The sequence below is a fragment of the Filicampus tigris genome, chromosome 15 (genome assembly GCF_054856515.1).
Source record: "Filicampus tigris isolate MCC_2025a chromosome 15, RoL_Ftig_1.0, whole genome shotgun sequence".
Lineage (NCBI taxonomy): Eukaryota > Metazoa > Chordata > Actinopteri > Syngnathiformes > Syngnathidae > Filicampus > Filicampus tigris.
In genome coordinates, this window is record NC_141231.1 from 8,632,501 (window position 1) to 8,840,793 (window position 208,293).

At 40.6% G+C, this 208,293-nt stretch overlaps 13 protein-coding genes and 1 non-coding gene across 23 annotated transcripts; 9 read left to right on the plus strand and 5 right to left on the minus strand.

Annotated features, from left to right (window-relative positions):
• Nucleotides 1–4,097: 4,097 nt before the first annotated feature.
• LOC147135336 (calcium-binding protein 1-like) lies at nt 4,098–29,207 on the plus strand. Of its 2 annotated transcripts, none has more exons than XM_086052995.1 (8): nt 4,098–4,144; nt 4,538–5,186; nt 23,118–23,148; nt 23,228–23,371; nt 24,021–24,130; nt 24,512–24,586; nt 24,804–24,876; nt 26,954–29,207. In XM_086052995.1, the coding sequence occupies exons 2-8, from the start codon at nt 4,668–4,670 to the stop codon at nt 26,977–26,979; spliced, it is 978 nt and encodes a 325-aa protein (XP_085909121.1). In that variant the 5' UTR covers nt 4,098–4,144; nt 4,538–4,667; the 3' UTR covers nt 26,980–29,207. The 2 variants fall into 2 exon arrangements, with proteins under 2 accessions (XP_085909121.1, XP_085909120.1); XM_086052994.1 differs by lacking the exon at nt 4,098–4,144 and adding an exon at nt 4,149–4,249 and having other exon boundaries at nt 4,332–5,186.
• A 6,984-nt stretch (nt 29,208–36,191) lies between these two features.
• On the plus strand, nt 36,192–54,862 carry LOC147135337 (uncharacterized). Its single transcript, XM_086053719.1, has 6 exons — nt 36,192–36,634; nt 46,043–46,467; nt 47,580–49,911; nt 51,975–52,661; nt 53,333–53,441; nt 54,293–54,862. Exons 1-6 carry the CDS (start codon nt 36,294–36,296, stop codon nt 54,488–54,490), a joined length of 4,092 nt encoding a protein of 1,363 aa, XP_085909845.1. The 5' UTR covers nt 36,192–36,293; the 3' UTR covers nt 54,491–54,862.
• Nucleotides 54,863–55,566: 704 nt separating this feature from the next.
• On the plus strand, nt 55,567–57,780 carry brf2 (BRF2 general transcription factor IIIB subunit). The gene is made up of 4 exons (XM_086053620.1): nt 55,567–55,832; nt 56,018–56,077; nt 56,281–56,602; nt 56,849–57,780. Exons 1-4 carry the CDS (start codon nt 55,685–55,687, stop codon nt 57,612–57,614), a joined length of 1,296 nt encoding a protein of 431 aa, XP_085909746.1. The 5' UTR covers nt 55,567–55,684; the 3' UTR covers nt 57,615–57,780.
• Nucleotides 57,781–57,892: 112 nt separating this feature from the next.
• prlhr2b (prolactin releasing hormone receptor 2b) lies at nt 57,893–68,517 on the minus strand. The gene is made up of 3 exons (XM_086053573.1): nt 68,400–68,517; nt 65,961–66,400; nt 57,893–61,529 (listed from the first exon to the last, which is right to left on the minus strand). Exons 2-3 carry the CDS (start codon nt 66,368–66,370, stop codon nt 60,896–60,898), a joined length of 1,044 nt encoding a protein of 347 aa, XP_085909699.1. The 5' UTR covers nt 66,371–66,400; nt 68,400–68,517; the 3' UTR covers nt 57,893–60,895.
• A 3,392-nt stretch (nt 68,518–71,909) lies between these two features.
• anxa4 (annexin A4) lies at nt 71,910–82,247 on the minus strand. The gene is made up of 13 exons (XM_086052866.1): nt 82,123–82,247; nt 80,463–80,513; nt 77,995–78,082; nt 77,527–77,621; nt 76,660–76,773; nt 76,414–76,504; nt 75,305–75,384; nt 74,552–74,608; nt 74,362–74,455; nt 73,539–73,634; nt 73,401–73,459; nt 73,201–73,323; nt 71,910–72,161 (listed from the first exon to the last, which is right to left on the minus strand). The coding sequence occupies exons 2-13, from the start codon at nt 80,469–80,471 to the stop codon at nt 72,105–72,107; spliced, it is 963 nt and encodes a 320-aa protein (XP_085908992.1). The 5' UTR covers nt 80,472–80,513; nt 82,123–82,247; the 3' UTR covers nt 71,910–72,104.
• Nucleotides 82,248–82,669: 422 nt separating this feature from the next.
• On the plus strand, nt 82,670–107,322 carry aak1b (AP2 associated kinase 1b). Of its 2 annotated transcripts, none has more exons than XM_086052864.1 (20): nt 82,670–83,582; nt 85,997–86,115; nt 87,828–87,936; nt 88,346–88,488; nt 88,733–88,854; nt 88,962–89,043; nt 89,920–90,052; nt 90,201–90,304; nt 90,455–90,537; nt 90,654–90,814; nt 91,543–91,664; nt 91,755–92,111; nt 93,589–93,716; nt 93,810–93,982; nt 94,053–94,142; nt 94,235–94,330; nt 94,630–94,737; nt 94,843–95,013; nt 96,810–96,917; nt 103,794–107,322. In XM_086052864.1, the coding sequence occupies exons 1-20, from the start codon at nt 83,420–83,422 to the stop codon at nt 104,330–104,332; spliced, it is 3,111 nt and encodes a 1,036-aa protein (XP_085908990.1). In that variant the 5' UTR covers nt 82,670–83,419; the 3' UTR covers nt 104,333–107,322. The 2 variants fall into 2 exon arrangements, with proteins under 2 accessions (XP_085908990.1, XP_085908991.1); XM_086052865.1 differs by lacking the exon at nt 103,794–107,322 and adding an exon at nt 97,163–100,097 and having other exon boundaries at nt 82,671–83,582.
• Nucleotides 107,323–109,730: 2,408 nt separating this feature from the next.
• On the minus strand, nt 109,731–127,306 carry antxr1b (ANTXR cell adhesion molecule 1b). 2 transcript variants are annotated; one of them, XM_086052741.1, is made up of 20 exons: nt 127,254–127,306; nt 125,643–125,809; nt 125,420–125,554; nt 123,018–123,089; nt 122,867–122,938; nt 122,702–122,783; nt 122,560–122,593; nt 121,773–121,852; nt 120,692–120,760; nt 120,538–120,618; nt 120,377–120,437; nt 120,060–120,158; nt 118,410–118,479; nt 118,206–118,284; nt 117,246–117,341; nt 116,994–117,038; nt 116,136–116,228; nt 113,336–113,500; nt 112,807–112,887; nt 109,731–110,605 (listed from the first exon to the last, which is right to left on the minus strand). In XM_086052741.1, the coding sequence occupies exons 5-20, from the start codon at nt 122,923–122,925 to the stop codon at nt 110,282–110,284; spliced, it is 1,518 nt and encodes a 505-aa protein (XP_085908867.1). In that variant the 5' UTR covers nt 122,926–122,938; nt 123,018–123,089; nt 125,420–125,554; nt 125,643–125,809; nt 127,254–127,306; the 3' UTR covers nt 109,731–110,281. The 2 variants fall into 2 exon arrangements, with proteins under 2 accessions (XP_085908867.1, XP_085908866.1); XM_086052740.1 differs by having other exon boundaries at nt 125,420–125,809.
• Nucleotides 114,109–168,198, plus strand: LOC147135343 (bone morphogenetic protein 1-like). Of its 3 annotated transcripts, XM_086052739.1 has the most exons (30): nt 130,060–130,365; nt 133,108–133,206; nt 134,151–134,288; nt 134,358–134,475; nt 134,583–134,761; nt 134,849–134,954; nt 135,698–135,822; nt 135,909–136,024; nt 136,750–136,852; nt 136,932–137,048; nt 137,124–137,269; nt 137,797–137,992; nt 138,080–138,205; nt 139,454–139,617; nt 139,688–139,868; nt 140,057–140,182; nt 141,045–141,172; nt 141,253–141,466; nt 141,590–141,840; nt 142,256–142,378; nt 148,482–148,496; nt 153,865–153,915; nt 157,249–157,417; nt 162,593–162,717; nt 164,213–164,282; nt 164,439–164,509; nt 164,596–164,703; nt 166,218–166,322; nt 166,386–166,448; nt 166,522–168,198. In XM_086052739.1, the coding sequence occupies exons 1-30, from the start codon at nt 130,236–130,238 to the stop codon at nt 166,567–166,569; spliced, it is 3,711 nt and encodes a 1,236-aa protein (XP_085908865.1). In that variant the 5' UTR covers nt 130,060–130,235; the 3' UTR covers nt 166,570–168,198. The 3 variants fall into 3 exon arrangements, with proteins under 3 accessions (XP_085908864.1, XP_085908865.1, XP_085908863.1); XM_086052738.1 differs by lacking the exons at nt 148,482–148,496; nt 153,865–153,915; nt 157,249–157,417; ... (5 more) ...; nt 166,386–166,448; nt 166,522–168,198 and adding an exon at nt 114,109–114,264 and having other exon boundaries at nt 130,271–130,365; nt 136,932–137,269; nt 142,256–142,968; XM_086052737.1 differs by lacking the exons at nt 148,482–148,496; nt 153,865–153,915; nt 157,249–157,417; ... (5 more) ...; nt 166,386–166,448; nt 166,522–168,198 and having other exon boundaries at nt 139,457–139,617; nt 142,256–142,968.
• trnag-ucc (transfer RNA glycine (anticodon UCC)) lies at nt 138,958–139,029 on the plus strand. The gene has a single exon. It is a non-coding gene; the product is annotated as a tRNA-Gly (tRNA).
• trim69 (tripartite motif containing 69) lies at nt 143,731–149,612 on the minus strand. Of its 2 annotated transcripts, XM_086052743.1 has the most exons (7): nt 149,593–149,612; nt 148,374–149,427; nt 147,674–147,769; nt 146,194–146,427; nt 145,686–145,708; nt 145,501–145,616; nt 143,731–144,414 (listed from the first exon to the last, which is right to left on the minus strand). In XM_086052743.1, the coding sequence occupies exons 2-7, from the start codon at nt 149,004–149,006 to the stop codon at nt 143,870–143,872; spliced, it is 1,647 nt and encodes a 548-aa protein (XP_085908869.1). In that variant the 5' UTR covers nt 149,007–149,427; nt 149,593–149,612; the 3' UTR covers nt 143,731–143,869. The 2 variants fall into 2 exon arrangements, with proteins under 2 accessions (XP_085908869.1, XP_085908868.1); XM_086052742.1 differs by lacking the exon at nt 149,593–149,612 and having other exon boundaries at nt 148,374–149,588.
• A 395-nt stretch (nt 168,199–168,593) lies between the features above and the next one.
• LOC147135346 (uncharacterized) lies at nt 168,594–170,503 on the plus strand. Its single transcript, XM_086052744.1, has 2 exons — nt 168,594–168,791; nt 169,992–170,503. The coding sequence occupies exons 1-2, from the start codon at nt 168,621–168,623 to the stop codon at nt 170,451–170,453; spliced, it is 633 nt and encodes a 210-aa protein (XP_085908870.1). The 5' UTR covers nt 168,594–168,620; the 3' UTR covers nt 170,454–170,503.
• A 1,468-nt stretch (nt 170,504–171,971) lies between these two features.
• On the minus strand, nt 171,972–176,615 carry LOC147135347 (uncharacterized). The gene is made up of 2 exons (XM_086052760.1): nt 176,277–176,615; nt 171,972–175,888 (listed from the first exon to the last, which is right to left on the minus strand). Exon 2 carries the CDS (start codon nt 175,882–175,884, stop codon nt 174,130–174,132), a length of 1,755 nt encoding a protein of 584 aa, XP_085908886.1. The 5' UTR covers nt 175,885–175,888; nt 176,277–176,615; the 3' UTR covers nt 171,972–174,129.
• Nucleotides 176,616–176,694: 79 nt separating this feature from the next.
• Nucleotides 176,695–182,691, plus strand: LOC147135348 (protein phosphatase PTC7 homolog). Its single transcript, XM_086052765.1, has 6 exons — nt 176,695–177,261; nt 178,652–178,831; nt 179,527–179,725; nt 180,792–180,915; nt 180,987–181,116; nt 181,730–182,691. Exons 1-6 carry the CDS (start codon nt 177,060–177,062, stop codon nt 181,786–181,788), a joined length of 894 nt encoding a protein of 297 aa, XP_085908891.1. The 5' UTR covers nt 176,695–177,059; the 3' UTR covers nt 181,789–182,691.
• Nucleotides 182,692–185,962: 3,271 nt separating this feature from the next.
• Nucleotides 185,963–198,500, plus strand: LOC147135349 (TBC1 domain family member 10A-like). Of its 4 annotated transcripts, none has more exons than XM_086052764.1 (10): nt 185,963–186,843; nt 187,373–187,549; nt 188,605–188,704; nt 191,298–191,405; nt 192,776–192,882; nt 193,435–193,549; nt 194,391–194,456; nt 195,525–195,714; nt 196,148–196,302; nt 196,431–198,500. In XM_086052764.1, the coding sequence occupies exons 3-10, from the start codon at nt 188,660–188,662 to the stop codon at nt 196,812–196,814; spliced, it is 1,170 nt and encodes a 389-aa protein (XP_085908890.1). In that variant the 5' UTR covers nt 185,963–186,843; nt 187,373–187,549; nt 188,605–188,659; the 3' UTR covers nt 196,815–198,500. The 4 variants fall into 4 exon arrangements, with proteins under 4 accessions (XP_085908890.1, XP_085908888.1, XP_085908889.1 ...); XM_086052763.1 differs by lacking the exon at nt 185,963–186,843 and adding an exon at nt 186,862–187,061; XM_086052761.1 differs by lacking the exon at nt 185,963–186,843 and having other exon boundaries at nt 186,862–187,549; nt 196,431–198,191.
• Nucleotides 198,501–208,293: the final 9,793 nt, after the last annotated feature.

The window sequence follows — 208,293 nt, forward strand, 5'->3', positions numbered from 1 at the left end:
TATGTTAATGTGTATAAATGCAACCACTACTGTGTCAGAGACACGTGACCGTTTTAAAATATATACGTTTACTGTATCTGTATCATATTTATATACTGTATATACATATATATATATATATATATATATATATACTGTGTATATATTACACATATATATGTATATATTATATATATATATGTATATATTATATATATATATGTATATATTATATATATATATACATATATATATATATATATATATATATATATATATATATATATATATATATATATATATATATATATATATATATATATATATATATATATATATCCCCCCAAAAAACACATCCGCCTCACAGTTCAGAGGTCATGGGTTCCTGTGTGATGTTTGCATGTTCTCCCTGTACCTGCGTGGGTTTTCTCCGGGTACTCCGGTTTCCTCCTACATTCCAAAAACATGCATGGTAAGTTGATTGGACACTCTAAATTGCCCCTCGGTGTGATTGTGAGTGCGGATGTTTATTTGTCTCTGTGTGCCCTGCGATTGGCTGGCAACCAATTCAGGGTTGCCTACTGCCCGAAGACAGCGGGGATAGATAATGGATGGATGTAATTTTTTCTAATTTATTGATTTGATTTTTTATTTTTTTATTTGAATAGGATAAATTCTGACTGCCGTAAAACCACAAGCGGCGGTTACTATCCTGCATGTATCATTTCATTCATTTCCGTGACTTCCTTAAAATGTTGAACATTTGAGAGGGCATGCAGCACAGGAGCTTAAATATCGCTCCTGCCTGCTCTGTACCTATTAATAGTGCACCGTTAATATTTTCTAGCCTGCGTCATGCCCACCCACCCGTGCCACTCTATTCACTCGACTTCTATGTGCGCCGCCTGCACCTTTTTGGCATCTGTCAGTCAGTCTATTCAGGCTTGGTCACACCTTAGATGGCCTTTTGTCCTCATTAACTGCTATTGGGATGCCGTATTTGCAGAGACAGCTGATTGAAGTCAGGATTTTTCTTTAATTAATTATACATATGGATTTGTTATTTTTACATACATGTCGTTTTACCTCATATATTCATTTTAAAAACATCAAATGTGGCCCTTGTGCAAACGTTTGCCATTCCTGAGTTATACAGTTGATTTGCTACTCTTTTAATCGTTAAAGTAATAATAGTATTGTTAAGCATGTTGCTTTGGTCTTTGACAGTTCAGGGGTCCCCAGTGAAGTGTCCTCATAGGTGAGATGGAGTGCAAATCCAGCCACTAGACCAATAATTCTTCAATGAATACTTCGATCCAAACAATACAGCATGTCATACATTATGTATGCTGGGGCCCACAATGGGCGTCATTATCAATCCTTACTTGATAATTGGATGCGATTCATCTTAGCTTTCAGTTCATCATCAGTCTGCAATTTCAGCCAAAGAGTTGGCCAATGTGCTGGGAGTGGACGCCTTGTCTTCCAGCTGTAGCTCGTGTAAATATTTTATAGTTGCTTATTAATCTTTCAGTGTAGCAAACTGTGCCAGGACTTGTGGCTTGGCCGGGAACCACAATAACAATCATTTTGAATATTCAGCTAATGATGCCAAGTAGGATGTTTTTATTAGTCTTTATATATTGTTTTATTTTTTTGTTGCATTTTATGAAACAAGGGCCTTTTTCTTTCATGACTCTTTCAAATATACTGTCCATCAGCCACGTGTGATAAACACTAGGTGAACTCAGTACTCAGTGTACGCTCAGCGCCATCCGAGTATGGGGCTGCCTTAGCTTTCTTGCAATTTATGTTGGTTGGTTTGTATTCAAAAATAAATAAATAAGATGTTTACTCTAGTTGATTACCACACACTATAAATTTATTTATTTAGTGTTAATCCTCTGCATGTGCTCTGTGTGTGTTTGCGCGCCTTTAAATGGGCCACACAGCTCCCTGAGGCTCGTGTGTACCTCAACTGCAGCAGGTCTACAGTAAAATAGCAAATCTAAATCGAGAAAATATTTCAGTTGTTTTTTTATTCCTCCATAAAAACATCATTTGAGCCACCAGACCTCGTCCCCACGGGCGGACCATCGGGGCCGTTCCCACCCACCTACATTCTTGCAGATCACATTGGGGTTGGCGACTTTGGAGCCATTTGAACCCATTTGATAAAAGACATCTAAAATGTAGATCTATTTTCCTTTTTTTTCTTTTTCTTTCTGCTGCAGACAACCGTTGAGCCGTGTGGCCCGTTCGAAGGGATGTCAGCGCATCCGCCATATTGGATGTGGCCAAATTGTGGTATTAGCTATGAAATCAGCAAATCATAGTTGTAAAATTGAGTCGAAATGACGATACAATCAAAAGCAATGATTCAATATTAATCCAATGAGTTCTGGCTTGGTGATACATCTCCAAGGAACAAGTGAACAAGGCATCTTCACACAATCGCTTCGCTTTGCCACATCCAATACGGCTGCAAATAAATAACTGAAACTATATTTGACATGTACAAAACCAATGAAAATGAACTATACTGAAAATGACATCACAGGGCTACCCAGGGCTCAGGGAACGACCAATCACAGCTCGCCTGTTTTCTAAAGCTGAGCCGTGATTGGTCGTTACTTGAGCCCTGGGTAGTTGTGATGTCATTTTCAGTCGACGGAAGTGACAAAATGGCCGCCCCCAGAGATGGCTAAAAACGAGTGGATTAACTCTTATTCCACAAATGCAATATTTATCAGAATGCCTTGTTTCAACTAGTGGGCTTGCATAGAACATATTCTTGAACAAAATATGTTTGGGTTGATTTCCGCTTTAAGTGTGATTAGGATGGCGAGGGAGCAGATGAGTTCATGTAGGCGACTGCTTGAGTGATTCAAGTGGAGATAGTCGTGCTCTCCCTGCAGCACGGGAGACACAGATGTCAGAACATACACGTTCCCCAGGGAGCGGAGGGCAAAATGTGCTCATTTCACACTTTTTTGCTATCAAGCTCAAGTCTTAATTGGCCACGCACACACATACACACATGGATTGTACATGAGCATACACCCACTCTGCTTTTTTTGCCCTGCGTGGACATCTGCTGCGGGACTTTAATGACCCTCGGTGTAAACATGGCTCCGTTTGCATTCTCATGCGATTCTCCTTGGCAAATGTGCTCTTATTAAGTAGTGCAAATTCACGCTCACATTTCACGTCATCGAGCGTGAACATTATGCAAACGAAGCTTTCACCATAAGCCAACTTTTTATCTCGGGGGCAAAGAATATACTTTTTGCATGAGAGCAAAGAAGCTAAAAAGATATTCACGCAGCATTCAGTTGACAACCAAATTTGAATTGATGATGTAAAAAAAAAAAGCAATCAATAGTGTGGGCTCTGACAAGAATGAGGCAGCAAATGGTAATGTGTAGATTTGATATGGCGAAACCACACTCAAGTCTCACTATTAGAAGACGTGTTACATGCTGACGAGGACGGAAGAAGACAGGGAAGACCCTTTTCGATACACAAACCAAATATTTGTGATTTTCTGTTTGTTTGTTGGATCACAGCCTATTTCCTGGTTCGTCGAACGAACTCAAGTACAGTCACCTCCAAAAGTATTGCAACGCCGGGGTCAATTCCGTTGATTTTGTTGTGAAGACATTTGGGTTTACGATCAAAAGATGAATATGAGTCAAAAGTTCAAAAATCCAGCTTTTATTTCATGGTTATCACATGCACGTGTTAAAGGACCCAGGACAGAACACCTTTAGTTTGAAGCCACCAACTTTTCAAGTGATAAATTAAAAAAAAAAATAAAATAAAAAAAATAAAAAAAAAATATATATATATATATATATATATATATATATATATATCTCACTTGAAAAGTATATACACAAAAATATTGCAATGGTCATTATTAATACAATTTAAATTATATTTAATATTTGATGGCATGACCCTGCTTTCCCGCATGTTTTAGAAGTTTCCCACCTGCAAGCCACCTGATTCAAATGATCAGCTCATCAACAAGTTCTGCAGGGGCCTGATAACGATCCCGATCATTTAAATCAGGTGTGTTGCAGGTGGAAACTTCAAAAACATGCAAGAAAGCGGCCCTGGAGTACTGGAGTTTGAGACCCCTGAATTCTGCCTTTAAAAGGTTCGATTTTTTATTGTTTTTGAAGCATTAACTGGTTAAGTGGACTGCATCACAATATTTTGACTCTACATAAAGCAACCAATTACCATATTCATCTTTGTAAAGGTATTTTTGGCCGTTCAGTGTGTTATCATACAAGAGTGGAAAGCGTTGAAATAAAAAAAAAAAAAAATCTTATTATCCACAGAGCAGGATCAGAAGACTGATAGCATCCTCCCACTGCACTAAGAGCCGCAGTGGATTCTTCTTTTCATTCTTGTGGCAAATTACGCGCGTGATAATCCGCGGTGACGTGGGTCCCTTTGGTGAACTGGCAGTGTGGACAGAGTGTGTGCGCGCATTCAAACTTGGAGCAAGTGTGGTGGAATAGTTCCCTTGCAAATGTCCCGGCAGGTGGCAGCTGCCGCATCCCTCCATCCAACCACCACTACCATCACCACCACCACCCCCGTGGACGTGGATCCAGCAACCGGCTGATGTACCCCGCGCACCTGCAGCTTCATCCGCGAGAAGTGGGACGCGAATGACCATGAGCTCCTCTTTGCCGAAAAGCGAATCTGCAACGTCCCTGCTGAGGTCCACGGGGCTCCAGCGCAGATCCACGCAGTCCGACCACGGCCCACACGGCGGCCGCGGCGGGCACCGCAACCAGCGCGGCCAGAGAGGAGCCGATGCCGGTCGGATGGAGGAGGCGAGCGCCAGGAGACCCCTGTGCCGCCCCGGCCACGCCGAGAAAGGCGCGGAGGATGTGAAGCGCAAAACGCGCGCCAAATCCGGCAGGTCCAAGCAGTCCGGGGGGCGCGGACGGGACGCCAAGGGCTCCCCGGGTGCGAGTAAGGAGGAACGCGACGACGCCGACTTCTTCTTCGAGACCGGCCGGAAGACGGCGAGCGGCTCAGCCTCCAGCCTCAGCTCGGACGCCGCCGCCGGTAGCGCCCCGGTTCCGAGTCGGCCCGCCGCTGGCCGGAGGTCCAAGAGGCTGAGCACCGTTTCGGACTATGATGCAAGCCTGCACCCCATCGTCAAGTCTGTCTTCGGACAAGTAAGCTTGGGCTCATCACAAACATGCAACGGCACTTTTTAAAACGCATTTCTTGTATTACATTGGAATCAATGGGGGAAAAAAAACAAAACGATCGTAGTTGGAACTGATCATCACGGTGCACATTTCCGCATACTCCACCTTTCCTCCACTGTATTGTTCATGTATAATATGTTAGATTGATTAAGGGCTCTAGGTTTGAATATTTGGCAAGGCAGCACAGAGCAATTTTGTCTTTAGGCTGGCCATACATTGCGCAACATGACCACACGCAACAAAAATCACAATTGGCAATTCTTTGCTGCTCAACAAGGTATTGCACGTAATAGCTACCGGCGCCCTTCAATGGAAAAACTGCAACCCTTGTATCGGGTTTCTATGCTTCTCATACAATATATTCTATTTAATTTTTTTATTTTTATGAAACCACAAAAACATGACATGATTGTCGAGGAAGTAGCAGATTGCCACAAGAAGAGCAAACGGGCGACGATAAAGGCGAGAATGTGAATATTTTGAAGCTCATTCACTTACTGCACCTGTGAAGTTCAGTGACAGAGACTCTCCATGCTTTGCTTTGTAGCCACTGCTTCATATAAAATTAGAAATATAGTTTAGTTAAGTGTTATTGTAAAACACAATATGTTTATACTTGATGCACTCCATTGGTATGGCTAGGCGGTGATGCGGCCGAAACGTTATTTTTTATTTTGCGAACGCTGGTGCATTTTTGATAGGCCGTTCCATCTGCGACGTTGCGACGCTGTTCCAAGTCGATTCAAATCGTAGCAAAAATAGTGGCCGACAGTTGGCCGCTCATGAAAACGATTTGGTGAACCCCGCACACTGTGCGGCGGTTTTGCGTTGATCGACGTCATCCAACTGTAGACTTTCATGGATGCATCTAACATTGACCTCCATGCGTTATTCCCCGCAAAAAAAAAAATGTTCTTCATTAAGATCTGCACCAAAGCAGAATGGTTTCCAACATTATGAAAAATGGAGCTATTGTGTTTCCATTAGATTTTCTGGCAAGAATGTCACAAAGTTCCTGTAATCCACTGGAAGTGGAAAAGACAAAAAAAAAAGGTGCTGTCCTGCTGCTCCTCATCCCATACGGCCAGTTTGAAGTCCTCCAAATGGTCAGAGGATAATAGAGAGAGGCGGTGGACAAAAACAGTATAAACGTGCATTGGGAAAAGTGAGGAAATTAGCAAGGGAGCAACGTTTAAAGAGACATCTCCCAAAACAGCTGGGGGGAGGGGGCACTAAAAATGGAATTTTTAACACAGGTACTTCCCCGAATAGGACATTTCCGAGTTGCAAACTCAAATGAAATAGTTATGCCGCAGAAGCGCTTGAATTTGAATGAATACATTTTCCTTAATGCAATGATTACTTTTCTGACATGGACGATCGACGGTGATCATTGTCGTCGTCATAAAGATAGAGCAGGTGCGTCCTATCCTCGCTGACCCCTAAACGCATCCTTCAAATTAAGCCCCCCGCTGCCATGCCCTTGCTTTCAGATTGCTCTCCAAAATCTACCCATTTTCTTCCAATCCATCGCCCTCCACACGGATGATAAAAGAAAGAAAAAAAAAAAAGCTGGAGAGGAGACAATTACCTCTGTGCACACTAATGTGTTCCAGAAATAACTCATCTCTCGCACTCCATCCAGGCCGGAGCTTCAATCAGTCTCAGGGGTTAGTGCAGAGATGCTGTCGTCACACTCTCCCCTCACATTTATTACGTCTTCAATGCACTTCCGAATGAAAAAGATTGCAGCGATACAGCCGCAAGGCTGTCTGCACTCACTGGACACATCAACACCTTATACTTTGTAGTTTTTCAGAGCATTTTTAAAAGTGTTTGGTTGAAAAGAACCCAGTTTTGGTTCATTTTAACCCAATTGTTGGGTTAAAAAGGAACCGACTACCACTTGGGTCCATTTAATACGTTAACTCAATAACCCAGGAATTGAGTTAACGTATTAGCAATATGACCCACTAAGTGGTTAATTTGACACAACAATTTGGTTACTCAGAAAAATAACCCAGGAATTTGACCCAACACAAGCAACCCAGGAATTGGGTGAATGAAGTAGCCCAACTGTTTTGAGAGTAGGGGGATGAAATTAACGCTTCTCACTTTGATGCAATATGGTATAATGATGAATATCATAATGTATTTTGCAAAACCATGAGAGAATTTTTTGTTTCTCGGAATTTTAGGATTGTAGACACACAACATAAAAATACAGTTGTAGACACTGCAACAAATACAAAAAAAATGTAAGTAATGTTATATTTTGTGAAATCATCCCCAAAAAATCTTGACAAATGCCCAAAACAACTAAATAAATAGAATGAAAATGCCATATCCAAATTATATATATTACATAGAAAATATATAGATGCGTAATACAAAATCAATGTTCAATAAAGTCCATGATATTAATGTTTTCTTTTTATTTACTACTTTTATTTTTACTGTTCAGTAAAACAGATACATAAAATAAACCAAAAATTACGATGTATATTTTTGTAAAACTATGACATCGTCTATACTGTAAATGCAGTAAAAATGCATACTTTAAAATGTATTACATGAAAAATAAATGTGACTGATAATGACAAATATTTTTGTCCAATCATGATGGGAAAACAATACATTTAGAAAAATACATCAAAAAAATAAAGTTGCACAAAAATAAAATAAAGGAATAAAAAAAAAAGAAAATTTATATATAGGCTGTAAAATATAAAACCTTACATAATCCTTATATCAAGCGTGTGCATGTGTTTGTTGTACAGTATGTATGTGTGTGTATGTATATATATATATATATATATATATATATATATATATATATATATTTATTTGCGATGCATCGTATGATACTTTTTGTGCCAATACAAAGTATCGATACATTGAAAAGTATCGATACATTGAAAAGTATCGATACATTGAAAAGTATCGATAAATTGAAAAAGTATCGATACATTGAAAAAGTATCGATACATTGAAAAAGTATCGATGCTTTCGATATCTTACGTATTGCCCAGTGTGTGTGTGTGTGCGCGCATTTCATCGGAGGGCTATTCAAGATATCCATGAGTTGTCCACTTGGGGGCAGTTTGGGTCCTCATATTGAGATACGTGTAGTTACACTGAGTAGTAGAAGAAGATATGTGTTGTTACATTGAGGAGTCGAAGAGATGCATAAAAAGACATGTTGAACAAATACCTCACTGACAATTTCAATCAACACTGGGGATGGTTAACCATAAAGGCCGAATTTTGGATACATTTCTGTGCTGGATATTGTGAGATTGAGTGCAAGTGTACCGAACATTGTGGGCAGAGACTCACATCGCCAATGTCCATCTCATTGACATTTATATACTGTACTGAATAGGGGTTGACCTTAATTCTTAATTGCCAAGCCACAAGAGTCAAAACGAGAAAATCGCACACACAACACACACACATGCACATAGACGTCCTGAGCTTAGAGTCGACACGACAGGGAGATGCAGCACAATAAAGTTTCTTTTTGTAAAATAATTTCTTACGTAACAGGAAGATCTGCATACATACGAGGCCAACAGAGCAGCCAGTGGAGGAGGCTAAAAATAGAGCATCAAGACCTGAATTTGAAAGACTGGAGGCAGCGCAGTTTTTTGTTTGTGTTCTCTGCACTGAAAAGGAAAAAATGAAACCTTCATGAGGCGCTCATTCAAATGCTTGCCAAGTCACAATTTTAGCCTTAGACATGAATGCATTTCCCCCCTAAATCTTTTATCATCGTCGTACATTAATATAAAGATACATCAAAAATACAAATGAATTTTCTTCAGCATTTAAATTGGAAGAAATACGCTTGTGAGCAAGTGCTTGAATGCAGCTCCCCCTCAATTGGATGGCTACTACGTTAGGATAAAGCCACCTCAATTATGATGCCTTCAAAGCAAACGGATGTCCTTTTCAGCCAATGCTCATTCATGCCTTACTTTGAGCTAATAGATTATTATTTCCAAATATACTTATGATGATTATTTTATCATTATTCTATGGCTTTTGTAAGACCATGAAGCTCATTTGGTAGCCCAAAATTGAATTCACACAAATTGACAACCCAAGCCTCACTACAAGACAGTAGAACAACAACAAGGAAAAAAAAATAATAAAAAGATTATGACTACTAGTGTTTTACTATTACTACTAGTACTACTAGTGCTACTACTATTGATGATAATAATAATAATAATAATAATAATAATGATAAGGATAATAAATATTTTATAGAAGCCATGACAAAAATCATGAATGCAGTAAAATGCATTATGAATAAAAGAAAATCTAAATAAAATTAAAATAAATAAAATTGTATTCAATTAATAATTAAAATAATTGTATATTTGGTGAAAACCCCAAGATAAATACAGTATATAATGCAGAATAAAACATAAAATGACTATTGACACTAGTAATCGATATCCTTGTGAAACCATGACAGGAATTCCATAAATTCTAAAAAATAAATAAATGAATAGATAAATAAAATTGGATAAAAATAACATAAAAGTGTAAAAAAAGACACAAATATCTAAAATAACATTAAAATACATACAATCCAATAAATACAATCAGTCATGACAGTAATATGTGTTTTGTGGAAAATATCAGTAAATATATAACAACATAAAATAAATTTGAAATCTACATAGTATCATACAAACATAATGTATATGAATATATCAAATAAAATTACATTTAAAAAAATATACAAAATTATTCAATAATAATAAAAATAATGATATATTCCGTTTTGAAGCACCTTTGAGGAGCCTCAATGTTGGATACTTTACATCAGTTAAAAAAAGAATCATAACGAAGAAATTTTTAAAAATTGGATTTAAAAAAATAATAGTAAAATCTTAAAAGAACGCAGTGCTTGTTACAGTGAGTAGGCGATCTTAAATAGGTTGAGTTTTGCAAAGGTAAGGCAGAGACTTCCAGTTCAAATAACGAAATAACGAGAGGGAGAGAGAGATGAAAATATGAATAATATCTGTTAACACGGTAGGAAATGTATAAACAGAAAAGACACCAGTGACAATATGAAAGTGAAGCTGTTTTTCGTGTTAACCAGCAGAGGGCGCAAGATGCATTTGGACTCAAATTGTATATCTGCCATGTTACTTCTAAACTTGAATCCACTGTGCTTGAGTGAGAGAACAAGTGATGCAAGAAAAAAAATAGTGACAAAGACAGACACAAATGGTTGACTTTGTGGAGTTTGGATCATCCTTGTGAACAACATCAACACTCAGGCGCTTGCTCCGTCGTGACAACGCTGACTGCGATGAGAGGGGAAAAAATACACAAGCTGCTTGCTGTGTTGCTGTCACTCATGATGATTCGGCCTGTCACCTGTTGCCTTTCTTTTTTTTTTTTTTTTTTTTTCACTTCTTTTTCCTTCACCCCCCCGTACAAATCTGTCTTTATCCTCCACATTTGCTCTTGCGGTCATTCTGACCTTGACTACTCCTTACAGAAGCTCGACAGCCGTGATTCTCAAAGTGTGTGCTTGGAGTACCACTAGTGCTACGTGGGCTCCCCCTACTGGTATATGAAACCGAATTACTGTAAATACTGTACTAATAATAATTCCATTTAAACACAATAAAGAATCAAACATAATGAAGATTGTTGCCATAAACACTGTTTAAACTTTTTTTGAAATCCTGTGCAGTATATATTTTTTACTATTCATGTCCTGTTTAGTTGTATTATCTTATAAATCCAGATAATACATTTGCATTCAAAACAACCCAATTTTTGGGATTGTTTTGTGGATTATTCATTTGACCCCACTTTTGGGGTTTGTGTTATTTTTATCATAATTATTATTTTAACTTTAATTTCGTAATTAAAAAATACAATGAAATTAAATGCGACTTCACTATGTGTAGCATAGAATTATATTTTATTTAGTTTTATTCATTTGCCGCAACTTGTTGTGTTAAATGAATAACCCAGAACGTTGGGTTAGCCCCCTTTGGACCCATATTAGATTATTTTTGAGCTAAATGTTTTTAGAGTGCATATTGAATTACTAATTGCGATAAATTGGCTGGTCACACTGGATTAACCCAACAACAAAGTCACATTTGTTTCAAAAGCAAAGTCATGTTTAACCAATTTTGTGCTAGACGATCCCAACCCAAAATGAAAGGTCACACCTATAACCCAGCCGAGCTAGTCTACAATAACCAGTGGCTGGGTCGGTCCAACTGTAACTCATCTTATCCCTATGACATATGTAATTTCACAGAGGATCTGAAAAAGTCCGGTACTGATTAAGAATGCATATGGTTACCCAAATAACCCATTTTGGGTTATTTTTTTACATAACAGTTTTAAGGGTATACAGGTATACTTTTACTGAATAAATCATCTGTCTCCTTTTTAATGACCACTTAGGCCTATTATGTTACTGTATTCTAATTTTGTCCCTATGGTGGTGCATGAAGAGCTAAGTATCTTTTTGAGGCGGTCCTACTTTGTAGTATCGGACGCACTGAATGGTGAAATGTTTTTTGCGTGTGGGGATGATGCAGGGAAAGAGGCGAGCATCAGCACAGCGAGCGCAGCATATGCCTCCAGTATGTCTCGAGTGTGGGGCGCTATTTTTAGAGCCTCGTGGATATTTTTGTATCCACGCTCGGCATTAAAAAAAAACTCACTTGGCGTAAATCCTCCCTTTTTTTTTTTGGCACATGAGGATTAAGCTGCGAATCGGATGCGCCCGTGTGCACATGATCACAAATGATGCTAAATATTTATGCAGGGTCTGGAAGGCAGAGAATGAGACACACGGGGACAATCTAGGGGGATTTTGTACTGTACATGTCATGTGAAATCACAGCGTTAAACTGTATTTAAGTTGAATATATCGTATCTTAATGTAAGATTTTTATTCTAATATGTCAATCAAAAAATCAAATCAAATACCATCTCATTAGCTGTGCAACTGCATTTTAATGTTTGAATTATGTGATTAAAATGATTTGCACTTAAATTAAACAGAGGCGTGTCAACCAGGACCGCCCACAACATCCAGAACCTTTCCGAACAACCCAGCTCTCTTTGCACCTGTCCCCCAGAAAATTTGGTCAAATTGACCCGAATAGTGGCTGAGTTCACATTTTTTTAACCCCAAAATAAACAAACAAACGGAGGGAGTGGTTAAAAAAAAAACATTGAATGGTATTTCACTTGAGACTGTGTTTTTATTTGAAATAAAAAGAATATATAACATTTATTTTTTTTAATTTATTTTATAAAAATATATTTAAATGCCATATCATTTATGAAGCTATATTTTAATTTCAAGCATTATTTTTACCTCATCAAACAGACCATGAATCTGAATTAAACGTCACGATAGATTGTGGATATGTATTATTATTATTTTTTTCTAATTAAAAAAAAAAAGCATCGATAGAGTGAAAGCATCAATACAGACTCATGTAAATGAGAGTGATATAAGGACGTGAAGGAGGGGGGGGGAGTCATGGAATTGGAGACGCACATGCACACATGCGCACACACACACTCCTGCCTGACTTGATGGGAGCTGACGGCTCGTGTGTGTGACGTCCAATGTGTTCTGAAGTTCACAATGAGCCTGCGGTGCGAGGCTGCGTGAATCATCCAGTGAGCAACACACGCGCACACACACAAGCCTAATGAGAGGTATTGTCTTGAATGGTAGACACAGACTAAATGATTTGAGTGTAAAGGTGTTTCGAGGGGAGGGAAGGATGGCTAGCAGGAAAAAAAGAACATATTTTTTAGTTTAAAAAAAAAAACACTCAGCACCTACGAAAAAATGACAATAATTGGATCAAAGAATTAAAGTGTGCGTGCCTTGGCCGCCTGGAAGCAGTATAATCAATACCTGACAAAGAAGACTTTCACAACTAAGTGAGTCAGTAATATGAGTCATTTTTCATGTTGCCATGTCAGTCATGTCTGCATGTGTTACCGCACCCTGAATCGCCAAATATCAGTTGCATCAATGCTAGTTTTGTTAGCCCGTCATAGCGGACTTTTGGAAGTGATGTCGTTTAGTTACTTCTCTTTGTTTGATGTTTTATTTTACATTATATTGCAACTATACCACTGCAGTGTAAAGATGTTGAATTGAACTGAAATTAAAGGCAGCAGTGGTCAGAATTTGGGATTTGCAATCAAAGGTATTTTAGCTGTGAGGATATTTAGTCATGCATTCATCCTGCTGGTGAAGTAAAAGTGCAATCTCAGCAAAAAAGCAAGCTTCCAAAGGGCCCGTCATGCCGTTTGCCATCATTCCGCTTCAATAAATGTATTCATCATTATCGCATGGGGGTGGGGGGGGGGGGGGGGTTAGCGGGTAGCATGCCTGCTTTACAGTCAAGAAGCTCTTTGTTCACATTTCAGCGCGGGTCTTCCTTGCTGGAGTTGACATGTCTCCTTGTGCTCGTGTTGTGTTTCTCGGGGTACTCCAGGTTTCTTCCGCAATCCAAAAGCATGCTAGTTTGGTATACTGAGGACTTGACATTTCATTGATGTGAATGTGAGTGTGAATTGTTGTTTGTGCATTTGCGCACTGTGCTTGACTGGCCAACAGCTCTGCTCACTGGATGGATGTTTCAAGTACATTAACATTACTGTGGCTTTAAAAACTCACGCTGCCCCCCCCATGCTTGTATATTTAGATTATACAGTAGCACATCTATCGATATATTCATCGATCCCTCCATCTGTTCATCCATCCACCATTCCATCCGTCGACCCATCAACCAACCAAGCATCCATCTATTCACAAGTCCATCCATCTGTCTGCCAGTCCATCCATCGATCCGTCATCTACCCATTCTTCCATCTATCCTCCCGCCCACCAACCCATCCATCCAACCATCCAGCCATTTAGGTTTTAGGAGCTGCTGGACACTTTTCTCATTTTGGTCAAAAATGATGGCCAATAAATGTGTGAGTGAACCTGAACGATGCATGCCAATTTATGCTGTTTGAAAAAAAAAAAAAAAAGGAAAAAAAATCACAAATCATCTGTCTGCCCGTCCATCCAATGATCCATCAGGTACACATTCTTCCATATAGCCACCAACCCATCCATCCATCCATCAACCATGTGTCCTTCAACCACCCATCCAGCCAAGCATTCCTCTATTCATAAGTCCATCGATCCATCCATCCGTCTGCTAGTCCATCTGTTGATCCACATCAACCTATTCTTCCATTCATCCACCATCCATCCATCATCCATCCATCTGCTAGTCCATCTATTGATCCACCATCAACCCATTCTTCCATCTATCCAGCCACCCACTAGCCCATGCATCCACCCATCCATCCATCCATCCATCCATCCAATCACCCACCCATTCATCCATCCATCCATCCATCCATCCAACCACCCATCCATCCATCCATCCATCTGCTAGTCCATCTATTGATCCACCATCAACCCATTCTTCCATCTATCCACCCACCCACCAACCCACGCATCCACCCATCCATCCAACCACCCACCCAGTCATCCATCCATCCATTCAACCACCTATCCATCCATCATCCATCTGCTAGACCATCTAATGATCCACCATCAACCCATTCTTCCATCTATCCAAAATACCCACCCACCCATTCATCCACCCATCCATCCATCCATTCATCCATCATCCATCCATCCACCCACCCACTGACCCATCCATCCATCCATCCACCAGAGGCTGTTTTAGAAGCTGTTTGACACTTTTGCTTCTCATCTGGTCAAAAATGATGGCCAATAAATACCTGTGTGAGTGAATGAGTGAATGATTCATGCCAATTTAAGCTGCTTGAAAAAAATATGAATAAATCCACACAAACTATTTTATTTTGTGGGTGCGTGTTTGCATTTGGAGCCCCCGCGTGTCCCCTTGTGCGCATATTTTAAATCCAAGTCCTTCAAGCCTAAAATGACTTTGTGACACGCGCGTGTGTGCGCGTGTCTGTGATTGCATGTGGATGGATGGATGCTGGGGCTATAAAATGGGGAGAAGGAGCAGGAGAGTGGTTTATTTTTAGATCTCGAGCCTCACATGAGTGTGTACGTCTAACGGCGTGTGTGTGTGCGCGCCTGTATGTTCGCGTGGGTGTGCATGTGCGTGTGTGCGATGTGTACTTGTAGGTATCTGTGTGTTTTTGGATTAGCCTCTGCGGCGTCTTGCTCCGGGGAAGGTAATATGCTTGTCCGAAAGAACCTCTTGTGTGGAATTTGCATAGATTTGGAAAGCGTGGAAGAGAGAGAGAGAGAGAGAGAGAGGAAGGTAGAGAGAAAGTGAGTGAGCGAGGGGAAGGAGACAGGGTAGAGGGGAGGGATGCAAAGACGGTCGGAGAGAGGATGGAATGATTAAGCCGTCTTTTCCACTCCCGCCGCTCGCACCTCCTCGCTCGTCCCCGTGTTCTGCCGATCCATCCTTTGCTCTCCTTTGTCTCAGTTGCATCCCCCCCCCTCCCCCCTCCACCCTATTCAGAACCCCCACCCCACTCTCATCCCTTCCCTCCTCTATCAACCCTCTCCGCTTCTCCCCAAATGTCCTCTCCTGTCAGTCAATGAGCCAGTGAGACCTTCTTCCCCTTTTCCAATCACCTCCCCATCCCAATGCATGCCAGGAGACGCACGCGGACACTCATGCACACGCCGTCGGCACACACACTTAGGGGCAAAACATAAGGCGAGACCACCGCGTTTGGGGCGTTTGCAATGGGCAACTCGGTAAAGTCGCTCAAAATTTTCACCAAGAAGGTAAGCTCTGCTCTCTTGGCTGTGGTCCCTGCATGTTTGCCTTACCCCAAACTACCCTTCCAGCTGCCCTTAAGGCGGCCTGACTGGACCTGAAGTGACTTGACTTTGCGTAGTTCTGTTGGACTTTGACTTCTCATCCATGTGGTGTTTGCTTGGAAGGACACAGTAGTGGTAGGATGCACTTTGTGTAGATTGAGTGTTGCATGCATGCCGTGTTTTCAGGACTAAAAACATATTGTGGGGAGTTGGTCAGTGTTACATGAGGCCAACCAGCGGCTCATGTCAAGAGTGGAACTTGAATCGTGTCAGTACGGTGGCACCTCGACTGTGAAGTCCAACACAATCCATTCCAGCCTTATTATAACGGAAATTGAGTATTATCTGCTCCATAGGACCATTACAAAAGCTGAAAAAAATGTTTTGATAAGTGATAAGGGGTTAACCTGACACGCCCCTGTTATGACATGGGTCAAATTGACCCATTTAAAAGTTAAAACATGTCATTGAATGAAGATGTTTAACATCCCTGCTTTGTTGCGGGTCAAAATGACCCATTTTAAAGTAAAAGGAAATATGTTAATGTGGTATTTATACATTTTCATCATTCATGCGAAAATAAGGTAACGTGTTAACCCTCCTATCTGCTTTTGGGGGTTAAATTGACCCAAGTTTAACCCTCTTGTTATGTTGTGGTTCAAACTGACCCATTTTAAAGTAGAAATAAATGAATAAAATTCATTTAAGTTTAAAGACTCAACATTAAAAGTTAAAAGTTGCAAGTAAAACTGATCCATTTTAAAGAAGAAAGAAATATATAGAAATTATAAAATAATAGTGTAACCCTTATATTTGGGGTCAAATTGACCCATTTTCAAGTAAACATGTTTCATATATATTTACTTTGTACCTGTTATGTTACAGGTCAATCGAATTCTTCCATTTTTAAGTCACAAAATTTCAATTAAACAACATGATTTAACACACCTGATATGTTGTGGGTCAATTTGGGCCAATATAAAGTTAAAAAAAAAAAAATTCAAGTTAAAAAGAAAAAGTTTTTTTTAAAAAAAGGTAACCTTATGTTGAAGATCAAACTGTTGAATTAGCAAGTAAAATGAATGAATGATTTAATTGTTTAATTAATTAACTCTTGCGGGTCAAATTGACTCACTGTAAAGTTTTTTTGTTTTTTATTAAACAGTAACTATAACCCGTTAATAAGATACAGTATAAATGTTGAGCAATGGAATTTGGACTGTGATAAACAATTTTTGTCTGGATTATTTCAATTTCTGACACTTGGATATAACACAGGTTGGGTGAAATCAATCTATGGGAACATTACTGCTGTTGCTAGTTACACTTTATGTAAAACCAATGACTGCAGTGTAGTACACATTTCATTCCTACTGTCAGAAACAATGGTTTCTGCTCACGCTTAATGCTAAAAATGAAGCTAACATTTTATCGACACATTAGCATGATGATCACCGGTATTTTTCTCTACCAGACTTGAAATTGGGCTTGAATTGAGCTCAATTCGCAACTTTGGCAATATTGCAGCCAGGATAGAAACAAACGTAGGCGACCACTTTTCTGCATCGCGCTAACTTCCGTTGTCTTTTCTCTGGTTATTTTCTCATCATCTTTGCCACCACTAGCACACTTCAGGAAGGCAATGACAAAAAGTACTTTTTATTCCATCTTCAAGCAACACGAAAGGCGTATTTTTGCTAGAAATCACTTCAGAAGTTGAATTTCCGCTGTATAGTAACGTAGTAGTAAATTGAGAACATGCTAAAGTGTGTGTCGAAAAGCTTAACAAACATCAGCATCTGTTGTCTTCATTGCAAAGCCTTAAATTGGCTGCTCAGTGAATCCCTACTAGCAGCAGCTGCACATCGTTGACAAAAAAAAAAAAGAGATATATACAGTTGAAGCCATCCGAGCTTACATGCTAAACGACTTCTTGCTCGACTTGGGCCTTTTCTCCTGACTTTTTTTTGTTTTTTTCTTTATGCGTGTTATGTAACTGTCCGCGCGTGGCTCGGTAGTAATTTTCTGGCATGATGTATTCTCCACAAACAGCCCCTGCGCCATGCATCACTTGCTTAGATTAGCCAGTGGGCATCGAACTCGCCCCCCACCGTCCCCCCCCCCCCCCCCGCTCGGCTACTGCAGAAATGCACAAAGTGGCTGCATTCGGGCTGACATGGTAACAGATGGAGTGTTGAAGGTCATTTAGAGTACGGGGCGGTATGTTTGTTGAGTGTATATTCGCTTTAGATGTTGTATACAAGTGTAAAGATTCATGCGGCGATCGCGGCTCTCTCGGTAATTTGCTGTGACAGTCACACTGAAGATGTGATCGGTGATGTCACGTTCTATTTTCAGACTTTTTATGGCTACTTGTTTAGATCCACCACCGCTAACAAGGAACCGGTCGGTTTTAATGAACCTGTAGCTCCCTCCGTAATTGGGCCGACTTTGCATGAGAGCCTCGTTCACCCTCGGGTTGAAGAGCTTAATTGCTAATTAGGAATAAATGGCTGGCTGAACATTAAAGTTATCCTCTGGAATGGCCTGTAAAATGTGCATGAGGTTCAGGTGTGTCTTTTGGGTCAAGGTTGGCACACTGATTGTAGTTGCTATTAGGCGTCATGCATCTGTAATGGCCCCGCATTGTTAAGTACTTGTCTAACTGTCCTGGAATGTGTTCTTATCTCATTCATTGCCAGACATTTTCAGACCCTCTTTTACCCTAACGTTTGAAGAAAATTGAAAAAAATATAAATAAATTCTTGGGATTGAATGGCTGGACTGTGAAAAGACAAGTAAATTCGTCAATGGCAGTGAATGAGTTAAATGTTCAATTTCGTTACGATATTGCTATTTTTTTGGATCATGATAATTCTTACATGAGATTTTCATACTACAGTTGTATGTGAACGATTTTTAAAATAAAAAAAAACCTAATAACTGTGGTGACATCATCTTCCTTTTCAAAGTACAAAGAGACGTGAGTGATGGAATTGAAAAAAAAACAATGAGCTGTCTAGACGATGTAATAGGCAGAAATGAATCTGCACGCAAACTTACCTCCGTGGCTGATGGGCAGTGATGCCGGTAATGCGTTAATATATAGCTGACATTTTGAATAACTTGTCATTTAACATGTTACTATATATAATGCAGTAGTCTGATTAAAGTTACCGTTCAACGACTTGTGCGTGACTTTGCGATGATCTCACGTGTGCATAACAATGCCGGAAGTGTAGAGACGTTTGCGTATTCGCGCTGGAAATACATTTCCTATGTGGAGTTTGTGACGGCTGAAGGTTGTACTGTGCACGTATACTGTCCACAAAGTGTTATCTAGCTTTAAAAAAATACGTCGGCAAATTTGAAGAAACATTTGGAGTCTCAGCACAGTACATTCAAGCTTACAAAGGCCCAAAATGCTGTGTGAAGTACAGCTGCAAATTTTACAAATACATTATTAACAGTTAAATATGTCAGGTCAAAAAAGTCTGACTTTATTTTATATTATATACCCGTATATAAAATAAGACAAGCAGTGAAATCCAGAAAAAAAAAATATTGTAATATAAAAACTTATATAATTTATATTTCATCGCTGTCGGGCGGAATCCTTTACAGGAAGTTAAAAAAAAAAAAAAAATGCTGCACGGCACCCACAAATTCAAGAAGAGGTGGACTGAGACGACCCCAATCGGACATTTGAAGTGTCCAAGAGATCTCAAGCTGTTTGGAGCACTTTAGATTAGTTGACAATCAGATTTTTGGACTGGGAAGGCAGCGCCACACCATACGAGGACGGCGTGCATTGCAACGAGGAAAAAACAAGACAGGAAGGGAGTAATCGAGACAGGCAGTTGTGCTTCTATGCGGTGCCATTGAGATGTGTGGCTTCAAAAGTTTGGGAAAGGCTGTCATGGGCAATTTGTCCTCTGTGAAGTTTGTCGCCTTTGGAAGAGAAAGTAGGAAGTAAAAAGCACATCCTTCTCTGCCTCCCTCCCTGGATGTTCATGTTCTATAACGACTGACCCCAGATGGGCAAATGACTGACAAGACGTGCTCTCGAACCCCTCATCCCTCCCCCGCGCCGCCTCAAAGGGACTCCCCCATCCTTGTATACCACCCTGCTCCTCAATACCCTAACCCTGGACCGATTCCGCCCCAGGACCAGAAGAAGAACTACAAAGCGGTGCAGTCCTGTGAGGAGGGGGGCTCAGGGGGGGGCTATCTGGAGCCGCTAGTGGCCCTGGCCCAGAACGGCGCCAACATGCACAACGTGCTGGGCCCCGCGTGCATCTTCCTACGCAAGGGCTTCGCCGAGAGCCGGCAGGCTGTACGTAAGTCCAGAAACTAGCACGTGCATGCATGCTAAGAGATAAATGAGCGTGCCGTCAAATATTGGCCGTCGCGTCCGCACTTACTGCACATACACAAGTATAACCTAAAAAAAAATCGGCGTAGTCATAATGATAGCCAGTCTCAGGAAGTTACTTTCATTATGTAATACATTTCACTGCCATTTGAGTGCGCAAGATCGTAGTTCAATTATTGCGATTATGCCATTTAAGACAATAGCGCAAATGATAACAATCTTAATAGGCCCGCATTCCATTGAATAGTTTTACCTAGTCACAATATCAAAAAGAATATGAGAATATATATAATATTTTCAATACATTATTTTGTGGCCAGAGGTTAAAATTAAATAATAGTAATAATTGTTTTAAAAAATGAATTGGAGTAGCATTACCACCAATCAGGGGTGCTGCTAAGAATGACTGACATGCAACTCCATCCAATAATTGAACACTCTAAAAACAGTTGGGTTAAAAATCACACAATTTTCCAACAAATTTGTGTTATTCTTAACCCAACTCGTTTAGAGTGCATGAGCGCAGACAGAAAAGCTGCTCAATGACAGCAGATTCCGTTCAGGCAGGAAGTAAGGCGGGGCTTGAAGCGGAAGTCAAACCAAATATATTTTTGTCAAGAATATGTTCCCAGCAGCCCCACTAGTTCAAACACAGCATTCTGATTAATTTTGTTAAGCAAAGTTAAGCAGCAAAATGCACTCGTTTTTAGCCATCTCTGAGGGCGGCCATTTTGTCTTTAAACAGAAATGTTGACAGAAATGCTGACAGATGGGTTTTTTTTTTGTTTGTTTGTTATGAAAATTCTGGCTGTACTCTTTGGTAGGATAACTGGCAAAGGTTAAAAGGCATTGTAATTTGTGTTTCAGAGAATTTGCAAAGATTTTTTTTTCCCAGTTATGCCTTGTATTTATACTGCTGCGGATAGCATGTATGATAGACTGCTGGACCTTTCTTTTATCAGTTTCATAAAATAAGATATGCATAGAGTTGTGGTTATTGTATTTATTATCGTTCCAGAATCCCCAGTATGGATTTGTATTACATCATAATCTTTCAACTGCATTTACATCTATTACCATTCAAATGCATTTAATTTTTAGTTTCAATAATATACAGCATATATATTTTTAAATATATTCATAATATTGTCCCTGCCATTTCCGCTCAATGGCCATTCAGGACACTCAATAGCATCGGAGTTAATTCGGGCTCAGTAATTTCAAGGACATCTAAAGGACATAAAGTCCTTTCCTGTTTAAGGGTGGGTGGAAAAAAAATGTATGTTTCTGAAAATAATGTGCTATAAACGCTTTGGAATTGAGACAAAATGTGACATTTTTATCGCATCTTGAGGGCCCATATTGGCGGAGTAATGACACTGGAAAATAGTTGATTGCTTTTTGCAATTTCTAACATGTTGTGATGTTGCCGTGCATGTGTTTGCACAAATGTTGCCATGAGAGAAGAAATGCAGCTTGCGTGGGGATTATTTCATTTTATGGCTTTGCGGCAGTGACATCACACGTCAGACTTTTTTCTTCTTCTTAAACAAATCATATCAGTCAGGGGAGGCAAGCGTGACTGTGCTGATGTGCTGATGAGCTACGAGATGGCTGTTCCTTTTTGGATGCGGCAGTTGTCTCGCCACACGCGCATGGCCGCGCTTGTCACGAGTACACGCGTACAGTAGCATGCCACGGAGTGTCAAGTTCAGTCAAAAGAGTTAGCGTAAATGATACACATCTATTAAAAAAGCTAAATTTTTGAATCCAAATGTAACTAGAAATGCATGGTCATATAAACACATTTTCACTCATGGAGGCAGCACTTCATACACACTAGACTGTGTGTTTGTGGCAGGGGCGGAGCCCAGGCCCACCCACATTGACAGACTGCCCACCCAGTGAGACTCATTAAAAAAATATATACTTTTAAATTTTTAGTCAATGATTAACTTATGTTTTAATTAGTTTTTGGTTGTGTTTTTTATTTTCATTTGATTGAATATTAAGAATGGTATAATTGTGCTTGTCTTTGGAAGATCTGAACTTCATATTATTCAGGTTGTCATTTTACTTGAATGTACGATGTGTCAGGACAGTGAGAGAAACATTCAGGCTCACCCTGATTTTTCAAGTCCCACCCATTAGCCACATTCTGGCTCCGCCCCTGGTTTGTGGTGCATGGACGATACCAAATACATCATCTTCCAAACCGCTTATCCTATACAGGGTCACGGGGAGTTGCTGGAGCCTATCCCAGCCGTCAATGGGCGAAGGCAGACTACACCCCAAACTGGTCGCCAGCCAGTCGCAGGGCACACATAGACACTGCCCGCACACAACTCAGGCGTGTGTACCACTACGCTATCAGTGGACGATACCAAATACAAAAAACGCAATTTCACCGAGCAATTAAGTATGTGCCGCTTATCAGAATCGCTAATCTGTGAAAACTCAATGCAGCTCTGCTTACATTTTGGCTTGCACATGATAGTGAGGCATCCACGATGAGGAATATGGGATTGTTTTTTTTTGTTCATTAATCTGTTTATTTCTCACGCCGCCATGCTGCGTGAGGAGTGCTATGATCTGGCACAGTTTGTATACTAACAGCAATGGTGGGCTTCTAATCCTCCCATGTGACTCCTTCCAGGACAGAGAGCTGCGGCCAGAAGAAATGGATGGTAAGCGACAGCGACAAAAATAAAATAGCCCCTAGTTTAAGTGTAACAGTGTAATGATTACCCTCCGATGTGCTCTCAGAGCTGCGTGAGGCGTTCAAGGAGTTCGACAAGGACAAAGATGGCTTCATCGGCTGCAAAGACTTGGGCAACTGCATGAGGACGATGGGGTACATGCCCACGGAGATGGAGCTGATCGAGCTTAGCCAGCAGATCAACATGAATCGTAAGTGAACCTGTCATGCGGGGGTTCTTCGACTTTTGCCGTCAAGAAATTTGAAGATCCCCCTCAAAACACATAACTGCCATGTGCACCCCTAAATTACATGTGAATTAGTTTGATTTTTAATCTAAAATATTCATGATTAATCGAAAGGGACTTTCAGTTGAATAGAATTCCATATTTATCCATCCAATCCACCTGTTTTTGGCCTTCTCAGGGGGCGGCCATTTTGACACTTTCTATCGACTGAAAATGACATCACAGTTGCTCAGTGCTCAGGTAACGACCAATCACGGCTCACCTGTTTTCTGAAGCTGAGCCGTGATTGGTCATTACCTGAGCCCTGAGCAGTTGTGATGTCATTTTCAGTCGACATTAGTGACAAAATGGACGCCGAGATGGATAAAAACAGGGGGATTTTGCTGCTTTATTCATATTCCACAAACGCAATATTAATCTGAATACCGTGTTTAGACTAGTGGGAGCGCATAGGACATCTTATTGTCAAGAAAAAAATGTATTGACCTTCTCTTTAAGCCACTTTAACATGAATACAGTATTTGAACATTTAATTTAGTGATTGTTTCGCGTACCACTGATTTACTGGACACTTAATTAGGTACATTCTTTTTTTTTCTTCTGTCCCCAACAGTGGGCGGACATGTTGACTTTGAGGACTTCGTTGAGCTCATGGGGCCCAAACTTCTGGCTGAGACTGCCGACATGATCGGCGTGAAGGAGCTGCGTGATGCGTTCAAGGAGGTGGAGACATTTCAATTAGTTTCATCCATCCATCGAATGTTGTTAGCGCTTGCCCTCATTTGCATGGCGGGTGAACCGGAGCGTAGAGCTGCCAGCTTTAGAGTCTTTCATAAATCAAATATTTTGAATATGCGGGTAAAGATGCCAACTCCACACAGGAAGGCCAAAATTGAAGTCTCTTAATTGTCCTTAATTGGGAATGCGAGTGTGTATAGTTGTTTGTCTCAACGCGCCCTGATTGGCTGGTCCATGGTGTACCCTGCCCTAATGAGCATAAGAAGTAAACAAAATGAAGGAATTGTGGGACGTAAAAAGTATTCATTCCATTCTGGTAATTGTCCCTAAGGTGAAAAAAAAGTGAGGTAACCTTGTCGTTTTCAGTTCGACACCAATGGCGACGGTCAGATCAGCACTGCAGAACTCAGAGAAGCAATGAAAAAGCTTTTAGGACAACAGGTACGAGTCTGTGCATGCAATCATAGGTCATTTCATTAGGTATACCTGCACGGTTGCCAAGGAAGGTGTCCAGAGTGTTAGAAACAGCTCCCAGTATGAAACAGCAACCTAAGCCAACTACAGATATAAAGCTATTGTCACATGAATAGCTCCCTGACAGTGTCAATCAAAACTGAGCGTTGTTCTCTTTGTAAAGGCCGACTTTTGACTTTTTCAGGTAGGGCACAGAGATCTGGAGGACATTTTACGAGACATAGACCTCAACGGAGATGGACATGTGGATTTTGAAGGTATAAAATCACATTATTTGTGTTTGTAGTATAACAATTTTTCAAACGGTGAATTTGGGGTTTTGCTAGCTCTAGGATATATTATCAAATGTGAAATTTCTAAGAAATAAAATCAAATATTATACATGTATATATATATTTTTATATATATACACGCTCCTCCTTTGTATGTAGCTCACATTTAAAGCACACACTGTCTGTGGGGATGAACAGCGCCAGTGTGTCTGTCAGATTATCTCCACGGGGATTATGTCACCTCAAAGATTACCCTAAACACACACACACACACACACACACATACTCACACGTACATACAGTGAGAGAGATAGAGCGAGAAGGATGCATATTTGGTATGAGGGATGAGAATATCAGGGAGCTTTAGGTTTTTTGATGAGCGCTACAGTGAAGGGCTAGTTCATCTGAGGCACATAATTACATAGCTAGTGTATACATGGTGTCTAAATAGTGACATTTACTGCCAAAAGCAAATTTAATACACCGTTTTCTCAAATATGTAAAGTACTGAATCACTACGGATGGTGACGCAAAATCTTTCTGGTCAGTTTGAAGCCAGAGAGCAGCCGGTATGTTGCTGTTAGCGCTCCTTTTATCAAATATCTCGCATTTGACCCTAATACAAAAATTACAGCGAAAAAAATTTGTTCTCGTTGCGGCTCATATTTTGTATATTGTCGGAATAAACTCCGGGCAACACCGGGTGTTTGGTTTTGTTGTTTGATTCAATGCATGGAAGAGGAGAGCTTGGCTATACTGTAGCCGTTTGCAGAGGATCTTCTGAATAGTAGCGCTGCAGAGTTGGCAGATTTAACCTCCCTTGAGGAAATCATAGGAACCAAATTGTTTACAGTTACAGAGAGCGACGAGTACAGGAATAGCCTCGAATAATGGGTCATCTGCAATCTGCTCGCGCCGATATTCTCTCATCAAGACGAAGACACTCGTGTCTCATATGTTGCGTACAGGAAACTTTGTCACATTGTTGTTTACAATTAGAGAGAACTCGTGGACAAGAATGGGCTTCGGTAAACGGTCACATGCTACTTCAGCCAATACGATGATGATGATGATGATTTACTTTTTTTCGATGAAGCATGTGACAGCCATTGTAATTTTAGGTTACCAAATATGCATCCTCCCTTGTCTTATACAAGATTGAAATAAGTACAAAATAATTATATAACAAATTGCAAAATAATTTCAAAACCATAACAAATGGTTTCATATGATTACATGTATATTTACAATATTATAATAATGGAGAATAAAATCTATTTTTAAAAGGCTCGGATAAAAATCAAATATTAATTTTAATGGAAAAAAGTCTATTCAATGTAACATTAACGTTGTCATCACAGACAGTAGTTTTGTTACCAAATATCGTAATAGTAGTATAGTGAAATTAATAACAGAACAGAAATATCACTGCACATAAAATAAATAACTACCATGAAGCCATAATACTGTAGTATGTTAAAAATAAGTTATTGTAGGAGAAAATGCTATATTACATTAAAGTATAAAAATGTCCAAACAAGAGAGTGGAATTAGAACTGGGCGTGTCCGCGAATAGCGAAAATCTGAATATAAATGACGCCCATTGATGTGCATTTAGGGTTTTTTTTTTTCGTTCTTTTTTTATTTCGCTGATAAACATGTATTATTAACTTCCCTTGTAAAACTTGGGCGAAGTGAAGGAACGCATTTGCAGATAAAAAAATCCTCCCAAGAAAGTTGAACATCAGTTGATAAAGACGAGACACACACCATCATGTCACATTCCAAAGAAGGAGAAAGACTGCCGCCAAAACGTCAGGTAAATGACCACCTAAAAAAAAAACTAAAAAAACATTTGAGATAAACGAACCAACGATTTCAATTACAAATAAGAAAAAGAATGAACTTTAGTCAGTCGCGCCCCCCCAAAAATGTTTTAAAGATTGAAAAAACCCATCAGCGAATCCGCTGGTGCCGAAGCGCGAGTATGCTTGTGTCGACTGAATACTGCGACATTCATCTCCATCCAACACACTTGTGCTGCTGTGTCTTAAAACGGCAGAATTTGTGCGGATGATGTCCCGATGACTTGAGAGTGCACCGCTGACCTTTTTGGAGAGGCAAAAATCATATCAAGTCGGCCCTGAAACTGCAACGCTGGAGCACAACGGTTGACAAGCACAGCAAGTCAACACTGTTGGGTGTACTGTATTCTCCCGCTGTTTCTTTGAACACAAACCTATTTGTTTGGACTTTGAACCTTTTTCTATATGAAAGATAAGCACATTTTCTTCTGGTATCGTTGGTGCTAATGTGCTTTTTGAGTTTGAGTAAATCGATCTGACAATACCATTTAACGTGTAGCGATTTAGACGATGTCATCCACTGAGACCCGACGAGAGCGTGTGAACTCACTCAGCTGCTGGTAAAAACCATGGAGGTTATCTCAGGGTTTTTTTTTTTTTCTAAACAGGTTATACGTCCACACCGCCGGTGGAATGGTGAAATGCACTATGGGATATTAAGGGGGTAGAGAAGAGAAGAAGAGAGGATCTCATTGGGGAATAACAAAGCGAGGTTCGAGACTGAATGCAAAAGCACGAAACACAATACGGCAAAATGGACATCTCTGTGCAGTCTTGTCAAAGAAGTGTCATTGTGTTTTTGGTGCGTATTCACTTTTCCCCTCCAGACTGTAGATATTTTCCCATTACGCTGTCATTGAACACATCTTGCGCTAAGTTTTTTTTTTTTCTGTATTGAAATGCCATGTAGCAAAGACAACTTTCTGGATTTAATAATGTTATTGTGAATTCTGTGTCTTTTTCTGTATGCATTAAGATCTCCTCATGCCGGTATTCCTTGTACAGTGTATAGAAAATATTTACACGCCCCAGTTCAAATGCTTCAAAAGTTTTTGTAATATAAAAAAAAAAAAAAAACAATTAAATAATTTCAAAGCTTTTTTGGAACGAGGTGGAGGTAACTATGAACAGTTTTGAATAACAGTACAATTATTTAATACAAAATATTGCAGCTTCTGATGGAATGAAATGAAAAGCCTACTTGAACAGCGTTACTTTATTTGGGGTTAATCAGATGCACTTTAAATGGTGGCAGGTGTGTGATGACTCCCATTTAAGTGAGTTGAGACACATTCCCTTCCCACTCATAAGACGGTGTGCATACTTATGCAACCACATTATTTCAGTTGTTTCTTCTTACTTCTCTCTCCAAAAGATATTTATATTTAGGTGTACGTTATATAGGTCACATTCATGGTGGAAAACATTGAAATGATTTATCTTGGCACTTGAACTTGGGGTGTGTAGACTTTTTATAACCACTGTATGTATGTATGTACAGCTGATCCAAGCGGAATTTTAAACATTCCATATTGATTCTGAATATCATTGTGCATGATTATCCAGATTTTCTTTTTCATTTGATGATACCAATTCTCAAAGGCACATAGTGGAGGCAGTGTGATTTTTTTTCAAATTATTATTATTATTATTATTATTAGATTTTATAACTATACTGTAATGTTGGTTGCGTTTTCTGCGTCTCTGAATGTGTTATATGAACTTTAATACCTCAAAATACACACATGGACAAAATCGTTGGCAAAACCCATAATGGTCACTGAAATAATTTGAAAAAGGAGATTGACAAGGCACACAGCTGCTAGGAGACACGTCAATACCATGAAAACAACACGGCACTTACTGTAAAGCATGAAGAAGGCTTGCTGATGTTCCGGGGCTGCTTTGCTCTATCAGGAACTCGGTGTATTCAATCGTAGATCGGATAGCAGGATAATAACAACACTTGTGGGTTGTTGTTGTTTTTCTCTTTGACCTCAAAAATCAAGCAATGTCTGATTTCCATTTGTAAATTGTTCTTACTTTTGTCAGTTTCAACTAGGTTCAGTGAGCATTGTGTCTTTTTCCTTCTTTAGGGGACAATTTTGTCCATGTATGTACTTTGGACAATCATCCTCATGGCCCCATTCACTATAATCTGTTATTTAAATGAAGTGTTTCCTACATATCAATAAAGGAGCAGTATTTGTTTCTTTATGCACAAAAGCCAAAGAAAGTTGACAAAACTAGAATTTGACATTGACTAAAGTGCAAGGTATGCAGGATGTGTAATCGTATCAGTGAAAGAGAGCGACTGCAAACATGCATGCCAAGTGGAGACGTAAGATCGAAATGGAATTCTCTTACTTGTCATAACTGTGTGAAAACTATGCATGCCAAAAGCAATTTGTAGCAGATTTTCTGGTTGAATAAAGGTTTTTATGACAGGCAGAGCTTGACCAGTGTGACTTGTTGACGTCTGGTAGGGAGTGGGCTCCCGCTTGTCCTCACATACTGTACTCTACATCCCAAAATGTACTTGAAATGTATTTATTTATTCATTCATTTATTGAACTTTTGTCTCAGTTTATGATGGACAATATTTCCTTGCAATCAGATGAACTCTTATTCCACAGACTCAATATTTATCAGAATGCCGTGTTTCAGCTAGTGGGCCTTCATTATTGAAAAAAAAAGAAACTGGGGGTTGACTTCTTCTTTAAGGTTTAAAAGTCATCATTTAATCCAATTACCAGATAAATATTAGATATCTAGAGAAAGACAGCATCTTCTGGTATCATGGTTTCATTTACATTTGAGAATTTTGACATTGACTTTAGATCTACTGTATTCTTGTTCCATTCTGTTTCCTCGTACTATTTCAATGCTTGTTACCTGAAGTGATGACTTTTTTTGCCCCCAAAACTACAACTTCATTTTTGCAACATTCTATTTTTTCTTAGTGTTACATCATTACAACTTTTTCCTTATTATATCACATCTTTCTTGTAACGGTATAACTTATTTTTCCTCATAACATTACAACTTAATTCGTATTCACATTATTATTTTTCCACACAACATTCCAATCATTTTTTTAAATCTAAAATTGCTAATTGTCCTCTTAAGAGTATTACAACCTTTTTCTTGTAACATTGTGGCTTTTTTTTTTTTTGCAATATTTCCCATTTCTAAATGACATTACATTGTTTTTTTCCTCACAACATTTATGACATCTCATAGCATTACAAGATTTTTCTCATTAGGACATTAAGTCACGAATATTACTACTTAATTCCCGTGCAACATTGCAACTGTAATGTTAAAACATACAATTTGGGTTTTATTGTCTATTGATTAAATTTCGAAATGAAAGCACATCAAAAACATCTTCCCTTTCTTACATGTCTAATGGCCAGCCACAATCTGACTCTGACACACAATTTGTTCCCTGAAGCAACATTTTCATGTTTACCCTTCAGCGATAAATGCTAAAGCTAAACTAGCTAACAAATCACTGCACCGTGTCATGTTGTTGAATTTCGATCACTTTTGAAACATTCACTGTTTGTTGCCTGCTCAAATCCAGAGCGACTGTCAATGCCAGATTGAATTCCCCCTAGCAAAAGCTCTCAGCCCAGGGGGCCTGTTGGACTCATTTGCCATGTTGCCACTGAACCCCCACACCCCCATCCCTACCCCCACCCTCAGCTTGAAGGGGTTTTGTGATGGCTCTCGGGAGGGAACATTACTCTTTGCTCACGGGACTGTCATCTGTGATGTTGAGACTCCTGGGAGGGATTGGAACATCTGTATTTTTGAAGACATGATGAGATAACAAGCTAAGCCTCAGTGCAGAAAGGAGCCCAAACCTCTTGTTGAGAAGGGCCCGGCTGCGGCCGAGGCGTTCCTGTTCGGACACAAGAACGCCTACTGGGCGTTCCTGTCAGCGTTTTGTCGACCAATGAGAAAGATCCAGTTACAGCCGGGGTGTTCCCAACACGACACGGGGTGACGGACGCTCGGCTGCCCAGTAACGACACACCTCCATGCCCGCTACAGGAAGTCTCAAAGGACGAAAGGTATATGGGAAATGCCGCATGTGTACTAAATGCTGCACTAATTATTAGCCCAAGAAAGACATTTTAATCTGTTTTAAGCCTTGTGTGATCTTAACATTCTGTTTACTCCCCTTGTCCTATGGGTCAAAAAAGACCCGCCCTACCAAAGCCCCAAAATAAAGCAACTTAATTCAAATTTAAATCCCAAATCTATTTTGCATGACGAAACAACCTGTTATTTATCAATTCAACGCTATTTGATTAATCTTTATCATGTGTTTGTGACTGCCCTGCGATTGGCTGGCAACCAGTTCAGGGTGTCCCCCGCCTACTGCCCAAAGACAGCTGGGATAGGCCCCAGCACGCCCCGCGACCCTTGTGAGGAGAAGCGGTACAGATAATGGATGGATGGATGTGTTTGTGACACAAACAAACAAACAATCATCAATGACCATTATTAAGCTTTTTTTTTAAAACAACATATATTATTGCTATTAAATAAAATATGAAGTAATTACTTCTGAAGTAATTGTATTGGAAGGGGAAAAAGTAAACAATCTGGAACTTTTTGTCAGCAGTTTATTCTTTTCAATTTTTGTATGAAGTGAATAATAAAAATACTCCTCTCTTTACAACAAAGCAACAAAATGTTGCTTGACTTTCTGAAAAATGTTCAACATCAACTCTATTTAGCACATGTAGGACAGCATATGCGAATGTGAGAATGGACTTTGCAGATGTATTTCTCACATGTATATGTACAGGTGCATTGCTTTTGTCTTGGAGTCTTACTTCCAAGGTCAGAACTTGCCCCTTTTCTCTTTTGATTGACCCAGCTGCAGCCTCAGGCGGATCAAGACAAGATTCAGGTCCCTGAATATCTTCCGAAACGGCTTCAGAGGCCTCTGACTTTTTCGATGTTTGGTGTGATGAACAGGAAAAAGGTTGGTGAAATTTCCTGGACATTAGCAGCTGAATATCTTGTTAGCACTGGAGTCATCCTTATGATGTTTGGTGCATTTGTTCTTACTTGGTTGCTGTCTGAAATTGATGAGGACCATGCAATCTTGCTGTTCTTTGACAAAAATGTCCGTCAGCTTGAGTGGTTTCCTCTTCTTCATCTGAAGATGCATCATCTTCTGGGTTTCATTCCTTCCCATCTTGCTCTTCAGATACATCTTCATCCTCTTGCTCCTCCTGAGCTCCTGAAAAGATCTCATCCAGGAACTTTTGGAGAGTCTACTCATAGCCTCAGCAAGGAGTCAACTAGGGGTCCTTTGATTCGGGGTATCTTGATAGCCACTTTACTGAATTCGTTTTTATTATGTCTGAGCTAGTTTTTGTTTTTTTGCATTGTTTTGGAGCTTGTGTAAATCAATGGGTTAGCTGCAGATCCAAAATGCAGGTGCTGGTCAAATGCAAGTTCAATTCGTACATCAATCTAGTCAATAATTCCGTTTTTCAATTCAATAATTCAGTTTTCAATTCAAATATTCAGTTTTCAATTCAATAATTACGTTTTCGTTTCAAATATTCAAGTTAAGCGATTCGGATTCAGTTTCTAGTGGCACAAACATCAGCCCATAATGATCCAACGAGACGGTCACAAAACATACATCAGAGGCAGACCTCTAGTGGCCACAAAGTAGAACTACAACATAATCCGCTTTGCTTCAGTCACTTGCTAGAATGGGCTCTTATTTGATGGTGGGATTCTGACCTTTTAACATCAACATCATAACTAAGGTCGGAGAGCAAATTTCACTCCCACTTCATTCCGAAAACAAGTTTTAGTGAAGGCTCTAAAATCGGTATAGACGTGAATGCTTGTTCCTCTATATCTGCCCTGGGATTGATTGGCAACCAGTCCAGGGTGTACCTTGCTTCTTGCCCAAAGTCAGCCCCAGCTCACCACAACTCTTAACAGACGTAGGGATGTAGAGCAAGGATTGATGGAAGACGGTGACGACTGTAATGCAATGGCAGCGCAGTATAATTATAAAACTGAACAGTTTGATTGCTCCAGAACTTATATTCAGTAGAACTTGACCCTGCATGCCAATGTCCGGTGCTATTGTGTGGTCAAAAGACACAGTGCAGTAGCTGCACTCTTACGTCACTTCAGTAATTGGCTTAAGATTCTATATTTATATATGTGTGTGTGTGTGTGTGTGTGAGGCGAGCTCCAGGGAGCGGACTGGTGACTAAGCACATGATAGAATAGAGCACACAATGCACCTTTGTGTTTCAGAATGGAAATGATCACAATTAAACTTCAGCGCATCATTTTGTTCCAATTCAAACGTCTCCTTGAATGCCTGCACTTGTGTAATTTGGTTCTGCGCGGTGTGCAAAACAAATACAGCATAGTGTGAATTGAATTTCCCTTTGAGGGATTATAATGACTATATAACGGGGTTATAATCTCAAATGACTGTTTGACCTTCTTTATTCTGGATGTACATACAGCAATACCGAAATAATGCATTCAAAATGAACCCCGAAAGATCATGTATGATAACAATTGATGTAATAAGTGATAATAATTGATTTAATTTGACAAACATGAAAACAAAGGGCATTTTTGTTATAATTATAGTTAGTTTTAGTTCGTTTTTATAACATATAGATGTAGTTTGATAGTTTTAGTTTTTTTCAAAGCATTTTCGTTTTTACTTTATTTCATTAACGAAAATGTTTTTTTTTTCCAGTTTTAGTCATGTCATTACTTTTCGATAGCTATAATAACCTTGGCTGTCAAAGTTAAAGCATTACTATGGAGATTAATTAAAATTTTGAAATGCATTAAGAAAAATTAACTCAGTTAACTCAGTTTTATTTGCAAAGCCAAATTCAAATTCCATATTAATTTTACGTCTATGGTGTATAGTTCAACAGTTGTATTTTATAGGAAAGGAATCGTATTAGGATCAAAGAGAGCTATTAGAACAGTCCTTGAATCTTTAAATATATTTAGAATTTTTTTGCACATTAATTCCAATGTGCAATATACTGTATATATATATATATATATATATATATATATATATATATATATATATATATATATATATATATATATATATATATAATTTTCATTTTAAACCTAGATTCGGCGGGACGGTGGTCGACTGGTTAGCACGTCCGCCTCACAGTTCAGAGGTCGTGGGTTCCTGTGTGGAGTTTGCATGTTCTCCCATGCCTGCGTGGTTTTTCTCCGGGTACTCCGGTTTCCTCCCACATTCCAAAAAACATGCATGGTAAGTTGATTGGACTCTCTAAATTGCCCCTAGGTGTGATTGTGAGTGCGGATGTTTGTTTGTCACTGTGTACCCTGCGATTGGCTGGCAACCAATTCAGGGTGTCCCCCGCCTACTGCCCGAAGACAGCTGCGATAGGCTCCAGCACGCCCCGCGACCCTTGTGAGGATAAGCGGTATCGATAATGGATGGATGGAACCTAGATCCACGGCTGTCACAGTTTTCATGTTGTGCAAAGCTTTTGATCAGTAAGAGACTGCCGCAGCTCAGATTTGAATGTAATTAAACAACTGCAACCGATATAGACTGACAGTTCCCAAAAAAATGTTTGAAGCATGCCACACATTTTAAACACATTTAAACTTATACTGTAAGTGTATTTGAACACACTCCCAAATTGCAAGTTTAACATGAAGGCCTATAGAAATGAATGTGTGTTGTGTTAGATCTGTGTCTTAAGAGGTGTGGCCAGGTGGTGTGGGGTGTGACGTCAGAGAGGTGCAAGCAATTTGGCTGGTCGGTTCGAGCTGAGTCTGTGTGTAAGTGTCTGGTGAGGGCTGTGGCCAACAGGAGTTCTTGCCTGAGTGTGATTATTGTGGTTTTTGTTTGACTGTTTTCTTGATATCAAATAATAACTGAAAAGTGCATTATCAACTGTGGATCTCCATTCCCTTAGGCAGGGGCATTAGAAATTAGAATTCAATTCTTTATTGTATTACACAAAGTACAAAGGATACATTAATTAAGCCTGCCGGAACTTTATAAACTAGGTACTTTATTACCTCAAATAGTGACCAGGGTGGATTTTCTCACCTGCCAAAGGATTTTAATGTTTATTTGAGGAAATGTATTTTTTCCATAGACACTCTCCAAATTTCAGCTTTATGGGTGCAATTTCATTTCTGAAGGCAGATTTGGCAGTTAAGTGTGTTGACTATCTTTTTTTTTTTTTTTTTTTTTTTTTTTTAAACCACAATTCAAAACAGTTCACAGGTATCCGATGCAGTAAATCAGTGTACACAGCCACATATGTGGCACATGCAGACCAGGACACAGTCTTGCAGCCAGAGGAAGGTGGTGAAAGAAGTGGAAAAACGCAGTGTCAAAATTCAGAATGTCCTTTTGGATTAGATTTATTTGGTTGGTTGATGATTTCACCCTTGATCGGTGAGCAGGGACTCCAGAGACTGAACTACACTATGTTTATATATTCCATAAGAAAGTCAAATTTCCATAATATGGCCCCTCTATGGTTAGTTTCTTGGATGGGAGCTTTTTTTCTTGGCCTTTAGCGCCAAATGTGGACTTATTTTCTGTTACAATAATATAAAGGACCATGGTTTTGTGTCAGATCAATATCATTAGATTGAACTTAATTTAGTTCAAATACAACAGATGCACCTATTGTTAAACGCAGACCAACTGCAGTTTTTGTGATGTTTTTGTAGTTATTTTAGAGCAAAATAGTTCCGTTTACATTTTAATTGACTGATCCACGACTGTTTGATCCTTTGAGTGACCCTTTGAAGGGTCACAGTACAGTACACAGCCAAATTTAAATATAACCATGTTTTGACCGACTCTACTTCTCATAAAAGTATAATTACATCGTTTGTACTCCTTTGATCTAGATTTATATATACTTTGATGGAGTAGTCTATTCTTTATGCAGTGACATCTTATCATTGTCTTCCTTTAGGTAATACTCTGGCATACATTTGAACTTTGTATAAATATCTCAGACTTTAGATATAATAATTGAAATAGTATGTAGAATTAAAACAAAATATTGAACTAGTAGTACAGTATAGCTAGCTAGCTGTATCTGTCGCATGCATATTATTGTGTGTGCCATACATGATTATATTACTGTCTAGCTGTACAATCTTGAATGTATCATATTACTTTAAGCATTTGAAAAAAAAAATAGTGTACAACAATACAAAGATTTTCTTGAGCATTATTACACGTTTTTGTATCGTTTTTTTAAAGGTGTTTATCAGTGATGAGTGTCAGGTGTGTGTCATCGGCATAAATCATTTGTTAATCTGGGGGCGGGGCTTTACATGAACCCAGGCCCCGCCCCCTGTCTCATCCTAAACACGCCCACTCCACCCCGTCCTTATGTCCGGCCAGTATCACACTGTACTTGTACAACTATTCCTCGAGCGGATGGTCCGACACCTCTTAGCCGCCCATCGACCACAAAAGCCGGCATGTCGTTTCTGGATCAGCCCTGGTGCCCCACCAGCGTCCAGGTGACCGTGCTCCAAGCCCGGGGCCTCAGGGCGAAGGGCAAAGGCGGCACTAACGATGCCTACGCGCTCATGCAAGTGGGCAAAGACAAGTACCAGACGTCGGTGGTGGAGAAGAGCGTGGCTCCCGTGTGGAAGGAGGAAGCCGCCTTCGAGCTGCCGCAGCACGGCGCGGGAGGGGAGCGAGGCACGCTGCACGTTCACGTCCTACACCGAGCCCTGGTGGGCCCGGACAAGCTGCTGGGTCAGGCCGTCATCGACCTGGTGCTGCTCGCTCAGGACAAGAGCCGTAACAAGACCGAGTAAGCGCACGAACTTTAAGTTGTCACATTGTCAGGAATATCATTGCCTTTGATGGATAAAAGCACCCTAATGCAGGGACGGGAAACTTTAATGCTGGAGGGGGCCATCATTTTTCATCGAAATACGGACAAAATACATGCTCTTAATATATTTCATTTTTAATCATATTTTTTTCAATCCATATATGAAAGGGCCACTAATATCCTAACCCAACAACAAAGTATTTGAAGCAAACGTTTTCCCAGTGTATTGTGCACTCTTGCCATTCAAGGACAGATCATAACCGCTAAACAAGAAGTACAACTCATTTTGTATTGTATTTTTCACAAAAATCAACTCACTCAAAATGGTAATATTATTTGAGGACTGTTTGTCCTGCATATCATTCCAAATCCCCCAGAAAATGATTAGTCTTCCTCCTCACGTTATAGTATAGAGCAGCTTTTGTTTATGAGGACACCAGTCCAAGTGAGGTAGTGAGCACAAATTATGATTTGTGGCTGCAGTGTTGCCAACTTGGCGACATTTTCACTATATTGAGCGACTTTTCTGACCCCTCATGTGACTAATTTTCCAAAAAAAGTCACAAGCAAAAATGACAAGTGGTCCTAATGTTAGCAACATTTTTATTCCTTGCACAATGGCGGGAAGAGGGTCAAGATTTGGTCTGATAATACTGTACGCAAATTGACAGTTTCATATACTGTATCTATTCGGTGTGTTGTAAGTCATCACTGTATAACTTTCACCACTGTCAATAATATTCAGTTCATGCTTATCTATATATTGGAGAGTCCTGACCAAAAACGGCTGATATGAGTTGTCGGTTGGTGCACAAAATGTAATGTTATGATTTTCTAAGTGTAAAGATGGCATTTTAATGACTGCTTGTAATTCATCTAAATTCATTAAAAATAATAAGACAAAGTTGAGGTTAGCATGTTGGCTAGGCCCTCAGCATTGTGTTCCATTCCTCATGCAGCCCCTTTGCAAAATGAATTGCCCACCCCTGGTATAGGGTTATATAAAACCCAGTGGAAGTGCAACTAAGACATGTCTGCCATCTAGTGGTGAATGGTGATATTACAACTTAAAACTACAGGTGATCCCTACATATTCGCAGTTCTGCTCCCGTGGATTCGCCTGTTTGCGGAAAACCCCCCACTTTTTTCATGTTTTGAATTAATCAAGTGGCCACTGAGAGTATGCACATGTGGCCCGCGGGCTACCAGTTGCCTATCCCTGCCCTTGTGCAATACATTTTAAAGAGGAAACAAGTGTACCGTATCATGCTTATATGATGTTTTTGTGTTGTTTGATTTATTACAACTGCGCGTTTGTAAGTTACAAAAACAAGCACTTTTTTAGCAATAGGAATAATACACATGGAATAAGCCAAACAGATTTTAGTTAAAATATAAATAAAAAGATTTCTCCATGGTATTAATAGACATTGAATCATCCTAATTAACGATGATTACGATTTTAGTATACAACAAACGAGGTTTGAATTACATGTACTGTCACAAAATGTAAATAAATACTTTATTTTGGTTTCATTTTAAAGTGGTGCCTTGACTTACTAGTTTGATTAGTTACCACACTCGTGGCCAGGGTTCGGGCCCAGGGCCATTGTGTGTTTGGCCACCCAAAGTTCATTGACGCTGGCGCAACTGGGCCAATACACATTTCTTACTGTAAATTTCATGACATCAACACATTATTGCTTTTTTTATTTATTAGTCAACAATCTCGACATTGTGAGTTTTATTCACTTTATCAATTCTCATTGAACATTTTGCTGGGCTGCAAACGTATTTTTGTACGTCAGGTCAATCCATAAGGAATGGCTTAAACAAGATATAAAGACCAAAACATGCCAAATGTTAAATAATCAGATTTTATACTACAAAATAAAAATCAGCTGTAGTAATGTTATTTTTCACAGATGATAAATATGTGCCTGAATATTGTTATATTGTTTATCTACATGTGTTGCAGCTATATTTGTGGTCATGTAGGGGTGGGCAATATGACGATATTAGCTCGGTTAGCGGTTTAACTTATTATCTTGCTGAAGACACGATTCCCATCAAAACAGTGGAAAACGAGGGCTTTAAAAGACTATTCAAAGTAGTAGACCTGCGTTACGAGCTGTGTTTTTATGTTTACATTATGTTACCTTTTATGTTTACATTCACTGCACATTTTGATAACAATTATCACTATTCAAAACCTGTTCCGAAAGCTTTGCCGACTTAAAATGTCATTTTTTTCTTTGAGTTTTATACACATTTTAAATGTTTTATGTTTAACATGAGGAAAATGGTCAGAAATGTGCAAATTATTCTTAAAAAAACGATGTAAAAAAAGAATCATAATAAAATCGTGATTTTATTTTTAAAAAATCGTGATATGATATTTTTGCCAGATCGCCCACCCCTATGGTCATGTATCCGTTGCTAAAAGGTTTCTATCACCACAACATAGATATTTCTAATAGATATTCAGGAAATAAGCTATTGAAATTCTAAACTGTATGTAGCGTTGTGCGGAATTACATTTACAATTACTGAAAATAAGACCATAAAGGATCATGTAGTGATATTTGCAATAAGATGTTATAGTGGCGTTCGAATCGTTGGAGTGCCTACCCATCAAGTGTGAAATTACACTTTTTTATTATTATTATTTTTTTAAAGAGCTACCTGTCTCTCATAATGAGTCGTGAGCAATCCCTTTGGAATTTTGCCAATTGTTGGCATCTTTGTGCCTGGCAATGCATCCGCTACATGCACCATATACATATACAAGTAGAAATATAGTAGTTCATTTATATCAAACAGGATCATCCCTTCAAAAAAGTCTGATTTCAACCTACCCATCAATTTGACATTTATTGGGTGGGCTGCCACTCGAGACCAAGAAACAAAAAGAAATAAAAAAGTTAAAAAGATGACATCAGTTCCGAGATGCTAATCACTCCTCATTGTTAAAATGAGTGAACGGATGTATTTATTCCTTTTACTTTCCCAAGTATTCATTCTGTCATGACACATTCAAGTAAGTAACCATTAAATTGGTGATTTTACTTGTCATGTTTTGTGTGTGAAAATAGCAATCACCTTCCCACTCGGAAGCTGCATACTACAAGAGCGAAGCATAGAAAGTGTTGTTATGCTAAGCTGATTGTAAGTAGTTTATTCCTCCACCATGTGACCGCCTGCATACCAGCCTCCCTTCTTACTTCTCCTTCTTCTTCTTCTTATCGGTACTACAACTCTGCTTGACCCCCTTGTCTACTTACACCACCACCTTCTTCCATCAACGTGGTACTTGCTGGTCTTATGCTGTAGTGTTATTTAAACGCTTTATTGCCATTTGCTGAGTTGCTTGCAAGTATGTCGAACGCACCTTGCTTGTGAGGTTTTATCGAGGCCTCGCATTCCTGGCTGCTTTATCAGTGAAAAATAAACAGTGGATGACCCACAAGGTCATTGTTTGACAAAAACAGCACTCCTGGCTGCTGCTAAAGCTCGTGTTATAAGACAACACCATTTCATAAAAGCGTATCTTAATAGTGTGAACAGTCATGTTGCATTTACAGTAACTTGGTTTGCTTTATCAATAAAGCAATGTAACTAAAAGATGGACTTTGACAGTGAAGCAATTACATGGACTGTGCCTACTATCAGGTTTATTACCTGCATCAAATAGGTTATGTTTTGATTAGTGTGGGTTTGATTGACAGTGTGCAACGTCCTGCCACTTGTTTTTAATTCCAGTGTAATCTGTAAATCTGATTTGTGCAACATCTGCTGTGTGGATGAGGGTTTAGAACACCAAATTTAATCCAGATCTGCTTCAGTTTGCTCAATGACAGTTATTTAAATTCAACATGGAAAATCATGCTCACGTGCCTATATTGTTGTCGGATTAAATTTTGATGACAGTTTCTCCTCTCGGAAAAAAATAACATACTGTTTTCCTATAGGTGACCAATGTTGAAGTCTTGGCATAGGTCTGTTGCTTTTTCAGATTGCCACTGATAAACCACATGGGCCTTGCAGAGCCAGGAAAATGATTTTCAAATGTTGACATTGTAAGAGTGTGGCTTTCGCTATGTGAGCCTTACTAGCAATGGCTCAGGTAGGGACATCTCAGGAATTTAGAAGTTTTGAGGCGAGAAATAGTTGTCTCAAAGAGGACACATTGTGGAAAATTTATTTTAATTGCATATACATAATTAGCTCTCTGGGGTGCCGGCACATATGTGAAATTACACAAACGGCTGCCTATTTTTGAAAATGTGTCTGTTAGCAAGCTGTTGTGAATTTTGCAGAGTTGTGTGAATTCTTTGTGTCTGGCAATGTCTGCTGTATGTGCCACGTGCATGGATCAACTACACTACTTGACAAGTGTAATTTCAGAAGCTTGTTATAGTCTTTATTGGGCTTTTTTTTTTTTTTTTTAAATCAGATTCCGGACTTCCATTTGAACACGGCTTGCCGCTTTTATGCTCCAGCTCCTGGATGTCATAGTTAGTTCAAAGCCAAATCACACCATGCGGGAGAAGGGGGAAGGATGAGAAGCGGCTCATTTCCATGAAAAAATAAAGAATCAGAAGGCAACAATACCATGCACCTAGATTGTACACATTCATTAACTCATATTACATATATCACTGTTTTCAGTAGTTAATTTTGTAAACACACACAAGCCACCTTCACATGAGGCTTATCAATGGCAGATCTTAGCATACTAGCCTGAAAAACAAACAGGCATAAACAAATTTGCACATTAGCACTTTACACAAACTGCATTAAGTCATTAAACTCACTTTTTGGCATTTATACACAATAATACATGCTCAGGAATACAGGAAAATACTAAAGTCAAAAAGTGGACTACTCGGCTTCAGCTCAGCTCAGCTCAACTCAGCTGCATGAGGAGGGAAGCAAAAACGTGCGTGGTGGAAAATTGTTAAAGAGGAAGTCAACCCAACCATATTTCTTCCCAGAATATGTTCTATGCAGACCCACTAGTTGAAATACGGCATTCTGATTAATATTGCGTTTGTTGAATATAAATTAAAAAAACGCAGCAAAATGCACCCACTTTGAGCAATGGCAGGGGCCGGCCATAGTGTCACTTCTGTCGACTGAAGATGACATCGAAATTGCTCAGGGCTCAGATAACGACCAATCACAGCTCACCTTGTTTTCTGAAACTGAGCCATGATTGGTCGTTATGAGCCCTTAGCAACTTCGATGTCATCTTCAGTCAACCAAAGTGACAAAATGGCCGCCTCCTGAGCTAACTAAAAACTGTTGGATTTTTCATATTCTACAAACGCAATGTTAATCAGAATGGCGTGTTTAGACTAGTGTGCCTGCATAGAACATATCCTGGGAAAAAATGTTTGGGTTGAGTTCCCTTTTAAACACAGTGAAAAAACCTTTTATCAAGGAATCAAACCTAACAATAACACCAAGATTCCACCAGATTGTTCTAAAGTAATACTTGCAGCTTTTTGAGGGTGAAGCAAAGAAAAAATGTACCGCGTTCCAATCAGGCCCTCCACTCTAATACACACAGCTGAGTTCATCACCGAAACGTGCCACCTGCAGAGCACATGGCACCTGTAAAGCTGTGGTTTAGCGTGAGCTAAACATCCTGTTGCTTATAACACTTCCAAGTTGTTCAGGGTGTTCTCTATTGTGCATCATTAGTCTAAAGGAGAACATATCCGCCCTCCCAAGTTTCGACAACCACAATGTTCTCGACAGCTCCACCCTATCTCTGATGTCCAAAGCCTTGACCGGACTCCCTGATGGCCTGCTCTGATAAGCTTCATCCACTTTTGCTACATGGACAATTGTCACTGCTGAGCCGACGCTTCTCCCGCTCACACAGCTGTGTGCTGTGATAAGAGGTCTCCGCCAGAGCAGCCATTGTCTTATCATGACTACATGCTGCACAGGGAAGGATGTGTGTGTGCACAAAAAGAAGAATGCTTGTGGACAAGGTTGAGTCATGCATGCGCTGGATCTCCACTTTGCACACAAGTGTCAGATTAGTCATCTTGAAGTCATCATCGTCACCCAGGCATGAAGTGAAGACTTCCCTGACATTTTTGTGACTTCCCGTGTGTTGCAATTGGGAGTCACTTACTTCTCTCTTTTTTTTTTTTTTTTTTTTTTTTTTTTTTTTTTTTTTTTGGTCCTTGTGGTGTTACTTTTCTATCAATGAAGGGAGGTCAGTGGTCAACACTTCACACCCATGCAGCTAAAATCTGCTTCTTTATTATCACTTCAAAATAAAGCATTGTGTACTATTTGTACATGCAAGGAAACATACATTATTAGCCTTTCATAGTTTTAAACAGTTCCCAGATGTCTTAAGTTGTGCGAATTGCTTTTGAAAAAAAAACCCAAAAACAGAACACTTGATATTGAAATCACTGTTTTGGTGGAATGTCCGCTGATAGTGTAGTGGTACACACGCCTGAGTTGTGTGCGGGCAGCGTGGGATCGATTCCCGCTCAGTGACAGTGTCTATGTGTGCCCTGCGACTGGCTGGCGACCAGTTCGGGGTGTAATCTGCCTTCGCCCATTGACGGCTGGGATAGGCTCCAGCAACTCCCCGTGACCCTATATAGGATAAGCGGTTTAGAAGATGACATGACATGACATGTTTTGGTGGACGGTTCTGTCTCATGCAAATACAAAGTACAGCTTTCTGGAGCTAGGGTATTGACTATTCAGTGTTGCCAACTTATGCTAGGTTTACGTTGTTCCCTGCGGCCTCTGCAATTAAGTTTCAGACCACCGTGGTTGAATGTGAGGCCACGAGGGGGTATGAATGACCCAACTGTCAAAAGAATTGCCACGGCAGTAGTCACAGTGCAGATGAGAAACCTAATTGGCCCAAGTAAAACAGGGTTAACATAACAAAATATGTATTATGCTTGTACATTATTTTCCTAGTAGTTGTGGTGGCCTTGTTCCATCGGAGCGTGATGTGCTAATTCTCTGTGTTCACGTTTTGTTAACACCGTGGAAAAAGATGGTCGAGGTCCCACAGCGTGCTGTTTCTCGGTTGGGCAGGTGAGGCTGCCATGGCCACCAGGAATATCCTGTAATACAAAAAACAAATCCAAGTGACTTTTTTGGACCGGTCAGGACGTCTTATGTTGTGTTAGCACTAGCATTGGTGCTAACGTTTCTGTTCAGTTGTTTAGCGCTTTTGCAAATTGTGCCGCACGCTAAAATAAGCGCACAGTTTTAAAACAAATTGTGTACATCAATTACCAAGGCTGCTTTAACGTCTGCCCCTGTCTTTTGTGACTTAAATAAAATGCAGATAATTTATTGGAATCGATTTGGATGAAAATAAATAAATACCACTTGACTCGTGCAGGGGAAGTGTTGGAGTTTTCTCTCCTTATACACTTTTAATGCCCTTTTAGACTGCATTTTACATGGTCTACTCACTGTTGACCCTTTCCATAGGGAGGTATTATTACTTTGTACAAGTCCCTGGTCAGCCTAGGTTGAGGAGATTGGACAACTGAGTGCCATTGTAAGCTTTTAGAATAAAAACTACATGCCCCAAAAAATCTGCACCGGAGACCATCGTTCTCCTCTGCTGTTGGTTGTTTGGATGTTGTTTCTTCTCTTGGGACTGATGCAGTCAGTGCGGTGTGAATTTCACACTTTGATGGGATATTTTTTTTTTTTTTTGAAGTGAAGAAACTGACTTGCCCAAACCAGTGATCTTAGCACTTTGATATATAACAAGCATGGGCTATGCAGGCCTTTATGCTGCTTATAGATATTTTCCATCTCACAGTGTGGTTAATGTGATTCGTTGAGTCATGAGCCACATCTGTTAGTTTTCAAGCTAACTTTACATGCTCAAAACTTGGCCTGATGGCCTGTAGCATCAAAATGCCAGAGACCCCTGCGTAGACGCGCGCGCACATACACGCACACACACAAAAAGCGCCTTCCTCATTTCCTCAGGAATCCAAATTTCAGTTGGAGTTGTTTGTTCAGTGCTGACCTCAGATTTATGCTAGATAAGCTCTTTTTATCCTGACTCAGTAATTTTGTGACTTGTTTTTGTTCCCCCCTCCTTGAGACCCCTTGGAACCAGCAGTCTTACTGTTATCTTGTCATGTCAGACCTTATTATAAAGGAAATAGCTTTATATTGATTTAAAAGTTTCTACAAGTGTACAGGACAAAGATCCTTGCATTCAAAACTTAACAATAATAGCATTCATTCAAACTCTCCATAGTGTTGAAGTCAAATGGCTGCTCAGTGCTCACTTTTATTTCCTTTTTGAAAACTTTCCTATGAAGTCACTTTCCATTTGCCAGGAGCTGGATCACAGTTTCCATAAACAACCTGGGAGGTAAAAACCTTCTAGTGCACATTTTGTTTGCCCTTTTTGGAATGGCTTAAACTGGTCTCTATATTAAACATACAGTAATTCTTTTGGGATATGATATGGAGTCAACAGTAAAACGTGGGTGGATTGTGCCAAAGTTTGTAACTTTGCAAACTTTGAAGAACGCTCAAACTTGATTGACTGATTGTTTTTGTGTGTGCGCGTACCAAGCTTAAAGAGGAAGTCAACCCCCAAATTTTTCTATGCAGACCCACTAGTCTGGACACGGCATTGTGATTATTATTGCGTTTATAGAATAAATCAAGCAGTAAAATCCACTTGTTTTTTGTCCATCTCAGGGGGCGGCCGTTTTGCCACTTTCTGTCGACTGAAAATGACATCACAGTTGCTCACGTAACGACCAATCATGGCTCAGGTAAAACAGGTGCGCCGTGATTGGTCGCTATCCTGGACAAGTTTCCAATTTTTGCCCTTTAGCTATCCTTCAGCCCAATCAACAGGCGAGACGTTTCCAGATGGGTGATTCACTTTATTTGCAGATTGGAATGTGCAGTCATTTAACGCCATGAAAACTAAGCACAAAGGAGCACAATATCAGCTCCAAGATCAAGGCAAATTATAGTAAAGTACAGGTCTTATTTTTTTTTTTTTGTACAAAGTAAACTTGTTATGCCAGCTAAGGATGCTAATCTAAAAATCAAAGCTAAGATTCATCTTGGTTTAATTTTTGTCTTTCAGTAGCTTATATTGAGCATCCAAGTCTCAGAGGACTGTCTAGGAACTTGGAGCTTGAGTCTGTGTGACATCATATGAAGTAAGATTGCTACTAAAGCTTTGTTATGACAATTAAAAGAGTGACATTGCTGTCATTTACAACCCCCCCCCCCAAGTTCAGCTGTCTACTATAGCCTCTTTATCTTAGAATTGACTACGTGGGTGTTAGTGAGACGCTCCAACGCTCTTTTAATACAAGTGTCTCTCGTGCACAGGTGGTTCAAGTTACTGGACAAGAGCGGCAAGGCGGACAAAGACCGAGGCGAGGTGCTGGTGGACATCCAGTTCATGAGGAACAACATGACGGCCAGCATGTTCGACCTCTCTGCCGTGGGCAAGCCTCGATCCCGCCTGGGCAAGCTCAAAGACAAAGTTCGGGGCAAGAAGAAAGAATCGGACGCGGCGGCGCCGACATTCACGCAAGTTCTCACTGACAGCGAAGAAGAAGAAGAAGAGGAGGGGGGAGATGGCGAGTTAGCAGCGGGCAAAGAGAAGAAGAAGAAACCTAAAATCAAATCTTTGTTTTCTCACAAGTCCAACCTGCAGAGGAACATGTCACAATCCATGTCCATCTTGCCTGCCAAGAACTCCTCGCTGAGCGGCAGCCTATCGTCTGGGCTCAATGTGGACGCCTCTGAAGGTCAGTGAGCTCTTTTTAATGGATACTTTGACTTCATTTTACAGTAAAACCAAGGAAATTGTTTGTTTGTAAAGGAAATTGTGAATAACCTTGATGATTTGTATTACGGAATGATCTAGAGTGAAAATAATTGTATAGTGTTTGCTTAATCTGTATGTTAGCATGCTACTTCGTGTTTGTGTGTTAGCATGCTACTTTGTGATTCTTTGAGAACGGTACCATATTTGACATTGGGAAAATGAGTACAATTCCATTGTGACTGAAAACAATGAAAGAGGAAGGAGGGTTACACAGAGAACAAAATGAAGGGACTGTACTATTTCACATTTCCCCCAGGGTGTGTGTTGGTGGGTGGCACGGCACCCTGTAAATAAACTCTATTTAGGCTTGGTGGAGGTCTGTGATCGACTGCAGCACCTTTTACATTAGCAAAATATCATGGCACACCATTAGACAAATGTCTCAAAAAATACAAATACTGAATTAATGATGACCTTGTTTCAATTTACCTACAAATTGTTTTACTCAGTGTGAAGTCTGGGCCTCTTTAATTAGACACAAAGTCAATACAGAACTTAATGGTGACGCATAGTGTTGGAGCTAGCTAAAAGACACCGGAGCTAGCACGTCAAAGACAGAGAACTGCTTGAGTTCTACTCCCAAGAATCCATCGGGAGGTGTTCGTTTTGGCAACTGATCGTTTATTTGAAAAAAGCTTAGCCACACTTTCGTTTGGTGTCTTAGTGGGTGTGCGTGCGCGCACTTCTTCGTTGGTGCAGCTACTGCTTCTTCGTGTCCATGTGCTCGGCAGACAATTGGCTGCGCTCAAAACATGCTTTTGTGCTCAGAAGTTCTTCTTCCGTTCTTATAATTGTGGCACAAATCTAACTGAATGCCGAATGCTGTTTTTTTTTTTTCCTCCTGGATTTTTTTTTACTTTATTGAACATTTTATGGAAGGCATTTTATTTTGATTTTGATCATGTCAATCACAATTATATATTGATAGTGAATTATTGCCCAGCCTTATGATCTCTTATGGCATGCCACCCTGGTTGGGAATCACTGATCACGATCATTGTCATTTTTTCCACTTTTTTATGTCTTTTATAGGTAAGAAGAAGTTCAAGTTCATGAAACACAAACGCTCTGGCAGCTCGGACAGTAAAGAGTCGTCTTCTCAGAAACGTGCAGCTGCGGAGAAGAGCAACCTGTGCATCAATGGGAGTCACGTTTACTGCGAGGAACCTCCGCCGCGCACTGCTCGCATCGGTTCCAACTTCAGTCTGGCCAGCTCGGGACACGGTTCTATGGAGGATGTTCCGGAAAACTCCCCGCCGCCGCTCGACTCGCTCCCGGCAATAAGGCAATACACACCCTGGGAGGAGGAGGAAGAGGAGGAGGAAGAAAGGAGAAAGGCGGATTGGAACTCCAAGGAGCAGAGGAGAGAAGAGCTTGATGGGTTCGCTGAGAAAGACAGGATGAAGGAGCAAGCGGAGAAGAGAAGGGAAAGGGATGAAGAGAAGGCCAGAAGTGAGGAAGAAGAGAGCGTCGAGAGACAAGAAGAAGCAGTGGAAAAGAGGAGACAGGAGGATGAAGAGAGGGAAAGGGAGGAAGAGGAGAGCATGAAAAGACAAGAATTGGAAAGGTTAGAAGAGGAGAACATGAGACGAGAGGAAGAGAGGGCAAGAAAGGTGGAAGAGGAGAGGATAAGAATACAAGAAGAGCAAGAACGATTAGCAGAGGAAAAGAGAATGGAAGAAGAGGAGAAGCTGAGAAGACAACAACTGGAAAGATTAACAATGGAAAAGAGGAAACATGAGGAGGAAGAGAAGAAAAGAGAGGAAGAGGAGAGCATTAGAATACAAGAAGAGCAGGAACGGTTAGCAAGGGAAAAGCGACAAGAGGAAGAGGAAAGGACCAGAAGACAGGAAGAGGAAAAGTTCAGATGGATGGAAGAACAGAGAAGGGAAGAAGAGGAGCGAGTGAGAAGGCAAGAAGAGCAGGAGCGATTAGCCGAGGAGCAGCGGAGACTTGAAGAAGAGAAGGCGAGGAAAGAGGAAGAGGAGCGAGTGAGAAGGCAAGAAGAGCAGGAACGATTAGCCGAGGAGCAGCGAAGACTTGAAGAAGAGAGAAGGAATGAAGAGAAGGCGAGGAAAGAGGAAGAGGAGCGAGTGAGAAGGCAAGAAGAGCAGGAACGATTAGCCGAGGAGCAGCGAAGACTTGAAGAAGAGAGAAGGAATGAAGAGAAGGCGAGAAAAGAGGAAGAGGAGCGAGTGAGAAGGCAAGAAGAGCAGGAACGATTAGCAGAGGAGCGGCGGAGACTTGAAGAAGAGAAGGCGAGGAAAGAGGAAGAGGAGCGAGCGAGAAGGCAAGAAGAGCAGGAACGATTAGCCGAGGAGCAGCGGAGACTTGAAGAAGAGAGAAGGAACGAAGAGAAGGCGAGAAAAGAGGAAGAGGAGCGAGTGAGAAGGCAAAAAGAGCAGCAACGATTAGCCGAGGAGCAGCGGAGACTTGAAGAAGAGAAGGTGAGAAAAGAGGAAGAGGAGCGAGTGAGAAGGCAGGAAGAAGAGCAGGAACGATTAGCCGAGGAGCAGCGGAGACTTGAAGAGGAGGAAGAGAGGAGAATGAGTGAAGAAGAGGAGAGAACCCGGCGGGAGGAGAAGGTCATTCAAGAGAAAATTAGAAAGGAAGAAGAGCGAGTGAGAAGGCAAGAAGAGCAGGAACGCTTAGCCGAGCAGCAGCGGAGACTTGAAGAAAAGAGAAGGGACGAAGAGAAGGCGAAAAAAGAAGGAGAGGAGCGAGTAAGAAGACAGGAAGAAGAGCAGGAACGACTAGCCGAGGAGCAGCGGAGACTTGAAGAAGAAAGAAGAATTGAAGAGGACAGGAGAAAGGAGGAAGAGGAGCGAGTGAGAGGACGAGAAGCGAAGGAACGATTAGCAGAGGACCAGCGACTGGCGGAAGAGGCGAGAACTAAAAAGGAGGAGCAGGAGGAAAAGAGAAGACAAGAGGAGCAATTGGCGAAAGAGGAAGAGGCCAGAAAGCTGGAGGAGAAAGCTCGAGAAGCCAAAAGGATCGAGGAAGAGCTCGAGGAGCAACAGAGAAAACTTGCTCAACACCGAAGAATCGAGAACGCGAGGAGGGAAGACGAGCAGAAGAAGTTGGAGGCGGAGGAAAAGCAACGGGAGGAGCACGAACGGAGGAGGAGAGCTGAGGAAGAGCAAGAAAGGAGATGGAAGGAAGAGGAAAAGAGGAGGGATGAAGCACGTAAGGAAGAAAATGGCGCAGAGGAAAAAAGTGAACATCAAAAAGCCATTGTTGAAAATACACAAGTGAATTCCTCCAATCCTTTTGATGAAGACTTTTCTAATCCCTTTGAGGGTGACATTCCCAACTCGCCTTCAAGGTCAAAGGGCAGCACTCCAGACCCAACCATGCCGCAAAGGTCAGTTTTTCCACGACGGCAGAACATGTGACATGTTATGAAAATGGCGGGACGATTCCCACGATTCTGATAAATATTGGGGCTCAGATTCAGAAAACAGTTCATTGTGAGCAGTTGTGATGTCATTTTCAGTTCGACAGAAGACAAAATGGCCGCCCCCCCAGAGATGGCTAAAAACGAGTGGATTAACACTGTTTTCTGAATCTTAGCCGTGATTGGTCATTGTTAGCAGTTGTAATGACATTCTCGGTCGACAGAAAACAAAATGGCCGCCCCCAGAGATGGCTAAAAATGAGTACATTTTGCTGCTGAGCAATTTATCAGAATGCCCTTTTTCAACTAGTGGGCCTGCTGGGAACATATTCTTCCAAAAAATATGTTTGGGTTGACTTGCGCTTTAATTAAAAAAACAGCCAATATTTACCTATGTGTAACATCTACCAGGGAAAATCAGGACGCCGATATCACCAACTAGCGGGAAAAAACACAATTTGATCTTCTTCGATTGTTGCTTCAGGTTTTTCCGGTGCACTGCTGTTGATATAGCGCCTCCGTGGTGGCGCTACGCTGCAACTGCAGTTCACATATGTAGTTGCTGCAGAGGGACATCAATTGCTCAATCAACACAGCTGAAGCTTTATGCCGTGTTAAATAGTAGCAATCGCTTTGATAAAGATAGTTTGATTTCATAAATATGTCATTGTTTTTATTTCTTTGCATTTGTGGATCATCAAATTGGATTGCATGTTTCTTATTCACGATTAATTAAGTGTAAACAAAGGTTCATCAAGAGGATGATGCAAGTATAACTATAATCAATTATTTTACTAAGTGAGAGAAAGACAGCAGGCAATTGACCGGTGCACAAAACTGGATTTAAATTTAATGTACCGGTACTTACTGTACCTCCAAACAGGAACATGAGAATATAGGAGGAAGTAGTGCTGCTAGATGAAAAATGTAATACAAGGTCAGAGTCATTTAGATGTGCAGAGAGTGTGGGTGACTTCCTCGTTTGGTTTACCTTCTGCGTCGACATGGCAACAGGCTCACAGAACGTAATCAAAACCTGGCGGCTTCGTGAAAATTGCATGGTTGTGATGGCATGTGCGTCTCTCGTTGTCAGTCATCAAGTAACTTCTTATGTCAACAAGGAATGACTTGAGTAAAGATGTACAGTATTCATTTAGGCACCCTTCTATTGCCATATAGGCCGTTTAAGAGACTGGACAATTCATTAGGTACAGCTGCAAAGTGTTATGCGCAGGGGGAAATTGTCAAATTTACAGAAATAACGGACAAGTAATAATTGAATAATTCCAGGTATTTGCATTTGGATCAGATACGTCTTGGAAAGAGCACCTTTTGTTGCAACCCACTCATTTGCGAGCAAAAGTATTGGAACAAGGTGGACATGTTTATATATAGGTGTATCTTATTACATAGATTATTCACACAGTAAATAATGCAGATTAGATTCACACAGTAAATAATGCTGAACGATTCTGCTCAGTTTCAGATGACACATTTATTCTAGTTAGCGGTGTAGCAAACATGAAAAGCAAAGAAGTGCCAAATAATGCTACCCTTTAACTCATTCACTGGCCATTGACGTATTTGTCTTCTCACAGTCCAGTCATTCAATCTCGGTATTTTTTTATTTCTTTTATTTTTTTCAAACATTAGGGTAAAAGGGGGTCTGAAAATGTCTGGCAGTGAATGAGTTAAAAGATGAGCTCTAGATTGAAATATCTGGAAATAAAAGCTGAATTGTTGATCATTAGTCTCATTATTCATCTTTTAACGTCAAAATGTCTTCAGTCTAAAAAGAAAATAAAGGAAGTTGCACTGTTTTTGGAAAGGACTGTACTGTATATCCATCAATGTAGTAAAATTCTGTGTAGTTTGAAACCATTGCAAACTGTTTTATATTTGTAAAGTCATACTTTTTTTCCACCAACGGTGAACTTTACCTGTGAGCCTCTCAGGTGTCGTTTTGGGCCTTCGATTTGTGATTCGCGTAAAATTTACCAGCTTGGCTGTGCGCTGTTTCTCCTTTCCAGTTGCCAACTGCCAGAGGCCTCAACCCCAGTCAATCAACGCGAGAAGCGACCAGCTCCTCAGCCTCCGGGAAGGACCCGAACAAACGGACAGGATGAACCTTCACCGCATCCGTCGCCGATTACTGAGCAGGTTAAAGAAAAGGAGGTGAAAACTGCCAGTGTTTCGCCTCAGCGCGCAGTGCACACCATCCCCCCTCGGAGTCGATCTCCCACGGACGTGCAAAAAAATGATGCATCCAAACACAATAAACGTCCCGCACCGTCAATACCTAGCTCCGAGTCCAAGGCCGTCCCAGTTGTGAGCAGCTTAAATCCATTCGATGATGATGATGATGATGAAGATGGGAACGAGCGTGCTGCAAAAGTTGAAGTCTCCTCTGGGAATCACACTTCAGTGTTATGGCCTCCACCAGTGTCACAAACTCCCGATTCAGACGCCGCTTCTCAAAGCAAAGTCAAATCTTCTAAGGTGGCTCGTGCACCTGCACCTCCGGCAAAGACTGCTGCTGTACCAAGCACGCTAAGTACGCAAAGTACTGTTCCCGGTGATACTAAAACCAAAGCACCAAAGGCCGGTCAGGTTTTGTCGCACCGGGAGAGTCCACCAAAAGAGCCAAAGGCTGGCACGTTGCAACACGGGCTGGATACAGGCGGAAGGAAAGAAGCGCCTCCGGCACCTTTGCGCAGGTGAGATGGTGCGCACACGCGCACCAGTAGGGCGACTTTTAACCCTGTTTCCACCGTCCGATTAAAGTCTGCAAGGCTCAATTATCGGATGCTTCTCAAGTATTATCTTGAGCAATTATGTTGTGGGTTCCTGCTTGGAAACATGTTGGGCCACCATTCGTAATTTGTTAAACCTGTTCAATATATCGGAAAATCCTTTAAAAATTGGTTTAGATTAGAGGTGTTCAGATCAGGGATCATGTTTCTCATCAATTAATGAATTATCAAAAGCATTTACGGATTAATTTGATAATTGATTAGCTGTCGATTTATTGTTCCACCTGTAATATATTTAACTCATTCACTGCCATTGACGTATTTGTCTTTTCACAGTCCAGCCATTCAATCCCAGGAATTTATTTAGATATTTTTTTTCCAGTTTTTTTCCAACATTATGGTTAAAATGTCTTGCAGTGAATGAGTTAAGGGCAGAGAGTGTAATGTCACACATGTTCAGTCTTGCCACTATAAAATCTCATCAGATTGGATTCAAGTGTTGGCTTGTGTGTATGAACCATGAAATGCTTTCAGCTATTAAGATCCCCACTGATCCTCAATTTTTGCATGTTAACATGGTTTAATAATTCCTTGTTTTTGATTGTTTTTTTTGTTGTTTTTTTTATTCATTACAGACTTCAGCCTGTGAAACCGCTTAATGCTCAGGAACAACAACCTGTCACGGACATCCAAGTAGAAAGAGAGAAATTGGTGGGAAATGTTGGTAAAGTTGAGAACACAAAGGTATCTTACATTTCATATTTATAGGAGACATGTTTTTCACAATTTAAATGAAAGATCTGACATTGCCATCTGAAAATACATAAAGATATCGATTTATAGTATACAATAATATACAACTATACATAAATAATAAATAACTATACAATAACCTTTATATCCTCAAGTATCTATAATGAGATAAGGACATTCTATGGACCTGTCATTCAAAAAGCATTGACATGGATGTCACCATTTTACACACAACGTAAAATCATGGTTCATTTAAAAAAAAAAAAAAAATTATGATATAATAGAAATACAGTTCAACATTGAACAATAAAATTATAGTTGACCCGCACAATTCGCGGGGAATAGGGACCAGGCAGGCCCACATATAGTCAAAATGTGTGCATTATGTATTTTTTTTTTTTAATTAATCTGCTAATTAAGTGGTAATCTGCATATGTGTTTATATAATTTTTTTTTTTTCTTTTCTGGCAAAAATTGACAAAAAAAATCTGTATCGGTCCGGCCCTAATTTACTCCACTCTGGTCCGAATCGGTCGGTTTTGGGGGGCAGTTCTGTCTCATTCAATTGCTGAAACCCACTTTCGATACCACGAACTAGCCACCAGTAACAAATCTAGCAACTTTTTATAATGTTGTTGGAGACTGTGAGACTCCATCCATGTTCACCCGTTCGTGTCCAGATTGCAAATGAATGGCGCACGCATGCGCATGGCTAATCTAACCAAATGCACCGTCAAAAAAGTACATTTTCATGTGTTCCCGTTTAGTGGAAACTTCAGAAATGAAATTCCAAATGGATTAAAGTAAATTTAGATTTTTCTTTCATTGGCATGCTATTGCAGGTGAAAGTCAGCAAGGAGACGGGGCCGTACTCGATGCTCACTCGGGAAGAACTCATCTCGCTGGTGGTGAAGCAGGAGACGCAGCTTCAGAACAAGGACAAAAAGATAGCAGAGCTGGAGCAGTACATCGACAACTTACTTGTGCGTGTCATGGAGGAACAACCAAGCATTCTCATGTCTTTGAAAAAAGTTGTCTAGGTGGATTTGGCGTGGTTTGTTTTGCTTTTCTCTGCACTTCAAAGATAATTAGTGGAGATATAAATGTTTAAATATTCAACATTCCTGTTATTTTTGCTACAACTGTGCAGTGCAATTATTGTCAGTCTTAAACTATTAAATGTTGCCAACTTGATTACTATTTTCTAGCAGAAAAGGCCTCTTGTCTGCCCTATTTTGGAAACCAAAACTGCATTTGTTACATATAAATGTCTTCTTGCACTGATTGTTAAATGTTTACATGATCCAAAAAAAAAGCACTTTACTGAGCTTACATTAGAATTTCTACACTGATTGCAATGTCCTGTTGTAAAGTATTAACATTTGTGAACCTAAATAAAAGTGCCAAATTAAGTGCTGCTTTTCCCCTTCCTAATCATCTCTCGTGTGCAAAATGCTTTGTCTATTTTCAAACTGCTAGCAAAAAGAAAAAAAAATTTTGTATTCACTGCTCAAAGAATCATTTTTCTTTCCCAGGATTGTTACAAGAATAAAGTCTTTTCGACAATCAGTCTGGTTGTTTCTCTGCATCAGAGACTGTTTACACCAGGGCTGTCCAAACTTTTTGCTAAGAGGGCCATTTTTGGTGAGGTGAAAATGTGGGTGAAGGGCCAACCAGAAAATATCAGAAAATGGTTTACAAGGTTTCATTTCAGAAATACAGTATAATTTAGTCCAAGCCTTTATTCTTCAAAAGATAATTTATATATACGCCTAGTTTCCAACATTACAGTGAAATACTTTTTTTCAGAGTATGACTACTCATAATAACGTTTATATATGCAACGTTTTTCTTGTAGGATTGATTATTAGTATGTTTTTGTTATTTTTTATTTTTTTCAGTGGACCCATTACTTCATCGGATTGTTTTTTCATATTACAAATATTTGCGTGAATGTGAACATAGACAGGAATTTAGTAAAATAAATTTGATTGTCATTGTTGTTTTTTTGTTTGTTTGTTTTTTTAATACGACTTTATTTGAATAACATTTATTTTTTCCTTTTTCGCGTCATAAGAGGGTGGAACCATCGCCTTCCAGTACGTTGTATCTACCCGGAACTATTTTGGTGATCCATCCAAGTCCCTGCAGTACTTCCGCCCCGATTTTACCAGTGTAACTTGTGACAATATCTTAATCGTTGTCACGGCGTAGGCGCTTGTAGTTGACACAACATGTCCGCAGCAGGTTTAAGATGTCCTTGCTGCGGCTCGTCCAGCATTGTGGAGGACGACCATCACGCTCAGCGTCAGATGGTCTGCGTGGACTGTGGCGCTGTGGTGTCAGAGGGGACACTCGCCCACGATTTTTTCGAAGGCACAGGTAGAAAACGAATAATATTAACGTTTTAACATCCTTTATTTGAATCGTTGCCTGTTATTTTCGATGGTGTAATCTCCCTATAATACTATATCGTGTATTTTGATTGTGTGTGGTGCAAATAAATGCATAGTTTCTGCATTATTTCTTTATTTTATTTATTCATGTATGTATTTTTTTTTTTACAGATGTCAGCTACAGCCGCACAACAGCAGTTTCTAAAATCCCATGTTTAAACCAGATAAAAGGTGAGCCATTCTGCGTGTGTACATATGATTGAGTTTAAGAAGGGGACAAGTGTGACAATTTATAACATCTTGACCTTTTCTTTTTTTTTTATTATATGTGGAGACTGCACATGTGTGTGCTTGATTATCGTTATGTGTGTACTCCACTTTCCTAATAATGACACGACTATTCTTTACATTCTGCTTTTGTCACACCCACGCAGGCCAGCAGCGACTGAAAGCCCTCTGCAGAGTCCTACGGGTCAACGCTGAAATCGAGGCGCTCTCAAGCACGTATTTTGCGCGGGCTTACGAGCACGAGAGCTTCCTTAAGGTAAGCCTGCAGAAGAAAGAGAGCCTGGCCGGCTGCTGCGTGCTGGTGAGCTGCAGGCAGCTCAACTGGCCCGTCACCATGGGCACCATCGCCTGCCTACTGGAGGCAGATATTGCGATGATGGGCGCCGTCTTCCAAGAGATGATGAAGGTTCTCAAGGTGGAGGCGCCACTTCTCAACGTTAGCGACGTGATGGAGGCTCATTGTCAAGAGTAAGCATGCGTTCTGTCTATGGCAGTGTTTCCCAAACTTTATTGAGCAACCTTCACTGTTTCACTATAGTTTTCCACTGAATATGTAATCTACTCCATAGAATGTGCGTTTTGTACCATTGCATTGAATTTTATTTCGGGCTCGTCACACTCCTTTTTTTTTTTTTTCATTCAATTCTGATCATAATTGGATTGGTTATCTGTTGTTTGGGTTTGGTGTATCAATTTTTTTTTTCCTCTTGTCAGGTACAAAATTAGCTCCCTCGATGTGCATGAAGACCTTGCAGAGGACTACAACCATTTAAACAAACGAGCCTTGACCCTTGTAGAGTTGGCGGCCGACTCCTGGATCGTGACCGGTCGCCAACCCGTCCCTTTAATGATGGCGACGGTCTATTTGGCCTGGCAGTCCCTAAACCCCAACCACATTCGCCTCAAAGTGTCCCTGGAGAAGTTTTGTCTCATCGCCAAGGTGAGAAAAAACCGGGCCGCCGCGAAGAGAGTGGGCGAGATCAAGGCGGTGCTTTGCAAACTGGGTAAGGAGATCCCTTGGGTGACGGATCCGGTGACGTCGGACAACGTGGTTAAGCACGTGGGGGATATTGTCAAGAACAGATATGCTCTGCTACGGAGCGCTATGAGGAGCCACGAGGAGGCCATGCAGGAGGCTTGTCAAGAAGAAGAGGCAAATCCCTCCGAAGCAGATGATCAGACTCCACCTGCAACCAGTGGGAATACGGAGAAGGCTGAACAGCCGGAAGATGGTTACGAGTCCAACGGTCATCAAAATCCAGAGCCCAACTGGGGCAAGAGGATGCTTTTCGCACCGCCGTGTGTGATTCACCCTAAGAGACGGAGAGCCGCACGAGAAGGCCTCAAAGATGTAACTGGCGACGAAGATATCTCGGACAGCGAGATTGAGTCTTACATCCGCACCCCAAGGGAGGCCAGGGAATTCGCTGAGACGCAGAAGGCTTGGTTAACACAGAGTGAGGAGGCCAAATGTCAATAGTGAGGACTGGAGCGACTGGACTTCTGCAGTTATGCACTTTTGGACTATTCTAATACATTACACTCAAGAGAAGGTTCTATTTTATTTTTATTTTTTTTATACCATTTTCCTTAACTGGCCAAGACTGTAATTATGTTTTTCATTAGAATTCTTATTAAAAAGATACACACGCTAATGATCAGTATTTGTGATGTGATGTGTACAAAAACATTTTAATGTCAATCAAAAAAAAAAAAAAAAACGGCCCACTGTCATAATGCAGCATTCATTTTATTCATGGTAGTTCACTCTATGCACAGTCACAGAGAAATAAGAATTATGCAGATATAGTATGGCATATATAGATACAATATTAGCATATTGACATTTTAATAACCTAGAGATATGTTCACTTTCAAATCGTCTTAACAAAATCTGACACGCGTTAAAAGTTGGTAACGTATACTTCGATCACATTTTTTCTCCACCCGTTCCATTATCAAAACATCGTTAACCAATACTAAGACAATTAACAACATGGATTTTTATGGAATATCAACCACTTATGTGGGCAGGCTACACACTTAAATAGTCGGGCCAAAATATATAGATAAAAGAACAAAACAACAACAATTGGATCAAAAATGGGCTGACCCAACATTCGGAGTTGTTTTGTACCCGCATAAATTGATTGTTTTGTACACAGAAAGAGTAGCAGGTTGTTCCAATTTTGAAGTTATTTTTGACCCAACTTACGTCAACAAGAAGCACGTCTGTCTGCTGTTTTTTTTTTTTTGTTTTTACAGTGCAAAGTCATATGTACCTATATGCTCCCCCATTTTGCAACATTACTGCAAAACCAAGAAAAAACAACAACATATATTAGACACAGCCACGCAGAAAAGAAGTACAAAGTACTTAATTTTTTGTTTTTGGCAGTTTTTAGAATGGCAGTCTAGGGCAGGAACAGAAAGCAAAACAATTTAAAAAAAACAACATAGATTTTGAATAAGAATATCTTCTCTGTATTACATATAAAATCCAGGTTGCTGATATTTGAACGACATGTCGGATAGTGCACACTTCATGATGTTGCAGTGCGCCCACTCGCGGAAATTTGGGCCCGCCATGGACGATTGTCCCCTGCGCACTTTGTGTACTTTGCGTCTAGAGAGCGGCGACCCTGGGCCTGTTTTCTGGGTTTGGTCATTAGATGCTCACAAGATGAGCCATGATTGGTCGTTACCTGAGCCCTGAACAACTGTGATGTCATTTTCAGTCGACAACAAGTGTCAAAATGGTCACGCGACAAATCGGAAATCTAACTAACCTTATAACTGACAAAAGCAACATTCAGTCGGAGCGCTGTAACAACAGGCCTCTTTTTTTGATGAAATGAAATGAAAACAATGAAAAAACCCTTTCCCCTGTGGTACTCTTTCTTAGCGTGAGAAATTAAATTAAAACGCATGAGCATGACATTGAACAGCAATGCCTAAGTCTCATGCTCGATGTGCTGGTTTAACGATATGCCTCCACAATTGAGTTCTACATAGTTCTCAATCTTTGCACATTTTCAGCAATTATCTTCAAGTACTGTATGTTGATATTCATGTATTTAATCTCTGAATTCATTTTACCCCTGTAAAGTGTATTCAGAGATGAACTCTTTATAGAGCATTGACAGCAACGGTGGCAGACCGGCTAAGCTAATATTAGCATGTTTGTTTATTTTATTTCTTGCCATTAACTTCTGAGCTTGATGCTAAACTTGCGAAAACTCACTCAGGACATGACGAAGATGAACCATCTTGACCAGTGACTCATTAACAGTGTTGTACGGCAGACAAACTAGTTTCAAAAGCGCTATACAAGTGAAAGTCCAAACAATACAACAATAGTCTGAAAATGTTCAATTTGGGGCAACTCCATAGAGCGCCCCAAAACAGTATTCTTTTCCCGGGACTGTGGCCCAGTTTCCCAGGTGAGATAGATCACTTCAATACTTCCTGGACCACAAAAAAACTCGAGTTTTCCAGCAAATAACAGGGGATAGGTTCCCCTACAGAACTACAAAATGACTGTATGAAAAACATTTCAAGTTATTTTTTGTTATATAGAAATTAGGTTGGAATTGGTCTCGTGAAAAGTATTTGTGTCCAACGAATCTACTGTATGTAATCCAAGTTTCACTTTTTGAATTGAACTATTGAAATGAATGAACTTTTCTGCCATACCGTGATTTATTGAGATCCACCTGTTTATCAATGGTTTAATGAGTTTGTATAAAACACCAATTGGCCAGCTCCAACAATTCATAGTATCGTGTAGTACCTGGTTGATTGTAGAATTTTGTATCCTGTGTCAAGTGAGAACCTAGTGTACCCCGATTCCCGACAGTCTGGTTACAATCTTGATGGTCACGCATGACATGGAGATGACTGATTCAAGAGTTTTGAAGTGGTTCATTGACCTGACTTGTGTGCAGGCTTCCTGCACTGTCAAAACTGTTGGGTTAAAAATAACACAATTTGGTGTCAAAAATGGACCAATTTGACCCATCTTTCTTAGTTGTTTTTGCAGAAAAAAGGGGTAGTTTTGTTCAAAACAACAACAAAAAATGTGGCTGTTTTGTACAAAACGATGCAACAAGGTGGGTCAAATTGACCCAATTAGTGGATCGTCCCATTTTTGACCCAAAATTGTGTTATTTTTAACCCGACTGTTTTTAGAGGACAGGGAAAGGTGTTAGCTGAATGTAAATGGTTGTCTATCTCTATAGACTGTGTCCTGTGACAGACTGATGAGCAGTCCACTGTGTAGTCCACCTTTTTGCCCAAAGACAGCTAAGATAGGCTCCAGACCGAAACAATAGCTGACTGATTCAAGAATGCTGAAGTGGTGTACTAACCTGACTTGTGTGCAGGCAGTTTGTAGTTTCCTATTCAGGAATGGTGTGAGTTGAGTGTAAATTGTTGTCTATCTCTTTGGAGTTTGGACCCTGTGATTGATTGGCAACCAGTCCAGAATGTAATCAGCCTTTTGCCCGAAAGAAATGAGATAGGCCCCAAGGTTGTGGTGGTACACTCTCTGACTTTGGTGCAGGCAGGGGTTTAGTTCCTCCTCAGGGACTGTATGAATGGTTTTCTTTTTCTATATGTGCCGTGATTGACTGATGACCAGTCCAGGATGTATCACCTGGATTCGGCTTCTGTGAGCCTGGACATGATTACGCATTGTCGAAAATGGATGGATGGCTCAAGAGTAGAATGAGTAGCATCCTTCCCATCCCTATAGCTCAACTACAAGACCACGCCGGCGGTGCAGCGGTTGACCGGCACGCCGACACGGCTGCGGCACTTGAACATCTTCCTCAGCTCGGCGCGGAATCGGTCGTGCAGCCACGCGTAGAGGAAAGGGTTGCAGCAGGACGAGCTCATGGCGCACAGGTGGCACAGCAGCTGGATGAGCAGGAAGAAGCGCTTGTTAATCAGCCGGATGTCGATGTCTCGCAACATGTTGAAAACGTGAATAGGGAGCCAGCACACGGCGAAGGCGGACACCAAGAGGGCGACCAGGTGGAAGATCTTCCTCTTGCGGGCTTGCTGGGCGCTGGCCTTCTCTCGGCTCCTTTGGCCGGGCGCCACGCACTTCTTCAGCTTGACCGTGATGCACAAGTAGGAGACAAAGACGGCGGACAGGGGCAGGACGTAGGTGATGAGCAGGGTGCTGTACGCATAGGCCTGACGCTCCTTCTCCTGGCCAAGCCAGAACTCCTCGCAGATGGTGAAGCCTTCTTCCTTGAATTCCACGTGGTAGGTGTGGCTGACCGCCGGGGCGACGAGGCCGCAGGACATCAGCCAGATCCCGGCGAGGACGCACGCACAGGTGGCCACGGAGGTGCGCTTCTTCAGGGGGTGCACTGTTGCGTAATATCTACAAATGTGGGAAAGTTATTTGATTATGATTATATTACATACAGGTGCATTTTAATAAGGTAAACTATTGTGGAAAAGTTCATTATGTAAGTAGCAGTAGTTCGATTCAAAAAGTGTGTCATTATAGTGCAGTGCTTCTCAAATAGTGTCTGAGGGTGATCCTGCACTCTAAAAACAGTTGGGTCCAAAATAACTATTTTGGGGTTAAATTTGACCCAATTGTTGTGTTAAAAAAGGACCGACCCAGACTTGGATCAATTTGAACCAATAAATTGGGTTATTCGGTTTTGACCCAACTTTAAGGGTTAAATGAACACAACAAATTGGGTCAAAACTGCAAATAATTGGGTTATTCCACTATTTATTTATTCATTTTATTTAAAATGCTAAAGATACTGCCCCTTCCCCAAAAATGTATTAATAACAAGTGAAAGTTTAAAAAAATTGGTCAGACATCCTTTTTTTGGGGTGACACGTCTGAAAAAAAGGGCTCGATTAAGCAAGGGCGGAAGCGCATTTTAGGCCGGCCCACTAATCGGTCCTCATGCGTCAAATTTCATTTCAGCCTACTTATTGTTACACTAATTGTTAACAAAGTCATTGTTGCACGGTCCTCAGTCATGGTTTCCTAAAGTAGAATGCATATGTGTCCAGAATTTTGTCCAGCACATTCATGGTGGAAGTGAGAACAAATCGAAATGAAAAAGTAGTGTTTAGAATTATGGCAAAGTCATATATTTTGTGTCATGGTGCTTTTTAGGTATGAATTGAATGAATAAAACACCAACGGCAGTCTGCAAAGTGGTGTCAGTGACAATCACTGCCAGGAAAGCAAATCGCTGCATGAGATGGATGAGTTTGTAAAATGGTAAACAATTTATTTCAGTTCTTTAAACCGAGCGTTGCTTCTTTGCGGACATCACCAGACAACTGCTTCACAATTTCACACGGGCTGTGATGAGTTGTGGGTCCATCTTGAAAAGTGTGTTGAGATATATTGACGGCTTGAGGGGAGTTGCCCTCAACAGTTTTCAATCTCCAAGCAAGGTAACCACTCTGGTAATCATAGAAATGTTCCTGTGGATTACAGTAAACACATAAAGTTGTTATGGAACATTATTTGGAGAACGCACAGTTCTTGTGAAGTATCACATCCTGCAATGGTAGCAGACTAATTATTTTTATTATTGTATTTATTTATTTACTTATTTATTTATTTTACGATTCCAGCACTCGTCCTGTCCAACACACACGCTCAGTTACAAGGCAACTCGTTTTGAAAAGATTACAACGTGTGAAGTACTTACCAAAACAGTGTGATTAATGAAGAAATCCAAATGTCACAAGTGTGGTTGACTTGACCACGATGCTGCGTGTGTCGACGTGAACAGTATGTCGGTGGCTGTCATGGCCGCCGGTCATACTTAATTCAAGTGAACATCTGGCACCTGTGTATGGGCTTGCAAGGTTGATTTTTGACCCAACATAAAACATTACTGGCATATAACCCAATATATAGTTCATTTGAACCAACAATTTATAAGAAATAACCCAGGATTTCGACTCAACACAAACAATCCAAAAATTGGGTTAATGAAATAACCCAACTGTTTTTAGAGTGTGGGGAACATGCTTTTTTTTTTGCGCCGTACTACGATAAAGTGTAATTTGCACATCCACTTTTCTTTTACAGACTAATAAACAATGTGAATAAGGTTATTCTTGTAAGTTGAACTATATCTGTTTCTTTTTGTTTTTAACAAGGATACGATGTTAGAGAGGTGTACCTATAACTATTTTATAGACAAATGCTATTATTTATAGTTGCGGTGGAGAGTGGGTGGTGGGCGCGAATTGTTTTCTTCTTGCTAGCGGGGGCGTAACAGAAAATAATTCAGAAGCACTGTTATAGTGTCACCACACACACACACGCACACAAAATGAAATATCAAGTTTTTAAAAAAAAATAATTTAGATTGGCTATCTTACATGTAATGAAAAAACGAGAGTAATTGACGCACTCATCTGCCTAGTATGCATAGTTCCAAATTGGTAGCAATCGGACAGAATCTCTTGGACTTGGAATTTTCTACCACCTACATTACGTAAATGTTCACCAGGCTGAGCACACATACAAAATTTGTTGAGTTTTAAAGTGTGGAAAAAATGGAAAATGACTTATTATGCAGGCTTGAGCACCAGGCAGTATGAAGGCCATCTTGGAATCAGTGTTTATCATTCTTCCTTTTTTTTTTTAAACACCCCTGGCCAAAAACTACCCAATTTTTGTACACCCATTTGTCCAGGTGATGTATTTTACGGTTCCCCAATGCAACCCCAAAAACAAACTCAGTAGCACCCCCGGAATATGAGACAAAAATATCCCCGACGCCCGCTTCATCTATCGACACAAAATTAGGCGTGCAAGACGCCCCCAAAAAAAAGTCTTAAGGACCCATTCCCGAAATTGAACAGCAATTTGGCTCTTTAGTTTTGAAACCGTTTTGGATGAATTTTCAGGGCTGGTCCATGACAAACTACTATGAAGAGATTTGCCCAAGTGGAAGCATAACATATCATATTTTTCAAGTGCAGCTATCCTGATGAAAATGTATTTTTTTATGTTTAGCCTAACTAAACCCCTGAAATCTTACTCTGGAAAGTTAGAAAAACATTTGCGCCCTGGCACCAGTTTTACCAGTCGACACGAAACTGGGTGGACAGGGCAGGAAAAAGTCGCAAGGACCCATGCCTGAAGGTGAACAGGAAGTCAGCCATTTTGGTTAGAAGCAGCCATTTTGAGTGAATTTCATCTCTCATGCCTTGACAAATCGACTAGAGAATTTGCCTAAATGAGCCCCAATCGGATGCAGGTATGCTCAACAGATGGGCGAAGTTTGACAATCATTTCAAGGATTTGCGATGAAAAGATGAATTTATTCACTTTCTTTACAACAAATTGGAGTTTGATAAAGGTCGGGGAATAGATTACCTTCGACCTTGGAGCTTTCTATGACAGAATAAAACATTTTCAGCATGCCTAACCGCTGGGTTTTGCTGACCAGGGCTTTAAAATATGCTCAAATTTGGGTGAGATCGTCGTGAGCTCGTACTGTGATTTACAACACGACACCCCAAGCAATTTAGCGGATTGCCCAATTTGTATAAATATGCATATTCCAAGTACAAAAGCCTGGCGTGTTTATAACGTGTCATTAAGGTGGGAATCATGAAGCTCAGCCGAATGGCAGTGGCAGATTTCTTTGAAAAGAAAAAAAAAAGGAGGTTGCTCCTAATGGTGTTAAAAAGCTGCTGCTGTGCTCAACAGAAGTACATAATTAACATTGACTGTTGAGTGCAGGAACGTCTGCGTGACAAAAAATATACAATACAGTGCAAATGCATCTGTAGCGGTAATGGACTTTTCACAGCATTTGTGGCACAGAACTTGAAAGACACATGCATTTAGCTGAAAAGATTAAAAAAAAAGAGACATGTACATTCAGTGTTCAAGTTTTGTGTAACATCCATCAGACTGCATAAACAAGCATTGATCCGTATCGCCATTCGGTGCCTTTGAGGCTTGATCATTTCACAAAACAATTAATTTTCTGCTGTATTAAGTAGATATTATGCTGATAGAAATGCATATTGTTTACGTTCATTCATTGTACAGCATACATTTTAAGACATATCGTCGCTGTCCTGTGAAAAACACTTATGTCCATTTTTTTTTAAATTTTCTTATTTTTATGTGAATGGTAGAGATGGAACGATTCACTCAAGCGCCGATTCGATTTTCAGTTCCCGATTTTCGATTCGATTCGATTTTAAAAAAAAATTGCTACCATGGTTGTCTCTGTGCACTAGTGTGGTTCTGCAGCCATCCACAAACGCAATATACAATGATTTTTGGTGCAAGCGCATAATTTGATCTACGCATTCAAAATGTGCTAAGACATCATTTTTTGGAGGAATTGAATCATATTATTCGCCCGATTAATCTATCTTGAATTGATTTTCGATTAATCGTTACATCCCTAGTGGATGTTGCTTCCGCATCACAGACATCGCATTAAGGTGAAAATTTAAAAAAATTCCCAATTTGGACTTTCTTTTTTTTCACAGGACAGCGACGATATGCTCTGCTACACCTATTCGTGTCCTGACGAACCTTCCCACCTGGGTGATAATGTACATGTTGGACATAAAGCTGCGGAAAAAATGAAAAAACAAACGTTTTTTTTTTTCTTGGGGGATATATAGATATCTGTGCGCTGTTGATTGGTGTTTGGGGACCACTGTTGTAAGTGTCCTGTACCCCAGTAGCGCTTTATGCCCTGTTGACACTGGCACGTAGACAGCAGTTGAAAAACATACAGAGAGATTCCGTCTGAAACGAAAGCAAACCAGAGTTTTAGACACCCACCTGTCCACAGCTATGGCGGTGAGCGTGAAGACCGAAACGTAGACGGTGACCGGCTGGATGAGGAACACCATGTAGCACATGAAGCGGCCAAAGACCCAACCGTGGGGGTTGAAGGCATACGCGAGGGTGAAGGGCACGCACGTCACGCACATGAGCATGTCGGAGAAGGCCAGGTTGCCGATGAAGAAATTGGTGACGTTGTGCATCTTGCGCGCTCGGCAGATGACGTAGAGGAGCATGTAGTTGCCCAAGACGCCCACCGCCACCACCAGAGCGTAACACGGAATGATCAGGGGCTTGAACGTCTGCAGTAGGGCCACGTCGGCGAACTGCGAGCTGCGGTTGCTGGAATTGTCATGCACGGCCACTTCGTAAATGTCGACGTGCGCGCTGCTGCCATTTGTCTCCATGGTGGCAAAGCTGAGCAGAAGCGTCGGCTCCTGAAAAAGTGAGGGGGAACCTGTTTCTTTTCGGGAACATCAAATCGGAAAAGGTCACTCACGAGTTCAGCTAATGCAGTTGAAGGAAATATCTACGATTAAAGTCTTAGCAAAGAATAAACCGCTGCTGACTTATGAGATGGAAAACTAGCCGCGTTTTTAAGCAGCTTCTTAATTAAAGATTGTTAAGGATATTTGAGTGAAGCAAAAGGGGAAAATAATAAGCAAAGGTGTCATTCTCTGAATTGTACAAATGGAAAATGTCAGCATGAGTTGAGTGAGTCAGCAATTTCGATTTTTTTCAAATGTTAAAGCATTCTAACGGAGCAGTTTGTGAAAGGCACTGACCTTGCAATGCATTCGTCATAATGATGTAAGACATTGCGCAATAAAATTAATCTATAGTAAGAACGCAGTAAAATGGTGACATCGTTATACAAATAAAAGCCTTTTTCCTTTTTGCCGGGGTTCCGAAGAAGCTTTTTTTCGTAGTGGTAATCTTGACATGCATGCAACGTACACTAATGATGTAAGATATTGTCCAATGAAATACATATAAAATGTAATCAATATAAATATTAAAAACGTTTAAAGAAAAAAAAAAAGAAGGAAAATGTTGCACTGATAAATAAAACCGATGGCAAAATTATACATTTAAAAACACGTCATATACTCACTGCACTATATGCGTTTCTATAATGTTTTCCTATATATTTTTTTAATATTAAAAACTTGTTTTTGGTGAGTGTCGGAATTGTTGTTTTTTGAAATTAGCAACCTTAAAATGCATAGAACATACAATAATGTTGAAATATGTTACACAATAAAAAAAAAAATTTTTTTATGTAAATGTGCAGAAAAATCTTAGCCTTGTACTCCATAAAACATACATAAATCAATTGCACATTTTTTAAAAAATACTTAAATTATATATAAATAGTCATATAGGATTCTGGGCGGCACGGTGGACGACTGGTAAGCACGTCCGCCTCACAGTCAAGAGGTCGTGAGTTCCAATCCGGCCCGGCCTTCCTGTGTGGAGTTTGCATGCTCTCCCCGTGCCTGCGTGGGTTTTCTCCGGGTACTCCGGTTTCCTCCCCATTCCAAAAAACATCCATGGTAGATTAATTGGGCGCACAAAATTGCCCCTAAGTGTGATTGTGAGTGCGGATGTTTGTCTCTGTGTGCCCTGCGATTGGCTGGCAACCAATTCAGGGTGTCCCCCGCCTACTGCCTACTGTCATATTTCGGAATAAAGTACGATGACATCCACGCACGTGTCCACCAGGCTCAGAATCTGTTTGCCTGTGCCCCCCAGGAGAATTCACCAGAATCGTTTTAGACCAGTGGTCCCAAGCAGGCGTAAGATTAGACCAACGTTCTGCCACCAAATTTTCAGATGCGCCGGGCGCATGTCAAAGGACAGCCTTGTTGCGCCGGAACGCCCTGCAGGGCGCAGAGCGGTCTGCCAAATTGACAGACATGAGCGGCAAGCCTTGCGCCTGCGAAAATCAGGATATGCCAGCATTTCTGCATGCGCCATATCGGAAAGTGGAACCCGCGGTTGCTGTCCCCTCACAAGCGCGTATCAAAATGTAATATTTAATCGTAAAAATGACCAACTTTTTTTTGGAGGGGGGCGTGAGTCATAAACAAAAAAAAACGGTGCAATTTTTTTGTCATCGTGTAATTGCAATTGTGTAATATACACACAAAATGTTAACCTGTTTTCACAAAAAAATTATATTTTACTATAAATATATACAATTTCTACAATATATTTGAGGGAGAGTTGTATTAAAAGAACCAAAATGGAATTAAAATAAATGCTTTCCATTGGCCAATATTATTTGAACCTTATATAGGTGTTTCAAGTACTATCTTTAAAAATCTTGATATCAGTGCCCCCCCCCCCAAAAAAATCTTCCATTTATATGTAAACAAGATTATGGCATTGTAAGACTCTTTCAAAGTAAGAATAAAAAGCTCAGTAACTTACCTGTGATGAGTTCAGCGTGAAGTACAGACATTGACTGCGCGCTCTTTTATCAGTGAATGAACACACACTGCCTCCGATCACACCGAGCGAACGTGGGGATGGGACTGGGGAGGATGAGGAGTAGGAGGGAGTCTATGGGAACGACAGCTAGCCAATAAGATGACAGATTTCCTTTCAAGATTCATGTGACAGCCTGACGTTGATCTTGAACTCTTTGGTTGGTAGTCAGCGTTGCAGATGCATGATGCAGCGGTTGCCGTCCATCCGCTGGCTGGCAAATATGGGCGGCTTGTGCCAGCTTTTATTCTCCGATATGCAGAATAGTTTGTGTGACTGGAAGTCTTTTGTATTGAGCATTTTAACTCAAGGAAGGCAGATGGCTTTTTTCTTCTTTTCTTTTTCCCCTGACCTAAAAGTAAGACAGAAACCGATACTGTGATTCAATCTAATGGATCAAAATCGATTGGCTAGTGACCTCACCCGTCGCCCAAAGTCAGTCCTGAGTGACGTACGACAAGCCTGGAGACTGAGGCACGAGGATGACATGATGATAATGATGATGTTGTTTTCTTTAACGCTTAAAGCGGGAGTCAACCCAAACATTTTTTTTTTCAAGAATATGTTCCCACCAGGCCCACTAGTTTGGAATATAAGTTAAGCAGCAAAATGCACTCGTTTTTAGCCATCTGTGGGGGCGGCCATTTTGTCTTCTGTCGACTAAAAATGACATCACAATTGCTCACAACCACCGATCACGGCTGACCTGTTTTCTGAATCTGAGCCGTGATTGGTCATTGTGAGCAGTTGTGATGTCATTTTCAGTCGACAGAAGACAAAATGGCCGCCCCCACAGATGGCTAAAAATGAGTGGATTAACACTTATTCCACAAACGCAATATTTATCAGAACTAATGGGATTGCATAGAACATATTCTTGAATAAAAATGTTTGCGTTGACTTCCTCTTTAAATAGTGAAAAAGACGTCGACTTTCAACCACGTTTTAAACAGTGAGACGACAGAAGGAGCACTAAAACATGCACTTGCGCTAGTACTCCCAGATGAAAATGTTACCAGCACACGGTGAATAGCCGAGGTGGGCGTTCACAGCTGTCCGTCAGTACCGACGGAAGGTCCATCAGTCGGTCACTGATGGACTCACGGTTTCTCTGGCGGACTGACGACTGATAGTAACTGACATTGATGGAATTAGCGACGACAGAAGCGATTTTCGTCCGTCCCCCATACCGCCACCAACCTCGAAAAAAAATTACCAGGGGCAGGTGTATTTTAGGGAAGAGAAGCAAGAGGAGTAGCAGTAATAGTATGAGCATTTGTATATATTTTTTTGTAAAGTAGTCCAAGCTAAATGACTGATGGTTCTAAATAGCGCTGCGAAAATGTAATTTAGTGATGAAGGAAGCGCGTAACAAATAACAGTGATGCTGCCAAATGACGGAAGTTCACTGGCGCGCCCATCACTGCTGAAGAATTGGACACATTTACGGGCATATTGGTCGCAGCCCTGTTGTGTTTTCATTTAATTTCATGAAAAATATTGGTTGATGATTGTTGCCCTTTTTTTTAGCTTGAACACTTGCCCCTAAAACTGTCTACATGTGCCTGAATTCAGTTATCTACAATGCCTTCACCTTTATGTAATTCCACTTTCCACTCAAAACTCCCACAGGGTAAAACGAGCTCTTGTACTGTGATTGAATTACATACAGTATACTCCACTTTCAAAGTGAATCAAAGAGAAAGGCAGAAAGAAAAATGTGTTGACATGGATTTATTTAATTTAGTTTGACTTTCGGACATGTATTTACTCACAAATTCATACTTCAAACTGTGTATATATATATATATATATATATATATATATATATATATATATATATATATATATATATATATATATATATATATATATATATATATATATATATATATATATATAATTTTATTTAATCAGGCAAGATTAAAAAAATCTATAATTCCGATATGCACATTTTTAATTGCAATATTAAAAAAAAAATATATATATATATATATATTTATTTATTTAACTATACAGTACGATATTTAAAACAACTAAATCAATTTGGTTTGACACTGATTTGTAAAACATTACGTTACATTTCTGATTCTGTGGTTAGCATCGTACTTTTGACACTTTTCATGGAACCCTTTTCATTGCATCATCAGAAAATCTAGAAGGAAAAAAGCCAAAGAAAAAGCAATCCAAACGTATCTTTGAGATTCTCCTTGAGATACATGTCACGCACCGTGACTTTTTGAAATGGTCTTGTTCCAAATGTTCTCTGCGGGCGTTCCTCTTTTAATATTTCTCCGTACACGTCACCTCAAATATCCGACAAAGATGTACATTCACCACATCTCCTGAAATGTAACGTATTCTATCCTTCATATTAGTGAATAGTCACCGTCTCCTCTCGCTGCATGCAGAATAGAACTCGTTAAGTCCCCTGCAGTTTTTGAAAATGACATCAATGTCGCATTTACACATCAGGCAAGACGCGCCAAGATGGATGCAAAAAAAAAAAAAAAATAGGTTGAAGTCAATTTTCGCTTATCCTCATTGGATGCTAGAGGCTAATCTGACTTTAGGCGAGAGCCGAGGTACGCTCGATCTGAACTGGTCGCAGGGTGCATAGAGACAAACAAGCATTCATTCACTCACATTCACATCAACACTGTAAAACTTGATGAGGCAGTTCAACTCAAATGGTTTGAGGAAACCGATTTCACTTAATAAAAGTTTAGTGCACAACTCAAACAACTATTGAGTTTATTAAAAAAACATGATTAACTGGTATATATATTGTTTAAAATGGGAAGCTGTCAACAGCCACAATTTTCTTTACAAGGATATGTTCTATGTAGCCCCACCTGTCTAAACATGGCATTCTGTTTAATATTGCGTTTGTGGAATGTGAGTTATGCAGTAAAATCCACCTGTTGTTGTCCATCTCGGGGCGGCCATTTTGCCACTTAATGTCGACTGAAACTGGTATCGCAGTTGCTCAGGTAGCGACCAATCATGGCTCAGCTTCAGAAAACAGGTGAGCTACAATGACATTGAGTTTTGTACTCTGTCAAACACAAAATACGCCTACTTTACCTTGCTTCCAACTTTTGAGTTGTGCTAGTGCCCCACAGTGGCCGAAGCGGGAACAGCTACACTGTGTGTGCCCGACAACTTCTGGCTGAGACGGGAATTTGAGGATAGGGACCTCGTCCTTAACTTGATTAGCGTATACTTTACTGTCTAAAATTGCAGCTAGGAGGCTGTTAATGTAATTGAGGGGCTGACTCAACACATGAAGAATGGCTTCAATTAAACAAATGGACTTCAATGGGCGGTAACAAGACAAGAGTCCAATAACATTCGTCTTTTGTGTCAGTAAAGAGGCGGAGGCACATATTAGAACTATTACCATGCGTAAATCCTTAAAGAAGGGATCGATAAGAAAAACACTGACATGTGTAAAAGGTCACTGGTCTTTGGTTTAATTGGCCATAGATACAGTAAAACAAGGCACCGTGGTAAGTTGAAGTTGAGAAATGTAAAGGCCATAGGAGATTAGAAAAAGTGAGAATCATCCACACACAGTAGGGCTGACGATGTGCTGACAATGTGAACAAAATGTGGATGGCTGTTCTCTGCCTCTGGTGTTTCTTTTTACTCTCCTCCACACAGTTCCAGAAGGATTTTGCGGTAGTCACCGGACGTATCTCCCTAGAGAAAGGAAGGAAACTGGTGAAGAGGAGTGTAGCTGCAGTCAGTGACTTTATTGAAGACAATCTGGTAACCTGATTTTCAAAATGTACCAATTTAAAGGGGGGATATTATCGAAACTTGACTTTTTAATGCTTGTATCTAAATCTCTGAAATACACAGATTCTGATTTCTGAGTTTTGACGCAGCATCTACATCTATGATTTGGCAGCTAGGTTGAGTCCACTACATGCACCAATTACACAGATCTGCACACTAATATATATATATATATATATATATATAGTGGGCTGGCCTGAAAGTATATATACTAGGAATGTCACAATATCCAATCGTCACGATATGATAATTATCACGATATAGTGGGGAGGTTGGCGATATATTGAAACTTCACAATACTGTATAATTGCTCACGATATTGTACAAAAAAAAAGAGATAAAAAAAACCAAGTCAATATTCTGTTTTTTTTTTTTTTTTTTTTTACATAATAACAGCATTCGAAAAGAAAAAGATGACCCACAATTACCGAACACCTAATATTGAGGCACTTACTTGCTAATGCACGCACACATTGTGAATCGGATCAATTTGTGGAGGAACTCAAATGTGTTATGTTCTCCTTTATCTGGCATTTAGCTTGGGTTTTAAACGTCTATCCATCCATTATAGGTGCCAAAAAATAGCATCAAATTAAACTGCACTTATAAACTAACCACCAGGCAGTGTTGGAACTGCACAAATGGAAAACAACTTGGGCTTTGAAACAGATTTGCTGCTATTAATATCGTGACACGACGATGATGATAAATTGTGGCAATTTTAATATTGCGATATAGCGATATTGTGACATCCCTAATATATACTGCATATATATATATATATATATATATATATATATATATATATATATATAAAATAGTTATAGAGTCCTACAATTGTAAACGATCTGTGGGTTCAGATAGATAGATAAGTTCATTCCAGCATTAGTGCATTGCTGAGCGACTGATTGATAAGTTGACTGATGATTGAGTATCTCACCTTAATGAACGAGTGCAGGGACTTGCCATACATCTTCAGGAATTGCGCCTTGATGTCCAACATGTCAATCTCGGCCCTCGACACCATGATCCTCACGAGCACACTGTCTGTGGTGCCCAGACCCTGCCCACACGCACTCAATGTCAGCAAACATGTCACCTTGATTTTTTAATGGTCCCACTGAAGCATGAGCGAGCCACCTTCATTGATTTGTAGAGACGTTCCGCAAAGAAGGCATGCTTGTTCCTGATGCATTTCACTGGAGGAAGACAACACAAAGTAAATATGTCTGCCCGCCGTCAACACCTACAGCATTGTTATCGGCGTAATCGACTCACCTATGGCCAAGAAGACATCCTCCAGACAACCTGACATCTCCCTCTTGATGCTTTCCTCAATGTCTTTCCCCGATATTTTCTGGTACTCTTCGAACACTGAACAAAAAACAAAGTAAATTGAGCAAAGAAGCAAGCAAACATTCAGGTACTGGATATTAAATAATAGAGTCCATTAAAGTATTCAGTGCTCCACGTTTTCCTTATAGCCTGATTCCAAAATGGAATTTAGAAAAAAAAGTCCCCTTAAAATTGTACACACAACAGCTTTTAATGACAACTTGGAAAAAAAGTGCAAAAAAATACTACTATGGCGATTTTGGATTACCTTTGTCTAAATGCAGCTACTTAATTCTCTTAAACATAATTCCTCTGCAGCAAGATGCCACCAGATGGCGCCAATGTAAAATTGTTATTAATTTGGCATGAGCACAAAAGCAGTGAATATGAGAGTCTTTCAGCAAATAGCGGAGGATAGGTTCAAAAAGAAAATCTGCGATCAGGCCAGGTTGCAAATAGATAACAGTGAATACTGCATTTTCAGGGGTTCGCTGTACTTGGCTGATGCACATTTGGTCGCCATTACAACATCGAGTCTTTTATATGATGCCACAAGCAGGGCGCCCTTATCCTTGGGCAGTTTTGCTCATGCCATTTCGTACCATCCCTCACGTTTTTAAACAACAAAATATGAAAAAAGCAAAGTGAATACATTCCGCACGACACATTTGGTGACGAAAGCAGACGTTTTTACAGGCAAGGCCCTCATGACGGGAAGTCAAAGAAATCCCCAGAACTTGACATTTTTACGCGTGTGCGTGAATACCTCGTAACAGATGCTTGTGGTTCCTGACACAAAGCACAGTCAGGAATTTCACCTCGTCCGTTCCCCATCGAGCCTCGCCTGCCTCGTAGATTTCCTGCAAGTGGAACATTGATTCATTTATGGCTTCATTTTTATATTTAAATTATTTATATATTGAATAATTTGTCTAAAGATCTAAATAAATCCTTGCCTTGGCATCCTGCAAAGCCTGGGCCTCGTTCACTGAGTCGCTTTCATCACGCCCAGCCTGCGTGAGTAACAACAAGTGTTCTTGTAATACTTTCATTGCAGGTAGCACGGTGAACGAATGGCTAGCACCTCTGCCTCACAGTCGAGAGGTTTTGGTTCCAATCTCAACTCTTTTTCTTTTGAATCATTCCAGACGTGTCAAGAACCATATAACACTAAATATTACATACAGTATAGGTACACACTAGTGTTTTAATAGTTTGGGATTTTTTCATAATACTTAGTTCTTATTTCTTTTTTACTTTTTTTAATTCTGTTAGTTTTCATTAGTTTTTAGAGCAGGTTTGTTCGTTTTTATTTGCTTCATTTTAGTTTCATTTTTATTAGTTGGAGCATTAGTTTTAGTTTTTTTTTTTTTTTTCGTTAACTAATAACCTTGTACAGACTCATAATAATAATACACCACCTCCACATATGTCCATTTCAACATGCCTGTAAAGCATGAGCCTCTGGCCCAAAACATGCACGTTAGATTTACTGAAGCCTCTAAATTGTGTACAGGTGTCAATGTGAGGTGAGGTGTCCTGGTTGTTTTGTCTTTATGTGTCCTACAACTGGCTGGCGACCAGTCCACGGTGTTTTACACTTCTCGCCCAATAAGCTTGGATAGGCTTCAGCTCACCCACGACCTTCTTGACAACAAGCTCTGTAGAAAATGGATGGATGATTGTTTAGCGTGTTGGAGATATCTTACCGTGAGTAAAGAGACCAAAACCCTCTGGAACATTCCCGACGTGTCTCCACACACGTCGTCCTCCAGATCCTTCCCATATTCTGACAGGACACATATAATTATATAGATGTTTAAAATGGGGAGTGGTGTGCAACTGCATTGATTGATTTTTTTTTTTTTTTTTTTTTTTAGCTGACACAGCATGGCTAATATGCAGAAAAAAACGTATGGCACCAAAACAACCATTAGAACGGCAAAAAAAAAGTGAAAAACAGAAATATTAAGACTAATTTGGAAAAAACGCATCATAATATAAAAAAATCCACATATAATTGCACTGACATTGAAAAAAGATTGAAATGAAGGAAAAACAATCTCAGGACTGAGATCATAGTATCACAAATGTAACTTGTCTAAATACATTTTCTTATTTTCTTGGGTACATTTACACACTCTAACAAGATCCAGTACAATATGAAAATTGAGAATACTTCCATTTTGATAGTGATTACTTGCCTTTTTTTTTTTACTGTGGTTGTAGTTTGCAATGGTGTAGAGCAGCATCATACTAAGGTAGAGGGCTGAACAATTAATTGAATTCAAATTGGCATCACATGTAGTGGAATGTGATTTTCACACTGCAAAGGTTGCAAATTTCTTATCAATTTTCATATTAATTCAAGATTAATTTGCCTTTATATTAGCACAAGTGTAACCTATAAAACCAACACGTTTATGTATAATCTGCTATTTATTGTAATACAGATTAATTTGTTTGTTAAAAAAATACATTATAAGAGAATTATAATTATAATTGCATATTAAATCACGATCGCAATGTTGAGCGAAACAAAATGGCGATGGGATAATTTGTCAAAATTGTCCAGCCCAAGAGAGCTGTTTTAATTTTGATTTATGACTTAGTTAGGGTGACTGTACACTAATAAACACACTGCTAAATCAAATCAGTTTCTTAAAGGCACAATTGTTAATATTGTGCCTTTGGTATATCTAATATTGAGGTTATAGTGACAAGAAATACTTGTCAAGGTTTGTTATGTGCTCATGTTTACGACTTTGGCAACAACACTACCGTTTTAACACTTGTTGATGGGAAAATTGACACTCACGCTTCTTGTAAAATGCATTGATGGTTTTGATCTCAGCATTAGACCTGGAAGCCAGAATATCAATGAGGCACGCCTCCTCTGTTCCAGCCCCCTGTAGTCATACGATAAATGTTAGCACATAGCCCACAGAACGTGTTCTAAAAATAGAGCTTTATGACAATAACATTAGATCAGATTTATTTAAGTACATTCTTTTTTTTCCCCCCATTTTGTTTGCAGCGCCAAACTTCCCGGAGCAACTCTGACCTTCATGGCATTTCTGAGCTCGTAGGCGTCATACGCGGGCGCCAGCATTAGCAGACCCAGCACCACGCTGCGGAAGTTCGCGCTCAGCTCTGAGGACAGCTCGTCAGCCAGGTCCTGAGGAGGTGGGGGACAAAGCGATTCAAAACACAGCCGGAAATAATTCTGTTTCGTAAGGCTTCAAATATTCTGTTTTGTGTTCCCGGTGTGACAGACAATAAGATTTATTTGTTTAATTTCAAATTCGACGAATGAGGAGGCACTACAGAGGCCCAACTATTTATATACAAATTTTCATATTTTGTCCCCCTTTCAATCTGGAATTCATTGGAACAATACTTGTCACTTCTCAAAATGAAAGACATTGAAAAGAAATTGCACCATTCTCCTGATCTGGTGCGGGGTACATAAAGTGTCATCAGAGTATGACTCACTCTCTTCGAATTTCCCTGATCTTGCCACAGCAGCGCAGTCCGATCAATATCTCTTCATCAATGTGGCAAACATCACCATTCTTCTCATTTAGTTAATATATGATCTCAATGACCATGAAACATAGTAGTTAGATAGTGGCTGCATATTTTTTATCGATTCTACAGCATAGTGCGATGCTCCTTCCTGCGGATTACAAAGCAATCGCTGTCCACGTTTCTGTTCTCGTATCCATTTCTGCTTTTTCGTGCTAATGATTAACAGTCACGTGATCAACGCCATCGCAACAAAACTCGACTCTGCCTTGCACGCAGGAAAAAAAGCTCCAGATGGGGAATTAAGATGTGAAAGCAGCTGTTTTCCAACTCTACAGCTGCCTCTTTTTGTTTCTTTATATAATTAGCATGGAGGGAGAAAGACCAATTTGTTCACTCTCACCTTCCCCACCGCCTGTTTGAAGGCCTCCTTGATGCGCTGTCTCTGGGCAATAGTGCGGTGTGCTAATACCTCAGTGATGACAGCCTCATCGGTGCCTGCGAGACATTTTTTTTTTCTCCGTTAAAAAATAAGACGATCATTTTCAGTTCTCCAGGGTGAGGCATCTGTCTCGTGATTTGGTTAGAGAATCAGGGAAAAGCAAGTTAGCCTCCACACAGAAAGCATCTGTTTCGAATAGAGTCAGGCGAGGATGACTACGCTAACAAAATCAACATTCCCATTTATATCGTCGCAAACAGATCGTGGCCGAATGCTTGCTACAATGCATAGCTAGCTGCACACAAATGAGACAAAGCACAAGGACATTAGCATGAACGGGCGATGAGCAAGATGGATTTTTTTTAACTTTCCAAAAGAGTAGGAGGAGCTGTTTGTCTTTCCATGGAGACACTGTTTTGTGAAACTCACCAGCTCCCTTCATGGCCCCGCGAAGTTTCTGGGCGTCTGCCTCTGGGTCGAACCCAGACGCCTCCTTCACTGTTCCACGGTTTCCAGTCTAGTTGTTTAAATAAATAAACAAATAAATCAGTAAAGAGCTGTGGGGGGAAACTGATGTTTGAGAGTTTGGGAAAGCCTGTTAAATAATGTTTGAGTCATAATAATGACATTTAGTTTCTTTATACTAAAAAGAATTTTGGCAAGTAGTCATGGGGAACTTCAATAATCTCATCAGTAAAATGTAGTACAACTAAAAACCAAATGGTGGGCACGTCAGTCTGTCAGTTCGTTCCGTCATTATTTCAGGCCGGCTCAATCCGTCGTCATTGGAGACAGCCAATCGACATTGAGAACGTACAGGAGGTCCTACGCTGTTTCGACTTGGCGAGGCCTGAATCTCGTCCGCCATTTTGTCTCCAGCCCCATAGTGTAGACTGTAGAGTGTCTGTGTTTGTGCTGCGTAATTTTCTCGTTATCCGCGCCTTTTTCGCCCTCCTTATTCACATCATGGCCGCACCATTATTAAAGAGAAAGTCAATCCAAACATATTTTTTTCAAGAATACGTTCTATGCAAGGCCACTAGTTGAAACAAGGCAATCTGATAAATATTTCGTTTGTAGAATAAGAGTTAATTCACTCGTTTTTAGCCTTCTCTGGGGGCGGCCATTTTGTCACTTTTGTCGACTGAAAATGACATCACAACTGCTCAGGGCTCAGATAACGAGCTGATCTGTTTTCTGAAGCTGAGCCGTGATTGGTCGTTCCCTGAGCCCTGAGTAGTTGTGATGTCATTGTCAGTCGATAGAAATGACAAAATAGCCGCCCCCTGAGTCGACTAAAAAGGGGTGGATTTTGCTGCTTATTAATCAGAATGCTGTGTTTCAACTATTGGGCCTGCTGGGAACATATTCTTGAAAAAATATGTTTGGGTTGATTTCCACTTTAAGGACAAAGCCTGTATTTTAGGCCATGTGAAGGGTTCAGCTCCTATGAAGGCTACAGTGATCACAAAGCAGCATTCTTTCCGGTTAATTCCGGTTTAATTGTGATTCACACTGAAGGTCGGGTTACATCGTTAGCGCAGGAATGGAACTCGTTCGTAACCTGATGACCTCCTGTATTACTAGGTCACATGCACGCAAAACACACACACAGCATGGTGATTGGTGAAATACAAACAATATGGGACAATGTCATTGCAGTCTGTGGGACCGAATGGTAAACAACAGTTTTACAATTTTTTTAACTCGAGTCTGCTTGTGCTGCGCCTGCTTAGTTTTGACGTAGTAAATACGTTCTCGATGCTGATTTGCAGTCACCAATGACGATGGATGGACTGGGCCAGCCTGAAAAAAGAATGGAAGGATGACTGATAGACTGACGTGCCCACCTCTGCTAAAAACCAATCACATTTAAAGTGTAAATCAACCCAAACACATTTTTTAAAATATGTTCCCAGCAGGCCCACTAGTTGAAACATGGCATTCTGATTAATATTGCGTTTGTGGAATATGAGTTAAGCAGCAAAATCCACCCCTTTTCCAACCACGGCTTAGCTTCAGAAAACAGGTGAGCTGTGGTTGGTCGTTACCTGCGCCCTGAGCACTTGTGATGTCATTTTCAGTCGACAGAAGTGACAAAATGGCCGCCCCCAGAGATGGTTTAAAAATGGGTGGATTAAGTCTTATACCACAAATGCAATATTTATCAGAATGCCTTGTTTCAACTAGTGGGCTTGCATAGAACATATTCTTGAGGGCTGCCGCACAATGCAATGCTTACCAACTTGATTAAAACCCGACCATCGGAAAAAATGACAGCTGGCCGCTCACCCCCGCATATTTGCGTAATGTAATGTGTGGACTCCCTGCAATGCAACTGTGCGACCCTGTATCATGTTCCGAGGCTCCCCATACAATATGTTGCACTGTATCACTTTTTATAATTCATAAAAAGTTAGAGAGTGTCAGTCAAGGAAGTCACAGGTTGCTACAGAAAAAAGCGCACTTCAAATGCTTCTAAAATTCTCCATACGAAATAAATTATTCATAAAAAATAAAAAAAGTATTTCCTGCAAAAGTACATGACAGATTCTACTGCCCACACTGCTCTTCTCACAAATAATATTCCATTTGTGCTAGATAATTCCAATTGTAGGGCAAGTATCGGTAATTTTGTTCCGTTGAAGTCTCAGAATTTTGGCCTGCCCGAGCTATTGTTGGGTATTTTTAACTAAAACTTGTCAGCCAATCAGAGAAGTGGGTTTCAATGAGTAGAAGATGACACAAAAGGGTCGAAGAGAACGTTAAGATAAAATGAGTGATACCGTTTTACTCTAATTTGAAGGTGTTTTAACCACAACTGTATTTCAATGTCTAGCCATATTCAACACAAAATCTGTAAAAGTGATGCTTGAAAAAAATAGCACTGGACTTACCGCTGCCATATTGAGATGAATGGAGATGTTTTTTGCGGCGTTAAGAGAAAGCTGCAAAATAATGTGGCTCAGTTAATAACATGAAAGCTGTAGCATCAGGTTGTATTGTCCATGGTGACCCTCATCAACCCTCATCTGAATAATGCATGAACTTCATCGTCCCATGGAGGCTCTCGCTCACAAACATTTGCCTATTGACGAGCTCTCTAAAGTCCAGGCTAATTCCATTAAGACTTGTTTGGTTCTTTTGTCTGAACACACCTGTAATTAAATCAACCACACCGCACAGCTCACTGTTTCCTGCCTGCGTGGATCACCTTACACACTGAAATGTCCGTGCGAGGTCCAGCCATACTCCCTCTGGTTGTAGATTGAATTCAATTTCATTTATCCGTCCATGCAGCCGGTTGAGCAGGAGGTTATCCCAGCCGACTTGGGGCGAAAGACGGATTACACCCTGAATTGGTCACCAGCCGGGCACGCACAGAGATGAACAGCATCCATACACACCGTCACCGAGTAGAAAACTGATCCCACGCTGCCCGCACACAAGACAGGCGAGTGCACCACTACACCACCAGCGACTATAATTTAATTGATTTTGTATTTATTTTTCATTTCCTCTTTAATTACATGTCCATTACTGTTATAATGTATCCATCCATCCAGCTATGTTCAACACTACTTTTCATCTCATTTCATCAAGGGGAAATTCAACAAGACAAACATTAGGTGATCAAACATGCAAATACTGTTAACATGTACTGTAGTTCCATTGTATACATAACAGAAGAACCCGGGGCTGCCACTGGGTGTATTTGTGACAATGTGTGTCATCATCACACGTTTGACTCCTTTGAGTGTGTAAACACACACATGGGTGTGTGTTTGCTGTTCCATGACTGCTACTACTACTACTATTCTTTAATTTATTTCCATCCGTTAATCCATTTTCTAAAGCGCTTGTCCTCATTAGGGTCACAGGTGAGCTGGAGCCTATAGCAGCTGACTTTGGGGGCCAAGGTGGGGTACACCCTGGTAATCACATGGCACATATAGGTAAACACAAAGGGCAACTTTAAGTCTTCAATGAACCCCACCTGCATGTTTTGGGAATGTGGGTGGCAGCACGGAGAGAACATGCAAACTTCACACGGGAAGGAAGCAGATTTGAACCGACAACCTCAGAACTGAGGCAGGCTTGCTAACCACTTTCACAATGTGCTGCTTTTTTAAAACTTCAATCATGCATTCTTTCAGCCATAAACAATCTTGTATGACTCGATCTATTTTTGGTGTATGATTCTGTAGCACAGCTTATGTAATTACGATGCAGTTAGAAATAAGAGGAAACACAGCTCAAGAATTGTGCAACGGGATTGGAAAAATGAATGCATGCACAATCCAAATTTATTAACTTCCCAATTCCAAAGGGGATTGCTCTTATTAAACCGAGTTGAAGTAGTGGCATGTTGGCCTAGATTTTAGAAGGCAACCGTTAACTTGTAAAAAAAAAAAAAAAATTGGGCACACCCAGAAGTGACCGAGCGCCCATACCGTGCCGCAGTCTGAAGTCTATTGCGTCAAGTTCAAATACCGTAAGAAGCGTTATGTATTGCTCGAAACACTCATGTCGTCGCAAACTGAACAAAATCCCTACCTGTGTCGGTGGTTGTGCAGTCTGTACGTATGCCAAATGACAACGCAAACCAGGAAACTAAAAGGTTTTATCACTCAGCTGGCTTCAAGTCCCACCTACTCTGATGTTGCGTTTTTGTTTTTTTGTTTTTTTGCAGGAGCCTTCACGTTATGCTGATGAGTTCAGGTACCACGGAAAAACGGGAAGTCGTGATATTCGACAAATGTTTCTTGTGAATCCCATATTCAATATTTTGTGGGAATAGTAAACTCATAACAAAGTTTCATTCAAGACCTAAATTACATTTTGGTCCTTTTGATTATTTCGAAGTGACACAACGCTGTGCTATAATGCTGCTATTTTTGTGCCCGTTTATATTTGCATTTAAATTCACCAAATGGAAGTATATGTCGTTTTTATTAACATCTTTCTGTAATCGAGCGAGTAATTAAACGCGGGGACGAGAGCGAAAACTATTTATCACTAGTGTTTTGGGTCTCACCCACTCGCATGAACGCCGCATATGACCAAACTCGATGAGGGAGGAGAGTCTGCGGCTGCGTTCCCTGTACTACAATGCCCACAATCCTGTTCGCACCGTGAACGGCAGCAGCTACAGCTAGGGATGTTGCGATATCGTTGGCAGTCAGAGAACGCTATGGCTGCAGGGATTGGAGCAGAGGCTTGACCAAAAAAAAAAAACAACTCCGGCTGCTCTTTACTCAAATTTAGGGACGTGTCACGTTTTGAGCTTTATTCCAAATAGTGTGGTCGGCGGGAGGCTGTTAGCGAAATAACAAAAACAAAAAAATCTGTTTGATCGTCAGCTGATGTGATTAAATGGCTACCCGCGCGGCTACGTGCCACCGAACCGCCGCGCAGCTCGACTGAGGATGGGAATATTGGTTGAGCGAAACTGTTTTCCATCGCACTCGAAGCCCCTCAACGTCAGAGGATAACCCGGATAACCTTAAACACGAAATGTCATAGCGCATGAGGAGCTAGCATCTAGCTAGCTGCAACGAGAGATGGATGCGAACACCGACGTTATCGTCGGATAAAACGAGCTAAATAGCTACAAAAGGGGAATTAGTGTACGTTGGCTGGAAGATGCTACTATAGCCTCTCCGCTGGTGTGTAATTCACTTACATAACAGCTAGGCGCAACCGTGTTCGGCGTGCCAATTTTCATTTTGCCACCAAAATCTATGTTTCGGCGTCAGCGACACTGATTTCCGCATTTGGATGCTGCAAATAGAAACAACGACAAAGCATCCCTGCTAAGCCACAAATCTGGTATCCTGTCGTTTTTAACGCCATGAGGAAGTTCTTCGATTCCCGTCGGGAGTTGGTCAGCTCCGGACCGGGTTCCGGAGGAGGTGGCAGCAGCTCCGGGTCCAGCCACGCCGGGGGGAACTTCATCGGGCGAGCCTTCGCTGTGGGCCGCCACCAAGTCACCGTGGAGGAGATCATAGCCGAAGGTGAAGTGAGGCATTTGTTGTTACTGTCTCGCAGTGTTAACCAACCGAGGCACGCATTTTAGATTTTACTTTTCAAAGTCACACTGCACATCCATGTACTGTAACCTTAAATACGTCTTGAACATTATTATCTGACAAGTGAATCTCATTGCTTTCGCACTGCAACGGATAAAAAGGTTAATCAACATTTTAAAATTTACTATTTCTACGACTTTAGTGTATCATAATGTGTCACTTTCACCTTCATCTTCATTGCATCCTCCTCGACTGACACTGTCAGCAGTGCTACTGCTGCTGGCAAGAACGTCTGCATGTTCCTTCTCACTGAGAAAAGGTTAAAACATGTGGCCCTTGTCATAAAAACTGCTCACCTCCCCTTTTCAGCTCCACTGGGATAACTACACTTCATTTTGATCTCAAACAAGTTGAATTTTCCTGAATCAAGTCTGCACATGCGCAGCAATAAGATGAAATCATCCATTGCATGAGAAAAACGGCACTCAAAACAATCATTATAGATTAAGCATTTTGATGTGTTTTAAGCAAGCGAATTAAGACCAAAACAATGTCAATTGCTTAAAATGGAAGAAAACTTCATGAATGAGTTTGGATGAGGTGTTTGGAGGGCCTCAGGCATTTGCCTGTGTACCCTAATGGAAAGTCTGTCCATGTAGTGATATAAAGATAATACACACAAATTTACATACTCTATGTGAAATTTGGGTCTGGCTGGGTTTGAAATAATGCATTTCTGACTGCCCATAAAAAACAAACTGTTTTAGAACTAGTTGGCTTGTGCAAGTGTAGCTAAAGTAATGGTAAAATACACCCCGCATATCTTAAAAGATTTGTATGTCGATGCCTGTAAGGGTAAGGGCAGTAGGGTGGAGTAGGGGTTAGTATTTCTGACTCACAGTCAAGAGATCTGGGTTGGAATCTCCATTGGAACCATCTGTGTGTGGAGTTCCCCGGAATCTTGACTTCCTCCCACATTCCCAAACCATGCATTTTAGGTTGACTGAAAACTCTAAATTGTCCTTCAATATAAATGTGGGTGTGAATGGTTGTCTAATTGTGCCCTGCGATTGGCTGTCTCTCTCAGCTCACTTTGGGCAAGAGGTGGGTATACCCTGGACTGGTCGCCAGCAAGCAAACTCACAATGGACCGAGATTCATACCCAGAAGTGCAAGCATCTACCTCATCGTGTTGAACTATTATTTGATAATGAAATGTTTTTGGGGGGCTTTTTAATAGCTGTGTTTCGCTGAGGTTTTATTTTGTTTTAGAATTACTCTGTGGGCTGGATCAATTGCTTTGGGGGGGGTTAGTAGCTTCCCCACCACTGCTATTTTAGATTCAGTGCCTCAAAATTGACTTCTTATGGCCTCCCTTTTGAGGTAAATGACCCAAGAAGCGAGCTCCATCACCGATTGCGAGAAAGAAATCCAATTAAAAACTGACTAGCGAGATAATTTCATTTTGTACGACTGAGGTGGAAGGATAGGACAACATAAAATCCACTTTGCCTGCTTATGAGATTAAGACAGTATAAACATCTATTTTCCATGTAAATTGCACTCCCTGTGCACTCATAAAATGTAGGGAGAGCCAATGCGAGAGCTGTATTAAAAATATCACTGTGCCAATGCTTTGTTCTGATTGGTAATGTCAAGACAGTACTGTGTGTAATTGCTTACAGTTTGCCTACTGAGAGGTGTTTTTACTACTTTATAAATGAAATTATTTAAATCATCTTTTAAAAGTATCGTACTGTCAACAAAGTCCCATTTGATAGGGAGTCTGATTATTTTATATATATGTATGTGTATGTATGTATGTATGTATGTATGTATCCACAGTGTGTGTGTATTCATTCATTTTATTCCATTCGACATATGGGATACATAAGGGCATTATACTGTTCCTATGGCGTAAAGTTACAGCCATGTGAAACTTCAATACAGCTCTTCAATTGGTTCACTCTCTACGTAGTGCAGGGGTACCTATTGTTGGAGCTAAACCTAGTGTACATTTGGCTACATGGGTATCTCATGCAGTTTTAATGCACCACACTGTCGTATAATTCAATATTGCACACCAAGGTAAACACGCAACATCAGCCTGAAATCGAATACGAGTGATCCAGCCCGAACGGCGCAAAGTGAATTTGTGGTCTGAGCTGCAGCAGATGGTAAGGCCGCCATGTAGGCCTCGACAGTATTTCTACCCTGCAGCAAAGACATGACTAATGCATAACACTGTAAGGACCTCAACCATTTGTTATTTGTCCCGTCCATGTCATTTAGTGTATTGAACGCACTTTGTGTGCTTTGGTCAAAATCTGATAAATACAAGATACAGTTCACACGCATTGCAGTTGACAGCCAATATTCTTGTGTGTGTGACTTAACAGGTGGCTTTGCAATCGTGTTCCTTGTGAAAACAAATCAGGGCGTGCGCTGCGCCCTGAAGAGGATGTACGTCAACAATGAGTACGACCTGCAGGTGTGCAAGTGCGAGATTCAAATAATGGTGAGTAGATGAAAATCACGTGCCCGCCTCCTGTCGCTTGTATGTGCTGCTTTGTATTTGCATGAAGCTCACACAAAAATACATCTACCACCTTTCCTCATGTAGTTGTGTTCATTTACCTGGCTGCAGAGAACTGTGGGTGTCTATTAGATGGTATGATGTTTATTTTTACAAATACATGTTTATATCCATCTATCTATCCCTCTATCTGCAATATAGTACATATTAGGGCTGGGACAATACACTTTTGTCCCGATCCGATACGGATCCCGATATTCGGGTTGTGATCCGATACGTATTGTGATACCTAAATATTATAAAAATATATTTTTAAAAAACTGAGGCATGTGTTTCCAAAGTTTTAACTGCCATTTGACATTTCAAGTGTCACAATTGAAAAGTGCATAAACTGTTCCTGTAACTGTTCCTGACACACAGGAATGCAAAGATTGAAAAAAATGAAAAATATAAATAAAACTCCAATCGCAAATCTCAACTTTAAGGACCTCAAATGTTCCAAAAGTACGTTATAGAACGTGCAAAACATAACATAACTTAAGTATTCTGCCCGCCCTGAACAGACTGAGTACAGTTTGGCAGATAGTGAACAGTCCACAAAAATAGTCCAATATTGCTGGTTTCAAGCCATTTATTTTACTCCAGTTAACTGTAAGAAGTTAACTGTAAAACTAAACACGCAAAACAAAGAGAATTACACATTGTACACAGTACTTTGTTTTATTCCCCGAACGTAGTTAGCTCATTGCTAATGCACAATGAAAACGCCTTTAACTCGCTACTGAAAATTAGCGTGCTAATCGTGGCACTTGAAGACCTCAAACAACGGGCACTTATCCACAAACGTTGCAGAAAGACACACAGAGAAGCATCCAAACAATCTTGACAGGCATAATGCTTTTCCTACACTGCCAAAAATCCTGTATTTTACAGGACAAATATTGTATTCGAGGAGCAAAGAAAGCCATTAGAACAGTCTGAATCAAAATATACTTTGTATTTGATGATTTCATATTAATGCCAACATTTTACTCAAATTAATCTTACAAACTGCAGAAAACAGTACAAAGGTGATTATGAAAAATTGTGTAATTAATTAGTTGAAAAATTGTAATTCTGCCAACTAGACAGACAGACACACACACATAAACAGATGACTGCTTAAAGTCATATGCTGTTGTTGTTTTCTCAGTATTGTCTCTTGTACCACTCTTCTCCCTCCTGACGTTTTTATTATTCGCGCTAATTTTGACATGACTAATCTCTCGTCACTCATGAGCTGTTCCGCTGAGAAACACGACACCAAGCGGAATGTTGTGTTTGGAGTAACCATCTGACACATTTTATCTTCTGGGCTCCACCCTCCAGTGTTTTCTTTTAAAACCAACATTGACTCAAATTCTCGCTGGGCAATATTGTCTTAACATTAAGCCTCATTCCTTTTCCCCGCACATTGCAACGCGCACATTGCAACGCACACACGCACGCGCACACACACACACGTCTGGCGTTTACACTTTCCTCACTCTGCATTTTAAAATGTAACTTGTACACATCTCTTTAAGCATTCTGTGGGTAACCTTGAAATCCATGTTCACTTATTGCTTCCAAACATTCTTGTTGGTCATAATTGGCATGTCTCGCACAAACTTCCTGTGGGGTTATGATGATCTCGGCTTTTTGCGGCGTTGCAGAAAGACCTCGTGGGCCACAAGAATATTGTGGGTTATCTGGACTCCAGCATCACAGCCATGGGGTCAAGGGACGTGTGGGAGGTCTTTATACTGATGGACTACTGCAAGGGTGAGTGCCCTCAAGGAAAATGGCTGTGGCTGTTTTATTGGGGGGAGGGTTGGGGGGGATCTGGGGACTCAGAAAACCTGTCAGCACAGAATGGTTTTCTGAGTCCCCAGAAACAAACAAAACAAAAACAAAACTGCACCTTTCAGAGTGGCCTTTTATTGTGGGCAGTCTAAGGCACACCTGTGCACTAATCATGGTGTCTAATCGGCATCTTGATACAGCACACCTGTGAGGTGGGATGGATTATCTCGGCAAAGGAAGAGTGCTCACTATCACAGATTTACGTTTGTGAACCTTTGAGATCATCTCATAAAAAATGGGAGCAAAAACGACAGTGTTTAGTTTTAGTTGCATATATATATATATATATATATATATATATTGCATCTTGCATATGATTATTTTGCAGGTGGCCAGGTTGTTAATTTGATGAATCAAAGGCTGCAGACAGGCTTCACAGAGTCGGAGGTGCTTCAGATCTTCTGCGACACCTGTGACGCCGTGTCTCGCCTGCACCAGCGCAAGACACCTATCGTCCACAGAGACCTTAAGGTGATCGTTTCAGAAGAAAATGGTGCTAATATATAAAACCTACTAACTTTTCTTGCACACTCCATTTTCGTGTTCTATTAAAACACCAAGAAAGTGTCGCAAAAACTGACTTCAATCTAATTGACACCATGTGAGTTTTTTTTTTTTTCCTCACTTCATTATGCAAAGTGCCAGAGAAGGTCACCTTCGCGTTTCACGATTGCCTCCACGTGTCTGTGTCAAGTCTCATCTCTTATGCGTATAGGTGGAGAACATCCTCCTGCACGACAAAGGTCATTACGTGCTCTGTGATTTTGGCAGCGCCACCAACAAGTCCCTGAGTCCACAGACCGAAGGCGTGACAGCTGTGGAGGAAGAGATTAAAAAGTCAGTTTGTTCACGATTATTTTTGGGGTGGCGTAATTGGACGTGCGAAATCAAACCACAAGTTGGTGTCCTTTTATGTTCACCGGATGTTTTCCGCTTTCCCTCAGGTACACCACGTTGTCATATCGCGCACCTGAGATGGTGAACCTCTACAACAACAAGATCATCACCACCAAAGCGGATATCTGGGTTGGTAAAGATTGCAAGCATTATTGTGACCGGTGACAACGATTTGGGAACGAGACATCAAACCCGAAACTGCGGCTTAGCCAAGCTCTGGATTAACTGCACGCACAAAGATTTGCAATCAGTAATATTGAACAGGATTAACATGAACAATTATAAGCCCCTACCATTTTCCAAGCAGATTGATGAAGAAAAATATTTGACATACACTCCATACAATAATCGGTCAGACGATATTTTGAAGCCATCCAGCAATTGTGCAATTATTTGCTTCAATCACTCTTAACACAACACACGCCACCTGATAATCAGAATAATCTTTTCGAGAATCCAACAATCAGGCTTTTTCCGACTGATCGAAAAATGCTCAAATTAGGCTCAAATTTATCTGTTTGTGTGCACCGCTTTAGATTTAGAGATGCTTAGTTGCGTCATTTCCTCTATGAAAGATTGCCCTGGTTGCATTGTGTCACTCATAAGGGAGCCATGCATTGAAAGCAGCCACTGTATAATCTATTTTTAGACGGCTATGCAATTGGACCTGGAATTTCTCCCCCTTCTGGACACGCAAGGATGTGTTACGGAATAGCTCTAGTTATTAAACGCAGAGTCTTTCTGCTGCGCCATTGTAAATTAATTAAACATTGTAGCCTGCATTTCGCTCCACATGAATGAAATTATTGATGTGCAACTAAACACAAATTGTCCTTTGTGATTGAATTTGTGTTAAAGGTGACACACATTGGATTTTTAACAAGCTAACAGATTGTAGTTTGTCGTGCGATGGGGATGCGTTGTGATGGTGTTTTGATCGCTCCTCTCGTCTGGGTTTGGTGTTTTTTGGTGTGACGGGGCGTGCATGTGGTGTTCCTTCTCCAGGCGCTGGGCTGTTTGCTCTACAAGTTGTGCTTCTTCACTCTGCCCTTTGGTGAAAGCCAGGTGGCCATTTGCGATGGCAGTTTCACCATTCCGGACAACTCCCGCTACTCTTATGATCTCCACTGCCTCATTCGTTAGTCCCTCTTAACACTTTTATTATCACACTGTTGTTTTGCTAATTGTACTCACAAAGGCATGGATTTAGGATGCTAGAATAGCTCTTGTCTTTTTTTTATTTTATTTTTTTAAAGACCCTATAGCCCCGTGTCGTGTTTTTGCAGGCTACATGTTGGAGCCTGACCCAGACAAAAGGCCCGATATCTACCAGGTGTCCCACTTTGCCTTCAAACTGGCGCAGCGAACCTGTCCTGTTCAAAATCTGAAGGTCTTTTTAGATTTTCCTTTTTATTCCGTCATCTATGATTGATTGTATCCACAACCGTTTTATTAAGAATTACCCACTAAAGGAGGTAATTCAGCTACATTTTGAAAAGATAAATGTCAATAAAGATTTTCTTCTCCATTCTGCTTCAAGAATTCTGCAATTCCTTCCAAACTTCCTGAGCCGATCAAAGCGAGCGAAGCCGCTGCAGCCAAGAAAAGTCAGGCCAAACCCCGGTAATTCTCACCTTCTTGGATTACCATTTAAGATGTGCTAATATTTGTACCAGACGCAGAGTTGATAATTATAAGTCATGATATATAAGTAGGCTAACACCCATCTTTGTCATCAGGCTGACAGACCCGATCCCAACCACTGAAACTTCCATCACCCCTCGCCAGAGGCCCAAAGCAGCTCATACTCAGGCCACTGCCGGCATCCTTCCCATTCAGCCCGCTGCCCTCACCCCTCGCAAGCGGGCGAATCTCCCCGGTGGTGCAGCTCAGCCTGTTGGTAAGAGGCAGAACTCCTCATTTTTACTCCCATTTGTCACAGAGCGCTGGAATAAAGATGTGCGCCAAGACTGCAAACCCTCTCGTCCATCGTGTGCCCACGCTCGAGTGAAAAAGATCAAGATTAAATGTCAGAAACTGGGATTAAAGGCAATGATATTAGAAATTAGATTCTCTTGACTGGTGGCCTTATGCGCTACTCGGATTGTGTTGGGAGATAAATCGCTTTAACTTCATATCCTATTTCAAGGGTTTACCGTCTTGACACGACACAGTACAAAGTGACACAATGAAGATAAGTCTGCTCTTACAGTTTGTGGCGTACTAGAGATGACCAACACAAGACAACGCACACAACGCAATTTCCACTGACAATGCAGTCTCGTCCTCCAAACCGTCACATTGACTTGTGAAAGTCTGCATGCTAGTACATGGCACACAGACCGCTGGGAAAAAAAACAAAGAAGAAAGAGTAAAAGAAGTAAAATCAATTAGGCTAATTATTAGCTTATCTGCTAACTTCATTGCAATTGCAAGCTTTCCGTTTTATCATTTATTTATTTTTTTTGTAATTTTGTCTGTATTCTTAAATCTCACGCTCTATGATGGCTGAAAGTAAATTTCACCTTTATATATATAAAAAAAAAAAAATCGACGTAATATTTTTACTGAGGTGAATGACAGGTCAGGTAACATGTTCTTTCTCGTACTTTTGTGTCCATGTTACAGGAGTCAGTTTGGACCTCTCGCAGCCTGCTGCGGCCCTCCAGTCACAGAAGGCACAGACTTGTGCTTTGCCTCTCATCCAGTCACAAAACAACTCCAGTCAGGCTGCAGTTGTACAGAAGCAGGTACTGTACATACCCATGTGGGAGCCTTGGCTTAGGTCTTCCGGTGGCGACTCATGTGAGCACTTTGATTCGCCTCCGTGCTGTTTGCAGCCTGCTTCAGCAGCAGAAGTCCCGGCCGCCGCTGTCGTCGTGGCACCTGTTTCCAAAGCAGATGTCCAACCGCAAGCCCAAGCACAGCCGTCCTCAGCCCAGCAAACGGCTCCGCCTCCGTCCGCGACCACCGCCGCCTCTCAGCAGGCGGCGCAGTGTCCGTCCAGCCCGGCCGCACCTCAGCGGCCCGCTCGACGCAAGCCGCCCGCCCAGGCTCCGACGGCCGCAGCTCAGCCGCCGCCCAGCCAATCAGTCGCCGGTCAGTCAGCGGGAGAGCAACAGCAGCAAACGAGCCAACCATCAGTCACCCAGGCTCAGTCGGCCGCCACGGAAGTCAAGGATAAAGCGGCAGAGACAGTAAGCGATATGTTCAACTATAATTTGTGTTTTTTTACGATGGCACTATCAGCCTGATTTAATGTGATCCTGAACACGAGGTGCTAAATTGTGTGTTTAGGCTGAACTAGATTGCTTGCACTGTTGGCGCGTGAGCTACCAAGATTGCTCTCAAATCAGAATATAACTACTAAGTAACAGTACTCGAGACATTCTAAAGAAAGTCGTGGGTAAAATGAGAAGAAAACCAGATGAGATTAAGAAAATATGGCAAGCTATACAAAGAAAGAAAAAAATGCTCATTAAACATTTGCAAATCAAGCTCATGTCACAATCATTTTTGTTGCTGGTATTTCAAAACTGTTTACACGAGCGGAAAGGATACATTTTCTTTGTTGCCTCTCATTTTGCTTACGCCGCCTCCTCACCACAATAACTGCATCCATCGTTATGCGCAGCTGCGTAGGTTCTCACCTGCCTTTCAGATGCGGTATTGTAAAGGCATAAAATTAGCCAAGTTGTCTGAGGTTTGATAAATCACAATGCATGTGCTGAATTAATCAATTTGCATTTACTCCTCCCTTTATTTTGCACATTTGAGATGCCCAAGATTGTACATTCTTTAAGGCGTTTGCCTTAATTGTACAGTATGAACTGGCGCTATTTTGCCCACACAATCCTGGGTGCGGTCGTTACTGTTATTGCACCTTTCAAACCTTCAGTGGATCAGGTCCTATGTTTTTAATAACACCGGTCAACAAATTCTTACAGATTTTTTTTTTTTTTTCTAATCAGAGATGCAAGTAATTTTTTCATGCTGAATCTGTCCTCGTTTTTCTCTAACACATGAGTTTTTCTTAACATAATAATATGAAAACAATAATATGATATGTGATACAATGATATATTTACTAATATTTATGAATTAAGGGTTAGGTTCCATATAGGTGGAATTTTTTTTCTGAAACGTCATAAATTACAACGCATGGTAAAATCCGTATTGTACAAGCTTTTACTGGTCAAAAATGAAAATATCTCAAAAACCAGAAAGTGCTAGAAAAACCGTAAAGACGTTCTTGAAATCAATGTCAAAAATATGTCAATGTTAAAAATATGTTTAAGGACACATAAAGCCATCTCTGATTAGAATTTGCTGTTCACCAGTTATTTAATCAAGCAACTCTTTTTGGTTGCTGTTTATGCGCCGTCCTCAGTTTTGGACGGTGTATCGATGCAGGACAATGCGGTGAACTAGTTTGCACAACGGCGTAACAATACATAAGCTTATGGCACTAGAACACATGTTTTCATATGTAGGCCTACAACTATTTTTCTGAACAATATACACAGGAATTTTGATGTTACTTCCGCATTTACGTTGGTTAACGATAGACTACGGCGACTTTGAAGTCTGTGTTGAATCAATGCCGGGATGGAACTCTTGACATAATCCAATGACTCCCTGTATGTGATTGAGTGTCTGTCTCTCTCAAATCAGATTCGCCCTGCTTCCCCAAAGACAGCGGAGGTGCAAAGCCACACATGTGTCCCAAGTGACATCACAGCAAGCACCACCAACGGAGGCGACGGAGACTCTCCACAGGCAGCAGAGGCGGACATCGTCCAGTAAGTTATTATCATTATTTCACATTCCGAAAAATTGAATGGGATCAGATCCCCTAAATCCTTTGTTTCAACCAGTTGTTCATGTTTCTCTAGCCCTCAAGCTGGCTCCATCCAGCCTCATGGCGATCTAGTCCAGGACCGAAACAAAGTTCCCGCCCCCAGCGGCGACGCCACCGCGCCGCCCACATGGAACCCGTTTGACGACAATGACAGCTTCTCCAGCTTCACCGCCGAGGAAGTCAAACCAAAGGATGCAAAGCCTAACGGTAAAGCAAGTGTAATGACTTGAAAGTGGCTTTCTCGAGTCGTTAAAATCTGGATGGTTGTGGTTTGCAGACCCGCCATCGGAGTGTGAAACGCCCTGTGGGGAGCTGATACCAGGCTTGCAGGCCTCAGATGGGGAAAATGCAGACCAAGACTCACAAGGTACCTGTTGTTACCCATTTCACAAACACAACAAAAAATGCTAATGTTTTTGTAAAATAAGTCTTACCGGTCTGACATTGGTATCGTCTTAGCTGAACGACCGTCAGCCATCGTTGACACCGATTCAGGGGCGTCACTGTTGGTCGTCCCAGATCCATTCCATACACTTGAACTGTCCAGTGCACCAGGTAACTGCGCTTTTATACATTAATATACTCAAATATTATGAATAAAAGATATTTCAACATTATTCAGATTTATTAGAGCAGAAATATTTTAAGAATGACTCAACCCAGTTGTCTCAGTCCGATCATGTGATCGAAGATGAGGGGCGGATCAACTCATTCTAAGATGATCACTAGCCTGTGAAAAGGATCTGATTACAACCACACAAAATCTAATTTAATGATTTCATAGTTTAAGTTTGTAGCAACACATGTCCAGTATATGTTAAATGTTTCTTCCTTATTTCCTTGTCATTCCTCAGAGAAGCTTATTGAAGGACTAAAATCTCCAGACGTATCTTCGCTCATGCTTCCCGACCTGCTGTCTTTGTCTGATCCTTTTGGCGGTTCTATGGAGGACTCTGCAAAAGGTAACTCGCGATTGACTTTGGTTTATCCATCTGGTCAGAATTAGGTATGGAAGACTCTGTGGGGAAAGATACCTAATAGATGTGACCGGTTCTGCCTTTACTCAGATCACATCACTGCAGACGCCTCTCTGCTGGGCTGTTCCCTGATCTCCGGTCCGTCCGCACCTCCGGCAGCCGCAAGCAGCGCCGCCTCCTCAGTGTCCTCCGCCTCCGCTGCGTCTGCTTTGGATGACTTTGTTCTGCTGTCCGGGGACTCTGCACAGCCCAAAACATCAGGTAGGCGTGTAAAGTTCCCCTAGTGGGTACTCGAGAGATTCCTGCTTCGATGAATGGATGACGAATCTTCATTCAGTAGAACCTCCAAATGATTTGGGAGTTTGGAGTTCAACCAACATTTCCTACGAATTAAAAGGAAAAAAAACTTGAATTTCAAAATACCGGGTGTGATGTCATAAGATAATTCTCATGAGCTGCTTCTAAAATATTAGCCACACAAAAACCTTTTACAAAATATATAGCTTTTTACGTGCTTGATGCTTCTACAGAAGTATAACAGTGATGGCGGAATGGAGAAGGTATAATAACCGCAGTGGCAAAAATGGAACTAACAAGGAAAGTGTTTGGCCCCTTGGCCCCAACAGAATGCTTTGTGACATATTAACATATTATAGTCATGTTTAGTATACACGTGGTACCGTAGCCTTATTCGTTTACTACCCGGTGTTGATTCTTGTCAAGTTAGTTGCCAATTTGGTTTAAAAGGTTTGGTGAATGTAAAGACAGCCTTATACGTCACTTGAGGTGTACAGTACATAGAAAGGGGGCAGTTGGACCTGTAGTGTCAATCCTGCTAAAATGTCAGCATTATAAGCTTTGAAATGTGGCGGTGTGTGTGTGTGTGGACGGGAAGCGGAATCATCAGTGCGGCACAAGCGCAGCTGCCCTTTAGTCGTCGGCCTACTGAACGAAAGCGCTCGACTGTCGCAGTCTGAGGCGACTGTGAATCAGAGCAGAAGTGTCTGTCTGGCCACCTGCTGCGTGACGCTAAATCAATGTGCTGGAGGCGCTGTGACATGCTAACGACTCATCAAGCCGCCTTTGTGCGCTCGTTCATGCAGCCGCTGCTAATTTGAGATTGTGGTGTGCACCACGAAAGGAGAGGTGCTAATTGCTGTTAGAAGCACTAATAGCTAGCATAAACACCCTTCATTAATGATTGTGCAAATATATATTGAATGCAATCAGTCTGCTTTTTATGTGAAAAAGAACGCCTACTTTTTAGCGTTAAGATCGGAGCAGTAATTGTCAACCATTATTTAAGTGCCTCGGGGAATTATCCATCCATAGTTCTATCGAGTCATGTTGAACCAAGAGGCACGATACGCTGCCAGCCATTTGCAGGGGCAATTTTACTTTCAATGTAACTTCATGTAACAGTGAAACCCCGTAGTTTGCATTTATTTTGGGAGAAACTCGGCTGGTAATTGCTAAAATTGCTTTTGTGATCAGGTCAAAGCCATATCTTGGTGCCAAGGAACTATGTTGAAGTGAGGGGAGGAGCGTCATTTATTCAAGCTATAGCCTTGTCTAAGGGAAGGAAGTGCTTTGGCGCTGTCTTGTGGCATCTGTCGGTCATTTGCAGCGGGGGCTTGGTCCCTATCCCTCGCGTTTAACATGTGTTTTGAAGATATTTTGAAGGTCCAATGAAACCAAGGTTGAACTTTTTGGCCATAATTCCAGAAGGTATGTTTGGCTGCTCATCGCCAAAAGAATACCATACTTTCAGGAAAGTGTTTGGGGGATCTTTTTCTTTAGCTGAACGTGAGAATTCCGACCCCAAGTCTTTGATTATAAAACTATAATAAACAGAATGCAGCCCTAATTTTATGGCATAGCAGACAATTACTTGATTGTGGGCGTGTCTTTTGTGTCTTCGGCCTTGTGTCAAAGACAAATAGAGATTGACTTTTTTTGGACTGGTCGGACTTAGAAAATGCCCGATCTTCTGTTCCATCAATTTTTCCATGTAAAAGTTGCCTTGATCCCCATAGGTGACCACTTGTTTTCTGCAGATTCATCCCTCCTCATCTCAGACTTCGAGCCACAGCAAAGCAGCGTTGAGGCGGCCACAGAGGACGAGTTTGACCCCATCCCCGTGACCGGACGAAAGAACTCCCAAGGTACATTTCTACAAAGGGTTTGTTTACTAAATGCTCCAATTTAGAGGGATTGCAGGATCAGCTGCTTGCGCTTTTCACACATAGTCGTAAGAATGTTTAAAAAAAAAAAAAAAAGCATCAGCGCTGTCAAAAGCTCAATTCTGCTTTCTCTCTCCTCCGTCCTCCACCCTTCACCCTCTGCCTTTCCCTCCCCAACTTGTTTGCTCGACCGCCCGACGCCCTCCCCCCGTGTCTCTTCCGGACAGTTTCAGGAGGTCACTCGCGCAGTAACAGTGGCGGCTCTGAATCCAGCCTGCCCAGCTTGGCCCGCTCCCTCCTGCTGGTGGACCAGCTCATCGACTTGTAGGCCGCGTCCCCGCCAACCCCCTCAGCCCCGCCCCCCCCCCACCCGCCGCCCGCTCCGTAGCCGCTGTAACACTGGATTTGAGTCATGCCATAGGTCACTTACAGCTGCCATCTTCATTCTAGTGCGTGCTCCATCCCTCACCATCCGCTCCCTTCCCATCCCACCCCTGCCCGGCCACTTATTTGGCTTCACCGACTCGCCATTCTCTCATCTTTTTCCTCTCCATCTCCGATCTTCACCCTTTATCAAGCTTAACCTTTGAATATTACATGATGTCTGATAGCGAAAACAATAGCTCATTGTCGTCACGTACAATAAGCCTAGTGCTAAGTGGTCGTAGTTCATTGTGCACAAGTGAATTTGTCGTTGTTTGCCTTGATCAGATTCCCCTCCTGCCCTCTTTTGTTTGCACATTTTTAAGAGCTTCAAATTCATATTTTTCAAAAAAGGCATACATATCCATTACAAGAGAGGGAAATGTAGAGTTTTCCCTTATTGATGAGCGAATGATATGAAACCACCTTAGTTACATAAAGGAGCAATAAAAGTGTTCTATTATCAGAAGGCGACATTTGAGCGCAAGTCTTCACAAACAAGCCTTGTTTAGCACCTTAGCTTGACCGTCAAGCGTCCAAGACTTAAAAAAAAAAAAAAAAAGAAATAAAAATTTCCACCGCTGATGTCACTTTTCAAAGCTTCACTTCTGCAGCTTTGTAATAGCAGCTGCCGCTCAAACCAGGCACCAACTCCCCAAGGGAGATATACCGGTACTCTAATTGAGATTTTGTCAAAGTAACTTCCCCAGTTCACAAACGTGAAAACCACACTACAGTTTTTACTAAAAGGAATAAAACGACACGATTTCAGGGTTTTGTGTGTGTACGATGAAATAATGGTGCCACGCAGGAAAAACAGTAAAATTATGAGGAAAAAGTTGTACTATTACAATTCTTGTGGACTTTTTCCAGCAATATGACAGTTATTTAATTATGAATTATGACATGTTCCAGTAATAGGAGGAATACATTTATTGTATTTGAATAACAATTTTAATCTAGTTGAAAAAAAAAATCTTCTTACATTATAACTTTATTGTACTTGCAAATTGTCGTTGTTTTCAAAATAATACCACTTTTACGTAAAAATTGTCATTTTCCTTTGATTACGACTATTAAACTGAGGCCTTCTGCCAGTAATGCATCAAATGTATTGTCGCCTATTACAGCTTCACTCTCTTTTCAAATGAAGACATTTTTTCTTTTCATGAGTAATAACGTTTTTCTGATTTTATTCTCATATCACAACTTCATTTTAGTTACAAATTATACTTACTCCTCATATGATATATGAATAACATCCATATAAATAACTTGTTTTATATTATGACTATTATTGTAACAATATTACCGCCTACTGCAATATTACCGGTTTATGTTCGTAATATACAAATATGTTCTGATGATTGACACTTCAATCTTGTAATAGTTCAACTTTTGTCATAGTTTAATAACTTTATTCCTTATTTCATTTCCATTGTGGCCCTAAAATTCATTTGCATAATTAGATGATCTCATGAAATAGCAATTTTGTTCTATAAAGTTAAGGCTACTTATAAATTATATTATATTATTATTAATATCCTGCATTTGTAAAGTTACCGGTACTGTGAAAAAAAAAAAAAAATCAACCCTTTCCTCGTGCCATCAAATGATATGTGAACCACAGTGGAAATTGTGCAAAAAAAAAAAAATCACTTCAAGATGAAGTCCCTACACTCAGCTTTATTCTATTATTATCTTCTGTTTTGATGTAAGCAATAGGTTGCTAGGAAGTTGTCAATGACAATGCAGGTCATCCTATAGCGATTAGCGGTTAGCAGTGGGCCATGTCAATTAGAAGACGCATGTTTTTGCTTATGCACCAATAGATGAATAATGATAGAACAGCAGCTCATAAATACAGCAACTGTTAATATTCAGGAGATTTTCTTTGGAAATTCACACATTCTCCTGAGGATTTAGTAGGAAATCATACAAAAAGGTCAGCACTGTATTGCAATATACTCTTTGGTTATGACTGGACATATTTTCCAGCAACGTGAACAGGACATTCTATAAACATGCCGGATCAAAAATGATGTAAGTTTGTCACAAAAACACATCATAATTCCCAGGATTTTTAGTCCACAGGTTTTCTTATTTTCTAATATAGTATAGAGTATAATCTGCCAACATTGGATAAAAATGCAATTTTGACTGATTTATGGCATTTTTAAAAGGATGAGGTTATTTACCAATGTCCCCACTAGGTTCCGCTACTACACTGTAAATGCGCTCCTTATGCATTCCTCAAAATGTCCGGTGTTATACATGCTACTTGTCTACAAACACCTGTTTTTCATATATTTGATCAATGTTTCTATAATTTTAAAGCAGCTGCCGGGGGTCTCTGACTGTTTTTGGTCAAAATATACAAATGTCAAATCTTGATTCTCTCTCATGCAAACGTTGAGAGCGCCTTGGCTCGTTAGTGTTGCCAATTTAAATGTTTCTATACGAAGTGACCTTTATGAACCCTGAAGTGACTGTCCCCCCACCCCACCCCCCTCAAAAAAAATCGACGAGCAACAAATATTCTCACTTTTCGTGATGACACTCTCCAATACAAGAGATGGTCAGATCACCCTTGTGTGTCCAGACTGTAAATGAATTTTACACGCTAATTTAATCTTGTCCATGTCCCCTTTAAAGATGAAGTCAGCCCAAACATATTTTTTTCAAGAATATGTTCTATACAGCCCACTAGTTGAAACAAGGCATTGTGATTAACATTGCGTTTGTAAAATAGGAGTTAAGCAGCAAAATGTCTCAGGGGGCGGCCATTTTGTCACTTTTGTCGACTGAAAATGACATCACAGATGCTCAGATAATGACCAATCATGGCTCAGCTTCAGAAAACAGGTGAGCTGTGATTGGTCGTTTTACCTGAGCCCTGAGACACTGTGATGTCATTTTCAGTCAACAAAGGTGACAAAATGGCCGCCCCCGAAGATGGCTAAAAATGGGTTGCATTTTGCTGCTTAACTCCTATTTCACCAACGCAATGTTAATCACAATGCCTTGTTTCAACTAGTGGGCCTGCATAGAAAATATTCTTGAAAAAAAAAAGTTTGGGTTGACTTGCTTTTAAGGAAATGTCAGTCTAATCTCAACAAAATGAATGGCTGAGTCGTTGGACTTGACTTGGAAATACAGTGCCCAACTTTTCGTACAAAATCCTACCAAATGCTCATGAGAACACGCCGGACATTTAACATTTCATCTCATCTTTAACTCATTCAACACATTTCTGACATCCCTCCCAGTTAGTGTAAATACAGTAGTCAACCCCTCCCCATGTACATAATGAAGTCACTGTCATATAGCTTTACTGTTGATATATACATATATGATATATATGACTTTGTTTCCTGTCCATAAATGTTAATATGAATAGAGTGTTAGAGAATGAATGTAAGAAATGAATATTAGTCTTAAAAATATCTATAATGACATATATCCATCAGATAATATTGAAAGAATATACGAATATTTCATTCCTTTTTGTGAACTGTGTGTGTGTGTGTGGGGCCGGGGGGGTTGTTTTGTGTTTCTCTGATATGTGTTAATATGATATGATATGTTAGCTGTGGGAATCCTATTCAGTCCCCCGCTCATCTTCCTTTGTACAAAGCGTTTTTGTGTGTTTACATGGACTGATATGAAGGACTATATTTTTATTCCAAAAAAAAAACAAAAAACAAATAGTTTTCTTGCCAGGGGGATCTTTTTTTGTGTTCGTCCTGTTTCATTCCTTCTGCCGGACCGCTCGGGCAAGGGAAAACATGTGCTTTTGTGTAAAGTTTAGTTTCGCTTTGCCAGTTTGAGTTTTGGAAAAGCATGGCAGTATCATTGGGTGTTTGTGTTGGTGTCCAGTGTGCGTGCGTGCGTGCGTGCGTGCGTGCGTGCGTGCGTGTTTGGATGTATGTGAGTTCCAGTACCCGTTGTTGTTGTATGCTGCAAATATGGCGAGGGTTACGCTCCTGAAAGCACAGTGTTGTCTCAGGTGGAAAGTCACATGACTTTGTTGGTCAAAATGCACTCCAAGGAGGAAAATGTCTGCCAGGCAAAAGTAGCATTGTACATGGGGGAATGGCCGCCATGAACTTTCTGAAAACATATTAAAGCTTCAAATAGCGATGAACGGTCCTTTGTACTCCCTTTTTCTTGGCAAGTCTTGAAAAATGATGATGATGAAGTTTGATGCCAAGCTCGGCCCACATTTGATGGCGTAAGCTAAAGACCTTAACCTGCTTCTGATTTGGGCAAATTCTCCAATGTCAGTTCGTCAAAGTCCAAACCCTGGAATTAGCCCAAAATGTCTGCTTCCAACCAAAATGGCTGACTTCCTGTGAGCTATTGAGAAGTTTTTGTGGAATGACTCATGGTAGACGTGGTTACCGATTTCCTCGTGCTACCAGGGCAATTTTCGGGGGTCATGCCAGCAACTGCTACCAAAGGTACATTTTCACTTGTATGAACACGCCTGTAAAATTGGGTTACAAACGGGAAAACCCTCAAAACAACGACGAACAAATGTTACTCCACTGAGGCTTTTACTTTGTTTTTGTTTTTTTTTTATTTCATGGCAGGCTGGATGACATTGTCTGTCTGGCCACTTGTGGACCACAGGCTGTATGTTTCCCACCGATTGCACTATATGGACAAAAGTATTGGGACAAGTGGCCGTACAGAAAGCAGGGGCATATTTAGTCGATATGTTTTGCTAATTGCATCCCTCGAGCTGAGTTAAGTCTGGACACGCGCAGGATAGAAGATGGAATAGTCCATTGCATGATAAAGGAGGGGGGAGCAGTCGAAACGATCATGATATATTTGAGCATTTTGCTGTGTATTTTAGCGTATGAAATAAGATGAACACAAAAATGGCTACTTTAAATAGAAGTCATCTTTGTCCGTTTTTATGAGGCACTTGGTGCCCCAGGTGTAATCGCCTGCTGGTAAGTCCGCCTCTGACAGCAAGTCAAAAATAGAAGAAACTGAAGTTGGTGTCTTTATGGCCCATGCTTAATAGAGCCAAACTGTTCCCATAAAGTTGCGAGCATATAATTGTCCACAATGTCTCAGTGCATTTCTCCATAAAGTGTATTTGCTGAAGAACCATTTTCCTGTTTTTAAAATAATCCTCTATATTCGACACATGTATTCGAAGCAGAAAGCCCGTCTGATATGTCAGCTGATGTTTTCCTCAAGCCTCCTTGCTTGTGTTCATGGCCCACACAAACCCGCATCAGTCAGAGCTGTGCTATCTTTTCTTGTGCTCCTTCTATTTTTGTGACATCGTTCGAAAGGGATGGCCAAATAAAATGCAAATGTGAACGTGATCTGGTGATTGATTAACACTCATTGTCATTATTTATGCCAATGTTTTGGAATATTACAATGATTAAAAAAAATATATATATATATAAAATATAAATATATATGTATATAACATAACATGTAACAGACGTGTGTGTGTATATATATATATATTATTATTTTTATTTTTTTTTTTCAATCTTCTGTCTTATAAGAGATCATCTTAAAATTGAGTAAACCTCAGGGAATTAATTCTTTAATTTTTCAGTTAACCTTCCAAGAGATGCTGCTGAGCTTTGCACTTTTTGTTTTTATTTGAACTTAAAGCAAAGCTAAGTAAAACGAGCATTTCAGTTCTACTAACATTTTGGAAAACTTAATTTACTGTAGAAAACGTAACGCAACTTACTTTAGCTTTATTTGTGGAAATTGATGGATGGATGTGTACGTTTTCATTGGACTTTTTAGAAGGCCGTTCTGACTCTGAACCCACATAAATGTTTAATTGTCATGATACACAACAAATTGATGGATAACTCATTTTAAAGTCAGAAGTCAAGAGTAAAAGTTGTTCAAGTTACTGTAAAATGGAGAAACAAAAAATGCTGCAATATCTGAAGACTTACAGAAGATAAATATCAGCTCCAAATTTCGGTTATCGGCATCCTTGACCAATAATCATTGTATGTGTAAATATATAATATCCGTATAGATTGTATCGGCAGGTATATGTCCGAGTAACATAATTGGCAAATTCCAAATACAAATATTGTAATTTAGAAGATTTATTTTCAAAATATGAAAACTGCTTCTTCTAATTACCGTTAATATGTGCCTTGGCTCAAATGAATGTTGGGAAACACTGTTTTAATGCACTAATCAACATTTATTTTATCCAGAGAGCTGATACTTTCTAATCAGGTAAGAACAAACATCAAGCTAAGCTAAGCTCTTAAAGTGACAGTCCGCTATTTTTTTGTGTCCATTTTAATTTTGTTGCTGTTTTTTGTTTTGTTTGGAGTCTTTGTTACATCTTTCTTTCTTCGATGTTTTGAAGACTGAAAAATGTGGCAACCGTCCAGCTTACTTGTCTATTATTTTCACACACAGACCAGCAGGTGGCGCTATCCAGTAACACGCAAGAAGATGGAGGTGGGATGGTGGCGTCTGCGCAGGTCACCAAGGAGACGCAGGAGAAGGCAGCTGAATGTATGATTCCCTCAGGCGAGTGGAACGGACCCTCCGCCAGCCTGGAAGCCGAACCTGCCGCCTCGCAGGATCAGCCCCCCGGCAGTCCCCCCACGCCCGACATCTTCCTGCTGGCCCCTTTCAAAAACAAGACGGCGCCGGGCAGCGCCTTCTTTGCCACCGAACTAGCCGAGCCGTCGCCCGACGTTTTCCTCCAGGCGCCGTTCGGCAAGAGGAGGGAGCGGGAGCAGGCCGGCCGACGGCGCCCCCTGGCCCGGCCGACGCCTCTGCCCCAGCAGCCGGCGGCGGTGCACCGCGTAGTGTCCCGGGTGGGCCGGCAGGCCGCCGTAGGCTCGGTGGCCGTGGGGCCGCTGCACTCTTGGACCATCGGGGGGCGGAGTCTGGACGATCCGTTTAGTGCAGCGCCGTTTCGCCCCCGGTGCTCCCAACATAGACCTTGATTAGCAGTAGGATTTTGTACAAAAATACTGTACTGGAATTAGTCCAAGGGTGACACATTGGTGGTTACTTACTTACTGTTGAGACTTTGGCAAAATGTTTGTGGAGTGGAGTGGTTAATGCAGGTTCTCAAACTGAATATAGTTACTGACTTTCTGTACCAATTCCTACTAAATTCTTCATTGTTAAGTGTTCAAGTAATTGACAGTACAGTGCGCAACTGTACCTGTACCATTGTTGTACTAAAGTAAAGTCAACCCTAACATGTTTTTTTTGTTGTTTTTTTTAAGAATCTGTTCTATGCACGATCACTGATTGATACTGCGTTTGTGGGATAAGAGTTAATCCTCCCGTTTTCAGAAAACAGGTGAGCCATGATTGTTCGTTCCCTGAGCCCTGGGCAACTGTGATGTCATAGAAGTGACAAAATGGCCGCCCCCTGAGATGGCTAAAAACGGGTGGATTAAATCTTATTTCAGAAACACAATATTTATCAGAATGCCGCGTTTCAACTAGTGGGCCTACATAGAACATATTCTTGAAAAAAATATGTTTGGGTTGACTTTTAAAGGTGAGGTCAAGTCAAACATTTTCTTTTCTATGTGCCCCACCTAGTCTAAACATGGTGCTCTGATTAATATTGCATTTGTGGAATATGCGGCAAAATCTACCGGATTTTAGCCGTCTCAGGGGGCTGAGATTTTGTCACTTGCTGTACACTGAAAATGTTATCACAGTGCTCAGCTTGCAAACGTCACATGAACAAACCCAGAAAACAGGTGCGCCACGATAGTTGTTGACTCGTTACCTGAGTCATTCGACAATGTGATGTCATTTTCAGTCGACAGCAAGTAGCAAAATGGCCGCCCCCTTTGATGTGTTTCTGCTTTATTCATATTCCACAAATGCAATATCACGCCAAATATTGTGGGGTGCATAAAACATGCTGTAAAGAAAATTTTGGACTTCACTTCACCTTAGTATTTACGAGGCAAACTGATGCTTTTCACCAGTGAAGCTCACTACCTCGCTCATTTGTGCTCCACGCCGAGTGACACATTTCATTCATATGTAAAGTTTTGAAACCAAAGAGGAACTGTTTTGAACAGGGGTGGGCAACTTAAATGCCGTTTCAAAAACACCGGAGGAGCCTGTGGCGGCAGGCTTTTAAACAAATTACAAACTGGACCGAGGACGTCATCGGGAATTCCCGTGTTTGCGATGCTAATTTCATTACGTGGCCATTTGGTTTAACTTAACTTCTATGTATGAAAATGTTGAGTAAGTAGTGAGGAATTGTGGAATAATAGCATGTTGTGTTCGTTACTACTGCTAGCTAGTAACTGGTAGCTAACTCACTTATGATCAAGCTTCAGTGCACACTCGTTCCAAGTATCGAAAGCTCATAATAAGTTAGCATTACAGTTTGTGATGTTTATCTTAGCCATTTTCCCTTGGGCACCCTCAAACACCCCAGCAACATAAAAGTGGCTAGCGGCTAGCCGCTAGCTGGTGATGTTTGGCTTATGTGTAGGTATCTGACAATTGACTCGTTTCAGACATTCATGGGAAATCCAGGTCTGGAAGTAAAAACCCTGCTACAGTTTGGCTTTAGTCACAGGTGCTTCTACTCAGGGAGCTCGTTTACCTGCCAGTTGAGTAAAAGCACCTGTGGCTAAAGCTAAACTGTGGAAGGGTTTTTACATCGTGGACCTGAATTTCCCAACTCTGCTGCTATTTTTCGTGAGGCCGTTTTGATGTGATCACGTTACGCAGGTCTGTTTTGCGCTCCTCCCAGAAAAAAATGCACTCTGGTTTGTTAAAAATGATTTTTCCGCATCTATGTAAACACAAGGTGTCTCCACTAAGTACAGATGAATATTGGACATCGGGCCGCTTTGAAACTTCTTCCTCCCACTCTGCAATCCCATAAGGATCAGGAAGTTACGTTCCATCTAATAACGTGGGTTTTTTAAATTAGTTTTCGCGTTCCTTTCCTGTTAGTCCGCTTGTGTATGTGTTGTCAAACCCCGCTATTCTGCACAGTGCACATGCATCCCGATGACATCACCTTTGTTAACAAACGTGGAAAGGGGTCTGTACTGTAATTGTTTTTTCCAGTGCAAAGGACTCACTAACTTAAAAATTACCATTCAAAGACGGCACAAAACTGCTGAACAAGAAACCAACATTAAGTGCAAGAACTCGTTAGTTCATTTTTTTTTTTTTTTCCACAAAAATCAACACACTCAAACTTTTAATATTGTTGAGGTACTATTTTTGTCATTTCAAGTCCAGAAGCAAAATATTAGTCGTCTTTTTTCGTAAAAAAAAATATATATATATATATATATATATATAGTTTCCCCCCCAAAAAATTGGAAAGCGAAGTGTTTTTTATGTATGTATGTACATATGCACATATGTACGTGCGCAGGCTGTCAGTTGCCCATCCCTGTTAAGTGTGGTTTGATTGTGAAGGGAAATATTTTTGTACTGTATAAGTAAATGTTGACTTAATGTTACCTAAGGGTGATTATAGACAGTAGGGTTTTTTTGTTTTAGTGGCTTTAAAGTACAGTATGTGCATGCCCAATGTACTGTGTACATATATTTTTTTATAGTTGTGACCTTGAGTCTTGCACCAAAGAAAGTTGTCAACAGAAATGTAATAATCCAAAAATCGCATAAGTTTTAGGCAGAGTTAAAGCACTGCGTACATTTTGTACTTTTGTTGAATTTTGGAAATGATCCAAACTGGAAAATCTTCAATGATTTCAGGCTCATAACGTGTATGATTTAGAATTGATTTGACTTGACTTTGAACCTCCTGGTATAACCAATGAAACATATCATGTCTTTGACAAGCAAAAGTTAATCATTTACTAAAGTTTTGTAATGTACTTTGTCTGTGCAATATCTGCTTAGGAGTCGTTTATAAAGTCAGTGTTACACTTTGTGTTCTATTAAAAGGGACATTTGTTGAAACATACTCGAGCTTTTAATGTGAGTCTGTTATTGTCATGTTAGAATGTTGGCCATCCAAGTTACCATTTCCTAGTTGTGAAAAGATGTTTCTCCCTAGTGGTTGGGAGTGCAACATAAAAGATAAAATTGGCGAAGGTCGGGGGGTATAAAAATAAAGCCCAAGCTGCTGCCGTTTCATGAGCACTTACTTCGAAGCCGATGCACCAATAAATGATCACAAACCCTGCTTAATCCTCCATTTGAACAGCTAAAAAGGCGATGTAAGAACAACTGAAAGATGATACACTCTATTTGAGTCAAATACACATCAAGTGTCACGCATGCAATGTTTCATTTTTGGGGGTGACACTGACAGCACATGGAAACATTTGAACTGGAGTTAGGCCATGAGTTGTTTTGATGGAGATAAGATCTCCAGGCTTTGTGAGTGGAGATGGGAGGGGGGGATTCCACAATTTCCACAGACAATTCCATGATCCCGATCTTATGCGATTTATATGAATTGTTTTGAGAAATGCACTTGTTGTTTTGCAAAATAGAGAATGGGTGGAGGAATATACCAAAGAAACTGAGAAAAACTATTACATAAATGACTGCAATTCACCGCTGCGCATACGATTTTTGGTGCTCGGCCTGTAGAAAACAGTAAACCCGCCTCCATCGCGGGTTCCAGATTCGCAGTTCCGCTATTTCGCAGATTTTTTTTTTTGTACTGTTAACTCTATTTTCATCTAACTCTCATTTATATGGGGTGTAATTCAACTATTAACCACTAGATGGTGGCACATGAAACGGGAAGTACTGCATTTCAGCACATCGTAGTTTGAAAATTATTGAACGTCATGTGATGTAATCCTGCTTTTTATGCGGTTCACCGTTAGTACAATATTTTGTAGAGGAGTGTTAGGCAGGATGCGTTTGAAATTTGTGATTGTCAATATATTTTCCGTTGAAATTATTTATAGAGGCAAATGTAAGCATTTGGGGAAACATAAGTTATTTTTGTCTTTTCGCTGCTGAGCTCAGTCCCTAAATTGAGAAAATTACTTAATTGAGGAACGATGCCCATTAGAGTAGAAACCACTATTAGGGGAAATACAAATTAATTGTGTAGAAATTCCCTACAAAAATATAACCAGAATAGTGGAATTGTCCCTGACAAACAAATCTACAGGGAATGTCTTTTTTTTTTTTTTTTTTTGGCCCAAGTTACTCCAACACTGTTGTCATTTATTATCGTTAACATTTTCGGTGCTGGGAAAGAGCGTTTGCTACAGTATATTTTCACATCTCCATGGCATTGTTGCTGTACTTTACTTTTATGCACTATTTCCTGCATTTTCCTCGAGACACGCCTCACATGAGGTAACAGTGCACCGGACTTTCCAAAAGAATAAAATAACATATGGAAAAGATATGTGCAGTATTAGGATTTACTGTCATCCACTCCACCTTTGTGATTACTTCATAGGATTGGTCCCTGGAGCATTTACAGCAACTATAGGTTGCAGTTCTCATCAACTTTCGGGAAAAATATGCTCCATTATACAGAAAGAACTTTGTTGTTTTTAAATATTATCTAATTTAAACATATCTTGCAGGGATTTTGGTTCTATACAGCATTTTTTTCTATTTCTTTTTACATATATACAAAAGTCTTCCCAAGATAGGGTGTCAGGTGAACAACTACTGAACTACTAAACTAAATATTTTTTTATACCTCATTATTATACCTCAATTTGGCTATTCCTAAAATATACAAGTACTGTACTGTATATTTATTGTTTAGGATTTGGATTGTGGTCATTTATTAGGAAAAGCCATTGAGACAAAGTGTTGAGTGTGTGTTATCCAACATTTTAACAGTGACCTAAAAAACAAATAATATTTTTTCTGACAGCTCTGTGGAATTCGGACAACTGGTCGTTATGTCACATCTTTCCTAAGTTGGAAATAATTGCTCCCATTCGGTACTCAGAGCTAATAAATAGTCATTTCGTTTATTTTGTCAAAACTAATTCATAACTAGGACTGCACACGTATCCCCCCTGCATTTAAATGACGCTGGCATATACTGAAAAACAAAATCATCCATCAACACTAAGACAGAAGGGAGCAAGCAAGGTTGAGAACGACTCTTTCTGAAGTCATCTATCACAACTTCCAGCCACTCCACTGAATTGAGCCTCACTGCGATTTTTCCAGACCGACAAACCGCAAAAATCTCGTGACGTCAAACTCGATTAATTTATTTATTTATGTCGTTTAATGACAGCTTTAGAGATATACTGTATGTCCTGCCTCTCTGGTTCATCGGGTTGAATGAAAATACTCCAGTAATTATTAGTCATGAACACCTTTTATTTTGTTGTAGTTTCCACAAAAACAACAAAGGGGAAAAAATGACTGGCACATCAGATATTATTGCTGCATTAGGGGATTCGATTGTCATATTTACACCTGAGAGTTCCCCTTTGTGGAGCAGACGTTTAGACAAACAAACAAACAAAAACAGTATTATTAGGATTATTATGTCACACATTTCTAATCACAAGTGTGAACTTTAAATCACTCTACTGCAAGATGATAAAATGAAGTTAGACCACTGTAGTTCTCAGTAAGTCTCTGAAACTTTTGAAACCCACAATTTTGTTGTTTTGAAAAAAAAAAGTCAACCAGTATCCTGGAAGAGATTGTGTTGGCCTATTCTACTGTATGCGCTTTTCATTACACAGCAATGCTAAGCAAGATCATCTTTCACTGTATAAAGCAATGAATGATAAAGGAAAAGCTATAAATAAGTACATTGCAGTGTACTTAGTCCGCTCTAATATCATGAAAAACAATTCATTGCACATCAGCCCCTTTAACATAAAAAAAAAAAAGAAAAAAGTACAAATGTTTTCCCTGTTCGGACGATGCGGGAAGCGTGCTCAGGTTTCCACCGGATGCGGGACGACGCATCAGTAGTCCTCGTGGCTGGGGCGTGGCGGTGGGCGGGATGGAGGCGGGGCTCGACAGGGTGGCGATCCCTGAGGCGCGGGCGAAGGCGGCGCGCAGACGGAGGGCAGAGTTCTGCAGGGAGGGGGCGTGTAGGAGGGCGGCGGGGGCGAGTGAGGCAGGGGGGGCAGCGTGGCGGTGGGCGAGGGGGGCAAGTCCGAGACGTCGGCCGAGGGACGACGTTGGGGGCTGTAGGGCAATGTGTAGATATGCGTGGAGGGGTGCTTGTAGATGGGGTAGCGAGGAGCGGGGTAGGATTTGCTTCGTGTGAAGTTGATACACTTGCCCTTGAATCGGAGCAGGTGGCACAATTAAAAAAAAAAAAAAAAAGAATCTTACAATACTCCCCCACATGGTTCACCTACTGTGGCCTCTCTACTAAGAATGATTTTGAAAAATAATATAACTGCAAATTTTTCCCTCACAATACTGCGATTGAGATTTAATATGCGATTATTTTTTCAAGGTCCTTACGCCAAACGAAAGACATATGAACCATGAATGAGTATAAAAGACACTTTATCTACTTCAATTAGAGCAGTTAACTTAGAAAACTTTGCCTTGCCGTCTTTTAAGCCATCACTATGACAACCTCACAATATTCGACCAAACAAATGTGGCGTAAGTCAGAAGTCAATATGAAAACAAATCTTTGGCTTTATCGCTTCAACTTTTCATTTTCGCTTCATGGAAAAAAAAAATGATGTAGACTGCACTTCTCAAACACTGGACTGATGTTGAATTGTGTTGAGCCTGCCTATCGACCAAAATGGATTTGTTGTTGTTGTTGTTTTTCCAAATTGCAGCCTTTGCAATTCGACATAATACATTGCAATGTCGATTTGAATTTGATCAATTGTTCAGCCCTACACTTAACTTAGCGGATAAAGTGTATTTTTCGGCCAAAAGACTCACACACGCGCACACTGTAGTTTTAGCATGACGTGTGCATTTAAGGGGCGTGGCCTAATAAGTGACATCAGAAGCTTTGACTCCACCTCAAGTTGGATGTTTACCACGGGTAATTCAGTGTTAGCACCTTCTCCACTCTCCTAGCGAGTGTTCTCATTTTGTATTTGTGTGTTTCACTGTTCGTACCAGTCAAACTGCTGAAAGTGCATCGGTGACTGTTGCTCTCCTGTCTTCCTTTTTTGTCAGCGTTCCGCACTTCTACCGAATAAGAATATCCAGTAAATGCAGCACTTTTGTCTTTGATCCCATTATTTATGAACTAAAGTCAAAGATCTAAGACGCTTTCTATATACCGGTACACAAAAGGCCTACCTGTATTTCTTCACAAATCAGGGTCAAAAGTTATTTATATGGTCTCTCTATACTGCTGACTTTTCTCAGGAGCGAGTGGGCCTGCAACGTATCCCCTTCGATAAACGGGGTCGTCACAGTATAAAGCAGACAAGAAGCAGCTGCTGCTTGACTTGTTTCAAGCGCGCCAGCACAGCGACTGGCAGCGTGCGCTGGCCCTTGGACACATTGGAAAGTCATGTAAAATGCCTTCGTGAGTGAGTGAGTATCACAGAAGAAGACAACAATCCTGCCAGCGCCGCCAGGCTGACGCTGGGAGCTGAAGGAGCCTCTCGTTTAATGACTTCTGCAGACCAAAGTACTCCCGAGGAAAATCATTAAGCTATTGTTTTTTTTTTGTTTTTTTTTACCATTGGCCTTTTTCAATAACATGCTCTCGATTAATTGGCTGTTAGCGGATTCATGGTAACATGCTGTCAGATTTCTTTCCAAGAGTCCCAGTCTGCTGATTAGCGAGTATGCAGTCAAACCTCTAAGGTTGAACACCATGCGTTTCATTGTCCACCTTGGAATTGTTGAGATTTCAAAACAGAATTTCCCGCAGGGAAATAAATGCTAATTATGTGTTTTAGGGTCAAGATGACACAATCAATACCTTCTTTTTGTCGTACAAGTGCAGTATTTATAAAGTAACATAAAATAACCAAACCACTGTAAAAAAGGAGTTTTAATTTAACGGCAAAGGTGGTCCATCACAGAGTAAGTTTTTTTTCTACGTTTTTAGTTGCCATGTAAGTGTAAAAATACTGACGTTTGTTATCTTATTATATAAATGCTAATGTGTAACAAATTTTTTTTTAAAAAGAACCCTCAACCTTAACAAGTGATGGCATACGGTACTGTACCGTATATGACGGCATTGTAGTCCAATTACAATTTAATGCCTTTACATTGTTCCCCCGAAAATCTGTAAATAATTAACAGCCCCCTCTCCCCCGCCATCAAAAAACTTTTAAAATTGCCGACAGATTCCAGAAATTGGTGGCAAAGCACTACACGAAGCCCCTAAAGTCACTTCAACAGCAGTTCAAACTGTTTAGTGCAACTTTGGAGATGCATTTTTGTCAATAAGATTTTGGCCAAACTGTACAACTTAGGGGAAATCAGCTCTAGGGATTCTACTTTTTTTCTTCTTTTTAAAACAGATGTTAACATCATGCCTCACCTTGTCTCCAGGATGAGGTCGCATGACAGACACTCTGTCGTATCCTCTTCTCAGGAAAACCCAGAGAGCATCCAATTTGCCCTGTGCGAAGATGACACAAATTACAGGAAATTGACCAAGTGTATTGAGAAGTGCCTTCAAAACAACCCTTTAAATCAAAATCTCTCTGTTTGCTGCTGTTATGACATGACTTTGAGCCATGCTCCACTTTTTTTTTTTTTTTTTCAATCCAAATGTCCCACATGGCAAATTCCGACTGTTGGAGACTAAAACGCAAGAAATTGTATTTTTGTTAGGTATAATAACACGTGCTGATTAAAAATTCCATATTTCAAGAGTGAGCTCAGGTCACGTCTGCTTCTTGTTACAGCAGACTGATAAGATATTTAACTATTTGGTGGCGACGTAAAAACATTTGGTGTACATTAAAATGCACGCCAATTCTTTTCGCTTTGAATATGCGAGAAAATATCTGGCGTTCACCAAAAAAAAAAAAAAAAAAAAAAGCAGGCTGAGTTATCAAGAGCACCTTGATGGGAGAATACCACTTCTGAGGGCGGACGGGTCTTTTCATGTGGTAACGCGGCCGCGATGGAGGCGGCTCGGGTTCCTCTTCGGGCATCACAACTCGAGCGTTCTTGGCTTTTTCCAGCTTTGCTCCCTCCTCGGTGGAGCCCTTATCACCCCAGCGGACCTGAAATAGAGAAGAGTCAAACTGTTGGCTTGTACAGTCGAATGTCACGACTTCAAAATTGTTCTCAGTTCACACTGAATTTTTACATTACAAATAATGTAAAGTGAATTGAATATGTGTGTGTGTGTGTGTGTGTGTGTTATTTTACAGTGAACCTAACCTACAAAAACATTTATGTGTCATGAATCTAACTTGTAATACAGATTAATTTATTGTTTGTGTTTGTCAAAAATACATGAGAAGAGGACCTTCAAAACTAATCGCAATATTGAGGGGGGGAAACTGCAATTAGATTTGTCAAAATCATTCAGGCCAACTTTCAACTCAGTTACATTTTAGCAGCACTCTTCGAGCCACTTTCACTGAAAGAGGTTTTGGGTAAATCAATTATTTTTGTCTGTGGAATAAAAGTAAAGTGTTTTTTTGTAGTTGGGATAAATTCATGTAGAAGTCGTACCTTTGTTGTAGTTAAGTTTTGACCTTATATGGTCGTTTTTGTTTGGTCTGCCCCTCAATGGCCAGGTATGGCTACTTCATTTAGAGGCGCGCTCTCCTCGGTGAGGTCAAGGGTTAAAAGCAAAATGGCCGCCTTAAGTCAGGTGTGTGTGGACAATGAGCTAGACATGCAAGCAGGGCTTGTTAAGATACAGTTTTTTTTTCAAGTTCAGCATTATCTGAAAGCATTTTTTTTTGGGACATCTGGGAGCATTATTTGGAATTAACCACAACTTGACTCCCGACCTCCTCGCCTGAACAAACAAATGGTGAGTCAATGCATTGAAGCCCTTCTGAGACCTGTACATGCCCTTTGACTTATGAACATTGAAATTGATTGAAAAATGGCTCAAACAAGCACAATGTGGCATATTCCATCGATGAATAATTATGCGAGAATGGAATACTGCAAATGTTTCCAAAGAGATACAAAGGATCCAGCACATAGAAGGTGAAAGCATGTCAAAGCAAGGTCAAAGAATGTCAAAGCGACCTCGAGAGTCCATTACACAAATGTAGTCCTGAACAGCTGCCATAGACGAGTCATGATAGCTTCAACCTGGCAGCAAAGCTTTCAAACAAAGACGCGCATAGTTTCCATCGCTCTGTTTGCGAGCTTCCAGGAGACCGGGCTCCCGAGACTTCACCCCTCGCGTGCTTTACTGCTATCTCCTTGACTTTCATCATGGGCGGCGGATGCGAAACGTGAACCCACTTAACCTCCTGGCCACGTTCATTTGTGTGGTTCAAGCGCTCGGTAATTAAGTGAAAGCCTTGCTGTCAGTTTTTATAAAGCGCGGCAACACATTCAGTCAGACTGCATCCTTTGACCTCGCTGCGTGTGCGCTTCATCTCGCTTTTAAACAGGAGCGTTGGTAAATGCTGACAGATGTTGTGGCTGAGCAAGAATGGCAAGGATCAGAAATTAATTTACAAAGGCAACGCTTGTTAACAGGTCACGGCATTTCATAGCAATAACCATTCATGTAAAATGTGCCACCTGGCAGGGGCGGAGCCATGGGTGGGCCTGGGTGTGCACAGGCCCATCCAGATTGACAGACTGCCCACCCAGTGAGATTCATGAAAAATTATTAATTAATTAATTAAGATCAGTGAAAGGAATATTCAGGCCCACCCTGATTTTTTTCCAGGCCCACCCATTAGCCATGTTCTGGCTCCGCCCCTGCCACCTGGTGGCTGTGAGCGGTATAAGAAGAACATCGGGGCAATCTGATTGGATGTTTAGTAATGTTCTGGCAATGTTGTGACATTGTTGCCTCTCTGTCAATAATCTTGGCTCTCTGTTGAATATTTTGGAAGAACAGAACGTTTGGATGAACTCATATGTCCCGAGTAAGGTTGATTTTGTGCTATTGTGTTTAAAACAAGACGAGAGGAAAACTTTGGCATTTAACCAGTGAATGCAATTGCTCTAGAAACTGTGCATAAATGCTGATGAGCTGACACTGAACTGAAATGTTGGAGAATTAATATAAATGTTGAAATGGGAAGCGTGGAATATTTTAAAATGTTGAATTATAAGACTTGTACTAATACAATGAGAACAGCAAGTATGAAGAGTATGGAAAGAGCAAATGGCATAAATGATCTTAACAGTAGGAATAAATTGGGATATCTGAAAGAATGAGGTACATTTCCAAAATGTCTATTAATTTGGGAATCATGCCAGGGAAAATGTGGAAAAAGTAAACTTGGAATGTGGAAAAGTCTCAATATGTTCTGTATAAGTGGAACATTTTGACGATGGAATGTTTTGAATCAGTTGAGAAATTTGGAAGGACGTTTGCAGTGCAGGTCATTTTGTAAACTGTCGACATTCATTTGGGAAATTAGTAATGAAAAATGTGGAATTCTGTGAAACGTCATTTCCAAGATGTCCTGAATGATCTAAATATTTTCAAGCTGGAATGGTTTCAATAGCATAAGCATTCACATCCTTATTTCTTAGTGTCCACACAATGAGAACATTGGGTTGTTTTTTTTTTGACACTTTTAGCTTGTCCAAAAGCATTCACACAATGAGCGCAAAGTTAAGTTTTTCAATCGGAGTCTCAACAATGTGGATTTATGCGACATCGACGATTTGCTTTGCTTTCCGATCGATCGCCGTTTCATGTACCTCCATCCTTTTAATGCCTCCAGCTCCTCTGCCTCCGTAGTATGAGGCATCCACGGTGGGCCATTTCTTCTTGTGAAAATCGTCTTCGTCGTCCTAGACCAGAGGGAAACTTTCACACGGGGTCCATGGTTTCGAAATTATAGCGTAGCAGCACAGCAAGATTAAATTTAGTAATGTCCAACACAGCCTCAAAATTAGCATGGTATTTTCCTCATTTTGTCTGTTTATTAGCAGGATTAAATGGGAAATCAACCCAAACATATTTCTTTCAAGAATATGTTCCCAGCAGGCCCACTAGTTGAAACACGGCATTCTGATTAATATTGCGTTTGTGGAATATGAGTTAAGCAGCAAAATCCACTCGTTTTTAGCTATCTCTGGGGGCGGCCATTTTGTCACTTCTGTCGACTGACAATGACGTCACAACTACTAAGGGCTCAGGTAATGACCAGAAAACAGGTCAGCCGTGATTGGTCGTTAGCTGAGCCCTGAGTAGTTGTGGTGTCATTGTCAGTCGATAGAAGTGACAAAATGGCCGCCCCCAGAGATGGCTAGAAACAAGTGGATTAACTCTTATTCCACAAGCGTAATGCCTTGTTTCAATTAGTGGGCTTGCATGGAACATATTCTCGAAAAAAATGTGTTTGGGTTGACTTCCTCTTTATGCTAAAATCATAAATCCATTTTCTTCCGCTTAATGTGTTTTTAATTTATTTTCTTCTTTGGTAACTTCTCATTCAATAATGCACAGATGTGATTAATTCACTCTTAAACAAGTGTGCAATTGTATTCTCGCAACTTGAATTTTGCAAGTACAGGAAATGATTTTTAATTTTTAATTTTTTTTAAATCACTTACAGAGAAGTCCTCTTCTGTCGGTGGTGGAGGTGGCTCATGAATGACCTGCATGTCAACCATAAAAGCGTTTTGTTCAAATACAGCCCAATAATAAAATGTTACATTTTATAAAATCTCAGCCAGTCTTCGGTTTACGACAGAGTGCCATTCCTACGGCGGCAACATAACCCAAATTTGTGCGCAAGTTAGCACACGCTCTACTCTATCACAGTTACAGTCAATATTTGTATTAGCGTGACAACATCATCTTACCAGAGTGCAGCAGAGAGGCCAGAACCACCAGAGCAGGAGAATGACGAGCAGGAGCAGCAGGATGAGGAGAGCGATGGCCACAAAGGTGCCATCAGACTGGCCAGAAAAATACATTTGCATCATGCAATACATCTATAGGATATTTATCTATATGTCTTACATTTACAATTCCTCTGGTTTTTACAGCCATTTTAGTGAGCTGTTTAATTCATGGCTGGCTTGATAGTAATATTCCATTTCCCCCCCCCCCCCCCCCCCTAGCAATAATTTTGGCATTCAATTCATCCTGTTCCTCAAAACATAGCCTCTGTCCCTTTATGTCCGTGGAGGGTAGTCAAAGGGATGACTATCATCCCCCTCCAGCAAAACTGGACAATGATGAGGTTTTTAAGCAAAAATGAGCAGGAGTATTTGCACACAGTCATAATTGATAGCAGAAACGGACACAAAGAATTCTACTTGGGGTCTGCAATTGATAATGAAAATGTTTCTTCATTTGAACTGGCGCTCATGTGACAGCTAAGCTGGCCTGAGCCAGAAAAACAACATTTTTTTTTTTCTCCCTTTGAAGGGCTGCGAATTTAATTTCTTATATATTGGCTGTAAAGCGAGGCACGTTTTTAAAGGGTGTGTGCACTAAAATTAACTTTAACAACACTTTCGATTATTTTTCTAGGTCAAACTTGCTGGTGAAATGCGGTAACATAAAGCAGAAGGTGTACAGTGCGTGTGACAGATGTTTTTCATATCTTTTTTTTTTTATGAGATTTTATGATCAGCGGAAACAAAATGGAACCAAAGAGTCTCTCAGAGGCGTGCGCAATCATCTATCATGCTGGTGTCAAATTATGCACGACAGGGCATTATAACACAGAAATGAAATTGTTCAACTGCTGTTTTTCCCACATTGTTGTTTTTCCACATTAGACTTTTGTTTCTTCCCTCCTTCAACATACTCACACAAGTGACGGCGGTAATTGTGACGGAGCTGGATATGAAACTGAGGCCGTTGTTCATGCTGACGTGAAGCGTGGCGGCCCTGCAGAGAAAAAAACCCGTCAATAAGATTAATGACATTTTCCGACAACTTTGGTGGTATAATGAGCACTCCTCTGGCTGCTTACTCGTAGTGCCTTTATCTTGGATTTAGTACATTTCACTTACGTTCCTTCTTTTTCCAAAACAGGAGCTGGGCACAGTAGGTAGGTGTCTCTCACAACCAAAGGTCTTTTCACTGTGCAATGACAAGTACAGTGTGTTAACCTAATATAGCATCCTACTAGTTGTTAAAGCAAAACATGTCATGCATCCCAGGGTTTGGATCTCAACTCGGACCCTCCTCTGTGGAGTTTCCGTGCTGTGCTTTCTCTGGATACTCCAATTTAATGCATTGGGTTCAGTGAAGAAATTGTCCATGCGAATGTGAGTGGGAACGGTTGCATGTCTATACTTTGTGCGCCTTGCGATTGACTGGCGACCGGGCCTTTGTTGTTTCCCTCTTGCAAAAGCCAGCTGGGAAAGTCTCCAGCGCGCCCATGACCCTAATGAGGACTAGTAGTATAGAAAACGTCGCACTGATAAAATAAAACATATGGCCATAAACCTTAACACATTTTTTCCTGTCAATGAATCTCCCTTTGCTGTAAAAAAAAAAAAAAAAAGGATTTTGCTTGAGTTTGACCTATAAACCCTGAATTGCAAAGATCGTACCAACTCTACGAAAGTTGAAGCGATACACTTCTGAAATCATGAAACCATCACGGGATTCAAGCATCAGCACATTTTTTGGGAACTAAAATTCCTGCACTTCCTTACTTGCAAGTGAGAAAAGAGGCCAATGAGCATGGCTGCGGTTTATTTACACTGGCCAAGAAGGCGAGTGTCAAATGCGTGCGCAAAGACGCCGCTCCTCCTCGTTGGGATCCGCATTCCCCGCTCGGACATTCGAGACGGCTTGAGCATTATACCAGCTGATCCTAAGCAGAGTGAGGAGGTGCTGATGTGGTTTTCTTTGGGGAGGGGGTGCAGGGCGGGGGATTGGAATCATTGCGGGCTAAAGCGTCAGAGCGGCTTCAATTTCTGTCACAATGAGGATTGGGGCTGCTGAATTCTATTTGAAAACTTGTTTTATTGACTTAATTCTATTAATAGCTAGGGGAATTTTAGCACACTCACCTTATCTTCGATCATCCTACGGTCAAGGACAATCTTTGCTCAACTTATTCCATTGTTGACACACTATTGTTTATCTATTATACACATTGACTATATGTTATATACTGTACATACTTCACTGTTTTGTGCCTTTTGTTTAGAACCGCAACAAGACCATGCCATACTCCCAGAATGTTTTCAGTTAATTTATTTGCTCAGTTAAGTTGATTCACACTCACGTCTGCATAATAAATGTGCAGCGCGAGACTTGAAAGTGTCTCGCCAAACTCCTGGGAAATCTATCTGCCTCTTCTTAAGGTTTTTTTTTTTTTTTTTTTTTTTTTTTTTAAAACCAGCCACTTTACCCGACAATTATGCTGGGAACTTTGGCTTGGTTTGGCTCGTCACAGCGGGGATTTATATAAGACCCGCTTAAAGGCGTCTTAATTCACAAGTTTTTTTTTGTTTTGTTTTTTTTTTTACACTGGAAATTTTAGCTACTGCGAGCCAAACTATTTAGCATTTTTATGTATAGCCTGCACCCGCTGCCCTGAGGCTCATTAAATGTTTCTGAAGCAATAAGGTAATCCAAATATTAGACACATCCCAGATGCCATTATATACAGTATGTCAATTGGAGTTTTAGGAGTGAGTACTTACTAAAAGTCACTGTGTCATTGATGCGGAAGCTGCAGAGGACTTTCTGAACGTCGCGGGCATGAAAGAAGCCATTTCCTCTGATTACCACCTGGAAAGATTCTGAAGTAGCATTGAAGTGATTTACTTGCTAGGGTACAAGTGTTTTTACCCCCGTCAACGGGGTCATGTTTTCATCATGCGTCATTGTGTTGGCAGGAATTTGTTCACTCTCAACAAAACAGTCAGATTTACAATGAAAATGGACTTTGTGGATATCCAGACGACGGGAACAATATTATTAGTGAATCATGAAATCATAAAAATAATTGGAGCATTACCTCCTGCACAGATGCTAGAGGGCTCAACGGCCAGAATCTCAATGCATGACCTCTTTAGGATCTATAGCAATATAAAAGATAAAACGGATCAAATAACACAACAAGACACTTATCCAGGAGTAAGTACGCCTGAATGAGAGCGTCTGGGACTTGATTTATACCGAGTCAATGACCACATGCAGCGTGTGAAAACCATCCGTCACAGGGAAGACGTGGTCCTCACTGTCGGCAATGGTTGACAGCTGTGGAGAGATTCTTATTATCTACTTTGCGTGACACTTCTTTTTCACGCTCCATATGGTCTGACTTGTTCACCTGGGTCTCGTTGAAGTCTTTCACCCCCACACAGTAAACGGTGGCACCCAACTGGCGCGCTCTGCTAGCCTGCGTTGGAAGACAAGGAGAATAGGTGGACCTCAGAGGTCAGAACACTAAAAGTCAAAGTGCAGCTATAGTGTTGTTGATTGCAACCGTGTCTCTTCAGTGATGGAACACACCGGTTGGGACATCGCTAAACAAAAGTGATCACAAGTCTATAGCGGGTTACACACATACAGATAATCTCTCACCCCTGACGCAGGTGCAATGCTCTAGTCCAGCGACACGCAAAAAGTAAAATCTTTCCACACGTTATACTGAAGTACATTCTTATAATACTGAAATATGGGTTTTGGAAATGTGTGTGAGAGGAAGATCTTTCAGTTGTGTGAATGCGAGTTGCAGCTATGTGTGAGAGCATTTCAGTAGTGAATGAGTGAAAACTATTTCAATAGTGTGTGTGAGCGTTTCAGTTGTAAGTGTGAGAGTATTTCAGTAGCATGTATTAGGAAAGTGTTTCATTAATGTGAGTGAGAGTTTCAATAGTGTATGAGAGAAGAAAAACAGTGTGTGTAAGAGTAAGTTTTGTGCGTAAAACTGTGAAAAGTTTACATTTTGAAAGTGTACTCTATATGAGCAAAAATAATTTCTGGCGTGTATGTGTGAGTTTCATTTGTGTGCAAGAGAGCATTTCAGTAGTGATCGTGAGTGTTTCAGTTGTGTGTGTGTGTTGTGATCCTGAATTATGTCCCCGATGGCCCCTTATAAATATTGAGTGTTTGTAATACATAAGAAGAAATCTGCAATTGCACCGTGTAAGCTAACAGTTAGACTAGCTTTTTCTTCTTCTTCGTATTTCCCGGCAGTTTGGAAATAAAAGACGCGTCACACTATAAAAGCAGTAAGCTCAGATATGCCCATTCCTAACCATGTCATGTCAGGGGTTACTCACATTTTTAAAAATGGGTTAAGATGTTAAAAATCGGTACGTGTGTATCACACGTTAGGACTTTGCTAACCACAGACACAGCAGATTGTTGATTGTTTGACAGACATCTTAATATTAAAAGTTTCTTGCCTCTCTTTGCGCCAGATCGAATTGATTTTCCCTCAATTCACCATCCGTCAAAGCAATTATGACGCTCGCTGTCCGGTAGCCTGAAGACAGAAAGAATCTGGAGATTAGCACAACAGTCAAAGCATAATGTACATCATAAAAATGGAATGTATCAAATCTGTGTACATTTAACAACGTATATTTGTTGTCGCTATGTTTCCCCCTCGTGTGGCTGAATGGCACACAAAATATTTGAATCAATTAAGTTTGAAGCAATCAGGGCTAGATTCGAACTGTGTCGCTCCCAAAATGATGGTATCAATCAGAACACATGATTGTTTTCCTAAAGACTCGAGTGAGTGATCAGGCTTCTCAGTTTACAAAGGTCCCGTCATATAGGGTTTCGATGATTTGAACAACTGTAATTTGCTCATCGCCGTTAGATTGGCATCATGTGGCTCAGTTACTGCCGTACTTTATATTTACATTTGCGGCCTGGAAATTTTTTTCGTACAAATATTTAATGTAATTATAACTTTAATACTGGGTTCGCGATTGACGATGTGACTTATAAAGACATTTCAGATATGTTGCCGCTGTAGCAATGGAACACCATCGTAAACCAAGCAGCCCCCATATATGCTTTATATGCTCATTTATCTGCATGACAAAAACGGGCAGCTGTGTTTTTCAGGTTGTTCTAACTGTAGCTGATGTTTCTGCCATATGGGTGAACTAAATTGCAATGGATGGATGCAAGGACTCAGCAGGAAAAGTGCATGATTAAGTGTGAAAAAGCAAGACTCACCATCGCCTGTGCCGTAGTAAATTTGCTCACTGGCCTGAAAGAGAAATCGGCGGGAGTGCATTTCAACGGATCTAAAATGTACAGTTCTCAGGATTGTTTTACCTTTTGGAAAAAAAAAACCCAAAAAACCCAGATGACTCACCTTTGACAAACCGAGGTGCATGTAAGTGTCTCCACCCGGCTGGACCATGCTGAGCTTCTCCAACCCGGCTCGTATTTGCTCTCTGGATGGAGAACAAAAATAGAAAGCAGGAAATAAAACATCATAGAAGCCAAATGAAAATATACAAGTTTGTTAATGTGGCACCTGTCTTCTGTCAGTGCCATGAGAATTCGTCCTTCGGTTGAGAAGACAATAAAAGACATCCGCAGCTGAGGACTGACGGTATGAGAGATGGTTAACCACCTTTAGTTGATTGCTGCATTCGTTTAATCGGAACAAAGTCTTTGCAGCCTACCTGATAAACTTGTAAGCCAGGTGGTCCACAAAGTAATAAATTTCATTCCAGTAATGTTGCACGCTGCCAGATCTGAAAATGAAACGGACATTTTCAGCATTTTTAATTCTGGAAGTTAATACAGTACATTAAGGAGTAAAAAAAACAATCGTGCTTAATCAAGTTATGAGCGTTCGTATTCCAAACGATCCGATTTTAACAGACAAGATTAGCAGATGCTTATAAACATCCATGTTTTCAACTTTTTTCAAAGTGTGGTTCATGGACCACTAGTGGTCCCCAGAAAACCTCAAGTGGTCCATGTTACAATTTTCTCCACTGACGCTATGGGTGCATCGCAGCTTATATGCATTACGTTTAATGCAAAAGGCTAAATTACATGATATGTGGATTTCTTTGAAGAGGAAAACCCAAACATCTTCTTTTTTTTTTCCAAGAATATGTTACCAGCAGGCCCATTAGTTGAAACACGGCATTCTGATTAATATTGCGTTTGTGGGATATGAGTTAAGCAATAAAATCCACCCCTTTTTAGCCATCTCAGGGGGCGGCCATTTTGTCACTTCTGTCAACTGAAAATGACATCGCAACTGCTCAGGGCTCAGGTAACGACTAATCACGGCTCAGCTTCAGAAAACAGGTCAGACGTGATTGGTCGTTACCTGAGGCCTGAGCAGTTGTGATGTCATTTTCAGTCGACAGAAGTGACAAAATGGCCGCCGCCTGAGATGGCTACAAATAGCTGGATTAACTCTTATTCCACAAATGCAATATTTATCAGAATGCCTTGTTTAAACTAGTGGGCTTGCATAGAAAATATTCTTGAAAAAAATATGTTTGGGTTGACTTCCCTTTAAATTCACAACTATAACTATTGCTCTCATTAGGACTAAAAGAGAAGTTGTGCTATAAATGAGCGCATAATAAACAGTGTTTATTGTAAAGATGTCATATTTGGATACAATTGCTCAATGCTATTGTTTGCTATACCTTTAGGTGGACTTGTAGTACATTTTGACACTCTGCTCCTTGTTAGAAAACAGCAAGCAAAACAATACTGCAACACTGGACACTTAGATATGTACTTTAAAAAGTTTAGCAAAGTTCAAATGAAGTTCACCCATGCAGGTTCTAGTGCATTTTAGGCAAAGTTTGGTCATGATGACTTGCAGAGCCAAGAACTGCATTTTCTATGGTGATAATTAGTGTAAAAAGTTTGAGACCCACTGCACCAAATCCTAATTTTGCAGAAACTGAAAACGCAAGACAAGAATAAGTGCTGAATCAAAAGAAGCCTCTGCGAGCCTCTTTCCGCTTCTGTTTTCATTTATCATCCTGTGATGTGAGTCCCGGCGCCGGCGCAGCCAAACGCTCTTTGGAACAGCTGGCGCTCATGGAGAAAGGGTTCGCTGGGACAAATACGAAGGCTGCAGCTGCCATAAGTGACGCGTGGCTGCAGTCTGACAACACAAATCCCTGCAGTGGGTTTTATGATCAAATAAGCATCTTCGATTCTCATTGCTCCATGCTTTCTAAGACTGTACTGCCAGTAGTGTTGACTGATTTGCGAGACGCGTATTCTGAAATGGCAGCGTTTATTTACTGAGCTGAGGAGTGTTTATTTGACACGGAGGCATTTATTTGAGAGGAGGCCTTTTATGCTTGCGTAAAGTGAGGTACTTCACACGTATAAGATTTTTAACATCTTTATTTTCCCTGTGTTGATCACTCACATAAGGATTTATCATAAATATTGAACGTTTAGCATTTTAATTGTCGACCAGACCGTTTTCCCTTCTAATCTTAACATACCGGTAACCTACACCTCAGGATCATCGCTCAGGATGATTTCCTATAGAGACATCTGATAATGTGGCCTTTGCTGACTTTAATTTAAAATTTGGACCGAATGATTGACGCCTTAAAGGTGGCGCTAGACATGTGGACGTAATTATTTGTGGACTAATTTGAGCATATGCTCATAATGTGTCTCGGACCTAAAATAACATAAGTGAAAATGCTGTGAGGCTGTCACATAACTCGATGCGACCCGTTTAGATTCATCCTGACTTGTTGGCCAGTGAAACGGGATACCTGTCAGCTCTTTGTCTCTTATACTGAAAAGTAAATGCTGTCCTTCTCAAACAAATAGTAAACAAACACTGCCAAGTAAAAATGGTAACTCGTGCATATTTTTTCACATTGGCTTTGCTGACTAAATCTGCAACTAAATACAATGTATCCTTTCGTTTGTCCCCTTTATGTTCTGTCTTTTAATAATACAAATTGTCATCACTTGTTAGTCGCTTGAATGTCACAGCAGCAACACAAGCAGACTAAATGTCCCTCTTTTCTCCTGCATTGTTTCCATCCCAGCAATAAGTAAAAACTGAAGCACTCACTTGTCTAAAACAAAGTACAGGTCAAATCCGCCGTAGCAGGACGACCCGGCTTGTCTCCCATCGTAGCTCTGTCCCGCAGTGCCGACCACCAGCGCCACCACAACAATACCCACTTCCACGCCAAGCAGGACCAGCCTGCAACAGCGCCGGGACATTCCTCAGAATTTAAAAGAAAGCCTCGTCCTATGTGTGACTTAAGAGAATGTAAACATGAGTGCGCTACAGGTTTTGTCCTTCAACTTCAATCAGCAGCAAGCATGGACGCAACCCGTCATGCTGTGAAAGTATGAAAGCGTCTGGAGTCAGACTCCCATCTCCTCAGCAACAGATGTGAGCAGGAAGAAGGGGGAGTGAAGGATCGGCTGTCCTTCCTTCTCTCCACACACGATCCTGTCAACAAACGAGTGCCATAACCTCAACACCACGTTACATAATGCATAACAGTAACACACATTTCATCATCTGATGAGAATAACAAAACAGCTTTCAGCTTCTTCTTTTTTTTGAACGACATTGCACAGCTAGGTCCTCAGTTACGATATTTTAAGATTACAAAGTGAGAAGCAAGCTATTGAGTACTTACTGTTTTTCAGTTGATTATGTATTCATAGCCTCGATGTTATTTTGCTCCACATATTTAGTGCACGACTTCTGTATTTATTTAGGTTAATGATAGGCTGCATTGCGTTCGAATTTACATTACGTGAAAATTTGATATTTCTTGTATTGTATTGTATCATCGTAAAGATCTGTACAGTACAGTATAGCACAGGAGAGTACAGAAATCTAGGAATCCCAATCTAGATTATAAAAGGTGCCACAGGAAATTGTCCAATTTCATTTAATTTGTGAAAATTATGACTTTGTTATTAAATATCTTAATTAATCCATCATGCCAGTTACATACAGTGACCGGCAGACCAATTAAGTGTTCTTCCATTCGATTGCAGAAGGTACAACAATAAAATGGTGTGTGGGTGTTTAACCTGTTGCCATTCACAACAGAATAAGTCATGGCTTCCTGTGAGTATATCAGATGTGTCCTCAGTTAAACGCCTATATTTCAAACCTTTTCTCGTGTAAAATTGGAGCATGTTCAATAAATGTTCTGAAACACTGGAGTACAGTGCTGTACTGTACTGTACTCTACTGTACAGTACTTTTATTCTCTTCTGCAGGATGTCTCAACTCACCCTTAGCCATTAGTGCCACTTAGTGGTGAACGCGTAAACTGCAATTCATATCACAACGTCATTCGTCGGTTCATCTTTATCAGAAACCAACCAACATAACATAATAGATACAATAAAAGACCTTGAAAATAAAAGCGACCACTAATCGGTGAACTATCACGATTCCTAATAGTTTTGTGCATTTTTCATGATACATGTTAATTCATCCATTTTAAATGGGCGCGCACGGTGGTTAGTTGACTGCTTTAATCTGACCCCTGAGGATGAGCCAAATCATTTTAACGTTTTGTCCAATCGCTTATTAGTAGCCGGAAGTCGGCAATCAGATGGGCTAAACTTGTCCAAAATAGTTTACTGTTATAAGACCACGCCAAGAACATACAAAGGTTACTGAAACAGATATTTACCGGTAAACTCCCACTTATAACTTCCTCACCAAATTGACCATAGACAAAATGTGACACACAACCAGCCCCGCTCGCTAGCTTTATGCTAACCGTACGACGCCACCTACGTCCACGTTCATTTTCAACACCGTATTTTATACTGAATGGTGGGAGCACATTTTCTGGTGGTTATATTGATGTTATCATTATATATCGCTTCCAGCGCATAATGACGAATATACTTCGTTTAATCACCTGTTTTATGGATGCTTTTACACTTGGCTGTTGTATCGTCGAAACTGTCCCGCCACACGGTAAAAAAAAGTGGACAAAGCCAAACAATAAATTTGCTTTCTTTTTTTTTTTTAAATTGCTCAGTCAGCACAAGGGAAATCCATAAAAGGTGCATACACAGCAAATATAATACAATGAAAAACCGATGTTGTGTATTCCACAGTTCATCTGTTTACATCTAGTCCTTCCTTGTTCCATGGGTTGGGGAAAAACAGCTGTTAGTGATCACTTTGGAACGATTTCCTTCCTGGCATTATATTCACCAATATGTATGTCTGGGGATATACATTACAGTTATTTATGGCTGTATCGTTACAATTGTGCTCGGTTTGATGTGATGTTGGAAATGAATAGTTATACTGAGAGCAAATTGTAGCGTTACAGCTACACTCATGTCGCTAAATCAGGCCAAAATCAGGCCAAAAGAAACACAACTGCAATCTGCAACAAAAGTATATTGTAGGTCAAAATTGAGCATTATACTGGATCTCATTAGAGTGTGCAAATTTTACAAATGATTGTAAATATTATGTGCACATACTAAATATAAGGGCTCAATTTGAGCATTTTTTTTTTGTCAGTGAAGGCCCAATTATCTTATGTCCATCAATGATTTTCCTGAGCGGTTTTTGCTCTGGTGTTGGCAAGGTTAAGTTTGATGTCTCCTCCCTGATCTGCTCAGAAAATAATCTGGCCTATAATTGTCAATGTTATATTTACATAATATTTACAATCGCAAGCACTTATATGTATAATCAAAACCAGAGATCAGCCAAGCCACAGGTTCCGTTATTTTGTTGTGGAAAGGAACGCTAGCCAATTAAGATGCCACCTGAATCTCAAGCAGTTACTGGACACAAATAGCAAGAAGCAACTGTTGTGATGAGTGTTTGTATGTGTCATTCACCACAATAACAATAACAAGGAGTAGTTAGTTTGCCACTGCTATGTAGTTAGAAAAGCTAACAGTTAGCCTATAGCTTCTTCTATTTCTTTTTCTTGTATTTTCTGGCAGACTGAATTCTCAGTGCCGTGTTGGTCATCTGCAGTACACGACGCAGAATAAGTGCAGCAAGCACACACATTTGTTCCTCACCATGTGTGGGGTCGACCACATTTTAAAAAATCGGTTCAGATATTAAAAATTGGTATAGGCTATGTGTAACCTCTTAAACGTGTATTGACAGACAAGCTTGGCAGCCATGAATTAATCTAAAGATTGCCATCTCAGGGATAACCCATAATACAAAAAATGACTCTGTCAATTAATAGAGTCTCAAGCTGTTTTGGGGTTCCTTTCCGCTCGTGACTTCCTGTAAGTTCCAACACACAGCACCACTCTTCTGCACAGTAGTTGCCTGGAGACTGCGGGTCACTGAGGCCAGGTTGAAGCAGTGGTGGGTGCCTGTAAAATGCCTCTGGCTTCAAAAGTGCACTGCTGCGTTGACACTCATTTATACTCACCATTTGCATGAGTGAATTCACTGGGGGAAAAAAAATGGCCCATTTTTTTTCATTGACTTTCCACCGCCTTGGCACAATGCGAATGCATTATTTAAAAGGAAAGACCAGTGAGCTACTCTGTTTGACTAAAGCGACATGTTTTTATTCGTGCAAGAAATAAAATGTTAATCACACAGATGCACAGCCAATATGAGATGCCAAATCTGGGACAATTTGGAGTTCAACCAAAATGGTAAAACTGAAGATGGAGTTCAAACCTTCATCAAGTGTGACATCAGCAGATTTCATTAGACTTCAGCTCAGGAGTAAATAAGAAATGTACTCCATTACTTTGTTTTTCTTTTTCTTTGGCTTTTTTTGTGTGCTTTTATGATATCACCACAGAAGACAAGTGGTCAAAGATAGACACAGCCACTCACATCATTGAACAAATGGTAACGAACAAAATAACAAAGCCGCTAACGTGAGCCCCCAATAACAAATCATGAAATGACTCCCACATCATTTATCGGGCTAAGCCCCACCTTTTAAAGCCACACATATTCAAAGTTAAGATATTATAGTGTGAGGATGGCGACCCTGACTGGACAACAATAATATCTGTACCTCACATTCACATTTTGTTGTTTGATAATGCCAAAGCCATTTTAATCCGATTTTTCAATTAATTGATGGGAAATCGGTAGAATAATGAATTCTAAAACAATTAGACAGCTGCAGCCCAAGACCATAAAAGTGCCACTAAGTGACAGTATTGCTCTGCAAATTAAATCTTTTTCCCTCTCCATTATGTTTGTCAGGCGTCTTGAAGGGGTGTTTAGTTTTACTTTATTTTAACTTTTTTTCTTCTTTTTTTTCTTGTTATACAATATTTCCTTTATTTGCTCTCCCTGGAAAGTTAAAATCTTACTTATAATGTCACCTAGACAGTTAACATACCGTATTTAACAATTCTGACAAAATGGCAGCCTGATTTAGCATAACAATTAATTATTTTCCTAATTGTCCAACTAATTCAGTATTGTACTTCAGTCATGATTCATCATTGAGTCACCACAGAGTACCTGTATAGTATGTCCTTTTCAAACTGCGGGTGAAATTTTACTGACAGCAAATTCAACATTTTATTCAGTATTTTGCTCATATTATAAACTATAACTATAATTGTCATTAAACACGCAAATCGTTTGTTGTAAAATACTCTGCTTACATGTCATCTGACAGTAGGTGAGTGACATCAGATATGTGTTTTGCAATGAAGGGTGGCGTGTGTGCATGTGTGTGTGTTTGTGTGCGTGTTTGTGCATGTGCACTCGGTCCTGAATGTCCACTAATCTCTGCAGCAGAATGGAGACCTGGAAGAGAAAAAAAGCACAGCTCTTTTAAAAGTCACACTGTCGAGGAACTTTTGACGTCAATTTCCCTCCAACCGCAATCTACGTTATATTTTATTTCTGCTTGATTTTTCATTTTTAAATAATGTTCTTTGCTTCTGCATACCTTTTTTTGTTCAGTTTGCGGGTCTCTCATACGGCTGATTGGGAGTACGCAGAGGCAAAACTTCAATACGTGGATGATGACATTGACTACAAGGATCCCTGCAAAGCTGGTAATAGCATTTGATCTCCTCTTTGAGTGTAATGTGTATTTTTTTTGACTTAATACTGTCTAGTATATTGCAAAAGGTTGACATTTCATAGTTGTATCCTTCTGCTGGGTTTAGAAAGTAGTAATAATAATAATAATAATACATATACGATATCTACTTCACCTCCATTAGGTACACCTGCACAATGTAATGAGATCCTTTGTAAAGAGCTGTATCACAAATTTTGCCTATACAAAGATGATAATGCTCACTTTTTACTGACACTGTGCATAGGTCTCCATCGGGCAGGGCTATATGGCCCAAAAACATATCATGGTATCAATTGCATCGCTTCACAGTAACGGTATACATCACAATATAAAATTAAGGTTAGAATTTTTTTTAAATTAGTAATAATATGATCAATTATTCATTTTATAGTCCATTAGAGAAGCTAAATTGGTCAAATAACAATGATGAAACAAGTATGAATTAGGAATATGATTATTATGCAAATCTTAAATAAGACTGAAAAGCCCTGGTGCAAAATAGTGCAAACAAAAAAATATATAGTTGATATTTTAAGTGAAAACACTGAACAACAGGCTTTCCATTTAGTTTTCTATAAATCATTCAAATATCTGTGTCCATGGATTAATTGGCCTTTATCAATTCTGTTTTCAACCGTAGTAAAGAAAGGGGCATTCAATTAGATTAATCGGATCTCAGACATCAAAATGAACATTGCTGATGGATTGGATTAGCTAGTTTATGCATGGACAATGGTTGTCTTCTCAGGCATGCTGTTTTTTCTTTTTCCAGTATCCACTACTGCTGCTTCTCATGCAATTTAAAAATGGTAACCAAAATAACTAGAATATATACCGATACTGTATATGTAATATACGTCATCAACTACAATAAACATACTTAAAGTGGAAGTCCACCCAAATATATTTTTTTCAACAATATGTTCTATGCAGGCCCACTCGTTGAAACAAAGAATTTCTGATAAATATTGTGTTTGTGGAATAAGAGTTAATCCACCCGTTTTTAGCCATCTCTGGAGGCGGCCATTTTGTCACTTCTGTTGACTGAAAATGACTTAGAAGTTGCTCCGGTAACGACCAATCACGGTTCACCTGTTTTCTGAAGCTGAGCCATGATTCGTCGTTATCTGAGCCCTGAGCATCTGTGATGTCATATTCAGTCGACAGAAGTAACAAAATGGCCGCCCCCGGAGATGGCTAAAAACGAGTGGATTAACTCTTATTCCACAAACGCAATATTTATCAGAATGCCTGGTTTCAACTAGTTGGCCTGCATAGAACATATTCTTGAAAAAAATGTTTCGGTTGACTTCAGTTTTGAATTGATATTACTGAATGTAGCACTGAAATTGACTTGTACATCTCACATGTAATTATAGCAGCATTATTCACTAAAAACTCACATTAATAATGATGACTACGAAGCTGTCTAACAATCAATGAACTGTATACAAGTTAAAGTACTAGAGATATGTTTAAGGTCTAATAGGCCAAGCAATTAATTAGTCAATTATAGAGTCTCAAGTTGTTTTGGGGTTCCTTTCCACTCGTGACTTCCTGTAAAATCCAAAACACACCAGCACTCTTCCCCACAGTAGTTGCCAGGAGACTGGAGGTCGCTGAGGGCAAGCTGGAGCAGCGGTGGGTGCCTGTAAAACTCGATCTGGCTTCAAGGCATGGGGCGCATACTGCAGGGATGGAAAGTAAAAAAAAAAAAAAAAAAAAAACACATTTTCATGAGTGAATCCACTTTTTAAAAAAGATCCATTATGTCTTATGATTGTGACGTTCCACCTTTCCAAGGGTTGTTACCGCACGCTGCAAATGGACTATTGGTATTACTAAAGCAACATGACGTCTTTATTCTTTCAGGATGTGTGGTCACATGAGTGGAAATAAATGTTAATCAAACAGCGTGCACATACACTCACTGAACCTTCTGTTAGGGACAAGTACACAATGTGATATCCATTTTTAGAGCTGTATAAGAAATTCTGCCTTTACAAAAATGCTAATGTGCAAATTCTAAGTGACATTCAGAAAATAGTGTCCAGGGGCATTTACTTACTCAACTCCAGAGAGTCGCAGATGTGTATCAAGAAAAATATGGTAAGAAGTTCAAATGCGTTTTTTTTATAACACGTTTTTTTCATTTAATGTATATATTTTTTCACTAATACATGCTATAATCTCCCAAAATAAAAATTTACTCTATTACAGTTGTGCTAATTCGTTTTCATACCGTGGTGAAATTTATTAGATGTGCACCATTCTTAAATGAAAATATGATGAGCAGGCAAAACATTTTTTTTTTCCCCATTCCATTTTACATTACTAACCTAAGGGCTCAACTTGCGAATGTCACATGACTAAACCCTGAAAACAGCTGAGCCGTGATGTTACCCGAGCCATTAAATGTGATGTCATTTTCATTCGACTGCAAGTGGTAAATTGGCAGCCCCGTGAAATGGACAAAAATTGTGATTTTTCTGCTTAATTCAATTCCACAAACGTGCCATGTTTACTAGTGGGGGGACATATTAACATATGTAAAGACATTTTTTGACTTGACTTCCACTTTAAGAAAATACAATATTTTTGTGCTCTAAGGACATCATCACACTGAGTGGTGTTTCTAATATTTGCTTCTGAGGGATGAAATGTGCCTGTTATGTTTGACTGTCGTATTAATCTTAAATGTTGTCTCCTATAGCTGCCTTTTTGGGAGATATTGCCTTGGATGAAGAAGAACTCCTCATGTTTACAGACACCCTCAAAACAGAAAGCGCCCGACTAAATAAGACAGCATCTGGTAATAATATTTTGGGACGCACCAATACCACGATACAGTACTGTGCGTTTGTACTCCTACTTGGGCTTGACAAAAATGCTCTTATACTACAGACATATAAAACAATTTCTGGGCAGGTGGCATAGCCATGTAGGCAGCCATGTGAAGATACTTTAAAGTAGAAATCAACCCAAACATATTTTTTTCAAGAATATGTTCCCAGCAGGCCCACTAGTTGAAACACTGCATTCTGATTAATATTGCGTTTGTGGAATATGAGTTAACCAGCAAAATGCACCCGCTTGTAGCCATCTCAGGGGGCGGCCATTTTGTCACTTCTGTTGACTGAAAGTGACATCACAACTGCTCAGCATGCTCTGAGCCCTGAGCAGTGACATCACAACTGCTCAGCATGCTCTGAGCCCGGGGCAGTTGTAATGTCACTTTCAGTCAACAGAAGTGACAAAATGGCCGCCCCCAGAGATGGCTACAAACAAGTGGATTAACTCTTATTCCACAAGCACAATACCTTGTTTCAATTAGTGGGCTTGCATAGAACATATTCTTGATAAAAAATATGTTTGGGTTGACTTCCCCTTTACGTGAAATGTGTGGCAACTCTGCTACAAAAACACATAGTTGAATGCTAAAATGTTAAAAGTTACTCTAAAAAGTTTTATATTTGGGTGAAATTTATGGCATTTACATAAAAAGTGTTTTGTAGTTTGAGCAATTTTTGATTAAAATAAAACACATTTTAATCAAATACTTGCTGTAATGTCATTATCACGTATCAGCACTCAGTATCGGTGAGTACTTAAATGTAAATACTCATACTCGATCCGAACAAAGTGGTATCAGCGCGTCCATGTTATGCTACGATTTTATTTCCGGTTGTGTACAAATTCAATTGCTAATCCACTTCACATTGTTTTTAATTAAAATCCCCACTTCCATTGTGATAGTCCGAAGTAAGAGAGCAGCAGTTGGGCAGAGCTTCCTTCAGCATAACAGCAGGAGGAGGAGGAGGGCAGCCACCTCCAGATCTGAGCGGATTTGGCCCGACGGCATCATACCGTATGTGATCAGCGGTAATTTCAGTGGTAGGTTCCGGCTGAAGACGACCGCCGCATCATGAAGCAATCAAACTCTGATTCAGAGTTTCTTTGCAGGTAGTCAGCGGGCCATTTTCCGTCAGGCCATGCGTCACTGGGAGAAGCACACTTGTGTAACGTTCATGGAGAGGACGATTGAAGAGAGCTACATTGTTTTCACATACAGACCTTGCGGGTGAAATGATTGACCTCTTACTAATCTAAGTGAAAAGCGGGGCAAGGTTTTGCTGTTTAAAGATGCAACATGGAGTCTTGGGCCCTGAACAGTTTCTCCCCCTGTAGGTGTTGTTCTTACGTGGGAAGGCGAGGCGGTGGTCCTCAGGCCATCTCTATAGGGAAAAACTGTGATAAATTTGGCATCGTGGTGCATGAACTTGGCCATGTGATTGGTTTCTGGCATGAACACACGAGACCAGACCGGGACGAGCACGTGAGCATCAACAGGGACAACATTCAGCAAGGTACGTCATGAAGGTTTGAGTGCAATAAAATCAACCTGACCGTCTTGACGTTCCCACTATGTCCACTGACTGTCTGCACATCAACAGGACAGGAGTACAACTTCCTGAAAATGGAACCGGACGAGGTTGACTCACTTGGTGAGGTGTACGACTTTGGCAGTGTCATGCATTACGCCAAGAATACGTTCTCAAGGTTTGCACGAAATTCTGCTGAGTATTGCCTCAATGTAGTGGTTGTCGAACTTTTCACACCAAGTATCACCTCGTAAATATTTAGCTGCCCATGTGCCACCTTCTTGGCCAACATTAAAAGACACTGGCGGAGTAAATGTTGATGAAAAGTATATTTGCTATTATTGTAAGCCATTGTAACATTATGCAGTTTGAATATCAACAGAGCTCCTAAATATGGTCAACTCAATAACCATTACCGAGTAGTTCGAATGGAAGTATAATCTTCACCAGTTTACCTCTTTAGGTAGATCATTGCTAGCTTCACATTGTCTGTGAACAGTATTTATCTTAATAGCCAATTTTCACTCCTTTTCATGTTTGTCCAGTACGTGTTTTTCCCACTGTTGTTTTTTTGTCATGAGTCATGTAGGCAAGCCAGGCTAAATAAAAGCCCTGCACTGCAGGCTTTGTTGAATAATTTGAGCTGGAGTAGCCGTTTTTACCCCTGGCATTCAGGGGCGCGCTTCACTGAACTGGCTGGCAAAGGCCAAAAGCCTCCATTCAGAGCCCTGTGTTTGCACATGCCTGCCATTCATTGGCGTATCACCATGGGAACCACACGAGTGAGCCCTGAACCCACTGAGAGATTATCAAAAGATTATCAATAACTCAACAAGGGCTTCTGCATAGAAAGGCACTAATCAGTCTTTTGGTGTGAACCCTGTAATTACTCATTTGTTTTTTTTTTTATTTTGGACACAGGAGTGTCTTCTTGGACACAATCCTGCCCCGTTATGATGTTAATGGAGTGCGACCCTCTATTGGACAGAGGCTCAAGCTTAGCAAAGGGGACATTGCACAAGCACGAAAACTCTACAAATGTGCAAGTGAGATAAAAAAAAAAAAAATTCTGCTTTTTAAAAGAATCAAATTTTCAACATTCATACGATGAAATGTTACGTGCTTTTGACAGGATGCGGGGAGACTTTGCAAGATAGTGCTGGAAACTTCTCCTCCCCTGATTTCCCCAACGGCTACTCTGCATATGTCCATTGTGTGTGGAGGATCTCTGTCACACCGGGAGAAAAGGTGATAAGAGTAATAATAATATTTAATTTGATTGATAATATTTATTATAAGTTCACAGCATTTGATACATGTTTTTTTCTGAGAATCTGGCTTGCTCCCACATTTAAAAAAAACATGCGTCATATGTTAATTAAAGACTTTAAATTCTCCAAAGTTGTGAATATGAGTGTAAATGATAGTTTGTCTTGCAATTGTCTGGTGAGCTGTCCAGGGTGTACCTTGCCTCTTGCTCAAAGTCAGCTGGGATAGGTCCCACTCATCCGCTTTAAATAAAGGATGGTTTGAGGTGAAACACATCTGATAAAGTGTCGGTAATATGAATCTTTACAAGAGTTTGGATGTCAGAATTAGATTTTTTTTATTGTTTATCCAATTTCCAAATTGGATTATTTTTTACTCAACTTTTATAGAGTGTTGGTTCTTGCTAACTGGCGATTCTAATGCGCACAGTCTTAAAATAATATGAAGGGATGAATGATTCAGTGTCATACTATCACCATATGCTTTGCTAAATAAATAAAGAAATTGAATATTGGTTTGGCTGTGAGTGAATGGGTGCTACAATTTTGCATGTTGCGACTTACTTACGACTATGATGTGTTCAAGTGAATCAATCATGAAAGTGCAAGTGTTTTTACTTCCATAAGAGGGCGCCATTACACAGTCAAAAAGTGTACAGTACGGTATTGTAGCCGCCTACCCTGTTCTCTTCTCTTCTCTTTTAGATTGTTCTGAATTTCACTTCCATGGATGTCTTCAACAGTCCCTTGTGCTGGTATGACTACGTCGAGGTTCGAGATGGCTTCTGGAAAAAAGCGCCACTGAAAGGTTTCTAACTGAAGAAGCCTTTGAATAAACTTATGATTCCTGACTCACTTTCAGAGGGTAAAGTCATATGCTCTGTCAGGTCGTTTCTGTGGAGACGCAGTCCCAGATGTCATCATCTCAAATGACAGTCAACTTTGGATAGAATTTAGGAGCAGCAGTAGCTGGGTGGGAAAAGGCTTCTCGGCCATCTACGAAGGTACAACGCCCATGGTGCGGCCACACTGTTCATCTTCTATGAGGTTGAAATATCATGTGCCACACTTCTTTGCAGCCGTCTGTGGCGGGGAGGTGGAGCAGGACAGTGGGCAAATTCAGTCCCCCAATTATCCCGATGACTACCACGCCAACAAAATGTGTGTGTGGAAAGTCACAGTGGAAGAGGGTTATGAAGTGGGTTTCTCCTTCCAGTCGTTTGAGGTAAAATCCAAAGATGCACTTTTCTCAAGTGAGGCTATTTTATTTATTCTTGCTGGAGATTCAAAGTTTTTAGGTTTGACATGAAAATAAGAATACACAATGAGAAATCACAATGTCAGATGTTATTTCCATGTCTTTATGTATGACTTAAAATAAAAAATAGCCCTAAAAAAACTTTTTTTTTTGGTAACAGGACACCACATTTTTATGTGACCAAATGTATTGGATAGACTTGAATTAAAAACTAGTTTAATCCTTTGCTTGAAATAACAGCATGGAGCTGGTGACCTATTGACATCACCAAGATTTTACATTCTTCTTTCGTGAAGCTTTTACTGGCTTTCCCCACAGCCTCTTTTAGGGGTTCGTTCCCAGTCTCCTCTTCAGCAGGTCAAATCTCTATCAAGTTCAATTCTGGAGATAGCGATAGCAGGACAAAATCTTCTTTTCTTCACCTTTTGTGCATGCATTGTAGTGTAGCTCAGGTTATGCAATGTCTCCTTTTAAAATGTTACTGTTGGCTGCAGCTCGAGACTCACGACAGCTGTGCCTACGACTATGTGGAAGTGAGGGACGGAGGCTCGGCACACAGCCCGCTGCTCGGACGCTTCTGCGGCTACGACAAACCAGACGACATCAAAAGCAGCACCAACCAACTCTGGCTCAAGTTTACATCTGATGTCTCAGTCAACAAGGCCGGGTTCTCTGCCAGTTTCTTTAAGGGTCTGTGTTGCACATGCCACTCATTGCTGCTTTTTTTTTCCCCTTGAAAAACAAACTCCAACCTATTACCTGTTGTTGACTTTTCAGAGATGGATGAGTGTTCCCAGCCCGATAATGGCGGCTGTGAACAGCACTGTCTGAACACTCTGGGCAGCTACAGATGTGCCTGTGATCCTGGATATGAACTGGCCACAGACAGGTCAAGCTGTGAGAGTGAGCGCTCGATTTAATTCCTAATAATCTCAGGATGACACCCAACATACAAATAATCAAAAGCTAGCACAAATAGACCCTGCAAGTTTGTGGCATTATTTAGATGGCACTGAGTCTTACATTCCTAAAATGGTCTGAAGTTTTTCTTAGGTCAGTATACAATATATCACAAAATAGCACAATATAAAGAAGTAGTAGTTAGTACCAAAAACATGCATGCAGCAATTCTTTCTGACCTACGTAGTCAATTTGCTCGTGCAGTTCTGGGGCGAAGGGTTGCAACTTGAGTAGAACATGACCTCATACAAGCGTTAGTGGTATAGCCGTTAGCATAGCTGCGTTCCAAGCAGTGGTCAGCCGCGGACAGTGGGCACGCCCGAAGCATCGCGATAAACAAGTATCTCGCGAGAGGAAGCTCGTCTCCTGGAGAGTAGGGTTCGAATCCCGACCGGAGTGCAAATAAATGTCACTTACGTGCCTATATTGTTCAAATGTGCATTTTTTTGAGCATTCTAAATTCAGTTTAATGAGAATTCAAAGGTATTAAAGGACCAAAGTGGTTTGGTTTGATATCCTTTTTTTTTTTGTAAAGTTGTTTATCGTATTAAACATAACAAAATGGCACAATATAAAGATGTAGTAGTAGTAGTTGGAGTACCAAAAACATGCATGCAGCACGCTTTGTGACCCGTCGTTTGCTCGTAGTTTTGAGGCGAACCGTTGCAACATAGGTACAACTTGATGTCAAGCAAGCGTTGGTGGTATAGTGGTTAGCATAGCTGCCTTCCAAGCAGTTGACCCGGGTTCGATTCCCGGCCAACGCAACGTCATTTTAAATTTCCCTCCTTGGGTTTGATAGTGGTTTATCTTAAAATATTAAAAGAACAGCAATGCAAACAATTTACAAACAAGAATAGTCAGAACATGGCCACTTACACCTAAAATTTAGGAAGAGTTGTTTTTTTGGAGCACAAAAAAAAAAAAAAAAATAGAAACTGTCCTATATTCACCACAAGAGGGAACTATTTCCTTGTTAAAATTTAGTCGTGGTCCTTTCTCAGCCATTTTGTGCATGATTTTGATCACAGTACTGGTAATGTATTTGGTTTAAACCTTATTACTATCCTATAATGCACAATCGTCTGTATCATAATAAACTCCACAACTTCAATATTCCGTAGTACTGCATCAAAGTGTGTCACAGTGTCAGCCTTTCATAAATCTAAAAGTAACATTTCCTTCCATCAGCAGCATCCTGTGGAGGCTTCATCACTAAAATGAACGGCTCCCTCACCACCCCCGGGTGGCCCAAGGAATACCCACCCAACAAAAACTGCGTGTGGCAGCTGGTGGCACCCACCCGATACCGCATCACTCTAGTGTTTGACGTGTTTGAGACAGAAGGCAACGATGTAAGTAGAAAACAGGTTACTAGAGTGATAATGCATCCCTGTATGTGTAAAAATCAGTTTCTGCCATCAGGTGTGCAAATACGATTACGTGGAGGTACGCAGTGGCGCCAGCGCAGACTCAAAGCTTCATGGGAAGTTCTGCGGAGCGGAGAAACCGGAGGCCATCGCCTCGCTGCACAACAACATGAGGATTGAGTTCAAATCTGACAATACTGTCGCCAAGAGAGGATTCAAAGCTCACTTTTTCTCTGGTACAGTGGCAAAGTTTGGTGGATGAACTTTTCAAACATGTACAAAGTATTTTTAGATTGTTTTTAAACGGCCAATTTTATTGCCTTTTTAAAATTTTACAGCACATATACTGTACTGTAATCTTCACCCTCTGTTTATTTTGCAAGTGGTCTTACTGTATGTTTGGACTTTGTGCGCGTGCTTGCAGATATGGACGAGTGCTCGCAAGAAAATGGCGGTTGCCAGCATGACTGTGTGAACACTATGGGAAGCTACAGATGTCAGTGCCGCAGCGGCTACATGCTGCACGACAACAAGCATGATTGCAAGGAAGGTGCATGCGTGTGTCCCACCTGAAAAATAGATAGCTGGTTTACTCCCGCATTATGTCATCGCAAAGTCATGACAATAGCCACTAGAGCTGTCCAATATGGACAAAAGTTGATATCCCGATATAGGATATATTACACCCCTAAAACGATATATATCCTGATATAATATTTTTCCTTAAAATTACACTAAATTAATGGCAATTTTCTGTGACCTTTCCTCCATTTATTTATGATATCCACATTTTATACAGACTGTACAATTAAATGAATAAAAGGATGAATAAAAATAAAATCAAACACACATTTCCAATATCAATTTCAGTGCCCTTCAAGAAAATAAAAGCATTTAAGCTCGTGGAGGCACTACATACACTACATTGTGTGTATATGGTGTATGACACGTCACCAAACACCCACCGCCACAGCTTTGACATCTTCAGCTAGCAACCAGAAGCTAAGGCTAATCTGTGCATCCCAACAAAGTTGCATCTCTGCTTAGCCTTTGATTTTGACGGGAGCGTCCTCTGGGTGGCTCTGCACTATAGTGTTTCAGATAGTGTAATCTGGCGACTCGAGCCCATTTTTGGTTTTATTTGGCACTTGATGTGTGGCCAGGCACGCCAGAGACCCAACAATATCTTTACATTACAAGCCAGTTCTCCATAAATATGTCCCCTTTGAAATAAACTGGAATGACCTTAACATAAATCAACAGTGATTTTGAGGGTGTGAAGTAAAAAAACACTTCCTTTGACATCTGGCAAACGCAAATGCCGCTAAGTATAGGAGAAGAGGAAATAATGCGTCCGCCAAATGACGCAGTTTACGTTGTGTTGTTGTGAAATGTTGTCTGGCTTTTTCCAGCGGGCTGCGATCTAGTGGTAAACGGCGCGTCAGGCACAGTCAGCAGCCCCAACTGGCCTGATAAGTACCCCAGCAAGAAGGCTTGCACTTGGACTCTGTCCACCACTCCGGGCCATCGGATCAAACTTGTAAGGAAAAACTGTTGTACAAAGTAAAGGTGTTTTCTTAACACAATGTGCTTTTTCACTCTCCCCACAAAAAAACTCAGGCCTTTAATGACATTGACATGGAAGCTCATCTGGAGTGTGCTTACGACCATTTGGAAATCTTTGATGGGACCGATGCCCGTGCCCCGAGACTGGGTCGCGTCTGTGGTACCAAGAAGCCTTCTCCCGTCATCTCCAGTGACAACTCAATGTTCTTACGTTTCTTCTCGGACAACTCGGTGCAGAAGAGAGGCTTTCAGGTCTCTTATACAGCAGGTGATAGAATACCATCAAATGTCTTCTGATTGCTTTAAAAAAGAAGTATATGTTGCCTTTTTTTTTTCTTTTCTTTTTTACAAGGCTCCTCTTTTTCACCCTCTAATTTTGTGGTCGCTTCAGAATGCGGAGGAAGCCTTAGCGCTGAGGTCAAGATGAAAGATTTGTACTCTCATGCACAGTTTGGAGACAACAACTACCCTGGAGGATCCGATTGTTTGTGGGTCATCTCTGCTGAGAAGGGTTACGGAGTTGAGATTCTCTTTCAAGTGTTCGAAATCGAGGAGGAGCCTGACTGCGGGTACGATTATGTCGAGCTCTACGACGGAGCTGACATCAAGTCGCCGAGGCTGGGGCGATTCTGCGGATCTGGGGTAAACGAACGCTAAAAATACCAACCTGAACATTGTAAACAATTTGACTTGAGGTGGCAAACAGGAAGCAGAATTGCAATTGAAATTCGAATTGCAAGAAGTTGAATTGAAATTCAAAGAAATTCATGATGCAAAATTAACAATGAAGCTTTACAGCAGCGGTGCCCAGGTCCGCTCCTCGAGAGCCCCTGTCCAGCCCTCTTTTCGATGTCTACCTCCTCCAGCACACCTGATTCAAATGATCAGGATTGTTATGAGGCATTTGCAAAACTTGCTGATGAGCTGAAGATTTGAATCAGGTGTGTCGAAAGAGGGAGACGTCAAGGGTCTCGAGGATCAAACTTAGACAGCCCTGCGTTACAGTTCTGTATATACTGTAAGCCTACACAGTATATGTACTTTCCTTCCTCCTCAGGTCCCAGAGGAGATCTACTCGGCTGGAGATGCCCTGGTGTTAAAATTTTACTCGGATGACAGCATCGGTAAAAAAGGTTTTCACCTGCACTACACAAGCACAAAATTCCAGGACACTCTACATGTGAGCAAGTGACTCTCCAAAACTCGAACCTAACTCCAGACTTAAAGCCAAACATTTTGCCTGCCACACCCATTCCAGCGAGGAGCAGACGTGTGGAATCATACCACAAACCCACAAATGTACCACTTCGCATCTGTTAGAGTGAAGCCAAGCAGACAAATTACATATTTACTCACTGTGTTACAACTTTGGATAAACACTAAGAACTAGTTTTCAATCAGGATTTGGGGCTTTTGCCTCATACGGCCTCTAATGACCTGGTGTAGCCTGGTGAGGATTTAAAATGCAGATGTAGTGGAAAAACATGAGGTACTTTTACACAAGCTAATATGATCATGGTAACCAATGTGAGAATCAACTGCCTGTATGGGACATGTTTACAGTAAACATTGTTCAATAAATATCCTTGAGTTGTGATGAATTGCATTGGATCGTTTTGGATGTAGCAGAAGTGCTTAAGGTAGCGCCAGTGAGTGTAACATTCTGTTTTTAATTCTCTACTGTGTCATATTGTGTCTGAGGTCACATGATCACTTTTGTTTTATGCAGTTCAGTTGTACTGAGTGTTTTTGCACATAGAGTTTGTGCGGAGCCGGGGGGGGGGGGGGGGGGGGCGTGGATGCAACGTTAGTCCCGCATTTGCTTTACTTGATGCACTAAAATTCTAATTTCTTCACTGTACAAATAACACACACGTTCTTTACCTGTATGGGGATACCAATCATAATATTCAGGTGCATCTCAATAAATTGGTAGAAAAGTTTGTTTTTACTTCATTAGAGCGAAACTAATGTATTACAATATATGAATTTCTGAACTATAAAAGGACAATACTTATATTACTGAGAAGGTCAATTCCTATTTTCTCCATTATTACTATTTTAATGTAATATTCTAATTTCTTGAGACTGAATATTGGGTTTTCCTGAGCTGCAATCAAATCTAAATTTAACAATCAACATACCGTTAAATGTTATATTGTTTGTAGTGAGTCTATTGAATAAATGAGTTTAAGTTTTTGACTTGAACTACGGAAATAAATAAAATTTTCCACCGTTTATTGAGATGCACGTGGTTTAAAGACCAATAACACCTTCTTTACTACATTGCAGGTTGTGATTTTGTTAAAGCTCGCAATCTGAACAGTGTGTGATGTCGCGTCTGATGGAAATGTGGTAGTTCTGTGTTGTTAAAATAATAATAAATCTGACATTTTCCAAAATGTCAAACGGTATACTGTAACTGTCTTTCTGTGAACATATAGATTTTTTACATTTTTCTGAGTACCGAAACACACGACGCAGTTGCAATAATAAAATAATAAACCCCATAATCCAATAAAACCGCTCACGTTTTGTAGATTCAAATATTTATTAGATGTATTACAAATACATTCATGTCCATAGATCCAGTCTACAGGCTTACAAAATTGGTCTAAATCTACCGTAGTGTTTGATTCGGTACAAAAGAAACAAAAACTTCACAGTAAGTTTAAATCTTTGGCAAGAAAACCTTAAGAGGCTCATTCTCATGCACTTTGTCCAGAAAGCCCAAATTGAAGTAAGGAAAGAGTGTCTCACTAAAGATCTCCCTGAAGGTGTACAGATGTGTCATTGTTTCTGCGTTGTAAAAAGACACCAGGCCTCTCTTGTAGTCCAGGTACACCCCGATCCTGGCCAGCGGCTCCTCCAGGGACAGAACTGTCGGCGGGGACGTGCCCGCCATATACTGTATGCCGTAGGAGAGTGAGAGAGTCCAAAAGCCGTTAGCTGGAAGAGCTTTGATGACACCTTTTCTGGGGACTGACTCCCGGGCCACGCCCACGGTCCACACGGTGCTGCTGTAGACTTCGATCTCCCAGTAGTGTCGCCCGTGGGTGACACTCTGGCTCCCGAGCAACGACAGGGCGGCGTTGAACCTGTGCGGGTTGTCCTCCACGGCGTGGTTAAAAGTCTGGTAGCGAACGCAGGTCAGTGACGAGCTGAGACTGAGCCATGGGTTGGCCGTGCTGGAGTTAAATGTGATGGCCGAAGGGACTGAAAGTAGATTTCACATGGCAAAGGATTTAATGGTGCTAGCTGTAGGCTACACGCTAAGGCCGTGACTATTATTTTTAATAATCAGTTAATCTGTTGATTATTTAGTCAATCGATGAATCGTATTGAAAAAAACATGTATTTCCATACCTTTATTCAAAAATAGCACATTGTTTCAAATTGACAGTGCAGAAAATGCACAGATATCAATTATGATTCAGTTACTGGTTTGGTCCATAAACATGTCAGAAAATAGGCAAAAAACTTTTCTAAATTAAATGCATATGTTTTATTTTGATTCAACACAGATAATCAGTCTGCTTTTATGGAGGGCTACAGAAATTGGAGACACTTTACTTTTAAGAAGCTGAATTTATGAACATTTGGACAATTTTCAATTAAAAAAGGTATCTAAACAATCAGTGATTAAAAATTAATTAATTTGATAATCTATTAGTTGCCGATTAATATGTTAGTAATTGCATCTCTACTACCTAATATAGGTGGCCATAATAACCTTTAATGGATCATCTCAACTAGTTTGTGGTCTAAAGAAGAACATACAGTAACATCAGCTATTGGAAGTGCAGTGTAAAGCTGCTATGACTTATTCCGCTCAATACAATGCTGGAATGGAAACGGGAGTTCAGAACGTTCACAGAAATGTTCCCATCCAAATTAGAATATTCAATCGTCCATCCATCCATTTTCTATTACACTTGTCCTCGTTAGGGTTGCGGTTGACCTGGAGATTTCCAAATTTTGGGCCAAAATTGCCATTGCTTTCTTCAAGTTTGATGAAGTTGTGTTATTCTTTTCCTCTGGGTACTCCGGCTTCCTCCTACGTGCGTGCTCAGTTCATGGAAAATCTAAATTGTCCAAAAATGAGAATGCGAATGGTTGTTTGTGTAAATGTGTCCTGCGATTGACTGGCAACAGTCAGATCAGATGGGCTCAGCCCGATGAGGTCAAGCGCTGTAGACAATGGATGGATGGGCGCCCCGAATGCAGGTTTCCCACTGCTAGTGCCGATTTCTATGGCGTCAAGTGCTTACTGAGGCTTGTAAAGGGGGTTAATTGTCGTACCTGGGTAAATACTGCCTTTCATGGATTTCCACACTCTATACTGCAGGGGCCCCGCAAATCGGCCTTCACACAGACTAGGAGGTGTAAAAACTGGCTTCTCGAATTTCAGCGAGGGTCTGCCAACAAATGAAAACGCAATGAAAACAAATCCCCGACAGGACTAGAATGCGTTTTCTCCCACTCACCTCTGCAGCAAAATTTTGATGCTCTGAAATGAGAGAGGGGGGAGAGAGTGATGTTTAGTTTTGTTGCATCTGACATGAGAGAAGGCTTTTTTCCCCCCATTACATCAACGTCTGCGCTCACGCACTTTATCCCACCCAGTGGGAGCTCCCCGCGGCCGGGGGGGAAAGTCCCGCCGCCGCGGCAAGAGACTGGGCAAGTGGCCCAACTAAACTCCTTATCCTCCTGATCGAGTGAGCTCACTGGCCTACATCCTGTCCAGCAGAGACTCTTTTGTTATCGGGAAGCGGGAACTACTTGACCCTTGAAATGTGTGCATGCCGGAGCGTTTGGCTCCCTTCAGATCGTGCGCAGACTTGACAGGAAAGGCAAAACAGTCCCACCCAGCTTAGTTCAGTTTAATGTTCTTATGTCTACTCTACTTCAAAATGGAGACCTCAGCATTTTCCCTCCATAATCACCTCCAGAGCTGACTCAATGCAAACTACCCGTCCGGGGAATTCCGTTTACCCGCAGTAGAATGAATGGATCCTGCTCCCTCAACTTGTCTTCTATCTCTTGAAGTGCTCTCTGCAGACGGGAGATCTCAACGCACAGCAGGGCCTTGTGCTCGTCCAGGCGGATCAGCTCGCGGCGCTCTTCCGTCTTCAGCTTCACCTGCAGCATCTTCTCCTCCTGGTAGAGGAACTGGTGCAGGTCGCTGAACTGAGCCTCGATTCGTTGCTTCAGGTCAGCCGTGTGCTCCTGGGCAGGTGGGAAATCACGCTCATTGATCCATGTTGCTGAATCATCTTAGTCATGTAACCATTACCAACATATGCAAGACTCCTTCCGACAGGCCCCACTCGGTGTGTCAGAAATGTACCAGGACTGGTGTCAGAAAAGATATCGTGTATTTCAAACCAGACTTCGGTCTACATGGCATGTAGAGGGAGGAGTTAAGCGTGCACAAAGTTCATTTAAATCGAACTGCAAGATCTCCACTTGCGGATGATGTAAAGTTGGCCACTGCGAAGTGGGCACTTGGAGACTGTCTTCTATCCCTGATCGTGTGTCTGTGTATGACAACCTCCATCGCCCCCACCCACCCATAGTTGTGCCGCGGTCAGCATGGTGCTTTAAAAATGATTTTCATGATAATGATAATAATTCGATCAATGAATTGATTTCTACAATGATTCAGAGGGATTTTCTCACGCTATTGTCCTGAATAAAATACGATGGCGTCCACTACACATGTCCACGGACCTCAGAATCTGTCTGCCTGCACTTTGATGAAATCCACCAGAAGTGCGCTACACCACCCGCACCACAACTTAGACCGGCTTTTAGCTGGTCTAAATTCTAGTCTTCTTTCTGTCACCAAATTGTGAGGTGCACTGGGGGCACGGAATAAAAAAAGGCCTCGGTAATCCGTGACGTCTAGCGAGGCGCAATCTGGTCTGTCAAATTCACAAAATTGCCCCGGCACAAAAATGAATATGCGGCAATTTTTACGGCAAGCACACATGTACTTCTCTACGAAAGAAGGTCCCTGCGAGTTTTCCCCTCCAACGTGGGCCAGACGATCAACCAGCAAGTTTACAAAAAGGATCCGACGGCATTTGCTTCAAGCAGTATGCAAGAAGACTTGTGGCTGCTTCACCATGACAGCAGCGCGCCTGCTTATAATTCCCTGAGCATCTGACAGTTCCTTCCCGAAAAGTACATGGCCGTGCCGGAGCAACCTTCCTACTCACCTGACCTGGCTCCGTGTGATTTCCGATGACACGACGAATGATGACGATGCTGAGAAGGATCCTGAAAAAGTTTCCTTCCAGGTTGAGGGCGTGGCAGAAAAGACTGGAAAGTGCATTAGCCTCCATGGCGGTTTACTTTGAAGGGTAACTCTTGCATGTCTGGCTTTGAAATATGTTTGTGACACCAGTCCTCGAACTTTTCTGGCACACTGTTTATATCTACAGGAATGTCACAAGAACAGTCTTTTCACCTTAAGATTTTTGACTTCGTCCTCAGCTTCTCTGTCGCACTGCATTGCGGTGTTGAGCTCGGCTTTGAGGGAATCCATGGAGCTGTTCAGAGATGCCTAATTGGATAAGCAAGAAGAACCATTTAATATCTCACGAGGACCAAAGGGACCAAAAATGTGGACACTTTCTATGCTGAGGTGAGCTGCTAACAATTCTCAATATCCTCCACTAAATGGGCAACATGAGATGACCGAGCGGTTAGGGTTATGAGGTTTTTGGTTTGAATCTGCGGCCTTCCTGTGTGGAATGTGAGTGTGAATGCTTGTCAGGTCAGTTATATGGCAGGTTGAATAGTACTTTTCTTAAGAGTTAAAACACTTAAGGCATTACGTGATGAACATTTTAACCCCAAACTACCCCCCCCCCCAATCCCAACATAAAAAAAATAGTGCCACCTGTCCATTTGTAACCTCCATCCATCAATTTCCTATAGCGCTTGTCCCCATGACTTGATCGCAGGGCAAACATACCATTCGGTCTTCAGTGAACTTAACATGGATGTTATTGAGGTGTGGGAAGATGCCGCAACACCCAGAGAAAATCTATGCAAGCACGTGGAGAACATGCAAACTTCACACAGCAAACCTGAGAACTGTGAGGCAAACATGCTAATTAGCCACTTGGCCAGCTTGTACCACTTTTCGGTCCTTGTCAGCTCACCCTGTACTTGAGCTCGGCCTCTTGCACACACATCATGGTGTGGTTCCTGTGCTCCTGCGAGATCCCGCACACCAGACACACCAGCTCTTGGTCCTCCTCGCAGTAAAGCTTCAGCTCCTCCCGGTGTCGACTGCAACGCGGAGCAGGAGGGGGCGCCTTCTCCGGCACGGCCGCGTCGGCCAACCTGGTTCCGCCGCCGCTCTCCTCCAGCCCCTGACAGTAGCTTTCCACGATGTTGGCCACGATGCGATTGGGCCGGTAGCTCTGCCCGGGGTACACCTTCCTGCACTGGGGACAGGAGCCCGATTCTCCCTGGCTGTGGCCCCTTGGCCCAGTCCAGTAGCCCTCAATGCAGCCCTGGCAGAAGGTGTGATCGCAGGGCAGAGACACGGGCTGCTTGAAGAGATCCAAGCAGATGGAGCAGGTCAGGTCTCTGCTGATTCTGTGCGCGGAGCTTTTGGTTACGGGAGCGATGGCAGGAGGCTGGCGCTTCTCCGCGGCCGTCGGCGCGGCAAAGTCTGCTTCCTTGACCTTCCAGCTCTTCCTCTCTTGCTTGGCCCCTTGGTTGAGCTTCTCCACATTCTGCAGATAAGCAGATTGGATTTTCTTGACTTCTTTCTGGTTCTTGCTCATGTCTCTGTTTGTCAGCTGCCGGACCTCTTCTCTCGCTTGCCTCCTTCCTGTTGACTGTGGAGAAGTGTGTGTGTGTGTGTGTGTGTGTGTGTGTGTCTGGACGGAGTGGGGGTGTGGGGTAGCAACAGCCTCTCACATCCGTTGATAGTGAGGGAAATCTCCTCCTCCCCGCTAGCCACCTCCTCTCTCCAGACAGTCACAACACATCTCAGCCAGGAAACAGAGGCGGGATAAAGTGCTTGAGCCGCATGTTCGTTTTTTTTTTTTAACCGCATCTGGGCAGCCGCTGCGACAAAACTCCAAACCACAACCCTCTTAATCGGCAGCGGAAAAATGTAAATCCACTTCACGCGCCTCTGAGCGCAGTTCAAAATGAATCGAGTGGAAACACTCAACAGTCGTGTGAGATTGCCATCGGTTTCTGCATAAAAGAACAACACGTACCAACAGGTTGTCACTGAACTGAAACAGCAGCGAGGACATTCCCCTCTCCCTCTTTGCCCACGTTTATATCACGTATTTACATTCTTGAAGGGCTCGAAACATCTGTGCAACAAACATCTTTCTGCACTGTGTTATTACTCACCGACACGTAATGACAGAGCAGTGGAGAAAAACTGGCAGTCAGCAAGTGTGTGTGAGAAGTAGCTCAATTCCAATGCTCTCCTCGTGCGTGGGAGTACTGAAGGGCGGTAACAATATTGTTTACTGGGAACCAACTGGACAGTAAATGTGTCACCAGAAAACATCCTATTTATTTACAGTATTTGACCACTACAAGTCATTCGAGACAAATGAGGACAGGCTTCCTGGCAAAGGCCGTAGAAAGTTTGTTAAATCAAACCATTTCCATTCCTGTCAACACTCACTCTAAGAAAGCATCAAATTGTGTGCATTAGTTGTCACAAACTGTTTTAACACGCTTCCATTTTTATTGTATTCTCACCGAGATACGTACAGTTCGGAGGACCTCGAGGACTGGGCACCCCTGGTCTAGTGTACTTTCTGTCATCAAATTGTGAGTTGCGCCGGGAGCATGTAAAAGAAAATGCCCTCGGTCTGCCGAATTCCCAAACACAGTAAACTGCCCCGGAACAAAAATGAAGATGCGCCAGAAAGCATGTGCGCCTGTCTAAATAGAGCCCACAGGCTTTTTAAGATGCTTGCATTACCCTTCAGTTCCAACAAATAGTGCTATGCTTGTTCTTCTTTGTATCATTTCATTTCATTTGTTTTATATTTCATTCAGATTAGTATTTAAATTAAAAAAAAAAGGAAAGAAAACCCTCCCACAATTGTTACAGAGTGACTACATTCCTGTCGACTTTCTCTGCTACTCCAAGTTACCAAGGAAACAACATAGTATGCTTGCTTCTTCCCAGCGGCAAGTGGTGACACGAACAGGTGGCGACCTGGAAGAAGAATCTGAGCAAGATTGAATTAAGAATAAATTGTCCAGAGGTGGGAATGAAAGCGTGAATGGTTGGTTGTCTATATCAGGGGTAGGGAGCTCCGGTTCCTCGAGAGCTATATCTTGCCCGTTTTGGATGTCTCCCTACTACAACACACCTGATTCAAATGATCAGCACGCTCGGTAGGAGTCTGAAACGATCCTGATCATTTGAGTCAGGTGTGTTGTAGTAGGGAGAGATTCAAAACAGGCAGAATATGGGACTCGAGGAACCAGAGTTCCCTACCTTGGTGTATGTGTACCTTGTGTTTGTTTGTTTGTGCCCGACCTCTCATCCAAAGTCGGCTGGGATAGGCTCCTGCTCACCCACACCGAAAAAAAAATGGGGTGTTGAATTATTCTTTTTTTTTTTTTCTGTGTGCCACCCTAATGAGGACAAGTGTTATAGAAAATGGAAAATGAATGGACACAAGAGTCAAATGTCCAATTTCCCCCTCTGGAGTAGTGGGCGAACACTAGTGGCATCTGGTGGGCAAAAGTAGTTGAACAGGACTCAGGCAATCAGTGGTTAGAGTAATGGAAGCACCTATACAAAAAATGTACCATTAATATACATCTAGGTGACGAAAAGCACATTTTAATTTAGTTATTTAAAGAGAACATGAATGGATTAGAAGTTAAAATTTAATAACTGTAATACTTCAGTCCACCCATCCATCCATTTTCTGTTTCATTGTCACGTGGATAAAGGTGAGCATATCCCAGTAGATGACAGGCACGTTCCACCCTGGACTGTTCACCAGCCAATCGCAGGGCACTTAGAGATAAACAACCATTCACATTCACATTCACAACAATGGACATTTTCTTTTCTTCGCTGAACCTAACATGTACCGTATCATTTTGGGATGTGGGAGGAAGCCAAAGATGAGATTCGATCACCTGAACCTTAAAATTGTGAGGCAGACATATTTTGCTCCAATATTAAACATGAATTTACATGAGTTCATACGCAAACCTCTACTTTTTTTTTTTTATTGTATTCCCACCCAGATACATATGTGGCACACATCCAACACCCCACTAATAATCAAGTGCCATTCAATGTGATGTAGGCTTTGCAATTTTATACAGTAGTGTGCAATTGACTGATTAAAATTAAACTTATCTGCCGTAAGTGAAGTGCTGCACACAGTTAATTATCCCATAACCTTTTGAGGTGCCTGATAAAGGGCTGGGTGGGATGATAACTTCAGAGCTGTTCGTGTTAATTAAATCATTGGACAGATTATGGCTTTGGAGTTAATTAAAGATTTTGCATTAGTATTACTATGCGCCTCACAGGTCATCGTTGTGGTTTTACTTTAGATATTTTCTAGCGTCTTTTTTTTTTTTTTTTTACAACATTTTGAGCTCAAAGAATACTTGGCAAGAACTAGCATTAGAAGCATTTAAAAAAAAAAAATCTGGATACACAGTACATTGACGGTGGCAATGCAGAGATCTGAAGTAAACATTGTCTGGATGCCTGAAAAGAAAGAATATTGCCTACAGTGTTCAGAACAAAGAAAATGACACCATGTCAATTTTTAATAAAATCCCATATTCCCATGCTATCATAAATAAAGGATATTACTTTGTAATGCCAAAGTAGGGGGGCTTTTTTTTCCTCAATGGATGTTAGTTATATGTAAAGTCTGTGTTTTGCCTATAAAGACTTGGTTTTAAATACCACTTCATGGTTATATGAAAAAACGACTGGCCTATTCGTAGCATGGCCACTGAGAGTGCAAATGTGTTTGCAAGCTGTGTGTGTGTGGGGGTAGTAAATTCCGAGAGGAATGCAACATTCATGCAGGGAAGGAGAAAATAAAAACAGCGCTGTCACACGCACGTCTGCGCACATGCACATCCACTGTGAAACTCTGAAATTGGAGGCGCTCTGGAACTTGTGAGGCTAAAAATATCTCTGTGTTTGCATCAGGGAGGGCGACCATATTGCTGATCTGGAAAGTACTAGTCAAGAGTTTGATTATGACATACAGTATATGACAATGTGGGATTTGACCTCGCTGTAGATATTAAGATATGAATTTTCATATATTAAGATGTTGACAACATTTTTACAAATCTGAAATGACATATGAGTCTGTGTTGTGTTGCTAATTTATTTTTTACATTATTACAGAATGAATTAATGTACTTTTGACTTCATGGGCTCTCCTTGATAACAAGGGCTGTCGCTACCACAAACTTACCTGCTGACTTCAATCTACTTAGTTGCTTGCATTTTTAGACAATAATCAGAAAAAAATTATGTTTCTTGGTTGTTTTTGACCACAAGTAAAAAGAGCTGGAGATTTTTGGCAGTTTAAAAGAAACTGCATCTCATTATCATTGAATCTCAATATACAGTAGCAACATGCGGCAAAATATTTTCGTATCTAGAAAGCTGTCACCTGCCTTGTTGTAAATTAAATAATCATTGTTTTATGGCTGAACTTTGACTTTAGGAACAGTGCTTGGTGATCAGGGTCAGTCATCTCCAAAAATACCTCAGGTGAGCAACAATAGAAATTGTCAGGGGAAAAATGCATTTGGGGGAGTTTTCCAACATTGACAATATGTTGCTTTTTTTGTTAAAGGTGACGTCAACCCCAAAGTTTTCTTGACAGTAATACTGTATGTTCTATGTGCTTCCACTAGTTGGAACACTGCATTCTGATTAATATTACGTTTGTGGAATATGAGATAAACAGAAAAATCCACCCATTTTTGCCCATCTCAGGGGTCGGCCATTTTGTAACTTCTGTCGCCTGAAAATGACATCACAAGTACTCAGGGCTCAGGTTAGCGACCAATCACGGCTGACCTATTTTCTGAAGCCTAGCCGTGATTGGTCGTTACCTGACCCCTGAGCAGTTGTGATGTCATTTTCAGTCGACAGAAGTGACAAAATGGCCGTCCCCAGAAATGTCTAAAAACGTGTCGATTAACTCTTATTCCACAAACGCAATATTTATCAGAATGTTGTGTTTAGACTAGTGGGGTTGCATAAAACATAATATTGTAAAGAGAATGTTTGGGTTGACTTCCTCTTCAACTATATTGTTAACTTTGACTTACACAAGCAGGAGAAACTTTTATATTTTCTTTGCAAGCATACCTGCACACAAAAAAAGCACTGCTTGCAGGTTTATTAAAAGTCAGTTGTTTTTTTTCTTATTTCCTTGGAGGGGAAGGACTGAAGGAAGGACCTAATCTAATCGGATTTCATAACATACTGTATGTCAGCACGTAAACATCCCTCCTCCTCCGAATCCTCCTGCAGATCTTTATCTTATGCTGAAGTCAGGTGAGTGAGCAGATGTGCTCCTCCTCCTCCTACTACCAACTCCTCGCCTCCCTCTCTTTCTTTGTTTTTGCATTCGGCTGCAGCTCAGAAAGGAAAATCTGGAGAGCATCACAACAGCTAAGAAGCAAGCAGGCACCATGCAGGTAAAGTGAGTGTTCATTGCCATTCATTTAAATGAATATGTTTGACTTCATCCAGATGTTGATTACCGAACGTGATTTCCCGTGGTTGTACCACAGTAGTCTGCGCTCGAGACGGCTCTTTATTCAATAATTCATCACTCAAATCACTTTTGCCTCACATATTTTATGATTATTTTTAAACACGGGAAACAAAAGCTGCAAGCAGGATGAGAATATTTCTGTGAATAGCTTTTTGTAAGAAAAAAAAAGTGTTTAATTTCTTCTGTAAATTGAGGTACATTACAAAATGAGGTACATTTTTTTGCTGTATCATGCAACACATAACGTTTCCATGCAGGTGAATGCATGGGTTTTCAAAATTTAGAATGCTTTTTCTATTCTTCCAATAGCTTCTATAAATGGTCTGTTCTTTTATTGATGCAATTTTAAGGAGTGTGAATAATTGAGCAACGCTACGCATGTGTGCTCTGCCACCCTCTTTTCTTATTCAACCAGAAGGGACAGCCAAGTGCCCCACACTGTACTGTATTTTTAATTTATGTGCATTCAAAAATACTTAGGTTGCACTCATTGGCGCATTCATAAGCATCTTCTTCAAAGAAAGAAGGCAACCATGTGTGAATGCATTTGCCAATTTAGTTTATCTTAGTAAGACAAATAAAATCACTGTCAGATACTGGACTGGTCTTGGTGACCAAAATAGAAAACCGAACACTTAAAAAAAAAGTTGTATTTAAAATTATTCTCAGCTCTCTTAAAATTCAGACACGGTCCGCAGTGAATCTGTTATCACTGAAATATTCATCTGGCTGCAGAGACCCTTGAAAGTGCTCCAGTGTCAGGTGACATGAAGAAAATAACAAAAAAAGGGGTTATTTTTAGAAGCACTCTGGACACTGAAATATAAGATATATCATCATCATTTTCTGCTCACATTTTCAAGAGATGTCTCCACCTGCCTCACACAATACTGAATCTAATCTACTTTTCAGAATCAGCTAGTAAACCCCATTAAGTCACACTTTGGTTATGCAATATGAGTACGTTATTTAAATGTGACTAAACTATTTGAAACTCCTTTTATTGTAATGCAGTTTACTGCGAACTCCCAACAACAACAACAACAATATTGTGAATTTGAAAATAATCTATGGACATTGTTGCAGTGACAACTGTCTTGGCAACGCTACAACAGTAGTACAGTTTATTACAAAAGAACATTTTAAGAAACTACAGTAGCTAGTGGTTAGTTCATCAGTCGAGGCAATGATTTGTCAAAATTATAACTCACAAAAAAGTAATAAGGTAGGAAACAGATAAGTGTCACTATGCATCACTTAAGTTCAATATAGTAAATCTCTGAAAATGTTTGCATCTTCTGCAACATTCCAATGGGAAATCAAGTCCTATCAGTGGTGAGTGATTTTTAGAACAGGCACGGAGACTACTGGTGCACGCGGGCATCATGTTGGTGATCCCTGACCAGGATACTCATGTCAGCCGTCAATTAGCAAATTCACCAAAGTCCCTCCTGTAATGAAAAAGACTGAGAAAATGCTGTACCGAGCCCCCCACCACCACCTTTTTTAAAATAAAATTCAATATATGCTCTCCAGGAAAAATGGGGGAAATGGAAATAAAAGTCCTGTCAAAACGGGGGGGGGGCAATAAAATAAATAAATAGAAAACATAACAGTGCCAACTAATAAAAACAAAAGTTTAAATTGTACTATCACTATTTGCCACTAGATGGCAGGAAGATATGCAGGACAAAAATAGAACCTCATCAGTTCTGAGTGAAAAAAAAAAAAAGGAAAAAGTATAAAATCAGTTCTTGCTTTCACTTAATGTTGGTTTCTTGTTCAGCAGTTTAGTGCTGTTGTTGAATGCAGATTTTTATGCAAGAGAACATTTTTCACTGGAAATGTGAAATTTGTTTTTTTGCTTCAAGACCTTTGTTGTTGGGTTAGGATGGTGGATCTTATATTGAAAAATGTCTCAATAATAACATTAAGATCATGTATTTTGCTCGTATGCCCGTATTTCGTCCATAGTTAAAGTGGCATTTTTATCATACATTTGGTTAGAAGTGTGTGGTCCTGTGTGACCCCAATTAGTACTGATGAAAAATTGTGTTCCTTTCCAGCATTTAAGTTGCCCATCCCTGCTTTAGACGATGAAATGAGAACGGGCGGTGGTTGACGTCATCATTTTGAAAATGAACAGTTAATGTTGCCCGTCAGTTAATGTTCCCTGATTCCCTCATCCAATTACAAATCACAGTCAGACACCTTCACTGCCTCACAGTCACTCCAAGCGTATAAAACTACCAAGAATCCATGTAACACAGTCAGTTGCAAGCCTCCTGATTTTTTCCCCCAATTATTGTATTGTAGCGAGTAGTAACCCTGCAGTTGTTACGTAAACTGGTGTTAGAGTTATATAAGTTCCAACTGTCTGTGAGGCTGTGAAGGCGTCTGCATGTGATTGGATGAGCGAGTCAGGGTGGTCGGGCGACTGCACCCAGGGGCGGCCGGGAGCTCGTCAATGGCGGGAAGAGGGAGCTTGTATTTGAAGGCTGGAGGTAAACAGGTGTGCTGATGAATTAACAACTGAAATCTGAAGTTGTTCAACCTCTACTTTACAAGAAGGTGCATGTGTCAACAGTATGATCAGAGACCTGCTCTCTGTGCATTACTATTACATTTAACAATGTAAACTGAACAAAATAGCAGTGCAATGTAACCCTAATGAGGACAAGTACTATAGAAAATGATAGGATGTACCGCATATAAATATTATGTACATTATGTATTGGATTGCTATAAGCCTGTATGGATTCTTTAGGTGTACCTAATAAAGCGTTGTGGTCATGTGAATTTGGTTAGTTATAAAAAGCCCAGAGTCACTTACTCACTCTTTGTTTAGAGGGCTAAAATATTCCACTTCACTCAAGAGGAGCTTCATTTGTCTGCTTCTCACACACTTGATGGGTTTCGGGTTCTTCCTGAGTCGCACATGCTGCACTTGTAGCTCTTAATTGTCACTTGAATTTGCGGACGTGACTCAATGACACATCCACATCAGACAGGTCTGGAGGTGATGTTTGGGTTGGAGCAAAAAAAAAACATTTAAAAAAATCAAACGCTAATAGGAGAAGCCACATTTAAACATGCAAATAGTGGGAGATCACACACTGAAAATGAAAGTCATCCCTCCAGCAAATCAAAGGGGGAAAAAATGACTAAAAGTGGGAGATTAGTGTGGAGAAGACTCGTCAAGTGAAACCATAATTAAAAGAAGCCTCACTGGATCTATTTGTGTCTCCTTAAGGCAGAAGACAAGGAGGTGGATGGCGGTCTGCTGCCTGACGGGAAAGAGGCGAGCCCGGCCGGACAGGCCGAGGGCTCCAAGTGGCAGAGACCCAAGTTTTCACGAAAATCTCTCATGAGGTGCTGCCTGGTCAAGTGGATCATCGCTAGCACCACTCAACAGGTGCCAGGTACAAACAACTATTGTCACTCCAGTAAAGGAGGCATTTTTTTTTTCACAATTTAAATCACCAATCTCAAATCATCTTTCTCCATTGAAATGAATAGAAGTGCAAATAATCTACTTCAGCACCCCCAAAAAATTGGAACATCTTTTGAATGAGAAAAAAAGCACTCTACAGCATTGGTTCCCAACTGTTGTCACACGGGGACTCGCGATTTCTTGCTGTAGTTCAGTTGCAACCCATTTTAATAAGAAAATATTATTTTCAAAAATAACCTTGAAAAACATGCATGCATCATATTTTAAACCATCACGCTAAGGCTACATGTTCACAGTCCCTTTTCATTTCAGTGACCTTATGAATAAACTGATGATGAACCTGAAAAACGTAATTACAAAAATGTATTCTTAACATTGATGTCTGCAATGACGTGTCCTCTGTTTGTGCCGTTGTAATCCGAGGTTCTGTAACCTGAAAAAACATTAAGGAATAATTAAATAATTGAAGAGAATGTGAAGAATTTAACAGTTTGTGTATCTTAACAATTTAATGGGAATTGTGCTGTTCGTTCAAGTTTGCATGCCTTGGCCACTAGAGGGAAGTATCATACAGTAAATCCTGACATACTACACATATTTGATGATGAAACAGAGCAAAGTCATCACAAATAAGTTGCAGCAATATTAGTTCATTTTTCACGGAGGATAAAGAATGTCTTTGAGTATTGATCTGCCTGTAAGTCTTGTGCACCATTTGCTTCCACGTCAGTTGTTTAAAAGGTTTAGTATTACTGCAACATTGGCGCGAGTTCGTTAGCCCATACCTGGCGTTTTTCATTGTGGTTTAACATTGTGGTTTTCATTGTGGTTTTCTTAAAAACTCATTGTGTAATTCTCTCATTTATGTGAGTTGTGTTTGGTGATGTGTCCATGCGGCGCCACATACACACAGTGCGGTGTATAAACTACTGCCTGCATGAGTCCACATTTCAAATTGTCTTTAGGAGCACTCACTTTTTTTTTTTAAACTCCGGGCTCTGCTTATTTTACGTAAAAGAGACAGCTCCCCACTGCCACCTCCTTCCCCCCAAAAAGGCTGATTTCAGCAACACGAGAAGTAGGGTGTATAAAGTATAGTATAATTATTTATATCGATGGTATTGTGACAAAAGCATATTACAGGCATATGTTCTAAGACACCCGGAAATGGTTTTAATTTATGGGGAAAGAAAATCATGAAATAAATCAAAATAATTTGTTCTGGCCTTTTCCACTGAATCACTTTTAAACTGTGTTGTGTTTTTGTGGCAAAATGTAGTGAACGGTGTTGCTAGCATATTAACTCCACAGCATACTGGCCATTATTGAACACTTTAGTTGGAAGCAAATATAACTTCATATTGTTCCCTACTCAGGAGATTATATTTTGTCCCTTCATATCTTCTGCTCTAGAGCATACACAATATGAAATATGAGTGTGGGGTCTATTCTTAGTGTTTCACTGGCATGCAGACATTTTTTCCTAATTATTGACACTGGCCTTCGGTGCAGCGCGACAGTCTGCTGTGCACTCGTCAGACAGGACGAGCATCTGTTTCTGCATATATAAGCAATAGCAAACTGTCAGAATATCTCATTTGAACTTGCTGAGTGTTAAACACAGAGGGAAAAAAATGCTTCCAAATACGAGGCACTGTTTTTTTGGAGGGCGATCTTGTACCTTGGTAAACAGAACCCATTGTATATTCAGTCAAAAACTGTAACCACTGCCAACATTTTTGGGTCATAAGATGACACACTTTCAAACAAACTTCGCAATGTCAGTGTTTGGTGTGGGTGTTGATTTATTGGTTACTGAACTGGCTGATTTCTATTTTATTAAAATAGATTAGATAGACTGTCGGACAGATTGATAAAATAAGATTAGATAGATAGATAGATAGATAGATAGATAGATAGATAGATAGATAGATGAATAGGCAGGTTGTGTCAGGAAGTGCATCCAGCATTAAAATCTGTGCCAAACAAATCATGCAAGTGTATCGCTGTGGCGACCCCTGTTGGGAAAACACCAAAGTTGTAACAAAAGCCATATGTAGGTAAAATGATTGATTGATTGACAGACTGCTTGATTTTTGAAATTTTGCAAACTTTGGTGCCAATTAAGAACCATGACAATGTGTTACGAGTACAGGGAGATAGAAAACAATGTCAACTTGTTTGTACTTTTGTTTGAGACTTTTTCACACGCTCGACTGCTGCAGTCTGTAATTAATAGAAGAGCAGGACTACATCAGCACTTAAGATGCATCAAAACACTTTTGTTACATTGTTTTATATTATGAGCTCATGCCTCTTGAACGTTAATGTCGTGACTGAGTGTGTTTATGTCTTATTCATGTCTGGGTAGAGATCATAACAAAGGTGCAACTCTTGTTTGGGATTTTGTGCCTAATTTTGAGGCTAGCGCTTACTCATGCCAACAAAATACGATGATTCTAAAGCTTTCAGTCAAAAAATGCCTGCGATGATAAAATAATAAAGGCTGACGATTGATCTTTGTGGCACGCCACGTATTATAGAGAAATGTTTTGGCCTGCCAGTAAACGGCAAAAATTGGTGTTTCGTCAAAAGAGATCATGCAGTCCGAATGGAGCATTTTATATAATGCAGAATACTTCCATGAGCAATAAAATTTGGACAATTGAATTGCTTGATTCGTTATAAAAACCCTCACATGTTGTGGAATCGAATTGTTATAAAACACAAAAGTGAAAAGTAGAACAAATAAAAGGAACAGCTCATGACCCAAAGCATACAACATCATGTGGCAAACATGGGAGAAGCACTGTTACTGTCTGTCATGGACATGTATGACATCCAATGGGACAAACTCACTGCTGTTTATTAATAATATATTGCAACTGCTGACATGAATTGTGAGTATTGGACGATAGTGTCTCCTCACATTGAACCTGATCCTACAGACTGCTAGGATAGCTAAATAAAGAACCCTAAACATTCTGTGAAAGTAACTAGAAATGAAATATTCGTCAAATAAATTCTCAGTGTCTTCCTGAACATGTTATAGTACAATAAGCACACCAATCATCAATAATAGTAATGAACATTTCATTGCTATACTCCTCACCAACATCATTCCTTGGCTTCCAGATGAGAAATTTTCTATTACACACGGCCAATGCCTTTGCATGGAAATGGCAAATAAGTGAGTTTTTCTGGGACTAACAAGAGGATATGTTCCCCAAAATTCTCAGTGAATTGACATGTGCTGGGGTTGAAAATCATAAAACTTTTGTCATTGTCCAAATACTTGTGAGCAGACGGTAGGGAATCCTCCAAGCCACGGGAAAGTTTCCACAGCCAACAAAATGCGCTGTCTCACTTTCGTTCCCCCCATCAGACCAATATGTTACCTCTTAACAATTGATTTGCCCTCTGCTACTTAAACTGAATCCATTATGTTATGCAGAGTCATCAGTTGTGTACCACACTTACCTTTTGTTGGCCCTTAAGCATGCTGACAAACACATAAACAAACAATCTGACTTGCTATGCTCATGCATGTAAGGCGGAGCGTTACGGCAACCCCGACATGCCTGCTGCGCGTATGTGCAGAAGTTTAAACAAGGTGCCATTTAGCGGCCCCGTTAAATGTGCTTTAAGCCCAGCGGTATTGACAAGGCGGGCTCCTTCACTCTTAAGTGCTGTTCATATATCCCCAGCATCAGCGGATATGGATCATCGCTTGTTTTTTTTTTTGTTTTTTTTATATCTTAGCATCCTTGAAATGACTGAGCAAATAGAGACGGACAAGCGAAGACTATCAAACCACCCAAACACACACACATAGGTGAGAGGAGATGGTGGTGGGTTGCTACCACTAGCAATGGAGGCTAGTCGTGGGTCACATGAGGGGATCAATGCTTATCATCATCCGCCAGCAGCATGTAGTGGAATTCTACTTCAACTTTGTGCATTTTTTTGTGCTTGGATTGTCTCTCATGAGTCTGGCTTGTAACTGCTGATGTCTACACGTCAGGTTGCATTGCCAGATTCTTTTTTTAAACCTCATCACCCAGGCTTACATTAAGTCTATTTTGTTTGCACAAGATCCCGTGAGATGCCATAATGGGATTGGATGGCATGGAAATTATTGCTATTTTAGTTGTTGCGGGGATGTTTTATTTTGTGCTGAAACAGTTTGGGATGTGTGACCCTTTGTTGCAGGAAGGTAAGACATGCATGCTGCCTATTAGGTTCAACTGTGAGGTTTATGCCGCCATCGACCAAGAACTGTATCAAAGAATCCTTCCTTTACAAATGTAACATTTTATGTTTATTATTGTGGTTTTCGATTTGCCGTGGCTACGCGGTTGCATTATACTGAGAGCTGTTTGCCATATTTTGCCACCCACGTTCAACTATACAAGTTATTCAAAACAGCTCTCATTATTATGTAGTGCAGTCATTTTAAACTACTTCCTCACTAATGAACATATCCTTAAAAAAATGGGGGACCGTGTATTTAAATGTGTTATTACTTTATTTTCATCATCTCAATCTCTCCCCCGGTCTTGTCTTTTCCCACTTTCCATTTGTGTTGCGCTCTTTGTAAAGATGGTGAGTATGTACCGGTACATATAGTGAGTTGATATTTTGGCACTTTTGACACAATCCTCCCTTTTCATAATGGACATTTTGAATTCTCAATAAATGACAATCTACAAAAATAGATGTAAAATATATTTGGAATATGTAGTTATGGAGATAAAATGGCAAGGTTTTTCGGGGGAGGGGGTTTTGCCACTGCAAGTGTCATACTTGGAACTAATAAGCAAGGAAACTACATCCAAAGTGTCCAAAATGAAAGTCTATTAAAAACTGCTCTGAATAGTTGCTTATTTCCTTTAACATTAGATGTTATGAGCTCTTTTCCCAGCATTTATTTTTACATCTTATTTTGTACATTCCTCACACTTTCTTCACATCACCTTTCCCACCTTATGTTTTGCATCCAGATGGAAAGCATTACCTTCTTTTGCCTTCCATTTCTCTCTGGTAGAAATTTTTTTCCCCCATTTTTCCTGTTCCTATTACGTGTCTTCACATCTACCCTTTGGCTTGTTTTTTTTCCCCCCCTTACCCCTCCCTCTGGCAGACAGCATCGACAGTGACCTCGAGCTCTCCATGGTACGTCATCAGCCCGAGGGCCTTGAGCAGCTCCAAGCGCAGACCCAGTTCACCAGGAAGGAGCTTCAGTCTCTTTACAGAGGCTTCAAAAATGTAAGAAAAGTGAGAAACAACAAAAGACTAACTACAACTAAAGTTAAAAAAAAAAAAAAAAAAAGATTGTTAACAAAATTAATGAAAACGAAAATCCTTTTTTAAAAAAACAACTGAAACTACATCCTATGTTTATCAAACTAACTAAAATGTATTTACTTCATCTTCAAAATCCTCAAATATTGGCCGCCGCCTGCTTTAAAGTCTTAAAGGTTTATTCTGCATTTTGAACGTGCACTACAATGCCGAGTTTGAGCTATCACATAATTTATACTGTCCATTGTTTGTGCTAATGCATATGGGGAGTTGTTGGTTTTAGTGCACTTTAAAGGAGGTAAAATGTAATTAAAGTGGAGACAAAGGCTACAAGTCAGCTTTGCCAAAAGACATTAAGGATGCATGTCATGAGTTGTGGTCAGGAAGCATTGCTGTAAGCAAAACCATGTTGCTTATACAGTGGAACATCTAATGACGAGCGCAATCTGTACAGTGAAGTCTGTATTTTTTTTTATTAGCAAAGTGTCCGCTGCATGTGCCATATACACGGATCAGCTACACTAAATGACAATTGTACTGGCTTAGTCACTCAGGCTCTGCCCCTCGTCGTCATGGTAACGAAAACGTTCTTGAGTAGGCTCATCCCGCAGTGGAGGGGGAGCGGCTGAGACAGGACCGTGCCCTCAAATTAGGCTCATTCCAGCAAGCGTCTAAAATGAGAATGTAAAGTGTAAAGACACTTGGCGACTGTTTCAGGTGGGAGAGGTGTTTAGCCTGTGTTGTTAGCGGAAGTTACGGAGAGTCTTTGATGCACTTCTGGTGCATTTTTTTTCAAAATCATATAACCTGTGAGTCATTTATTTGTAAGACTAATGTTTTATGATGAGTTTGAAATGATGAAATGTTTTGAGGTCATAGCTTGGGTTATATGATTTCAACTGCTGTATTACTCTGACCCTATCTCCTGAGGGGTTTACTTTATCACCATACAGCCAGGACAGGCTGTCTCACTTTCCCGTTTTCACGACAAATTCTAAAATTATATCGGGCAGCACGTGGTATAGTGGTTAGCACATCTGCTTCACAGTCGAGAGGTTCTGGTTTTGTATTTCAGCTCACGCCCTCTGGTTTGGAGTTTGCTTGTTCTTCCTGTTCGTGTGACTTCACCAGGCGCTCCGGCGTCCTCTCACTTTCTAAAAACATGCTTGTTCGGTTCATGAAAGACAATTGTCCTTAGGTGTGAATGTGATTGCGAATGATCGTTTGTCTTTAAGTGCCCTTTGGTTGGCTAGAGACCAGTCCAGGGTGTACTTGTACTCTGTATAAACAAACATGAAGTCTCAGTGCCTTCGTATCAGAAGCAAAGCAAACATTTGGACATGTAAGCAGCACACATGTGATCAATAAGCGAACAATTATTGCCAGAATAAGAAGAACATTTCATTGTTATACTCTTCCCTCTTGTGTATTTCACTTGTTATTCATATTTCCACAAAAGGAATGTCCCAGTGGGCTTGTGGACGAAGAGACATTCAAGACCATTTACTCACAGTTCTTTCCTCAAGGAGGTAAACGTGATGATACATATCAGTTCCGATTGACATTGTCAGAGATGGTTTATTGATTCGTTTGCAGCATACTGAGAGCTGTTTCTATTTGTTGGTGTTGTATTAGACTGCAAAAACTTACATTAGATGTGTCCTCTTTTGTGCCTTGCGCCTCAGATGCCACCATGTACGCACATTTCTTGTTCAACGCCTTTGACATGGACAGAAGCGGCGCCATCCGATTCGAGGCAAGTTCACTGCTCGGCGCGTTGCTAGCAAATCGACTTTTATTTACAATTTCGAGGACATTCAACTAGCCAAATTACCTTCACAGGACTTTGTGCTGGGCTTGTCTGTGCTGCTTCGAGGTTCGGTGACGGAGAAGTTGCGCTGGGCCTTCAATCTCTATGATATCAACAAGGACGGCTACATCACTAAGGAGGTTGATGCAACTTCTGCCGTGTGTGACAAATATGGAGCCAAAACACTGTCACTAAATTTCAGCAGTGGAAATGTAGGTAGTATTGTTTATAGGATATGCATTGGATATAAAAAGTCTACCCACCCCTGTTCAAATGCCAGGTTTTTGTGATCAAAAACTTTTCCATCATTAATTTGACGTGTAACCTGTACAAATGAATTGAATAAATAAATAACGTTGGCGAGAGGGGAAATTAAAAAAAAATAAACACCAAATATAATGTGGTTGCACAAGTGTGCACAGCCTTAAGAAACCTTCAGGCTTCTGCTCAGAAAAAAGGTTAAGAAAAGCCAACTAGAACAGTTTCATTTCCTTTGGGGTTAATCAGAGGCACTTTACAAGGTGGCAGGTGTGTGCTGATTACCAATTAACATAATTTTAACCTTGATTGATTATTTCTTAACACAGTCACGTTCCAGTTATAAACGGGTGTGCACACTTGTGCAACCACACCTCACCTGTTTAGTTTTATTTCCCCTCTTGGAAAGATTTTTCATGTACAGGTTACAGTTCACATTAATGGTGGAAGATTTTTTAAATGATTTTATTTGGTGTCCTTTATTTTATGTCCCAATAAACATTTGAAAAGGTGTGTGTAGACTTTTGTATCCACTGTATATGTATAGACACCAAAACAAGTACGACCACTGAAATATAAAATACAGACATTAAAAAATACAACATTTTATTTTTGCATTTTTACATTGTCGTTTCAGTGACAATTTTCTGCTTTTACCCTCATGTCTGTCTTTTGTTGTTTTTTTTTCAAGCCACAATACCTTTATTTTTTGTGCTCCATTTTTCACTTTCAACTTCCAAAGTTTCACCTTTGATTTTTTGTTTATTTTTTTTCCCCGATTTTAATTTTTAATGGCACTTTGGGAAGGGGCTCGGAGCAATGAATGGGCTTTGTGAATTGAGTAGCGCGCCTTCTGCTGTCCACAGCCATTAGAGACTGCATTTACAAGTGACTCATTTCTGTTTTTTAACTCCTAAATACAATACAATACAATACAATTTTATTTAAATAGCGCATTTCATAACAGCTAGAGCTGTAACAAAGCACTTTACAAACAAAACAATAAATTAAAAAAAACAATAAAAGGCTGTGAAAAGAAAAATCCAAGGGTAAACGCAGAAAGCGGAAACTGAAAAACAGAACACGCAAAAGAAAAGGTGCTCTATGAATCAAAGCTATTAATAATAATAATAATAAAGGCACTGTCACCTAAAATTAACATTAAGAGGAACGATAAATACTGACATTTAAAACAGTATTTATATTTTTCAATGAGATTTTTTCATTTTTTTTTCAGTGCCAATACTTTTGTGTTATACCTTTTTGTTTCTGGAATGTCAAAATGTATTTTCAATGCCAAAATGTAATGGCAGTGTTCTAGCTACATAGAGAAACACTCACTACACTGTTGTGATTTCATAAGTCATGTTGAAATTGTTTCTTTTGTTTCCCGCAGGACATGTTGGCAATAATGACATCCATTTATGACATGATGGGCAGGTACACCTTACCGAGCGTACGAGAAGATTCCCCATATGAACATGTGGAAAAATTCTTCCAGGTACGCTGACTGTTTTTTTGGATCCTAGTTTTGAATAAATACAAGGAAACAACTATCTTCCAGAAAATGGATCGGAACCGTGATGGAGTGGTGACAATCGATGAATTCATAGAAACCTGCCAAAAGGTAAAACTGCTATATCAGTCACCGTTTGGAGAAGTGTGCATTACATTTACTTAGTGTTCTGTCTTTGGAACAGGATGAGAGTATTATGTCTTCCATGCAACTCTTTGAGAACGTCATCTAACTTCAGCAGGAGGAACTGGAAACGTCTCAGCCTAACATAAACCTTAGCTATCACCTTAGGGCCCACCCCCCCCCACCAACCAACCCCCCACCCCCCCACCCCACATATTGGCCGTACTCAAGTGCAGAGAATACGGGGTGCCAATTAGAAATCAGGTGTATTAGGGCATGGAGGGCTTTATTTTTATTTTCTAAATTATATTTGATTTGTATCATTTCTTAAATAAATAATGTCACTGAATTCAAATGAACTCACTACATTACATTTATCTGTATGTGGCCTATGATTGACTGGCAAGGTCTTAATCTAGCCATAGCCCTATCTAATAGAAAAGTAGTGCTTTGCCACCACTGTGTAGTATCTTTGGGAAATTCTAAAGTTTTTAAGGGCACATCAGTTATTTAAATATTTATGCTGTAACGGAACTTAATTTTACTTGTACATTATATTAATATTTATCTATTTATTTATCAGTTCACATGCCACAAGTGCTGTAATTTGTTAAGGACTTAGACCACGACGTGTGGTGGTATCAGATGTGTTATAGTAGAAGTTAAAAAAATGGAGCCCTATTTGAGGTGCTATGTTTTATTGATCCCATTAGGTATCCATTAGATTTGGGGCCACCGTTTGAGGAAATGCAGTAAACACTGTTGTGTTCCCAGTTAAGATGATCTATGCAGAGAATTTTTGTCCGGTCTTCCGATGTGTAAAATGTCTCATAGCATGACTGCACAAAACATAGCTCGTAGCAGGTTGAGCATGAACGCCAAATGCATTGAAACCATGCGATGCCCAACACAAAGAGTTTTGATATCAGATTTGACATTGATCTGAGTTTATTTTTGCAAATGAGTTTCAGAATGGAATGACACTCACTGTTTCCTTGGCAACATGGGGCATGTGGCTTAATTACGCCACACAGCAGAGAAAGATGAAAGACAGAGAAAGTTGGCTAGAAGGCAAGCCAAAAGTCAGGCAGACAAAACAGCCCCATTAAGAATCTGATTTTAAGAAGTTAACGAACGTCATGCAGTGACTATACATTTTTTTTGCACGCTTATTTGCGATCACATCACTCTCTCTCTTCCCTCGTACATTACACAGAATAGAATGTTCATTTTTCACAATAAAAGAGACATTATTGAAAATGTACTTTTTTTTAGCTTATGTTTCCTCCGCTCTAGTTGTTGATAAAATGAAAAATGTATTCTTTTAGGTGTGATGAGGACTGGCTTGTGAAACATAGCAACCCTCTTAAAAGGCCTGATTTCAGCAAGAGAAATACAGTGTGTTAGGTGTGCTGGAATACTTGATTCTTGAAGTATTTTGACAAAAAGCTTTACACAGATGTGTTATTAAGACACCTAGGAACAGTGGAAAAAAACTCATAATAGACTTTATAGACTATATACGAAATTGAAAGTACTCCATCAGATTCACAGACTGGGTAAAAAGCTATCAAGTAAAAATACAGCTAAAATGTAATAAAACTGATCTTTATGTAGTCTATGTTGTAACAAAGGAGCTTCACATGGCTAAGTAATGTGAACAAGTGTGTGTCTGTCGCCCATTTCCCACAGGCCTCATGATATTAAGCAGCACTGCCAATAAAAGAAAGAAAAGTCACAGTTTAGTGATTTCATTGGAGAAAAATGTCTGTTAACAATCATCTCTGTTGTTTTACATCCCCTGGAAGCTTTTACTTTCTTGTGCAAAACATGCCGTGCAAACGCAGCTATGGTCCTTGAAGTCATTGCTGTCTGCTATGTTCTGTAGGATGAATAACTGGCCCTGAAGACATTCAGGCCTTTGATAGTGAAGATACGGCATGTCAAACAACCAGCTGTAGTGTTTTTTCAATGAGCAAGTCTACACACCCCTGTAAAAGTACTGTCACATTATTTCATGATTTAATCCTAATCGTCATACTATGTAATTGTGACCTAGCCTTACTGCTCAAAACACGTCAGTACGTGTTGTTGATCACAAACAAACATGTTGTGCTGCATGCACCGTCCTCTGTCTGCATATGTGCTGAATAATAGCACATGACCATGGGAGGTCAGCAAAAATCATTCAACCTGTACTGTATTATTCATTTCGGGCCAATAGGGGCACGTGGGGGGTGGAGCTTAGCTCGTGTTGGTATAGAATTAATTATGACCACGCAACCTTCTGGATCAAATGGATCACCCCATCAGCATCACATCCACGGACAGGTAACACTATTGTTCTTTGACGTTTCTTATTTTGTGTGAGACAAAAATTGGCACTTTTTTAATGATGACAAAGTAAATAGGCTTTAATTGTGTTTAATATTTAGGGTTTTTTTTCATTTTTATTTCTTTATTTTATGAAACTACTACTATTAAATACTTGCTACATAAATCTATAAAAAAAATAGATATATTTGTACTCATTTTTGTGTCTAATCTTTTATTTAATCAAAATACAACAAGGACATTTTTGCCACATAAACCCCCCCAAAAAAACGTATTTTTTCACCTTTTTTATTTTAACAATTTTATATAGGACTATGTATTTTAAATTTTTGTTGTAACTTTTTTATTTATTTCATCTTTTAATTTTACCAAACTGCTATCACTCCATTTTTTCTACGGCAATTTAAAGAAGCAATTATGTCACTTTTTAAAATGAATGCATCCTTACTCGTATTTTTTAAAATTCTTTTTACACAAGTACTACTCCTACTAAATATTTGAAATCAGTCTAAAGATTTTTTAAATTTCTTGTTTATTAATCAAACTACTACTCAACAAACTACAACTTAGCCAAATACTTGCCAAGCATATTTATTTCAGGTTTGATTTTTTTTTCCCAATTTTTATTTGTAATTTATTATTTTAACAAACTACTACTAAATACTAAACACATCACCCCCCCAATGTGTTTTTATTTTTCATGTTTTACTTTTTTTGCTTTTTTAGTCATTTTACCAAATTACTACATGCACAAGCTAAAAAGCCAATTTCTGTTTCTTAGTCTTTTGTTTTTACTTAATTTTGTTATTTTCTACTTTTACTTTTATTTGATGATTAAAAAAATAATACTAAATACTTGACACATCAGCCTACTGAAGACTGGTCATTATTTTTCACTTTTTTTTTTTTTAACAAACTTCATACCTACAATAGTACTACAATGGACCCACGGATCCTTGCTGTATAATGAAATAGTACATGTAATGACATATCATTATTACAGCATTGTTAAAACAGTAATATTCTATATCATGAAGTATGATCATTACTGCCTTTCCTTGATGCTGCTTTTTAGGTGTTATGGACACACAATGCTGCATATCATCAGCAATAACAAAGACAGTGTTTGACTATGTCGGTTATATTGCATACTATATAGGAAATAATTAACATGTCTTAATCCATATGTGTTTGCAGGACCTCCAGACTGTAATGACAGGCCAGCAGAAGCTTGTGTCACTGTGGCTCTTGTTGCTGCTCATAGTAGCACTGTGTCCCGGTGCGCAGTACACATACAGTAAGCGTGGCGGTGGTACACAGAAAGGCGGAAAGGGCAACAAGGCGCCTGCCTCTAAGGGTCACGGCCTCCCCAAGCACGGCCTCAAGTGGGCGGGGGCGGCGGCGGCCGGCATGCTGGGGGGCACGGGCACCGGATACGGGCTAGGCTTCCTCGGGAGGCCCAAGCACGGTTCCAGGGGGAACACCGGCCAAAAGGCGGAATACACCGGGCGCTACGACGGCCAAAGCCAAACGTTTCGCAATCAGTCGAGGTGGAGGGCTTTTCTGAAAGCGGGGGCGCCTGCGCACATGAGCAACCTCTTCCTTATGCTGGGACACACAGTCACTTTCCTCACAGGCCTCTGCTTGGGTGCACTTTGACCTCTTATCTCTAGTGGAAATGGAAATAGAATAAAAGCTTGCAAATGATATTCCCTTTTGATTCATGTTGAATACTTATTTAAGAATGCTCAATTACATTATGTTCATTAATGGGGCAAAGAACATGCTGTTTATGTACTGTATATGTACAGTGCTTATCAGATTTGTTAGGGCAGGTAGTGTTTCCCAACCCATACAGAGCCAAGGCCCATATTTGACATTAGAACATTTTCCTGGCACACCACCAAACAAAAATGTCACAAAAAGTGTATATACTGAAATATTGATGATCACATCTAAATTTACTCACAAATGTATTTTGTCCGTCAGGGTCCGTATAGTTGACCACAAAGTTATTCTGTTGTATGGATGGCAAATGTTGGTTACACCGGTTAGTTGTACCTTCTGCCACATAGTGGAAAAGCATTTACCTGTCACTATATGTCGCTGGCATAGATAGATGAACAAAGATGTATTAGTTTGTAGTAAAACCAACTGAGTGAAATTGGATAATTTCCCATGACAACATCTGATTGCTCACAGCAAAGGTTGGGAATTACTGTATTAGATAACAGAGACAGTTCAGATCATGCCGTGCTTTAATGTGGACGCTTTGAATTTTAAAGGCTGGACAGTTTATCATTTTCAACAGGAATATTTAAATAATAGTGACTACTAGTATAGCAAAATCCTGGGAATATCTTGCACTGGACTTTCCTGGAATAGCACATCACAGGAACTGGTTGTGGTTTTTTCTGTAGTTTCACTTTCTTTATTGTTTACTGCAGTGCCAGTGAGGAAATTGCACTGTGGGAGTTTATTCAATTTCCTTTAAGATCACCAGAAATTATTGTTTACATATTTTCGAATATCAAATAATATATTGGAGGGTTAAGCCCCCCTAGCCCCGGTTTAGCGCTATCTCTGATGTGTAGCCTATCCAACTTTTGCCATTCATACAACAGATAAGTTCTGGTTTCTGAAAGTAAATCGGCCTTGTGTTCAACTAAACAGGTCTAGATTTGGCATTAAGTACATTTTTGAGTAAATTAAGATCATTATTTCTCAATGGTGACCACACGTAAAGATCTGCGATTATTACAAGTTGAAGTCGGCCGACATTTTCTGAACCAATGGGAGAAAAGGAATCAGCCTTAATAGACTCCACAACAAAGGCTAATAGCTCAGGATAATCTTTCAGAGGCAGATGATAATCGGGCCTTTGCTGATTTTGATCAGAAGATCAGGGAGGGAAATGCTCAAATTTAGAAAAATTATTGTTTGTGTAACCCCGATTAATTTAGCATAATAGTAGCTAACTTTATGAACCCGTCACTCTTAAAATGTATTTGACTGAGAAAGAAGAAATCCGAGGAACGCTGCAGTGACAGCCGAAACTGTCAGCACGGTAAGAGAGTTTTCTCTTCACAAAAATGGGAAGATCATTGTCATTGTCGAAACAAAAGAAACTTGAAACTCACTGAGAAAGAAGGGCCTTAAGAAGACAACTGTCCAAGATAGGGATTTTTGACACAAAATTTATTTGATCACATACACAATACATTCATGGCAAATTATATAGTACATCATAGGGGTAGTAGTACTGATTACTTGCTAGTGAAAGAAAAAAAAATGTCAGATCGATACAATTGAGTTCAATGACATAGTTCCAGAATATCACAATTGTAAAGGAGAAGAAGTGCACTTTTATTCCATACAGGAAACACAAACGTGTGGGGAAAATATCAAACCTTCATTTAAATTTGATTTTAAATTGACAAATCTGAATTTGTGAATGTATATACCGGTAATTGAAAAATACATAGTAAAGCAACAAAAGGAAATGATTCACTTTTAAGGTTCTCTTCACAAATTACTACACAATAAATCATTGGTAGGACCTGACACACCATTAAAATGTTAAAAGTGCAGAACTGAGATGGAAAATTGTATTTATATTACAGTGGTCTCTGTCGGTCTATTTTAATGTATGCATTAGTCAAAACACATTTTTAAAGTCCTTTAGTGAGAGTGAAACTGAATAAAAGCAGATACTGTGTGTGTAAAAAAACAACAACATTACAATAGAACAGTACCAATTCAAGTCAAATGACGGTGCAGGCTAAAAAGAAGCATTGCGTCAGTTTTCCGCTGAGTTCAGTCATTAACCCATACAAACACAGATGCACGCCAAATGACAATTACAGTAGCTGTTGGGGAAGGAGTGGTGAGCAAAAACTTCTGCCAATTTAACAGAATTGAGATGTTTGCATGTAGGAAATTACCATGCACGTGAAATTACAATGAAGGAACACGTTTTTCTCTGGATGTTAGTTTTTTTTTTGTTTTTTGTTTTTTTGTCCAAACAGATTTCAGCCTCTGTGTTGCCATTTCAATTTAATCTGCCAGGGTCCTCAGAATTGCCCATGTAACTTAAAACAGTAGCACAAGATTCCTACTTTGCCTTAAGTTTCAACTTCACCCTCATAACGTTTTTCCTCATAATATTGTAGCTTTATTCTCATAACAATCTTTTTTTTTTTTTCAGACTTTTTTTCTTAATATTTCTAGTTGAAGCTTACAACTTTTCTTCCTTATATTACAAATTCAATCTTACACCTTTTTGTCCTTGTAATTTAAGTGGTAGTCTTTCAACATGTTCCTGACACCTGATGTTCCATTGTACATTTCGACCGAAATAGCACTGGGGAAACATTTGCATCGATGCCTGCACATAGCAGGCGCTCTATTTACACAACACCATGCAATACATGTTTGCTCTCAACAGATGAAGCCTAGTTGCATTGTTATAGGAGCTATATCGCCATAATGAACTGCCATACGTGCAAATTATAAAACATAATATGTAGTCAGTGCTCATCGACATGGGAGTACAAATCAAAAATGAGTGCTTGTTAGACTAACAGTACTTCTACAGGTTATAACCCTTTTTCAAGAAGATACACGAGACTCCATCACCCTTGTGTTAGTTTTATGCACCTATATACAACCCTAAATTTTATATATATATATATATATATATATATATATATATTTATTATATACTACTCACACAAAGTTAGGTGTATGGGTGAAATCTCAACATCTAAGCTATTGAATGCACAAGCCCAGCTGTTCAGTGTGTCATTACTTGTCTAATGTGCTGTTCTCTATCAAGGAGTCGGATAGCAAAATTCAAACAGATGTTTCTTCCAGTCCCTCTGTATCTTGTATCTCGTGGTGAGGTTCTGCTAATCAGTTGTTAGGGACCGTCTTGGTTTCACGATGCCAACTGCTGTGAAGGGTTGGATGAAGGCGACTGTTTGAATACCAAATTTGATTGAACCGGGACATGCTTTGTCCATTCAAGGATCAAAACACACGTAGTAAGTTTCGCCGTTCAGCTCCATGTTAGGGAACAGCAAGTTGTGCAAAAAGTATTGAAACCAAAATGTTGGAGAAAACATTTGAGAACTTCAAATTGGGTTCACGTGTAAAGGTGAAAGTGCATTTTAGTAACCTAAAATCCCTAACTTTTCATGAGTAGTGTATATAGTATTTTACTAAATATGAGCCAGAAGGTGCAAAAATCATGGATGTTACTGAGGATATAGGATACACTGGAACAGCATTACTGTATGAACACGTGCAGCTATAATAGAGGGCCTAATTGTTCTTACTGGAGCAGGAACACGCTGGACAGCAACATGAGGAGCGACGGGAAAAACTGCGCCACCGCGACGCTCGGCGGGCCGCTGCGACCTGTCTGGACCTGATAGTCGTGCTTACGTTCCTGCAGGAAGCGCTCGGAGTAGGCCATGTAATTCTCCACGCAGCGCCGCGCCTTCATCTGTTCCACCAGGGACGGATAGCCGATCTCCTCGATGCTCACCGTGTCATCGTCGTCCTCTTGGATACCACCGGAGGAGTTAGTCTTCTGCTCCTTGAGAAGATCCGTTCTGTTCATACATCGGGCCATGAACGCGTCGTAGGTTTCGGCTCTCGGCGGCGGCTTGTAGACGTAATCGCGGCCGAAGTCCTTCTCATCGGTGGAGCGTGAGCCGTAGCGGCGGTACATGTAGTTGTTGTAGTAGTACTCTTCCTGTGGGCTATGGAAGGAGAAATGCGGTCGGGGGAAGCGCCCCAATCCATATCCCACCGCCATCCCGGCTACGGCGCCCACGCCCGCCGCCATGATGGCCTTCTTGGCGAACCCTGTAGATTTGGGTTTGTAACCCATATTCTGCACAGAACGTGAGAAGGGGGACCCTCCCATTCCGGTACCGCCGTATCCGTAAGCGCCCCCGCCAATGTGGGGACTCAGGATCCTATTGTTTGGGTTTCCTTGGGGATAGCCGAATGATCCACCACGCGCTGGGTAACCACCTGCAGCTGGATACTGGTAGGGGTTTCTGTTTGGATACCCCCCTGCAGCTGGGTAACCTCCCGCAACTGGGTAGCCACCCCTGTTAGGATAGCCCCCTCCAGCTGGGTAGCTTCCCCCAGCTGGGTAGCTCCCTCCGGCCGGGTAGCCACCCCTGTTTGGGTAGCCCCCTCCTGCAGCCGGGTTCTGATTTGGATAATTCCTTCCAGGATTCTGGTTCGGATAACCTCCGGCAGCTGGGTACTGGTTAGGGTACCCTTGGTTGGTACCACCTCTGCCTGGATTCTGGTTGGGATAACTGCCTCCTGCTGGATAATTGCCCCGTCCAGGGCTTTGGTTGGGATATCCACCTCCTGCGGGGTTCTGGTTGGGGTATCCACCAGCAGCTGGATTACGGCCTGCAGGGTTCTGGTGTGGATAACCTCCAGCAGGATTTGGGTTTGGGTATCCCCCAGCAGCTGGATTACGGCCTGCAGGGTTCTGGTGTGGATAGCCTCCAGCAGGATTTGGGTTTGGGTATCCCCCAGCGGCTGGATTACGGCCTGCAGGGTTCTGGTGTGGATAACCTCCAGCAGGATTTGGGTTTGGGTATCCCCCAGCGGCTGGATTACGGCCTGCAGGGTTCTGGTGTGGATAACCTCCAGCAGGATTTGGGTTTGGGTATCCCCCAGCGGCTGGATTACGGCCTGCAGGGTTCTGGTTTGGATAACTCCCACCAGCTGGATATCCACCAGGATTGGTTCGACCGGGATTCTGGTTGGGGTAACTTCCACCTCCTGGATAACTTGACGGGTTTCTATTTCCCGTTCCAGGATAATTTCCACCGGAGGGGTATGGATTGGTGTTCCGGTTGGAAGTGCTTCCCGGATTCGAGCTGGACGGTTTGGATTGAGAGCCGCGATTGCCCCAAGAGGAGGTGGAAGACTTCCGGCCGCTGCTGCTGCTACTGCTGCTGCCGCCTCCTCTTCTGGCCCATGTGGAGTCGGTGTTTAGCAAACACATGATGAGAAAAGACAGCAAAGCTGCCTCACGCCATCTCTTCATCATGAACCTAAGAATAAAATAATCAAAATCATTGCTTTAAAATGAAATAAACTCAAATGGCAACAACAACGACGGGCACAGAATGACATCATATTCCTGTTCTTTAACTGGTCATCCGACAGAGAGCTATACTTTAACCTGTTCTTATTTTAGTTTTGCAATCGGCATCTATTGTCCTCTCATCATGTGCTTCACTAAAATAAATCATTAACCCACGTAAAATGTACAAATGTGGACGAAAATATGTTGTTTTTTTGTTGTTGTTTTTCTTAATAAATTGGCAACAGGCAAGTTGGCCGATAGCAATTAACCAGCAGGATAAAACAAATGAAGAACGGGATTGATTTAGTCGACTTGTCCCTCACGGAACTAAATAACATTATTATTGAGTGTACCTGACTAATGTCCCACCAAGGAATAACGACTAAATCCGGTTATTCGTCGTTAAATTTGGAGATTACTCCTTGGCGTCGTCCGTGTGTTCTCCTTTGCTCTGCTTCGCTCCGTTATGCGCTGTGAGGGTTGGGTCTTGGGCTGTGGTGCACTCGTTTTTTCACACACCCCAGACCGGACATTAGAATTGAGGGCGGATACAAACAGTTATTAGGAATATGATTTTGCTAGGTTGTACTCTCTTTGCGTTGAATTGAACCAAATGTGTTTCTATGATTAATATGCCTCGAACATTTTGGATAGTCGTTTTGTATAAGTCTTTATTTTGTTTTCCTGTGTGACGCCCACTCGCCCAGTTTACAAAACAAGCGCATCTGTTACGCATGCGCAGCCTCACGACCCAAAGCTCGGCAGAACGGCAAGCGGCTCTCCCATTGGCTGATGTCACCATGGCTGTGGCGTCACGACCGTAAACTGCCAAGATACCCGTATGTACTCTCGGGGTACATGGTGGAAAGATGTCGGAAAGGAGAGTACCCAGTGGAGGAACCGCGGGCACGAAACCAGCTATAGAGAACCAACATCGTGGTGTTCATTGGTAGTTCTGAGCAAACGTAGAGGGCTAGGTTAGTAAGTCCTAGAAACGGAGCCGTCTGGTGTGCATGGGTGGCTAAAAACGCCCTAATCCGAACAAGAGACCGAGCGGGACGTGTCGAGAAAGACGACCGCGTGAGAGGGCTTACACCGGGACAGGGGTGCTGCTTCGGCTTCTCGCTGGGGTGGTGATGTTATCCGTACTGTCTTATGGCAGACTGGTAGCCCGGGCTGTCCTCGGTGGACTCTCGCAGACGGACGGGCGCGACTATAGCCTCGTTTCCGCCAGTTATGGATTCGGCAAGGACTTTCGGAAGGGGATTCTTAAGAAAGGGATGTGCTACGGGGACGACGCCTGCTTCATCGCAAGGAACAAGAGTGCAGACGTTTTGGGTAAGAGCATTCCCCGTTCGTGGACACGCTCAACCGGCCTGCAGGCTGCGGTTGGACCCGGTTGACCTTCAGTGGTCCGTCCACCCTGCACGTGGACTGACCTCACGATGAAAACACAACAGCCTCCACCCCCTCCAGTCACCCTGCCTGAACATGATCCCCTAGCTCTCTTTTTTACAGCATTTTGTTTGTTTCAATTAGCATGCATTCACTTTGTGAAATGTACCGACAACGACACAATGGAATTGTTATAACATGTTATCGAGCTGCGGTTTTTACGCCGACACCAAACGACCTTTCACCTAGATACATTCCGACAAAATAGCAATGCAAGATAATCACCCAAATCGAGTCGGGGAGTGTACATAAACTAATTCAAAGACCCCGGTGTTTAAATAAACACAAATTCGAAGCCCACTGACAGAAAACAACAAGGTCAGAATGGTCGAGCATGGAGGCGGCCATTTTGCTAACAGCGACGTTATTACCGCTTAGCTTGGCTCGAATTGGCTTTTGTCCACAGTAATGTTTAATAAGCGAAACTGTTCTTTTAAAAAAAAAAAAAGCCTTCCCTGTAACCGTCGAGGAGTTTGCCATTAAGGGGGTTCCTTAAATATATTACACAAACTGCATTGATTCTGTAACTTGGGTCCAATGTAATCCTTTTCTGGACAAAGGATAGATCATATATGAAAGCCAATGATGTCGCCGCAATCAAAGAGTGCTTACATAAACTATTACAAAAAAGATGGTGAATGGTTTGCATTAGTCAGACTCCGGGGCTCAACATAATTGTGCATGTTTGCCTTTGTGATGTGGAGGTCTGCTTTAGCTTTTCATTTTGTGACTTTGACTTGATTACCTCGAGTCAAATCACGGTGCCCCACAACTCATTGTTCTTTAATGCTGTCCTTTTCTTAAATCTATACATACATGCCACTGGTAGTCCAGTGGTACTTGATGCTGCTTTTTTTGCGGGTTCAATTCTCAACCAGTGACCCAGTACCAAGCAACTGCCAGTCCCAAATATTGGGGTGGTCATGAAGGGCATCAGGCATGAAAACAGTTTCAAACCGAAATTTACAGATCTTCTTAACAGAATACCCTGGCATATATCTCCATGTCCTGTCCAGAACTCTGGCCTTCACTGGTTCACTCCATCTCATGAGGTTTACTTTTTAATTGACAATGACCACACCTCATCAGTAACACAAATTGTAACTTCTTGACTGGCTGTATTTATCTGTGCGATTTCACGTGCAGTCATTGCAACCTCGCCTTGAAAATACTTGCTTATTTTACAGTAAAAAAGATACAGGTGTAACAGGTCAATACGATCCATCATGTTCCTCTCTTTGAAGATAGGTCTGACAAATTTCTGTCTTAACAGGCGTAGCGGATGGCGTGGGTGGCTGGCGGGACTACGGCGTCGACCCATCTCAGTTCTCCGCCACGTTGATGAGAACGTGCGAGCGGCTGGTGAAGGAGGGCCGGTTCACTCCGAGTAATCCAGTGGGCATCCTGACGTCTGGCTACTATGAACTCCTACAGAACAAAGTTCCCCTTTTAGGTAAGCCCCCACAGAGTTACGATCCGCCTCAACGCACACGCACACGTCATGAGTACAACCATCTAGAATTTCCTCATAAATGTGTATAGTATGAGGGGACGTTGATGTACTCAACTGCAGAGCGTACTGGGCATCTTCTCGAAATAACATATCTATGGCAGTGGTCAGACTGTGAGCAAACTACAAGTAACTCATTCAGTACCAGACTTTTTCAGACCCATTGTGAAATGACATACAAATGTATGTCATTGGTATAGAAAGAAATACAAATCAGAATATTGGGTAGCAACAGTATATGAAAGGATATGTATCGTGTTAAACAACAGAATATTTTCCTATGGGAAACTTAAGGAACAAGAGTAAGATGAGTATTTCTTGGCCTCAGAGCTCCAGGAGGTGAAGAATGTAAGTGACACTGCAGGAGGCAAACACGACACCCAGGTCACGTCTTCAGAGATGTGGTGTCCATCTGCCGCGTTAGCGTAGCGGACCCTCGCTCTTGTCACCGCGTTTGTCAAATAAGCAGTTTTGTTTTTGTATTCATTGCAAGGATGACGTGTACTTGAGCTGTACAGCTAAAGGCTGCTCCGAGTTTTGCCCTGCCCAAGGTTGCCGTCGTCCAGCAGCATAAATAACTGAACACCTCAAGGTCCTAGTAAAGATTATTCCGTAACACCACGCCGCTGTTTTTGCAGGGAGCAGCACCGCCTGCATCGTAGTGCTGGATCGACGGAGTCACCAGCTCCACACGTGTAACCTCGGCGACTCGGGCTTCCTTGTGGTGCGCGGAGGCGAAGTGGTGCACCGTTCGGACGAGCAGCAGCACTACTTCAACACGCCCTTCCAGCTGTCCATCGCCCCCCCGGGGGCCGAGGGGGTAGTGCTCAGTGACAGGTGGGCACCGGTGACCCGTGACGCACTATGAAACGAAGCATGCCTTAGCTTTTGTTGTGCTGAGTATCTGCTGTCTGACTTGAAACAGACTCAAACAAACAGAGCCTTAGGGCACTGATATACACTCATCTATGGGTTCCCTCTAAAATAAATGCAATAGAATTATCCAGTCCAGCCGCAGAATCAAGTTTCCTTTTCACAGATGCCCGGCGCCACCGGAACCACAGCACTTTCCAAGGCTTCCTAATAGCACAATCACTTGCACTTTTCACTGTCCTTGGCAGCCATATGCAGGGCTAATTTAGAGCAAAAAAACCCCCCCCAAAAAACACAAAGGTATTAACCCATTAAGGCCTAAGACGCCTGGCTAAACAGTTCTCTAAAGCCTAAGGTCATCACCCGACTTTGGAAATGCAACACTTACAAAATAATTCATCTCAGCTCCTGTAGCAGTTAGAAACATAATTCCAAAAGTATTTGAGAGCTTAGACGTGGCTTTCACACAGGCCTGAGTTTCCTATTATTTACAGTTTCAATCACTAATGTAAAAATGAAGTGTCAGTGGAAGAGAAGCACTGTTTTGAATTTTAAAAAATTTAGTGGTAATTACCATCCCCTATTCTGTCACAAAGCCGTCGCTATCGTCGTTGTCTACAAACATATATATTAACCATATAACACGTTCGACTGGTTCCACTCGTTCAAGGTCCACAAGAGCGTCGTCTTTTTCACTACCGCCACTCCCGGCTTAAGTGGTAGAAGCGCGGTTATGTGGCCTTTATGGGTTAATCTGCATGTGAAATATGTGACTGACTGAGCAAATGTTTCAATGTGTTCATATACTGATTTGTTTGTGAACAGGGGCTTTCTTGAGCCGAGGTTGCGCTGTACCTGCAAAGCACAAATAGCATGTCATCCAAAACATTTTAAGCCAAACCCGTAGTGACAATTCTGTTAACAGTTAACAAACACAGTGCATAAGCGAGCTTCTTCTTGTTGATGAAGTGGAAGAGCTCCAATTTTGCATCCCTCTGGACTTCTTGTCCTCTTGTTTCCCCCTTTTCAGTCCAGAAGCTGCTGACAGCTCCTCATTTGACGTGCAGCTCGGCGACATCATCCTCACCGCCACGGACGGCCTCTTTGATAACATGCCCGACTATATGATTCTTCAGGAGCTCAAAAAACTCAAGGTGTGACTTCATTTTACTTCATTCGGCACATAAAGATTTCCCCCTATTTAATGTTATACCCTCCTATTCAGACCACAAACTATGACAGCATCCTGCAGACCGCACAGAGTATAGCAAAGCAAGCTCACGATCTCGCCTATGATCCCAACTACATGTCCCCGTTTGCACAGTTTGCGTGTGACAATGGCCTGAATGTAAGAGGTAAGTGTAGCCGTCAGATGCCGGGATCACTCATTTTATATTTATATGGTTGTTGCTTTATTACAAAAATGATATTGAGTTGATTTAATGTCACAGGTGCATCTCGATAAATGTGAGTATTATGGAAAATTGAATTCATGTCAGTAGTTCACTTTAGAAAGTAAAACTATACATTTACAACTCGTGAAATATATCAGGATTATTTTTTTGTTGTTGTAATTTTGATGATGATAGTTTAAAGATAACAAAGCCCCACATATTATTATTATTTTCAATATAGGAGTTAGAATTTTCAGGAATTAGTCATTTGTTTAGTCAATTTTCTTAGAAGATTTTTCTTACTATTTTAATATCATTCCAACAACATTATATAGTAGTTTTTGAGCTGACCTTATTGTAGAACCGGGCCATCTCCTCCATCATGTCACTCGGTGGGGAATGTAAGCAGCCGGCTACTTGTAGAAGCAGAGTCTGGAGGAAAAAGCGAGTGCCTGTTAAAAAAAAAAAAACATTACTTTATTTGGCCGCTGTTGCTGTCACATGACCACAGCACCATCACAAGCATTTGAAATGTAACTTGGCAGCTCACGTATCTGTTTCGTCTGTTCTGCAGGAGGAAAGCCAGACGACATCACAGTGCTGCTGTCCATCGTGGCTGAATATACAGACTAGGAAGTGTGTGTGTGTGTTTGTGTGTGGTGGAGTGCGTTGGGCTCCTACTGTATGCAGGGCTCACTCACCCCCTCCCGTCCGCCTGATCTTCCTCCGCCCTGCGGCCCACCGACACGATGCCCACTCGCCCAGCCATGTCCATTTTGTTTTTGTTTCTTCCTCTTTTGTGTCGAGCGTCAAAGGGGAAACGGGCAGCTAGGATAGATCCGTGTTGATCATGACTTAGGAGAAGCCCGGTGCGGCACATACGGCATCCAAATTGCACCTCATTGAGTAAGAAGCGACATAGTAAGAGGAGTAAGCCAAGCTTTGATAAAAGAATCAGTTTGCTTTGGGAATGTGAATGAAGGCGCTAGCCGTTAACTAGCTCAGCCCTCAGAGGGAACTAAACTAAGCCCACAAGACTCAGTCGAATCAACATGCAAAGGTTATCTAAGTTTGGGGCTGAGGGAAGGATGTGCCTGTTTGCGGTTGTAAATAGTTACGTTTTGGGACTGTCTTCTCTACTTTTGGATCTATTTTTGTTCAAGTTACTGTCGTGAGTGATGCGTTCACAGGCATTTGATTAATCCCCACACTTCCATTTGCTAAGATGAACATTTGCTGAGATAGTGTGGTAGGAAAGGGAGTACGTGTGTGTGTTTGACTTAGAATGTGTCTCATGTTTGATGTTAAGAGAAAATGTTATAGCATCTGGTAATGCTCACGGTTGCAGCCATAGGTCAGGTGTGAAGATAGAGATGTTTATTTTTATAAATGGTGATGTTTGAAAGTGTCTGCCCACATGAAATGCTGTATTTCCTCCTATAGTGGTGTACTTAAGTCAATTGTGAGGTGTTTATTGGGGCAAGACCCTTCACTTGTGCACATGCTTTTTGAAAAATATTAAAATAATTGGATAGATTTTATCCCTCCATTTTTCTGCGGCAGTGTTTCCCTATTGAGCCAGGGCACATACATAACATTGGAAAAATCTCACTGCACACCAAGAACCAAAAAAGATCTATATTGAAATAGTAACCTCAATTTACTCATAAGTTTACTTGGGCAGTGACACTGCAGGCCTGTTTAGTAGAACTCACAGCTGATGTACTTGCAGGAAGACTTGTGTTGCATGAATGGCAACAGGTGGATACGCGGGGTTGATTGTACCTTTTGCCATCTAGGGATTGTACCTTTTGCCATCTAGGGAAGAGCATTTAATTGTTCTACATGTCGGTATATGTCGCAAATATACTTTATTTGTAGTCCTCCATCCATCCATGTTTGGTATCGCTTATCCTCACTAGGGTCAATGATGAATCATTTCTGACCAATTAAGTGAAAATTGGGTTATTTCTGACAACATCCTGTAGTATATTGCTTGTTCGTTTTGTTGGGTTACCAGTCAATCAAACTGTACATAGACAAACAGCCTTACATGCATGTTTGGGGAATGTCAGAGGAAGCTGGAATACCTGGAGAAAACACGTATGGGAAGGACATGCAAACCACAGAGGGAGGATTGGTCTGATAGTAGAACCCAGAACCCCAAATCTATGAGGCTGTTATGCAAATGATTAGGGGCATTGTGCTGCCGTAGATTGGAACATTTACATCGCCGTCCAGCAAACACGTGTACATTATTGCAGAATGATTTTATTCAACATGGTGGGGGGAGGAGGGGTCGTTTTTCACAGACGTTATTTAAACCGTCCCAAAATTTGGCGATTCATGCTTTTTGTTGGCCAGTGACGATTGTTATTACTCCGCCACCTAATGGGACTACACTACTGATGTTATTTAAAGTGAAAGTCAACGCACGCATTTTTTTTTTCCAAGAATATGTTCTATGCAAGACCACTAGTTGAAACGGGGCATTCTGATAAATATTGCGTTTGTGGAATAAGTGTTCATACACTCTTTTTTAGCCATCTCTGGGGCAACCATTTTGTCTTCTGTCGACTGAGAATGACATCACAACTGCTCACAATGACCAATCACGGCTCAGATTCAGAGAACAGGTCAGCCGTGATTGGTCATTGTGAGCAGTTGTAATGTCATTTTCAGTCGACAGAAGACCAGAGATGCCTAAAAACGAGTGCATTTTGCTGCTTAACTTATATTCCACAAACACAAAATTAATCAGAATCCTGTGTTTCAACTAGTGGGCCCGCTGGGAACATATTCTTGAAAAAAATATGTTTGGGTTGACTTGCGCTTTAAGGTGAGGTGTTTATTTTTACAAGTGTATTACAAGGGTACTATTTGAGGAAATACGGTATACGGTTCATGACAAAGTTGTCGTAACTATGAGAATTTTTTTTGTTTGTATGTTTTTTTAATCCTCATGTTTCGTCCCGTTAGCATTTATTGTTCATTTTGCTGCTTCTCTTGTGTAATGTGAGTATATGAGCTCCATTACATGAGCATGTTCACCATGATTGTTCAGAGTGCATATGTGTGCGTGTCGAGTTTGATTAACCCTTACGTAACTGAATCCCAAGACACGTGTTCTATTGTTCCACTTGTGGCAAGATGCTTCAGCTAACACTACAATGGGCAAAATGTCTTGACATTGTCAAAGTGGGCACACCAAAGACATTTTTCTTTGTGTATTCATCAGTCCGCCTTGTGGTTGTAAACATGATGCAGCAATAGCAATACTGTACCCAATTTGGGCTCAGAAGTGATGGCAAGATGGGTCTCTGAAGAAAGTTTTTGTCTTTTTTTTTTTTTTTTGTCTAAATGTTCTTGATGAATTTGTCTTTCTTACATGTGAATGGTTGTCTGTTGTCACCCTTGTGCATGACAAATTTCAGAAGCCAAAGAAGGAAAGCCATATATAATGCATATTAGGGACCCTACTTTGTACTGTAGGCCCTTCTGTAAGCAATGTGTTGGTGGTGACCAATAATGTCACGGTTTTATGTATGTTTCATAATTATAGTTGGAGCTGTATTTGTGTGTGAGGGACGGTGGTTCCCGGAAAAAGTCTTCAAACTAGTTAGTTGATTACACTGGGGAACAATTTTGGGGGAAAAATCTGTTGAGTTAGATTTTTCTGCTGATTGAAACTAAAATTAGCATGCTGATTCCAAAATTGCAGTCATTTTTTTGTCTGTAGCATCCCCTCCAAATAAGCAAAACGCCACAGATTAGCTCTAGTAAGAAGAGTTGATTATGAGTGGACTCATATACAGCTACGTGGCGTTTGTGTAGTCACAATTGTGACAGTGCAATGAGAGGTGTGTGCAGCTCCCAATAGTTCAGTACTATCAATATCTGCAAACAGAAAGCTAGCATATGAATTGGAGTCTAAATTCTATTTATGCTTTTTTTTTTCAAAGCTTGTAACTATTTCATCTCAGGGTTTATTTACATACACACAAGATTTTTTTTTTTAGGGAAATGGGGATCCTAAAGCTAAAAAAAAAATTGACATTATAGAGAAAAAACCACAATCAATTTTGTATTCTGCACCCAAAAATGTGTTAAAAATAGCCGTCAGACCTAACTCAACAAATATGTTCCCCAGTGTTATATGTCAGTGCTGTTCGCTTTGCATGGTTTCAGTCTATCTGTTGTAGTTTGTTACCGTGTCTTTATATTGCATATGTTCTGGAAATATGTAACGTATATGCAGACAAAGGCAGAGTTGCTGTGACATTTAACGCGTGACTGAAAAGAGGGAGCACAGTTTCAGCCTTAACACATCGATAGACTTGTCGTCAAGAGGCCTTCCATGTCTTTGCCAGCTTGTCTTCGTCTATGTTGTCTAGTGTTTGTTCAATGCAGTCTGCAAATGCCCAATGAGGTGGGGGTGGACCTGCCCCCCATGTGTGTTCTTCCCTTCAGAGCAAAGGTGCTTTTGCCATCTATGATTGGTATGATTGTCCTTTTTCCAACAAGCGATATTTGTATGGGTGAGTGAACGGTACATTTATGTCTGTCACAGTGTAACAATGCAAGTCTAATTTATGTAAATATGTTTTAAAAAGATGTACAATATTTAAATTAAAAAAAATCTATAGTATTTATATTTAAAAACATTTGAATGGAGTCATTATTACTAGCTCTGTTAGATCAATTGTAATCTGAAACAGCAAAATCGATGGGTTGCAAATTCTAACTCATCAAAATATTCCGTTTTTTTCAAATGTAAAAAACAAAAACAGATTGATATCCCAAAAAATTCTCTGTGTTTTACATTCAAATGTATACATTCAAATTCGGTTGGCACAATACCAAAAGGATAATGTCTCATGCCCAACCAATCACGTAAGCCTTATTGGTCATGTGCCACTGACATTGGAAGACCAGCTAGCTGGCACCTTTTGCAAATTTACACGGGATTTTTTTTTACACCAAATTTCTTTAAATGTTGACTTTTGAATGTCTTTCTTAACTACAAAAACAAAACAATATTCAGATGCAAACTGTAATGGCACAAAGCGAGTTCGGGAACTCCTTGTTCATTTAATAGACTTGCACAGATTTATAAATGTTCCTTTTGTAACATCCATCCAACCATTATATGCTCACGAGGGTTGCTTCGTGCTGGAACCTATCCCAGCTGTCTTTGGGCAACAATTGGGTTAAAGTCCATTCAACTTTAATCCTCCGACCGACCGAACATTTACATGATCAACTATAGTATTAGTAATTTGGCTGAATCAACCACTTTGTGGTGGTGGTTGTTGTTGTTGTTGTTGTTGTTTTATTTCTTTATAACTCATTTGTCTTTGGCAGTGAATGAGTTAATGAAATGATAAAATAAATTAAACTGCGATTCCGGTTGTATTATTAAAATACATTATTTTCCATACACTTTTGATCTTTTGTTTAATCTCACGCCCTCAATACAACTAACCCGGCCAATTTATTTGTGCCTTTTTAAAATCAAACGTGACATGGATGGATGGATTCGACAGTACCACGTGACTTTAATTCTTGTAATACTACTGTACACCTATCCCACAGTGGGCAGGCATGATTTTCCCAGAAGCGGCCCTCGTAGCCACTACAAGACACCTGGGAGCCGCTTTTAGTCCGTGATCTTGTCCGTCTTCTTGGGTAACGTTTTTAAAACGACTCTCTCCGAGTCCTCTCTGTTTATCGTTTTCGAAAGTGTACAGGCATGTTTATACCGCGTGAGTTTGTGAAGTTGCAGTGCGGCGTTGAGCCCAATGGGGGCAGTAGAGAGCTATTTTTTTTGTTTATGTACAAACGTGCTAGTCTGTATTCCTGCTGACAGTAGCAGAGATTTAGCGACTACACCATTCAGCTGACAGGTGTGTGGGTGATGCTACCAGTACTTTAGCTCCGAGTCCGCACACGCCTCGTTACTTTAGCGAGCTCCATTTGTAATTTCGAGGGGGAATAATGACGCTAAATCCACAATGTGACTTAAGAATGGGGTCTTAACAAGGGAAAAGCTAAGATGCATACCTCCTAGCAACCGTAGCGTGTTAGCATAGCCAGTGACAGTAGTTGAGCTACATGGAGGCAAACGCGATTAAGAAATAAGGCCAGGGTGTTGAAGTTATAACTGGGGCGGGTTTTCTGCTTAAATACATGTTGGCTAAATGGCAAACCTCGACAGGGACGATGGAGAGCTTGACTTTCAGGGTAGCGCGGAGCAGCTGACAAGCAACGGGAGCACTCGGTCGTTTGGCTCTGATGCAGTCACGCTGGACTCAGATGGCACTGGGACGTCCGGGGAGAAAGAGGCGGACAAGTACGGCTTCACAGGTGGAGCCCAGCAGTACCTGGGACTCCAGTAAGTCTTCCCATGCAGTTTAATAAATGAAGTTAATGATTAATTGTAATAATTCTTTGGTCGGTAAAAGAGAGCAGAGCACGGCGGCCAAGGCACAAAAACCTAACTTAGTCGGCTTCAGGTGAAATTTCCATATGAACGTAAAATGCAAAATTACTCTTACTTTATTTGACCTCCGCTACACATTTGCATGTGCAACTGTTCAATGTCCTTGTGAATACAAATAATGGGGGGGGGGGGGGGAATCCAGCCGTGTCTGAACTTTTTCATTCAGCTTCTATCAGATATCATTGAATTGTACAAAAAATAGTGAAACACTGAACAGTTGAACAGGTGCAGTCGGTGCAATTTTAGAGGTCAAATTAAGTTCACCTGAATTGATTATAGTGCATTTCAGACTCATCCTGAAAATCATGCCAAATATCCCAAACTTTTTGTGAGTTGTGTAATTTCATTGGAAAAATCACCCAGCACACCACCAAACAAATATGATGCAGATTTACTTATTGTGAAATGTGCACATACTGGAACTCACAGCCTTGTATTTGTTTTATGCATGGCAAAAGGTGTATACACAGGTTAATTGTACCTTCCTCCATGAAGCGGTGGAGTATGTACCGATAATTGTTATGCCTGTCACAATATAATAGTATGTTCCAGGCACATTAGGTACACCAAAACTAAAGAGATTTAATACCGTACAAGAGCTGCTTTGGAATGTGCCTTCACAGAGACAATAATGCGGTTTGCAATGACTGCATGGCATGGCAATATGTCAAAGATAGATTTTGTAGTGGTACTGTAATGAAGTAAAACATTGTTAGTGAAAGGGAACTAGGGCAAAAATTTTCCCACAGCTTCCTGTTTTCAGGAAACTTGGCTGCTGATGATGACCATTGCTCTGCTGTTTAGTCCATGGATCTGTTTCCTGTGTAAAAGAATAAGAACGAGAACAGACATTTCCAATGTCACAGCCTTCCCCATTTACACGTGACATGATACCTTTACAATTGAGGAGAAGGTAGCTCATTATTGTTTAATTTTTCTCGCCACAGTGCAGAAGAAATCCCCACGGAGGTGCTGAGGCAGCGGGAGGCCAAATGGCTCGAGATGCTCAACAGCTGGGACAAGTTTATGGCTAAAAAGCACAAGAAGGTCTGTGCTTTCATGCCTCCAAAACCTCTTTTTTCAAACGGACGCCTTTAAGAGTTTATGTCAAGCTGGCTGAGAGCCATGAACATTATTAGCATGTCACTCTTGATAAAAGTGGGCTCTATAGTCGAATACAATCGGCAACTCTGATCAACATAAAAAAAGAAATGTCCCTTTAGGAAATACCCTAATTTTTGGACTACAAGCTGCTATGTTTTACCCACGCTTTGAACCCTGATGCTTTAAATGTGACATGGTTAATTTATGGATTTTTACTAACGAGCTCCATGGAGCCAATACCTTTACAAATAGTCCTGTCACATCTGACCAATAAAATTGTCAAACACACTACAGTGGACCAATGAAACTGTCTGAGGTTGCGCTCATACTGAACCTTCATATCGGTCATGGTTGACAACTTGACATGGAGCCTTGCATTCTGATTAAAATGAAATCGAATGACCAAACGTGAGGTGATCTATTCCGAGCTTGCGTTTAAATTGGTCCCTAGATTGATCAGAATAGCTGTTTTACAGCCGGGTGACAAACGGAGATTGACGTAAACATCACGAGTTATCAAGATGGAGTTCATTCGTCTGTTTAGCACAGTTTTTGTGATTGTAATTGATTAGGGAAATGGGGATCCTAAAGCTAAAAAAAAAATTGACATTATAGAGAAAAAACCACAATCAATTTTGTATTCTGCACCCAAAAATGTGTTAAAAATAGCCGTCAGACCTAACTCAACAAATATGTTCCCCAGTGTTATATGTCAGTGCTGTTCGCTTTGCATGGTTTCAGTCTATCTGTTGTAGTTTGTTACCGTGTCTTTATATTGCATATGTTCTGGAAATATGTAACGTATATGCAGACAAAGGCAGAGTTGCTGTGACATTTAACGCGTGACTGAAAAGAGGGAGCACAGTTTCAGCCTTAACACATCGATAGACTTGTCGTCAAGAGGCCTTCCATGTCTTTGCCAGCTTGTCTTCGTCTATGTTGTCTAGTGTTTGTTCAATGCAGTCTGCAAATGCCCAATGAGGTGGGGGTGGACCTGCCCCCCATGTGTGTTCTTCCCTTCAGAGCAAAGGTGCTTTTGCCATCTATGATTGGTATGATTGTCCTTTTTCCAACAAGCGATATTTGTATGGGTGAGTGAACGGTACATTTATGTCTGTCACAGTGTAACAATGCAAGTCTAATTTATGTAAATATGTTTTAAAAAGATGTACAATATTTAAATAAAAAAAAATCTATAGTATTTATATTTAAAAACATTTGAATGGAGTCATTATTACTAGCTCTGTTAGATCAATTGTAATCTGAAACAGCAAAATCGATGGGTTGCAAATTCTAACTCATCAAAATATTCCGTTTTTTTCAAATGTAAAAAACAAAAACAGATTGATATCCCAAAAAATTCTCTGTGTTTTACATTCAAATGTATACATTCAAATTCGGTTGGCACAATACCAAAAGGATAATGTCTCATGCCCAACCAATCACGTAAGCCTTATTGGTCATGTGCCACTGACATTGGAAGACCAGCTAGCTGGCACCTTTTGCAAATTTACACGGGATTTTTTTTTATAGCTGTTTTACAGCCGGGTGACAAACGGAGATTGACGTAAACATCACGAGTTATCAAGATGGAGTTCATTCGTCTGTTTAGCACAGTTTTTGTGATTGTTTTAACTGTTTTATTTCATGCAAAAGATTGATTAAAAACAAGTTACAAATGCCGTAGTTCAAAGCAAGGTCTCCCGTCGCGGACGAGCTCAGGTAGGATGTTGCTGTTTTCAAGTGTGTAAACGATGACGTCAACTCCGCATTTACGTCAATGATTTTTCTGGAAGGCTACTGTGTAACAAGCCATGTTCGGAAAAAAAAAATGTTTACCGGTGATTAAGGTAATTGAACATTTTGAAAAGTCCACCTCTGTGACACCTTTCTTTGCAAATATCTCATATTATAACGTGGAGACCCACAACTAATAAAGCGACGCGGCTAATATACATATTTTAATTTTATTTCATGACAAAATTTTGCTGCTGCAGCTTTAAATCAGGTGTGCTTTGTTTGTAGTCTGGCAATTACATTAATCGGTTCCAGAGTCAAACTGTCACTATCGTAAATCATTTTTTTGTTTACTTAGCAGTTTTTTAAGTAACATTCTTAATTGGCACACATAAAAATACGTTTCATTTACACTGTTGATGTTAGGGCTGGGCAGTGTGGCCTTAAAATAAAATGTCTAATTTTTCCCACAAAAATCAACTTTTCAATTTTAATAGATTCCCCACCCCTTCGCTTCAAGGAACAGAATTAAATGAACAATGTCCAAAACAGGTTTTGTGTTTTGATAGTATTTCCTTATGAGATTTCTTTCACTTCTCCTGGTATCAAAAAAGCTTCAAAAAGATTATGAGCAACAACTTAGATCAACTTCCATAAAAATAATAGAAATTTGAAAATACTGTAAAACATAATGCCTCGACCAATCGTGAATATGAGTGCTTTTTCATGAAAAATACTATCCTTACTAAGTTAAAGTGTAAATGTTTAACCCAACAAAATGATCTGTCAAACTCCACAGCTGAAAGAACGCTGTCAGAAGGGCATCCCGCCATCGTTGCGTGGTCGCGCCTGGCTCTACCTCACGGGAGGCAAAGTAAAGGAGGAGCAAAACCGGGGCAACTTCCAGGTCATCTTAACATTTCTTGTTTTGTGTAACTGGAATTTAAAGCGCCTTGAGTGGGAATTCCACAGGTCTAACAATGAATTTGACTGGGGATGCACCGATACCACTTTTCCAACCATGAACTCTACTAGTACTTGTATTTGCCAATACTGAGTACCAATACTTGGCAATGTCATTACCTCTTGCGAGTGTGATGAAAATGTCTTATTTTAATCCAATATTGTTAAAAAAAATAGGGCTAGCAATGGTTTAGTGTTAACTTTGATGACTCATTTAAACGTTATAAAGCGTAAAAAAAATGTACTCAGTTATTTACTTCCTATAATCTCTGCTCACGTTTTTCCAAATTTAGAGGAGTCACTGAAGCGAGATGGACAAACACGGGCTTGGTAGTTTTACTTTCAGTTTTATTTGCTTGACGCTTGTTGGAGGAATTGCACAGCCAAATACGATATTGTACGTCTCATCTCAGAGCAAAATACTCTGCTCAAGTTACTTCTACAGTCCCTCACAGATCAACGCTACTGGAGTGTAGTGCTTGTTGCCAGTTCTAAACCTGTAAGTTAGAAGTACAGTATTGAGAATTGTTTCTATGAGAAGAGACAAATTATACTATTTTTTTTTTCACAATTTAAAACAGTTATCAGGTGTTTTAATAGCATGTCTTTGACTCAAGAATCAGCTAAATTCACCTTATTTTGTCTTGCTGAAATCAGCACATTTTTTCTGTCTTTTGCAAGTATGTGAGCCCATTTACTGTTGTACCAATGGCATGTCTGGGCTTTGGTTACCATGACGACCTGTGGAGCTCAATTGCTTTGTGATTTGCGAGACTTCATACATTGCCTTGTTATCTCCCTGACAAATGCGTGCGTAGCCGCTCGCGTGATCTTGCCAGTGAGTGTGTGCGATGTGAGTGCTTATAAAGACGAGGAAAGCGTTTAACTCAAGCAGCTATTTTAATACTACACTGTGGCACTTGGACACATCAACTGAGCCCATACCTGAAAAGTGGCTTTGGATTTTCAGCCAACCTACTTTAACATAAGGAAATACATGGTAGAGGCGGTTTGTCGTAAATTGTATTGTAAAATGTAAATTCGTCCTCTGTTACATAACTATGAGGTGGAAGTGCAAAGCGGCTCGCTCGCAGACACATTTTCAGAAACAGATTACAAAAGGTTTGCTTCATTGTTTTATTTCACACTTGATGTGTGAGCAGGCATCCACACACTCAACAATTCGTATATAACTGTATATTATAATTGTATATGCAGTACATGAAAATGTCTATTTTCCATTAGATGTCCTCTTTAGTGTGAAACATACTGTGACGCATTTTTTAAAATCATGTTACAAAATTGTGCGTTTAGGAACTGGACAGCCAACCCGGAGATCCCAAATGGGTGGATGTCATCGAGCGAGACCTCCACCGACAGTTTCCCTTCCATGAAATGTTTTCAGCCAGAGGGGGACACGGGTAAGCACCGACCGGCTGTGTGCCTCCATATAACTTGGACCCTCGAATAGCGAAAATATGCCCATTGAAATGTATTGGGTAATTTTTATTTTATTTGTTTTAACCCCCCAGAATTCTTCAACGAACGCTGCTAAACTTTCAATATGCATTTTGGGGGGGGGTAAACAAAAAAGAAAAAAAATATTGTGTAAAAATGAAAACAATTCGGGAGTCCACTGTATTAGGTGTTTTTTGAATATAATTTACCATTTTACCATCATACATTAATGTCAATAATATTATACTTCCTACGTCACCTTAATTGTACAAATATTACTGTAGACTATTCATGACCTTCCACATATCGACTTGTAACATCTTAATATTCTGGTTGAATTTTCATTTTTTAAATTGCTCCTCGAAGCTGCTCTTTGTACTTGTTTTTACCTTGTCTCTATATTATTAGTGCAAGTGACAAGTGCATGTGTGGGACTGTTGCTGTTCCGATGATGACATTTCACTCACAGGATGATTAAAGTATCTATTCATCCTTCCACCCTTCCACACATGCAGGCAGCAAGACTTATTCCGTGTGCTGAAGGCGTACACGCTGCACCGTCCCGAGGAGGGCTACTGTCAGGCTCAGGCTCCCATCGCTGCTGTGCTCCTCATGCACATGCCTGCTGAGGTAAAAACTAGAACCCGACCGATTAATCAGCCTGCTGATTAAATCAGCCAATTATGGCCCTTCTAAAACATCTGCCAATAATATATTATGATTTGATTTTTTTTTTTTCGCCCTTCATGTACTTTTACCATTTACAGCAGTTGAACACAAGAAACAATCAGTCTTCTTTCTTTCTTCATTCATTTATTTACAGCTCAGCACACAGTGCTACACTGTTCTTTCGACATGACATCAGATTTCTTCTTTGCGCCTTTATTCTTCTTCTAAGTCATGTACGTCATAACATGGTGTCAACCAGTCTTTAGACTGAGACACCGCAGTTGAATTAAATGGTGCCTTCAGGACAAGATGACAAACCTGTGTTGATAAAACTCTGGTTAAATGGTAGGTATTCCAAAATGTTACTTGAAGCTTTGTTGTATTCAATTTTATTCTTCACACTTACCTGTATTCATTGAAAAGAAGTTCTACAAGCACATATTTTGATTGGGAATTTTTCTGGCCAATTGATGTTGGTGTTTTATTTAAATATTTGATTTGATTGTGTGTTATTTGCAAAATGTTTTTTTTTTTTTTTTTTTTTTTGAATAGTTTATGCTTTTTTTTTTAAACACAATCAGCCAATTAATCAGTAATTGGTGTATTTTTTTCTGCCAAGGACCGATCCTTGGCAGAAAAAAATCAGCCTAAAAAAAATCCATATTGGTTGGACCCTAGTAAAAACAACTACAAATACTACTACATGATACACGATGAAAGTAATTTCAATCAAAACAAATAAATCAATCCCTCTTCCTTGGGCCCTTGTCCAACATTACAGAGTTGTGTTGTTGTTTCCTAGGACGCGTTCTGGGTCCTTGTCCAGATTTGTGAGAAGTACCTTCCTGGATACTACAGTTCAGGGCTGGTAAGATGCACACTTCGCTGTAATTTTAACAACGGGCATTTACACAACTGTCACAGGGTTAAATATTCACTATAACTGTGTGATATGGAGTTTTACACAACTCTACAGTGCTCAGTTTTTTTTGATTGACACTGTTATCTTCATAGAGGCAGAAATTTCGATTCATATTGTGTGTTAATCCCTTTAGTCTGTGAAAGTACACATTATTTGTGCCTCTTAAACATTTCTAAGGTGGATTTGCAGTAAAATAGTAACAAAGTTGACACCGCGCAAAATCATGTTTCAAAATAGAAAAGCATTTATTGTCAGTGGGAGATGTCCCCTGTTATATCGTGGTTTACCTACCGTGACCTCACTATATTGCAGATTTGTTTTGTGTGGACCTTAAATTGGATGTCAGTGATATTGTTTTTTTCCGCTATTTATTGAATGATAGCAGAACAGTAAAACACAATGAGCACACTCACGCAGGACACTGATAGGCCAACCACCTAATATAGCATGATGAGATGAGATGAAGAGATTAAGCAAAGGCACAAAAGGAGTTGTTCCTCTCTTTATACCTGTCCACTTAAAGCGAAAGTCAACAAAAAAATTTATCTTTACAATAATATGTTGTATGCGGCCTCACGAGTCTAAACACGGACTTCTGATTGATATTGCATTTGTGGAATATGAATTAAGCAGCAAAGTCCTGACGTTTTTATCTATCTTAGGCAGCAGCCATTTTGCCACTTGCTAAAAATGACATCACAGTTGCTCAGGTAACCACCAATCACGGCTCAGCTTGAGAATGTTACGTGACCAAACTGAGAAAACAGGTGAGCCGTGATTGGTCATTACCTGGGCCCAGAGCAACTGTGATGTCATTTTCAGTCGGCAGCAAGTGGCAAAATGGCCTCCCTCTGAGATAGTTAAACACGGGTGGATTTTGCTCTTAATTCATATTCCACAAACAGAATGTTAATCCGAATACTGTTTAGACTAGTGGGGCGCATGGAATATATTATTGTAAAGAAAATGTTTGACTTGACCACCCCTGTAATATGTCCACGGCACCCCCTGCAGGAGGCCATCCAGCTGGATGGAGAGATCCTGTACGCTCTGCTGCGGCGGGTGTCTCCCATGGCGCACCGTCACCTCAAGCAACACAAGCTGGAGCCCGTCTTGTACATGACCGAGTGGTTCATGTGCGCTTTCTCCCGCACGCTGCCCTGGACTTCCGTGCTTCGCGTGTGGGACATGTTCCTTTGTGAGGGTGAGAGACATGTCACTCATGTGCTATGACAGTGTTTCTCAACCTCTTATTCAACCAAGGCACACAGTTTACATCGGAAAAAAAATCTCACGAGACATAGCACAGAAATTCAGTATACTGACATCATGATCATCCCATATACATTTTCTCACAAATTTCCTTACTCATTGTGAAGTGTGGGCTTGTGTATGAATGGCAGCAAGCGGATTCACACGTTAATTGTATCCTCTGCCGTCGAATGTATTTACACGTAAATATCTTTTAAAATAAGCTTTTTATCCAACTGTTTTCTACAATTACTCATGTTGTTCAAGATCCCTCTTTTGCACTTCCATAAACATACTTTTTCTCTCTTAAAATGTTTAGGTCTGTTTTCGATGCCGTTACCCCAGCCGTACGTTCTCTCACAGTATGTCGTCCCTCTTGCTCTCAGGAGTGAAAATCCTGTTCCGCGTGGGCCTGGTCCTGCTCAAATGCATGCTGGGATCTCAAGAGAAGGTGAAGGCCTGCCCGGGTCTCTACGAAACAATGGAGCGTCTCCGCGCCATACCGCCACAATACATGCAGGAGCGTTTCCTAGTGCAAGAGGTCAGTTTGTACTCGCTCGGTAAATACATGCCGATTCTTTCTCGTCATGCTGCCCCATGGTCCCCAATTATAATAATTTCATCATTTTGTCAGTAAAATTGTAATTAAATGCAAACGCTGCAATACAGACGATAGACCTGTCCGTATCGGAAAAAGACATCGAGAAAGAGCACCTGGCACAGCTGCGGCGTTGGAAAGAGACGCACGGCGACCTCCACTACAGATCCCCTCCCAGGATGCACGGCGCCAAGGCCGTCATGGCCGCCGAGCCGCCGGACCGGCAGGATCTGAAGCAGCGGCCCACCATCGTTGTGGAATCCCCCTCGGAGGTAGACGATGCCAGGGACACGCGCAGGGCTAAAAAGGAGAAGCGGAAGAAGAGCGTTCTGCCGCCGCAGGTGACGGATAAAACGCCGCCGTCCCCGGCGGTACCGTCGCCGCTGTTGCAACCAATGAGCACGCACGCGTCCAAAGAGAGTGTGAGCAGCTCCGACCACGACACGTATCTGTAGGACGGTAAGCACGTCAAGCATTCCGTAACGGAGATGATGAGATTTCAGTGAAATAGATTTTCTTAAACACTCATAATTCTTAAAATGTGTATAATTTCAAAACACTATCATATTTATAAACTACATTTTTAGGGAAGTTACTGAAGTCAACGAAAAGTCGTTTGAGCATTTATTCAGTATCACTGACATCCAATGTAGCCCTTTGCAATTCCACATGGCAGTTTTACCTGAACAAAAGGTGCACCAAAGTAAATTTGATGCTGTACTTGAAGATAACACTTTGGATTTTTCTCCTCAACTGTCAGAAACTTTTTAAGTGATAATGGCACTGAATTATGGAAGTTTGAATACATAGAAGGCCGGGGGATGTCCGTGGGTCGGCCTTCTTTAATGTATTCCATAATTCGCATAATACGCATCTTATTTTGTACATGTGTAATCCCCCCAATGAACTGCAGGTGGCGATGATGAATAGTTTGCACTTTTTTTTCCCTGAGGTTGGATCAGTCAGTAAGAGGATGGAGCAGCTCTATGGTGAGCATGACTTAACATGCTAACTGACTTTAACAGCTACTGCTGCTGTTTACTGCAAAGAATCATTCTGATTATGTCAGAGTTTAAAATAAAAAAAACTCTTACTCACCGGCCACAATATTAGGTGCGTCATCTAATAAGATCCACTATGTGAGCTTTTTGAAGAAATACTGCCTCTACCAAGGCAATAATGCAAATTTTCTATGGAAAAGTTTGCATATTGGATATCTTGAGCATTTGTACCTAATGTGTGTACGCTAGGTCCCCATGCTACACTACACAACATTGCCAGCAACTCTTTATTTTTTCTACTTTGCCAGCCTCAGTGTCATTCTCTGAACAATTTTTGTTGTACATTCATATGTGCAAAACACCTTTGCGCTACTTTGAGTCCACCTCTTTTGATGAAGTAAACTGTGTTCAGGGACATTGTTGTGCCACGAAGCCAAAGATTTTTAAGTTGGGTGTGTTGTATCTGTCAGACCGGCAGTGTTTTTTCACGTTGGAAATGAAATGTGCGAGCGTGAATGCAAAGTCAGGCATGCTGGGCGTAAAGACTTTGAAGAACTATTACTGGAAAAAAATGAAATAAAAATAACACTCCAGCAACCAGCATTGGGAGGATGTTGTGCAACCGCAACCAGTTTACAGCCCCCTTTTCTGAGCCAGATATATAAAATGAGATGTATTTTTTATAGAATTCTAACACAATTGCAGCCCAAGGAATGTACAACAATTTTTTTTTTTTTTTTTGCTTGTTGCAATGGCATGTAAACTCAAAGTCAATGTTTTTTGGCACTTTTAGCGGGAAGAGCAGTAATTAAAATAAGAGGTAAAACATGATGTTTGCTATGATATGGTATATTTTGTTTATTTAAAAAGTGTAATGCATTTTCTGAGCAATCAACTTTATACTCTTAAACTCAAGAACTGTGAGGCATGTTAACCACCAGGTCTAACATGCTGCCCCATTTTTTAATTCAGACGTCTTCTGTTGTCAATAGATGGCGCTGCTACTTAAATACTTGGGGCTTACGACACAACTAAGACATCAATTTGTGTAATCCAATAATAGACCACTTGAGTCAAGCTGTGGCTTTGTAAATAATGTACCAACAGTGTCAAATACATGCAAGGTTGTTGTTTGACTGATTTGATTGTAGAGACTGGCCACCGTTCCTATACAGTGACAGCATTTAATCCTAAATAAAGACAATGAGACCAGAGCAAAATGGCACTCACACACAGAGCTGAGGCAAAGCTCAGTAATACAGTACACCCTGTGTTGGTTAACATTCACCCGCTGCCCTCCCGCACCCACACAGCAGCACACTTCCTCGGACACCTGTTTCTCCGTTTCTTTCAGCTCGGCCAGGAATTAGCATCTCAAATGGGGGAGAATTCCCGAATTCCCACAGCGCCGTTCATTGCGTCTCACTTTGTGCCGTTTAGCATCACGTTCACATGTCTGCATGATGATCAGCTGCAGCCCCCCACGAGGTCCCTGCCTTCAAATCAAACATCGATCACATAGAGATGTACACAGAAGCAGTATATGCGGTAGTTTATGGAGTGAAATGCTTTCACACATCCAGCAATGAATACAAATGATATAAGCAGATCTGGTCGTTCCGCCTATGTGACGGACCGGTCCGCCTATGACGGACGATAGACGGGAAGCTTGAAAAAAAAAAATAGTGGACTAAGCATAGTCGGAAGCCTACTTTTTTCCATTTATGTAATCGTCTATTTTCGCGGAGAGCACTGTCAATGAGTGGGAACTGATTCCACTCTGCTTGCGTGGAAGTCAGGCACATGAACCACTGCACAATCAGTCACTCACAGAAAGATTTGCTATTGTAAATAGTGAACGGGTTTACATTGTTTCCCCACAACCATTTTCCAGGCAGATCCGGGAATAAAAGTCACTCTTAACACACCCCTCACCAAAGGATAATCGCACAAACGTCCGGGCTGATTATCGGCATGTTCGTCCACATCGATTATCAATGGGTAAGTGCAAAATCAGTTAACATTCCACCATTACTACTCCTACAGTGTATAAATGGTCAACGCATGAACTTGTTAACTCACCTGCAGCAATCCTTCCTCTTCACTTTCTACTGTATATGATTGTACGCGTCATCAAAGGGTGAGTATACCATTACGTATTAAAAATAGACGGGGGTTAATTTGTATGATGGTGTTAATTAATGTTCAAATGTTTCTTAAAAGGGAATTCAACCCAAACACACTCTTTTCAAGAATACGTGCCCAGCAGGCCCACTAGTTGAAATACGGCATTCTGATTAATATTGCGTTCGTGGAATATGAGTTAAGCAGCAAAATCAACCCCTTTTTAGCCATTTCAGTGGGTGGCCAGTTTGTCATTTCTGTCGACTGAAAATGACATCACAACTACTCAGGGATCAGGTAGCGACCAATCACAGCTCAGCTTCAGAAAACAGGTCAGCCGTGATTAGTCGTTACCTGAGCAGTTGTGATGTCATTTTCAGTCAACAGAAGTGACAAAAAGGCCGCCACCCCCCAGAGATGGCTAAAAAGTGGTGGATTAACTCTTATTCCACAAATGCAATATTTATCAGAATGCCTTGTTTCAACTAGTGGGCTTGCATAGAACATATTCTTTAAAAAAAAAAAATGTTTGGGTTGACTGCCCTTTAAAATATTCCCTGTACAGTTTTTAAGGTTTTCGAATTGTGACAATGGAAGACACTTGTGGCTCGATGACCACGTTTAAGGAAAACCTGAGGGAAGTTTTACCAGTTGCAGTAATAGCTTAAATAGCTCAAGTAAAGCTGCTTACGAGCATCATGGAAGCAACAATGTTAATCAACATTACGTTTTAGGTATTTATACGATCAAGATTACCAAAACAAACATTTCTTATTACAGTATTTGTTGCAGTGTGCTTAGTCCTTCTCGGACAATTGTTACTACGTTTGTAGTTTGCGGTGGTTTAGGGTAGCACTGCATGCAATTGTTAATTGACATTTTGTAATATTTTAACAACCTAGTTTAACTACGTAACAGCCTCAATAATGAATATATTCTTAACTGAATTCCTACCTGTCTAAAGTGAGCATGTGATGTGTGTTGTTTTGACTGGGGGTGGACGGGCCGATGTCGTACAGGAGGTGGCCATATGTGTGAAGCGTCTGGGTGATTAAAGTCTGGGCTCGGTGAGCTCAAAAGCTTGTCTCAAGCTTTTTGGTAACAAATTTGCACCTTTTATCCCCTCAGTGCCCTCTCTCTGCCCTCTACCCAAAGGAGGATTAGAGGCATGGAGGTTCGGGACACAAGACAATAACCCAATAGGCAGTTGGGTAAATCTAATTTTTTTTCTTCTGTGTGTTTATCACATGTGATTGAGTGCAATTGTGTAACTCTAGTGAGGAACCTTGAAATCCACAAATGTCAAGTTTCACATCAAAATGTCCTGCCAAATATGCTTTGAAAGTCAAAAGTTGGAGGTCAAACCATCATCACGTGACGTCAGCAAATCTTGTTGGACTTGAGCTCAGTGAGCATCTAAAACAACGGTGGGAACTAAACCTTTGTGCTCAAGGACACATTGGATTTTTAAAATGGACAGTTGGGCGAGGTTATTGGAGGATGAGGTAAAAAAAAAAAAAAAAAAGGTGTGTGTCTATACATATATGTAGAGAGAGAGAGAAATTAATTCTCATAATTTGATTTATGATAGTAACAAATTTTTAAATGACATGAAAATATGAAACTATTAAGACTTTTAAAATGCTATAATTACGGCCACTCTAGCCAAGAATGTAAAGTGATTGTTTTAATTTTGAACTTTTTTTTTTTTTAATTCTCATAGGACCTTGAGTACCAAAGGGCCTTGGGCTCAAGTCCAGGTAAGCCCGTTGAAGGCAGTCCTGCATATACAGTAGGTCAGGATGATTTATCGTGGTCTAATGTTTTCATTTGAACAGGGGTGTGTAGACTTTTTTATGTCCGCTGTACTTAGTGATTAACTTGTCTTCACAAGTGTATAGCAATTAAGAATGTGACTTCAAACTTTGCCTGTGCACGTAATAAAGGTTTTACAGTAGCAATGGATAGTCGCGCTCTTCCTACAAATGTTGTGCATGTGTGACTTAAGCAGTCGTACCTTGCGCTGCGTTTCCTTGTAGTACTTTTTTCCACGTTTGGTCTGAAAACACAAATTGAAGGGAGAATTGCACGTGTGGGGCAGGAAGTGGAGTGGCAGCGTAGGTCAGCAGTGCCACAGATGCTCTTTCAATGCATGATGACCAGGAAGCGTGTGTGTCCTTTAATGGTTTTCCTCAGGATAACAGTAGCTGGCCATGCGTATGCTCAACGTCAGCTTTCTTTTCTTTTATAAAGATTTGTGGTAGGATATGAGACATCATTGCCAGGATCTTCCTCCTTTTATTTATAAATTATGTTTGGATCATGAATGGATGGATGGATGCTTTTTTTCTGCTTGGCTTGACTCTCCAACGTTATTGTTCTTGTTGAGGCTCCTTGAAGTGGTCTTCAGCCTTAGGAAAGCATGTGTGCAACGTTCACGGTCTGCAATAAAGTTGGAAAAGTGTGATTAGACATTCATTACCTTCTGTGCTCCATGGTGGCCATTTGATTCCACCTCGCTTGTTTTATATCACCCATGATGCATTGCGCTATAGGAAACTGATTTTCCTTTTGTGGGGATTTTTGTTATGAGAAAATTTCAATAGTTGTGGTTTGAAAACAGCTTCGCAGCACATAACACGGCTGGACATAAAGTGCCTTTGTATTAATTTGGTCAAATAAACTCAGCAATTTAATGTTGTTAGAATTTATTTCTATGTTCAATCAATCATTATTATGAAACATACGGCCTGCCATTTTATTTAAATGTCTTTTATCCATATTGTTTGGGGGAAAAAAAGGTTTGTCAGAAAAAGACATATCCACTCCAGATTTAAAAACGAAAAAAAAAATAAAGTAGAAAAAAAAAAACATATTAAAGTGGAATTCAACCCAAACATATTTTTTTCAAGAATATGTTCTATGCAAGCCCACTATTTGAAACAAGGCATTCTGATAAATATTGCGTTTGTGGAATAAGAGTTAATCCACTCATTTTTAGCCATCTCTGGCGGCGGCCATTTTGTCACTTCTGTCGACTGAAAATGACATCACAACTACCCAGGGCTCAGGTAACGTCTAATCACGGCTCAGCTTTAGAAAACAGGTGAGCTGTGATTGATTATTCCCTGAGCCCTGGGTAGTTGTGATGTCATTTTCAGTCAACAGAAATGACAAAATGGCCGCCCCCAAAGATGGCTAAAAAGGGGTGGATTTTGCTGCTCAGCTCATATTCCACAAACGCAATATTAATCAGAATGCCGTGTTTCAACTAGTGGGCCTGCTGGGAACATATTCTTGAAAAAAATATGTTTGGGTTGATTTCCACTTTAACAAGTTAAAATTGTATTGGACAACATTGAATAGACTCCGCGTACAACCTCCGCAGATATCAGGTTTTTGCTTTTCGAGGGACTCTGGGAATGACCTCAGAAGAGGTGTTTATACACCACCCCCGTTGCACCACCAACCTCCTCAACTTGCGTCTTTTAACTTTCAGGATCAAAATTCACTTTATTGCTTCTTTTTCAAAATTTTGTGTCCAGTCTATATTCACAGTTGAAGTCCTGTTTTGGAGTTGGTGTGTACAGCCACCGATTGTTTTCACTACTTGATACACTTGAATAATACAGTGGAAACTTGTCTTATTCGATGTTTTTTTTTTTTCACATTGGAGGGGAAAAAGGGAAATATCAGTAATCTGTTCCATTGTCAAACGCAAAGCAAAAACAAATGCATAGGCAATCCTCGCTGAGCTGAGGGCTCGTGATGGATTTTGACAGTGCACACTCTGAAGTTTTGGGACTTTAAAGGCAAAAATTGGACTACCACGGGCCAGATTTCACCTTCATTTATATATATATGGAGAACTTTTTTGTCTAGAAGGTAACGTGGTTAGCTTAGTTTTATACTTGCATGACAGTTGAGAATCTTAAAATGTTGCTTATACAGATTTAACCAGTTTGTGGTCATTCTTATGTGTTTTAAAAAAAAAGAAAAAGTTTGTAAATCTTCATTCAGTCTATATGTCGTATTTTTCTCTCATTTGCTAAGTCAAAATATTTTGAGCAGTGGCCTTTATTGCAGCACATGCGTCATTTTATTTATTACTTTATGTGAGTGTGTACGTGTGTTTATCTCTTCAACGGGGATGTTTGTGAGTTTGCAAGTTATTGCACTTAATCTTGCACTTAAGCCACTTCCTGCAATTGTTGGGTCACATCCCCACTGTCTCCTTTCTTCCCGTGCATCCAATCCCCCTCCATTGCTGATGAGGAAATGGGGGGGCTAGGAGAGGATATACAGAAAGTAGTGGGGAGGAGAAAGAGAGAGTCCTGTTCTGGCCCTGATAATCATTGATTGCCCTGAAGTGGGTCAGGCAGCCTGGCTTGTGGCCTGATAACAATAACAATAACAGCAACATTATAACAACAAAATGCTTCCTTTTAGTTTAGTTTCGATTAGTTTTCATATTAGTTTTTTTAATATATGAAGTGTCTGTCGTGTGGAAGATTTAAAAAAAAAAAAAAAAATCTCATGTCTGATATCAGTTAAGACAAAAATGAAAGGACATTTTCGCTGTAATTATAGTTAGTTTTAGTTAGTTTTATAAACGTAACATGTAATTTCAGTTAGTTTTAGTTTTTAAAAAAACATTATTTTCGTTTTTATTTGTTTGGTAATGAACATTTTTTTTTTTTTTACAATTTTAGTTTATTTTATCCATTTCTGTTCAACTATAATAACCTTGGTGTAAAACAAACTATTTAAAAAGAAATTGTGCATCAGGTGAAAAATAATTAGAGCTGTAGAGTGTTCAAAAGTGATAAAAATGGGCTTCACAAACACACACATTAGACGACAGGATTAGATTTACACATTTTTGTGTGTGTGTGTCCAAGCAAGGGATGAACGTGTCATCATAGGCTGACTTCATGGTCTTATAATTGAAACTAATGACAAAAGCACATGGGAGTCAAGACCTCTGGGTTTGAGGTTACAATAGCTTATTGTGTTTCAGCCAGTGTTACACACTCTCTTTGTATATCTGTGTGTTTGTGTTGGATGCAAGAGTGTATTTAGTGCACGTGTGTTCTCATGTGTGAGCCTTGAAACCGAACTCGCTCGAGTTTTAACATTTTTGAAGTTTAGACATCCACAAAGGTCCATAAAATGGTTCATGTTACGTATGGAGTCGCACACACGAAAGCTTCCTAAATCCTGGAGAGCATTTTAAAATAATTCACACACTGGACTTATTTTTTTGTTACACTTTCCCACAGGGATAACGTCATGGCCTGCAAAAGGTACAATGTATACTGCAGAAGAAAACATATTTTATTTTGCTTTTTGTTTTTTCGTAAGATTTCATCAGGGATTAGCCGGGAGAATATACTGTTATGTTCTGCTGCCTTAATTTAAGCGTGTTCGGTGACTGTCAGTGTAATCAGTGGTGATATACATTTTCTATAGAATACAGAATTGTGATATACTGTAATTGTAAAATGATCTTGTCTCATTTGCCTGTATTTTTGTCAACTATCCCTGTTGTTTCTCTGCTATATTTTGTTTTGCCCAAAGTTAACATGGAAACAGCACCGTGATTCATTTGATTGATTTATTTATTTTTTTAAGCCTTTTGTTGTAAATTTAACATCTTGGATAAAAATGCTTTTTGTTTTATGTGATTTAGACAGTAATGCGTTGTTATGCATTAAGCATGTCTCGCTTCTGCTGGTTGTACGTGATTCTCCTTCACCGCAGCTCCTTCTTTTTGTTCAGGACAGGAAGTGACCATCAACCGCAAACATTGACCCAACACGTCACCTGTGTAAACAAGCTCAATTGATACATGTTGTTTCTGATTCCGTTAACACTATTGGGGATTTCCATCTCCTCATACTTATATCAGATAAACATTTCATCTGGGCTACTTCTGGTTTAGGAGACAACAAGTGGAAAGCAGGAAGGTTGCTATCAACACAGTCTCCCGGCCGGCCTCCAAACAGAAGCTGGACCTCCATGTGTTCCCCCCCCCCCCCCGGTAAGGTGAGCAGCTCATCAGGAAAAGCACCCATGGCTCAGCTTGGGATGTCGACTCAGGGTTACGTGGTTCATAAGGTCAGACAAACACCTCATGCACATGTGCTTGACGACCTCAAGGAAGTCCACAGTGATGACATTGTTCCACTGTAGACAATAGTAGGTGAATCGGAGTTCGTCTTGAGTTATCAAAATTATATACTTGCTGTGTTCATTTTGAACAATTGTTATGGAGTCAACTCACCTTTTTTTTTATATAGCACTTTAAAACAACCAATGTTGCATATAAAGTTCTGTACATGGAGTAAAAATCAGTCATATGATAACAAAGACAGTGAAAACAAATACTAAAAGACAAAGTCTTCATTATGCCTGTAATTCAAATCTTTGTGATTGAAAGTTTAAAAGGACCAAACTTGTATTTTTGAAAAATGAATAGGCTGATTAATCGGTTATTGGAATTTTATTCTGCCAAATATCGGAATCGGCCTCAAAAATTTTCACGTCACATCCACATACAGTACTATTTACCACGTGCTATGTCGTTATATTTCCGGTATATTTTATTGTATGTTCATATTTTGGTTTTTGTTTTGTTTTTCTTAATTGACACTTTTGAGGGGGATGACTTGTCAACATGTCCGCTTTTCAGGGCTTAATATTTTCCCAGAATTCAGTACAGTCTGTGTGTATTCTGCAAGGCTATGACTTTTTCTTTTTTGCGTTCCTCCGAGTTCCAAATTCCTGCACAGTCTGTCTGTACCGTCATTGGCTATCTTTTTACAGTCGCTTAATGTCACTCACTTGACCAGATATTAACCATAATGTCACTCAGCATGTCAAATAATTGAAGCGACCTCATGATGACTAAGCATGTTGTACGGCTGCCCCATTTGGACAAATTTGCTTGGGCTTACCAAAAACGGTCTTTTCAAATACACTTCAAAGGCATTATTGTGACTGATTAGTTGTACTCAAACTTAAGGTAGACACACTCCAGCCATGCATTTGTCTTTGAAACTGAGGCCACATTTATTGTACCTAACAAAAGGTGTTAACATCTCCTACCCGTGAGGCCTTTGTGTCTGACAAGTTTGTGCTAACTGCCTGATTTTTTTGACAATTAGAGTAAATGAAGGTGGAGAGCAGCCAAAATGTCTGACCGTACTCTATTGCTAGTGCTTGAAGTGTTGGTTTTAGCAGCATTAATGTAGTTAGGTGCCTGATGAAAGCAACCATTTATCACTCTGCACTCCAATGCAAACATTTATCAGGGTGTGCTTTTGCATTTATAAGCTATAAAATGACATTTCTGTGGAAACATTCAACTGAAATCCTGTATAATTACTTGAAATGTAGGAAAATGTAGACAGCAAGACACAGAAAAGTGAGAAATTAATTATAATAACATAATGAGAATAGTTAAATTGCTAACATTCTCACAATTGATCAGGATTCGAAAATTGATAGCCATTAGCATGGTGAACTATAGCAAGATGGCAACCTAATCAACAAATAAGCGCCAAGGCAGATCGACAAGGATTTTATATCATGACATCAAGTCGTTTAAGATGGCTACTACTTCTAAGAATTGATTAGAAATGCTAGCATGCTAATAGTTGATATGCTGTCAAATAGCACGATAGTTACATGAGTAAAGTTAGCACTGAAGTCAAAAGATTGGGGTTTTTCATATTTTTCAGGTCTGTTTTTAGTGAGAATTGGTCAAATATTAACACACTAACCATTTTATACTAATAGCAAATAGTGACCTGAGTAGTGGCAGTGTTAATTCTGAATGAATAAGAGTTTACATTTTGCCGTGTATTCAGGTAGTATTTCTAATGGGGCTTAATCGAATGCTAGCATGCTGACAGCTTGTATGCTGTCATTGAGCCAGATAGCAACCTCAGTGATGAATGTGCTAAGGCTAATCAATAAGGACTTTACATTGCGTCCTGTATTCAGGTACGATTTCTAATGAGAATTGATAGCATGCTACCATGCTAATAGTTGTATTCTAACATATCGTAAGATCGTGACCGGACTAGTGGCAGTACTGAGAGATATGAAAGACTTTTACACCTAAACTTCTATTCAACTTGCTTAGAATTGGTGACTAAACGATAGCAACCAGATTAGAGAAGTTGTTTAAACGTAACTGATGAGATTTCAGGTATACAGTATTTCTAATGAGCATTGATCAAACGGTGTAATGTAAGTATTTGTATTGAGAATTGATAAGATGACATAGAGTCCCTGATAGTGTAATGGTACTCTCGCCTGACTTTTTGTGCGGGCCTCATGGGATCGGTTCCCACTAAGTGACGGTGTGTATGGTTGTTCGTCTTTTTGTGTGTCCTGCGACTGGCTGGCGTCCAGATCAGGGTGTAGTCCGCCTTTCGCCCCAGGTCAGTTGTGATAGGCTCCAGCACCCCACCTCCCCGCAACCCTGTACAGGATAAGCGGTGGTGAAAATGGCATGATATGCCAAGACGCTAACATACCAGCAGTTGGAATGCTAACATATAGCCAGATAGCAATCTGAGTAAAAATGTGCTAAGGCCAATTGACAAGGCTAATTAACCCATTCATTCTTTAACCATTTGTCCAATTGTGCATGCGGCAACATGTGTGTCACTGCATTTTAAAGCGGCACCAAATCAACTGGTCAACAGGATGATGCTAGCTAAAGGATTAGCAACTGGTACATTCGTCTAATGATATCATGAATGACTCATACACTGCCACAAAAAAAGCCTTGAGG

What these genes read in the sequence shown, in the direction of transcription:
- LOC147135336 (XM_086052995.1), top strand. Translation starts at nt 4,668, where the DNA reads ATGACCATGAGCTCCTCTTTGCCGAAAAGCGAATCTGCAACGTCCCTG. An exon ending in TCAAGTCTGTCTTCGGACAA is followed by an intron (nt 5,187 to 23,117) that starts GTAAGCTTGGGC and finishes GACTCCTTCCAG; the next exon opens with GACAGAGAGCTGCGGCCAGA. An exon ending in GCGGCCAGAAGAAATGGATG is followed by an intron (nt 23,149 to 23,227) that starts GTAAGCGACAGC and finishes ATGTGCTCTCAG; the next exon opens with AGCTGCGTGAGGCGTTCAAG.
- LOC147135337 (XM_086053719.1), top strand. Translation starts at nt 36,294, where the DNA reads ATGTCGTTTCTGGATCAGCCCTGGTGCCCCACCAGCGTCCAGGTGACC. An exon ending in AAGAGCCGTAACAAGACCGA is followed by an intron (nt 36,635 to 46,042) that starts GTAAGCGCACGA and finishes TCTCGTGCACAG; the next exon opens with GTGGTTCAAGTTACTGGACA. An exon ending in CAATGTGGACGCCTCTGAAG is followed by an intron (nt 46,468 to 47,579) that starts GTCAGTGAGCTC and finishes TGTCTTTTATAG; the next exon opens with GTAAGAAGAAGTTCAAGTTC.
- brf2 (XM_086053620.1), top strand. Translation starts at nt 55,685, where the DNA reads ATGTCCGCAGCAGGTTTAAGATGTCCTTGCTGCGGCTCGTCCAGCATT. An exon ending in CGATTTTTTCGAAGGCACAG is followed by an intron (nt 55,833 to 56,017) that starts GTAGAAAACGAA and finishes TTTTTTTTACAG; the next exon opens with ATGTCAGCTACAGCCGCACA. An exon ending in ATGGAGGCTCATTGTCAAGA is followed by an intron (nt 56,603 to 56,848) that starts GTAAGCATGCGT and finishes TCCTCTTGTCAG; the next exon opens with GTACAAAATTAGCTCCCTCG.
- prlhr2b (XM_086053573.1), bottom strand. Translation starts at nt 66,370, where the DNA reads ATGGAGACAAATGGCAGCAGCGCGCACGTCGACATTTACGAAGTGGCC. An exon ending in ACCGCCATAGCTGTGGACAG is followed by an intron (nt 61,530 to 65,960) that starts GTGGGTGTCTAA and finishes CCACATTTGTAG; the next exon opens with ATATTACGCAACAGTGCACC.
- anxa4 (XM_086052866.1), bottom strand. An exon ending in AGGCTTTGCAGGATGCCAAG is followed by an intron (nt 74,456 to 74,551) that starts GCAAGGATTTAT and finishes TTCCACTTGCAG; the next exon opens with GAAATCTACGAGGCAGGCGA. An exon ending in CCCTGCACTCGTTCATTAAG is followed by an intron (nt 72,162 to 73,200) that starts GTGAGATACTCA and finishes TCCTTTCTCTAG; the next exon opens with GGAGATACGTCCGGTGACTA.
- aak1b (XM_086052864.1), top strand. Translation starts at nt 83,420, where the DNA reads ATGAGGAAGTTCTTCGATTCCCGTCGGGAGTTGGTCAGCTCCGGACCG. An exon ending in GTGGAGGAAGAGATTAAAAA is followed by an intron (nt 88,855 to 88,961) that starts GTCAGTTTGTTC and finishes GCTTTCCCTCAG; the next exon opens with GTACACCACGTTGTCATATC. An exon ending in CGGACGAAAGAACTCCCAAG is followed by an intron (nt 96,918 to 103,793) that starts GTACATTTCTAC and finishes TTTCACACACAG; the next exon opens with ACCAGCAGGTGGCGCTATCC.
- antxr1b (XM_086052740.1), bottom strand. Translation starts at nt 125,574, where the DNA reads ATGTCCCGGCGCTGTTGCAGGCTGGTCCTGCTTGGCGTGGAAGTGGGT. An exon ending in TGCATGTGGTCATTGACTCG is followed by an intron (nt 120,438 to 120,537) that starts GTATAAATCAAG and finishes ATATTGCTATAG; the next exon opens with ATCCTAAAGAGGTCATGCAT. An exon ending in CAATTACCGCCGTCACTTGT is followed by an intron (nt 117,342 to 118,205) that starts GTGAGTATGTTG and finishes TTTTCTGGCCAG; the next exon opens with TCTGATGGCACCTTTGTGGC.
- LOC147135343 (XM_086052739.1), top strand. Translation starts at nt 130,236, where the DNA reads ATGTTCTTTGCTTCTGCATACCTTTTTTTGTTCAGTTTGCGGGTCTCT. An exon ending in TTCACATACAGACCTTGCGG is followed by an intron (nt 134,476 to 134,582) that starts GTGAAATGATTG and finishes CTCCCCCTGTAG; the next exon opens with GTGTTGTTCTTACGTGGGAA. An exon ending in AGCAAGCAGGCACCATGCAG is followed by an intron (nt 153,916 to 157,248) that starts GTAAAGTGAGTG and finishes TGTCTCCTTAAG; the next exon opens with GCAGAAGACAAGGAGGTGGA.
- trim69 (XM_086052743.1), bottom strand. Translation starts at nt 149,006, where the DNA reads ATGAGCAAGAACCAGAAAGAAGTCAAGAAAATCCAATCTGCTTATCTG. An exon ending in ATCCATTCATTCTACTGCGG is followed by an intron (nt 145,709 to 146,193) that starts GTAAACGGAATT and finishes CTCTCATTTCAG; the next exon opens with AGCATCAAAATTTTGCTGCA. An exon ending in GAAAGGCAGTATTTACCCAG is followed by an intron (nt 144,415 to 145,500) that starts GTACGACAATTA and finishes ATCTACTTTCAG; the next exon opens with TCCCTTCGGCCATCACATTT.
- LOC147135346 (XM_086052744.1), top strand. Translation starts at nt 168,621, where the DNA reads ATGACCATGGGAGGTCAGCAAAAATCATTCAACCTGTACTGTATTATT. An exon ending in AGCATCACATCCACGGACAG is followed by an intron (nt 168,792 to 169,991) that starts GTAACACTATTG and finishes ATGTGTTTGCAG; the next exon opens with GACCTCCAGACTGTAATGAC.
- LOC147135347 (XM_086052760.1), bottom strand. Translation starts at nt 175,884, where the DNA reads ATGATGAAGAGATGGCGTGAGGCAGCTTTGCTGTCTTTTCTCATCATG.
- LOC147135348 (XM_086052765.1), top strand. Translation starts at nt 177,060, where the DNA reads ATGTTATCCGTACTGTCTTATGGCAGACTGGTAGCCCGGGCTGTCCTC. An exon ending in CAAGAGTGCAGACGTTTTGG is followed by an intron (nt 177,262 to 178,651) that starts GTAAGAGCATTC and finishes CTGTCTTAACAG; the next exon opens with GCGTAGCGGATGGCGTGGGT. An exon ending in GAACAAAGTTCCCCTTTTAG is followed by an intron (nt 178,832 to 179,526) that starts GTAAGCCCCCAC and finishes CTGTTTTTGCAG; the next exon opens with GGAGCAGCACCGCCTGCATC.
- LOC147135349 (XM_086052761.1), top strand. Translation starts at nt 187,356, where the DNA reads ATGGCAAACCTCGACAGGGACGATGGAGAGCTTGACTTTCAGGGTAGC. An exon ending in TGGCTAAAAAGCACAAGAAG is followed by an intron (nt 188,705 to 191,297) that starts GTCTGTGCTTTC and finishes CAAACTCCACAG; the next exon opens with CTGAAAGAACGCTGTCAGAA. An exon ending in AGCGTTTCCTAGTGCAAGAG is followed by an intron (nt 196,303 to 196,430) that starts GTCAGTTTGTAC and finishes GCTGCAATACAG; the next exon opens with ACGATAGACCTGTCCGTATC.